This window comes from Accipiter gentilis, chromosome 29 (assembly GCF_929443795.1).
Source record: "Accipiter gentilis chromosome 29, bAccGen1.1, whole genome shotgun sequence".
Classification (NCBI taxonomy): Eukaryota; Metazoa; Chordata; class Aves; order Accipitriformes; family Accipitridae; genus Astur; species Astur gentilis.
In genome coordinates this window covers 18,700,691-18,918,082 of record NC_064908.1, presented here as the reverse complement: position 1 = coordinate 18,918,082, position 217,392 = coordinate 18,700,691, and the positions used below count along the sequence as shown (strand labels likewise).

The window sequence follows — 217,392 nt, the reverse complement described above, 5'->3', positions numbered from 1 at the left end:
CTTTCACTGTGATTTTTCTAACTGCGGCTCTATATTGACTACCAGTAAACGCTTGCAGTTATTGAAATCACAGCACCATTCCCTTCTGGCCTGTGGTGTTCCTTAGAGATTTCTTCCTAAAATCAGGACCTGCCCAGTATATGGAAACTGATGTGACTTAAATGCAAGGAAAGAGACCATACAGAGAAAACCAGCCACTTTTCAGGAACATCCGCACTGCATATTATACACAAAGTAATTGCTCTTATTTCATCTAGTTCAACTAAAAAGTAAAAATAAATGAGATACCAAAATAGCGCTGAAGTCAGATTATTCTGTTTTATGCATATACCAAACTTATGTTGTAAATGAAAAAGCATCTCATTACTTTAAATAAAACAATTAACAGCAATAATCCTAAAAAAAAGCTTCCTGTTGAACAAGTTTAAAAATATGGCAAAAATCAGACCAGTGGGGAGTCATAAAGCAATATATCTGTCACAAAACTTCAAAACAAAATCTATATAGCTTCTTGGGGCTCCCTCATGTTACTTTAGCTATGACTAACAAGAACAGATGTACTCAATATGAAATTGTCCTGCTGAAGCAGTAGAAATAAAAGTAAAATATTTCTTTCACACAGTGTACCAGAAACTGTTATATTATCAAATAATCAGCTGCTCGACAAACATTGCATAGAGGCAAGCAATAAAAGTCATTGACTAAAGAGCCGTCTTGACAGCTCTAAAGAAAGCTTGAGTAAAAGCTTCTAGAAGCAGTGCTTTATTAGAGAGATTTACTAAATATATCAATATCCTCTTAAAAATTTTATCATCATATCTAGTAATTTAAACATAGTTATCAAATTTATCTAACTTTCTAACATACTAGAACTTGTCAACCAAGTTAGATAGTCAGAGGCCATAGTGGTTTAATTATTTCTGTTTTCTTTCTAAATAATGTTATTGCTGGCCTTATGGGGTAAACATTTTGCTGTAACTCTCCTATTCTACTATATAATACTGCACATAATATATTTGGAATTACTGTTGGAATTTTAGCTCAGTCAGGACCTGTAGTTAACCATACTGATAGCATGGATACAATTCTTAAAATTTATGGAGGTAAACACAGAAGATTTAGATGCTAAGGAACTATACCCTCCATCACAAGGCAGAGAGTCTGAGCTGCTAGGTGTAAAGCATGGGTAATCATTAAATTCATTGACCCTATGCTTAATACAACCTTGTTAGTAATTTGTAGTATGTGTCTGAAATCAATACAAATTCCTTCTTTAACCACCTGTAAAATGGGCATAATAAAGCTGACCTCTCTGGGGATGTAGGAGATTTCACTCATCAGCAGAAATCCCAGAACATGTTCCATAATGAACAAAGCAAAAAGCACTACTCCCTGACTGGACAGGACTTTGTCCCGTATTGCCATGTCTGTGCCTTGCTGGCTAAGCCTGGGTGGGAAGAAATTGCTTCCACTACGACAGGCAGGCACATTCTCTCCCTTTCCCAGTTTCAGACTAAGCTGTAAAATGGACAGGTATGTATAAACCAGGTGATACCTTCAGCCACCTTTGGACTGTCTCCCTTTCCACTGCCTAAATAAGTGGATAATCTCACCAGGAGTGATTCAAAGGTGGTTTCAGATAACTCTGGCCTTAATTCAGAATTTGCAAAAGTCGCAACTCCACAGTAGTTTGAGGGAAGCTTTTCATTTTGTATCTCATATTTTGCCTAGAAGCATCCCTCTTCTATCCTACCAAGTTACGAGGTCAAAGATAATTATCCAGAGAAGAATTTCCTCTTGCTTAAAGTAATTTAAATTTGCGGCAATGACTATTTAAATGCTGGAATGAGCCACAGCATTTTTAATGACTTTTAGGAATCCCCCCCCCCCCCCCCCCCCAAGCAATCTGTCACCGGCTCCTCTTTCACAGCACAGCTAAAAAGCACACAGAACTGCAACAAAGAAACTAGCTTTTATTAACTAGTTTCAAATTCATTTTTAAAAAGGGTCTATTTCCGACAAATGTCAGGCATACTGCACTCGACAGATTTGCATCCTGTGATACAGGATGTATCCTCACATAGTCCAGGTAAAGATGGATTAAGGAGGTTTGTTTCTTTTTGCACATTAATGAAATATCTCACTACACCTCAACCAGCCGTTCTACTGTTTGCTGCTCCTTTACATCTGCCTTCATGCTTCCTCCAGTTCCCATGATATAACTCATGATCCCCACTTCTGGTCTTTCATTTTTTTAACTGATTTGGCAGAAGTAATTGAGCAAATTACTTTTGAAAAGCAACTGCCTCACATGATAGCTTTCTCCCTCTGTCTGAACATGTCAAGGATGGTAATTGCAGAGAAAGATTTAGCAGACAAACTCTGGAAAAGATGAATGTTTATGAGCTTGTACAGTTCCTTATAAGACACGGGACACAGAAAGAAAATGAGGGTAGAAGAAAACAAAAATCTTTGGGACTGTCAGTGGTCTCACTAGGTCAGATTTCAATGCACATGTGTGCTAGTTTCCTAGTTTAGCTCTTTGCTTTCTTCCTAGTTTAGCTCTTTGCTTTCTTCTTTCCCAGGAATTACTTGACGCTCTCAGTATCTTCACAAATGTATAGGATGCTGTACTCATTAAGTTTTCTATCTCTGCAATCAGACTATAAATCAGGGAAGGCAAAAAAAAATCTCTTCTAACTCTGCATGGTGATAATTAATCCTTTTTAGGCCCTGTGCCAGTAATTTAGGTTTCTAGAATCCTGCACTGGTATCCCAAATTCTGGGGAGAATGCATACAGCAGTGAAATAAGAGTGGAATTATGAAGGCCAGAAATGTGCAATACTTGTGGGTTCATTTTTTTCTTTTGAACTGTGAATATGTCATTGGGATAATTTCAGCCAGTTAGCTTAAACAGTCTCATAGAGCTAAAGCGATGTCATTATTTTACATTGTTTAACTGCTGGCACCAGCCTATTTCTGTTTGATTTTGTATAATGGAGACAGTAAATTTTTCTCCCATTAAACCACTGTCACTATCTTTAAAATTATCTAAACTCCTATTAATTACTCTTTTTATTTTGTGCTAGAGCCCCAAACACCTGGTGTACTCTACTCAATCCATTTCAAGTAACAAAACAGACTAGTCAAAGCAAAATCACTTCATTTCCAGTATCAAGAAGTTGTCTGAGAATGAATAATCCTGTACTTTAGGGTTGCTTGGTAGCTGCTGTTGGGAACAGTACTCTCTACATTATTTTCCATGTTATTCTTGTGAAACAATATTTCATGCATCCCCCAAAGGAAAGTAGCAGCAAACGTGAAATAGTTCAATAACAGATGAAGAGCCAAAGCAAGAAGAAAGATACTGCAGGTACCTCTGAGTTTTCTGAGGAGGTGGGAGGAAAGAAAATTCCTTAAAGTGGAAACAAATTTCTACTGTTTTCCATATTACTCTTAGATTTAAAGCACCAATTCAGAAGAGAATCTATACTTAGTGTAAAACAATTTCTGGAGTGCGGGTACAATAGTGACTTTAATTATCTCAGTAAAAAAAAAAAGACGAATCACAAACACACAGGCTTTTAAAGTGCCTTCCAGAACTACCTACATCATTCCAGATTTGTCATAACGGTCTTCAAATCTCAAGAAGAGTTCTTCCAAAATTCCAAGTATTCACTTAAGACAAACATAATTTTTTGTGTGTGTAATATGTTCTTATTTCTTCTTTTGAGACTAAAAAAAAGTATAAGTTAATTTATGCTTTTTTAAAAAAGGTTTCTCTTACATTTTGGGTGAGGTTGTTTAATAATTTACATCTATACAAGAGAAATACAGTAAAACAGGCTATTTTCTGGATACCTACACTGCATTCCAGAAGTATTTATTCCATTACTACAATCTCTACAAACACCTTAGCTGTACTGAGATTTTACAATACATACAGAAGGTGCAACACATATAAAGGTGAGACTCAAGTCCCTGGGCTTTTGTTCTTGGCTGCTAGAGCCATCTGTTGCTTTGTAAGAAACCATCACCATGCAGAAGGGTATGATTCCTTTTGTGTGAGAGAAGAGAGACAGCATTTATTACTATCCAGATAGCCTTAATACAGTATTTTTCCTCATTAGAGTGAAAGTAAAAATACATATGGTATTTCATTTGCTCTGACAGTCAATATTAGAAGACAGTCAAAGATGAAAATGCCTCAGCCTCAACCAATTCTAAACATGACCATATGCTATTTTCATAATGAAGCTATTTGTATGGCCCATGGAATTGGGAAGGAATTAATCACAGCTAGCACAAGGTGCCACTGACTTCTGAACAAAAACTTGATTAAGTGAAGATCAGTCTCTGTCGTGAACTACTGAAAGATCTGGTAGAAAGTGAGGATGAATAGATTGTACATAATGAGTTCTAAGGCTGTGAACTGATCTATGTTGATTAAGAAAGTGGAATCAAAGCGAATAAAAGCATGGACAGAAATAGCACAATGGCTTAGTGAATCATAGGCTTCATCTCTGACCAGCATGTTTCACTTACAATACGATGAATAAATTGTACAGTCTCAGCCAGTCATCATTGCGCTACAGTCCGTATCACAGTATTTGTACAAAGGATGGTTCAGCACAGCGTAACCAGAGGTCAGCTCGGCAGACTACCAGGAGGCCACTGGCAGAGCTGTGTGGGAATCACAGACTGGAGTAATGTGGCTCAGGAGGTGAGGGGAGACATTTACTAGCAGAGGTGACCAGGGAGAATGAGGAAAAGCAGAAATGTCACGAGCCAGGACTGGAAATCATCAGAGATGCATACAGGAAATTTCCACAACCTATAGCCAACTCCAAGCAAGATGTTAATGCTCTCATAGTCAGACTAAGTACAAATAATTAAATAGTTCAACAGCAGCTGAATGGAAACATATACCAATATGTTGACTGCCAAGCTGCAGCTTCTTACCAGCAATCTGTCCTAAAAATTTTATCATTAAAGGCAATGATTAAGACAGAAATGTCACCTTACATTTATACAGCAGTTTTCATCTTGAAGCACTTCATTAACTATCTTTCCAAAGATCACTTTGCAATACTGATTTTGCTGTATTTATCGCATCTACCCAAATCAGAAAAGAGAAGCAGATTGTACTCTTTTTAGAATCTCATCAGATAAAACCTTAAACTGCAGTTTCCATAGAAACACATCATGGGTCTCAGTTTCTCTATCAAACCTGTTCATAAACTTTCAGCTTTACTTAATGCTAGATTTTTCAAAAGCACCAATTAGCGCTCTCATTATTTAGTGCTCTTCCAGTCTTTTGTGCTTACATTAAAGAAAGAAGTACAGCTAGACACAGTTAAACCACATCACTGTTACATGGAGTGTCTTGCTTTCAACTTTATTACATTGCATCTCTGAGGTGGAAAAGTAGTAAAGGAGTAAGGGGCAGTGACTTCATTCACCCCCACACAGACTGTCACACCAGAATTCATCCTCCCCAAAGTCTACGGACAGCATCTGAACTATGTTGTCGTTGTCCTAGTGAGATACAAGCTTTTATTTGTGGAAACCTGTGTGACTATTTCTAATTGCAATATGAATCTGAGGCACAGATCTGCCTCACTGAATGAAACAGACTGATAAAAGAAAAAAGCAAGAGATGAACAACAGCTGCCAGGGACAGGGGAGCAACAGGGAAAATAGTATTTTTTTGTAATCTAGCAAAATCTCTGAGTGTCAGTAAAGTCCCACTTGCATTTAAAATCTCCTGTCAAAGGTTGTTATAGATATTTGAGCCTCATATGAACCCTGACTTTGGAAAAAAACAATGCCATGCGAATGATGAACACAGGTCTGGGACATTTTATGAACACTCTGACACAAGCATATTCTGTATAAAAATATAATTTTTTAAACAAAGAATGATGCTGTGTTTACAAAAGGTGTAAAACCAATCTGTACTTTAAACCCAAAGATTACCTAATCTTTTCAAACACTCCATTTTGCTTGCTGTTGCCACATGTGTTTCCTTCTACAAAAGCACACAAATATTATGGATTCTTTGTTTTGGTTCATAATGTTTCTCCCATTTTGCATATCCATGGGTATTTGGATGATCCACAGATGATTTAGTCATTTCACAGATCACCTTCCAATAGGCAACAGGCTTAGTACTGTCCATGATAAAAGTTAAATGTTCTCTACAGTTGACCTGGCACTTTCCCTTTGTGTAAGTGGCGAGGCTTCTGTGAGTATGGAAAATAAATACCACCGTCTGCACTGTTTTGCAGTCTATTAACATGACTAATACCACTCGTCACACTCTACTGCCACTGACCCCCAGCTCAGAGTCAATATTGTTGTGAATTACAAGTGAAGTGATACAAATGTTTGCCTTTATTTTCTTAAAGTTTCCTTTAGTTCTTTTATGAATCCAATATAGTTGAATCACTGCTGCCAGAAATGTATCTGCAATAGAAAATGTCCTCAGAGGCTTTGTTACTTTTGTCCTCAGATTTAGATTATACTGTTTGTCCTGAAATGCTTTCAGTACCTTACACAGTTATTCTATATTAAAATATAGAACTATTAAATACACAGAGTGAAATATGCACCACTTTAATCTTTTTTTTCCCAGTAATATAATCTCTTATTCTGCAACTAACTCCTTCAAGCATGCCAGTGTCTTGGAATGCAGTTCTGCTCCTAAATTCTGGGGATGCAGTAGTTACAAGCACTAAAACCTCCAGGCTACCTAAGTGTGAGACAAACTTGTAATTTCAGTGACATACTACAGGAGGATTTCTTCTGAGACTGGGTTTCTTGAATACTAAAGTGACATTCCATTGCTGCTTTAAGGCACCTTGATGACTCTGACTTGTTCTAGCAAGTCTACTTTTTTTTTTATTATTTATTACCTAAGGCTTTTTCTGTTTTGTTAAACACAAATTTTCTCTTTTGCCAAACCTACAGGAGCAAAGAAATCTTTATATTGAAAAATCAAAACCAGCACTGGCTGGCCAGATGAATTCTGGGTAAGACCATAAATGACAAGTAAAACCTTTGTGCACACGACTAGCATATGAAATGGCAAAGGGAACAGGAAAAAGGTTTCACGCGCAACTTACCTGAGAGCAGTGGGAAATTTGCAGTTGTTACATCCTTTTTTTTATTATTATTCTTTTTTTTTTCTTTTTCTCTGACAGTTCCTTCTGAAGGGGAAGTTCAACACAATGCCAACAAAACTGGTTCCTACATCGCTCTTCCCACAGCAACTAGCCAAAGAATGAGAGGAGTGTGGTGTGAGGAGCAACAGATAACCCTAACGTGGCTCCAGGGCCATGACAGGAGATCCTAGACTGCTAACAAGTCATGAAAACTCAGTCCTCTACCTCTCTGAACCATAAGAAATACTTCAGGAAAAAAGGAATTATTTCCAATATATTCTCTGTAGGCAAATATCATCAGCAAAGACAGTTTAATTTGACTCTGATTTCTATTTGTGGACCCTCATATCCCTTAACGGGATGTATGGGGGAATTTAAAGGAGTTAGTTTTGTAGAATTTGCTAGATTTCTAAAATACATATAATGTTCATAGATAGTTTGGCAGTAAAATAATTTGCTGAAAGTTTGACCAGATTTTCTTTATATTTTTAATAGTGAAAGCATGCTAGGTCAAAAAAAAATTATGTATATTATCTTACATACTACTTTAATTCAAAACTCAAGTGACCCCAGCAGCAGCAACCGATTGGAGAGATAAGACTGCTGTAGACCCCTATTCTTTCCTGTTACAATACATGTACACCGATTACATGGACTCAGGCTTCCTTCAGGACAAGCTTTGCTCTGGCTGGGCTTTTATATGTATTCTGTAAGAGTAAGCAACATAAAAATAATGAATGTCCCAGACTCAAAGATATTTTAAACAATTTATCTTTTAATGTGGGAGAAATCATTCTGTGTAGAGAGACCCAATTTTTAAAACATTCCTATTTTGGGATTATTGATTCCAACATATACATATTCTATTTCCACTGAAAACAAATAATCCCATGATATAAAAATAGGCAACTAAATGAAATGCAGACTTTTATAACGTGGGAAACATTTGTTGAACTAGCATTCTGGTTCTGATTACTTTCAGATGTTTTAGGAGAAACTGATTCAAAGCAGTGTTTTTCAGAATAAAACTAAAATATATGTAGACAGACCTACTGCAAATGTATAATGTTAAGTAAAACAGTTCTCCAGAGACCTTGCTCCAATCCAAAATTCAACAAAATATTTAAACACATGTATAGTAAGAATATAGTAGATGTCCTAACAAAGTTAAGTTCACCCTTAAAAACTCTGAATGGTAAACTGCGATGAAAAACAATGTTTGTAAGAGTCCCTTAAAATTTATTGTAAACTGGGAAAAGCACAATAAAACAAAGCACAATAACACACCTCATTACCAAATTGTCATGCAGAATCCCTGTGGGAACCTGCCAACACATAACACTTCAAGAGCTTAGAAGAGCATGTATATAACTGAAGTTTCACATAAAATTTAGTATAGTATTAGCACCTCCAAATGGAATTCAGAAGCTAAACATTCCACATCCAGCAACTTTTTAAGGTAAAAATCAAAGACAGTTTCAGGAATAGCCTTTGATATTATTCCATCATCATAATGGACTACAACTTACTTTACTATAAGAAAGGGTTTTAAAACAAAGACTGACATGACAAAAATCAATATACTTAATACCTGCTTCAAACAAGACTGTCACTGGTAGTAGTTGTGGTTAATATCATGCTGACATCTAATGGTAGTGTACAAACAGTGCTCTCAGTTTTTTCTACTTAAGAAAAAAAATCACAGATTGATAAACAACATAAGGTAAATAAATATACTGATTGTAGACTATTTCCCTTTTGAGAGATAACAGAAAGCTGCCCGCAGAAGAAATAGAACAGGCATTTCCAAGGCAGATACACCTCACACAAATGCTCTTTCTAATTAACTGCCTGCCAGACACATTAGAATTCATGGAAAGATTAAAGAAACACAGGCTTTACTACAGAGTAGTATAGAGGAGTGAATGTTGACAAAAGCTTCCATATTTTAAATCAAACTGACTTATGTAAATGATAAAGGCAAAATCCAGTAAAATTGTTCTCTTCAGAAGGCCCAGAGATTAATAAACCAGTTTTCAAGTCCACTGTTGCCTTCTAGCCAGACAAAAATAAAATTCTTCAATTCCTTTATTTATTGAACCAAAAATCAGAATGAGAGGACATTCAGATATTATTATTCAGTAAAGGTTACATTTTTCATTTTTCTCTTCTCATACCTTGTCTTTTAGTATTTCACAAGCCTTCACAGTCTGCAGAATGCATCTGATTTAACTCCTTCAACTCAGATCCCCTGAAGCATCTCACTGGTGGTAAAGGACTTCTGAGTTGCTACAGCTCCTTGTTATTAATTCCTGATGCTTTTCTTAACCTCACACTGGTTAATTTTCCAGAAATTACCTGTGTGAAGCACATAACAGTAGATGGCAGCAATAACCCACAGAAGAGGAGTATCACTGCCCACCACCGCCCTGGGGTTTTTCCAACTTCACTGGCAAACACCGGAAGACAGTAAAATAAATGGAATGAGAGCCCATCTAAAATTAGATAGAAGGCTCTCTCCTCTTTGAGCAAAATGCCAACGTAAATTTCTACATAAGCATACAGTGTGTTGCTGAGATATTGCAGCTTTAGATGAAGTAAGGTTGCCAGATTCATGAAGGATAAAGGTCTTAATTGCCTATTTTTTACTTTAATGACAGGGCAAATTTATTGGTGCTTCCTCTCCTTCGCTGAAATAAGGTATACCAATGCAGTACCTTTTTAAATGCTCAATTCATATTAATTTTAAAAGCACTTATCATTGGCACCAGCTCAGATTTTCTAGTCCCAGATTTGCTATGGGTGACGAGGGTTCATCATAGCTTATCTACTGTTTTCACAGAACCTGTTCCTCTCATTTCAAGCACATCCTTCTTAATCAATGTTGAGACACTCTAAGCAGTCTATTTGCCAGAAGACCCTAAGGTCAGCAAAAAAGAAAAATAAAACTGCAGACACTCTCAACTTCCTTATAATATTATGAGCTTCAATACCCTGTATTCTATTGTGTTATGTTCCATTCTACTGTAAATGTGTTCTGATCAAAGTTGCGCAACATGTGCTCTGACCAGCCACCTGTCTGCATCACAGCATCCCCTGCCTGAACAACATTATGCATCTGATTACTTCATATGTTGTTACCTTAGAAGGTGCTCCCATGGAGAGTTAAATGTGATGCTGCTTTCATATATAATCGTCTCTATCCTTTGACTTCTTCCATTAAAGGATGGGAATACATACATATTTTTGTTATGTTTATGGTAACTGGGTGATAGACTCTTTTTCTCCCACTTCTTAGATGCTTATTCTAAACGCATTGCTTTTGTTTTAAAAAGGAAGACAAGAAAATGTGGCTCAGCTCTGCTGTTAACGTACATGCCATCTTATATACTATTTTATGAGATTTTTTTAAATGAAGAATTTTAACCACATTTTTACATGATACAGAAAGAACCTCTACAATATGAGGGACAGGATCCAAAAAGTCCAGATCGATAGTCATCAAAATTTTTGCGCTGATGACTTTTCAATCATTTCTATAAAAGAAACATCGTGAATTTTTCCTTAGATATTAACAATTAAAAGACTGTATTCCACAAGGCACTTAGTAATTCATTTTCTAAGTAACAAGGCAAAGAACTAGGTGATATTGTTGTCCTTGGATCTCGTCTCTTTGGATGAGGACTGAACTGTTTTCACACAATGAGACACCCATTAATTTTCATTTAACTATAACATCAAGATATTTACTACTCATGGTCAAATATCAAATCCAATTGCAAGCTGCTTCATGGTATTTGACAGCTGTATGGAGATGACAACTTGAGCCTACTTAAGAATGATTCTTTATCGGTTCTCATTTGGACAGCTCAGAGGTTCTCTCTTCCTTTTACATATTTCAAAGAACAGCCCTACATGTTAAATATACACAGCAGTTTTGGACATTTTAGTATTTTATTCCATGTTTCTTATGGATGGTTTGCATGGTCGGGAAATGGAAAGAGACATGATGAATTTCAGAGAAGTGTGTCAGTCAAACTACCTTAAACATTAGCTTGCAACTGCAGTGCTCATGGTTAGACATTTTAACAGGTCAGTAAAACCGCTGCTGGCAGAACCACTTTCATCCATAGTGGTTTATCCACTGTACCTACTCAACAGATAAAGAAAGACATAGCCTACAAAGTTGTTTAGATTAATTTTGCAAGAGTATAGGTAAACTCACACAAAATTGTAGACAATAGAACGAAACAAAATATTGAGGAATTACTAATATCATAACAGCAGGTGTCAGCACTGATAAATGCATTAATAGTAACTGTTCACAAGTATGTAAGTAAAGATAAAGGACAGAATGGAATTTTAAAAGGTCGTAAGCACTCAGGGATCTTGAGACAGACTTAGTCATTAGTCTCATATACTGCTAATCTGGATCAGGCTGAAATCAGCTAGCAAAAGTGTGGTAGTAGGAGTTCATGCCAGCAATATAAAGACTGTTCATTAGGGATCTTACTCTCACTGGGAGAAAGTGGTCTTTCACCAATGCTGTTCATATCAGTTGGAGACTTCAAGAAACAGGACTACATTTCAGCATTCAGCACTCCACTCATAGATTCTTCTCAATCAATCAAGCTGCCTAACCAAAAACTTCGCTCCCCTGGTACATAATGGAAAGCAAAATTTATGCTGCCTCCAAGGAGGAGTCTAACCACAGAATAATATCAACACTTAAATCTCTGTGTGTTCTAGTAGTCTAATACCATTCTTTGTTCATAGGTTGCAACGCATTTTACAAAGAAGCTAGCCATTACACACTATCAGTACAACAATGCAATATGATAGATACAGGTTTGTACATGCCTCTCCCTGCCCGTTAATCACCAACATCCCATACATTAATAAAGTTTAAGGAATAGCTGTGAATCATGTATAGTCTTCCTAATTCAGCCTAATAAGAACTCAACATTGGAACTTTTTTCAAATGTGACAATCTTTATGACACCTGGTACGTAATGACTGTATCCTTGTCTCTGTGGGATGAACCTTGTAGAAGAGCAGCAGAGATCACAACTTTGGTGTCTTAAAGAAGGGATGAAAGGTCCAAACTCTCCATGGCAATAGGTCAGGAAGAAAAGCAGTCATACCTAAAACTTGAGGGGAATTTTTGAAAAGCAGGTTTTTCTCTTCAGGATTGTTTTAATTCCCTTCCCATTTTGGACACATGCTTCAGCGTGATCACAGAAAGAAATATGGTGTGCACTAGCATATTACTCCTCAAATGGAGTGGTTAAAAGGTAAATCTTACCCGTTTGAAAGCTGGCCCTTACTCACTCTTTCACGTGAGACCATACCTCAGCCCTTAAAACCCATCAACTTTCATCCCTACGTTAAACCACGCGTGAGGCCAGGGCGCAGCTCGAACTCCCCTTATCGCTCCCCACACGAGGGGCTGACTGGGACCTGCTTACCTCAGGCGTTCCGCCGCCCGCCTGGCCCGCTCTGCTCTCGTTCCCTCGCCATTCCCTCCTTCCTCACACTCCTGTTCCCGCTGCCCTCCTCCCGCCCGCGCTCCAGGCACCGCTTTCCAGCTGCTGCCCGTCCCGACAGGGCGGCTGACCACCTCCACGGCCGCCCCCTCCACATCCCCTCAGGCCACCTCGTCTCCTCAGGTGGCGGGCGGGAATGGAGCGGGGAGGGGAGGGGGGGGGGGGGGGGGCGGCCACGCAACGCGCAACCGCCGCGGCCCCACCCTCGCCTCCCGGGGCAGGGCGGGGCGGGGCGGCAGCGCGGGGCAGCCGGGGCGCGGCGCGGGTAGCTCTGAGGGGACGGCGGCAGCGGCCATGGCAGACCACGAAGCGGGGATGGCGTCTAAAGCCCGCCGGGCGCAAGGTAACCGCGGCAGGGGGGAGAGGGGCTGTCCCCGAGGGGCAGCGGGGGTAGAGGACCCTCAGCCGGTCGCTGCTCGCGGGCTCCGAGCCCCGGGGCGCTTTTGTTGTGGGGGGTGTGTGTGTGTTCTTTTTGTCGGTTTTAATTATTATTTTATTTAGTCGCTGAGGAAAGTTTGCCGATCCTTCCCCAAAGTTAATCCCACGGAAAAAAAAAAAAAAAAAACCACAACAAAAAACCGAGGAGCGGTTCTACCTCGCCTCCCGGGCAGCCTCCCGCCTTCCTCAGCCCCCAGCAGCTCCGCGGCCATTGCCGAGACCGCCCGCCCCCCCCCCCCCCCGCCCCGGGCCCCCTCAGCGCAGGCCGGGCCCCGGCGGGCGGCCCCTCCGCGGCTTCCCCGGCTAACGGCCGGGTGGCGGGACCGGAGCCCCGTGGGTGGCTTTGCCCAGCAATACCACAGCTCCCGGCTTCGGGTTTGTGTGGAAATCGCCCACGGGAAGGGAGAGAAGCATCGCCGACAGTTGGCCCCGCTCGCGGAACTTGGGTTGTGTGTTTCGTTTTCTTGTTAGGGAGCTCGGATCGCTAAGGGGAAAGCTAAACAAATAATTAAGAGCAGAGGCAACAGAAGTGATCCCCGAGGCACTGCGCCAGTAAATGAGAGCAAAAAGAATTTGGCTGTTTACACCGCTAGTGCTTTTCACTTGAGCAACATGTTGGATAGCTGTGACTGGAGGGAGTGATAAAAGTCAGTTGAGTTTCCTCAAGTGGGGCAAGGAAGCTGTAGTTAATTTCTACTTCTTCGTATCGTTACTCTAGTGGGGTTTGGCCTTTCAGTTAGTAGGTGTGAGTGTAACCTGGGTCAGAAAGTTTTGGAGACGATGTACTAAAATAACACGACTTAACAGGTTCTGTCCCTGGAAGCTGGAGCGTTTTCCTGTTACTTCCGTTGTTCAGAAACAGACTACAGAAAAGTCATGGTTTATTTTACGTTTTTGTCATTTGCAACTGGAGAAGGAAGTGTATTTATAAGATCAGTTTATATGCGAAGGCTTTGGCTGGGTAATCTGAGTTGTATAAATAACTGCAGATCTATTTGGGCCCCATGCCTAATGGCACATGCTAGTTCTTGTATCCTCGGAGACGATCTACATTTCATTCTGTAAGTATGTCAGTTATTAATACCTAACAGTGGTCACTCTGATGCTAACCTTGTCTGGGAATCAGCAAGCCTTTCACTTTCCATGCTACCAAGGTTGTTTCTTCTGTAGTTACTGTGTGATGTGTTGTTGTTTTGGAGGCTAAAGCTGGCTACCAATTATTTTTGTCATAATAAAATATCTATAGAGTAAATAGCCAAAATCATTATATCTACTAACCAAAATTTTGTATAATGCCATTTCCCATGTGAAATGCTTTGAGAAGCACCTGAAAAGACATTTAGTTCTCATTGAAGGTAGTATTCCTTATTATTCCTGATTGCTTGCTAATTAACAAACAGTAGAGTAACACCCTTCGGTCATTCTCAGACTATCCTGGATTTGACCGAGCAGCATGGAAGCGGAGATCTCTATCTAGTATTGCTTGCCTTGTATTCAGTCCAGTTGATCTCCCATATGCATTTTGTTTTAAATCTGGTGGGTTGTTTGCACAGTTGTGGGGGAAGGTCCCTTCCTCTCCTCGGACCTAGGAGTCTGGCACATTCTTGCTATTTGACAGTAGTGATGTGCTTGTTCACAATGTGTAGTCTTTGTCTTTGCAGAAGAAAATAAATCACAAGTGAAGTGTATGCCACACCTCAAGTGGTAATGAGAACTTCCACTTTCATCTCAGCCTCCAGCACTAAGTGTTTATTATAAATTGTTAATACTGTTTGATGATCCAAGTCATAATTTCTTGCTAAAGTAATGGTAACTGTTCCAGTCAGCCTTAAGGGATCGAAGGCTGATTCAATTTATTTTTTTTTAATATTCTTTCTCCTTGTTTATTTCTTGAAGATGTACATAATCTATTGCAGACTATCCACAAATAAGATTCCTCTGATTAAATTCCAGGTGAGAGTTTTTAATACCTTGATAATAAGAGAGCAAGAATATTGCAAGTGTTTGAACTGAAGCTGTAGGGCTATATGACAGTGTTCGGTGCTTTAGAAGATCAAGCAAGAGAGGACTGAAGTTAAGTAGCTAGAGCTACTGCAAGTTTAAAAAAAAAATGGACTTTCTGCTGTTGGTGCCTCATCAGCATCTGCAGCATGGAGAACTGCTTCAGACTGACTTTTAATTGTCTTGCAACTCTTTTATTTTAATAGTTGCTTTTAAGTCATAGCTATTCATGATAGCTGAAGTTGCAAAGAGAGGTTATTAAACATTTGTATTTAATAAAATATTAGAATACTAATATGACTTATTTTCAAGTAACTGATTTATTTTTCAGCTTTCTGGGGTTTATAGCTCATATTCCCGTATTGGTATGGCTAGTTCAAATGTACTTTTTTAGACTGGAATTGATAATTCCTTTGCAAATTTCCCACTGTTACGGAAAATTTTTAATTTTGTTCCACGTATACTGCCTTCAGCATATTATTCCAACAGCTAGTTACATATATCTACTTGCTCAAAAGAAACTATACACTGTTTCTAAGAGAAAAGGTGATAGTTATTAATTGCTTGAGATTAGAACCAGGTTTTGCTTTTAATCAGAGGCCTAGCTCATGCCTGGTATTTCTATGTTTAATCTCTTAGAAAGATATCATAATTTGCAATTCCCTAAACTCTATTTGAAATAAACTTGAAGCTTTAAAACCTTTTAAGGAAGGGAAAAAAATATGTATGCATGTCTAAAAGAATGTACTATTTCTGAAACATGGACTTTGAATGTTAATGGTAGCATTTGGTGAATCTGTAGCACCCATATTTTGTAAGTAGTTTGACTTTTAATTAATTACATGAGTTCCAGGGTGTGTTTTCCCTGTTCTTTTTAGTCTAGTTGTTAGAAAATTATGTGAATGCTGGATCTCCAGAGCTGAAGGGATTCTCTTTGTTAACGTGAGATGATCCAAAGTCATGATGTATCTGATGTTACTGCGTGAGCCTATGGCAGTCAGTGCCATAGAGGATGACCGAGTTGATGGAGGAGCAAGATGGGTGGAGGTCCATCTTGTAATGAAACAAACATTGTCTTCCTACAAGGAAAGGAAATAAACTAGGAAATATGAAGGGATTGTTCTTTTTAAATATATGCATTTAAAAATATTAAAGGTCAGATGAAAAGTTAAGCAGGAGTGCTAAAGAAGCGATTGTGCTGCAGTGCAGAAGCCTTCAAGTTGCACAATTGCTCGAGTATTTTTGCATTTTTGATTGGTTGCCTTGATTTGCACACCAATGGCCTGCTATAAATTCAGGTTGTGGGCTTGTCTGTTTCTTAACTTAGAAGAAAATTCAAGTGGAATGGTTAGAGATAGTGGAGTTGGGCTTGTTCTCGTGTAAGTGGGACTTTGAGCATCTTCTCACGGCCAGCAGAGAATAGTTGAAAGAGTTGATGTGCTCATCATTAAAGAATATTATTTCTTAATACAAAATATTCCTGTGATTAATAACAGTTCTATGATTAATAGTAACAGCTGTAATATGATCATTTGTCTTTTTCTTTCATGATTTTCTAGGCCTTGTCTCTGCAAGTCATGGTGCCTTTAAAATGAGGGACAGCTCCCAACCACAGTAGCAGTGGAGAAAATGCAGTGTACTTTGTATGTTTTGAACATAATCTGAGTTTTGGTGGTGTCTGGTTTTTGAAGCCATTACATTGTTTTTCGCATTGCTTTTTCAGCAGCTGCATATGTTACAGTATATTAATATTTAAATATATATCCCCAGCAATTACTGTTAATGATCATGCATCTGTTGTATGAGCAAGGTTTTGGTTTTGTTGTTGGTTGTTTGTTTTTTCTTTGGGAGGAGTAAATTGCATTTTTCCTTACGAATTTAATTATATAATGGTATCAGAAATGACACATGGGGAGTCTGGCTTAGGGAGAAGCAAAACCCACTTCTCAAGTTCCCAGGCAGAACTCTTGCTACAAAACCATTTTTCCTTATTTCTTACTCTAGTTCTCTTTAGCTAATCTTGAATGCTACAGATGCAGCTAAGAAATAAAAGACAAACTTTCTATTCTTGCTTTGCCCCTGGATCACAAAATATGCTGAAAGTCTGTTTTTCAGTAGTTCTCTAGTTGTTTTGTGGGGACTTAGTGAAAAGAATATCTCTTTGAGCTGTCGTTTGACACTGCCTGCCAAAAACAAAGATATGTTTGTCTCTGTTAAAAGGTTCATATGTGATGGGTGAAAGAGGGCTGGGAGGTGGTCTGCTGTAGCCAGCACCCAGTGTGGTGTAAAATCTTTCTTTTTTTGGCATGTTGGCTGGGCAGGGATATGCATCATCTGTGAGAGGTGCATCTGAGGGTGAGAATTACACCTGCACCATCTCTGTTGGTCTCATTTCAGTGCTGTTGAACTAGCTGCTATTTAGAATCCAGTATCAATGAGCCTGACTGAGAAATCTGGCAAGAATGGCCCATTGATGAAGTTATCCAAGTCCCACGAATGAGATGTTAAAAAATCGCAATAAGAAAGCTCATTCCACAGATGCCAAGCATGTTTCTTCTATTTCATATAGTTTTTCACAAGACAGCATCTCTCTTGCTTTTTGTACTGTGAAATAACCACATGACAGGACAACAATTGTTGCTAAATAAAGCGTGCGCTTACTCAATCTTGAAATTTTACATTATTTGAGTTGTGACTTCTACCTTCATGTTCAACAGGGAAGGAAATGGATAATTTTTTTTCTATGCTGTAGTTCTGGTAAGTGCAGGTAGGTGGTTGGTGGTGAAGACTTGATGTTAAACTGTAGAGTAGAACTGAAGCAGGATTCTCAGCTCCTTTAGGTTTATAATAGTTATTAAGTAAAAGAGAGGGGGAGACTTTTCCTCCCTGTCAGTGTAGATTGTGAATACTTTTTATGGTTTTAGGCTGAATAATACCTTGTTGCTAAATGAAAGGTAATGTTCCCTTCACTAATGAGTTTACAGATATTGCTTAATGCTGACAACTGCTTAATACCAATATGCATACGTGATGCATTTCCTTGACTTTCACAGAAGGCCTGGAAGTTACTCCTTTAATCTGGTATTTCCACTATGTAATAATAAACCTGTGGGGGGATATGTTTAGGTAATTTTCCATAAAGAAACTTTAAAATTATGCATGATACGGCACGTCCTTGAGGGTTATTATACTGGCGTGTGACAGGGATACGAATTATAGGTAAGATAGCCAGCTGGCTTCAGAAGCTTTGAGTAACTTCATAAAGTTCAAGATACCGTGTGAGACAAACTGATTATTCTCCACCACCTCCATATTCCATCTTACTTGAAAGTCTAGGAGTACCTTTAAGACCCACAATCAGTGAAAAAGAGGACTGAAAACTTCAGTATTGGTTCCCAGTTATTTTGCTGACTTCTATGACTTTAGTCAAATATTGCAGATCTAAATTTGCAAAGAATATACTATTATTTGCTATTACTCACTGGCAAGGTTAGCAATATCTAATGACTGATCTGTCTCACTTCTCGCTTTATCCAAGGCATATGCTGCTAATGTTGAGTTCAGTTGCAGGCACAACAAAATGCTTACTCATGTACCTGGTTGTTAAATTCAGTGGATATTTTCCAAAATCAAGATTTTGCTTTCTAATAAAATGGGTTCTACTTAAAATAACTAGTTAGGGTGGAGATGAAGAGACTTATTTCTCATAATTGGCCAGTTTTGTTGTACAAGTTGAATTGTAGTTTTGTTTGGTGAATACAGAAAACAATTCATTATATAATTCCAGGTAGAACTAAACTAAAACTTCCAGATTCTTTAATGCAATTTCTTTCTAAGCAAGCTGCTGAACGCAGTCTATTAGATAACAAGACTCCAGTCCTTTAAGTATTTGTTGCATTTATCAAGTTATGATAACGTTTGCGTATTTGCAGCACTGAAAGGGGGTATTTACAGTTCAGCAAAATCAGGGAGTGTGGTCCTGAAGCAATAGTCGTTCATCTGAATGTGAGAATTGTGTTTTTTCTAAGCTTTGTGGGTGCTTCTTAGCACTTCGTACTTTTGGCTTTTTAAAGGATGGAGTGAGAAGGATGAATTTCAGTATCTCCACAGTAGGAACGCAATAGCTCTAAGTTCTTGGTTTCACCCTGGGATATCCCCAGTTGGCAGTGGGCTCCTGGCAGCCTGTTAGGAGTCTTAGCTGGCAGGATAAGAAACTTCCTATAGCTTTCTGAATGCTTCCCAGCACGTCTGCATTTCGTCATGGCGCACTGCTTTTTTTAGCTGTGTAATATTTGAAACCACTAGCTCTTGTTGTTCATTGATTCTGGAAATACCTTCAATTGGTGTCATTTCATGACAGAGAACTGTCACGTTCATTTCCTAAGCATAAGGAGTCTTTGGCCAAGAAGTGCTTTGTAGAGACTTTATTTCATGTCCAGCTAATCCCATACCACACCTTATCCTACTTCCTAGATATAACAGTTCTGAGAATTGTTGTCTTAGATCTGCACCCATCACAGCTGGAACATAAACCGAATTCTAAATGTCCTGTCACCAGAATGGATAGGCTATGGGGTATTTGCATTTCACTCATTAAGCAAGTGTTGCTCTGACTTCCTTAGACAATAAAAGAACAGGATTTCTACTGCTGCCTATTGGTCATTCTGCTAGAGAAAACTGGGGAAGAGGGAGGCATTTGAGAGTCTATATTTAAATGTTAGCATACTTAATTCTGCATAAATGTTACTTGGACCACATTCTGCCCTCAGCTATCTTGTGCAACTTCTAGAGACTAGTGAAAATGAAAGCAGAATTTGGCTTTTAATTTGACTTCTGATCCAAACATAATGAGTTTGGCCAGAGGAGTAGTGCTAACGGTGGCTTATCTCAAGGAATATTTAACATAAATATTGTAGGCACTTTCTTTAACAGGCAGTCTTGGTTTTAAAAGTCTGAAAATTTCTGCTCTTTTCTTGCAGATGACTCTGATACTGGCCTTGGTTTGTGTGGATGGATCCTCGTGATCGCTTCACTTTTTTTCACCGTTATTACATTTCCTGTATCAATCTGGATGTGCATAAAGGTAAAATTGTTCACTGCTAAGTTGGATTAAAACTTTAAACAATGCAGATGCTTCCTGGTGGTTATTATTGTTCTCTATTTTATGTATTTGTTTTAAACACAAATTAATCTAATGCTATTCTTTCTTGAACTATAGCAGACCCCAGTATTTCAGTGCATTAATCTTCAGTGCTATTACAGTATTTAGTCAAAACGGGTTTTGCATTGACATCTTTACTACATCCGCCCAGTTGTCATTAGTATATAAGCTAGTTTGGAAAATCAGAATAATTGCAAGAACACACTCTTGGAGGACTGATTTAATTTTTTTTTTTTTTTTAAGGAGATCTCTCCCTATATATATAGGTGTGTAAATATGAAGTACGTAAACCTAAATATATAAGTGTGCATATATGTGGCTGTGTGTGACAGATTCATAGAGACTGTGTCATCTGTGATCACTTCGAGCTTGATGTTTTCAGTTTCCAGACTGGAGGAAATAACTCCTACTTTGTTTTGGCTAATATACAGCATCAGAATTAGAGCTGGGAAAATCTCTGCTGGGTCACATCTACTGCACTTTGTTTTGTTGTTGCTAGGATATTCCTGATGGCTACTTCTAGTGCTTGGTCCTGCCCAGATGACGTGCTGTTGCTTCTGCTGTTGATAAATGGTGCCACAGTCTGAAGAATATTTCTTGTGGAATATCGTCCTGATTGTTCTTTCTGCTGTTTGCTTTTTGACAATAAAGTTTAGGCTAAAATTCTCAAAAGCAGCCAGTATAGAAATGTATGTTACATCTGAGACTCCAGACTGTCTTAGACTACTGTATATATAGTTTGGAATCCATCACATGGTTTCAGGAAACCCTTGCATGACACCCAACTATTTATTGCAGATTATAAAGGAATACGAGAGAGCCATCATATTCAGACTTGGACGCATCTTAAAAGGAGGAGCAAAGGGACCAGGTATGTCCTGGAGAGTGTTCTTACTTAATATTTGTTCTAATTAAGTCATCAGCAAAATAATAGCTGTCTAGAGGCATTGCATTAGACTGACAAATGGATTTCTCAAGAATTTTGTAACTTCCAGTGAGAGGATGTGTTACTTTATATGGAGAAGATGGTAAACTAATTATCTGTGTGCGTTACCCAGTTCTCCTTAGTTAATGCATGGTCTTCAGGTAGAATCAAAAGCACAGAATGTAAGGGGAGGAATAATGGCATCAAATGTGCTATTTTAAAAAAGAAGTTTAATATGTCAGTTAAAACCTGAATGGTCTGAAAGCCTTGATGTTCTTCAAAAGAAATAGAAGCAATTAAATTATTTGATAGTTTTGAAAAGTTTCCTGTGTATAGTAGAAATTCTGATGAGATCTGAAGGAATGTTATTTTCAGCTGTTGCTCCTGCTGCTCAGAGTGACAGAGAGGCGCAATAGCTTCTTCCTGCATTTTCATCTGGGTTTTGCAATACTCCCACATTGCTGTAAAGTTGAAGAATTACAGTAATCCAGCAGAACAAAAGGAGGTTGATAGTTTCTACTGACCAGAATTAGGCCCCACCAGTAACTATGTGGGACAGATTTTCAGAAGTAGCTGTTAAGAGTTCTGGGTTTTTTTCCAAATTTTAAAGAGTTCTAAACAAGTTAGACCTGAATAAATTGAAGTTTCTCAGCATACTTTATTGAAAATCTTAGCCTGGTTTGAAGGCTACTAACGAACATGCTGCTGAGCTCGGTACAAAGAAGGCTATATAGCTACAGTGGTTGGGCTTAAGCTTATTTCAGTAGCAAGTTTCATCTGTTTTAATGACCCATTTTGACATCTTCTTGAATGGATTTTTTTGTACAGGTTTGTTTTTTGTCCTGCCCTGCACAGACAGCTTCATCAAAGTTGATATGAGGACCATCTCTTTTGATATTCCTCCCCAAGAGGTGAGTTTGCACTTGCCTTCGTATCTGCTGAAGTGTATGCAGATTTTTTTGCACTTTCTTTTTCCTTTCCCCCTCTCAGTATTGGGTAGCATGTAGGTTTAATATAGATTTAATATAGATTTCTTGTGCAGGTTCAATGTATTGTGAAGAATACATACATCCTTTAGTAATACCATTCTATAAGAGAAGATCCCTGAAAGAAAACAAATTATGCTTTCCTCTAAGGAACAAATAAGATAACTTAATACTGTCCAAGAGCTAGAATGGGAGGGGTTTGGAATGAAGACTGCTGGACTTCATGCAGCATCTCTAATTGTTTCTGTGAAATCTGGAAGATTTCCAGAAGCAGCAGTGATGTTTCCTATGCCAATTTACTTTTGCATCTAGGTGTAGAAAGTAGCTAAAATAATGGGATGAAATTATTATATACATCAAATGCTATTAATAGCAACTCTGGGTAATGGTCCACTCACGTGGGTTTTGTGTACGTGTTGCTTCGATGTCCTGCTATGCGCAGGAACATTACAAAGATGTACTGTACCTAATGTCATCTGATGTCTTTCAGTTTGAAGGTCCTAAAGAACAGAAAAATTACTTTTATTTCTAGTCCGTTTTTCCTTGGACATCTTTAGCAGAATCTCTCTACAGCATTAAGCTAGCTGAACTCAGTGATGCCAACTCAATGGATAACAAAAGAATGAAAAACAACTAGCCCTCTAAAAATAAGTTAGTGAACAATTGTATGTTGATGATTATAACTATATCCCTCATGTATCTGAAGTATTTTGCAAGACAAAGATGCCTGATGCAACCTGTCTGGTGCTTCTGTTTCCTGTCATATTTGCTAGTCGGTTTATTGCTCATCATTAGTTGTAGATTTAGACAAATGGCAACTGTCATGGTACACTCTAAAGGGTAATTGGTAGAAACCTAATCACTGGCAGGCAAAATGTGCTTGCAGCTGCTGATGTGCCATTAGTGAAGCCATCAGTTCTACAGTTTTTCTTTGGCTTGATTAAATTATGCTTATGGATTTAGGTTGGTTTGTTTCAGTGGGTAACAGCAGAAATACATTTTATTCGTACAACATGATTTCTGTGCATGCTACTTATTCTTTGTCTATCTTATGCTATTATGAAAAGCCTGCTAAAATGGTAGTTTGGGGAAGGACACGTCAGGTAAGTCTTGAGGGTCAGGTAACTCACATGTCCCTCTCTTGTTGAATAACATAATAATAATTGTCTAATTAGGACACCTCATCCCATGGTCGTGCAGCATATTTCAATCTCTTTTTAACTTAACTTTAAAATACAATTAATATTAATGCTTCTTTCTCTTCTAAACCTTCAAGAGCATCTGTCTTTATCTTTGCAAGTACATCTTTTGCTTAACATACAAGTGTTAAATTCAGTAAATCACCTGAATCTAGCTCTGAGAATGTTCACAAATTGGATTTCGTGTGCAACTTGTCAAGAAATCACCACATACTCTTTTAGTAGCACAAGGTGGCATTTCAGTCACAAGTACCTCCAAGAAGGACAATGAAGTGCCAGATAATAACAGATATATTTCTAATTAAATATTGAAGTAAGGCTGACACCCATGCAGCTGGCCACTGGGATGGGCAAAACCAATTTTGTCAGTAGCTAGACATACTTCAGTGAAACCTTCCAGTCTTTTCTAAAATGTCTCATGGGTATGGCTCTCGGTTTCTCTAAGCTTCATTATACGCTGACACCCTTTTTTACAAAGTTTCTGCATTCATGTAAAGTAACTTACACAGCCACTGCTGTGCTAGACTTTCTGGCATTGGCCATTCTTATGTTATGGAATAAGCAGTAATTGAGAACTGCCTTCAGCTACAGTCACACCTGCAGTATGGGAAAATCTCATTTATGATGTTTCTTTGACTGTGCAGCTCAAATACACTGCCTTTTCCCTCGCCTTATTTTTAAATAGGTTGCATGTTTTGCCCTTGTTTTGTGAACTGACATACCTGCAGAGTTATGTCTTGCTAAATCAATAGTTTTGTGACTGAAGTTAAATACAAGTGAAAATCTAATGTGTCCTAAATTTGCAATTATACTCATTATTAACCTTTTTTTCTCTGTACAGAAACATCAAATGAGCCTCTCATAAATGTTTCCAGTGTATGCTCTTAACTAGAGTGCTTTAACCCATTTTGAATGTAGTGGTCCGATACTCCTGTCTCTGCATTTAAACAAAATAACTTTGAGTGCTAATGTCTTGGAGCCTTTTCTGTTACCCTGGTCCTTCATTATGCATACCTCTTGCATTTCTGTGCAGTCAATCTGCCTCTTACACATCTGTTACTAGAAGCCTCACCAAAATACAGCAGCTGGACTTGCCTGGTTATGAGCAGACTTCGGCCTCTTCAGGGATCTGCTTGGTAGAGTAACATGGGATACAGTGAATTTGAAGAACCGAGTTAGAAATAACATTATGGCAAAGCTAACAGAATTTATTTTTCAATGGGAAGTGTTCTAATCTTGTATTTAGTCTTAGCTTCGCAGAGCTATACTGGAAGGTTTGTGCATCTGAACATAGACATGTTCACATGCAGCATATGTGTATAAGACCTTTTGTTTTCAAGATAGTTGCTTTATCCTGGGAAAAACCAGGAGTTTGTTGAGTAAAATAAATAGAGAATTATCATTATATTCAATAAATACATGCTTAATTATTATATGCTTTCCCCATTGCTTTTTAGATCTTGACCAAGGACTCTGTGACAGTTAATGTAGACGGAGTGGTTTATTACAGAGTTCAGAATGCCACCCTTGCTGTAGCAAATATCACAAATGCTGACTCAGCTACCCGTCTTTTAGCACAGACTACTTTGAGGAATGTTCTGGGGACCAAAAACCTTTCTCAGATTCTCTCTGATCGTGAAGAAATTGCACACAGCATGCAGGTATGAGTAACTTTACCTGAGCAATCCATCAATCAGTTAAGCAGCAATCCCATAGATAACTTACAGGTCAGGATTTATTTTACTTTTGAAGTGATAAGCCAAGTTGTGATTTGGAGCTTTAGGTAAAACCCAAACAAGAGCTATTGGGATGGCATTCTGTATAATAAAAATGAGTGACTAAAGCAATAATGGACTGGTGGGGCTAGCAAGTGGGAATGAGGGGTACGGGAGAGGAGGGCTTCCCTGGATCATTATGTCAATACTCCGCTGTTGAAGGAAGTTATGCTGCGGAATTCCTTCAATATATTAATCAAGCTCTGGGGGTTTTTGTTAGTTTACAACAGTTATGCTTTTATAATTATCAAATCATAATATAAAAACAAAAGCCCTTAAAGTCCAAGAATTGTAAGATAATTCATTTGGTTTGTTGGTCATTCTTCAAATTTGGACATTCATTTGCAGCCAGGTAGATGGCTTAACTTAATTGTCCTGCCTTATATAGGCCACGCTTGATGAGGCAACAGATGATTGGGGCATTAAGGTGGAACGTGTGGAGATCAAGGATGTGAAATTACCTGTCCAGCTGCAAAGAGCAATGGCTGCAGAAGCAGAAGCTGCCCGGGAGGCAAGAGCTAAGGTAGTAACATCACCGTGTGGGTCTAGATTTATTTAAATTTTTTTTTCTTCATGAATAATTCAGTGTGGTGATGTAGAGGATGAACATTCTCAGCCAGATTGTGTTGTAGCAAATAGGAGTGCAGGGCAGGATTTTTGTGGATTTGTGTCTGGGTACTTGTTCTATTTCATTGTGGTTAATGCAGGTGAGATTTCCTTCAAAAATGCAGAATCTCTTTATTTTTTTCCACACTCCAAGAACAAATCATAAATGGAACAATTTTGAGGTTATTAGCTGGAGCCTGCAGTGAATTAGAAGCCAAACTTACTTCCAGACTTCTCCTGACTAGCCCTGATTTTAGGCAAGTCCTTTGTTTTCTGTCTGTTACTTCATATGAGAAACAAAACAGCTGTAATACTTAAGTTTTGTCACCCTTAAGCTGACCAGTGATCATTTTGGTCATGACGTCTTATTCTCTTCTGAGGTGGGAGAAGGTGATACTAAATATTGAAGTTTGGAGTAAAAATCCTCAGGGGCAGTTAGAGCTGTCCTTTTCTGGGACTAGGCAAGTTAGCTTTTTCCCTTAATGTTCTGTGCCCTGCAATTTGTCTCCTCTGGTGGTTTGTTAATGCCATCTGGAAAACTTATTTTGACCTCCATAGATGCAACTGTAGATTCTGGTTTTTTAAAAAAAACAAACGAACAAAAAACCCTAGCTGTCCAAAAAACCCACTTTTTTGGTAGACTATGCTGATAGATGAGGGTTTCTGGTAGATAGTGGTGGTCTGTTGAGCTGCCTACCAGTAGAAAAATGGAACTTGTATTCTAAATACTAAAAATTTGTCTTGGCAAAGGGAGGTTTACTAGAGTTCATCTAAAGCCATGAAGATTAAATGTAATCTTAAGATGTTCATCTCTCACACACACACGAGTGATTTTTATGCACATATATATGACTGATTTTCATATCTGCCACTTAATTACAAGTTTCATTAACTTTAACCTATCTTCAGGTTCTAATTACAAAATTTATTTTTTATTTTCATGGGAAATAAATGGTAAACTGAATTTCATTACGCTTCAGGGTTAGCAATTATTGAATGTGAAGTTGGTGGTGCACCTAGGAAAAGATCTTTAAGCCTACATTAGTGCTCCAAGTATTAAAGTCTACTTTTTTTTTAAGCTTAATTACTTTGTGATTATTTTTTATTATTACTATGATTTATTCTGACGTTTAAAAGACTATTGTGTCTTCTCAATAGAACTCTGTAGGGCAATATGCACTTGCCTATGCTGATAGGCTTGTAAATTGCCTCACCAATAACTTACCTGTTAAAACCGTGGCATCCTCCAATCCAGCCATCCTTTACAAATATTCAAAAAATATTTATATTGTCCCAGTGCAGAAGGGCCCTGCTTGTAAAGAAGTGCATGACCACAAATCTGTCCCTATTGAGCTCATAATTAAAAAGAATGAGGGAATAAAAAGGTATTTCCCCAGTAAGAAACATACCATTCACCTGTCAGGCCCTTGTAGAGACAAAAAAATACAGCTTTAAGTAAAAAGTATTTTCAGATACGTGAGGGGAGTGCCTTCTGGTTTTGAGAGGCAGTGCTGAAAGAAGCACAAAAGAAGTTTTTGAAAATAGCACAAATGCCCCCATTGCATTGCCAGCTTTTGTGATCTGGCATCCTGATACTGAATGGGAGAAAGACAGGCCTACAGGGCCTTGGAAGCAAACAGGAGTAGCTTATGTCCTAGCAAGAGAAAAGGCAGAACCGGTGAAAGAACAGGGGAGGTCGCTTGATCAAAGTGATGAGCAGTGTCTTTGGTTTATGACTAACAGCTCAAGTCATCCTACAGATTTCTAATTTATTACTGTGCCAGAATGAATTCCATTTCATTCATTTTGCCTCCCCAGGTAATTGCAGCTGAGGGTGAAATGAACGCTTCCAGGGCCCTGAAAGAGGCATCCATGGTTATTACAGAGTCCCCTGCTGCTCTTCAGCTTCGTTATTTGCAGACCTTGACCACCATTGCTGCGGAGAAGAACTCCACCATCGTCTTCCCATTGCCCATAAATATGCTGCAGGGCATCATAGGTGCAAATCGCTAGGTAGAGTAGGGGGAGAGAGTTCGGAGTGGGGTTGTTTTTGCTACAGCAACTGTTTGCAATACTGAATTCCCTGTGTATTATAGCTTATGGCGGTGTTAACAAAGTGGATTTGCTGAGGAACCTCTTTTGTTATACTAAGTGTGTTATAAAACTTTATACATAAATGTTTGTGAATATGGGCAATCAAAACATTTGAAATTGAAAACCTCTCAAAATGAGTACAAGCGGATTGTGATCTTAAAGAAGCGGGTATTCATACTATCCTGGGTGGGACACCTTTAATCTGTAACCTTCTGTTTTCAAATAGTATATAAAACCATTTGTGGTGAAGGTGAGATGATCCAACGTTTGAAAGGAGAAGCATTCCTTTTAATAAATGGGTCTGTAGCCCTGTAAGGGAAGCGGCACAGCCCTAACTGTATTCTCTTGGAGTGTAGCTTTATGTGATGAAGTCATTGGATTGCTGTCACGTGGATTGGAAAAGTAACAGAAATTGATAACAGGAGTGAGAATACTATACTGGGTACTTCTGAGAATCAGGCTCATGCTCTCTAAAACAGTCCTCCATTCATGAGAAACAGTTGTTAGTGGAACTTTCCATCTCTGTTCTGCCACACAGAAATGGCACAAACATGCCGTAGTTACGGATACAATATGCTTGCATTCACTGATGGGCTGTTCTGTTGTTAGGGTGGTGTGCCTGTATAGATTTATGCTTCTTCAAAGCACTGAAAAGTTGTTGGGTCTGCCTTTATCTCTCTCTCTTAAAAAAGCCAAAGTACTGACTCCTGCATTTTATCCAGGTCTAAAACCTGCTTCTCTAGGAAGTCAGACCTCTGTAATTGGCGGGGGGTGGTGATGTTTAACAGAAGATGCTGTACTGTTTGTGTATCTGTTCTAACAAATCAGTGATTTACCTGCTGGTGCTGCTTCTGAGCAGACCTGTTGTATTTGTTGTGACACGAAGGGCTTATACTTAATACCAAAAGCATATAATCTTCAGTTCGTGTAGTCTTGAGCTGTAAGCCTGTTAAACTGTGTTCATATTTTGTACCTGTTTAGTAGATGTAATTACAGATTAAAATGAGAATAATTAGAGTCTGGGGGTGGGGAGAGGCTCTTCAGGCTACCACCATTGCCGACTTTGGCATCCGGTCTTCAATTACTGGGAGGTGGCAATGAAAATGAAAAGCCAAGATTAATGATGTAAGTGCCCTTCTTACAGTGGCCAGCATAAAGTTCCTAACATGTTTTTTAGTCACTTTTCTGGTACTATCAGTTGTGTATTCACAGGTATTTTAGTAAGGGCAAGGTCTGTCTACCTCTGCCTTGATACACTGTGCCTTTGTCACTGTAGGAGAAGATGCCCAAGTGCTCTTAGGGCTTGAGCTAATCAGCACTGTTTCCTTTCTGCCTGTTTGCTGTGAATGTTTTTTGTCCTCTGCATCATAAAAGCAATATACCTATCTGCATGCGTTTGTCAGTACTTCAGTTAATGTAAGCTGAGCTTGACTTTTTGGTGGGAGAGGGGTCAGAAATATGGTTAACAAAGCTATAATAATTAGTGTTACTGTGCTCAGGCACTTGAAGTGGGAAATGGAGTAACTGCACAGCTTGAGGTTAATCCTTGGGGACGATGAGTGAATCTGTAACTCCCACTGCTGTTGCTGTAAATGGCCACCCCTGGGAATTCTTGTTGACACCAGGAGCACGCTTTTTGCTCTCATCCTGAATAAAAAAAACCCATGCTGTTTACCAACAAGTAACTTTCTGAAAGAGTAGGATACTGTTAATTTATCTTAAATGCTAATAATTCTGGTGAGGGGAAAGCAGAACAATCCCCAAACCCCAAAAGTCATTTCTGTAACCATTTAGTAGGAAGTGCATGTGCAAAAGATGGCACAAAGAAGGTTTCGTTTTCTAAGGTGTATTTGTTTCAAGCCAGTTCAAATGTGGGATCTACAGCTTCTGTTTAACCTTTTTGTAACAAACCCCACCATTTCTATTCTTCATGTATTCCATACAAGCTTTATTGTATTAAATATAATCAAAGCAAGGAGCAGGGTCAGTGACTGGTCATGATTGTTTTCGGTAATTATTGCACAGCTAATTGGCTATTAACATCATTGCCTTGTTAACACGCATCCTGCAGGAGGAAGTAGCTCTTGAAGGCATTGAAGGCACTAAACTTGCTCCGTTTAAAAAAAAGAAAAAACTTGTTACTCAGACATCCACATCTGCCATTGCTCTCTGTAGAGGATCGACAGACCAGTAGTCATCATCCCAGCCCAGGAACCAGCCGGAGAAGGTTGGCGGCTCCAGCCCTTGCTTAACGACTGTGATTGGAGTTCTCTTATCTCGGCTGGCCGGATCAGTTTCAATGTACCGTTTAGCTGAAAACGCACAAGTAGAAGACATCTCAGAGAGTGCAAGTCTTAGGGAGCAGCAGTTGAAACAGCTTAGCTGTAGCTAAAAAGATGCTAGAGATACAATTTCAGATTGTCCATTTAAACAAAAACCCACAAAAGTGTTCACACTCTGGTTTTACCTACACCTATTAGAAGACTGGCGCTTGTTTGTAGAAAGCTGACATTGGGATTATAAAAACACTGTAATACACCGGCAGGCTACACCTGCTTACCCACACAAGGATACTTGTTCAGTGCTGGGGGTTGAGCACAGTGTGCCTGACTACTACAGCTCTTTATGCTGATCTTGGGGATCCTCCTGTCTTGAGAGATGTGGTCTCTTTGATCACAAGATTGAATTTTATGTTGTGATTAAGGTAAGTTTCTCAGTATATTAAGTTGCCTGCCTTACAATCAGATAGTTCAGAGAGGAAAATGTGACATTACCAGATTTCAGCGCCTCAGTCTTTTCTTCTTCTTGGGCATCTTTCCCAATCCATACAAAGACCTAAAGATAAAAAAACCCGTATGTATTATTTCAGCAACAATTGATTTCTTTATGAAAGAAGGGATAACTTAGACAAAGTCTCAGTGAACATACAACACAGAACAAGAATGTAGTCATGCTGCTGTGCCTGGATTGTTGACCTGCATGATTAAAGCTGTTGGTAGGTAATGAGAAGATTTTTGACTGCATTTTATTTACATAAATTCTAGATACATGAACAAATTAATACACTAGCTTAACATCAGGAAAAACAAGCAGGTGTTTGAATATTTTTACATAAAACATACAAAATTCATCTCTAAGTCACCTTTTAGCTGATTTATGCACAGTCTGTTATTGAAAAATAACGGAAAATATGTCAGTATTTTAAATTGCTGAATCCTAACAATAGTTCATAGTCCTCCCCAGCCAGGAGAAGGATGCTGCCCTCAAGAATTTTACAAACTGGGGGAGGACATACGATCCACAACAGCCTATATTCTTCAGCCCTTAAGCTAACCAGAGAAGCAGCAGGACACCAACGCTTTCCTCAAGTTCTGGGTGCAAGTTCTCTTCAATGTCACTAGTGAGGTGATTTGTTCTCAGGCCTGAAGATGGAAGAACTCTGTAATGCAATGACTCTTCCAGCTATTGTAATTTGGATCTCAACCTACAGCCCATTTGTGCACATCCTTTGCTCCTCTCCTCGCTAGGTAGACATGACATACCTGATCCCATGTGTCAAGGAGCATAACATCATCTGTAGCAAGGTCATCCTGAGTCAGATCTCCAGGAACTTCTTCAATCTGGAAAACACAAGGTTAAGATGAGCACACGCTTCAAATGCCATTTTATCTTTACAGGAGAAATCCAGTTCACAGAGGTTCACCTCTTATTGGTGACATGCATTAAGCTGGACATCAGCACAGTATTTGACCGTGCAACTCGGGCTATGTCTAAGTGTTCTTAGACCACAGAACAAAAAATCAGTCTCTATTTACCTAGAGAAACTGTCACTCACACCCAAGACTTTTAATGCTGCCTCTTCTTACTTGAAAGATTCATGAGTTAAAGAGTCTGAATGCTCATTGTTAACTACGGGAGGACCAGTTTGATGCTTCAGAAAGTTGCTGTGCTGACACAACAGCGCAACAGAACTCGCTGCTGTCTCTGCAGAAAAATGGTGCTGATGATGCTTTCCTTCTGGAGGTAACACCGCGAAGGAAGGTATGGCATAACAGCCTCTTGGTTGGCTCAGAGCAGACTGGGACTGAGTTTATTCCACTTTGTCAGATGGATGTTGAATTTTGACTGTCTTAGATACTCACAGTGAAGCGTCCACTCTTGTTGGAGCATGCAAAAAGACGAGGGGGGTGAGCATCCATCTTCTTGTCCTTCAGCCGGGGAGAGGTACGGTAAGGAGCTTTTCCACCCAAAGCTGCCCAGAAATTATCTGCAAAAGAGAAGGAGATACTGATACTTCAACTATTCATGGAAACCACGGTAGCAGTATGGTTTGGGTAGGACTTGAAGCACTCTTCTATGTCAGAAAGTCCCAAAGGCCTACAAACATGAGTGCGCTGTTAAACATAATGAAGATACTGTGGAGAAGCCCCTCAGTGCCTGTGTCCACATTTCCTTGTTCTGTGAGACAAAAGAAAATATCCATGAAATAATTACCAAGAATGTGCAGCTACACAGAAATGATCTCGGACTCCATTGTGCCTCCCTCACCTGGCTCTCTGCCTTCAGAAACCTGTACTGGGCGAGCTCCCAGCAGCTTCAGCAGCTCTTGTGCTCCTGATTTCTCAGCATCGCTGGCTCCTTGGCCAACCCAAAGGTAAGCGGCAGAGGGAGTTTTCAGGACAAAGGCATCATTGGAGTTCAGCTGACTGGCAGTAGGATCCAGCTGAAAAGAAAGAACATTGCACGTGTCAGATGTAATTGTCCTCTACAAAGAGACCATTATTTCAAAATAAAAATTGGTACCTATCATTGAATAAACTGCAAACAAGATATTCCATACAAGCATGTAAGGCTATAAGACATGTTGTATATTCACCTGTATCTGAGTGATGAGTTAGACTTAATCATATGAGAAGCATAAATAAATCTGTGTTTCTGTGTGTAATCTACAGATACATATGACCTATGGCAATAATGCTTGGATCTGTCATTTTGCCAGTCTTTATGGTTATGACAGGAGATTTAAGAACTTGCTGGGGAGACCACTGTAGAGCAGTATCCCTGCTGCTGAGGCTGATCAATCATTAACATAATTTCCTCTATGTCAACAAGGACATGCCTTCCTGAAGCCAGAAACTTAGGAAGTTGCTGCAGACGGTGCTCTTGCCTCACCTGTAGCTATTGACTAGGATTTAGTCTCTCTTTTGTTGCTGCACCAGGGGGTCGTTGCATGCATTTTCTTTCAAAGGAGTGGGGCTCTTGACCCGTGGCACAAGTTCTATTTGCTTATAGGGTATTTAGCACTTTCTGACTTCAGGATTACTGTCACACAGGTTTAGAACAAGTCACAATGGCCAGATCCTAGTGGTTTTCAACAGTGTTTGAAAAGTATCATAGTATGCAGGGTGCAGCATCTAGGGGGGACTTTAGAGAAAATGGCTTAAATGTATTCAAGGTGGTATTTATAAACTAATTAGAAAATAATGATTATCACTACTTATCTATGGGAAAAGAGAAATCTTTTAATAGTTGTAAAGTTTTCAAAATGTGTATCATTTTACATCAGAAAGCTCAATTTGGTCCTTGTTCTGTTCACAGGGATCATGTTCCCATCCCTGTGCATACAACACGGAAGTTGACTCGCTTTCCACATACCTCTACTGCTCTGGTAGCTCCCGAGGTGCTGGATCGGACCTGGAACAGGCGCGTTTCTGCAGGTGCTGTCTGGCCTCCTTCCCTAGAGGTTCCACCCTTGTAAACAATCAAGGGCTTTCCACCAAACATACTCATCAGATGAGGTGGCTCTTTTCCTTGCACTACTCGTTTCTAGAGAAAAAGAAACTTGCTGTCAGTTTTAAGCTGCTGCTGAAGAGCAGCACAAGATATACCAGAAAAGGCCTTTACAACCATCTTTCCAGCTGGAATATTCCTAGCTGGTTGCAGGAGCTTAGCTATTGCCTCCCACAGAAAAGCAGACCAGTGTTTAAACTGAACTCTCACAATTGCCATTTCATTTTAATTGCTGAGTGATCCACTGGCACAGAGGTAACAAGTAACAGCCGTAAAAAACCTTCTGTCTCATACAGGCCATTTGTAAAACTTCCTTGCATAATAGCTGGTATGCAGGTTAGGCACACAGCCACTCCATAACACCTACACCGCGGCTGGAGGCTGCCACTTGACTGGGTTTCTTCACTGCCAATTGGTATCATATAACTATATAACTATAACTATATATATATATAATTTATTCTCACGGTGTTGGGTTTTTTTGGTTGGTTGGTTGGGTTTGGGTTTTTTTACCTGCACAGGGCTGCCTCCCAGCTCCTCATCCAGCTGTACTGTGAGGAATGCAGAGGTCGCAATTTCATCTTGAGTGGAATCAGCACCCTGCCTGAAGGACAAGGCAAAATTTGAGTTTTATTTTCAGGCATTTTCCACACACACACCTTACAGAGATCAAGAAGAGGTAAGAAAAACCTCTGTTACCAAACCTCTGCAGTACTTCATTCAACATGAAGAAATTCATTATGCTATATTGTAACACAGTGATTACAGAGGGAGATAGGAATGTTTCCTAGATAACAAGCACAGATTCTTTCTTATCTTCATGCCCATCTGCCATTATCTTTCTAACAGCTAGTTTAAAGACATGCCTGTTGGTACTGTTATCAGGAACTACACATGCAGCCCTTATACAGACTGCGTCCTTTCTGGTTTCAGTTTGACAGCTTGCCTGTGCCCTCTCTGCTTGCTGACGAGCAGGAAGAAGACCACTGTGAGACTGCCTGCTGAAAAACTCCTCTTTAAGGGCATGGTCTGGGAACTGTAACAGTCACAAGCCACCAGCCGATGTGGCACAGTATCAAAAATTAGTTACAGTAGTCTCAAAAAATGTAGGAACTCCACAAAAAGAACTAGAGCTTGATCCAAAGAAGGGAGTAACTACTGCTGGGGAAAAAAGGAAAAAAAAATACCAGCACAGTAATTCCCCCCATTGTCCCACTTCAAACAAAACATTCCAGACCTCTGGTATTGTTTGGTTTGTGAGGGAAGGTTATTCAGGGTGAAATTTTATCCCCTGAGGATCCTCTGTAAGTGGGAACCTCCAGTGACCCATTTTCGCAGAAGTGGAATCTCAGCCCCACATAGCCCCAGTGTTTCCTGAAACATCAGGAAAACTTTCTTACCAAGTGTAAATGATCTGTCCCTGTTTTCCACCATGCTGGTAGTTGTACAAGATAATATAGCTATCCCCTCCGTAGAACTGGCCATATGTTGAAGGATCCACTGGCACTTTCTCTGACCCTTCTATTCTCCAAATCTAGAAAAGGAGAGGAGCAGAAATATTCTGAGTTCAACGTTGACGGCAAAATAAGCAGATTTTCCTGACAGAGTGCCTGTTCCAATTTCTTCCCAAATTCAGCCTCCCAGAACTTGCAGTCCTGCAGCCCCACCTGCTGGGGAACGCTGCTAAAAACCTGGCATTCCACAGCCTGCAGCCAGGTCGGCACATCCAGCTTATTATCCTCTTGGGAGCTCCCAACCGTTAATGGGATTCCACCAGAACCACTGGAGAAAATGCGAGCCAGACTATGAGCACTGCCAGCACTGATGCCCATTTTGTACCTGACATGATCATTTCAATTTCTCTCAGTTGCACGGTCAGGAATAGAGCTTTCTGACTTTACTGGGGACTTCTGAGAAGTCTAATATTGGCTGGAACCTCTGCAGGCTTTTGGACAGTACACAGCCCTTTCAAGCTCACCTCCACCACTGCTTCTATGCGCAAATGCATGCATCCAGCTGCATGAGATAGGTGCTCTGAGACAGTTACCCATCACGTGTGATGGCAACAGCTAGAATAACTGGGAGGAAGAGGAATAAGGAAGAAGTCTGGGTCCACACTGCTGGGTAAAGCATTGTCCCAGGGAAATTTTGGGGTCAAAATTAACAGCTCAGCTACACCACTTAGCTGTGGGGTTCTCAAGACCCTGCTGGTATTTCTGGTGTTAAAAATTCACCCAGCACTTAAAAAACTGCAGCATTGATGACTCTCAGGCCTCCATTTGTCTCGCTGCTCTTGCAGGAATGCCATCAAGTAGCAAAGAAAATTCTGGAAACCTTCCCAAAGGGATTCTGACACTGCTCACCTGTTTCCTGCCAGATCCGTCATCCTCCATTCCATGCTGGGCAGCCATGGCCTTGGAGGTGTGCAGAGTGGCAGCATCGAAAGGTACCTTCTCGATCTTGGCAACGTGACCAGAAATGTAAGCCTGCCCCAGTCCTTCTGTCTGGTCCTTGTCCCGCCAGTTCTTGAAGAATTGCTTAAACAAAGGTGTCTCACCGCTCTCAGGGAGGACCTGGACCTGAAACAAATGAGCCAGCCCATCAGGAGCAGCCTTGCCTCCCGTCCCACGCAACTCCAGCTCTGGCTGCTCCTTGCTTCACGTGAGCCCTGGTTTCAGACTGACAGAGGACTGCCTGGTACAATTCTTCTGAGATTACAGCAGTTAAATGCTTGGTGCCAAGATGCAGTACTAAGAGCAATGTCAGGTCTCACTGATGCCATAATCAGAGACACAGCAATCAATATTACCTCCAGCCATTACCATACTGGGCAGATCTTTTTCAAGAGAAAAGACATATGACAAACTATCTGTTTGCTGCTTGTGACCACTAGTTTAAGGGATCTGTTTCTTTCAAGCCAGTGTTACTCAATCTTTAAGCCTCTGTGTAACTACACCTGGAAGGTCCATACTATTACAACCTACAATATAGATCTTGATATGCTATGGGATGCAGTCAGTCTCAGGTGAGTTCTAAGGGATATTAAGACTTTAGAATCATCCCCCTAAGAACAAGAAGGGCAGTTTTATCTATGCCTTCTCTTTTTCACTCTTTGGAGAGAGGTCATGGAAAAGGTGAAAAAGTATCTGAGAGGAAGAAATGTTAAATACTAGTTGTGTTGGGATAAATGCTTTTTTAAGGACTGTGTTAGCCCAGGAGAAACACTGCAATATCTCCCTGCAGAAGAGCAGATGACCCAAACCAGGAGCTACTTGAAATACTGCTAGTGACGTTTCACATGAGCTGTGCTCTGGAGTCAGTGACCTGTGTGGCAGAAAAGTGACCCCAGTGGTGTCTGGGGGTTTGCCACAGGTGGGCTGCACATCCTTACCTGGGTATGTTTTGGATAACCCATCTTATCAATGAACTCGGAAGCTGTTTTCAGTGCTGCCTTCTTCTCGTCAGAGTTGGCACCCTTGCCTTTAATGAAAATAGAGAGAAAAGAGGTCAACTTTTTAAAAGTTCTGCATACCCAGAGAAGAAACTGTCCCAGGTACTTCTACCTTTTGCAAGAGTGGAAGGACTCAGCCTTCCAGCTAGATGATGCCAAATAGCAAATGACAACTGTTCAATCTCTTTTATACCTTTTGTGATGGCTGAGAAAGCACAATTGCCTTTCTACTTATGATATTAATTTAATTTTTTCTTCCTGGTTCCCAGGACCCTCCCTTTAATGCTCTACACTAAAGACCCTGTACCTCAGCACGTGACATTTCAGATGAGAGTGCTTTTCTGAGATAGTTAATGCTATCTAAACTTGCCCTGAAAAGCAACACCACCACCAAGTGTACGCTCCTCTACCCAGCTTCAAAGAAACAGGGATTGATAACTGGATAAAGATCCTATATATGCATGATCAGCTTCATCTGCATCTCTATCATACCTTTCCAAACAAAGATCTTTCCGTCTGTGCCATGGTCCAGAATGAAGCAGTCATCTGTACTCAGGGCTGCCTGGGAGAAGGGGTTCTCATCTGCCACCAAGGAGACTGCCATGTTCCCAGCCCCATTGGAGACCTGTGATAACACAGCATGGAGATCAGATAAGGCATCATCTGTTCCCCTCCAGATTCATGGCGATAGTCCAAAACTCAGGGAGTGGAAGGGAAATAAATCTGAATGCATTGGCTGCTTCAGGCACTATTGTTTTTCAAACAGGATACCTTTGACACAGCAACAGGATTGCAAAAACATAACACTCACTCTGAAGATTTCAAGTACTTCTAGCAAAGCAGATACTGCTGGGACCAAAGAAAGATTGATCCAGAATGGTAACTATCCTTGCTGCACAAGCAGCCATGAAATACCTTCTCAAGCAAACCAACAGCACTCAAGAACTGGAAAGGACAGTCTTGGTAACTGTCAATAGGCCTCCCTGTATCAAGCGGGTTTAGTAATCTGAGTTCCTGTACTTACTAATGGATAAAAATTCAAATTACAAACCATCTTGGCAGATATTCACCACATCATTACCAGAGACCGCTGTAGAGAACATTCATAGAATCATAGAATCATTTAGGTTGGAAAAGACCTTCAAGATCAACCTTCAAGTCCAACCATCAACCATGCCCACTAAACCGTGTTCTGAAGTGCCTTGTCTACGCGCTTTTTGAATACCTCCAGGGATGATGACTCAACCACTTCCCTGGGCAGCCTGTTCCAATGTCTGACAACCCTTTCAGCAAAGAAATTTTTCCTAATATCCAACCTAAACCTCCCTTGCTGCAACTTGAGGCCATTTCCTCTCGTCCTATCTCCAGCCATCTGACAGAAGAGACCAGCACCCACCTCATTACAACCCCCTTTCAGGTAGTTGTAGAGAGCAATAAGTCTCCCCTCAGCCTCCTCTTCTCCAGATTAATTCCTCCCCAAAAGTCTTGGACATTTTTCTACACTTACACTAGCTGATGGCAGATGTTACCTTCCAAATCATTGCTTCATCCTGGTTCTCAGGCTCACTGTTTTTAGTTCTTTCCTGTCATCTTCCTAACACAATACATGATAATACAAAGGAAAACTCCCTTTTTCCCCCATTCGTTTCACACTCTGCCTTTCCCTCAAAAATTCCTGGAAAGTCCCAGCTGTCTCACTACAGTCAAAAGTGGTGATAAAGACAACAGCACGTGGGTATGCAGTGTAAGCAACCAAGGTTCATAAATAAAACTTCACAAAAAGCTAACAGCAGAGTAAGGCAGAAGCAGGACTCGGATCACTTCAGTTCCTCTCTGCTATTCTAGCTCCATCTAATTGCGCAAAGATCACTCCATTCTCCACAAAGTTATTTGTCAGGGTTTCTTGTTACCTTATAGAGCTTAGCCAGCTTTCTATTGGCTGTATCAGTTTTGGTGTCATCAGAAGCTCCTGGTGGCAAACTGGGCTTTGGTCCCAGAACCTGAGACAGAGAAAAAACATTACTAGCCAATCCAAGAGGATCTCTGTTCCCCAGATGTTCCAGCCACAAGAACAAGTAGAAGAAACTTTTAGATCAACAACAGTGAAAATACACTCTGATGTCCCAGAGATGCAGAGGACCAAGTCTGCATTGAATTGAGTCTTTATACCACTAACACTTCACATGTAAAGACACACGCTACTGAGCCTATCTACCCATCCCACCCATTCTTCCACATACCGCCCTTCCCACTCCAGCACAAATGGATGAAGAGAATAACCTGAAGCATTTCCTCCCGCTCTGATCCTTCCTCTGAAACATACACCTTGGCGCGACCATTCCGCTCATTGTCCCGAATCCCCTTGGCCAGGACAGTGGCCTTCAGCCGTTCTTGGCGGTTGCTGTTGGAGCCACACCACTGAAAGATGTTCTGGGGGAAAAGAGAAAGACTATGCAACTGTCAGAGCATAACAACCCCCCTCTAGACAAGATAGCAGTATGACTGGAACTGAAAGATGTTAAAAGACTGGCTAAACTGTTTCAGAATGCTCAACACTTGAGATAGCTTCAACAGAGTGGGGGAAAAAAAAAAAAATCTTTAAGTGAACTAACTAGTCAGACATCTTCTGCCCCTGAAAGTCTGCTAAACCTGTCTTTGACATGGTACTTACACTGCCAAGGTCAAGGATGAAACAGTCCCCTGTGTTGAAGCTCTCCCAGGTCACAGGGACCTCTGTCGCTCGGACTGTTCGCCTGCCTTTGACCTGCAGAAGCCTCTGCACAGTTACTTCATTGGGAACCACATGTCTGAAGCCAGAAGCCACGCCACCAGCCTAAGGGAAAACAAAGGAACAATTCACACTTGTGCTGTTGCTTCAGAAAAAATGAAACTCCTACTGATTTGCTATCAGTGAGCAATTTTTGCCTCTCACAGGAAAGAGGGTCAGCAGCAGCTTGCAGAAAGAGCTACTGTGCCCAGGCTGGGCTATTGATAGCATGTATCTATCAATACATCCCAGCTATCCATTCCTGTAGTGTCTAAGGGACACTGATACAATACAGTTGGAGATCTCCAAATTTGAAGAAGTAAGTAAGTTGAGGTATTAGGATTTAGTAAGACTGGTGGGGTGAAGAGTACTTCTATGTATATTATATGACCTGCCTACCAGAAATTATCCCAACCTCAAGATTCACCTTCTCTGCTGATACAGAGACACTTGGAAATACTTATCAATGTAGGCAACAAGACTCCTGTCAGTTATCCTCAAAAAAAGCATAAACAAATTCAAATGAATGAAAATAACAACAAATGAGCGGGAAATAAGCAAAACAGAAAGACTAGGAAAGTCTTAGACATGAGGAAATGTAAGCACTTCGCAAGCATTTGACCTGATACTACCTCCCTTCTGCCATTGGATTCCTAACAAATGTAACTGTTCTTGACTGTATGTTTTTACTTCTTCTATTCCACTTTACTGCAATGGCATGGAAGACTAAGTCCCACTACTATTCGTCTACTTTACCAAAACATTACGTGTGCTAAGGAGGTGGGCTAAGCACAGAAAAAAGAGACTGGGAAGGTCAAACTCTGTGACATAAGTGGGGAGAAATTAAATCTACTAGGTAGGCGTTTCCCATTAACTCGGATTGCTATTTCTTAAATTCATTCCAGACATCTTGGGACTGTTCTTTCCTCTGCTTCTCGAAGAAAAACAAAACCTTGATTCCTAAAATTTCCTGGGGCTTTGCTTGTGTATTATTAATGCAGCCAAACCTCTCCCACTGGGATCTGCTGTTCTCCACCCTGTCAGTTCCAACTCATTGAAAACATCTGGTTGAAAATGGTTTTTAAGCAACCGGAAAAAGGGCAATTCTCATTCTTCTGAGAATTGGGCAGTGGGCAGGATGCCATTTCTTGCAAATTTGATTCAGACTGGTAGTATAAAGACCCCATAATCACCTACCTTGTACTTGATGCCAGATTTGAAGTACCCCAGGAAAGTTGAGGACTCATGGCCTTGCACTTCGCGATGCTGTACAGCCTTCCCTTGAAGGTAATCATCCATCTGGACAGTGAATATGGCAGCTGCCCCACGCTCATCTTGAGAGCTTTCATCTCCTAAGAAATTAAAAGGCAACAACTTGGAGGCAATGCGGGGTTTCTGCCTCTACATTCAACTGTGCAAAAACACCAGGGAGAAAGCAGATTACTGGGAAGTTTAGATTCCAGGAAGGTCTGCAGAATAGCTATTTGCAAACTTTCCTAATAACGACCCCAAAGAGCAGTATAAACAGTGTATTTTTGTTGCAGGCTTACAATACCATTGTAACTGCTGCTGCCCCACTGCTTCACAGCTCTTTGATAGGTAGTATTCACTTTTCTTTGCTATTTCACCCTGTCCTGGAAGGAAGCTCACTAGAGCAAACACACAGACAGATGAAACTGCAGGAAGGCATTATCAGGCTTTATGAAGGCTGTAGATGCTAGTGGGGCGCCAGTTCCACAGCAGTTTGCCTCTCTGGAGCTCTTTGGTGTGGAAAACCTATTGACAGATGGCAGGTACGACAAGCCACCACGCAAGTATCTTACATAGCTTTTAACTATGGTATTGTCCAAGAGTCTTGGTTTTGCAGGATATGGAGAAACCCTCACCATGTTACTCAGTGACGTTTACTGCAGAAGGCCAGTTAGGAGATCTGAACGTCAGGGGGAAAAATCCCACTCATTGAGTCAGGAGGATAACAAGCGACCTCCATCCTTTCAAATAGAAAGGATTTCAGCTGCCCCTTTCATCTGAGATCTTGTCTTCTCTGTGAGTCTCTGGAGAACAGGGACTTACTCTGTCATCTGGATCAGAAAAAAGCTATTTCTAAATACAGAGATGGCTGTACTCACTATTGCAGAAACCATTTCAAATACTTAAGGTGAGTAGCGCTATATGCACCCAAAATTGCTTTCTTACTTTACTACCAGTTCTGCTTTTTATTTCCTTGGACAAGGCTGGTGTAGTGAGAGGAACAGAGTTCACTTTGGGCTCCCAGTTCAGCAGGAGCTCTCCCATCAGACTTACCTAACCAGAAATGCAAGTCGTACTGGAAGTTCCCACTCCGCTGTTTGATGGTGTTCAGCACCAGATAGGAATCTCCTGAGAAGAAGTCTCCATACAGATTTTTTGGCACTGGTACCAAATCAAATTTCTCGATCCTCCAAATCTGAAGGCCAGGTTCCTTCCCAGCCTTCAAAAACTCAGCGTGTTCCACCATGCTGACAGGCTAGGGGTGAGACAGAGAATGTTGTTCAATATGCATAGTAAAAGGAAGTGCATGTTTAAATTATATTGCTTCTGATCTCTTAACTATTGTTCCAGGCAACAAGTGGAAAGCTTCCTTTCTTCTCTTGCACTGGATTTTGAAAGAAAAAAAAAAGGCGGGGCGGGGGAGAGGGGGTAGTAAACCCCTCTCAATTGATCACTGTTAATTTTTACTTTCAATCGACTCTGCTTCCTGGCTTATTCCTGAGTTACTCCTTCCTAGACTCTCTTTTCTCTGTTTTTTGTCTAACTCTCTTGATTTTACTCTACATATTTTCTCTACTAATTTACAGCTTTTCGGTATGGCACATAAGGGAAAGACTAATCCCCTTGCTGACTGTTCTTTTCTATAAATGCTGCATGACATTCAAGACTGTAGGAAATAACCCCCTTTTAACTATACAGGTTGTACATCTTGCACAAATATTATTTACAGTTTTCCTAAAACCTGTGTGATCTTACCCAGCTCTTTCTGGAAAATGTTGTGAATATCATCAAAGAGTTAGATAATTAAAAGGTTTCTTACATCTCTTCTGTTCTGACATGTTACTTCAGTACTTCTGTGTAACTGCTCCCTTACAGGAATGACACTAATATACACAACATCCTGACCTAAGGACATTGCAGTTTTGGTTTAATATGTGTACTGTCATACTTAGGCAGTGTATTAACAATATGCAATCCATTCTTTTAACAAATATAATCAACACTTTTCTATAACTGTATTATAAAATAATTCACTTTGGTAATACTGTAAGGAAATAAAACATTTCTGTTGTATTGGCAAAGGAAGTTTGTCCATATATTACAGCATGCCTTTGAGTGGTATCAAGTAACAGGGAAGAAAAAATTAAAAAGTTGTATTAGAAGCATCCAGTATTTTGACAAAGACGACAGTTCACAGTAGCTGATGGACAAAAGTACAAATGCTCAGCTTTCAAGGCAGAAATAAAGAATGTTACAAACTAGAAAGCAAAACAGCAAGTTAGCTACCAAAGTGATTCCTAAGCTAAAATCAGGTATCAAAGATGGAAAACAATGAACTTTTTATCATTATGATTCCAGTCAGCCGTTTCTCCCAAACTCCCACTATAAAATCAGACAAACTCCTTATAAAGACTTAAAAGAGAGTGTGACTCTTACAACTAATTGAAAGACAGAAGTTTTTCAATGTTTAATTGTGATGTTAATCACTTACCACAGCTGAAAGCACAACAGCTGCTGTAACAACATATCCAAGCCCTGCAACAGACATGGAGCTAACACAGTTCAGCTTCAGAGCCACTGTGCAAAAAATGGTGAGAAAAATATAATTGAAGTCCTGTTTGCCCATTTCTAACAGCAAATGGGCTTCTCCCTTCTTCCGCAGAATCTGTAGGGAGTCCCAGCTCCCTCCTCCTCTCGCTGCTAGTGAAAATGAACTGCAGAAGCCAATCTTTTATCAGGGACAAACACACCCACCCCCTCCGCAATATAGGGGCGTAACATGTTTGTGCAAACAGTCCTCTTGGAAGTCTCAGAGACTCCTTCAGCCACTTGCAGACACTTAATCCCAGCAGGCAATAACTCAAGACAATATGCTATCCATTACAGCCAACAGTACAATTATGTTCAAACAAGCCAAATATCTAGTCATAAGGCCAGTGAGAGAGGAAGAAGTTAACAGACATCAGCAACAGAGGCAACATTCTGTCAGCTGAAAACTGCAAATAAATGGAAAGTTGATGAGACACAGAGGAACAGAAAGGCTGTTCCAGATGGCAAGGGCTGCGGAGAAAGAGATTTTGCAGATGAGAAGAACAGAGAAGCACTGAAGGGATACAACTGAATAACCTGAGGGTGGAGGGAATATGGCCTCATCTCTCTGAATTTGTCAGAGGAGCAAGATGCAAAATTCAACATGTGCTTTGTGTGTCTTGCACCTGAATGCAATGTCCACACAAGCTATTATCAGAGTAATACATTCTGGAGGGTTTTGAGATGGACCAATGTATTTTAGCTCATGTGTTAGCAAAAGCACATTAGTAGTCTGGTAGGTGACAGAACCACCTGCCTCAGACGTGCTCTCTGGTATGTGGCTATGAATATCCTGGAAGAGCAAACAAGAATGCCAGGAGGAATGTAACCAAAGCCTACGTGTGGTAGTGCTGCTGGTTACTCTTTTCCTCTTAATGCACCCAGGGATGAATTCCTGACAGTCTGAGGTTCCCACTTTCAGACTCTCTCGAAAGATGCTTAAATAAGGGGTCAAATCCTCCACCCACAACAAAACTTCCATGAAGGAAAGAGCAGACTCCACTTTGTCTGTGCTTTCTCCACTCTGCATGAGAATATTTTCTTTTTCTCTCTCTCATTAGAACACTCAGCTTCTTTATTGTCCAAGCTGATGCATTTTGTTTTGAAATGTCACCTCTGCAAACTCTGGCTTAGTTAATGTACCTTTGAAAATTTCACTGGTAATTCTCAATAAAAACAATGTCTTAGTCCTGCTGGTATTTCTGATCTCTGTGAAGGAAGTTCAGAATGTCAGAGGTCTAAGACCCAGTGAAAAAAAAGTTGGAACCCTGACTCCGAGGAAGCCAGCTGTGAAATGCTCCTGCAGCTGCAGCATACCCAAACCAAAATGACAGGATTGCATAACATTAGAAAGAGATAGGTCCCTTCCAAATGGAAAAATACTTTGGACTTTTTATTAAAAAATACCTGTATAGTGCCACACTTGGCCAAACTTCACAGACTGAAGGTGAAAAGACCTAGGATAATCTTCTTTGTTAGCAACCTGTTTTAGGATATAATCTAATCTGTAGATATATGCTCATAAGCATACATGATATTTTGGAAAAACTATTTGGTCTTCTAATTAACTTGGCATCTTCTAAGTTTTGCCCTCAGTCCAAACTTGCATTGCCAATTAGTTGCAGAATGTAAATACAGGCAAAGGAGGGAAAGAGGGCAACAATGAATAAATTGTATATTACAGTATTCTTTGGTAAACATTAATCTGAACCATATCAGAAGGGAATAAATGTAATATACTCAAACAGCTGGTATGGTTTATTACTGCTGTCAGCAAATGTTGTGTTGTTAAATCAAGCCACAGAAATCTGTGCTCTGGATATTTTACTGAGGGCGTATGCCAGATGAGATTGCCAGGACCCTACCAAAAAGGATGTCCTCATGGAGACATGGGAAAAAGGCATATTTCAAGCTGATGTTAATAAAACCATCCGGCTTAGTCACAGAAAGGGTGCTATGCAGAGCCAACGTCTTATGCAAAGGGAAGTTATTTAAGGAAAACAAGGAAAGGGCTTGGAATACAGGCTTTCAGTGCAGATGGATCATCTAAACGACACTTGGCTGCATAGTGATAAAAACAAGAACTTAAGAACTCCAATGATTTGAGCAAACAGTGGAAGACAACAGTTTATTATAGTATCCAGATGTGCAGTTAACACAATCACGACAGGCCTAGGTGAGAACGCCATATAATGGAGACTGGCCTACAGAAATAATTACAGGGATATACCCCCTTTTTACTAAATGCAAAATGCGAGACTTGGTATGTGAGGGAAGCTGACACTGTACAAAAGTCTGCATCTGGCTCACAGACCACTGGCAGAATTTAGAGATTGCTTCTTCAGGAAAGCATTAAATGATTTTCCTGAGGCTGGAAGCTGCTTGCTTCAGAGGAAAGGCCAGAAAAGTCAGAGAGACCCTGCAGTGTCTTTGTTCAGCAAACCTGACATTCTTGTCCTGCTGTGCATCCTCTCTGCTATGGTGCTGTTGGAAGGCCTGACAGCTGATGCTTCCACCACCTCCGATCCACGACTCAGTAGTTTTCTCTCCTGGTATCCATTCCAAAACAACTTACTCATTTCCAGCCTGCAACTTGTAATAAACAGTTCTCTTTGCCTCCCTCCCTAAAGACTTCCATTTATGCTCTTTACATTCATCTCTGTGGCTGTGCCTCCCACTCATCTGTCAGAGTCACTCTACACCCTCATAAATCAATGCCATCAGCACTTTTGCCTTTTGTCATTACTCTCCTCTGAATTTGTTTCTGCCAAGAAGGTGCCCAGTTCTGCACTGCTCAGATGTGGCCCAGCACAACTGTACTGAAAAGAATGTCCTGTTCCCTTCAGGAAAAACCTGTGGACACAGAGCCCAGAATCTCTTACTCTATCACACTGCAAAGTCCATTACAGAGAATAATCAATGCCCAGCTCCTCCACATCAAATATACTGTCACATCTTCACACCTACCACCATCTAAAGCATCTAATGATGCTGACTAAAGTATCTTTCTACGAGACAATATCATCTAATACTGACGGGGGGGGGGGGGGGGGGGGGGGGGGGACGGAGGAGAAAAAAATCTTTATTCTGTTAGGCTCCAGTCTGATCCTGACTCAACCTCAAACATTCAGAGCAGCTTTACCAAAGGTGAAGGGATGCACACACTCAACCAAAACATCCTCTGACTTCTGGTATTGCCAGAGTATTTCAGAACACAAAATGCACAAGACAGTAATGATAATAGTTTAACTGTTTTTAAATTAAATAATTGTTAAAGTGAGATTAAACACAATGGAATGGGTATAACTATTTAGTAGCCAGTTCCTCTGTATGACACAGCAAATATTAGCAGCTTAAGGGACTTTCCTCACAACACTTTGTACTCTGATGTTTCTAAGCCTATAAAGAGCACATATATTTTTAAGCCATTCAATGATGCATCTGGAGAGGGGTTTTTTTCCTGGATACTTACTGAAGATGGGCAACTGGAAACAAAGAGGTGGAAAATTGCTGGTAAAAATAGCGGGTGAAAAAAGAAATAAGTGCAGTTGTTCATTTAAATAGACTCAGCCGTAAAGGGGTCTATGTTTTGTGAAGGAAAGAGACATTTTAAGTGAGTATTTACATGAAACAGAGAAACTCAGAGGTCTGATCACTACATTAGCAGCATCCTGGTTTAAAAGCAACAGTGCTTGTGAGGGTGAGGGGGCTTATTTGCCTTTGTCTCACAATGCATCAGACAACTCCATCTCCCTCACATTTGAAAAACCACTGTTCAATAGTTTTCTCTCCTTGCGCTTTTATTCAGTAACTGGGCACTTACAAGAGAAAAATGAGCCTAACGGTTTTTTTAGAGCTACAGTTAATCTGTGGCAAATCACACATGTATATACCCACAAATATATTAAGGACTTACCTGCACAGGACTGCTCAGGAAAGCTTGTCTGAATTAAATGAGAGTGTGAAATAAGTGGTAGTAGGACAGATCACCATGTAGTTGTTCTCATTTACAGCTCCATGTCTAGTTCATGATAGGTTCAGATAATTTGTCTAAACTTGCTGCATAAACAAAGCCCACACAGGAAGGCCCGCAGCCAACATAATATTATACCACGGAGTATCTAAACCACCTGCTGCTTACTTCTGGAACAATTTCTGCATTTCTAGATGACAAAGGCTGTATTTTTTTATTTTAAAGGATAATACTTACAAAGCATCAAAATAACTTGCAAACACAGACTGAATTTCTAAAATATGGGGAGAACAGTAAATCTTAGTAGAGTCTGTATCTGCACAACACTCATGCTGCAAAAATGCTTCTTGTGCACTAATCCTTATTGTACCTTGGGGGCAAACAGTTGCTTTTCCACCCAGCTAATTCTCTCCCTCTATTTACCAAAAATTGCCTGGAGAATATGGACTGCTCTGAAGAAATAATAATATATCTCCTCAGGAAAAGAGAGACTACCTTATTTCTCAGCATTCCAGACCTCCTATATCAAGCACCAGAAGTAGATTACCATTGTGTTCCTGCTGCAACAACATGAAACCCATAAGTCACTGTGTTTTGCAAGCAGCAAAGTCATACAGTCTTACTAGCATGATGAATCCCAATGAAATCAACAGGTTGTACTTGCGACAGTAACACTCCCAGAGTAAGAGCTGGATTCCCCGGATCACTCTCTGAAATAATGACACTGAAGAGATCAAATGTACCACAAATAAAGTTATTTGCTTGCTTCATGTTTAGCTATTTCTACACTTTGAAGAGAATCTATACTTTCTGACTACCCTCACAGCCATTTCTTTCTTCTCTGGTCCTTTGCCAACCCATAAAAACTCTGATGAATTTACAAAGATTGTGAGACTGAATACTACAGAATCATTAAAGTTCTGACAATAAAAAGTTCAAGACATGATGCTGCATAAAACACAGAAAGACAGTTCAGCACAGTATTAACAGCTGATGACAGTGCATACTGAAAACAGAAATACTTGTCTATTCCTTACAGCCTGCTTGCCAGAACAGTATATGATTAACTTTTCAGTAAACCACTGAAAATAAATCTGGTGGGACTTCAGCTTTGCTGCCAAGGTGACAGGCATTGAAAAATACCTAAAATGATAGATTAGGTCAGTTTTCAGTCTCCAGATGGCCCTAAACTCATATACGCACAAAACTAAAACCAACCCCTTTCCATTCATTCCTTGAAGAAGCTAGTAAACAAAGCTTATTTGGGACAACAAAAAATTGGCATGGAAGAGTGTCCTCCTACCCTAGCCATGGTGGCTTCATAACCTATTTCAGTTCTCTATATGAGAAGCAGCATAGTTAATGATATTCCTAGCACCTACGTCTTAACAGACGCAGCCAGCCACAAATCCAAAAAATTCAAACTGGCATTGTCCCTTCAGCAACTTCCTCCTTCATTTAAAATATGCATCTGATGCCAAGACAACTCATATCAACAGTCTGGACACAAAGTACAGCATTATCTGTACAACTGGAAAGTAGGGTTTTGCATTCATAAGTTAAAATTCCTACTAAACCACTTCGTCAAATTAGAACACCCAGATGATTTGAGTATTGTTCACTTTTTCCAGCTGTTTGTTTGCATTATGAGTCATGTCAGCTCTATTCTGGTCTCTCTACCTTTTGAATATGATCCACTTGGTAAACACAGAGGGTTCACCCCAATGCACCAAGGCTGAAAACTTCAACACAAAAGCCTGAGTTTCTTCTCAGCTGCACTGATGTAAATTGGGAAGATTTACTTACATGGGAGAAACTTTAGGAGAATATATAGGTCTCCCATCTGAAACACACCCAGAGAAAAACTGCTGATACAATCAACTATTTAAAAGCCCTACCTTAAGAGCATACGTGAGAGCTGAATCATGCACTTAAATACACACAGCATAGATAAGTGTAGATCAGTGAAAATCATTGACTACTGTCATTCAGTTGTGAGCAAAAATGAATCCCGACTTAAACACGAATCATTGTTCAGTGCTGAAAATGTGTCTTAAAGGAGTGTTTTTGTAAGTCGTAAGACATAATCCACTACATTAAAATATGACTGCCACCCCATATTATGTCCCACAGAGAGATCTGGTGGTGACAGCCAAAACACATTAACAGAGGCAGTGAAGCCATGCCTGTGGTCAGCTGCAGGGAAATGACACAGATGTTCTTCCTCCAGTCACCAGGTCCTGACTGTGTACAGGGGAAATCATCTGCAACTTTATGCAAACTGTTTTTCCCCTGAGAACTAGCCAATACATTCCTCTGTAGTACAGAAGCCTGTGCAATCAGTTATCCATAACCCAAAGAAGAACAAAGTAATATATTACTACTGGAGAAGAAGGGCTAGGACCCAGAAGAGATGGCCTAAAATGAGTTCAAAAGTGAAGCATGAAACATGGCCTTGCACTGCAAGCGTAGCATCAGACACAGGAGACTAGGTGAAAAGACTTACAATAAGCCATTGCTACATGTACAAGGACAAGGGAAGTACATGCAAATATTAGGGTTGAGTATAAAAAATTTGTGAGTAAAAGTCACGTAGATTAAATTCTGTCTTGCGCCACACTGGTGCAGCATAGCACGTCTGAGTCCTACAGCAAGCTTGCCACAGGGCTGGCCCTTGCTTTGCTGCAGCAGCAGTGGGAGCCTGGGGTGGCTGCACAGAAACTCTGCCTCAGTGAGCTCCTGCTTTCCAAATCAGCTCCACGCAGAATTTATCTTTCTGCCTCAAAAACCTCCACGTGAGACATGAAGCAACTCAGAATTAACAGAAATTAGTTCACTTAATATACATTCAAAATCAAAGTGCTGCTTCTAGATCAGGGACAATGATCAGAACATGAGGCACGGCTGAGAGTTACAACCAATGCAGGCTTCTAGTACCTGCATTTACCTGCTGACAGGCAGAAGAGACAGACGTACTGCTATGATCAAAAGCTTCCTCGGGTCCTGCACCCAGCACACACAAATGCAAGCAGCTTCAGCACGTCTTCACCATCCTCCTCCTCAGGAGCACAAGGAGGAGACAGGACTCCCCCACTTCACATGAAGTGGTTTTCCTCACGAACACCCACTTCCAAGTAAATCAATGTAGAGACATACAGAGGTATTAGAGTTCCCCTTTCCATTTTGCTATCAGTTCTCCTAACATATGCAGGTGTGGCCACCGCTTTAATGACTTTGGCTTGAAGAGACAGACCTTCTCACGGAAGCTGTTTTCAGCCCCAAAACCAGCTGCCACCACAGCCTTGGGAGCAGAAGCGTCCGGCTCCCATCCCCGCTGCACACAGCCACAAGAGGGCAATGCTATAAACAGACATGCCAAAATACAAACTTCTTCCTCATAGCAAACTGTTTTCAGCTCTCCCTCTGGTGATTAACAGAGGTTTTTCTTTTTATTTTTAGCAGGATTCAGGCTTGGGTGTTGAGGAACCACAAGCATTCTGAGAGCAGACAGCCTGAAAGACAAGAAGATCCTAATGGTGATCGCCCGTGGCGCAGCAGCCTCCATCTGTCCTGAAAGATCTCGGGATGATTCATTTCCTCCAGTGTTTTAAAGACAGTGTTTTGAATTGTAGCTGTATTCTTACTGTGTGTGGAAACATTCAGTAAATAACATATGTTTAAACTTTGCTTTTGGATGGCATCCCACTGACTGACTAGCTCCCAATACAGACAAACGGTTGTTTCTCCCTCTCCCAATTGTGCTGGGACATGAGCTGAGAAGAGTTCCAGCTCTTCAGGTTCTCAGTGGGAGGTGAATGAGGGACAAAAGAGAAGAGGAAGGCTAAGACCAAAACCATAGCCTTTTCTGTAGTCAGAAAAGAACACTTTGAAATGGGTAAAAGGAAAAAAAAAAATCCCCCAAAACCCTCTGTCTATACCGTCTAACCCTTCCACCCAGTCACCAGCGCATCCCAAATTTTGATCAAAAAACCTGACAATCTAGTTTGAATATCCTGACTGAGAATGCAGTTACTAGCTAAATCCCAGTCCACCCCAAATTGGGAAAAAACAAACAGACAAACCAAAATAAACATTATTCTCCAGAGGGAAGTGTGAACAGGGAGAAATCCCCAGAGTACCAAGCAAATCAACCACTCCAACGTCAGTGGCACCACCAAACTCCCTCAGCTGAGTTGTCAGTGATTCAGCATGGCTATTCCAGTCTGGCATTTTCAGGTTGCCAAGCACTGCAAAGCATCCCAGGAAAAAGCTGCTGGAGCTCTATTTAACTCCACTAATGTCAGAGCTCTATTTAACCTTGCAAATGCATCATCAGTGGATAATCAGAGATAAACACCTGGCAATCCTGCTGAGAGTCAAACCTTACAGTTAAAGGGTGCTATTTCCTTTCCCAACTTTTCTGACCATGCTTTCCTTCACTGAGCAGGTGTGAAGCACTGAAAGTCGACATCTTATGAACACTGTCTGATCTGATTTCAGCTATGATGGGATTTAACAGTGACATACTTTCAGGCAGCTCTCTTCCAGTGCCCTGGATACGTGCCCGGAACAGCAGACTATGTACTCTCAGCGTCTCTACAGTGATGGACGTAACAGTTCTTGCGAAGCAACAAGACAAGCATTTGTTGCTATGATCGGGCCAGTACCAGCAGTGTCGCTTTATCTGGAGGGTATGAATATATGGGTATTTGTACAAAAAACAGTCACCTAGCAGTGTGCCAAACAGCTAATAAGAGGCCTGAGGAATCTACTCTGGCAGTCAGTGTGCTTTTGCTATCAGGGAGCTAAAGACTGTAGGATGTACTGTAAATATTGGATATCTGCCAATGTCTGCAACTTCTTGAGAAGCAGAGATGAGGCATAAGCATATCCTCTGAAATCCAGGCCTGGTGCATATAAAGTCTATTCAGACACTCCTACTGCCAGTTAATTTACTTTTATTCTCCTTACTTTAAAAAAAAAAACACACCTCCGAGTGCAACCTTCAATTCAGGAAATCCCTAACCATGACAGTTCTCAACTGCCAAAAGTCACAAGGATAGACCTGAGAAAAACTGCCCATGCATCTTTCCATTCTCTTCCTTTGTCTAAACATCTGCTGCGAGCTGCCATCAGAGGAGATACTGACGAACCAGTGTGACAGCTTCTCTGCTGCTGTGCCCCGAGGACTGCATCTGACTGCATTGCCTTTTCACACTACCATTGTTTTGTGGAGCCTCCTGCAGAAAAATACTTCTCAGACTGACCACAGTTTTAGGCTCAATAGCTGTGCACTATCCCCACCTAACGAGTTTGTGTCTGATACAGGAAAAATAGTTCCAGCATGGCTTGTAGCTGAGTACCCCAGCAAGTTTATTGCTTTTATGGAAAAAGAATTAATCATCCAGATCATTTCTTTCCAATTCCCTTAGTCTTCTTAGTGTCTAAAGTGATTAATTAATGATCAAGAGACTGAAAAGACAAAGACTTGAACTAATGCTGTGAGAAGCAGAACAAATGACATGACAGAGGTACACAAAGAGATAAGGTGAACAAAAAAAGATAACTTGACGTTTTCTTCTTAATGTAAAATGCCAGTGACCTTTGAAAGCCACTGCACAAGACATCTTTTGAGTTTTGAGTTTAAAAGGATTCAAAAGAGGTTACAAGTGGACATATAAATTAACGCATATACAATTTTCTTTTCAGTTTAAATTTTTAGAAGGGATATCAAATACCTGGTTTGGAGGATCAGACAACCACTAATCAACAGAAATAATACACAACTTGTTACTAACAAATTGCCCATATCAGAATTTTCTGCCGTTTCATGAAAAGCATTTGATAGCAATCAGGCAGAGACATATTCAGAACTTGATTATTCACAGGGCAATTCCTAAATGCCATGAAAGTGAACAAAAAAAAAAAAAAAACAGCAGCTGCTTCTTCCTAGACAGTAGTTAGTTATTGTGCCCAAGCTACTTCTTATCTGTGGATAACCATGTTCTGCTTTACTGCAACCAATCTGCAACTTCATTACTTCAGCCCATATTTAAAAAACAAACAAACAAACAAAAAAAAACTGTTTCTTTTGGTGTCAGGATTCCAAAGAAAAACTGGAAAATTGTTGGGTTTTTTGAAGCTGCATATTTATGTCCAACATCCTCTTTCACATACATGCTACTCAGTAGCAACACTAATGTCCACGACCAGAATTAAAATGGAAAGTTTGTATTTGCAAAGCGAGTTGAAAGCAGATACAAATATGTCACAGTGCTATTTTAAGAATGGTTTAGTTCCCACCAGGACTCTGTAAAACATACAACCTACAATAAAAAGTTATGTTATCTGAACTTGGGGTGGGGGGAAGCATGGGCTCAGTATGGGTCTTTAAAAACAGCTAGCTGCCGCTTCTTGTCCTATAGGAAGGCTCTTACCTCTTCTCTTCCACCGAAGAAGCACGCAGTGGCACTGCTGACCACACTACGAACTCAGTAAGTGGCTGAAGCACTCACAAAAATATATAAAGTAACTACAAAAACAGCCTTGTAATGGAACATGTCAGGCAGCCAGTCTTTTAGCCGGAGCTGGCAGCAATCCCCCTTGGTAACATTATCAGAACCATGAAACTCGATTGTGGAACGCTATCTCACGTCCCTGCTTTGGCGATGAAAGGAACAAATTCACAAACGTGTTGGATTTGTGCCTGTAAAATCAAAGTTGAAACCAGCAGTTATATTTTCGCTTTGTCACCCTTTAGACATTCAGAAGCGGCCAAAGATTGATGGCTGGTTCAATTTCCCCAGTGTTTTCCCTATAGCATTGGAATTTCATCCAGCTGGAGAAAGCCTCCCCTCTTCTGAAAGCAGGAGACATTCTCCTGGGGACACTGCAAGTACTCAGCTCTCACTAAAATGAATTGTTATCTAAACACTCAGACGACCACTGGAAAATCCCTCCCTGTATTTAATCACTTAACATTTAAGACGTTCACCATCCACCTGTGTCACCAATGAGGTGTAACTACAATTCTTGGCCTATCTTCATGCCAAATTCTAGTGAAATCCATGGAGCCGGTCTTCTCACCACTGCAGCAAGTCAGTCCTGCGATGGGGCCCGTCAATGGTACAGATAAACTAACACTGACACCCAGGGTTGCTGCATAAGTGCAGAGGACAGCATTCTCATTATCCGCTCTGGAGGTGAACAGCTGAGTTCAATCCAGAGCCTGAAACCACACCAAACAGATAAAGTGCGGGGCGGGCAGGGAGGTGGCTGTAATGCCAGCATCAGCCCTCCTGTGAAGCAGATGTTAAACAGGGCTGACTTCTGCTTCTCTCTGCTAGTGGTATGGGTTAAACTTCAATCTCTCACCTCCCTGTAGTAGGGACTACGGAATAAACTATTTTATGGACAAGATGAGAGAAACCAGTTGCAACAGCCAAGGTTGTGCGAGACCTATTCCTCAGTACTCGGGTTTCGCTGCATTTGCCCAGACGGATGTCATAGAGTATTCTGTAAAACAGTTTGAGAAACCTAAAGGATGAGAGCCGTTTAAGGAACCCCCACCCCCATTTGACTCCAGAGTAGGACACCCTAAGCTGAGCCATGCCATACCCCAGCAAAGGAAACTTTTTTTGCTGACAAACTTGCGTCATGCAGAAAGTTGGTAGTGGAAAATGGAAATTGTAATGATCAGTAAGAAAAATAAGAGACTTAAGGGGAAACAATGCTAGTATCATCCTTGTTAGCAAAGTCGGATTTTTTTACATCGAAAAGCAAATAACATTCAAAGCAGTTTTATTCAAAGAGGATCTACTTACTAATGAGGCCTCCTTGAAACAAGTCATCCCCATAACTTTTTTTTTTTTAAACACTCTTCCTAGGAAACATTTTAAATACGTTTTAAGTGTCTACATTTTTTGAATTTCTATTCAAACAGAGCTTTCAAACATTCTTCCCCCAGGCAAAGAACAAAACAAACAAAACCCCCACTGTTCCCATCACCTAAGCGGGGGGGTTCAGCGCGGTGGGCAGCGGAGACAGCCCGGCCCCCGCCAGCCGCCAGCCCCCGCACCTCAGGGGTGACCCCTCGGGCCCAGCCCCGCCGCTCTGAGGTATTTTTTTGCCCCTTCCTTCCTCGGCCTATGTCACCGACGCGCTCCCCGACTTCACCGAGCCAAGCTCTCTGAAGAACGGTAACTCTGACGCTGAGGCACCGCGAAGTTCTGAGGCGTTCTGCTGATGGAAGTCGCGCAGACCGACCGACCGACCGCGCAGCCCCGGCCGCCGTCCCCTCAGGCGCCGAAGGAAACGCACCGAGCCGGGACCCAGGCGAGGGGCTGACAGCCTCGGAGCTCCGCTCCCGCCTCCTCCCTCCGGACCCCACCGTCCCCTCTTCCCCGGAGCCGCCCCGCGTCCCCGTCCCCCCCCCAGCCTCGGCGAGGATCCGGCCGCTTTCCCCTCAGCCCCGGCAACCGGAGGGGTTGGCCGGGAGGAGACTCTCCCCCCCCCCCCCTCAGCGCTCCCTGCGGCCCGGCCCTACCTGGTTGCTGGCGCTCAGGGGGTACGGGCAGCTGCCGGGAGGGGAGCGGAGCGGGGCCGGGCGGGGCCGGGCAGACCCGGGGGCGGGCCGCGGCACTCCTCCACCCCCGCCTCGCCGCCGTGGGGCGCGGCTGCCGGTAACGGCCGGTGGGTTCTACGCCTGGTGTCCGGCCTGGCGAAGCTAGAAGCGGTGCCGGTACCGGCAGCGATCCCCCTCCCCAGCGCCGGTGCGTGCCTCGGCCCGCCCAGGCCCTCGGCCACCATTTTGTTGCCCGCGCGTTTACCTCAGCGCTCCCGCTCACCCCGCACGGCCCGGCCTCCCCTGCCCTCCTCCGGCCTGCGCCGAGGTATGCCCGCCTCTGCCAAGCCCCCCGACTCCTGCGGCCTCCCCGCCGGAGCTGGAGCCGGACCCCGGGCCGGGGTGGCTGGAGGGAGAAGTTCTTCCTTCATTCCCCTTCTCACACGCGGCAGGCCGACACGTCGGCGCATCGCCGTGAGGTGGGGGTGTCAAGGCGTGCCGTCATGGGGAAAGGGTCACCGGCAAACCTGGGGAAAGCCTGGTAACCCCACACCCCACTTCTCATCTCCTCACGGGCCGGCTGCCCTGTTGGCCACCCCATCTGCTCCCAAAGGCACGAGGCGCGCGTTGAGCCTGCTGAACAAAGCGGCCCGTCGCGTCGGTGCCACGGGAGGCTCGGCGGGTGCGTTGCCCTACGGCGAGGCAGTGGGGATGGAAGGCTTGATTCTCCACCCAACGCTGGGCCACAATGCAGGAGATGAAGGCAAAGTAAGCGGTGTGGGGCCGTGGCTTTCACAATGGCGGGAGGCTCCCGCCCGAAGCCACGTCTGCAGTATTCGGGTTGCGAGCGCGCACAGGCTCAGTGGCTCTTTGCAGGGCTACTGCAGGATGATAAGCCGCTCGTGTCTGAACTCCGGTTCACCCCTCTCCAGCTCTAGACGGCCGCAGCCTCTCTCCCCAACTCATCCTTTCATACCTATGACTTGAGTGTGTTAAGACATGCTGAGGTTTGTTCTCTTCTCTGGATGATACTAGTTTTTTCCTGGCTTTATCCCTGTCTCATGAAATACATCCAAGTGAGATGGATTGTGTTCTTCTGTTTTTGCTTGTGGTGTGGAAAACTTTGCACTAACTGGCAAATATTACCCTATTTCTTGATATATTACTCTTAAGTTCTTCTAAATGGGTTCGCTTCTGCCATATCTTCTCACCTCTTCAATTCCACATATTGTTTTAATGATTTAATTTGTTTGAGTTTTCTTTTTTATTTTTATATACTTTCATGCAAGTATTGGTATGTCCATACAAAAGCACATGTACAAGAAGCCTGTGGTACAGTCTCCTTACAGATTATAGTCATTAATCAAACATCATTCTACGATACAGTGTAGAATGTCATAATAAATTAGTCGTGTGGCCTGGGAGGCTTTAGTATATGTGCATAGCCTATGATCTGCTGTCTGCAATGGTGGGAGGGAGGATCAGCGGGACTGCTGGGGCCAGCGCTGGCGATTGCCTTGGGGTCCAGTGACCGCTTCCTTCCCGTCATCTATATATAGAAACCCATGCCCTCCGGCCAGTTCTTTAAAATAGGGTATATATGTATGTATGCACAGATAACCATGTGTGTACACACAGATGTCTCTTTGGCCCTGGGCCACGTGAGGGTAATGTTTGATGCTTGCTAGCTACAACGTACCACAGAATATCTTCTTTGCAACAGGGAGTGCCCCTGGGCATAGTGTGTATATGAATCTGGTAAACAAACTGTGATGACACAGGTAACAGAAGTTATAGTTATTGATTAGATAACCCATTTAAGCTCCTAAGAAAAGTAACTTAATGTTTAATTTCCAAAGTCTATCAGCAGCAGATGAGTTGTAACAGTACACATACGAAGACATGGACTTTATGGCTCGTGTCCTTGGTATATATCATACAGAGCAGATTCATTCCTCCTGTGGTTATGTTTGAAGCTCTAGAAAGGAACATGATCCTTAAAATCAATTTAGTATTAACCATTTTTTGTGAAACACTGTATGCAGTAACACGTCTGAGAGCTAGTAATATATTTTCAACATTACTCAGAAACAACTGAAATTTCTAACTTCCTGCATTTTTAATGCAGTTTTTCCTAGATACTACAAGTGAGTTGTGGTAAATCTGAGACAGGCAGGCAAGCCACAGAAGGCTGTTGTTTTTCTTTCTCTCTCTACATCATGTAATCAGAGAACTGTCTTGTGTTCTTGAGAGAAGCATTGTACCGAGACAGTGCCACCCTGGTATGGGTTTTTACAAAAACAGTTTCTATGCCATCAACAATGCCTTCAGTTGCTGCTGGAATTGCATGGAAATGTAACAATGACATGGTTAATGATAAAAGCCAATGGTCAATATTCCTCCTCTGTCACTGCTGTAACTGAAGAAGATTGCTGCTATCCTTTTGTTTTATGAGAACATTATTATCCAGAATATTTTAGAAGGGCTAAAAACTATCTGCCATTTTGATTCTACTGACTGGGAGAACTGCGCATAATGAGGGCAATAGTAAGCCTTTCATTAGATCAGGAACACACATTACAAAGAGATACTAACACTGTTAAGCAGTCACATGGATTCTGTTTTTATAACTTAAATTATCTATTTGATGTTCTGCATCATATTAATATCAAGCAAAGGTACTACTTAGAGCTACAAAGGGACAGGCTCTTCATTAGAGCTCATAATTATGCGAAATTTTGCTCTTTCGAAATGTGTTTTCATTCCAAATGTAAATGTTTAATTCTGTTCTTAATTAAGAACAGAGACATTATAATGCATAATATGAATTACATTTATAACATAATCATTACACAGCTAAACCAAAAATTCTTTAACTGTCAGTCAAATATGAATAATGTAAAATGATTCAACCTTTTAAAAACACTGTGTTGAAATTATTTATTTCTTTATTTATTAAAAGTGGTGTTAAAATTGCAGTGTTTCCATGGAAATTTTAGGTCCCAGTTTCCACAACAAACCTATTCAACTGGAAATGCAGCTACAGCTGTGTTGTTGGCCATATAAAGAAGTGAGCTTGGCGGGCTGAAACAGTGGAGATAGTTGCTTTTCAGGAAGAAGCTTCTCTTACTACAGAGAGAGTGGGATGTGAAATTACATCCATATCTAAAGTAGGATCAAGATAGTATATTGATGTCAGGAAGAGCCTCAGGATTCCCTGTGAATGAGAAGGGCGGAAACTTTTTGAGGCAAACTGTTGTGCTGTGCCAGCCTTGCATTCTGCACTTGCAAAGTACTGCCACATAATTGTCCTTCAGCGAGAAAATACCTTGAAATTGTGCACAAATATCTAAAGGCATTTGTCAGCTTCAGTTGTTGCTTTCTGTTCATGAGAAGCTCTGCATGGATCTAATTGTGATATGTGCAAGATGATTGACTCATACATTCTTTTACCACTTTTAAAATTTGGTCTATGGGCATGTTGTCATATCAACCAGGAAAACCACACAACTTGCATGTCTTTGAAAGGCTGATGCTGGTATTCTGCAGGCAGTTCTATTGCTGTAACAATATTTTTTTTTTGGCGCTAAGCTATTAGCTACTTGCTAAATGAGCGTACAAGCTTGAATGCAACATTGAGGATTAAACTAAAGGAGACATGAATCAGACATGAGAGTTGAAATGGGATCTCCAAAATAAGTCAAATAAAGCCAGTGCAGCTCAGCTTTATCTTTAGTCGGGATAAAAGGAGTCATGCTGAGCACTGACCCCGTCAACTGGAGTCACTGCTATATGTACCTGAAAGCCATGCTTCAAAGTTAGTGTTGAAAGGCAAAGGGGTATACTTTCATTTTGTATTTCCATTCCCTGCCTTCAATGAAATATAAAATTAACAGAGACAACCCAGCTGACCTGCATCTACTTACACCAGAATTACTGTTGGCCCAAATTTTCTTATATTATTAGTGTTTAATTTGAAGATTTGTGATTGTATAAGTGCCAATGAAAACATGATCTGGGGCTACCTGTTTTACAAGAGATGAAGGAACTAAATAAAGATAAAGAAGGAACTAAAAAAAAAAATTGTCCACAGTGACATTTCTACAGACACCACAAAACTGAAATGGTAAGATATGAAAGAAGAACCTAGCCACTCAAAATTAAAATACAAGTAAAGGCCAGTTAGTCATTTCAGACTAACGTTTCCGTGTTATGTGGTAACTCTCATTGAAGTATATTTCAAAATAGTTCCTGAACAATCCCATGCTTCTTCTTTCTGTATTTGCCTACATAAAGGCAAAAAGAAGTTGGGGTTCAGGGGCAGAAGAAAGACAGACAAACCAAGTCTGAACAAACATACCTTCCTCTAACTACCTTTTGTTGTTTGTGTTTATGATGTGACAGTTTAAATTCTGGCAATCTGGTCATTGTTGCTGCTGGGTAACTAGGTTTTCCTAACTATTGCTAATTATAGCTTCCATGTTGCCCTGTAAGTGCCAGCAGTGGTTGTTTCCTGCAGCTGCGCTTTATGGATCATTTCTATTATAATAAAGTTTCTACTGCACTGTATGAAGTAATTCTTCCCTGTGAGGGTGGTGAGGCACTGGCACAGGTTGCCCAGAGAGGTTGCGGATCCCCCATCCCTGGAAGTGTTCAAGGCCAGGCTGGATGGGGCTTTGAGCGACCTGGTCTGGTGGAAGGTGTCCCTGCCCATGGCAGGGGGGTTGGAACTAGGTGGTCTTTAAGGTCCCTTCCAACCCAAACCATTCTAGGGTTCTATGATTTCCTGCAGGATAAGCAAACTTGTGTTAGGGATAACAATTTTGAGAACATGTGTTACGACTTCACAGCAGCTGTTGTGACTGCAAATAAGGAACTAGTGACCAATTGTTTGACATTTGCTTTTACTCAAGTCACTGAGCTTGTCTGCCATGCACAATGTTCCCTAGTTTTTCCATGCATACAGAACAGAGGAAGGCCAACTTCCTCTGTGATTTCAAATGTGGTTTTTTCTATAATGTTGTTTTCTGCATTTCTGTGTTGTTGTCACCTCTTAATATTTTCAGATGCTGATGAGCGTGTGAAGGTTTCTGGCTTGCAACAGAAAGACAAATGCTCTCTAGTTTAATGGAGCTTCACTGCTACGTCTGTGCATATGCACTCTGAGCCATGAAGGAATTGTAGGTCTATAGATCCGTGAAGTAACTGAGTAAATGAACCATCTCACAGGGGCATGAAAAGATCTTTTATCATGGAGTTTCTCAAGCTTCCTGTGTGAACAATAGATGTTTGTGATATGGTTCTTAATTTTTTTTTCCCATTTCCTTTGTGAAAATCTATTTTAATAAGGAAACTAAAAATTGACTGAGATGCAATGATTTGTTTAAAGTGATGGTCCCACCAAAGTGGGAGCATAGCCATGGTTTGAACAAGGAGTTAGGAGTTGGAAAGCCTGGCTCCTATTTCTGTCTTTTTGGCGTATTTGTGTCCCAGGGCAAGGCCCTCAGTCACACTGATCTTCATTTTTTGTATTTGTAGCATGGGGATTAGAATACTTCCCTTCAGAGGAATGTTGTGAGGATTATGTTTTGGTTTGTTTTGAAAGCACTTACTTAAGAGTTATATAATAATATAAACCTATTACTGGCAAAACTGTTAATCATAGGTAGATCCAATACATTTTACTGTATCAGAGGTAGAGAATTTTGAGAATATAAGAAGTAATACTATGTTTTCAGAGGGTGTCTGTCTGGAACAATACTAGGAAAGGAACCTATTGTAGGATTAAAATAATATAGTGCTGACAGTTTTTACCAGTAGGGACACGAAATGCAGAGGAGTCTTGCAAAAAGAAATTGGTTGTTTAGGGTATTTTAAAGCAGCTTGTTGCAAAGGAGTCACTGAGTGCTTCTCTTAGGAACAGCTGTAAAGCAGATATTACAGACCCCTTCTGTTCTGAAAGCTTATAACATGCTTTCTTCATTTTTCATTGTCCATTGGTCCTTGGGCTGAGCTGTGTTAAAAAGGAGTGGTAGAGTCCCAGAGAACAGTATGGTGACTCTTTTCTTCCAGTCTCAGAAATATGTCTGCTAAGTAAGCTGTACTATACACCTCCGGTCTGCATTTCCTGGGGCCAGGAATTGAGAGGTGTATTTTGCTCCTGGTGACTTTGGGGTAGCAGGATCATACTGAGGTTGCTGACAGCAGATCTTGGCAAGGATTGAATAGATTGGGGGAGGACCAAAACTTCCCGGCCTGGAGGTGTCTCTGTCCAAGTGGAGTGGTTAAAGCAAGCCTTCTTACTGCTGTCCTCAGTAAAAAGAAAGTGTTTTGGATAAAAAAATGACTGTAACTTTCTGTACTGTTCAATCCCATGTTCTTCACGAATGCTGACATGTAATTTAATAATTATTTAAAAAGTATTTTACAAGTATGCATTCTAAAACAAGGAAGCAGATATTATAGATCATTGTATGTAATTTATTTGAAAAGAACAGAATCCTCAAACCTTCTACCAATGGTATTAACTCTGAGTCTTTACTTTTCTTGGGGTTTGTGGTAAAAAAAATATATCCAAGAGCAATGCTCATGTGACCAGAACATTTGGATGCCGTTCTTTCTTGACAGAGGCTTCAGAAAGAGACACGTAGAAAAGGCTTTTCAAGAGCAGGCTGAATTGACCTAGCAGAAATCCACAAAGAAGGGTGGGACGATAGGCAGTATTCTATCTCTAGCAATTTGGTATTGTTACCAATTTAGTGGGTTTTAATTACTGTTGTTAGGTTCTGTCCAGATGTTCAGAATGAATAGGCTGAAGTCAGCCTTTTCTCAATAACTGTTGTTGAAAAACTGCTGCAGGCTTTCAAGCACTCACAAGAATAAAAGAATCAAAGAAGAAAGATAGATGCCATTACTCAATCTTCTGCCTTGCTCACATCTTTTGTGTACTTTAAACTTTATGGGAATATTTGAAAAAGCATACAAAACTACTCAAAACCAGAACCTTTAAAGAAAATCTGTCTTGCCTTTTACCTCATCTGACAAATGAAGACAGTATTATATATAATATGTTTGGGAGTCTATCACAGATATATGAGTTTTAGATTAAAAAGACCGATCTTACTCATAGTTAGGTAATGGCTTCTAATTTTCTTTGTGGCAGATAAGAAATAACAGTAATTATATTCCAAAACTGCTTTTCATTTCTGTTCAGGATTAAAGTACGCTCTCCACAACCCAGACTTCAGATTAAAGTAATTTTGAGAATTGTTGAGTACAATACATCCTGAAGATGTATCTATGGCCACTGGAGGGCAGAAGAAGTGCTGTTCTGTTAGCATCACTGAAGAGGTGCAATGTTCTGGGGAAGCAGTTCTGAACAGGGAGGGTGATGGGGTTACTAAAGCCTGTAGGATAGCCAGCCACAGTGTTTATGCCTGTGAGTGAAAGGGCCAGGACTGCTTGGAATTTTCACTGGAAAAGAAGATACCACTCAAATTGGCTACTTACACCCTTTCCAGGGCACCACAGATAACAGTGACGATTACCTGTCATGAATTCCATCTTGTAAAAACAGGAAAGCTAACACCATTTGACTAACTCTACCAGGACTGAACCATAAATAGAAAAGTCAGCAATAGATTTTTGTGTGGTATTTTAACAATTTTGAATTTTAAGACCTGTTAAGCAAATGTTCTAGTGTCTATACAATAATATTTGGAAATATTTGTGTTTATACAGTAATATTTGGAAAAATATCAAGTGCTTAAAGGAACTGTATTTTTTTTTTTTAAGACAGTAAACCAGACTGTAACTGGGTCAAAATAGTCAGATCATTTTCCATTTAAAGACTCCCTCTTGTGGAAATCATTCTTACTGACTTGTTTTGACCTATTTTTCTAGTAAAAGTCACTCCATATAAGGTATTGCAAAACTTGAAAACGGTTCTTCTACACGGTGTTATCTGTTTAAAAGTTAGGACCCTGACAATAACTGACAGTAGTTGTACAACTGTAGTAGATTGCTAGCAGATTTTATATCTTTGTACTGAGTCCTTGCTTCTTATTGCTCAGAGATTTATTTATTATGTAGATGAAAAAAAAAAATCTAATTGCTTTTCATCCATGCTTTTCACCCTGTGTAAGAGGTTTCTGCCTAGATGATGTGGAGTGCAGCACCCAGTGCCTCCCTGGTATCTGTCGAGTAATAATTAGGGGTGAGTGATTCGTGGAAAGCAGTCACAGCAGAAAGCAGAGGATTCCCTGTACATTGCTAAACTATGAAAATGGAATTAGTAATGTCATAGTAATGGAGATGGAAAATGTCCATTCTGGAAAGATGTTTCTGTAGGAATGTTAGTATCAGTGGCATGCTGCCTTATGGGAAGGGGAATTTGAATCTTGGACATGGATACAGAACAGAATTTGATGCTTTCCATAATGTGTGGGACTGAAATAAAATCCTTATTGTCCTCTAGCAGTCTGTTAGGAAAGGAAATTACATTATTTAGATTCAATGTCTACTGGGTTTTTGGGCAGGAAGAACCATTAGCTCTTTTCAATCACACTTAAGCCCTAATCAGCTCTCAATTCTAAAATAAGTAGAATCCTTCCACTTGCTTTAATTGAAGCTCTTGGCTTTTGTGGCACTAAACCTGACAAAACATCCTGTTTGTTCTCAAAAGCATAAATCATCCACTGAAAACACGCTCTGTGGCTGCCCTCTAGCAGCCCTTGTGGTAATTTCTTTTTAAATAGAGATGTAACTACCTTTAACAGGTTTGTAGGCCCTAAAGCTTTCCAAAAAGACAATCTCAAAGGAGTTTTGGTTAAACACAATGTAAAACTGAAAGTCTGAGTATTCATCTGGAATACCAGGAGTCTGAATTTTGTACGCCTGGACTCATTAACTGTTTCTATAATTTCTGTGTCCGTGTAAGGGAAGTTTGTATGTTGAGCTGAGAATCTGGGTAAGTTTACTGAATTGGAGAAACATAGAATCCTTTCACGATGTTACTTTTATTACATTTTTTTTTCATCTCCTGAACCACTGTATGTTTTTTTTAATCCCATGAGACGTGAGATTTGTGCAGCATCTTGCATTTTTAGGTCTTTAGTATTGCCTGCCAAAAGTGTTTAAAAAGCCTATTTAAAAAAATTAAAGCCAAAATTTACAAACTGGTTAGAGCGTTTCACAGGACATTGTAAAAGACACGAGATAATATTAATTTTACTGGAAACAGAAGCTGAGCTCTCCGCAGTTCCTTGGAGATTTTGGATGCTGGAGTATGCTGGAGCATGTATGTCCTGTGTACCTGAACCTTGCCAGGCTGTTCCTGTTTGTATCTTCTCCAGAACAAATTACCGCGCCTCGCTAATGACGGAGAGATTTCTAATTGTTCGGTTCGAAGGACGCTGGCTCTGTGGGGATTCTGAGGCAGGACAGGAAACATGGACGTAATCCTAGACAGCGCGTGAAATATCTTGGGAGTCTTTGTCTTTACGCTTTATTAATGTTCCTGATTCTAGAGATTACCTAAACCCAGAAATTAGAAGATAATGGTAACGGTGAGGAGGCAGCTGCAGTGGTGGCTTCCGAAGCGGGACCGTCGAAGGGCCGAGGGGGCCAGTACACTTTCCTGGCGGCTTTTCTGGGGCTTCCGGGAGGGTGACTTCACTTTTCCACCACGAAAAGCTGGGAAAAACCCGAGGTTTTCCTCAGCGCTAACGCCTTCACCCGCGGACGGCCGCCCTGAGGAGCGAGCACCCGCGGAGGAGGCGCCGCCTCAGAGAAGGAGAGGGGGCACGCGCGCCCGCCCCGCCCCGCCCCGCCCGCCGCTTTCCCGCCCGCCCCCTCGGCGCGCGGCCGGGCGACGCCGGGGCGCGCGGCGGCCGCCTCCCGCCCTTGCCGGCTCGGCTCCGCCCCGCCGGTGGGGAGGCGTGGCGGCTCCGGCGCTCGGCCTCGGCGATTGGTTGCGGCGGGGCCTCTCGCGCCCACCTTTGTGCAGCCCCGGCGCCCGTCGAGAGTGGGAGGGGAAACCCCGTGCGAGGGGCGCCGCCATCTTGGATAAGGGGGGTGATGGGGGCGCAGTGGAGCCAGCGGAGTCGAGCCTGAGGGAGCCCCGGAGAGAGGCGGAGACCCGGCCCGGCCGTTGCCCAGCCTGAAGCAGAGCTGCTCCAGTGCCCGCAGGGCGCGGGGGGGGGGAAAAACCGGGCTGCCGCCGACAGAGCCACGCTGCACAGCCACTCGCTTCCCGAGCCCAGGTAGGGAGCTGGGCGGGGAGGGCCGCCCCTCCGCCCGGCCGGGCCTAGAGCACTAGGCCCCGCGCCGGTGCCCGGCCGCCGGCGGGCGACGCTCGGGCGGGCGAACCGCCCTCTCGCCGGCAGGCCGGGGCAGACACCCGGCCGCCACCCGGACCGAGTGGCGACAGTTCTTCCTCCTCCTCCTCCTGTTCCTGCTGCTGTCCGCAGCCGGGGCCTAGTCGGCCTAGTCCGTGTGCCGCTGCCTACCTCCGGGGGTCGGTGCGGGCTGGTCCCCGGCCTCGGCGGGTCTGGCAGCCCTCGCTGCTCGGCGGCGGACAGAAAGGGGAGGGAGCCGCTGGTCCGTCCGGGGCCGAGGAGGGTGAGGCCGGCTGGGCAGGAGCTAGGCCGCTGCTGCACTGTTTGTCGCCGCCGCCTCCCATTCCTCCTCTGCACTGCACACTCCCTGGGTAACACGCCACCGTCAAGTACTCGTGCACATGCGGTGTGTATGTGTGCCCCTTACCAATTGTTGCGGTTGCAAGTAGGGTGTTTACTCTGTGTATATAGTATACCGTGCATGTGGCCGATGTGCAGTGTTATCTGTGCTTTTGATTCTTACGTTGACCCGTGCTGTCATGAACTTCGCCAGAAGAATAACTTGTCATGAGGGCTGAGGGGAGTGCCACTTCCTCGAGAAAACGACAAAAGTATTCGAGGCTTGTTCTTTGTTTTCTTTTGTGAATGCTAATTCGGGCTAAACAGAAGAGTGAAGTTCTGTTCTTTCACCTGACTGTCTGTTGCCTGTTTGCAGTACGCTCTCAAGGTTGCTATAACATCTGCTTTGACTTGAATTAAAATTGTACTGAATTATCCTCCCAGTAAAACCAGGAAAAGGTGTCGGTCTGCATTGGGGTGTCTCTGGCAATGGCTTTATTGCTCTGGAGGTTACTTGACGTGGACTTTGCTTTTTAGGCCTCTGAAACAGAGTGGATTTATGTTGTTGTATGACTTTTTTTCACAGAGGTAACTGTAGTCCTTCGTGAACAAGACTTACTCAGGTTGTCTGTATCCTGAATCACTTCAAACCCCAAGTCACTTTGCCAGTAGCCAGATGTTATCATATGGAATGCATTGGTTTGTGGATTGATTTCTATCATGGTTTGAACTGAGGGCCTCTTGTGCTTGGGCATTACTTGGGAATGGAAAGAAAATCCCAACCCTGGGGGACTTAATAACGAAATATCATGTAGCTTAATATGGATTGAAAAGGAGTTTGCTAGCTTCCTGTAGTGATTTGAAAATGTCAGATATCTGAGTGGAAGGAAGAAGCTCCTATTTTCCATTTTATGAATAACAAAAAAAAAGTGTTATTGTAAAGGACAGCAGTTTGAAAACAAACCTGTTACACTGGAGGTACCAGGGTTTAAAATGTAAATAAATAGGTCTTTTAAAATTACTTGCTTATTCCTGTGCATCTAATGGAACCTGCTTATGGCTGGTTCTCATTTTTCTGTATCTTTCTGAAACAAAGGAGATAGACCTTACTTAATTTTGTTCTAAAATGTGCTTGTGACTTGTTATGTTTTCCAAGGGGGTGACTCCAGGCAGTTGCAAATTGTTCTGATTTGTTAGACTGACAACAAAACTCTCCTGGTTTCTGTATATACAGTTCCTAAACTTATCTGATATCTCTGGAACCTGGTTCTCCTGCTATGAATGCAGACATATGCTACGGTTTAGACTGTTTTATAGGAAGAGGAAAATAGGATAAATGAGGATATACAGACATATAAAGGAGTATGGCTGAGAGAATGGACATCGGAGAAAGTGCTTTTACTGATGAGGACAGGTACGCAATATTTAATTTAGCTATGGTGCTAGGGTGTGGTTAGTAAGAAATGAGGTGTATGCATATAAATGCAGGAAGCTTAGGAAATAAAATGGAGGAACTTAATGGTGCAGGATGTGAAACCATTAAAAGGACAAGCAACATGGTGTGTATATGGCTGGATAGCAGTTGAGGAAAATTAAAAAGTGATAATAGTATGGTACATAGCCTTGATTTAAAAATAAATAAAGCCACAGTTCTCGTATAGGAAGAGAAGTGAAGGTCTGTGAAGTCTTTATAAATACTTACTAGGCCTCAGGCTGAGTTAAGGTGTTTTACATGATTAAAGAATATAGCAAACACATTTCTTCAAGAACAGCTTGAAGTGGGGCTCTGCACAGCTGAAGCTTGTTAGTCTGAGCCCAGTAGCATGCAGGCCTCGTGTTTTCTGAGAAAGAATAACTGGACATGGAAATAATAAGGAAATGCAAAGTGATTTTTTTCAACAGCAGATCATAAGAAGCTTGCTGGGTTGCTGTCTGATCAAAGATCAGTTCAGCCTAATTTACTATCTTGTGCTAATCAGATGCTTTAATGAAATCCAAATGGGGAAAGCTAGAGAGGATGCCTCTAGAAGAGCTGCAGAATGAGGGAGGAACTGGCCAGCAACAAGTAATGTTGCCAGATAGATGTGAAAGTAGTGGGCTGTGAATGAGACTCCTCAGGGATCTGTCTCAGAAGAGGGCTTTTTAAAGACAAGTGTGCAAAAATAAACAGACCAACCAGGGAGGCTGTGGGACCATCCTCAAGAGGGTCAAGACGTTTACATATTTATGAAGACCTAAATGTCCTTGGTGTGTGTGGAAGTCATAAAACCACAATGAAATTTAATAGCAAGCTATGAGGTCTATTACTATGGGCAACAGACTTAGGGGGGTTCACCACTTGGGTGTATTAATTGATAACAAAACGGTTATTACCTTCCAGTATGGTGTGACTTTTACAGAAGACCACAACTGAAGCAATTACAGACTGTATTTCTAGCAGCCTTCTAAAGTAAGGTACCAGTTAGACTGTGTTGTTTTTTGTGCTTGACAAAAGTCTTCATCAGGGGAATAGTGCAATTATTAATTGCAACAATTCTACCTCTCCCCTGTTTTTTCCTGCTTCTTGATCTCTTCTCAGTGTTCACTATTAACATCTAAGTAAATATGCAGGCAAGAGGATATGCCCTGGGAAAGAGCATAACTACTTAGTCATTTTGTGTAGAGATTCAGAAGCTGTTCTAAATAATAGTTGTTATTGTACAGTTCCCCTTGTACACAACTAATACTTTCTTCCAAATGAAAAAACTAACAGCTCTTTGAAAGTTGTTGCGGTTTGAAAGGAGTGATATGATGGCATTACCTTTTATAAAAGGGAACTGGACTTCAACTGTGAGATCCTTTCCTGTTGCATAACCTGGAGGAATGACCGAAAGAACACCTGGATGGCCAGATGAAATACAAAATGCCTCTTGCTGCAGACTAACTAAATGGTGGTCCTCTGGCTGCAGAGTAGTATGTTTTTAAGGGGAACCTGTAATAATTGGACAGTCCTGAGTTTGAAGCTGATAGCTGTGGATTGGCCAGCTGATGGTATTAACCACCTGCAGTGTCTAAGAAAACCTCTGCATACAGGTTCTAGGCTCTTCTAATAGCATACCTGCTTCTTGCTGAGCACAAAGCTATGAAATTTCTTTATGCAAATGATTAAAATTGACTATGTCCTTGAGTTGAGCTAGAAGGAACTGTATGGGTCTCACAAAAGTTGGTATGGATGTATTTACAGTTATGTTATTCTGATAAAGAATGTTACGACAATGTGTCTGGAACAACCTTATCTCAGTTTGTACAGATGTATGCTGATACTTGAAATAACGCTTCAGTGACATGTCAAAATACCTGTGTAGTGGTTATTGATTAGAGGAGGAAATGTAGGTGTCACTAAGTATCCCATTAAGGTCATCTTTAACTTCTAATAAATAAAAAGTTGATATATGGAAAATGGATTATGGTAACAATGTTCACTGTAAAATTTCTAGTCTTCACTGTACTACAGAAATTAATTGTGCAGTCTTTGAAACTAACAGAAATCTGTGTATAGTGAAGCATGATCCTCTGGCTTGTTGCCATCCTGAAAAAATGCTCTAAACTCTGGGGAAGTGTTACCTCTGAAAAGGGAGCCAAAACTTGTTCTAAATTGGCAGACTTTCCTGGAAGAAAGATGGCAGGTAGACCAAGCTTCCAGACTAAACTTCTTTTACTTTCTGTTAACAGTAAATTCATGGTTGGTTAACTTTGATGTCATATTGTATAATGTCAGCAGTGGCTGAAGGTAAGTTGTGTATACTTGTGTGCAACTTTCTCAGTCCTGCAGTTCTTGCCCTCTGGCTCTCCCAAGAGGAAAACCCCAACCCTGAGTATTGGGATTATTAAGATTCATGTGTCTGGAACAGAGGGCTGTGAAGTGGAGGTAGAATTCCAGTTTCTACAGATGGGTGATGCTATCAACATATATTAACCCCTTGCATTAATATGCAGCTAATATTTTTGTATTTACTGGATCCTGTTGTGCACTATTGTTGTCTAGACTTCTTTCTTTCATCTGTAGTAAATGCTGAGATTGTCAGCTTTCTAAGGCTGAATTCTCACCATGCCTTCTGTGTTTAGTTTGTTGCATTTATTTTCCCCTTCAGCACAGAGTCCTTCCGGAATATCAGTTTTATTCCAAGATCTCAGTAGAATCTGAATTTCTGCTAATCCTTATTGGAATTTGAGTGTTTAAAAGTTTTATTTGTTTGGTTTTTGTTTGTGTTTTTTTTAAACAAGTCTTCTGTTCTCCAGGAAAGATTCCTGACCTTTAGTAATAATTCAGAGTATTTCAGAATCTCTTTCTGTAACGTGACCCTTGGAATAAATGTAATACCAAAGTGTTGCTTTATTTTTCAGTTTAACTCCAGAAATTGTATTTAAACTTTAATATCTGTGTTTCTTCAAGCGTTCAGTACATGTGTCTGTCGGACACAATGACTTCTCCAGCAACTCACTGGGACTTGAAAGAAGGTCTAGACTCATCATATGAGTGAATTTCTCTATTGGTATTGCTATTAAAAATCTGTTTCTTTAAGCTGTGGAGAGCATGTGTGTGCTAGGTCTTGCTGTACACGGTGGGGTGTGTGGTCTCTCTCATCTCCTTTAGGGGCCTAATGTCACTGTAAGAATGAGGGTGAAGGTTTAGCAATGAGACATGGCTTTAAGTTAGTCCTCCCTTCCCACCCATTTCTTAACAGACTTTGTTGCGAAGCACAGAATTTGGTTTTCTAACTCTCACTTTGAAGTGGGAACTGATTTAATGCATAAGTTGCAAAGCAGTGACAGTTTCTTTTATATTGAAATAGCATAGTTAGACTTCTTTACTTAAAGAGTATAATGAAAATTGTCATATCTTGGCAAACAAAAACAGCCTGTCAAATAAACAGAGATGTATATTTAGTAGTAAAGATTCTAGTTAAGAGATTAATTTCAAATCCAGTTTGTGATATAGCCTGCACAGAGTTCCCAGTTTGTCCATTCTTTAAAAAAAAAGTCTTTCTCACCTTCCAGTGATGCTTCTTATAAGCTTGGCCAGTAGGATGCATTCTCTTTACTTGTTATATACAGCAAAATTGTAAAGTCAGATGCTCAGAAATATGAAACTTCTTTGAGTGTTTCCGAGTACTGAGCATGCCTTAGCCAACTAGTATTGTGAAGGCAGAGGGGCTCGCCTAGGTTTCTGCAGGACAGATTTCATAGCCACATGAGTGGTTCCCTGTCTTGGAGTTTATGATGCTGAATTTTTTTTAAAAACAGTGTAAATTACTAGATACTACCATCCTCAGAAAGCACCATAGATCTTTCAAACTAGATGCGTATTAGTGCTTTGTGTCTTTGCCTTTCTCTATTGTGGCTGTAGCACCCACCTGTTTTCTGTGGAAAACAGTACAGTTCATACTATCCTGAAGTACTTGCACATTTAAATAGTCCTTTTCAAGCTTTTTTTTGTAGTTCCACTTACATACCTCATGATCCTCCAGTTTAACCTTGTCTGCTATCAGACTGAATTGAGCCATCAACATAGTCCCCCTAGCTTCACTTAGAAAGCAAGTTAGGTATCCTGTAAGAACAATCGCATTGGATCAGAAGATGCTGCGTCCGAGTGTTGCTGCTGTTGGGATGTGCTAGAGAGGAGGAAGAACATAATGCTTGAAGATGTATTCAGAAAATTGAAGTGTTGGATGTTTCCACAGTGACACATTAACTTTGCACTCTGTATGGACCAGTTAGTTGTCTTTATTTGCTGGTGTTGAAAATAATTGGTGCACATATTGAAGCCAATACTATAACTCTGGAATCTTCCACTTCTGGGAAATAAGGCAGTAAAGTTGCTGGCTTGCTTGGTAAAGGGCAGTGCATTCTCAGTCATGGATGTGAATTCTTACCCAGTACAGTGATAAGAAGTGATCTGTCCACTGGTTATTTGTCAGAGACTGAGGACAAAGGTGGTGTGGGATGTCTGCATGAGATTTCCCTCGACTACAGCAGAAGTTTCCTCTAAAATTTGCTTAATTGACCTGACTGTTCTTGGAGCTTGTGCAACACTTGGTGTGGAATTCTGTCTTGCCAGTGTATGTGAGAATTACTGTCCAAAATTCTTTAGTTTACTATCTTGGATTAAACTTGGTTTAATAGAACGGTGTGTTTATGTATATGTAGGACTTAGCGTAGATGCTTTGCATACTGCTTGGGGTAGAAGGACTTGAGAGTTTCCATATCGTGAGTCAAGCATGAAGGAAAGGCAAGGTGCAGATCAGCGACTGGCACACAGTAAACCCTTCTTAACTGCCTGTTGGAGTTGTTCCCCCTCCAAGGTCTAGATAAGAGCGTTTGCTTTAAACCTCTGCTGTGCGAAGCAGTGGCTGTTGGCTCTGTACTGTGAATGAGATTTGTTGTCAGTCACCTTTCTTAGGACTGCAGTTCACTGTTACGGATTAACCGCGTTTGAGGAAACAGTACTTTGCTTTTGAAAAAGTTACAGGCTTGTAAGCTTTCCTGTCTGTGTTCCTATTTCTTTACAGTACTGGTTTCATTTGTCATGTGAATGACACATGACTGAATGAAAATCTTTCTCGGCTAAAGCAATGTTTTTCTAATGGCTGGCTATCTGCCATGCAGGAGGAGGAAAGGAAATGGTGAATTCCTAGCAGAAATTTTCCACTTACAGCGTGATCAGTTAAGCATCTAGTTTAACCTAAAACCTGGGACAAAAGCAGGCATTTTGCATCCTTTATGTTAATTGGCAGTATCTGGGCTGTATAGACTTAAAATCCTGGTTAATTGATGTATTAGTAAGTCAGCTATTGTTCTTTGCAGGTTTACACAGCTGAGGCCGGTTCTAATTCCTCCTACAGCTAGGAGAGCATAGGAAAACTCTGGAATATTGAAGTACTTACTCCAACCTAATTTTGACTATTACTTAAAAAAAGAAACTGCTAAGCCTTGCTGTAATGCTACTATGCTGACAAAGCCACGGACATGTTAACTGACTTCTGAACATCTGATTTGTGGCTTGTACCGCTTTTCTGACAAGAACATGTAGCAGTCTAGACCCCAGTTAAGGCTACTACAGCATTCTTTTAAGTAATTCCTGGCTGTTTGATGCAAACTGCAGTGTTCCCTTTTTTTGCTGTTGCAAGTCTCAAAAGTGTAAGGTAATAGTTCTAAATTGCTGGTTTGGGTAAACCTCTTCAGATTTTTCTTTTGGAGTCAGATTTTATTTTCAGTTCATGCATCAGCTATTTGGTGAGTGAGTGTTGGTCCAGCCGGTGACTGTGCAAAGCAAGAAGCTACTGGAGCTTTTAAACAGGTTTAAGTCTTTCTGGATAAAATTGAATGAGTATCAGTGCTATGCAGAGCATGTTTCTACTTGGAGGCCTTGCTGGCATGGGCTCAGAGCAAATGATGTGGGAGTTTTGCTGAATGTCTCTGGCACTCATTCAGTACACAAACTTGAACTGTGAATGAAAGGATACTTGGGGGGAGAGGAAGGGGGTTTTGTTTGGTTATATGAACTAAATTGGATGAATTGGGTTGAGTTTGGTGAACAAGTAGCAGTTCTGATGTGTTCTGTTTTTTGTTTTAGTGCCACAATGGCAACTGCACCTTACAACTATTCCTACATCTTTAAGTACATCATTATTGGTAAGTATCACTGGGCACATACCTGTTTGTGTCAGTGGGTACATGCATGACTGCCTACCCACAAACCCTATGGCTGTACTATGGTTGACTTCTGTTGCATGCTACTTGCTATATAGTAGTGATTTTTTCAGTAGTTACTTGTCCAACCTCAGTCCCTCACAGATCACCATGTTTGCTCTAAAGCTTTAGCAGCTGACAATATAAGGGCAAATGCCTTTATGCCACAGTATTGGAGTTGTGTGATTGGTGGCAGGTGAGCTGGAAGTGAGGGCAAGTACTAGTGCCTGTATTGAGTTCACTTGATTGCTGAGTTACTGTTAAAAATAACTGTTCTTCTTGACATACATACTTGAGTATTCTTGAACATCTTCACTGTTAAGGCCATAATACTTAGCCCTCTCCATAGCACGAGATAAAAAGGCATTCTAAAAACATGTGCATGTGGTCCCTTTCTCCCTAACTCAAGTTTATATTTAGACAAATTGCTAAATCCATTGGAAATCGGGGAAAAACTGTAATGGGAATCAACACAACTGGGATGTTGTGTTGATTCAGGTTTGCAACAGTGTTCTGCATTGTTAGTCTGAAAGATTTTAGAATATGTTGAAGACACAAGTGCTAATTGAAATCCATTGCTTTAGACAGGCTTATAAACTTCTGTCAGGCTGTATTTTTGTGTTTAAATGCTGCTTTTGGCTGTTTAAGAGTCAGGGATGTGATTGCATTTATTACTATCCTGGAAGAACTGGTCTTGCTGTTAATTGTTTAATTCTTAATGATCTTGTGTAGGTGTAAGTGATCTGCAATCTTATTGTAATGGCTTGTAAATCAGGCTGCTGTGACAGCCTCAGCCTGTGGAAAATTTGGTTCTTAAAACCAACATCTTGCTATTTCTGACTGTTGGCATTGTGTAAGTGGATCAGTGGAAGTGAAGCAATTTCTTGGTGTGTTCTGGTTGGTTGTCAGTATTTTTTGATGTCCTTACCAGTAATTGCAAGTAAGATGGGAGCAGGACAAACATTCAAAAGGTGTATCTTACATTTCAGTTTCTTACAGGGCTACTTCTCATAACATTGTGAAATATAGTTGTAAAATCAGTAATACAGATTAACTTCTCATTTGAGTTTTCTGCTCCATCCTTGCTTGCAACCCTGTACCCGTTACCAGAACTATAGTGCAAAATTTGATAAAGTTAAGGACTGTTGCCAGGTATAGAACACTGCCCACTAGCCCTGAAAAAGGAATGACTGCCTGTCTCTGTACCATTTGTTGTGTGGGATGAAGAAAATGTGCTTATTGCAACAATGTGGTGTCAGCCTTAACTATTCTTTCTGTAACAGGGGACATGGGTGTAGGAAAGTCCTGTTTGCTTCATCAATTTACAGAAAAGAAGTGTGAGTATTTCAATTCACAATATTTATTGTAACCGGTATGCTTCATCCCTCTTTCCTGCCTTTTTGCTTCCCTCATGCATGAGCTTGATCTCGTGTCTCTTAATCTGTATGGGTTTGTATTGTACTTTGTCACATTCTTGTTTCAACATCTGCAGATGTAGAAACAAAATGTTAATGTACTAATGGCAAAACTGCTGCTTTTGATGAGTGGGGAGACAGTGTCTGGTTTTATAGCTTTTCCAGGGAATTTTGATACGGAACAAAGAAATTTCTTATCTGAAATTTGCATGTTTTCCAATATTAGTGTAGCTTGAACACAAGCAGTTGGAGGCTTTTTTAAGTGCTGTTAAGGACTTAAAAAAGAAAAAGATTCTTTTTTTTGTTTGACTCCTTGTTTGCAGACTTAAGTAGCGCTGTCATTCTCTGTAGCTGCTGTGACTCATGACATTTGGACTGCCCTCTGTGATGGTTGTTTAAAGCTTACTGCAGTCTGTCTCAACTGTAATGTTTTTTTCATGTATGCTATCATGACTAATTAAGAATTGGCTTCAATTCTTCTTAATAATGTGTTGCATTGGAGTTTGCAGTGGCTATTAGCTCTGTGGTTTTCCACGTAGCTCGCACTCAATGGCTAAGTCTGTAGGTATTAGTACAAAGTTAGTCTTTACCGTGTGCTACTCCAGATGTGGCAATAAGTGGGTGGGAGCTACAGTTTAAAATACTTCTGTTTTCCAGTAGAAATAGGATTTTTTTTAACTATTGCTTTTAATTAAAATCCAGTATCAGCCAATTCTTTAAATGCTACTTTGCATATGGTCAAATTCTTGATGAGGGTGTGTCTTGTTAAGTGGAAGCAGTACAACCAAACAAACATGTCAATCACCTCTATTACAAGACTGTCACTAACTGTAGATAGCTTGAATAGGTACTCATCCTTTCTGCATTTTCTTGATCTTTATAAAGATAAGCTTATTAAGATGAGTTTATTATAACTAGAAAGATGCTTTTTTGGTTTTGATTTGCTGTGTTGGTAGCTACTTATGAAACTGGTGCTTTTCCTGTGGACAGTCACACTATTACCCTGTCTGAAACAACTTGGGATATTTGTTTTTGAAGCTGTGTTACAGACTACTAACTGTATCTTGGTAATTCCATAAAAGTTATCTTTTCCTACTGCATTAAAATAGTTAACCATTTCTGCAAGGATAGACTGAGAATCAGCTGACTTGATACCTTCTGATATGTTTGGCCAAACAGCATCAGTGTACATGCATCAGAGAAGGCAAGGAATTTTATAACTGTTTTTAAAACTAACAGCAGTGTAGGGCATACTTCATTTTATTTTTGGTTAAGTGATACAGTTTCGGTGCTGTAGGTGTAAAAATGCTTTCTTAGAGACTGAAAATCTAATAAAGATAACTGAAAACTGTTGATAGTAATATCTTTTGTAGCAAGGAGACCTTGTACTAGAAAGATCTGATCTTTGCTCTTATTTTTCATGACAGTTATGGCAGACTGTCCCCACACAATTGGTGTTGAATTTGGCACAAGAATAATTGAAGTTAGCGGCCAAAAAATTAAACTACAGATTTGGGATACAGCAGGACAAGAGAGATTCAGGGCTGTCACACGAAGCTACTACAGAGGAGCAGCAGGAGCTCTTATGGTCTACGACATTACCAGGTAAGATGCTGTTGACTGGTCCATCTTGCATCGTAGCTCTGTGTGCTTGACAAGGTGTTTGGATATCATGGCCTTATATGTACTGTCTTGTCTGTCCCCTTGACTTAGATTTAAAGGACTCTGGATGGATTTGTATCCTGTTGTGTGAAGCTTACCACACTTCTTTATCTAAATACTTTAGGTATTTAAAGAGCTGAAAATGAAACATAGGAAATTGTGAGCTGCTTTTCTTGGAAAATTTCACTGCTGACAGGCCTGAGGATCTTGTCATTTCAGGCCTTGACTGCCTGTGTTGAAGTTGATTAAAGAACTGGTTTTGTCCTTAAAATCTGCTCTTCAGTACATGGATTTTTCCCTTCCTGGGAGGCTATGGATACTGCTGCTTACCTGGCAGGAATATTCCTAGAGTAGGCACAGGACAGAGAACCTCTGTTGCAGTGGGCTATGTAAACATGCTTAATGGACTGTATAGATGAGAGCATTGCAGGAGTCTGACTTCTGGGCCTCTTCACGGGCTAGTCCTCCAACAAAACCAAGACTGTGTGGAAGCTATCCTGTCTTCCTTTTATATGTGAAGAATAAAGGTGCTGCTAAAAGAATAATGAATCAGGTGTGCAACATGAAATACTTTTGCTTTCACACGTCTCCCATCTTCTTCTGGGGCTGTTCTTGACATTCTTCAAGCACTTCTTTTTTTTTTTTTTTTCTGCATATATAGGTATATTTCCTGTTTACTTAGATCTTGAGTAAAACAATCTTATGCACTGTTTGTTACTGAAGTGCTGTTCTACTGTAGAGTGTTCTGTAAGAGTATTTGACAGGAAATCCTTTAATGTGTTCTATACAAAACAATATAGGTGATGTCCTTGTGAAGACAGTAAAACTACCACATACTAGAAGTGTGTCTTTCTTTCCACCTGTGTTGTAAGAGTTGCTCTGGGGGTTTAAAGTTCACTTGTTGAAAATCTGGGTCTGAGTCCAAACAAGATGCTGCTTCTTTATCTTAAGGTTGGGGACAAGAATAGGGATGACAGATGTCAGTGTGTTTTAATGGATGCTGACTATGCTGTTGGCACTTAGTATTTTAAAAAATACTGTAGCTAAAACTGTACTTGCTTGATTCTTTGCAGAAGAAGTACATATAATCACTTAAGCAGCTGGCTGACAGATGCAAGGAACCTCACCAATCCAAATACTGTAAGTTGGACTTCATTTAGCTTGAAAGCAAGATTGCTCATCTCTAAGCAAGAGGTGGAAGGCTTAGGCCAAAGCATCTACAGTGGTAGTGGTGTCCTCTTAAATAAGCTGGCTGTGTTTTCTTAACTACTTAGCTCTGAGTTGTCCTTATGCCCCTGTTTTACAGTATGCCTGTGACTCTCTTCCCTTACTGGGAGCAAAAGTGTAGGCTCCTGTACAGGAAAGCAGTGGTTTCTTCTAGAAGTCTTGTTGTGCTAGTCGCCTTTCGGGGGCCTGTTTTCAGAAGTTGGAGACAAAATTATGGTTAATTCTGGACAAACCTTAACTTTTATTAGTACTACTTTGTGCTTTGTGGTAGTAATGAGGTGAATGCTATCTCATCTTCGATTGAAATATAAATTGGATCTTCAGCAAAAGCTGACCGGGTCTTCTGGAGGGATGGGGAAGAAGGTTTTACTGTGTATCTTTCACCATACCCCAAAACTGTTGTCCCTCAGTCTTTTTCTGAATGCCCCTAATACACTTTAGCACCAAGCTCATGGGAAGACTCTGCTGTGATTGGAAAAAAAAACTTTCAAAGATGGTCTGGATTAGCAGATGATTTAAACAAATACAAGAAGTGGTTCAGAGTACAACTCTTATTCATAAGGAGTAGGACTGCTGCTTTTTAGGACCTCATCTCATGAGAACAGCCTAAAGCATTTGAAAGTGACCACTGGAGATGCTGTTCCTGACTTCACAGAGGGGGCACTGGTAGAGCGGTGTTTTCCTGAAGATGGGTGGTTTTTGCAGTTAAGCTTTTCTGTGTATTTCCTTTTGGGTTTTTGCCTTACTAATAATGAGGGTGGTAGTGAAAAAGCTAGTAAGCTTTTTCCCAGACTAATTTTCTCTCTTCTGAACTAGGTGATAATCCTCATAGGAAATAAAGCAGATCTGGAAGCACAGAGGGATGTTACATATGAAGAAGCCAAACAATTTGCTGAAGAAAACGGTGTGTTTTTGATCTTGAGCTTTTACATTTCCTACAAGATAGCAATGTTAAAGTGAATCCTCAGCACTCATAGCTGCAAGCTTGTACTTCCAAAGTAATGTAACTATATGTACAAGCTTCTACTGTTCCTCAGATAGTCTGGCTTAACTCTTAACTGTGCTTAGTTCTAGAAGTCAGCTTGTGTGTTGATGCCCTAACTTAGTCATAAAATACTGTTTAGTACTAAAATAGTGTCTTGCATATAATGTGACTGACCTAGGGCTGTTTGAAGTATATTATGCATTGACTATTAAACCTCTGTTTCTGAACAGGTTTATTGTTCCTTGAAGCAAGTGCAAAAACGTAAGTTACTTTTGTCTAGAGTAAAGATTCAGATGTGATCTGTTTAAGAGGAATATATTGGTTATGACTAAGTAAAGCCATAGAGTTCAGGTATAGTAGGGTTTTACAGGTGGAAAAATAAAACCCAAAACATTTTTGAGTTCCCTTAGAGGGAAGGGTATGTATAGCAGTTTCAATCATGTCACCTTTGACTTGAAGGTAATGTGGAAATTAGACCACTCGCTACATTTTGGGCAAACACTTGTTGAATTCAAACGAACTGATTTGGTTTTAAGACACTATTTGAGCATAGAATGTGTATGCATGGGTAAGAGTGGTTCCCAGCTAGATGCTCCTTTCCTTGGCTGTCTTGAGCTGTAAGCAAGTTCTGTAGTGAACAGCCAGTCCCTTCAGTCACTGAGAGGAATCACCATACTGTACTTGCAGTTGGCTGGGGAGCCTGTCCGAACACAAGGGATCAGAGCCTCAGTGACATGAGTAAATGTGGTTCCAACTGGCAGCTGTTGTAATGGAACCTTTTAACAGAAAGGTTTTGATTAATAGTGGCTCCCCTATCTGTAAGCCTCTGCCAGAACTGCTCTGTGCATGTGGCTCAGCACCTTAGCTTATTTCTGCTACTCGATGTTTTGGCATGTGTTTCTTATTCCTGGCTAGTCCTAATAGGTTTAATGGCTAGGGAGTGAGTTGCCCTATGAAAGGCTGTCCCAAGGACAGGTGATCAAATTTTGTGGTAGTCCACTTTAAGTACTGTAAGCTCTTCTCGCACGTAAGAGGACAGAGGACTGCTACTTGGTGACCTGTGAAATCCCAGCAAGGGTGTCTAGCCAGCTGCCCCCATAACCTGCATTGCTTTGCTGAAGCGTAGCCTGAGTAACTCCTGCTGCTCTCTTCGTAGTGGAGAGAACGTTGAGGATGCGTTCCTGGAGGCTGCCAAGAAAATCTACCAGAATATCCAAGACGGAAGCCTGGATCTGAATGCTGCAGAATCAGGCGTACAGCACAAACCGTCAGCTCCGCAGGGGGGGCGACTAACCAGTGAACCCCAGCCCCAGAGAGAAGGCTGTGGCTGCTAGTGACCTCTGTTTCATGGCTCCATTTCTGACCTTTCACCTCTGTCTGTTGGAAGCGGTGCTTTTGACTGCTTCCCTGTCTTCTGTACATCTTACTGGGTTTAATTAAAACTCTGAGACAAGTTTAACACAGTACTAAACTGCTAAACAACTTTAGATGTAATCAGGTTATCAAAGGCAAGTAGAGTAATAAAACCTCTCCTGCATGGTAAATCTAGAAGTTTTTTTTTCCTTGATTGTCCTTGTGATAGTGTCACCGATACATAATTTAAACTGAGCACTGATGCTGGACTCATGATTTTACACTTTTGCAGGGCTTTGTCTTGTATGGTTTAATTTTATGGTTCTTTGGCCTTTCTTCCCCACCTCTAACTGTTTAGAGCTGTCCATAGTAAAGGATAAGTTTTTGCTGTGAAATGACTTCCGATGGTAGCAAGGGGCTCTGTAACAATGTGCTTTTGTTGAAAGAATTCCCTGTGGGGTGTGTGTGTTGGGGGTCGGGGTGGGCTGGCGCAGGAGTGAGTGTACAACTTGCACAGGGAAACAATCCATTCATTCTTGTGCTCATAGCTTTACGTCATTTTTTTGCCACTTTTATCCTTTACATTTGTTAACAGAACGTAAATATGTATAAAATTTGAAGGAACTGAGCTAACAGTTAAATACATCCTGTGTATATGATTTTAATGAAGAAAATGATTACTGGCATTAGAACAGTATATAAGAAAATACCAGTTTGTACAGTATGACCTATATGTGACCACGTTGCCCCCTTAGTACAGAAATCGATGTGACTGCAGTTCACTAACATAGGCTTAACTCCTTGGTGTCAACAGTGGACATTGTGCTGGGGGAACTCTAATCCCGATGCAGAAACTAACACTAGTGGAATCTGTCTTTCATCTTTGCACTGTGGTATACCTATGCCATTTTATTAATCCTGTTCTGTGCAATCAGCAGTGTGCTAACCTGCTTTTCTCTTTGGTAAGCGTTTTGCATTATTGGGCTTCATCACCTGCCTTGCATTGTATACAAAGGCTGGTTCTCTTGCACATCTTACGCTTTTATACCTTTAACTTTTTGAATGGTCAGAGGCTGAACTGGACAGTCGGAACAACATGTGCGCTCTCTAGGGATTTTTAACTACTGTTGTATTTTTTAACAGTCCCCTGTGAGACTGGGCTTTTTCATCAAGCCTTCGAGTACGTCCTTCATGGGGTGATGCAACCTGTAATGCTTGTATGGAGGGAGGGTTTCGAGGGGTGATGGAGCACATATGGCTGTTACTGAACTACATGTGGACTGTGGTGTCAGACCGCAGTGTGTGGTGCTACATGCAGTACTGCTGTATTTCACGGGAAGCTTTGTGTGGAAAACATCACATACGGTTTAAAAATGGAAGGGGGTGAGTGCTTAACCATGGTCAAATGTCATCTTTAGTCTTACTGCAGTGTTTAAAATACAAAGTAGTCTTAAAATCCCTCTCTAGACACTAAAACTATACAATGTAAGTAAACAGTGGTACCAGAGTATTGTACAGTCAATGTTAAATAAAAGCCAAAACTGGAATGTGCAGACAATAGGATTTGGGTAACTTGTGCGCTGTCCCTTTGTTTTGTCTGGTTAGTCCTTTTTTTAACTAATATTAAGTAGATGGGTATGTTCAAGATCTACAGCTAATGCATCCTGCTTAAACCAAGGTTGCACCACAAAGGGTTTGCCCAGGGACCATGACCTGCTGCTGACGTGAAGTAAATGTTCTAATGACTACAGCTTGTTGAGGTGCAATACCTGTACTCCCAGAGTAAGATACAGTAGGTCTTATTGTTTCTGTCACAGAAAGGATTTGTTCAGACTGCTGTACTCCTCATTTGATGTAACGATGCTATTAATCTAAATATTTGTAAATAAAGTACCTGTATCTAGATAAACTACAGTGGTGTGTGGTGGTGTTCTGCTTACAGTGTGATGGCTGAGGGTGATTGTTCCTTGGAGCTCTGCAACAGGGACTGCTGCTCTTCTTGCTCTGCACCTTGGGGGGGGGATTTTCCATCCACCCCAGCAGCTGGCCTGCAAAGGCTGCCACAGGTGCTTCTGCAGTCTGGCCCTTGGTCCTTGAGAAAAGCACCTCACTGAACTGTGGGAATAGGATTGTGAGCGCTACCCAAGATGATGCAAGAATTCCTTGTAGTGATGGTGTTTGTGCTTTAACTGCTTGTGTTTAGCCTTTATGATGGGCCTTAAGTGGTAAAAACTCACAGGCTCCTCCTAAGAGGAGGCTGCTTGGTTCTTCCAGAGCCCAGACCTGTTCCTTAAGCTCTTAACAGGCAAGGGCTGACTCCAGTGTTGTTTATTCCCAGTGAAATGTGACACAGTTGCTAGGTGATGCTTGCTGCACAGAAAAGGTTTATATTAATCCTATGGATGAGAGAGGGCAAGACTGAGACCAATTTCAAAGCCTGTGGGGATGGAAAGGGGTGAGAGGGCTGCGAAAGGGTCACTTAGTGGAGGTTTCCTGGTGGGTAATGGCATGTTCTTTAAGATGTGGAGTTGCATGTAGTAACATCTCCTGTGCTTCACTGTGCCTTGCTCCTCCTGCCTAAAGGCTTTACACAGTGGTTTTTCCACTACTAATTAAGAGCAGCTTGCTTGGAACTGTGTTTAATGAGCCCATTAACCATAGCCACTTACTTCAGAAAAGCAATACAGCTAAGCTGAATGCTTACCAGCAGTAGCCAGGAAATGTTACAACTACATAAATACCAGTATTGGAAGAGCTTCACTTCCTGCAAATGGGAGCCACAGAGGTCAGAGCACGGTACTACTGTCCTAATCCAGGGCTGCATAGCCTTGAGAACAACTTCAAAAAAAACCCCAACAAGCAAACCCAAAAAACTACAGATAAAAGCAAGCATCAATCACTGAAGTTTATTTTAAGGAAGCACTCAAAAATAATTGTATTTAAAACATCCATGCGTTTGACAACAGGTAAATGGACAACTCTGTCCTTGTGACAAGTTTTCTTCCACGTGGAAAGTGACAAATGCACTTAAATAAAAGGGGGTGTTTGGGGCACATTTAAAGCCCCATTTAAAATCATTTAAAAAAAAAACTTATATACACATAAAGCTCAGTTATTCAATCGTACAAAAAACTTCACAGTACTGAGCAGGCCCTGCAGCCAGCTGTTTGTTAGTGGTGGCAAATGCCTTTTTAAAAAAGGCTTGCAAAACTGAGGTAGAAGTCTTCAAAGGTGATGGCAGACAGCAGAGCCGCATGCCTGGAAGGGAGCAGACACAAGTGGCTCTGCCCCACACTGAGGGCAGTAGCTGTGGCCTGGCCTGTTCTGGCTGTTGCACAGCTCAGGTGGTTCTTAAGCTGAGGGGAGGCTGCTAACGCCTGCTGGCTGGCAGCTGCCATAGGAGCAGCTGTAGACCGGCTTGAAGCTTTTCTGCTACTGTAGGGCAGCTCTTGAAATAATGTATTTTTAACTTGAATCATTACAGAAGAACGCTCAAGTACCAGGCCAGCATTGTAACGAGTTGTAACCGAAATCTAGATGCTAGGCCATATCTTTAATTAAAGCCAGAAAAGCATTACCAAAAGATGAAGGGTAGCAGTTGCTTAATGTTTAAGTTGGTCAACACAGTAGTAATTTCTCCTGTCAGATGAGAGTTTACAAGCAGCTCTCACCCACAATTTGTTTAAAAATACACATCTAAGAGCCAGAACAGCATCAAGCGCCAGGATACCAACCACAGGAATGCTTTCACTGGAAAGGTCTGAGAACCCACACCTGCCCCTGGGCTACCACCACCTACAACCCCCAAGCCTCAACCTTCAAGACGCTCACGACTCAGTGAAGTTCCAGCTGGGCTGAAGTCACGTCTCACCGCTGGGCTTTACCGAGAAATTCCTCGCGAGCAGGAACGCAGTGTCTGCGACACCACTGCGAGACCTGCCGGCCTGCTGGGGACCTGGGCAAGTCTTGTCAGAGTGGCCTAGAAAAGGCAGTAAAAGTAAGTCTGAGTAAAAAAAAAAATTAATGTCTTCAATTAGCAGACACACATTAGTCTTTAGAAAACAAAGGAAAATATGGATTTTCAAGAATAAAATACAAAGCTTAGAAAAAAAAAAATAAACCCCAAACCATTTGAGGAAAACATACCAAACAAGTTAGCTACTCCCAGAGTAACCAAGTGTACGGTACGATCACCTCATCTTCAGAAAGCCCCTGCCATGCCTCTAAGATGGTGAGCACATGGCTGCAGTAGACTACCCCTGAGCTAAAAATTATTAAAAAAAAGAACCAAGAATTCCTGTACACAGCGGAGTATTACCTGTGTTTTTGATAAATTCAGAGCGCCACGAAGAGATACTAGACTTGAGCTTTGGGCTAGAAACAGAGAATCTGAAGAAGTGCTGCTGACTAGGTCATCCAGTGCGTCCACCTGTCGCTTCAAGCTGTGAAGGGTGCCTTCTGTTTGCCGTTTTCCTCTGATTAATACTTCTACTTGCTTGGACATGCACTGCCGGAGCTGAGCCTAAATAAAGCGTTGGTTCTATTTATATGCAGCTAGTGTAATTTTCAAGACTGTATTTAAAAAGAAGTCTGATGACCTTAAAGTCAAGCCATAAGGGACGTGCTGTTAAGAGTCTCAAACCACAAGCAGATGGCAATGGGTTTGTGAATTATTTTTAAATAGCTCACCTCCTCCCAAGTCAGAAATAAGCTGCATTTCTATGGCCTTTATCATGAGCTGCTTGGAGAGAGAGCAACAGGTATGTTCTAACTAAACTTGGCCGACACCTGTACTTAAAATGATCACAGGCACTCCTGAACTGTAATTTGTTATGTTGCTAATACACCATAATATGATGTAAATGAGGGAATCTTGTTGGAATACTCAAAAATTCAATTAACTGTTAATTATAATAGTTCATCTTGATAAAGCATGCAGTTGCTAGTCTTTCTTTTACTGTTCCCACCCAAAGACATGCTGTGGCTAGTCATTATGTACAGAGTGGAAGGGCCAGAGCTGGAGGAGGATCCCCCTGGGCTGTTTAGATGATTTTTAGAAGAGACCCAATGGATGTGTTAGTGTGACTGGGAAGAGACGCGCCACCTTCAGCCAATCTTCATGATGCTGCAGTTTTTCTCGGAGAGCTTCCCCACGCCACTGTTCATCCTTTTGGAAACAAAAGCACACACAGCAACTGAGCGTTACAGGTACCCATACTGACATGCTCTGCTGCAGCACGAGTAGCAAGTACTTTTTGAAAGCATTTTACCATTAAGAAGACTTTAGAAAAATTCAACTTTTCTTCCAATGAGAGGAGGCTTGTGGCAGCAGCAGGAAATGGACCAGTCTCCTCTAAGCTATCCAACTCACACTGCAGATTTCCCTTTACTTCAGAAGATGCTTCCAAATCTTCCAACGGCTCTGGAGAAGATGGGCTTGAAGATTTAAACCCCATCCTGATTTCATCTTCAACCTCCAGCTTAAGCAACATCGCTGCATTCTCTACTTCCCTTTGTCTCTTTTCCAGATCTTCTTGAGTTTTAACCTACATCACAGAACAGTGTCACCACTTTGCCATCAGGTTACAAAAGTATCATCAGTCCAGAGGAATGTTCCTGTATAACCAAACAAGGCTTATTTCTGAAATGCTTACATTTTGACTATTGCAATCAGAAATCACAAAACCTCTCAACAGACGCAGCCTTAACTCTGACATTAACTTTGCCTATGAAGCCCCTGAGATGGTAACAGAGGGAACTAAAAAGTTAGCAGGACGCAACTTGTTAACTTAAACCTGTTCATACTCTGATCTTGCATAGTCTTCTTTGAACGCTTCCTAGTTGCTAACAACATTCTTCTCTGAAGGACCCAATTTTTAACATACTTAGAAACAATTTATGAAGGGTTTACGAAAGGACTAGGGGGAGTCAGACAACCTGGAATCACCTTTTAAAGTGACTAAAAAAGAAGAAAGTGCTGGGCCAGGTTGGCACAACCAAGTTATTAAATGCCTATTGAGTAGCTTTGAAGGTTGATAGCATTTAGTCAGTTGACATAACTAGAGTCATAATTATGCAAGTGCCTATTACCAAACCTTATCGTAAACAGGAGCCAAAGTCCTAATTCTTGACTGAAGCATTGCCTAAATTGAGCAGCCAGCAGATGTTATGGTGTGTTTGCTATATATCTTGGGAGCATCCAAATCTAATTACTCTTAACTCTTACTCTTAAGAGCTAAGACTAGTCCCCTCAGCCCAACTCCAAACAACAGTCTCTTTTTCAGGCATTGTTTTAGTGGGCGAGAGGGGTTGATCCATTTGCACTAGCCTAAATGGTGCCTGCAATTCCCCACCACATGATGGGAAGGCAACCAGGCAGTTGTGCCACTCTGCCATGGCCTTCAAGACCTGAAGAGTGAAATACTGCTGTAGAGCTTGGCAGCCCTATGCTGAGAACTCCACACATGACTGACTGGCTGGAGTTGGTTTGTTCATTTTTAAACTGGGATTACTGTGCTGCCTGATCCTGCTGATTGTTAACAAAGCTTAACTTCTCCCAGATTTGGGAAAATCGCGTGGCAGTTTTAAGTAGGTCTATTTCTAATTTTGATACAGCAGACAGGAGAAGATTCAAAACCAATACAATATGAACTTGTCTGGAAGACACAGCTTTCCCTTGAACACACCTGTATTTGGCTACTGGGGTATACCTGGGTTTGGAGATCCATATAGCCCTGCTGGATCTGGCCAAGGTCCTTAATAAGGCGCTGGGCTTGTTCACAGTCATTGTGTGCTACTTTTTCAGCAGTTGCTACATTACTCTGCAAACAGTTATTTTCATGCTTTTGTTCCTAGGAAAATGCAGAAAGATTGCCTTTACTGTGAGCATCCACTGCAGAAAAATTAATCAAGAGAACCCACATAACACAATTTCTTCAAGTTAAAAGGCAGAAACAGCATTAACCAGGAGTAACTAGAGGTGTTCTGCAGCACAAGCTGGAAATACCAGAGTTTGGTTGCCTCAAGTTCTGTCTAGTCACAAAGTTAATGCATTACTTTGTTCCTCCTAGGATAAAAATGGGTGTTTGACCATTTTGCTTTTAAAAATAACCCAAATCCCCAAACATTCTCCCCTCAGCCAGAACTCACCTGTAGTTTTCTTTCAAGCTGCATGCTTTGTGTTTTCATTGCTTCTTTCAGAGTCAAGATTTGTTTTTCAGCTTTCTTCCTCTCTGATGTTATCTGATCTTGGAGATGGTTTAGCTCAGCCTTGGAGACTTCCAGTTCTTTTTGAAGAGACTGTATTTCTCTATTTTTTTGTTGTAATTGTAATTCTTTTTCTGAGAGATGCTGTTCTGTAATTAACATTTTTTTAAAACAATCCTGATTAGCAGAAATGTTAGTATCTTGGCATATTTCATACACATTAGCTATTTTTCAAACACATTAATCTGCTGAGCAGTGGTCTGTAAAAACACTGACACGAGGCAAGAAGGAACAGAACAACAGTTGGCTTTAGAATTTCAGTTCTCTGAGCACATCAATTTAAGGATCGAGAGTTGATCCATGTGCTGCAGTAGAAACCAAGCCAGATTAACAGAAATATTTGTTGGTTTCATTAGACTTAGAACCCAGAGATAGTAACAATTTCTTTGTGCACTGAATCTTACTGCTTTTTCTGACAGTTTCTTCAAGTGCTGCACATCGGGACTCCTCCTTTTCCAGTTTCCTGAGGTTTTCTTCTGCCAGCTTTACTTTTGCTGTTGCCTGCTCCAGTTTCTTTTGTTGATCTGTTAGTTCCTTTTCCAATAGGATTTTCTGATCTTTCACTTTAGCAATACATTCTTCCAGTTTTTTTCCTTCACGCTCTGAATTTTGCTTCAGGCAATGAAGAATCTGCCAAAAAAACCCACTTCAGGCTTTAACTAGTACCAATCTAAAACAAACACCATGACCAAAAGACATTATAGAAATTAAAGCAGCATAAATTGGAAAGAACTGTAGTCTAATACTCCCTACTGACTAAAGTTCATCAATTCTTCTTGCCTCTCATTTTCAGTACAGCTCCCTCAGTTTTTCTTTTGGTTAACGCTTTGTTGAAACTCCTCAGCCAATGTAAGTTGATTTTACTACAGAAATATATGATTAAGCCCTAATTTTCAGGAACAGCTGATGGGCTTTGCACACAAATACCACAGAAGAGAAGAACAAAAGCTTGCACTCAGTGGTCAGTACTGATTCTACAGCAGTTTTCTTATCAGTTCCATCTAAGATGACCCTGCCAAGAAGGAAGACACAGTCCTTTGTTATGACACGCTAGTTTTCACTAAAATATAACTGAATGTTGAAGCTTTTTGTTTAGTGCTATTCCTCTAAAAATAAGGCTTCATGTTTCTTTGTAAACTTACACCCAAAATTTTCTGGCCTACATTATTTTTAGAGGTCAGGAGAAAGTGAGGAAAGTCGGCAGGGTCATTACCGCTTCTTGTTTGGCTAGTTCTGTTTCTTTCTCTTCAATCTGTTTCTGGAGCTGCTGCAATTGGTTCTCCCTTTTTTTCTGTCTCTCTTGGCAATCCTTACGTTTCCTTAAATACTCTAGGATATCTTCTTTCAGAGTTGCCTGCTCTCTAAGCAACTCATCCTGATGCCTTGCATTGTTTTTCAAATCCTGTAATACGAAACATAAAATCAAGTGGCATAATTAGCTGGTAAGAGTAACAGCTCTCTGGCTAAAAGGCTTGCATTTGAAAGAACATCACTGATCACCCCTAATCGCACTGAAGATTACCTTCCATTTAAACCAGACACTGAGTAAATTAACACAACAGGAACAACCAGATAAAAAGCTAGAAGATGCTGTTTTGTTTTGTTTTTAAAGCATCTTCTTCCTAAAAAACAATAAGCTAGGGTCTGGATTGTTTTCTAGAAAGAAGATAAATTCAAAACCAAACAAGTCCACAAAAAACCTGCAAACCCCCACCAAACAAAAAAAAAAAAAAAAAAAACAAAAAAACAAAAAAAACCCCACACACTCCAATTTGGCAATAACAATCTGACTAAGAGTGTCATCACAGTTGCCACTTAAACAGAAAACCCAAACCAGAAATCTCATTTAGTTAGGCACCTACTGTAGTCCAAATCTCTCCAAACTCAGCAATAACAAGGCAATAAACTAGCCATTGTTTATTAGCTCTACAAGGGTCTGATTTTGAGCTAGGGTGCCTAGATGAAAAACAGGTGATGGACTGTCAACTGTTGTGCTAAATGACACCCCTAATTTCTGTGCAACAATCTACTCCCTACCTGAAAGTAAGTACATATTTCACCAAAACTAACCTGTTCTACCAGTTGAAGCTGTTGCCTGGAGTCACTTAATTCTTCTTTCAGTGTTTCTAGTTCTTCCTTTTTTTCTAGAAAGATATTTGGCCACAGAGATAATCAGTCAGCAATGTGAAATACCTATACAAATAAATTTAGCGCTTTTCATAAATGAAGAATAAACAATAGAAAAACAGTTTCTAAGCTTTCCATCTTTTCAACACATTAAATACTTTCTGCCTGTAGATATTTGAGCATGTTGGATATTTAGTATCATACACTACCGTTATAGCGTGTCTTTTAACACAATTTCTCCTAAAATACATTACAGTTTAAAACCAAAAATTGATCTTTACCTTGAAGATCCTTCTGTACAACAATAATGTCTCCATTCAGTGATTTTTTTTGTTTGTTCAGTAGCTCTACCTCCTGCTGCAGGTTTTTAACATCCAATTCCATTTTTTCTACATTGGACAATGCAGTTCTGCTGCTATCTTCAGCAGCAGTTAAGTCTCTGCAAAATGTGAAAACATATTCTTGGTTTGTTGGAAGTACTTGGTGAGGACTAAAAGACAGCTGCATTTCAATAAAAGTTCTCTCAGCTCAAGGGGATGCTACCTAGTAGTCGTGACAGCAAGACAGCTGTCCTGTTCCAAGACTTAACATTTTGCTTTTCCTAACATTTCTCATTGTATTGCCATGACATAACAAATGCTGTTGTGTTCATCAGCTCCACTGCTGAATATTTTCTGTAAGTCTGCTGTAGACATGTTTAAAATAAAACCTCCAGAGGACAAGACACTGCATATTCTGTATAATTGGGCACCTCAAAGTTATAGCTGTATTTTTAGTTATGATAAACAGACATTCAAGGCACTTCCCATCACTTCTGACCTTTGCAGAAAAAATATTCCCCCCCACCTTCTGGTTTGTGACAACTTCTTTTCCAAACTGCGACAGTCGTCTTCAAGCTTTCCCTTTTCTTTATTCAGAGACTCAATATTATTTTGCAGAGTGCGCATTTGAGAAACCAGATGTTCATTTTCCCGACGGTCTTTCTCAAGTAGTTGTTCCTGCCAATCTACTTCCCCTTGCTGACACTGAAATAATCTCTGAATATTCTCCAATTTTAACTTCTCCTACAAAAGAGTGCATTATGAACAACACATTTATGTGGTCAAGAAGCAGAACAAGTTATTAACATCTTTAGCTGCAGCAGTTTAAAAACCTTTCATTCACAGAGATCATATGCAGGCTAGAGTGCCCTCTGTAACTACTGCATTGTAACAGGGATAACTGCTTAAAAGCACAAGATTAATTTGAGTGCATTTATGATGAAGTTTATGATGAATATGAGCAAAAGGACTGGAAGACAGGGGTGCAATTCTTTGTTTCATCATAGTTCAACCACCATTTTTCCTCCCTCCATAAGAGTAGCACATCCCTTCATCACAGGCATTTTGAGAGAATGACCACTTTAAGAGCTGCAAGATGCTTAGGTAATGCAGTAAGGTGACCATTTTAAGCATGGTAATAGAAAGGTACCACACATATCAACTACTCCCTTCTTTTCCCTGTCCTTCACAGAAAGAGTGCAAAGAGAAGAGGTAGTCTTTTAAAAGTAAGCAGCAGGTACTATCTGTTTATATATGCTTATAAATGCTCCCTTAGCAAAGACATTTTGGATTTTATGGAATTGCACTACTGACTAAAGGAGGGCTATCCCGGGCTCTGACCTAATAATCCTGTAACTACTATGAGACTGCCAAAGTGATGCTGTTGGTCTCTCTGCCCACTGGTAGCAAAGTTGAATGTCTGTCTGTGTTTGTCAAAAGAAGAGACTAGCTGAGCTAAAACACCTTTTTAATGGTAAATAATCCAGCCGAGTTAGTAAACTGTCTTCCATGCTTACTCTTGGCAAGTGAGGACACAGATAGAATCCATGTAAAGACTCCAGAAGCTAATGCTAAGAAAACAGTCAGTATTCATCGTTCTACAGCCACAGAAGAGCCTTCTGTCTTTTTACCCTCTCTCCCTCATATGCACCAAAAAAAAAAAATCCCATAATTTTAAAGGGCGTAAGCAGACTTAAGACTTTTCTGTCATAAGCTGAAATCAGACTAGAAACTGATTTGATTTAAAAGCGTAGGGACTCTGTTACCCAGATCTTAACAGAACTACAGAATATGCAGATCTCTTCTTCCAGTTACTGTATTAGCTACAGAAGAAATACTTACTTCTAGAATTGTAACCTGAGTTTTTTCGAGCTCGTCAACCTTTTGGTCATGTTGTAGTTTCAAAGCTTGAAGTTCATTATTCTCAAGCTCCAGCATTTCCAGAACATGTTTCAGTTCTAGCAAGGTGAAAGAAATAGCACATCAAATGCATTCTATTTGCAGAAAAAGGCACCAAGGAAAAATTGAGACACTATACTGATATCATCCCTGTAAAAACTCTTCATGTTCTCAATTGCTGTGTCAGACCTACCAGGTATTATGCTGTTCTACCAGCAAGTTGCTGGTCCCTAGGTCTCCTGCTCTTCCTGCCCTCTAGGGAGTTATTCTAGGACAGAGTATCTGACCAATAAACAAAGTATTTCAGAAAAACTACAAAAGTTGCAAACTGCCGCTGCTTATACTTACCACAATCTGAGGGATGTAACTCCTTGGAAAGAGATTCCTCCACTTCCCTGCACATCCCCATGTTTAATTCTTCTTCTACAAATGTGGCACAATTAGCTAATGTCTCCTAACCACATAGTGCTCAAGTGTGAACTTAACTGATCAGTCCTGACAACAGATTTGTTCACAACTCTCTCTGGCACGAAAAACTCCCATCGCAAATACAAAGCAGCATAAAGCATTGCCTCAAATTAAGCAGAGGTTATCTGTCAGCTCTGTATAAACTACAAGAATTACAGGGAACTCTTTCTCTGCAGTCATTCCCAATTCTTTTAAAGGAGTGAGGAACAGAAGACTGCAGCGATGTACAACTAAGAGCTCAGAGTTATTTATTTCCAATCTGCACAAAATAGTATCAAGTAAAGCCAAAGACACACCTATCTTATGCCTGGTAATTTGCCCAAGTATTTCTTGAAGGTTTTCTTCCTCTTTTCCAATATCCTTCTTTATGAACAAAAGCTGTGCTCTTTTCTCATTAATCTGGACATCCAGTTCTTTCCTCTCAATGTTAAGCTCTTCCAGAAGTAGTTTTATTTCCTGTGGAAATATATCAGTGTTACAAGGAATGACATTATTTGCTATTTTAAATAAAGTTTTCCTTTAAATAGGAGTTCTAAATATTTATAAAATTTAAGAAGTCTGTCAACAATGTTCTGGTCAATTTAATTCCAGAGTTCATAGTTACAGTTAATGATGTAAACAAACAAGAAATATGTAATATTTAGGTTGCTTGCTGTCAATTGTTTGTCTTGCTTGTTGCCAATTTATAGTAGTAGTCTTGCAAAGATTCTGATCTACAACTCTCACCGTAACACTGTCATTCAAGTGAACAACAGGTTAGCCTTAAAACAGAAAGTCAGACAAAAAGCCCCCACAAAATGTAGCTAACCTTGATACTTTGTTTTTATTTCAGGAAGAAAGGAAGTATAGAATCCTTTCTAAGTAAATGGAGATGGAGACAGGCAGCTGACTTAGGCCAGCTTTGTGTTTTACACACACTGATCAGCCTGATTTGCTTTAGCAGCTGCTTGTCTCAGCAACAGTAAGTCATTCAGAGACTTCTATTTAATATAATTTAGTTCTCAAGGGACCAATTCTGTTAGTATTGCTGGACCTCAGGAGTTCTACTTCTTATTTGTGCATCTGGACCAAGCTCTTAGTCACACGAAACTGTAAACTTGCTTGTTCTATTTTTCCATGAGTTTTGGGAGGTCATAGAAAGCAAAACTGTTTTTGTGGAAACTTTATGGGAAGTTTTTGATACTTCGGTTCTTTTTACTGTTCTTCAGAGATACAATGAATTGAAAACTCATTTGGAAAAGTTACTCTTATTTGGCGTAGTTTCTCATTTGCTTCAGCCTCTCCACCTCGAAGAGCTTCTTTGAGGTGACCTTTCTTTTGAGAAATACAGTCTTGAAGGACACGGAGCTCTTCTTTTCTTTGATTTAAATGTTGCTCCAGAAACAAAAGCTCTTGTTGCTGAGCAGTAATCTACAATGTAGAAGTTTAACAGAAGAAGCATCTGAAGGCTTTTTTATTTTTGTAGCTACACACATGCACAAGAACAAGTGCAGTACACTGTTCCCTGCCAAAGACTTAGTTGAATTGCATAACGTGTAAGGATCCCATCAGAGCAATAAGCTTCATTTGCTAAACCTGTATAATAAAGCCAACACTAAAGACTAAGTTCTGCTCTGGGCTGTGCAGTCCTGTACCTCAGAGAGTTAAGTTTCTTATTCTGAAATGCAATAAGGACTGTCATAGAGAACTCTGCAGTAACGTTTGTTATGCAGAAATGCCAGTGAGATTGGGATCATACTTATCATGAGACAAACCAAGGACAATTCAAACCACTAATATTAAAATAAACTTAAGAACTAAATTCTGCAGACAAGGCAGTTCAGAACTTGAGACTCTTCTCAGCTTTCAGTTACATCAAAACCAACAAAATGGATCATCCAGAGTTAATAAGATAAGCCTTACCTGATCCTTCAGTCTTTCCAGTTCAGTTTTCTTGCCTTGAAGAAGGCTTTCTGCTTCTCTAAGGATTTGGAGGTGATGTTCTTCATTACCTTCTGCAATTTGAATATCTCCTTGAAGCTTCTGAAGACTGACAATGAGGATAAAAACATGACTCAGAAGAAACAAGAATACCTTAGGCAGTAACTTACTGGAGAATGATATCTTTATTTTATCTAATACAGTCTATAGTAAATTAAAAATAATTACCTTTCAGTTAGCATTTCTATCTTCTGGTTTAATGACTGGAACTCAGAGTCTCTTGCAGCCACCATTTTGTTGATTTCCTTCAAAACACCTTCTTGTTCCCTCTTATACTGTTCTACGTCCCTTGTATCTGCCTGTAATAACCTGAAGAAGCATTTATGCCTTTTCATATTAACATTTGAACAGCTCTCCCCCTCCAAAAGCACTATCTTCATATCTGAAAGAATCTTGTTTTTCTCCTCATCCCCATTTGATAAAAATTCACAAAAAAAAAGTGTACCTTAACTGCTGATCTGCTTTCACAAGTTTAATGGCCATTTCCCGAGCCCTTCGCTCTAGCTCCTTTCCCTCAGTTTCAGTACGGGACAAATGCTGTTTGGCATGATTGTACTTTTGAATAGTCTCTTTAGTCTAGAGCAAAAATTGAAGATTACTGAGACAATACATTCCCATCTTATGCTTTCCACATCCCGAACCTGCAGGTTAGCTGTCTAAAGATGACCTCCTCCTGGCCTGAGTATTCCACCTGAGCTTTCTCCCTCTCTATACCATGAAGTAGAATTTTTTCCCCCTCTCTTGTCCAGAGCAGAAAAGATTCCTCCTCTTTGGCAAGGACTGAAACATTTCCTTTTAGCACAGGTTTCCCACGACTTCTATTTTCATATAGAAGCATTTTAAGAGGCTTCAGGTTATCAAAGTGAAAATGAACTGCTTAGACAAACAAAAATCCTCTGCTTAAAACTGTCTTAATGCAACATGCAAATCCTTCTGCACTTAAGAGTTACAGCTTTACTTACTTTCCCCCGTGTGCTCTCAAGTTCCACTTCAGCTTCTGAAAGTAGCCTATCTGCCTCTCTAAGCTCTGCTCGTCGTTTCAGAAGAGTCTTCTCTATACATTCGATTTCATCTGCAATATCTTCATGATGTTTAAGAGACTCTTCTAACTGCAAATCCACAATAAGGTTGTCAGTATACCCTTGAATAAAGGCCCTAAAAGATCAGGAAGAAAGACAGGGAATTAAAATACAAAATGCCAGAGGCCCGGAGCCTCCTGAAGTTCTAGTCCATTTACATTAATTGTAAATGAGTCAAAATTGATTTTTATTAGAAAAATATTTAGGTATTTCCACACGCTTACTTCAAAGGCATTCTAGTGCAATATTCTTACTTGTGTTTGTTATGTTTTTGAGCTGCTCGTCGTAGCTCTGCTACTTCATGTTCCAACTCCTCTCTTTCATGCAGAAGTTCTTCAACGTTTTGACGCAATTTTTCCACCTCTTTTTTACATTTATGCTCAGCTGCCTCTGACCATTTATCTTTGTATTTCCGAGACTTTAAATAATACACGGTGTCTTCTAGCCTTGAGACTTCACTCTCCTACATACAGGAAATAGAACAACAAAATCCAAGACCTATTTCCTACTTCAGTCCTCCTGAGACACAGGAGCAGCTACAGATAGCAAAGACCAGGCTACTAGCACTGAAGGTAGAACATTCTTATCAGCAAGCTTTCTCAGGTCCAGAACCTTTCTAGCAAGGACTTTGTTATTTTTTAAAAAAAAAACTAGACCAATCTAATCTGTGAAAATGAGGTTTTGGTTTTTTGAATTTTTTTTTGAGAAAGCATAGGTCAAAAGATCTTCCTAATCCATTCATAAGTCAGTCGGCTGTGGTTAAACCTGCAGCTCACAGCTCTGTATCTTACCAAATCATGATGTTCAGGCACATTGCAGTGAAGCACTCCAACAGGAATGAGTGGGACGGTGAAGTTTGGAGGAAGAGGGCCATAAACAACCTGGGCTCCCACAGGAGGTGGGCCATAGATAACAGATCCAGGAGCAATTGAACCTCCACTTGCTGCTGCAGGAGGAGGGCCATAAACCACAGTTCCCTGAGGTACAGGGGCACCATCTGGAAGGACTGTGTAAATAACTGTACCAGGTGGTGGTACAAAGGGCAGGTCTTTGGGAACATGAGTTTCTTCGTTTCCTTCACTATCGTCTTTCGCTCTTCCATCTTTACCAAAAAAACCAAACCAAAACAAAAGGTTATTTTTAATCACTTTTTCAGTAAAAGATACTCTTCAAATGCACATTTTAAATTCTATGTAGTGTACAAAAGTGTAATAAATGCTACTTAAACCAAATTATGAGTTCAACAGTAATGAACATTTATAATTCACTTGTGCACATCGAAAAAAATTGTCTGTGAACTCTAAGCAAGTCCATCTTTAGTATGGTCCTAAACATTCTGAGACCGTGAGACTGACTTACCTTTACCAGACTCTGTTTTGCACAACCTAGTTCTGACTGGTGAATAAACCCAACATCCTCCTTGACTGGGCAAGTCTTCCTTCCTGCTCTGTCTGTCCTGACCACACCCTCTTCTGGGTTGGGACGTGCCAGAACACAGTAAACAAACTCCAGAATCTTTTGTGCTACGGGAAGCAGGAGTTGAAGCCTAAAGAAAAAAAAAAACAGTATGTGTTAATCTAGAAATAACAAATCACATAAAATAAATTATTTGTTGTAGACATTCTAAAGCACTGGTTTTTCAAGAACAGGGTATACATACTCTGCTTTCTCTCCCTTCCAAACATCATGCTGCTTTCAAAAGCAAGCACTACATCTGTTTTAACAGTATTTCTCTTAAATTGAGACAAATGCTGTTTTGCAAGAAATGTTTGTCTGTAATGTCCCCTTTTAGCCTTCACCTAAATAAATTTACAGTACTGCATTTTGAATAATTGTCTCCAAATTTTACGTAGACTAGATTCCTATCACTACAGAGTAATAGTCTTTATCAGGGAATGTTTGTCTATGTCTTGTTTCAGTATTTCTCTTATATGCCAGCCAACACTTTTTCTTAAGTCTCTCCCAGACCTAAGTAGTTTATAATGGACTTTCCCACATCAAATGGCTTTCCACATAATAGGATCTTTTTTTCTGACCTGTGACGATGGCATGTAGTACCAGTATCCCCTTCTTTTCCATGGATCTGCTATACTGGTAATGTAATCATTCTGGTATGAAAGCACATTTTTGAGTGCTGCAATTTCATCTTGTAAGTTGTCAATTTCATCTTTGTTACCTGTAAATTAATCACAGTTTTATAGGTGTATATAAGGCAAAGAATTAAGTCATAAATACTGCATTCAGCTTTTCCCTCATTGTTATCCTGTTAACCTGAAACAATATTAAAAAAATTAATTGCCAGGGGAAATAAACTAAACATTATATCATGATGTAGACATACACTGGTCCTTGCAAGTTTGTCGTGTTAAGATTGTAGAAATACAAGTTCATATACAGGTAACTGATGCTCATTTTTCATTATATATAGGCCTTTGACATTGTTCTACAGCAGTACAAACTGAATGCATAGCACAACTAGTGTTTTCTAAATAGTTGTAAAAGTGTTGTTAATACAAACCAATGAAAACTAAATACACTATCATTCTGATTTTCAAACTGAGGAAAAACTTAACTACATTTCCAAAGGTCACATGGCACAGCAACTGGCAAAGGTAGAAACCTAGAAGTGCTAGTGCCACTGCTGGTCCTTAACCATCCATATCCTCCATTCTTCATATTTGAAGAAGCAAAGACCCATACATTTCACATAACTGCACTTTGTCTTGCTTTTTGCTTCATATACATAGATACAGAGAATCCACTGAAGCACAGTGATTTAAGGACTGAATGTATCCTGTATAAGAACTGCACAGGAAGGTATCCTGAGCAGTTTATTCCCCTAGAATAAACTTCCAGAGCTCTGAACAGCTTCTCAGATCAAACAGCGAGATATATGGAGAAGAAAGTAAAGTCTTCCGCATCCATGCTTATCCAGAAGAAATGGAGAGAAAAGATAAATTACCTGTCCCAATGTTATCCAACAACCACCTTAAACGCTCAATTTCTGCTTTTTGTTGTTCCATAGCTTCATTTAATTTATCAATTTCAAACTTCTGAGAGCTTGATGCAAAAGTCTTCTCGCCAGCTTTCTCCATTTCATGCTGAAACTATTTAAAATGTAAGTTTAAATCAAAGCAAAGCACTTCAGTTTAAATTAGATTGTGCTAAAACTTTTTCAAGCCTGCTCATCCGTCCCTACAAAAATGCTCAATCAGGAAAACGCATGTACTACTTGGATGCAACAAAATTGTTCTTCCTATCCCCTCATAAGACCAAGGCTTACAGACATAGTCATGTAAAGGCACTTAAGTGAACAGGTGATAAGTTTTACTTAAAAGTCAGCTACCTGAGCCAGTGAGGTTTTAATTTTGTTCTTTGGCAGATATCGGGAGGGAAGAACATTGTGAATTGGGAAAACTTGAGGAAAAAGGGCAGGGCAGACACCTCTAAATATGGCATTTTCAGAAACTCAGTGAACAACTATACCCAAGTATTTTATCGTCCTGATACAACATAGAGCAAACATCACTGCAACCTACCCGTTCTTCCTTCTCTTTGAGGAGCTGTTGTAACAATTCTATTTCTGCTTCTGCTCTGGCAAGATCCCGGGCTGCACGAGCTGCCTCAGCACAGAACTCTTCAGCTTCCTCAATCTCCTGAAATTGAAATTTTAGTTGGAGCTTTAGTTTGCAAGAATACTTTACAAGCTTGCAGCTGTCTCATGCAGCTTTGTGAAAAGCTGACTAGTACAAAACATCTGCACTTGTCTGTTCTGGAATTCCAGAAACTGCAAGCTTTATGTAAAATAATGTTTCTCCTTTAACTTTACAGTATTTCTACAGAGGTGATGTTAATATGTAGTCAAAAATGGTTCCCAATTTTAAAAACTCAAAGTGTAAGAACAAAGTTCCATAGTCCCTTCTTTTCCTTTTCTATCTTACGTAACAATGTATTATCTATTGTCTGACTTTCAGTTAATAAGCGATTAAACTTGCCCCTCCCTCACCTTCTAACACACAGCAAGCATTTACCTACTATATTTCAAGATGAGACACTGTCTGAAGCAAGAGCTCCTGTGCAGCAGGACAATTCAGAATAAAAGCTTTGAAGCTGAATTTAAAAGACAACACCACGACTGCTCCCATTATGATGGCATTAGAAAGCACTACTTATACGCAAGCAATTAATTCTCAATGTTGATTTACCTCAGCTCGCTCCTGATTAATTCTGAGAACAGTCCCATGAAGCGCCTTTAGCTGATTTTTAGCAATGGAGAGTTCTGTAGCTGCCATTTTATCTGAAGTGATGATTGCTCTCTTTAATTCCTTCAGTTCTTTATCTAGACTGACAAATTGCATTTGTGCCCTGGCATCTTCTATTTTTTTCTGAAACCAGGAAAATAATAGGCTTTATAAGTTTTAAGTAAAAAGCAGCATGGAAAAAAGGCTTTCTGTTGGTATGACTTTTTTCCCCATACATATCCCATTTTGTATTGTATGCACAGAAGTAACAGAAAAAAAAAAACCACTAAAGCAAGGACAACCAATAAAATTTAAGGAAAAGAAAGATGTTGAATATAACCTCTGTGTTCCTTCCTGTATTTGATCAATGTTAGAAAGCAAAACAATTCAGAAGTTTTTGAATCTTCTTTTCGTGAGTACACATAGCGCATGGACTTGTCCCTACTCATTCCTACCCTTTTCTCTAAATCTTCTAGTTGTGCAAGAATAGTGTCTTTCTCTTCATCTGCCTCTTGGAGCTGTTGATCAGCAAGGCCCTGAATTTCTTCCATGCTCTTTATTTTTTCATGTAAACGTTGAATTTCATTCTCTAACTGATGGACCTTGTTCTTACTCTGCCTGTTTTCAGCTTTAACCTATAAGTGAAATAAGTTAAAATGAGTAGCCAGAAATATATTTTTTTTCAAGCAAAAGCCACCCTATTTTAGTGATTTAAAGAAACAACTTTGGGGAAGTGCAGTTACCAGTATACTTTGTACCAGAAGAGAAATGAAAAATAACTGCTTTGCCACTGTAACTATTAGATTTTAAAAGTGCCCAAGTTATATTGGTAGTGGTATGTGTAGTGATCTTTCGAGGAGGTTAGTGGTTATATTTTTCTACCTGTAATTAAACTATTTTTTGCTCATGAGACATATCATTGAGTCTAAATTCTAACTCGCCACATAATCAGGCAAAAATCATGAGGACTATTAATAATAATTTAAAAAAATTAAATAATTCAGACTCCAACATGAACACCAAAAAGTGGGGGTCTCTGTCATACAGCTAAAATGATTGCTTGCAGAAGTTTTAATGCACATTAGCACATTAAATCCTTCTCCTACAAGCAATATTTTTTGCAAGCTTTATACAATAAAAGCCAACAAAAGGCTGCAAAGGAGCATGTGTCCTGTCAAATATCCAATTTAACACTTATCAAAAGAAAGCAAGAATAGCTGATGTATTTCACTACTTTAACCAGAATTTCACAGTGTACATAGCACAGAAGTGGCCAATTATTTGTTTTTCCTCTTCACAAGCTTTTGCCTGCTTATGGAGTTTTTTTAATAGTGACAATTACTACATGACATACATTTGCGCACAAAAGGAAAATCAAGCTCTAATAATGGTTAGTATTCCTGTTCTAATCACAAGTAACAGCAGCGTGCTCTGACGCAAGTCATCAATGCGTTTCTGACAAGCAAGTGTATTCAATTCGTCTACCTTTAGTAAAATTACACTCTTCTGGAAGATGGAGGGTAGCAAAGCTGTATCTCTAGTGAAACTTGATCCTTCAGCTGCAAGTTACATTTTTTAGACTAAGCTGAAATTGTCTTACTCTTGCTTTTGTTGTTTTGATACGTGCCTGTCTATATTTCTCCTGTACCTCTTCCAGTTTTTCCTGCTGGGATACCATGTCTTCCTGCAATCGTCTCTGTCTAGCCCATGCTTTCTCTTTTTCCCTCTGAGCATCAGCAAGGATGTCATTAAATTCTTTCTGTAGATTTGCAAGGCTTTTCCCTAAAACATCAGCTGAATTCTGACACCTGAAAGAGAAACAATCCAGGTTCTAAGACAGAAAAATATTGATTTTAAATTGTGATACCAGACACTGAAATAATGAAGCCTAACACAATAGTACAAGTTTAAAACATCCAATGTAAATGTACTCAGGTGCAGCACTGAACATGTTAGACAGTACAGACAGACCTCCATCCTGGCTCTATTTATACCATTCTGTCTTTGTTTATTACCATTCTTTGTTGCTAGGGCTAAAGAGGGGGAAAAAGTTTGCTCTGTCCCTTGCAGTGAAACCCAAGAGGACTGCATATTTCCCTCAGTAATATAATTACTGAGCTTGGGTAATGTTCTCTTAACAACCACAGGGTGCTCAAGTTTATGTCTGACCTGTCCCAGGTGGCACTCAGTAGGATGCAGCACATGTACCTTTCTGCTCTCATGTATTTACCACTCTCACATGCACAAATGTAACACTGTTTGTACTTTTATTTTACTCACTTAATTTCTCCAACTCCTGTCTGAAGGTTTTGCTTGAGTTCGTTTATACAAGCTAAGACCTCCTCTGGATGAATTAAGTTACCAACCGCATGGTTTAGCTGATTCTGAAGATCTTTAAGCTGTTGTTTCAGTAGATTATTGTCTCCCTAAAAAAAGACAGACAAAAAAACCCCACACACAACCATAAGCAAACATGCACAAACAATATAAGCTATGATTTTTAAAACCTAGATCTGTTTTGGGGTTTTTCTTGTTCAGTTTTTGTTGGGTTGGGGTTTTTTTGTTTGGTTTTTTTTCCTTTTTTTTTAAATAAGAGTCCAAACATTTTTTTCAGTGTGGCCTGAACCACTATCAACCACAAAACAAGAACACCCCAAACAATCTTTGCCTTTCAGTTTCTGTTATGTTAAAAGTATTTGAATGCCAGTTAAAAAATGATCTTATCCTTTCTTTAAACTAAGGAAGTACTGTCTTTATGTAAGTAAAGCCCAGTGACATACAGAAGCCCATCCCACTATCTATCCATAATAGAAGATGGAACAATTGCAGACACTGTCCCAGCCACTAGACCAAGGAGTCACTCTTGTCCTGGCCCCATAGGTCTTGAACTCTTCTCTGCACATCAGCAAGCTTCAGCAAAAATGACAATGCTAATGTCTGGTGAGGATCCTTTATAAGTTCTTCCTGAAGCAGTCAGGCAGTTGGACTAGGTATTTGTTGTAGGTCCCTTCCAAATGAACTATTCTATTCTATTGGTCATTGTATCCTCTGAGAAGTATGTGAGATGGGAAAAAGGGATCTGACAGATACAAAGAAGGACTGAATCCAGCCTTCCCACACTGAGGGAAACTGCTATCACCCAGCACTTAAAAAAAAAAGGGGTGGGGGGTGGGGATGGGGTGGGTGCCCTTTGCCAGCCATATTTTGAAGATCTTGAACCCAGTATATCACTCTTGCCTAGAGAAATCCTGTTGACTGAACCTTTCAGCAGCTTTAGGAAGAGGAACACTCAGTTTCTAATCCCAATTAAGATGAGGCACTGATCTGTGACACTGTATTAAAGTAGAGATATTTCTGTACAGCTATACAGTTTAAGAAATGCCTGTCACTTCAAGTATCACAAGCTCTGTTGCATGTCGTACTTGGTCACCATTACTGTTTTGTGGCAATTAAGTAAGACTCCTCAGGATCACAGCTCTAAACAGAGGCAATAAATTCTGGTTTAGGTATCAGATCAGTTTTTTCTTCTGCATCCAAATAGTTTTCTTACTGACACATACTGGATGAAGCTTGTAGGAAATGAAGGTATACATATAACAATTTATCAATCCCTCTGCAATATAACTGAGCAGCTCTGAAATTATTTTAAAGGTCAATCTAAATACCTAAAATAGAAAAAAAAGACTATGGTGTAGGGTCTCTGCATAAGAAAATTAAAGTCAGAAAAAGTCATAAATACTACTGAACTTCAAAACAAGATCATACAGAATCCTTTAAAATTCTCACCATTTTCTGCTTGGGGAAGTGGGGAAACATACTGTGTATCAGGTAACATTTTAAAGGCAAGAAACACTTCACCTGCAATTGTTTGAACTGAGAAAGGAGCTTATAATTTTGTTGTTCCTTCTCTTCTGCTAGTTGTGCTTTGGTCAGAGCATTCTCTAATGCTTGCCGTTCTTTTTCAAGTTCAGCTTGCAGGGCTGACAGTTCCATCTACAAACACAGAAAACCTTCAGATTAATATCCCCACTGCCAATCCCAACCTGTCATCCAAACACACAGCAGCTGTGTTCCTTAAAACGGTAAGAATATGACAACACCTCCTAAAAAATCCCAACAGAACAACCCCAACCATCCCAAATCAACCCATTACCAGATATACATAACAAGTGTATTTCCTAAAACATCATCATCATGACTTGCACTGTAAATTCTAATCTAGACCTAGCATGAGCATGTCCTACCCACCAGGTAACTGATAGATTTATGTTTTATCAGTGTTCTACAGAGACCTTTCAAGTTTTTCCTGAAACATCAAAACTAAAAGACTTGGAAGGGTTGGGGATGGAACACCACACTTTACTGTTTTGCATTTTCATTTCTGCCTGCAATCTGGAATGTGCAGTTGGAATACGTCTTGCAAAAAAACTCACCATGTTGATTTCTGATGAATGGAAACTGAACCAAGACAGGACTGTACATCATGATCATACATGAATCCAAATGAGGATCCCCAATGGTAAGATAAATGGGATTGTACAAATTAAAGCATATATTGTGCTTCCCCAGCAGAAATCTACTTCTTTATAATATATTACAAAATAAAAATAAATATTTGCTATAAAACTCCATTTCTACCACAAAGAGCAAAGGCAAACTTTGTCTTTCACCTGCTACTTTTCACAGGACTGCTTTAGTGTAATTTCTTTGATGTGTGCACATTTATCTCTTTCCTAAAAGACGCAGATTCTCCTTTTAAATATGGTCAATATTCTCTACAAGGCCCCCAAATGATCTGTACCTTGCTTCAATGCAGAGTTACAAATCCTAGCAAACTGATACCACCTTCCATTTGGGGGCACACCTAAACCAACAATTATTTGCAAGTCAGTGTTGGAGATGCAGTATGGAAGAAAGTTTGGTTATCCATTGTCCAGGGGTAGATTATCCCTTTGGTAGTGCAAGAGGTCTGTTCTTACCTGGCTAAGTTGTTTCAGTCTTTCCAATTCTTCTTTATGCTGATTGGCTTCAGAGTCTCTGTCTCTTAGCTGGGCTTCCAGTTCAGCCTCATAGGCACTGATGTCCCCTTGTGTATCTCTAAGCGATTCATTTATTTCTCGCTGCTCTTGGAGTGCACCTTCTAGCATTTTAATTTCCTGGAAATTTACATTCATTTTAGAAATATGTACACAGGAGAGACAGGAGCTCTTAGGAGTATGTTGCCTCTCTTCCTCTGTTACTCTGAAACTCGCCATCAGTGTGACACAGGTAGGTCAAAATAGAGACACTAATCACTAAACATTACAACTTAAAGCTAGGTGGCACTACTACAAAGGTCAGGTCAATGACACTATTGTAACAGACTGTACAAAAATCTACACTTAAGTTATAAAGGTGTAGCTTAAAGCAGTACACATTTGTCACTAAGGTTTACATAAAACTTATTAGGATACTAAGACAGCTCTCTAAGAAATTGGCTGATAGGGCAGATGCAAGCTAATAACACACATGTCCTCGGCTAGTGTCCAGACAGTTTTCGCTAATGCAATGCACTATGATATCAACTGCAAATCCATTTTTAGTAACATCTGAAAGGCAAAGCCTGCATTTCTGAGACATCTTCCATAACGTACAGATTTACTGTATGTCTCTTGCAACTGGTTTTAAAGGCCAAATTCTGTTCTTAATATACACAGGAACATCAAATTGAAGTTACCACATCAAAAAATTACTTTATCCAAGTAACTGTGCTTTGCTATTCCCAATTTGATCATTTGGTTTTTGGTTTTGTTGGGTTTTTTGGGTTGTTGTGGGTTTTTTTTGTTTGGTTGGTTTTTTTAAAGTTTATTCTTAGGTATCTGAATTTGGGAAGAAACATAATATTAAGCCTTACTTTTCTCATATTTTCTGCATCCATGGCAACTATTTCCAGGTTGTTTCTTTCCTCCTCTAGATCTGCCAATCTTTGTAGCAAAGATTCTTTATCTTTCTGCAACTCCTTACATGCATCATTGGCCTGTTTTGCCTGATACTTAACACTTTCCAGGTATTCCTGTAGTCCAACGATAATACTTTCTAAATCTCTCTTCAGTGCTTCATTTGTTGCTATCTGACCTGCAGAAATGCAAAACAAATTTAAGATAGTTAAGAAACCACACTTATTTACAAAACAAACAAAGCCGCCTTTCTTCATCTTCAAGATGTTCGCCTATTGGAATATGTAGTAACAACAAATAACTAGAACACAACCAGAAAATGTCTGTGCTGTGTTTTAAAGGCTACGAGTTCCCATATTACTGTATTAACCTGACCATTATTTTAACTGGAAGAGTTAAAAAGAAACTGCAGTTCTTTGTGCATTCCTACCCCTACCTAAGATGACACTTGTTACCTTTACACTTAAATCAATTTTGTTTCAGTTCTTATATTCATATTATTTCTGTGATATTTACTTTCACATAGACTAGGTGTACATTAAATGTATACATAAATGTAGTTTGTTGATTTATTAAGTCAGTTTCCAGAACTTCCCCCCCACCTTAAGAAAAAAAAACCAAAACCAAAAAATATCCCCCCTGCAAACTGCCTTCCCCAACCATGTACAAGTGAGGTGAACATATTTTAAATAAATAATCTACCCAAAGTCTCCTTTTAGATAAGAATAGTTTTTTAACCTCTTCCTACACTGTGTTTTTCATTTAAGCAAAGATAAAAAAACCTGCATGCCCAATTCAATTGTCATGTTATCCTAAATGCAAGAAATACTACCGTAAAACAAAAAATAAAATTTACCATCAGTGAGCTGTTGCTCCAAGTCCTTGATTTCCTCAGTTTCCTTAGCAATCCTAGAAAGCATTTCATCCAGACGACTCTCAAGCTGTTTGTAATGTTTGTTCATTACATCAAACTGCTGTTCTTTACTTGCTTTTTGAGCTTTCATGTGAGCCTGTAAATTAACAGTTGGAAAGGTAAAGTGGGACAACATCAATATTACCAAGATTAAAATTGAAAAAGTCAAATCATTATTTTAGCACAGTTCCGCAGTGTCTTACTACAGGCAGCAAAAGTCACAAGTGCAGCATATGCTGTGGTGCTTGGGGTTGATTTTTTTTGGTTATTTTTCTGCATTACTGCCCCACAAAGAATCCCAGATAGGCAAGCAATCTGTGTGACTAACAGCATCGTTAGTAGTCTCCCCCTTGCCCAGGCATGATGAATAAGGCTTGCATTTATGAATTATTACTCATGGCTACTACCTTTCTTTCTGCCTTTACTTTTTGTCATACCATTTCCTCTTTCAGTCAAGAACAAACACGATTTCCTCCAGCAGCTTTAATCCTGTCATCCTGCATTGCCTTAACAGCAGATGATGCTTTAGAAAATGTCAGGTCACCACCCGAAGGAAAATAGTTTGAACAACCAGCAAATCAGGCCAACTTTATAGCCAAGATTTACTTAAAGCAGGTTTTTTTTTTTTTGTTTTGGTTGTTCTTTTGTTTGTTTGGTTGGTTTTTTAAAAATACATTTCTGTGAAATACACCATACCTGCAGCTCACAGACTTTGGTCAGGACTTCATGTATTTAGTATGAATTTAGCCGGTAGTTTCAGCTCTGTACAAAACTTGGTTATCAACATGATATAGTGCTATCTGTTTCTCACTGCTATGAAATTACTCGCAAACAACTCAAATGCCAGAAAACTTTGAAAAATACAGAATTATACTGCCTTGATAAACAGCACCTTCTTCTTACTACTCAAAAAAATAAACCGACCTAGCAATAGAAATTTTAAATAAAAGTTCTCAGAAAAATCATTTATAAAGTTGCTTCCATAACAAAAGTAATGGGTAAAAACATAGCTGTATTTTTAATGTATTAAACCGGAAGTTATTTTTAACATTGTTTAGTACAACCCAGCTTGTCACCTTGTTAAAGACAAACTACGACTCGGCTTTCAAAAGTGAAATTTCAACAAGTAAAACCCAAGTAGAGGCGCTGCTGCTGAGTCATTTTGCTGCAGCGGCTGAAAGCCACAAAAGCCCTGTTTGAAAAAACCCAAACACTTACAGCTTTGCCTTTGTCTTTTCTTCCTCCGATATCATTTGGAAAACGCCCCACCCCTGCTCTAGAATTCATTTGACTAAAGAACCGGTATCTTCAGCAGAGAAAGCAATCAAGCGGAGTCTCCCATCTGCTCCGAACGCTTCTGCTCCCCCAGCAGCAGGCTGGTTACAACGGCCTCCGCAGCCCCGGAGGAGCGCGGGGCCGCAGCTCCCCGCCGCCGGCCCGGAGCTCCCCGCCGCCGGCCCGGGCCGTTCCCCGCTCCGCCGGCGGTTGGTCCCGGCCGGCGCTTCCTGTGTTGTCGTTTGAAGCGAGGGGCGGCTGCGGGAAGGGCCGGGCTCGCTCCCTGCAAGGGGCCTGGCCAGCCGCTTAGGGATCCTGCCTGAAAGGCGCACGGCCCTCCTGTTACTGACAGCTGAGGGGGGAAAAATCTGAAAAAAAAACCCCGCATTTTTTAAAAGTGTTTGCAGGCGTCAGCTGAAAACAGGAGCCAAGCCTAAAGAGTCCGTCTTTGCGTACTTGAAAGCATCAAGCTGGCCTGAAAAGCTCTCGTCTAAAAAGACATAAGCGTTTTTAAAACACCATTAAAAAAGTCATCCCACTTCATTTTAATTTAAAATGTCTGTAAACGTTTGCTGTACCTGCACACAGCTAATAACTCAGAAATGAAAAAAATCTTGCTACCCTGGAGATCCAAGAAATGAGACTATCAAGCTAGAGCTCCTCTTGGTGCATCCAGCTTTGCCCCAAACCTGCAACATGTACCTCTGAGACCTTGTGCAATCTTACCAGTAATGACAGGACTGTATGTGACAGCAGAGAAAGGGCGTAAGTCCCCACCAAAAAGGCAGTATACATCTTTTCAGAATTACTTTTATTGAAAATTGATTCTAGTTTTAGGATGCTGAACTACCGTGTAAAGCCAAAGCTGCTGCTGCTGCCTTGAGCTGTCTGCAGTTCACAGGCTGGAATATTAATCCAAGCTGTCACCTCTTCGGACAGGTCAGCCACATCGGCTACTCAGACGCTACAGTTTTTGTAGGCTGACCTCTGGCAAACAGACTTCTGTGCCAATGCAAGAGCTCTCTGACAAAGCAGGACTTCAGCTATAGGCCTGTAGCACTTACGCAGACCTTTAAAAAATCTTTAGGGCAGATTCTACAAAAAGCTGCGTTAAGGATTTCTTACGCAGAAATTGTCTCCAAGGCTGTGCACAGCATGTTTTTGCAAAGCATAAAGATCTAGTTCTCAATGTGCTGTACATCAACTGCATTGAAAATCAGTTGCCCAAGTGTTTTACCAAAGTTTATTTTTTTTCATGTGGGGTTTTTTTTGGTGGTTGTTTTTTAATTCTGATGAGTTGTATGTTTTTCAAATGATAACATCTAAGTAAACTGATAAATACGAAAAGAATGTATAATTCACAAAAGAGGCGTAACTGAATGGTAATCTGTTAAAGCAGCCTTTACTACATTTCTCAGTACATGAATATATGCAGTACACATAAACTTAAGATTTCAGTTTTACTTACATGTTTTGGGTCTTCAGGATTTACAGAAGCAAGAGAACTCTGCAAGTCCTCAAGCTCTTTCTGGTTCTTCTCTATTTCTCTTTTCTGTTTCTCCATCTGATTTTCCAGTTCTAAAGCTTCCTTGTGTAGCTGATGCAGGATTTGTATCTTTCCACTCAACTGCTGTTCAAGACCTTCCTTGTTGGCCTGTGATATCTGGAGATCATATTAGGGGGTTGGGTAAAACAGTTTAATTGGAAATACACAGCTGACCAAGAACATCTTTAAAAGTTAAATCAGACTGCTAATTTAGCCAAGCAGGTTGCCTAAAAGTGATCTATTCATTGATTTGAATCGTCTTTATTTTCTTAAGGTAACAAAATCTCATAGGATTTTCTCAAAAAGATAAAATAGAATTATAGTTTGCTTATGGTAAATAGAAATTTCCGTAACATTAGCCTACCATACCAGGAAACATCAGAACCCTTATTTTGACCATCATCCTCAAGTGTTTTGTTTTCACACCAGACTTCAAAAGTCTCTTTAATTCCTTCTTGCAGTCTTAAGATGACTATCTGGACTGTCTCCCCCCCCCAGTTATGACTTCTTAAGTTAAAATATGGAAGATCCTGGTCATTGATTTTAAGGCAAGTTTAAAGTCTAAAAATAGCAGCCATTTATGACAGTTGAAGAAATGGAAGATACAATTTTAGTTTTATGCTGATAAGTGTTCTTAAATTAATTCTTGCTGCCAATTACGTAGCTACATTGCTTATTATTAGCTGCACAACTAAACATACACAGTTATAGTCCTTCCTGGAAAGGCCTCTTCTGATAAATAAGAACATATTCAATCCATACAATTATACTGAGAGGTTCAAGTAAAACTTCCTTTCTCATGAACATTTATGTCATGACACCAGCACTGCTTATGATGTTGGGCCACTACTCTGTTACTTCATGCTGTCTACTAAGCCTTTACGGAGCTATAAGCTTATGGTTATGGGAACCGAGAAGGCATGTTCAAATTCAAATCCAAGTCTCCTGCTGCACAATGCAGTGACCCCTAACTGTCCACTTACTGCAGTACTCAAATCTATATTTATGTTCTTCCAAAGCATTCTGGGCAACGTTAACAATCATCATCAGCATCACATGGAACATGTTTAGATGCAATTAACTGCACTACAACTCTGACAGCTTATTTATAAACAAGCTATCTAAAACCTGTAAGATTTTTCTGATGCATGACAAGTGGATTTACATATGTACAATGTCTCCTTTAAAAAAGAATGGGGAGAAAAAGAGTTGTATTTTCTACATCAACACTGCTTCAAACACTTTCCCTTGCTATTCATGTAGCAACTACTTTGCATACCTTTTTCTGAGCCAGAGCATCCTCCAGTTGTTGCAGTTCCCCTGTTACTTTCAAAACTTGTTGCTCTGCATTTCCTATTGCACTTTGCAGTTCTTCTAATCTTCTTTGTGCTGCAGACAAAAAAACAAAAACAAAACCCAACATTCCACAACCCACAACATAAATTATAATATTCTGCATAAGTGATACATGTTTTCTATTAAAATGTCAATCAGAATGCATTTTCTTAAAATAGTGATAATCAAAGCTAATACATTGTTTCTCAAAAAGTATGTCTAAATTTTTTGGGGTCTTATAAAATTATCTTAACACATCAAATATGAAACTTCCCTATCATTCTCTTTTCAACAATATTTAATCCTTTTATCCTGAGTGATCTTAAAATAATAGCAAAAAGAAATAATAGTTTTGACACACTATTGCTATTCTCATGTCAAATGTGTGTCAAACATTTGATCAGTGGAATAAACTAAATTGATATACATATTTTAATTTTTATTTGATAAAAATAAGAATTTACCCAAATTAATCTTTTTTTCTTTATCCTCTAGTAGTTCATCTAGAGTTTGGAGCTGCAGTTTCAGCTGGGGTTTCTTACAGAAGTCATCTTCATCTAGTTGCATTTTTCCAGCCTCCATCTGCTGAGCTTTGTTAGCAATGTAGCCTTCTCTTATAAACATATTTCTTTTATACCTGGCCTTACCAATGTATGGGCTTTCACCAGGTACATTATCAAGTTCAACATCCTGAAATGTATGAAGCAATATGTCTTTATCTCAGAAGTATGGTTGCAGTCAACTCATAATATACCTTTCACTCTCTTAACAAGCATATAAAAGAAAACCAATCCGAAATCAGAATAATTAGAACAGACTACACTGGACTTGTTTGGCCTTGATTACCGATCTTTACATTTCTTGTGCAGACTCCTTTCAATCAGGTATCTCTACAAGTATGACAGAGTTAGCTCTACCAGGAGAAAAAAAAACAACCGAAAAAGGACAGAAATTCTAATACTGTCTAACTCAAGAACATTCTGGCTTTTGGAATTTCTCCAAGTGAAAGGGCCTCCAAAATAAAGCCAGAAGAAAGGATTACCATTTTTTTGCTTCATAATAGGAATGAAATATTTGTTCAGTGACTCTACTTAGCTAAACCATTATGCATACAGGTATGTATACCAATATTCAACACATTAAACATCACTCAGATTATTTTTAAATTATTACCTCCGATGGAAAATAATTTAACGGCTCAAATTTTGCATCTATCTTATAAAACGCCAGTTCCTGCTCCAATTCATACTGCTTCTGGCAAGCTCGGGTTAGCTCCATTGTCTTCTGCTTTAACTAATAAACCAGTAAACAAAGTAAGTTGCATTCATTCAATTGTTATCATTATCACATACATTTCAATTCAGGAAAGAGCAGGGCAAAGACACTAACTTTCAAATGAAGCTCACATCAGAAGAAGTTAAGATGGTGTATTTTGGATCAAGAATATAACAAAGTGCAACTTTATTACAAGATACAATATGATGACTAAGAGCAGACAAGAACCCACAATTAATATAACACAAATGATCACATGAAAGGCCTTTTAAGTTTACATGCTAAAATAATTTGTCACTAACTTAGGATAAAAAATAATTTGGGTACAATCCTTTAGCAAAATCCTTGCCAAATAATGAATGTATTTACTGCTACTAATGAGCAGTGAGAACTATTAAGACTCATTGTCTGTAAAAGAAACAAAATATCTCAATTGTCAAGTGTATAGAGACCCTGCATTTCATTTTAGCTTAACCTTGTGCTAGTTAGGTTTTGAGCTTGGGGGTTTTTGTTGTTTTGTTTTGTGTTGCGGGTTTGTTGGGTTTTTTTTGTTTTTTGTTTGGTTTTTTTTTTTTTTAAACAAAGGTCCATCATGTGATTTCTTTTAAAATCAACTTTTCACACTGAATACCTGAGGGAGAACATGCAGCAAAACTCCAATAGACAGTGGAAAGCAGGACTAATGGAAGAAAAGAAATAGAACAGATGGGAATAAAGGAAAGGCTTAAAGAAATAATTTTAAAAAATTATACACGTCATGCAAAAATTAACTGTGTTTCAGAGAACAGAAAAAAAAAAAAAATGTCAAGAAAACTGTATCCAAAAACCACAGTGAATATAAAGTCTCACTGGAACACTTTATTGTTCCTCCTTCAGTAAACATGCAAATAAATCCTAGAAATAAAAATAACCATGCAACCCAGGAGCACAGTGGGGCTACCTTTAGTGAGGAATAAAGGCTCTGCGGAAAGGGAACTGTGACAAACCAATACATCAGCTAAAGGAAGAAAGAAGCAAGCAAAGTTTGTCATCCAAAGGATAAGAGTGGGTTAAGTTGCAAAATATATGCTGCTACATCTCACTATACTGAAAACTACATTTTAGAAATAGGCTGCTGGTTAGTGTATATGTGTTCACAGAAGAAACAGCTATAGAAATATTAGCTATAGAGATTCTGAAGGATAAAATTTTAGAAGACAAGTCTAACAAGTAAGATAAAAGCTATATATTAAGTTCACATCAGGTCATTCACAACCCAGCACTCTCAAGTCAACAGGACTTTTCTTGGATCTTATACCTACCAATGAAAGATACTTGTCAAGCCAAAGATTTTAGGATGATGTGAATAAAGTACCAGTAAACTAATGGAAATAATCATCAAGGGGTATTACTGACATACAACTTATATGCACACTTTGTTTTTGGAAAAGCATTCAATTTTTTCCCTTACTGCAGCAGCACTTTAAAGTCCAAACAACAGTGAAGATTCAGTACATCAGCCATTTAGCAGCTAGCAGATACTTAACCTTTCATCAACTGACACAATTTTAAACAAACAAACAAAAAATTACTGGAGACAAACAAGTAAGTTACTGTGAACTATAAATTACAAGAGTGATACTGATTGCTGGCTCAATATACTTACTTCTTCCACAGAAAGAATACTGAAGCACTCATCAAGGAATATTCACTCTCCAAAAGTTGAAGTGCGTTAGTTTTGTCTCTCTTAATTTTAAACATACATCTCCAGCCACCTGAAGTCTCACATTGACAACTCTGTTTCTGACAACAAAACTATTCCAAATATTTACTTAGTGCAGGTGATTATCTTACCAATTCATTTTTGGTGTCCAGGTCCCTTTGCAGGTCTTCATAGCTTTGTTTCTGTTGCAAAGTCTTTTCTTTTAATGATTTGTTGACCTCATCTTGATGGCGAAGTTGCTCAAGCACTTTGGACTGGTTAAGTTTAAGGTTCTCCATCTCCTTTACCGTGTTTTCCAGCTCTCTTTCTAATTTTTCTATCTCTTCTGAAAAACAAAGTAACAGAAACATTCAAATAGAAATCTTTTCCATCCAAACTGGAATTTGGTGTCATTCACTATAGTTGTAACATATCACTATTACCTAAATTAAACCTCTCTAGAGCTTCCTGCCTGTCATGGTTTGTCACTGGCTGTCCATCCAAGTTTTCCAGTGCTCGCAAGCAGAATATGGTGTACAAGCGGTAGTGAGGCAGACTTACAACTGGATTATCAGCAAGGAATAGAGAAGTCAGATCTTGCAGAGGCTTTAATTTAGCTATATCATGGAGCTAAATCAAAGATAAATGGAACAATGATTAGGCATCCTTTCAAGAACAATTAAAACCCCATTACTGAATTTCTGATTGTATAGAATGTTTTATGTTAGGTCCATCTCTGAGGATCTATTTTAATGTTTATGCTAAAGTGAAATCTCTAAAAACCTACCAAAATACACAGTGAAGTTACTTCCTAAAATCAGCTTGTTTCTTCTATGAAAAAAATACCACTGCAAAGAGGGCAAATTTCATCAAGCCTGACCTTGGAAATTTCAAGATAACAAGGCCTGTGGATATATACAACCTTCCATTCCCCCAGACTTCTAAGAAAAGGGAGCTTTTATCATGAGGAGTACTCAAAGCCAGTTTACTTCTCCTCCTAAGTAGCATTACTCATTCAGGAATTGTATTAAGTGATTTCATTTCATAGACACCCTTTTGTAGCTGCAAAACATGGACATTAACCTGGACAACAGAAGTAAATCTAGTCATGTCCTAAATACAAAATGTAAGCAAATGGATTATTTACAGGTCTCCAAAACCATATAATTAACATATCATAAGGGACACCACCAATAACATGCAAAAGTCTTCACATTTTCACCAAATTTTTCCTTACTTTCCAAAAACTTGGGCTTTCCTGAATAACATAATATAGGTTTATGCTTTGAATACCTGGCACAAAAGGAGAGTTTTTCAATTTTATTAGGCTCACAATGGCTGTATTTCACAACAGACTTTGTGGAAAGACATTCAGCAATTATTCAGAGTGAGTCAATTAATGTAAACATACCAGCTCATTAAAAGATTCTGAGGAATCATTGTTCTTAACTATAATCACTTACTGATGATATTTTATTCTGTTTCAAATTAAGGATGCGCAGGGATCTCAGTTTCTTCCCTACCCACACAGGAATATGATCAATCTCATTCCCTGCAAGGTTCAGCTTTTGTAGATTCTGCATATGTTCTATACCTTCAATTTTACTGAAAATAAGAAGAAAAACATAACTTATCATGAAGCACAGCAAATTTACAGTGTAACTGAGGCATTATGGATAAACTACACCAAAAACAGTTGTTTACTGCCACAGACTCATAATTCAAATTAAATTACACCAGTTTACTTCCAAGTACTACATTAAGACAAAAAAAAAAAAAAAATATTTCACAGCAATTGAATAAAAACTTGCATTTCTGGCTTGGTTTCCTAGGAAACAAGTTTAACAGCAGCCATGGTACCCTAACAGCACTTCCCAGAACTATTTATCCATCTAAGAGCTGTACTTTTTAAGATCTCACCAAAGCCTGTTAGTCTTGACATACAGCTGATGGGAAATTCACCTTAACTGTTCACGCCTGTGAGAGAACTCACTTAACAATAAGAGAATAAGAGCTTTACTGTATCTGGGCTTACTATAACCATCAATGTTTCTGCTTACCTGATTTTGTTGCAAGACAAATTGAGTTCACGCAATTTCATCAGTTTATTCAACTTCTCAATCTTCTCTATTTGGTTGTTACTAAGATTTAGAGTCTCTAGTTTAGAGCATTTTTCCAAATTTTCTATGTACTAAAAAACAGAAAATTAATTCCTTAGGATTGCAGCTCTATTTTTTTTTTTTAAGAGAAAGGCAGATTTCTATTTTTAACAATCAACAATTCATTAAAAAATGCAAAGTATTCTAATATTAATCACAGTTGCACTGTTGCATTCTAAAACTCTGCTTTTAAGTACAGTCTTCTAAATTGTTGGAAGAGGAAAGCTAGATTTTAAATTTAAAATTTACAATGGACCAGTCTCATCTACACAAAAGGGAACCTGCCATTCAAAAAAAACCCAAACAACAAACCAAACCAGCATAATCCAAAAGCTAAAAAATTACACAAATGGATAGCATTCTAAACTTCATTCTAAGTGACCCAAAATTTTTTCTTTTGCACAAGTCTCCACTGACTTTTTTTTTTTAAACAGAAGCTGCTTGTAGAACTAGGCTAACATAATTAGAATATAGCTGTTTACATCCACTTTATAAAAATAGACCTTTACTAAAAAAGAAATCAAAATGAATTTTTAACTTTAATTACCAGTTATTTTCAGTAACTTACCTTAAATTTCTTGTCCCCATCCTTTGGGGAAGAAAGATTCAGTGAGCTTACACATGCCAAATTTTCCTGTTTTGACAGACCTTTTATAAGGAGTTCAGTAATGTACCTAACTCCTGAACTAACACCATTTTCATCTGAAATTAAACACAGAAACTACCCTCAGTAGTGAAAGAATTTGTTATTTTTATATCAGTCTTTTATTTCACACTGAATACTGGGAAAACAGGAATAATTGAAAATTATTCCCCCCACCACCACAGGGGATGAAAAGAAACAGCACATCAGAAGCATTTACAGGAAATGACATATTAGAGGAAGTGGGTATAGCCTTTTGAAAAAGGCACAGTATGCATCTCTCTTTGCTAGTCTTCCCCCTGGCACAGAACGTAAGGAGAAAAGTCTCATTATTCTACATAGCTTTCATTAGTATAATTTCCACATTTGAGTACCAGAAGATGAAAGCAAGTTATAGAGGGCTCTTTCCAACAGATCATACATCTTTAATCATACAGTTCACAGAACACTGGCTTTTTATACTTTTAGTATGTACTTTTATACCAGCAGTTATTTATACAATACCTTTATGAAACTTATACTCAAAAGCAGCTTCTACGTTTTCTGCTGTAATATCAAGCCGTTGGTGCCTCCACTCCATGCTTTTGCAAGCAGATGGAGAAGTCTGTTGGCTAAGAGGAGACGGCGATCTGGTACTTGAACTGACAGGAGACATTGGACTAGGTGTCCAAGAAGCTGACATCTGTGGTTTTCTACATAATGCTTTTCTTATGGAGCCTTTCTTCATTGCCAAAAATACAGAATATCATATGAACAGTATCTGGAAGAATAGAAATAAACACATCTGTATATAAGTCTAAACCTTAATGGTTTGCAGGCCAACAAAGATGCTACGGAAGCATGTTGTTTAAGGATATTAGGTTTTTGTTGTCTCAGTATCTATGTGCTTAACAACACAATTTATCACTTCAGATGATACAATTTGGGACACCACAGAGGTGATATTTGAAAAATTATCTCTTTAGCATAAGAAAATATTTCCAGTAATGACATAGTGCCAAAACCCACATCTAAGCCAATTTTCCAATGGGTGACAGCTTCCAGTTTTCATGGGCTAACACAAATTCGGAGGAATGGTATACCTGTTTACTTACACCATTCTACAGTGCACCAGGAACTGGCTGAACCACTTTCTATTTTGCAACTCCATCTTGGTAACTGTCCTGCAATTTATGGTTTACACAAACTCTTTCAGGTCTGGAGATGACTCTCAACTCAGACTAACATAGTTGGCAGGGCACAGAAAGAAAGGACTAGGATCCCAATTGTTTTTACCAAAGCTAGAAATCACCCACTTTGCAGCTAGAAGAGCAAATACAAGCAAAAAAAGGCAACAGAAATAAAAAAAAAATTAGTACCAGTCTAGCACTGGCATTCCTTCAGTATTCCCCTTTCTGGAAGTTATTCCGTGACTGCCTGGGAAATTCCAGAGAATATTAACAGAAACTTCCCCCAGCGACAAATGTAATTCCCTAGAGATAAGTGTAGAAAGTCATGTACGCATTCTGTGTGTCAAAGCCCCTGTAGTAGCCACCTTCAAGGAACAGATTTTTACTAAAACCTAGACCCAGTAAACAAAAAGTACATTTTAAGACATTCTTTAAGATAGAAACGTATGCTTTGAAGGGAACTTTGAGCTATATGAGTGATTACATTGTGTCTTGAAAAGATTTGCTTCACTAAAATTAATTTTTTTTTTTCCTGAATCTTCAAAAAGAAGGAAAGAAAGAGCAAAGAAGCCGCTCTCTTCTATCCAGCACTTGGAGGCACAACTCATTCAGGGCCAGGAAAATGAGACTGGAGCAGGCAGGAGAGGGAAAAAGACGATGGTGAGCCAGTGAAAAGCTACTTTAGGACGTTCCTTCATGTTTTAAGGAGAGCAGTTAGACATTTTAATGCGGTTTCTTGCGAAAAGATTGCAATGAAACCCACGACAAAACTCTCACGTTAGAAGAGGCAGGGAAGGGGGGAGCCTTGAGCTGACCTGGCCGCGGAGGTGTGCCCTGGGTGTACCCCACGCCCCGGCGGGGATAGACGGGCCCTCGGTGCTGCCAGCTTCCCCCCCCCCGCCCCGCCACCCCTCCGGTTAACGGCTGCGCACCCGCCACGGTCGCTCCGTCCCAGCCGAGCCACCGGCCTCTCCCCGCCCTCCCGGCACGGCCGGCCCGCACCTGAAAGGATGGCGATCACCCAGCGCGGCACGGTGCTGCCGGCTCAGCCCCGGGCTTAGCTCCCCTCCGCGGGGGCGGGCTGCGGGGCAGCGCCGCGCCCCCAGCCCGCAGTGAGGCAGCCGGGGAGCGGGGACGCTCGCTGAAGGGGAATCCCGGTTGCCGCCGAAGGCGGTTCCCCTCAGGCCTCCGCTTTGATTACCTGCGTTGACATGGTAACGCCGTTTCACCGCTCGCCGCCGGGGCAGTGGCGGCCAGGGCGGCCTCCGGGAGACCCCGCGTGAAGGCACCGGCTCTCAACGCACCTCTCTCCTGCTTCCCTTCCTCCGCCGAGCGATCGTCGTCTCCGCCGGCCGTCAGGCCCGAGGTGCTGCGGTTCCTTTAAGAGCCCAGCCTGAGGAGCCGAGTCGACGCCATTTTGTCTGCTTGTTGGCCGGCCACGGGTGAACGGACCCGGGGGAGGGGCGGGGCAGGCCCTGGCGAAGCCACGCCCCTCTCTGACGCGGCTCTCCCGCCGGTGATGGCCCCTCCGGCGCGTGCGCTGCCATGTCTCCTATTCCCGCCGCCAACGGCCGATTTACCTCAGGGCCGGGCGGCGGCCGCCCCTCCTCTGCCCGGTCCTCAGCTGCGAAAGGGTAGTTTCTGAGAGGATTTGTTTTAATTAAAGCCCAGTCACTGTACCAATAACAAAGCCTTCTCTGTCGATAGGGCGTTTTTTTTAATGCGTGTTTGGGGTTTTTTGGTGTTTGGTTTCTTTTTCGTGTGTGTTTTATGTATCCAAATGTATGTATCGCATATTAGCATATCGGTGTAAAGTTGTATGTAGGTGGGTTTTACTCCAGAATATTGTGTGTAGCATTGGAAATACGTAATACATTTGATAAGCTCAATGCAGTAGGCCTAAATTACCACCATTTTCACAGGTGTTTAAATAAATATCTCGAATGTTTGGGGGCTGTTAGTTTGGAATCTATACAACTAGATGTGAAATGTAGGGTTGAAAAATCAGTATGCTGTATCTGAAAAAAGAATGTAGGGAAGGGACATAATTAGATTTAAAAAACGTTATTTCAGAATATTGTTAAACTTTAAAAGTGTTTTCCAACATTCTTCACTGTTTGCTCCTTATTGTTTACATACCACCCATGTAAACTTACTGTGAATTCTCATTGTTTAGTATTTAATAATAGGTATTTGGGCCATATTTTTAATAATGTTAAGCAGCGTACATTTTGTAAGATTTTATTCTATCATTGCTTCTCTTGTAGTTTATTACATCTGTTGAGAAGCCCAAGTTGACCTTGTAATTTAATTTTATATTGATCAGAAACAGTTCTGTAAATGTCTTTCCAGTAAAGGTTGACTACAGTATTTGTTTAAACCTCAGAAGTCTTGCACAACTTTAGTTTAACTTTACATAAACTTATTTGTTGAGGTCCTATGCTTAGGTATCAAGCATGCAAAGGTTTTGTCACTAATATTTTTTTTTTTTGCAAATGCTGTTTAAAATAGTACCTGTTGTAGACATATTGTGCCCTAATATTTTACGTTGCAGTTTTATTTGTAATGAAAGTACTCGGCATAATCAGCAATACAAATGGCTAAAAGAAATTTGCAAGTGAAGAGTTATTTCAAAACAAAAAAATGGAAACTTCTGGTCTAAACATATCAGCAGATTATGTTTGATATAATTCAATTGCTTTTTTTTCCTTCAGAAGCAAATTTAAAATCACTTTGATTTAAATAAAAATTATTTTCTGAAGGACAAAGTGAAATTAATTTTTTGTTTGTTGGGGGAGTTCTCTTGCTACTTCTGAAAATCATTTTTTTTAATGTAGCTGTCAAAGTTAGGACTGACGTAGGATTGCTCTGGAAATATTGAAAAATTGAAATCCTAAATTAAAAAACTCCTAAGTTTAGGTACTCTGGCTTCCTTGAGAGGGGGCAGTAATGTTTTAGTAAAACATGATCTGCAATTAATTATTAACTGTGAGTGAAATGTTTTGGTGGTATTTCTGTTCATCTACAGCAGAAGCCAAATGCAGTTTAATCCAAAATCATTAGCATCTGTGGTTTGTTGTTTGTTATCATAGACGCTATGACTATTTTAATATATTTTTTTGTTTTGTTATTTTCTGGAACAACTTTTAGCCAAGAGAAAACGTAAGTAAAGCAAATACAGAATTTACTGGAAATGTTACTTGATTGTTGTCTGCTCTTTTAGGTAAATAGATACAGAATTTAAGTAGAGTCAATACAAAAGGCACTATCCACATTGGTGTGTTTTCCTGAGCAAAATTCTCACTAGTGTATGTGGGACTAATGCTAGAAAAAGGACTGATGCTTCTGGAATTACTGTATTTGCTGCTGAAGAAAGAGGTAGAGTCATCTACTTACGTGCCACAAGGTAAACGTACAAAAAGGTTAAGAAATTAAGCTGGTGCTCGTTAGCTTTTCTGTAGTGCCTGAAGACAGATACTTTGCTCCAGGTTTGATGAAAGCTCTTAATTGTGTATTTTACAATTGTACTTAGTGGTGCTTTTTTGATTCTTACATCTGTTAACAATGGTATATAGAAAGCACCAACCTAAATGCTTTTAGCATTTCAGAAAAAGAAGATGCACGTACATCAAATGTTTTGTTCAGTGGCACTTCGTATGTATTTAGCTATATTATGTGATCAGGTACTAAATCCTGGCTCGCGCTTTTGTAGAATGGTGCACACTTTGGTTTATAAAGCACTGAAGAAATTAGTGTAATCCTGCAAATATTTGTTCACATTTGCCTTTACTATAAGCTGCCCCATTCATTTAAGTAAGAACTTTACTGGTGGGAAAACTACGCAAGTGTACTCTCTGGAAGATTAGTGTTTCAGGGTTTAATTTGGCAAAAGGAATAATTATTTCCATATAAATAGCCTGTTTTAGTAAACATGGTTTTGTGTGTCTGCAAAATCAAATCCACAAACATTACCTAAACTGTTGTTTGGTAATGTTACATTACAGTTTTTGTAAAAATTATTCTGACTGGGGCTCCACTGTTTTTAGATTGTGTCTTAGAATAACTTAGCCTGATTATCTTGTTTGCTTTAATGGTGTGTATGTATGTGAATTACAAATGGAGGTAAGAAATCTGAAAGAAATATAGTTCCATTATCCTTTTATTGTTTTATATTCTGTATACAGATATGTCCTTACAGCACCAAAGATCTTCCGAGTTGGGGCATCCGAGAAAGTTGTAGTTCAAGCTTTTGATTATGAGAAGGAGTTTGCAGTCAATATTGCCATAAGAAGTTTTCCAGATAAACTTGCTGTTTATTCTTCTGGCCATATTTCTTTAACTCCAGCCAACAAATTCCAAGATGCTGTAACTTTAACAGTAAGGAATTCAGACTTGCAGTGTTTTTATTGTTACATTTAGTTATAAGTGTTAAAAAAGATGATGGTAAGTTTTCTGTTGTTTAAACTGGGAAGGGAAGCCTAGCACCCTGATTTCTCAGTTTGCCACATATAGTTTATTTCATTTTAGTTTGTCTGAAATTGAAATTACATTGGATAGAATTAGTGTAAAGGAATGACACCAAAGTTAAACATATAATCATACTATTTGAGAAACATCGTGGTCACATAAATTTAAAAAATAAAAAGGGAGAGAATGGAGAAGTATTGTATGTGGACAAGATATGTCAACTGAGTGTTCAGAGTAAGCCAAAATGGTAACTAAACCGAGGTTTGGGACTTGGTCTTGTTTGTTGGTGACAAGCTCCCAAAGGGACCCAGATTTCACCATAAAGTTTCATTTAACTAATTTCCTTGAAGCAAAGATTGCAGGAAGCTAAACAGATTTTTACTGAAAGCTGTTGACCAAGAAGGTTTTACTTGGGGTGATGCCTCCCAGGAAGTGCTTCTCACCCAGTTTTCCTTTTCAGCCAAAATACCTATTTCACCAAACTACCAAACCACAACAGTAACTTTGGTGTGCTGAAGATTCATCGTGTGTCTAAATGGAAGTCTGATAATTTGTACTCTTATAGCCTCATAACTGGGCTTTGGACTTTGCTATTTTAGTTCTGGACATAAATAAAATGCAAATTTTCAAAATATCTGTTTGTAGCTTAATATTCCAGACTGTCATCTATGATGTAAGCAAGAATAAACGCTTGTGGGTGTTGATGTTTTTACTTAATGATAATCAGCAGGATAGTAATTGCTATTCAGATACTCTTCTCAATTAAAAAAACTGTGGGGAAAAAATACTTGAAAAATATTTTAATGTTCTTTAAAAATCTTTATTTCATCTCCCCCAGCTTCAACCAACGGATTTACCAAGAACAGACAATTCAGTCAAGTATGTGTATTTGGAAGCTGTTTCTCCACATTTTACAAGATTAAAAAAAATTCCAGTTTCCTATGAGAATGGGTTTCTTTTTATTCATACAGACAAACCAATTTATACTCCTGATCAGTCAGGTAAATAATGCTTATTTCTCTTGGCTGATATTTGATTTTTAAAGTCTGTTGACTTTGCCAAGGAATTAGGATTTAAATGTTCTTTAAGCTCTTGGTTATGCTGTACTGCCATCAGCTGCTATTTACTTTTTTAATCAGCAGAATAATATTTTGTATTATTTGATCATACTGTAGAAATCAATCGCTTCTCCCAATATTCTCTCAGTCCCTGCCCTCTACACCCTAAATGACTAATCTGTGACACAAAGAGTAACAGGTTTTCCTGGGAATATATTATAAGTATTTGTGAAGAAATGATGACTGAATCATTGGTTTCCTGTAGATTGAGCTCTTTTCCTACAGAAGTGATATGCTAAGATTGTGATGATTGAATGTGAGAGTGGTAGTGCAGGGTCTCTTGTTGCTAGCATGAATAAATACTGTTTGGACGCCATACTGACAAAAGGTCAAGAGCATTCTATGAATACTAAAAACTTAAAAAATTAGTAGGGATAAAGTGTCTTGAGTTTGTTGTTTGTTTGTTTTTAAAATCTCTATAATGGTATGACTTTGAGATTTATTGTAATAATTCTTACAGTGAAAGTCAGGGTTTACTCTCTGAATGAAGAACTGCAGCCAGCTCGACGAGAAACTGTCCTAACTTTTGTGGTAAGTTGTAAGTTAATTTAATATTAATAAAACAAATAAATGTAGATAGATGGTAAATCAATATTGCAGTCAATATTTAATAAAACTGTTAGATGTTTTTGCAGGTAGCCAGACACCTTTTAAAAGATCTAAAAATAACTTTGCACAGTTGGATAGAGGCTTTCAAGTCCCAGATCTGAAGTTGATACAGAATGGAAAAAAAAATAAATCTGAATTATCTTTAATGTCTAGGGAAAGGACTTTTGGGGGAATTTTAATAATATATGCATTTCATACTGTTGATTATTTCATTTAACATATAAAAATAATCAGTATCTATTATACTATATTCTTTAGTCTTTAACAGTAGGCTTGTTATTACAGTAACTTTTTAGCAATTTTAAGCATTGTGTAGTAACAGCTTTTAATTGTTTGAACCACAGTAAAATGTTTTTATCAGAATTTCAGCCTGAGCTGTTTCTAAAAATGTTTGTTTTTTCATGCTGTGAAATGGGCAGAACTCTTAGAAAAATATGTTACAGCCAGGTTCCCACTGAAATCACAGAATGAAGATTTTCCTTTTGATATGAATGATCTGCAACTGCTGATTCTTTCCTGTTATGATTTAAAGGATCCTGAAGGAGTAAAAGTGGATATTATAGAAGAAGAAGATTTTACTGGAATAGTTTCTTTTCCTGACTTCAAGATTCCTCCTAATCCTAAGTAGACTTATTTAATGCTTTTTGAGAATTATTAACAGATTATTACTGCCTTTTCTTAAAGACTGTCAGAGTGTCTTTTGCTTGATACACTGAGTGTGCATGACTTGAAACTTGGAGATTTCTAACATTTCACATAGTGTGTAACCATGGTACAAATAAGGAACTTACAACTAAGTGTTCTCCTTTTCATTTGACTTTGAAAGTAAAATTTTTCTCCTAAAGCCCAGTGGGAAGCTTACTCTCTGTGTTTTCAAACAGATGGCATATGCTCACTGTAATGAGAGAAAGTGAGATGTAGTGAGTGAAAATATTGGTGATAAAACTGAAGTTGAAGAACAGTGGTAGGTTTGTCATGCTCAATTAAAAAGGAAGATTAATAAAAAGTAAAGCTTTCTACTGTAGAGATAGAAACAGTGTCAAAGATGTATTGATTTCAAGGAGGGGAAACATTTCATGCATATATTCATACGATGCACTAGCATTTTTCCAGTAACACCAGCATACGAAATAAATATCTCTTCAGTTCTCCTTTTAGTCTTGAGAGGGTGCTGAAGATTCACTGAGTTGGCAGAAGGGTGCTAGCAGGTGCTTGAAAAAATTATTTTTGACTGATTCACTTTCCATTAGGAAATTAGCAATAATTTCAGTCTGAGTAAAAATTAATTCTGTATCCTTCTTGAAACTGAGTATCTGTTAACAGTGGACTTGTATAATCTTTATCATAGTGCTATATGGCCGAAACATTGTAGGAACTGATTTTCTATAAATAATTATGTAAATTGCAGTTGTGCCTCAGTGCTTTAGTCAGAGAAGAGGACCCTAATAGAAGTGTGCATGAGACCTTTTGAGCATTTTCTTGGCTGGTATAGGTTACAAATACATTTTTCAGTGTAGACACGTGTACCCATTCTCTGTCTATGCAAGAAGTTAACTAACATGCTTAATCCTTTTTTATAGTATCTGTATGTCAGATTATTATTCATTCCTTGATCCAACTTGAACTCTAAATGCTTCCTTATATAAGACAAAGTTATTTGTTTTTTTGTGGAATTTCTGAATTCTTTATTACTGTGCTTTATAACCTTATAAATAGGATAAGTATATTGAGTTTGCCTGGTTTTTAGCCAAAGAATTGATAATTGGTCATACCCTCCGGCCTTGTTCTTATTATTAGGGAAAAAGACTGCATTTTTCACTTACATTGAGGAAATTTAGCTACGTTACAAAACTGGCGAAGATGAAATGAGTGTAGTATGTAAATTAAAGCAAACAGGATCAAGTTTCTTTGAATGGTAAGATAGGAAGATACATTTAGATACGCTCTGCACATAGAAGTTCTGTGGGTTTAAGTAAAGCAATACGAAATTAAACAAATGTCTTTTGAGTGCTTTTAGTAGCAAAGAAAAATCATCCAAATTATGGTAAATAAGGTGATAGATCCTAATCCCGCTCACTGCATCAAAACAGACTTGCAGCCAGCAACAGGCATTTGTCTAACCTCAGGGGTGGTAATTGGCAAGTGCAAGAAGCTAGCAAATAATGTCTTAATGACTCTGGTTACATTTGCAGTCTTCAAAACGTGTCTCTGCTTGTAACTATAAAACAAAAAGTTCTGATGATAGTTGTAATATAAATAATGGCATATTCTTTTCTAATTTATTTCAATGCTTTTAAATAAGTTTCAAATAATTATTAAAATGTCAAAGCAGAATCTTCTCAAAGTAGGCACTGAACATGCAAAAACTTGGTGCTGGATTTTTCTCTCTAATTATTAACATGTAATATTGTTAAGTAGCAATATTAATCTTTGCCTTTGACATTCATTTTCATCTTAAAAAAATGTTTGATTGTTGACATTTCGTAGGTATGGAATTTGGAAGATTGAAGCCAAGTATAAGAAGAATTTTGTAACCTCAGCTGTTGCAAAATTTGAAGTTAAGGAATACGGTAAGGTGTGCCTATATGGTGAACCTTCATTTTTATATGTTTTTTCAGTGACATTTATAGAGGACACCTATACAACACAGAAGAAAATGCAGAAATGCCTGAGGTAACATTGGTCTGCTTATACAGAGCAATGGGGTGCAGTGTAATGCCAAGTGGCAATGTCAATTCAAGATTATCGGTCATATTGGTATAAGACTATGTTAATAGAACTTGCCTCTAAATAGAGTTATTCTTTAGTATGCTGGGTCATCTTGACATAGTTACACTGATGCAAAATGTGGAGCCAGGGCAACTGCAGATAACTTAGGGCTTTAGAACTTGTGCTTCACTGTGGACAAGCCGACAGCTGTATTTTGGGGCTATAATATTGTAATTCAAACCACTTGAAAGTGACATGATTCCTTGATAGCTATGCAGAGGCATCTTTCTGAGTACGTGTGGCTTAATGTATATAACATGTCTAAGTAGCTTTCTTCTCTACTCAATTTTCAGCAATGCCAAGCTTCTCTATCATCATAGAGCCAGAAAGTAACTTTATTAGTTCTGATAAATTTGAGAACTTCAGGATTGTTGTGAAAGCTAGGTAAGGAAATTTGGCTTTGATTCCTAAATATGTGTGTATCTCTTCTTCTTTTACCTGAAGAATGATTCTCCCTTGTCCAGAAGTTTCCTCTTTTACTTCCTCGAGAAGCCCTATCATCACAATCCTTTCTGCTCTGTAAAAGAACTAGGTGACCTTTTTAAAAATTCTTACAAAGTGATTATTTTTCAACAGAAGTGTTTAAAGCTACACAGACATTTGTTTTCTATCTCTTGTCTAGGAAATTACTCCTCTTCAAAAACAAATGCTTTGTTGCAGCCATTAAAGTAATCTTAAAAGCATTTATATTGTTGTTTTGTTCTTAGCTATTTTTATAATAAAAGACTTGCAAGTGCTGATGTTTTTCTTCGTTTTGGAATAATTGAAGAAACTGGAAAAAGAATGATTCCTCGTGCAATGCATGTAACGAAGGTAAGAAGAATCAAGCCTAGTTTGTGTAGATTTCATATGCTTAGTTCAGGACTGATCCCCTTCCACTGAAGTTTTCCCATTAAATTTGATGAGAATGGGTCCCAACTCCTAGTTCGCAGTGCCACCTATTCAGTGTCAACTTTTCCTATATAATGCTGTCATCAGGGTCATAGAAATGTGTGGTTGAAATTTCTACAAGATCATTTTTATGCTATCTATTACAGAATAAACGAAAGAAATACAGGATAGATGTAGTAATACCACATCATGATAGGAGACAAACAGATCAAAATTATATTGATGTATTATGGGCAGTCTGTTTTCCACCAATTATCCCTCCCTCATTTAGTCTGGCCTTTTTGATTTAGTCATTAAGAATGATAAAAGGCATTATCGTTCCTCATTTAGTGAGGAAATCTCTGCATATTCCTACCTCTTGTTGGGTCTGCATGCAGACTTTGCAATATGTGCCACTGGTTGATTAATTATCAATAATTTTAGGAAATAAAGAATTCTTCTTCATTAAAACATCTCCACCTTTGATTTCCTCTGAAAATAGACAATGAACAGAAACATGTTGAAGTTCGAATTTGTGTATAGTGTATCTGTGTGTTATTTCTAAATTATTGACTATAAAGTAATTATTTATATTTCATTTCCAGATTGAAAATGGAGTTGCTCAGATCAATTTTAACAGTAGGAAAGCAGTGAGTTTTATAGGGTTTCAAAGTCTAGAAGAATTGGATGGGTCCTATTTATATATTTTGGCATCAGTGTTGGAGTCTAGGGGTAAGTTGCTTTTGAATTGATCTTTTGTTTTTTAACTTACCTGCAAATGTAAACAGAACTAGAAAACAAAATTATATGGATAACTTTCCTAGTATCAGACTTTCTTTAGTATTCAGAAGTCCTTCTTCCAAAAACGTAAAGGGAAGAACGACCCGTCCCATCACTGTAAAAATGTTTAGGGATTAAACTTTTTTGGCTATTTGTTTTCAAACAGTGCTAGGAGTTGACTCTCTAGATGCAAGGACGTCACTGTAACAGACAGGTTGTGCTGCCCTTTGAAGGCAAATGGAGAAAACACGGGCTCTAGCATGTGATTATTAAAAGGGGCATAATATTTTTTTTAGGTGGCCTCAGTGGTGAAGCAGAATTTGCTGGAGTCAGATTTGCTGTATCTCCTTACAAGTTAAGTTTGATTGCTACTCCTCTCTTTGTGAAACCTGGACTTCCGTTCTTCATTAAGGTTAGTTAACATAAGCGGTATTGTTGCATGTTATAACATAAAACCCATAATGCAGAAGCCTTATTCTTTTTTGTATATATTACTGTAGGTGTTTTAACTTGCATTGACCTTTTACAATTTTTTTAAACTTTCTATTGTAGAAGAAGCCTAGCAGCTTGAAAGTTTTCTCCTTGAAAAATGTCACCATTAATGTAAGAAATATTATCTATTATGATGCACAGGTGCAGGTGAAAGATACAGTAGATGACTTTGTTGGAAATGTCCCTATAAAAGTCACTGCAAAATCATTTAGTGAGCAAATGGATGAGACTGAATTGATAGGAGAGAGTTCAGAATCTGGGAGAAGACAAACAAGCATGAATGATGGAACTGCTTTGTTTGTTGTTAATATCCCATCTGACAGCAAAATATTGGAGTTTCAAGTGAGTTAAATCATTCTATTAATTTATTTCTTTGAGGGTTCTATTGTGTACTTCTGTGAATGTACAACACTAATGGGAAGATTTTTACACTCAAAAATTAAGAGTTCATAAACTTAGAGACTATTATGAATAATCAGTTATGAAAAACAGGTGCTATTATGAATAATCAGTTATGAAATACAGGTGCTATAATGAAACATTACTTCTCTATGAAAGTCTTTATTAAATTGTTCTGAAACAAAATATAATTTATCACATTTATTTCTTAATAATTATTAAACAAAAAAATTAAATGAATTGTGTGAAAACAAATCTCTCAGAGTGCTTCCCTGATTACGTAGGGAGGCATATCATTAACCTTTTCTGCTCTATCTATGTACGTGCTTCTACACTACCATTTTATATTTGACTTGTATTTTTAGGTCTTTTTATTAAAGAAAACATTAAGTCTTGAGTTGGCTTTTATTTTATTAATCTCTTTAAATAATATGTTGCAGAATGCTTTTAATATTGTAACTATTTTTTTTTCTTACGTATAATTCCTTACTTAAACTATTCAGAAGTCAGGACACAAGTTTTTTGTTTCCTCCAATTTCAGACATTTTATTATCTTTTCAGGTAAAAACTGCAGATCGACGTCTTTTAGATGAAAACCAAGCAAGGAAAACCTACGAAGCAAAAGCTTATTCATCGTTAAGTCAGAGTTATCTATATATTGACTGGGCTTCAAACCACAAAATACTAGAAGTAGGGGATTTAATAAGTATTAATGTATATCCACATAGTCGGTATATTCATAAAATAGATCACTACAGCTATTTGGTAAGTAACAGATGTTTCCATATAAAATACTGAATTGTGATTTAATATATGGTCATAAATGAAAAACCACAACGATAAGGAATTATCCTCAGCATAGAATACATGCAGCTCAGACAGCTGCTCTTTCCATATACAATCTGTCAGTCTTACAGTAAAAAATTGTTAACAGTCTCATGTTTAAATTATATATTAAGTCTCCATTGTTTTGAATTCTTATCTGACTTAGACTGGGATTAAGAACAAGTAGTGCTAGTCTTAAGAGCTATTTCAGGAGTTGAAATGTACAGGAAGATGTGCAGAGACAGTACTTCTTTTTAGGGAATGAGGGAGGGAGCTACCTTCCGTTGAGCTAGACCCACTGGTCCCAAATGCATTTTTGTGTGTGTAGGATTATATCTAAATGCAAGTAATTATTACATGTAAGGAACATATTAAATATAAAATTTGATTCTCCCTTATTTTTCTATTATAGATCACATCAAAAGGGAAGATAATAAGCTTTGGAACTCAGAACAGAATTAAGGATTTGGAATATGAACACTTAACTTTTCAGATAACCCAAGAAATGGTTCCTTCAGCACGTCTTATTGTTTATTACATAGTCATGGCAGAAGAAACGGCTGAGTTAGTAGCTGATTCAGTTTGGCTGAATGTGGAACAGAAATGTGGGAATAGTCTTGATGTGAGTAGCAAAACAGGTGCTAAAATTTGTGAGTGTGCATTCATTTTATGGTCAGATTTTAACTTGGGTTTACACAAGTTCTTTAACACTTCATTAAAGTGTCTGCCTTCAGATGGATTTATTTTGGAACAATGTGCTTTTAAAATTACTGATACTGATTTTCAATTTATAGATTAAGCTGCAATCAAGCAAAGAGATACTGAATCCAGCAGAAGTTGTATCGCTTAACATGAAAACACAATTCAATTCCTTTGTTGCTTTGTCATCTATTGACAAGGCTGTGTATGGAGTTACAGGAAGAGGAAAGAAAGCAATGCAAAAAGTTAAGTAGTAGCCACAAAGGAAAAACAAGTTGCTGTTTGTTTCATGTTCATATTCAGATAGCTATTATGTGTCATGCATTCAGTAAGCCTGAAAATAGGCAGAAGAGCAATTCAATCCAGAATAAAAGTTGCTTGTTTAAATCTGACAGTTCAAAATTATAAAAATAATTAATTTACAATGTTTTGGTTTCTGGTAAAAGTAAACTGCAGTTTTAAAGGCAGATCTGAACTATATCATCGCAACCCTTCAGATTTGGCCAAAACCAGGTTGCGGTGTTGGAGAGCTGCTTGATCAAAGAGGCATGGAGACTACATTCTCCTTCCTAGTTCTTGCTATAATCTTTTCAGGTTGTATTTTCAAGGCATACTGGTAGAATGGTATGGCAACTGCTATTATGTTCAGTGGGTTATAGAGGTTTTCACTCCTTGTAGAATTTTAGATACGTGTCTATGTAAATAAAACCTACATAGCATGTCACTGAAAGAATTCCATTCCTATGATAAAACATGTCATTTTTTTAATTCTTCAGAACAGTCAGATACAGAATAGATAGGAGAAGAATAGGAAAATACTTTTGCACCAGCCTTGAATCACTGGAATCTCTTTAATGGCACTATTGAATTGGTTTTAAACAAGCTAGTCCGAGTATCAGAACTGTTAAAACACATTAGTGAAGCATTCCACCTTGATTCATCTGCATGACTCTAACTCTGATGTGGGCTACAAGAAAGTGGCTTTGGTGCTGGTGCTTGAATTAGCTCAAACATTGCTGAATGGTATTCGTCAGCGCGTTGTGAGGACATCTTCCAGACTCAAGTGGCCTTTCTGCAAGTCTCTATTTCATTCATCATATGATATATTCCACATTTTAGTTAGCTGCTGATGTGTTTTTTCTTCAGATAATGCTACAGTTGGAAAAGAGTGACCTTGGGTGTGGTGCTGGAGGAGGGCAGAACAACATTGATGTATTCCGCATGGCTGGGCTTACAGTTTTAACTAATGCAAATGCTGATGATTCAAATGAAGCAGGTATATTCCTTTGTTTTAAACATGAAATTGTGGCTTTTCTTTTCTGAAATATTCTGTTGTGACTCTCAGTTATTGTGTTGGAACTTAATTAAATTAATAAAGAGTTCATATACTAATGATTTTTGAGGGAGGAAAACATTATGACCTGTGGATCAGTTACTGTAATTGAAATGACAATTATTTTTTGTAATTAAAATAGTAAACAGAAAAAGTCTCCCAAATTTGGAATGTGATTTTGTGGAATTATTTTTAAGTAGACTATGCTATTACAAAAAAGGTTATGTCTTCTGTACTAATTTAATTTATTTTTTTAACAGGTGAAACTTGCAATGAAGTTTTAAGAACCAAACGGTCAGATTTCAAGGAGAAGATACTCAAAGAAGGTGTTAAAAAAAAATCTTTCAAAGTATAGAATTATGAAAAAAAATCACATCCATTAGAAACCAAGGATCTGAGTGTTTGCTTACTACTTTTAACTATTGTTATTAACTTAATGTAGTGGAGACAGAGACATTTGACAAATATGGAAGATGACTTTAGAGAGGACCCCATTTATAAAGCCTCTTAGCCATATGCTGAATTTGAAGTTGACAAGATTTAAGTACACATTGAAAATACAGCATATGTTTAAGATCTTTACTTTTTCTGAAGAGTACTACCATATGGCAATCTTTCCCAGTGACCACCTGCCAGGGACCAAGCCTGTCAGAAGAACCTTTGACTATTACATCTTAAAATGTAATACAACTGCTCTTATCTAACTTACATTTTTAATTCAGAATAGTGACGATTAAGTGTGTCACTAGCTTTTGAAAAATTACAAGTTTCTGTTCATCCTCAAATCTGTACCTTCACTGAAATTCTGCAAATTTTAAAAATAAATTCAATATAACAAGTTACAATGCATTTGGAAATAAAAACTTCATCTCAAGGAAGGGAATTGTTTTACTATTATTTCAGCATCCAAATACGTACATCCAGAAATTCGAAAATGCTGCATGGCTGGAGTAAAAGCGTATCCCGTCAGTGAGACTTGCAGTGACCGAGCTCAGCGAATTCGGAGTAATGCAAAGTGCATTTCTGCATTCAGAGATTGCTGTGAATTTGCAAACAAACTGCGGGAGAAAGAGCCTAATAAGCTTCTAATATTGGCAAGAATGCGTAAGTACAAGAGCTTTATCTCTCGTATGGATATGTGGTGGAACACTTCCAGCAGAATATGGGAGAATATGGGTAAATATAAAGGTGATGGCTTTGTTAATCTATTAAAGCCTCTCTATTGTCCGTCAGGGTTATTCCAGAAAGAATTTTACCGGTCTCCAAAGTCCTTGGTTGTATACCCCTAAAGAGGGATAGAAGAGCAGTTCTTTATTCTGTTAAGAGCTATATTCTACTCACCCATATTTAGAACAAGCAGAACTGCAGTAAGAGAGCATCATTGCCTGTGAAGGCAACGCTAAACCTGAATGCTGAACTTTAATCCTTTGCCTGGGCCTGAAATAGCCGATGGGTAACATCTCGGGAAAGATCAGTGAGAGTGAAATTTCTTGTCTTCCATTCTCTCCCTATAGTTCTTTGTTAACAAGTTAATCTATCTGGATCTCGGACAGGTATTCACATGTGTAAAGAGATGAGGTGGGATTAACACAGACTTTTGATTGTGGGTATTCAGATACCTTTTTTTTTTTTTTTCTTGTATCAGGACTAACCTGAGGCAAGTAAGCAGAATACAGTATCACAAAAGAAAAAGATAATGATTTTGAAGTCTTTGGTGGAAGGCTGTTGGCAGGTGGTTTGGTTGAGGTTTTTTTACTTGCTTTTTTTTTTTTTTTTTTCCAGATTTTGAGGCCATCTTGGAACTGGATGAGGCAGAAGTTCGCAGCTACTTCCCTGAAAGCTGGTTATGGGAAGTTCATCAAGTTTCTCCAAGGTACTACTTTTCTCAAATTAGTTACCAACATTTGACTTGGTCATCAGTTTTGTAGAAGGTAAATGCTAAAATTGAGGTAAGCTGGGTAGCCTTAGCTGTACCTGAGATGTGTGCTAAAATGCAGTCTTATACAAACAATTCTTGCTGTGTTTCCCTCCATGCAGGATATGCTGTCTGGTGCCCAGATTGAGTCACTTTTCCTTTCACTTTCAACCTGCTAAACACCAGCTTCTGTGAAGTTGGCTAAAACCAAGTTTATTCAAACAAAAATCCAGAAGTCCTGTTTTCTAAATATGCTCTCGTATCTTGTCTTACCTAAGTCTCTCTTAGATACAGGAGTTGCTCTGGGCATGTACTGTCTTTGTGTTGATTAGCTGTTGGTATTAACAGATGGCTATTGATAATGTATAAATGTACTAACACTCCTAAACACAGGTCAAAGACTCTGTCTGTCACCTTGCCTGATTCGCTGACTACCTGGGAAGTACAAGGTGTTGGCATTTCTGATAAAGGTAGGTACTGCAACCTAGTTAGATTGTTAGATAGAATTAGGGAGCTTTTCTGTTCAAACTGTGCAGAACCTCTCATTGCAGTTGACACATACGTTCTAAAATGTTCATTTTCTGGTTGATAGACAGGAAAAGAGCATCAAAATATGTATTTTAGGGAAAGCAAGTTACTTCATTTCTTGTTATGAATGTAAGTGGCTGGGAAGACAAAGCCTATCTTGTGTTTGACAGTGGCCCATAATAAGTGACTAAGAAGAATGTAGGAAGAACAGTGAGTGACTCTTCCCTGGCACAACTTTACAGTGTCCTGCTCTCAATAGCTCAGGGACTTGAGGAGAGGAAGAAACAAATTTTCTGATATATATGGTAGTCCAAACAGGAAGTTTGTTTCTCACTTTGGGAAGAAGGAGAAGCCCAAAGGACTGGTATGTCAGCAAGTATGTGTGAAGAGGGAGACAGCAACTTGCAACAGGAAGCAAGAGCCTGGTCACTTTTTAAAAGCTTGGACAATTTCAAAGTACATATTGAAAAATGATAAGTCATCAGTAAAGGTGGCAAGGATGTGAAGACTTTTTTAGGCTTGTTTATCAGAAGGATGGATAGAATAGTCTGTTTTTATGTTTTTAATTTTCTTAGGTATATGTGTTGCTGCACCATTGGAAGTCCAAGTTGTAAAAGATATCTTCCTGAGCGTTTATGTTCCTTATTCTGTGGTGCGAGGAGAACAAATTGAGTTAAAAGGATCAGTTTATAACTATAGAGACGCTGCAATTAAGGTAACTTGTAGTCTTAATGAGTTCTACAGAGAGATTAACTTAATAAACTAAAAAAACATTTCCCCTGCAAGTATCCAGTATAAACAGATCCTTGGATCACATTTCTCCAGTCCTTCAGCTAGTGTTATGTGTGCTCTACATAACTATGTAACAATGAAATCCAATCATTAATTGCTTCATTTCCAGCCATTCCACTGATTACAATGTTGTCATGCTATTGCCTAGCAACTTGATAAAAAATGAAAGTTAAAATAAAATTTTTCTATTCCAATTGATTGCACACTGTCAAAAAGCGATGGGATTTTTTGAATGACCTGCTCCAGAGCTCACAGATTACATTGTCTAGGGATTTAATATAAAAGAACTATTTTTTAGGAAATTCATGAAACAGAAGTGCAAAATTATTACTGAAAAAATTTGAATAAAGTATACAAAGCTGTGTGTATGAAGCAGGTATGTATATGAAGGCTAGTATAGTGGTTCCCTGGTGTTGCTAATGAACATTGTTGGTGTGTCTCTAGTGCAAGTAATAGTAATTTCAAACTTACTTGCTCATTGTAAACAGAAAAGTAGTATTACAGTAATAGAATTCTCATTATAGTATTTCAGTGGCTTTAATATTTCTCTAGTGTTGTACCTGTCATGGATGTGAGACATTTAAAGTCTTTCAACGTTTCAGTTCTGTGTTAAAATAGCAGCTGGAAATGGAATCTGTTCTTTTGGAGATTCTGGAACTACTGGATCAAGGATACCCAATTGTAATTTTAAGAATCTAGATGGTGCTTCTTCGTCACCGGTTACATTCAGAATACTTCCTTTGGAATTAGGTCTTCACACTATCAACTTTACATTGCTGACAGCCAGGAACAGTGAAACTGTAATTAAAACTTTACGTGTAATGGTAAGAAAAAAAAGGAAAATGTAGTGGGTTTGAATTTCATATTGATTCCGTCATAAGAAATAAAAATATATTAAATATATAAATATTGCTATATTTTAATATTATCATAATCCAAAATATCACAATGTCATTGAATTCACTGAGGTGTATGCAGTGGAAAAATGCATGACTGAGTATTTGAGTATGCACATTTTTAAATCTTGATTATAAGAATTGTCAGAAAGATTACATATATAAATAGATTATAACTTAGTAGACAAGGAGAATACTGTATTTGAAGTTATTTGGTTTGGATTTTCAACTGTTTAAGCATGCTTCACTGAAAGATACTTTTTTGTAATTTTACACTTTCCTAAGCCTTTATTTAAATCTTTTGTTAAATTTTCTCAAGAATTTTAGGAGATAGAACACTAGCTTAAATGTATGTAGAATAGATGTAGAACAGTTAAGTAAACTCAACTACACAGAAGAATGTAGAAGGCAAAAATACTATGGTTTTAAACTGTTGTTTCAGCTAATATATTTGATTAAGCAAAAGTGTTTTCATTTTCTGCTTCTTTCCTCTTAATGATTTCAGCCAGAAGGCATTAAGAAAGAACTTCATGCAGGTTTCACTTTGGATCCACAGGGTGTTTATGGTAAGAGAATTGATCATACCTGTTTTTACTTTGTTTATTTTTTCATATTCTTGATTCATGATGATCAAGTTTTCTGTAATTTGAAAAAATTGGCATTTCTCCTTCCTGAAATACTCTTCATATGTCCCTTCCAAGGATTTCTTGTCCTTTCATTGACTAACAAATCCATCTCAAAATAGCTAGTATTTAAAAAAAACCAACTTGGATTCATTTCTTAAAGGAACCTTTATATGTATCTTTTACTATGATACAATTCTAAGCTTTTCTCAGTGTGCTTGAAAACCAGTTGCTTTATCAGTGAAAATAGAATATGTTCTCATTTAACCAGAGATGAATCTGAAACCACAAAGTTTAGGTCCAGATCAGATTTTTTTTCTTAACGAAAAAGGCAAAGAAAGATTGAAGTGTTTGCATCTGTTCTTTTTCAAAGGTTGATATTGTTTGCATGTGCATTAGGGCATATTTCTAGTTTTCAAGTTATCATTGGTATTTTTGTTCCTGACTTCTCAGATAGCTGTAACCTTTAAATCTTGCTATTACATCTGAATCGTCAATTGATTTAGATTGTGCCATATGATATATATGTACATTTTCAATTATAGGTTCACTCAAGAGACGACAGGAATTTCGATACAAAGTCCCACTAAATCTGGTCCCTAAAACAAAAATTGATAGAAGTGTCAGTGTAAAAGGTAAATTGAATTGAAACTTTTAGTCTACTGCATATGTACTTTCTGTACATATGTTCTTTTTCTCCTATTTCACATTCCTTTGTTTAAATTTATCTGAATTTACTCCTAGGTTTTCCTTTTGATACAACATTTTGCAAATCACCTTTTTGTGTAGAATTTTAAATACTTGATATAGAATGACATAAGTATCAGTCAGATTCTGCCCTTGGATTCACTTTCATGATCTCTTATTAAAAAAAAAATTGGTTTTTATTTTCCACAGGGAATCTTATGGGTGAAGCGATTGCCACAATCCTCAGTCCTACTGGTCTTGGTATTCTTACTAATCTTCCAAAGGGCAGTGCAGAGGCAGAGTTTATGAGTATTGCCCCAGTATTTTATGTGTTTCACTACTTGGAAGAGTCAAACAACTGGCATTTACTGGGTCCTGAAACCTTAACTTCAAGAACTCAAATGAGGAGGAAGATGAAAGAAGGTAGAAAAATATAGCTGCTTCTCTTGCTTCAGAGTTGTAGAGGTGCATAAACTTTGCTGAATGAGAAAGATAATATATCTGAGTGAGCAAATACAATTTTAATATTAATCTCTTTTCATAACTTATTTTCTGCCTAATATATCCCATAGGAATTGTAAGCATCTTGTCATTCAGAAATTCTGACTTCTCATATAGCATGTGGAAGAATGGGCAAGCTAGCACATGGTGAGTTAAAAAGGTCTTTTGATTAAAATGGGTGGAAAAGGCTTGTTTCACCCCTTTGCTTTCATATTATAACTAATTTTTAAAGAGTCATACTTTCTAGTAAGCATGAGAGGTGAGCTTGGTGGTCAATTTAAATGGGGCTTACAACTTTGAACAGTATCTGATTCCTTGCTTTCACTTGCTAAATCTTTTGTTTATGTCCAATAGTTCACACCATTACAACCAAGTTGGGCCAATGGTTAGGAGCTGACATACCTGAGATAATTTGTAGGATTTTCACTCAGTTCTGAAACCTCTTCTTTGGGCTTGGGATTTTGCAAAAGAACTGTGTAGACCTTGGTTTCCTGCAGAAGTTATAAGCTCAGGCAAAGTCTGCACCCCAAGTTTGAAGAACGAAAGCTAAGTACAGGGATGTGAGCAAGGGCAAAATAGACATACCTCTTGTAAACACAAGTATGATATTTAAAGGCTATCAAACAGGAGAGGTAGTACTGTTCATGGAAAACAGAATCTGCCTTTGAAAATTAGGCAAAATACATAGTCACTGTCTTGCTTTTCGGAATGGCAAATGCAGCTGGCTTAAGGAAGGAATAAGATGCTTCAAAGACATCTTCCTTAAGTTCTCTGCATATGAAAAAGTAATCTTTTAGGGATGTAATGAGTTCATATCCTTAAACATAAAAATTGATCCTAGTTTAAAATTACTTGAGTAATTATTGCCCATTTATTAAGTTAAATTTAAAATTCATCTGCAATATTTCTTTGAACTGTGGGAGTGTGTAGTATACCTAAATCATAAATAGTGCAAATTCGTGTCTAACCTCTAGCAATGTGGTAGTAGCTCCTAATCAAAACAAATACAATGTTTGATTTCCTTGGCAGGTTGACAGCTTTTGCTTTAAGGATTTTTGGACAAGTTCATCAATATATAAATCTTGATCACATTTCTGTTTGTAATTCACTTCTGTGGTTGATTGATAGCTGTCAAATGCCAGATGGATCATTCAGTGAATTTTCAAATTACCAACCAGTGAAACTACAGGTATGAAAACCAAATGTTTTCTGTGCATATACAGTAAAAGCTGAAGTCACCAGGAGGTAATGTGTTCTAGGAATGCAAGATATTTTGGGCTGCACTTCACCAGAGAATACCTCTTCAAGAGAATTTTACTAGATTTGCCTTTTTCTAAATTCATTTAAAGAAGAGCACGATCTTGCAAACCTTTCTGTTTTCCCGCTAAAAGTAGCTGCTTGCCACTTCTTAATATTTAGAAAAAAATTATGTAGGTTGATTTTACAATATAATAGTCCTGGCTTGCCAGTAACTTTATATATTTTGGTCTCGTTTTTACAAATAAGCTATTATCTTCAAAAGAGTCAACATATTTTTCCAGTTAAACCAAATGGATATTTCATACAGGAATTTCTATTTGTTTTCTCACCTAAACTGTAGAAAGTTCTATTTATTCAAATTAACAGTTGTTTCTATTTAATTATATTTACATATTTGATTTTGTAGGGTACATTACCTAGAGAAGGTAAAGAAAAATCTTTGTATCTCACAGCATTTTCTGTTATTGGAATTGAGAAGTCAATTAAACTGTGTCCTACTCAGGTAAATAATATTTTTAGTTCTGCCAGCGGTCATGTTCTAGGATTCTAATTTCTTCCATTTTCTTTAACATTTGTTCAAAGAAATCAAGAAGCTTTTTTCAATTTCAAAGATTAAGATTTATTTGCTTTGTTAGTCCTTGTTTTCAAAATCAGTAAAAAAATAATAATGAAATTCTGGATCACTTTATTGTAAGATAAGTTGTAGAAGAAATTATATATACTTATATTGTCTTGATAGATGTGTTTCTTTAAAAATAAGTCTAATAGATGTAAGCTGTAGCCTGTTCATCTTTTCAGAAAATCCATGATGCTAAAAATAAAGCAGGAGATTATTTGATGAAAAATGTGTTGTCTGCTCAGAGCCCCTTTACCATGGCAATAACTGCGTATGCTTTAGCTCTTGTGGATTTGAACCATCAATCTGCACGATCAGCATTCTCTGCACTGAAGAAGGAAGCATCTGTCATAGGTATTGTTAAATTCCCTCAGAGTCTGTACTGTAGTCGGTTCTCAGGTAGGCTGTTCTCTTAGTATTTTTAAATTCTCTAATGTGATGACACTACTTGAAGAGTGAATTGCAGTGATGTTTGCTTTGGTGTAAGTGAATTTTTAGTCTTGTGTGGCCTAGTATTTCTGCTAGGATGAACGTTGCTTTCAGCTTTTCAACAGTGCAATTTCATTAGCAGTATGCAAGTCAGCTAGGCATCTGTCATTCCCCATTGTATCACGTTTGTTCTATCTATAGGCTTTCCTTTTATGCAGGTGTCCATAGTAGATTACTTTTGTCTGCCTTCTCATCCTTATGACATGTCCACACTCTTCCTTGGCTCAAGAATGGAACTTTTCGTAATACCTGCTGCTGCCCTGACTTTTGTTGTGTTCAGTCTCCTTCTTAATTTCTCACTGGTTGATGAGGGACTTGGTAGTCTCTTGTGAATGCTGTTCCTTTTTAGTCTGTTTAGTCACAGGCAAGGGACTCAGTCTGTTCTCTGCTGAGTAGTGATTTCTACTGGAGTAGAAAAGCTTTGTCCTGCCTAGTGAAAGTGGCTTTAAAGCAAAATAAGTTTAAAATCTGTATTTTACTTGTTTGGCCACTCTGTCACTGTTCAGGACCAGCAATATTCAGATATCTATCAGATGCTTTGGATCAGGTCTGTTTATCATCGGTTTCTAGTATAAATGTCAGACTTGCTAGCGTAAGAGAAGTATATCTTCGTCTCCTGTTAAATTCAGAGTGAGTTCCTCCTTTTCTTCTTGACCTGAGTAGGAAATACTTCACCTTGTGTAGTCTGGAGAGAGCTGTTGCTATGTTTCAGTCTGAAATCTTCCCTTTATACCTTTGTAGGTGACCCTCCTATTTATCGATTTTGGAAAGATACTTTCAAAACACTAGACCAACACACTCCCAACTCTGTTACTGCGCAAATGGTTGAAACCACAGCATATGCCTTGCTTACTACTTTGCTAAGAGGGGAGAAAGACTATGCTAATCCAATCATCAAATGGTTGTCTGAAGAACAAAGATATGGTGGAGGATTTTATTCAACTCAGGTGAGCTTTTAAATATTTCGTTCTCATTCCTCAAGTACCAAAATCTCAGGTGTCTTAAGAGAGCAATATCATTAGATGACCACATTGACAACTTCAGTGTCCTGTGTGTGGGATTAGTATCAAATGACTCTTGTCATGATATTCTTTGTCTCTGGGAGATACTTCTTTTCATGAAGTTTATTATAAATAGAAATTTGCAAGCTGATTCCACTGACTTCACATCTGCTGAAGGAAAAGAATCATAGGAGGAGAACTGTTTTCCCAAGTTTTTTATAAACCAGAATATTTCATTTCATGACATGATGTTTGTTCTTGTTTTCCACAAAATTGGAACACAATGTAAGAAGGTATGCGTTTTTTCATTGTAAAAACTATGTTAGTGTGCATGAATAGACTAAAAGTCAAGTGAAAAGTTGCCAGATTTCTAATATGCTACAAATAGTCATACATCTAGAATATTCCAATTCATGCAACCTCCCTTTTCTAAAATTATTAAAAATCTATGAAGAAGCTGATGTGTGCTGTGTTTGTTTATTGCTGTTTGCTTGCTTTTTTAGAAATTGCATGCATTTCTTTAAAATGCACAAATACATCTATAGTGTTAAATATGTTACCACCATGTTAAGTGTACTTGCTGAGACACTGCTAAGCTATTTAGCTAGTAATGGTTACCATTATTTGTAATTATGTTTAAGTGGCAGAAGATAAATTGCTTTGTAATACATTTTCACTTCTTTTTAATTTCTGGAATTAATTCTAATTGATTTTTGGCAGGACACAATTAATGCCCTTGAGGCCTTGACTGAATATTCCCTTCTTGTCAAACGGCTTTATTTGGACATGAATGTTAAGGTAGCATACAAAAACTATGGAGACCTTAATGTATTTAAACTGACAGAAGACAATTTCGTGGGAAGAACTCTGACAGTGAGTGAATAGTATCACCTTTGAAAAGTGAAAGCAGTATTCTTAGCAACTTGTTAAATAATTATTTGAACTTTGAAATTGCTACTAAAGTAGCTTTTTTCTCTTAATAAACGTAGTAATTTGGTATAGCAAATGTGTAAGGACTTTGCTTATCTGCTAAATTTCATGCATTTGAATATTCATTTAAACTTAAGATCTCTGCTTGTTCCTATGAAGGGGTTGGGTTTTTTTGTAGAATTTTGTAGCATCGGGCCTTAATACGTATTTAAAATGTAGAAAAGACAAGCAGGTTTTCTGACCTGAATTGTTGCTAATAGCACTATCTTTATTATTAACTTACAACTTTTTGTTTGACATCAATCCTTTAGGTACCTTTGAATGATGACATATATGTAAGCACTGGAAGCAGCACTGGCATAGCTACAGTAAATGTAAGCCTGCAACCAATTTTTTAAAATGGAATCTCTGGTTTGTTAATATCACCATTGAAAAAGAAACTGAAATCTCTCATAAACTCTCCATTTGTTGCTCTTACCTTTACACTGAAGTGATGGATGTCATTATGGCTGTATTTTAGATGAAGTACAAGCCATTATATGACTCTATGCCTAATGAGAGAGAAGTTGTGAAGTTTCTTCCTTTTCATCAGAGGTTTTCTGTTCCATAAATCTAAATAGATGATCAACTTAGTTTTAATGCTCATCAATTGTTATTGTCTCTTTGGCTTAGACAGCCAAATGGGGAAGACCCAAATTAGTGATCAATTTTGAGAAATTGCTCAATTCTCTGTTATTCTGGTGTTTACTCTTAGTTTGTTTAGCAATGTCATTGAAAAACTGTTTTCTTGTAATATTTAAAGGAATACATTTTGTGTGCCTAAATATTAAGCGATTGCCATGATATATTTTCTTCTAATCTTTCGTAGCCTCTTCTAGCATCAAACTTAGTAACATCTGAAATGTACATATTCTTGTGTAGTAATATTTATATTCATAAAATATCAGAAGTTGTTTGGATAATATTTTTAGTCTTGTAAATATAACCAGCAAGGGCAGTGTGGTTTTGCTCAAGAATTCCCCATTTCTTTGTGCTGATCATTTATTTACTCTACTTTGCATCCATCAAAACTAATCATGCTGTATGGAATTGTTTTTACTGGTAGTATATTCTTAATATTATGAGTTTTCACAGTTTTATGCCAGTTGTGAGGATTGGTTGCTGCTTCTGTTTTGTCTTAATTTATTTGTATGTGTGTAGGTGAGGACAGTATATAATGCAATCGGTACTTCTGAAGAGTCATGTAACTTTGAATTGAAGATTGTTCCAAAGAGAGATGATGGTAAAGGGTTAACATGGTTTTAAATTTTACTACTTATGTCAGTGCAAGGGAGGGAGGAAAAAAAACTTAATTTGTTTAACGAAGTGTTTCTTATTAAGAAAGAAACTGTAATAAATTCTGCCACCTTCTAGATGCAAATCTGGAAAAGAAATTGCTAGGAGCCTTTTTAGCCCTTCTTGAAACTATCACCTTTTTGTGAATAGAATTAATTTTTAATATATTTCTGGTAGGTGCATTTTTACTCATTTATGGAAGAGGTTTTGCAGTTGGGGGAGTGAGGAACACAAAATTCCAGCAGAAGAAAGAAATATGATGGGGGATGAGGGGGTTTAAAGTGAGTTCTACAAGGTACTGAGAGTTCTAGTCCAGTTACAACAGGGTTTATAACCACATTCTGAGCTTTTGTCATGAAGTAGTTGTAATTCATAAGTACACAATAAACTACATTTAGCATTAAAGCTGTCATTTTACCTGAATTATAAAAGTATAATGCTACTTGTTTGTGGCTAGACAATGAGTTCCTATAAAAATAGCCACCAAAACAATTTAAAGAATTATCTTTCAATTATGAAAATGCTTTATGAGAATTTTGGATTGCTGCTTCTGAAGAGTTATAAAATGACTTACTTGACTCTACTTGATGTGAAAAGGTTACAGAAAAGAAGAGGGTGAGCCACTTGGGCGCTTAGAGGCATGTGCAAAGTAAGTACAGCTGATGGAGTTTTTGTTTGGTTAGTTGCTTTTTTTTCTTTCCCCAGTGATTGAGCCAGTGTTCTGCATTTAAAGGTTTCATTTAACTAAATGCTGGTTCTAAATGTCCTGGATTTCCTAACATTCAACACTCCTCCTTGCAAAGGTGGAATCCCAGCTGACACATTAAGAAATTGGAGCAGTGCTAAGCAAATGCACTGTGGGTCTGCATATGCATTACAAAATTAATCTAAGAATGTTACAAAGGCTTTCTGGTCTTTTGTTTTTTCTCAGTTTTTGTTTTAATATTACATTAACTGACATTTCTATTTATTTTCGTGTATTTTTTAAGAGATTAAAATGTTTTTGTTTGTTAATAATTGCATCTGGTCTTCTGATCTTCTTTTCTGCCTGTTTCTTCACTTTTATGTATGTGTATAAACAGAATTAGAGCCAAAGGTCATGATCTCTTTGGGAGGGAGTTTTTCTTTAGTTTATATATGGCTTCTCCTGGAACATAAGTATTAAGAAAAGCTTCTTTATGCATGAGATTGGCATCATTATGAAATTATTCATCTGGACTATTTTGCTTCATTATAGGTTTACTGTGGACTAAATGTTGATAGAATTTTTCCTTAGGTTTTTCTGGGATCCCATTGGATAATTTCTTTTTAATTTCAGTGGTGTTTAACTAATGTTATTTTTAATCTATTCTAGGTACAGGCCTGGCGTGAGAGAGCCACAGTCAGGGTCTGCTCATGCCGTGATGGACATAGGTTTGGTTAGTGGATTGGAAGCAAACACAGAAGACTTATCTACTGTAAGTATTAGAGAATTTTTTTCTTTAACTGAAGTTTTTTTGACAGAACTATAATATTTACTGGTTTTCATCTTTTTCTGTTAGAGTAGTTGTGCAGATTTATATAATTATATACTCATTACTTCTAAACACTTCTGTTACTAATGAGAATAATCTACTTAAGTCTGTATTATGGATTTTTGATAGGGTCAGAAGCTAGACGTCTAGTTAAAGTTTGACATCTAGGCTCCCTCTTATTAGTAGAGAGACAAGATCTGATAGAAAGTGGTCGTCATCTGTGTTAGGGTAGTGTGGATCAACCTCTGGAGATGCTGTATGTGCTAACTGTAAAGGGAACACTGTTAGTACGCACACCTAACTATAAGTTGGCTAAGTTTGTGAACTGAATCTTAGCTGTAGTGCTTGTGTTCAGCTCTTATTGACAAGCATACCAGTTTTAGTTAAAGGCAATTAGAGTTACACTTACAGGATACTCTACATGGACTCGAGTATTCTTATAATTAGCTCTTTAATTCTTTATTATCTTCATATGATGAGTAAAAGGATAAATTCCTTAAAACAAAAAAAACCAAGAGTATGAGCACTATAAAGAGGCCCTAAAATAAGGGGTTTTTTACATCTCAGAATTATGTTAAAGCTACTGATTACAAAACCTTCAAGATCACCCAAAAATGTTTAATTTGTATAGAAGATTTTTCTCTGTTTTCCTCCCCTACAGCTTGCAAGTGGAGTTGATCAGCTGATAGCAGATTATGAGATAAAAGATGGGCATGTTATTCTGCAAATAGACTCTGTATGTTACTCTTTTCATAACTGTAAGCACTACTTTAACTCTTTGGAATAATCTTGTTTCCTTTAGAGCTCCTTAATTCATACGTCTTTCAAATAGGTGCCAGCTAATAATTTTCTCTGTGTTGAGTTCCGAATAAGTGAGCTTTTCCGGGTTGGAATGCTAAATCCTGCCACGTTCACTGTATATGAATATCATGCACCAGGTATGTGTTCCATGTCTTCAAATTCATGGCTGTCTCTTAACTCTTTATTCCTCCTTAAAGACTACACTTTTTCTTCTTCGACAGCTTTTTAATCCTTGTTATTTTAAGCTCAGGTAACTGTTGTCTCACAGAGTTTCAGTGCTGACTTCTTGGACTTTGATTTTCTATATGTACTTACTATTTCTTTTTGGATCTTCTAGATAAAAGGTGCACTATATTTTATAACCCCTACGGAAATGAAAAACTTGTGAGATTGTGTGAAGGAGATGAATGCAAATGCATGGAAGGTAAACTTCTTTTAAGATGTTTTCCCATTTCATTTGGTGGTAAAATGCAGTGTAGTGCTTTGGACAAACCCTCACTAAACACAAGGGAAAAAATCCTCATAAGAATACAGCTGTTGTCCTCTCCAAATTTTACATTAAAAAAAAAAATTAAAAATTTTGTGCAGTACAATCATGGATGAGGGTGTTATTTTGTATTTTAAATATTCATTGTTCCAGCATGCAATCATATAATTACGGTGTTTCTCAGTTACAGTAGATTATCCCAAACAGGTAGAGGTTTGTGATGTTTTATTTGAGGACATGTGACGATATTGTCTTAACACTGGCACTTTTCTTTCTCAATGTAGCTGAGTGTAGTAAAGTACAGGAGAGGCTAGATTGGTCAATAACTGCCGACACCAGGAGAGAAGCTGCATGCCAGAATGATATTGCATATGGTAATATTTGAATTGTCATTACCTATTTCACAAGCTCTGACTGAAATGTTTACTTGTTTACTACTGCTGCAAAACATTTTGTTCCAGTTAGATCTTTAGTGATTAAATTCAGTAGGCTTGACAGTGGCATACAGTATATGAAGGTGACATATTGGAGCAGAGAAGACTAACTGCTGTCCATACCTTCTGCTGGAATAAAAGTCACGTAACCAGTTAGTGCACCAGTGAGCCTGATCTGATGAGTTCTGCTAACAAGCACAGTGTTTCTCTTGCTTGGTACTGATCTAACATGATCATATGACTTTGGGGTCAGAGGAAGTTGTGAGGTATCAGATGAGAGCATGGGTAGAGCTTTCATCAGATGAGAGCATGGGTAGAACTTTTTTATGTTTCTTAGCCCTACAGTGTATCGCTATAGCCATCATTTTCCCAGAAATTAGTATTGTAAAGGGACGTTATATTCTTCATATGAGCATCTGTAAGACATTTAGTATGTATTGCAGGAACAAAGAATAACAAAAAGTTTGGTTTGTGTTGTTCTGCAGTTTATAAAGTGAACATTTTATCTCGCAGTGAAGAAGGTTATTTTGTAAAGTATTCTGCAACTCTTCTGGACCTGTATAAAAGAGGTGAGTGTCCTGTTCTTAATCCATTTAGTGATTTATTTAGAGTAAAAAGCTGTCTGGTTGAGACCACTGAAGCAGCTGGCAAAAATCAGCAGTCAAACCTAGTCATTTCATGAGAGTTAGAAAACCATAGTCTCAAATAGAGCCTTTGAGAATGCTTTTGTGCCCTGAGAAGAGCAGTCTTTGTTTGATGTTTTGAAACAGCTTTTCTGTATTATAGGTGTTGTTAATAAACCTAAACTGCAATAAGTTAAATGTCTTTTATGTGACAAAACAAGGTGAACATATTCCATAATCACTTAATAGAATTGTGAGCTGTTTAAATGTCTCATTCATTCCATGCCCTCCCTTACTGTATATACAATGATTGAGGTGGGGTAGTATGCAAGGATAGGCTATGCCTTAACTTTTCTCAGATTCTGCAGGTTGGGCATGTTTCCACTTGTGGGAGAAAGGACTTTAGAATGTTCATGGCCACTCACTGTCTTATCTTTGGGAGAGGCAGGTGCTCATAGGTCCTGCAGAACTGAAGCTGATAATCACTCATTTTTCCTGAGTTTAAGCACCCAATATGCCCTTATAATTACTATAATAGAAAATTATTTAATGTTCACGAGGCTTATTTACCATTCAGATTTAATTTAAAAAATCTTTTACAAGAAATATGTTTTATATCATCAAATTTTCCTGTTACAACTAGTGGCAAATAGATCCCTTGGCTGTGTTGTTCTGTAGAACATTTTGGTATTTTCTAATATATGAATTACTGGAAATTCTCTTTGTGAAATTTTCCAATTCTTGACATTCTACTTCAGGGCAGGCTTTTGCTCAAAGAAATAATGAAATAACCTTTGTTAAAAAGAAGACCTGTACAGATGTTGAACTGAGCCCAGGAGAGCAGTATTTGATCATGGGAAAAGAAGCCTTAAAGATAAACGTTGGTTACCATTTCAAGTAAGTAATTTACCATCAGAATACGCAGAGATATAATCTTAAAGTGTGCTGTGAAGTGGCAAGTGTTTGTATGTAATAATTCTTACGTAATACATAATCGATTTAATTTTTTAAGTATTAGTTCGACCAATAGTTACACAATTTGTTCTCAGATGCGTACATTTAAAACAGGATTATGAAGACAAAGCAAGCAATTTCATACTGCAATTTTTTTTTGTTTGACATTTTCCTCCCCAGATCTTAGCAGCAAATGATCGTTTTCTGTTGTCTTCTTAGATTCCAGTACCCTTTGGACTCCAGCACTTGGATTGAGTGGTGGCCTTCAAATGCAGCATGTACATTTTGTCAGGAGTTTTTAAATATAATGGAAGACTTTGCTGAAGATCTCATCATCAGTGGCTGTTGATTTACTTGGAGAATTTTTAAATTAAAAATATAGATCAAATCTCATATAAAAAAAAAAAAAATCCTCACTTTTTTTAGTAATTCTTTCCTGAACTTAACATTCATTAATAGTTCATCTTGAAAAATGGCGTTTGCTTGTATGTCATAGCCACGTTCTTGTAACACAGTCATCTTGAAAGTATGATTTTTAAGTTTGGAGGGGAGAATAATGCAGAATACTGCAAAGACGTTTGAAGTCAGATGAAATGGATCGACTGTAAAAACAAACACAGAAAGTACTGTCTTGTGCCAGAATAACACTTTAGAAGCATTAAAATCTGATGTCTTATTAAAATATAACCCTTCCTTCATTTAAAAAATAAAAATAAAATTGTTTATCAAATAATTTTGTTACAGCTTTAATTTCCAAGCAAATTCAAAAAAATAAATAAAAATCTATCTAACCTAGCACAATAGCATCCAAGTATTAAGGACAAAAACCTTACTGCAGTCCCAGTTCCTTTATAGTGACTATTTTAAATGTTCAGTTTCCAACTTCATTAAAGTACTGTAGTGTAAGAATGATAGAAGACAACTCCTAAAGTTATTTTAGATTATGCCAAGAGCCATACTGAAGCCAGGTACTCCTGATCCTATTGTGCTGCTTTAGTTCCTTTAGACTTGCAGATGACGAAATCTTGTGCTTTTTACCCAAGCTAGTATCCAGGCATTTATTTTAACATGTTGAGGGGAATTTTTCATTCAGCACGTGGTTGGAGTAATAGATTTTTAAATTAAACGGTCCTGAAGATTTACTAAGTTTTAATAAATTAGTTTCTACCAGTCCCTGTCTGAAATGCAAAAATTTACTTTAACAGTGTACTGAAACACTGCAATGTGTGTCAAACAAACAACACCCAGCCTCTGCAATGGAAATGAAACATACTGGAAACTTCCAGTTCATATTCTATAGGTTGAAACTGTTACAGGTAACTTAACTCTTTACTTTTTATAAATAAATAAACTGAATTTATGATGTTAAAAAACAGTCATGAAGACCGTAACTGTACCTGGTGACATTTCAATTAGGAAGTGGTGCTTGTATGTGTTGAAGATACTCTCATTTGCAAAGCATTTTGGCATGGAAAGTTCTCCAGCTAAATAAAACATTCAGTAAGAAGCTTTTAAAAATCTTATTTGTGTATGAGAGAATTTTCATTACAAGTTTGTTGAACCTGCACAGGGAGTTATTATTTGTGAAGTGGCAGTAGTATATTCAGAAGATTAATAGTGTTTTCTAAGGATTTTTTTTGAGAAGAGCCAACAAAATGATTTGAACATGCCATGACAGTTTGAGACAAAAAGCGTTTTTCTGAAGGGCTGCATAGGTATGCTCCAAAAGCAAAGCTATTTTTCATAAAATCCTTGCTATTTTACAAATAATGAAGTCGCACAATAACTTTCCACTCATCTCAAACTTGGGAAGATCTTAAGGGGTGTGTTAGTTTACTTAGGAATTTTTTTGCAAAATCTGTTATGTATGTTAAAACGAGTTGGGCAGTCTGCTACCTTGTCTTCCTGCTTATGTTAGATAAAAGAGTGCTAACTGTTTTGCTTATATGTCATCTTCAAATCAGGCCTGTTATGATGAAAAAATTAACGTGCTCCTGCTTTACAAGAGGTATTTTTTAATTAATACCAATATTCAGGATATAATAACTATTTTTGTAATTTGCATGTTCACAAAGGTGGAACTGCCTGTGATGTATTTCTCTGCAAAACCATTATCAAGAAAATGTCATCTTTTCTTGATTTTTTTAGATTTCAACAGTAGAAATTATACCCTCTTGCAGCTGATTCGGTCTCTTAATAATATGAGAAAAATCCTCTTACACTAATGTAAATGTTGTTAGTCTAAGGTTAGAAGAAGGCACTGTTAAACCAAGTATTAAAAAGAAAATAGTCATGCTACTACAATGAAAAAACAAGCATGTGATACAGGGGAATCCCACTTCGAGAGAGATTAAACCTAGTGTTTCCCCTTGCTGATGGTGTGCTAAGAATTTCAATTGTTTAACCAGTTTGGTAAGTCCTCTTTCCAGACATTGTTAATTATTATTTGTTATATGAGATAGTTCAGCCAATTTTAAATACTTTTGATGTTCTTGCATTTGGTGTTTCTTCTGATAGATAGTGTTGGTATGTCATCCATCCGTGTAGAGAAAATAGACTGTTTTAAAACTAGTAGTATGTTTCTCACTGCTTGTATTTTAGAAAGACCATGTTTTGGATATTAACCCTGCAGTCTTGGTAAAAAATGTTTGAACAATTGTGATAGTAAATAACAATAGCATAACTTAAATTATAATAATATTCAGAACTCGTGTGGAATTATATTTTGTTAGTGTTCTTAATGGAACAGACTTTATTGTTAAAGAAAGCCTAGCTATGTCCATGGCATCGTATCATGCATAAAAACTTTCTTTCCAGATAGATAATGCTTTTTACCCTTAATTTTTATAATGTGCTGCTTTATTTTTGAAAATTGTTTTGCCAGGTGAAATTACTCCCCTTTTTATTTAGGCATGAGTATTTATTACTGTATATGAAGGACTATACACAGCTCTTGAAACACTCCCAGTTTTCCATTGTGACAGAAACAGCAGAGGGAGCACAAGAACGTCATTTTCATATAGGTCCTATAAATATTAGTACTTTACACCCCTTCCTGTCCCCCCCAAAAAACACAACCTTTTAAAATACGTTTTTCAAAAGTTCAGCTACTGAAAATGCTGCCCTAATTTCCTAGTGGATGGGAAAAATAAGTATTTTCATGTGTAGTGCCATAATACTAGTTTCATGTCTGCTGGCAAAATTTTCTTCATAACCCAAATTATTTGTCAAAGAAATTCCCCTGCAAGGCAGTAACCACCCCACAATCTCTGAGATTCTTGGACAAATTTTAGATTTACCAGAGATGGTATCGTAGTCAGGGCTGTGTGATAAAAGTATGGGCAGAGGATGCAAAGTCTTTTCTGATCAGTGTAGGGTTCTGAGCATGAGAGAGGCTGCAAGCAGCGATACAACCAAAAGGTCAGGGTGCAGTACTCATTTTAAGACATCACATAATTACCCCATTTCTGCCAATGGAGAAATGTGATATTTGAGAACTCTGAATGGAAAATGTACTTAAGTGCTGCTTCCTGGCTTTTACAGAGATAGTGTAGTTTAAATGCAGCTTAAAATCATTGACATAAGGGAATTCAGCCTAATAAAGCCCTCCTTTTCTTGACTTAACCCAGGCATTTTCTGGCAAGTGCATCATGTACCTGGTAGCATGTAGTGAGTGACACTTAAGCTACAAGTTAAAATAAGCAACATGAAACAGAAGACATTTTCATTTTAGAATTTCCTGGAGTTTGTGATTTTAGTATAGACACTTGATATTTCAGCAGACTTGGTTACTTGGTTTAATTTTATACAGTCAGCTCACTTCAAAAGCTTCTTACCAATGTGTACATTGTGCTGACAATGACATTGTGAGTTTCTCAAAATTCTTAGTCTTGCAGTAAAAGACATTGATCTAGAAGCACAAGTATGGATGCTTAATGTAATTCCTTGGCGTGAAGAAATCTTGCAATGCTAAGAAGTATTGGCAGCAAAATATGTGCAGTAGCAGCCCAGAGAAACAACATGTAAACTAATAAAACCTGTATGAAATCGATATGAGGCACAGAAATTAGGGAAATGAAAAACAAGAAAACAAAATCTAGAACCACAGAAGGGCAACCTTTTTCTAAATTCATGAGAGTTAACCATAGTAGGCTTTGGTTTGCAATGCTGTCTTTTCACTCTTAAACTCTTTCAGCCTGTCTCTTCTGTCTTGAAATCTCTACTCCTGTCAACCTGTAGCACTGGAGGAGGATTTACTGAAACGAGATTTCTGATGCAGCTTCCCCTGAGGCTCTGTTTTTAGGGCAATGTATAGAATGATGCCTATTAGAGAATACCAGTTACTACTTTTTTTTTCTCTTTCCTCTTAATTTGGTTCATGTCTTCACAATTCAAATTTATATGGTTTGGGAATGAACCAGTTGTTATTTTTCCAGCCTTCTCATTGGTTTGGTTAGGTAAATTCTTACTGCAGTCCTTAAATTTTTTATCTGCATTTAAGTATGCTATTAGTGCATGTTGATTAACTGGCAGTTTATTTTAGTGTATGCCCAGTGCTAAATCTTTTTCTTCTTCTCTTCCCCCACCCCCCGGATTATCTTAACCTCTACAGTTTAACTACACGTATAACAGCAGAAAGCAGCAATGGCTTTAGACTAAGGTTTTTGGCTTCTCTTCATAAGAGAATATACTACAGCACCTAGGTGTTTGGAAGATCTGGTGTTAAGCATCAGTGCATAAGCTATGAATAGTTCACATGCTTCTGAAGAACCTATGGAAAAGTACACGAGTAATGCTTCCTCTATATATGTTTGTCCTCTGTGCAAAGTGTTTCTGCAGAATCCAAAGTGTGTCTGCAGAATCCAGCACAGATACCATGAGGGCAGACTTACTGTATGTCCTGTGTCATCCGGTTATTAAGGTAATTCTATTGTATCATATAAAACAATGATACTAAATATTCTCAGTATTCATCAGTCACTGCACATAAAACTGTACTGTGCCTAGATGGGATGTTTATGCAATATTTGCAAAACTCACATTGTTGAAGGGGCTCTAACCTTATGGCTAGTGACTGTTCCGCACTGTGGTGGCCACCTTATGCTCAGTCCTGGTGGAGGAGCTGGAGGTTAAACAGGTGTGAAGAGAGTCTTGCTCTTCTGCTAGTATGGATAATCTTTGCCTGCTGGTATAAAATTATGTTTGTACAGTTTTGTAAATATATGCAGCCACTTCATATGCTCTCTGTGAAAGAAACTATTTTATTCCTTAGGTTTTCCTTTTGTACTCTTTGTTTGAATTCCTCCATTTCCATTCCTGACTAACTGATGCTATTTTCAAGCTCTGCTTTCTGGATAAATGACAAAAAAAAAAGAAAAAAAAGAAAAAAAAAAAGGTAGTTCCTAAATACTATGCATGCCGTTCATTACTTATATTTTAAGACATGGTAGACTGAATCAATGTCTGCTATAACTTAGGTAGATTTACAACAAATGTTACTTTGGCATTTGATGACTGAATATGACAATTAAAAAGTTTGCGTTTCCTCCAGGAAAGTGGCAGTTGAAGGGCCAAATTTCCTTCTCACAGCTCCTGGCACAAATCAGCTTGGTTCGCAGTAAAACTGGAAGTGTTTGATACAAAGTACAATTGCACACATTTTTATTTTCATTGAATAATTGCCCAAAAGCAGCACGTCCAAGAACTTTAAAATTACTGTTTTTCTTCTCTCTTAGGAATATCCTTGATCCAGAGTGTTTAATATGTGGAAAGAAGATAGTCACAGATGATGCAATTTTTCATTTTGGCTCTGTGTTTTGGTTTTTTTAATCTTCCACACTTTTCTAAGAAGCATAAGAAGATAACACTGTATCCTATAATAACTGGATATAAATTCAAATTGCAGAGAGAAGCACACTTAAATGCTTAGTGAGGTTGTCTAGGCAGTCCACTTGTAAACATTTGTACTTCTGAACTGTACAATATTGTTGTGAGGGTAACTGTGTTTTATGAAACCTAATCATCTCTCAGGAGTGATACATCTTCTCATAAACTCCTGTTTCTTGCATCCAATTATAAACACAGAGATATTGACTCAGCTACCCCTGCTAAGGTGGAACCTGAAGATTTCTTTAAAGCACAATAATATCATTGTGTGAAAAAGATCAAATTCTATTCAGATGTTATAGCCATGGGTCACACTACTAAAATATCCGTTAGTTAAAAAAATTCTCATTCTTATTGCATGGAGTAGCTAAGATGGCCTTTAAGATCTTCAATTTAAACTCTGTCTATATCATTAACACACCTTTGCTCTGGCTTGTGGTTACTAGTGTTTATGAGATTTGTATCAATCTGTTTACCAATTTTGTATTCACACTGTATGCTAGATAAAACCAGATGAAACCAAGAGCAAGGAGACTGAAAGAATTATAGCCAAGAGTATGAACAAGAATTTTCTTCATTTGGGTCAATCAGATTCATGTAAGGTAAGTCACAGTTAACATTTAGAAGGACAATGTAAGAAATAATATTTAATACGTATGGGTTATAAGTAATTAATTTCCAGGGAAATAAGTCTGTTATAGCCATATCCCTTAACTTTAATCAATGTATGTATAGCAGGGCCAATTCTTGAATGGAAGAATTTCCTAAGACCGGTGGGACTAAATCATCCCACAAGGCTGTTGATGGTTTCTGTTGCAATTTTAAGGATTCAAGGATTTTATTTGCCTTCTCCAGCTGACACTCTAGAGTACCCTGAAGATCACATATGCTGAATATCAAACTGGTACACAGTAGAACACTGCATAAAAGGACAGTGTTTTACCTCTCTGTCTTCTATGCAGAAGAGTTGGATTTTTTTTCATTGCATAAGCAACATTTGACCTGAAAAAAACCTTAAAATATTCCAGTGCTGGAATGTCTGGTTTTGTCAACATCTGTAAATCTTAAAGGGCTTTACAAAGACTAAAAAAGAATTGTCAGTACTGTGATGCATATAGTACTTAGAAACACAAAACTAGAACCCAAAAAATACTAAAAAGAACTTGCAGTGGATTCATTTTATGGACTCAAAGCAGTGAATTATAGATGAAGAAACTGTATTACCAAGAGCAGTCAAATGACTTTCTCAAGGCTACAGACGAGGCCAGCTGCAGAACTGGAACATTGACTGAAGTATACTGGTATTTAATGTGAGTTTATCAGACTGCAGTGACGCCAGAGAGAAAAGAAAAAGAATACAACAAAGGACATGGCTGCATAAGCAAAACAAACATGTTCTGCTGTTTCCTCTCTGTGTCAAAGAGGCTCAAATGAGTGTCGAGTAATATTGTAAGATCAGGCACCAAAATACATTTTCCTACTAACTGTTAATGGCAAAACAGACATCTGAAAGAACAGTGACTTTATCAAGCAGTCTTAAAATAGATGAAATCACAAAGACAGGTGTGGTCTTCACAAGTTGTGTAAAACGAACCTTGGGTCCTGTTAGCTTATTCAGAAGTGTAATTTTTGAAATTTAAATTACACTTTAAAAACTTTAAATGAGAAAGAGCATGTCTTATTGTCACAGGTGACTTGTGAAATTTAAGTTCTGTTGATTTTTAGTGAGACAGACTACAAAAAGGCAGTATTGCTCTTGAAGACCTAGGAACCTAATTTAAAAATTACATATGAAAATGCTGTACTTAAGTATCAAATTGGCAGTCATTGGTTTAAACAATGTCTTTAATCTTATTCGTTGTGTCTCTGCTTCTATCCAGAAATATCTATCCAATATATCATTGAGATCATTAAAATATTTTCAATATATGTATTTTATATGTGTATATTTTTATAGATATTTAGCCATGTGTGGTATGGAGGTGTGTATGTATACCAGTGTAGGAAGATTTACCTTCCTCATGTGGCATGGCATGACTTTTGTATGAAAACCACATGGGGGAAAGGTATATCTATGTCTTCATCTGTTTCACACATGCAAATTACGTTGGCAGATTTCCATTGGATCTAGTTAGTAAGACAAGAGAGGATGGAAATCACATGGGATTGATTTTAGAATCTACTGCCATGTTAACCTCAGTGACTTGTAGTCAGAGAGTTCAGAGGTACTATGCAACTGACAGGATTAATCCCATCAGAAATGGAAATTCTTGGAATAATCACTGTTTAGATGACTCATCTGTATTATGAAATGGAAATTATTTCAAAACACATTCTGTACTTCCATGCTTACCGGGGATTCTGGACATCAGAAAGGTCCTTTTATATCTGAATTGTACACTGTGTTTTTCTGTTCCTTGGTTGTTTATATACATGGTGTGCAAGTCTCCAAATGTTCCAGGCTTTGAATCACCAGCTAATAGTTTCAGTGGTTCTGGAAAAACATGCATTTGACTGGTACACTTTTGTAGTCTACCCAAAGGCCAGCCAGCTTCTGTATGTGGGATTACTGGTCTGCCTACATATTAATGCACTTGCTCAGAAAGCTGTGTACTTCAGTCCAAATTTATTCTCACATCTCCTACAATAGAGATGACTGGCCTTCTCTGTCAATTCTGGCAAGATGCCAAGGCCCATGTATAAATGGCATTTTTATTGTGATTTATTGACATACTAGCACATCATAGTTAACCTAGCCTCTTAAGTGAACTTCAGAGTTGCTCCTAAAGATACGCACAGGTAATCTCTGAAAGCAGGGCCCACTACAGTCAATTAAATGAATTTGGTCATTATACTTTTATTCTTTTTTAATATATTTCCCAGATCAGCCTTTGAATAAGAAAATTCACCAGATGCCATTCTAATGTGATTCTCCCTGAATACGCTTGGCAGATATGCAAGACCTGAATTGATTGAATTCCTGAGGAATTCTAAGGGTTAATACTATGTAAGCCTTTTAGTTCTTTTAAAAAAATACATATTTCTGTAAGTTTCCATTTGTATTTTACTAATTTTTAGATAGCTAAATGTCACAAAATGAACGGATTTCTCTCTTGCTTCATTGCAACCAGAAATTAATCTAATTGATCCAAGCTAGTAAGTGACTTGAATAGACCAAATTCCACCCTATTATGCGTAGTGACACATGAAACTTGCACTCTTTTGGTATGGTCATGAAAGCTGCTGTGCTGCATCTAACTACTGTGACTAATTTAGGAAGAGAGCCAAATGGTGCCATTCTCTGGCCATTGTTTTACTAGCAGTGCAGAAATTATTTTGTGTATATAATCTTTCAGGATTTGCCACAAGATCTAAGTAGCCTTAGCCAGACAAGTGCTCTGTCAAAAATGTTTTTTAATTAGGAGTACCCTACAATTTTAGAAGAGCAATGCTAAATCCCTGTAGCAGGTTAATATTCTTGCTTTTTAATACCTCAATACTTTTTAAGTGGCTGTCATAATTTTTTCTTGGCTGACCTGAAAACATATCATATTAAATACTAGATGAAAGAGAAGATCGCTTACATGAGCTAGTAGGATGCAAGTTCAAGTTACCCCATAATTTTTATTTTGTTATGATGGTATACTCAGAATCTGAAATCATCTGGAAGAGGAGAAATATTCACTTCATCGCACCGAGTTGTTTGTTCAGTGTATTTGGGCAAGTAAAGGTGGAATATCACACTGAAATTATTTTCTATCTTTGTATAGTAATGGAAACGTTCAATATAGGCACAGCCTCTCTTCTGAGTCAGCAGGTGGGATCCTGCATTGGGTAGAGCAATACAACGTCCTAGAATTTAATCCGTAGTAAGATTTCTTTCAAGTTTAAAAATCTTTTTTCATAAATAATTCATAAATAATCTCAAACTCCTATTTCCACAAACAGAGAGTTGTGGAATCTACCAACGGGGGTCATTTATAGTAGAGGTGGGGAAGAGATGAGTGAAAACATACTAAGGAAATCCATTTTTTCTTTTGAGTGAATATTATTTTGTAATTTAAAAAAATCACTCTCTGAGAGCTGCCAATTTGGTGTTCATCCATCATGAGTTGTCTCACTTGACCCTACCTACAGAGGCTTATTTTCAGTCTATGTAAATGTTAATGTTTATGCATGTCTCCTAGCAAAATGTGTTCTTAATCTCCTGCTGAATTCTTGCATCAGAACACACTGAAATTTGGCATGGCCATCAGATATTTTCCAGTAAAAAACCACCTTATAGGAGTTACATATGCTTTCAATTTTTAAGATATTTAATAATGTTTTCACCTCTAATTAGGAGAAATATCTGGGTTTGGTTCTTTCATTCTCCTGGGAACTAAGAGTTTGGTTTTGCCAATTGCTGGGTCATTACAAAATTCCATTCTTTGTGTTAAATTTTGCTTTTCAAGTTCTGAATGAACTTGGAATTTGGATACATGTTTAAGCAGCAACTGATTTCCTGGAAAATACTAAACTGAATTAAATGCCGCAACTGTCATAAAAAGAACATTCAAGTTTAGAAAACAATAGCAGAGAAATCTTGAGTAAAGATTGCTGTCTTCAACCCTTTCTTTTCTATCCCAGGAAATATTTGTTACACACAGGTGGTTATTTATAAAATACTTATATTTACTCATATTCAAAGCTAGAAGTCACAAAATGCAGATTATTCCTAGGGTGCTGTGGTTCAGACTGTATTTCCTTTATTTGCTACTTGACGACTAAAATGGCAATTTCTCTTGCAAGTAAAGTAAGCAAAAAGTTATATTTTATGTACTTTGAATCAGCTGAGATATTAAACCACAAAAATTGGGGCTTACAATGGAAAATAAATTTTCTCTTAATGACAGCAGCCCCACTGGCGCCGGTTAAAAGTACTCCAAAAGAAACAGAGAGAATTTCAGAGTCTGGGTTTAGTACGCTGCAAGCTGGTTTCAAGGAGCCCTGTCATGGACTTGAATTGTCTAATTTGGCTTTACAAGAGTAACCTCAACAGTGCATTCTTTCCACTGGCTATTATATGTTCTCTGCAGTTTGTATTGTGAGACCATGGAGCACATCCTCAGCTAATGCAAATCACTGTTGTTGCAATTGTTTTGGAGGAGCTATACTTTTTATACTTGATATCTAGATCTGTAGATACAGTATTTCTTTAACTGAATCACAAAAAGTAAATCTGAAAATTTCTTAAAAAAAAAAAAAAATTTATATACATCTTGCACATCCACATGCAAGGAGATTCACATTTCACTATGCCAGTTTATACCTGCTGAAATGTGATTTACAATATATAGACATAAATGTTAGTGTTGGTGACAGGTTGGGCATAAACTGCAGCTGTAACTGAAGACTCACACTCACTACATGGCTGCATTGTCTGTCTCTGCCAGAGTCTGATTAGCCAGTTCTCCTTCATTATTTATAAAAAGCAATATGCCATAAAAACGTCATTTTAACTGCCCAAATAATAAAATTTTCCATAAAGCCTACTGCTGTAAGGTCCTAGAGAATATTCATCCCCAGGTTCTGACAGCTAGGTAGAAATAGGTGTTAATTTCCACCACTAGTATAATTCCAAAGGTTTGGAGTCACCTGTCTATGCAATATTAAATGGTGTTTTGTTTCTAGCCCCAGTTAGTTGGGATATGTTAGAATAGTGTGTATTGAATAATTGTTTTAAGTAATGTTTGTAGTTGCTTTTGGTGCAAATGGAGGTGATCCAGAGATATAGTTATAAAACGGAACTGGAAGTCAGGAGGTCTGTTTTGATCCCAATTTTCACTAAACTTTCACCACACATCCTTCATGCCATGTTCAGCAATGATTTTGGGAGAGCCATCTTGGGTGATAATCACAGCACTAATCCCCAGAGTTCAATGTTTGCCGTCAGTTAAGAGCTTTCAAAGCAGCCAATAAAAAGCATTATCTTGGTGAAATTTAGAACAGGGTACAATGACTCTTGTAAAGGCCTCTACTCCCATTGACAAGAGAAGTCTGGAGATGTGCTTGTGGCAGAGATTTCAATTCCTGGGATGAATCTCTTTGTACATAGTGAATGAAAACGCAGCACATGGCGTTTTTTTCTGCACCAAGTACCTACACATAGTCAGAGATGTATTTGCACGCTAAAACTTCAAACTCCATTAAACTTGCCCAGCTTGTGGTTATGCACAGTTATTCAACCCAGGCTGACAGGGGAATCTTCCTCATGTCTCTGGTGTCATTTGTGGCTTTCTATCACAGCTAAATAACTTCACCATTTCACAGTTTCCATATGATACTGAAGAAGCCTGGCAGGATCAGCTAAGCTTCTGTTTTGGTCAGGCACCTCAAAAACAAGCTAGGATCAAAAACTTCCTATGGAAACATGAGTGGACAAACTGGACAAGTCAATCTGTGACATAATTTAACAGGATTCCATGGATTTTTACCAGAAACTGGGGGAATGTATCTACACTCACATGACAAAGCACATTCTTAGAAAGCCACGCTCCTGTCCATCCCCTGTCTGTGTCCACTGGCCCCATGTCCACGGTGGTCCTGCCGACCTCCACGTCCAGTTCTGAACAGCTCTGGGATGAGTCCCAGCAGAGGGCAGCCCAGCTCAGGCCAGAAACGCTTCCCGGGGCCCTGCCTGCCAGTCCCTGGGCTTTGAAGCAAAATATTCACACTAAGAAGAAGCGTCAGATACGATTTTAGATAACCAGATTAAAAAATGCTGAATTTCCTTCCTGTGCATATCTTGCCACAAAGAAAATGCAACCTTAGCTTGTGAAAACTTGCCACAATTCTGAACTGTTGCACTATGAAGCCAATCTGTATTTTGATTTCTTCCAGGATGACCCATTGTTACTGAACCGGAACAGATGGGAGCATTCATTTCCTAAGCACTTTGTGCCCCATTCACTTGCTTTGGGGTTTCGACATCCAATTTGTGATGCAGATGTTCGACACGGAGCTACAAGGTTTGTTTTCTTGGCTGAATTCCAAGGACGCTGTGGGGAAGTTGTATGTGATGATGTGCTTTTGGAGTCCCATCACTGGCAAAGCTGCCAAGATACTTGGCGTCATGAGAGGACTCTTTCTATTCAGGAATTTAAACACTAAGTCTGCTTGCTGCTGTTCAGAATATAGACCTGTCTTTCTCTATGCCTGCTTTCTCCCACTTCCAACTTTAATTTTTCATTCAGGCTTCTCCTATGTTTAAAATATATTTTCCTTTCTTCTTCAGATTCCTTCTTAAAAGCATCTTGGTTTGTGAACACTCAGGAGTTTTCTTTCTGTAGCAATGTTTTGATGGGGGCTTGGTTTTCTTTACCGTTTTCTTCCTGTGATACCTTGGATGACGCTTGCTTGGAACTTCTGTGTTGCCTGGGTTTGTTGCCCATAAAATACAGGTACAAGTAGACATTGTCAGTGGTATTGTGGAAATTATTCAGGTTTATGAACTGTGCTGAAAAATACTATTGGAAAGTTAAGCCAATGCTATTAGTCACTCTACAATAGCAAAGTGAATTATGGTCTCAGTGGAAGAGAGATGCCGTTTAGCAAGTTAGTGCATAGTCAGTCTCTTTCTGCTTCTATCACGTGTAAAAGAACATTTTCTAAACTTCTGAAAGGGTTAGTGGACATTTACCATAGCCTTCACTCTCCCCTCAATTCTTGTATTAATGAGAATTAACGAAGACATTATTAAAGAAACCTGTTGTTTCCTTTTTCTGTTTCCACTAATTAGTTCTGCTCAAATATACTGAATTTTCTGATAATTTTATAGGTTTCTGTAGCACACTGTACAAGTGACTTGAGCTATCGATAGAATATTCATATTTTGCCAGCTGTTTTATAGTCAAAAGATGTTGAATCTGAACTTGTTTTTTCTTGTTACATCCAGAGCTTTGGAAGAGTGTTTTGGCAAGCTTCCCAATGGGCACAGCTCCTATTCCCAGAGTTCTCTCCAAAGCATTAAGAATGGAAATAAGCAGCTAAGAATTTTCCAGTTTAGATCAGGCTCTGTGTGTGTTAAGGGAAACAGAAGCATAACCACAAGTACCACCATAAGCCCTTCATGTAGACAGGCTCCAACAGAAAGCAGAGCTTAATCTGGTGAAACTGTCATAAACTGGTCCATGTCGGCTTCGCATGTCTGTACCTCGTGTTTGTCCTGATACAGAGACATAGTGACCGAGACGGGTATACCACCAAGAAGTTTCTTAATGCAAAGAAGGTCTGCCTAGTTAGGTTGCCTAAAATCGGAGGCAGGCTCAGTAATCTCTTAATGATGTTTTACTCTGAAGTAGTACTGCTTATAGGAAACTATCAAGGCCACTATGACAAACACTTTAGTTTTCTCTAGCCTCTTCTCTTCAGGGTGATTCCTTGGCTTGTATTGTGGAAACTACTTTAGTGAGTGACTGAAATAAGATAAATGGTATATAGTGTCCATTTTATGGGTGCTTTTTTCCTGACAAATGCTGAAGAGGTGCTGCAGAACATCTATTATTTGGAGGGAAAAAAAATTAGTGGGAAGCTGAGGAAAATACTATGTTACAGAGAATGTGATCTGGAAAAAATCTTGAGGCAGAGCAAGGATGAAGAAAAAAAAATTGATTCCTGATGTCTCTTTGAGGATTACAGTCCAACTCTTATGGAAGTTAGTGGGAAACTTTCCATCTCCTGTAATATGAGTTAGGCTGGGTCTTCAGGATATCACCATAACAAAGCAGAGCTACAACTGGTAGTAGGCACAGGCAGATATAACAAAAAAGTTTTAAAAGATTTTATTGTAGACGAGATTGAATTGTGGCAAAGCTGTCAAGTTTGCTGAGGATAACAATATATCAAATTTCCTGATTCTTCATGTTGGTTTTTTTTTTTATCTTGAAGATAAATTGATGAAATCTCACAGCTGCTGTGTTGTACTCCTACTTTGTGGGTAGTTTAAGTCAGAAAAGAAGTAATAGCTTAGAAGTTAAAAGAACTACTTAATATCAGAGCTACGAACAGGCAGGAATCCTGACTTGGAGCTCTGGGCTCCAGTTCCTAGAAGTACTGCATCTCATGTGGACTGGATCTTCTTTTACTAACAAGTTTTCCTTCCTGTGTTTTCCTAATTTTCCAGAGTTTCCTAGAACATGTGCACATTTCTAGATAATTTATACTAACTGAAAATTATGTTTTTATAGAATGAGATGTCCCTATCTCAAGTATCTCTCTGAAATGAGATTCTCGGCCCTGGAAATACTATTAGCACTTTCACTACAATCTTTAAAACACTTAGCATTTGAGCCTAAATTTCATTTTTAAATGTACTAAGAAATCTGTTTCATTAAATATCTAAAGCCCCTGGATTATTTTAAAAGGATAATACTGATATTAAATATATTCCCTTATGAGCTTTTTTCTTGTATGTAAGAATGATCATTCACCTTAAATAGTAACACAGTGCCCTGTGATGCTAAGCATTAGTGGAATGACTCTACAATAAACTTAAGCTTCAAATTTTAACCTCTCTCTGAGCCACATCCTGTTTTCAGTTAACTGATCTCATATGGGGGAAATTTACTAGAGGAAATATCTCTAGTTTGGAAAGTACCAAAAACTTATCTTTTGTTTCTTTGTGTAATTCAGCACCTTTTAAGACAGAGGTGTAATACTTTCAAGAAGTCTCAAAGCAAAAGGAGCAGGCTAAGAGCACAGAAAGGAGGCATATAGGTCCCCCTTCATCCTGAACCAGAAATTGACCCATTGGTGTAACAGTGATCTTTCTGAAATTATTAACTTACACCTCTTTATATTCCAAAAGCTTAAAAAGCCACATCCAGAAATATTTAAAAAACTCTTTCAGAAACTAACTCACATACTGGCAGGAACTGCCTGTGCCAGATTAACTTGCCATGAATTTTAACAATCTTAATCATAAAACAAAGCAAATATTTCAGATCGTAAGGACTACCTCGGACTGTATCACACTTTCCCCATAGACTTTTAACTTTAGTTAATACATGGCCCTGATGACTCTGCACTTAGAGCATCTACAAAAACATTTACAGCAAAGAGAAGTCGAGAGAAGGAAGTGGAAATGAAGAGACATTACATGTGATTCTGCAAGTATTAGTAGGGAGAGTCTTCTCACTCACATAGGTGAGTGTTGACATGTAAACTGGAAGCCTTAAAAATAACTTCAATAAAACTGACATCCTTTTCCACAATTTCATCACCAAATCTTAACAACATCCTGGCTCTTAAAAAAGGTCACACATGCAGGTACCATGGCTGTATATGATCAGATAATTGCACACCCACAATGCTAAATTAGTCATTTTCTTGTGCTGTGGCAGCATTACTGAACTGCATATGATGCTTTTCATCTGGTGGGATCTAGGTGTTTTACAAAAGGAAGCAAATATTACTGCCCCTTTACAGAGGAAGGTGGAAGTATTTACTAGGCTAGTGGTTTATCCAACAACACTCCAGTGATGTATGGCAGTAACCCAGATGGATACCTTAAAACTGACTCTGCAGTTGGCTCCATCAGGCTTATGTTTACTTCCCTCTATAATGACAATTTCCTTTGCATCATCATTTTTAAACTGTTCAAGCCTTCAGAAAAACATCACGCCACTTGTCAGAAGCCTGTCTAATTCAAGGGAAAGTAAATAAAGGATTTTTCTGACAAAGTGAAGGATCAAATACTTATTTTGGAAACAGTCTTGCATCCTGATTCCTGTGGGACTACAGAGTGGAACTGCAGATAGCATTTGGCCCATAGGTGAATTTTTAATAAAATAATTAAAGAAATTGTGGACATAAATGTAGGGGAAACTTTTTTGGATAAACTGCTTGCAAGAATGGGACTTTTAATAATAAAAATCCTAGCCACAAGAAGATGGTCATTATTTGTCTCCAAGTCCCACAAATGAACTAGCATGCAGCTATGGAAAGATACTGCCTATGCAGCAGCTGAGTGAAGTATGTTCTGTTACAGACAGCAGAGCTTGAAGGGCTGGAGAAAACTGAGCAGCTGTCCGCTTTAAAGAGACCAGGTACACTCTTGCTGTGTTCTGAGTATATTTTTAATACTTCCTGTTATTTTCAATTTACCGCAGAGGTGGTTGAAATTTGTGATCTCTATTATTATGTATAGACATTTTTCACCCTGTTTTTTGGTAATACTATGGGTTTCTTTAGCCTCTATTCTGCAAACAGTGCGAGGGTTGGTGCGTATAATATCCTCACAGTACTGTATAATTACAAGACTAATTTTTCCTGTGTGTACATAGACTTCCAGCATATCAGCTCTATAAAGGATAAATATATATCTTACCCATAGACCTAGCTATCTTTTTAGAGGGTTTTTTCCTTAAGTGTATTTGGTTTTAAACTACACTGTTCTTTTGAAGTCTAGAAGAATGTTTTTTTTAGTTCTTGCTTTGTTTGACATTGTCCTTTTGAGACAAAAAGGTAGAAGCTTAATGGAATTTTTTTCTGGAAAATCTTCAATAAATACAGTATGTGTGTAGCAGAGGAACGCATGAATAATGTTATATCATACAGGCAAACGTAAGGGCTGAGTCACACAAACAGCTGTGTGAGCAGTGTTCAAAAATATTCTTTGCTTCTTCATGAAAACATCAGCATAGCTGTTTATAACAATGTGAGGAGAAAAAAAGTTCTGGAATTAATTCCAATATTTCTCTTAGCAATGCAACAAAGCACTACAGCATATACTTCACTTACATGTCTTGATCCCAGAAGCTGCCCTCCCTCCCATCTATTATTCAATATAGCTATAGTCTGTTTGTTATTGTATTTGGTAATCTGTACTCATGTTGGGGGCAGTCACCCAGGGCAGCTGTTCCACCTGTGGAACTATTATCTGCGCACACACAACATAGGAAGGTGTCACACTTCAGGCAGATGCTCGCTGATGAATAATAAACTCATCAGCTTTCACGCAGTCGCAAAGTATCTGGATGCGAACGCTGTTGTAAATGCAGCAGAGTAACAAGCCAAGCGAAGCAAGTAGAGAACCACCCCCGCTTTTTATTTTTAATTTTCGGCTAGGACTCACCCCCAGTGGTATTCCCCAAGTTTCTTTCACAAGGAAGAGCTAACAGATTTGCATCTGCAACTTTCTTCTGACTGAATCCTAATAGATGGGGTTGTGGCATGTGATTTCATAGTGAACTTTGTCAGGGGAAAAGAGGACCTTGTTCTGATAGTGAAACCTTCCTTTGTAGAAATCTTTTACTGTGCTGTGAGCATCTTAAAAGGATTTGCATGTGTTACTTAACTTGCCTTGTGTTAGCCTGGTGTTGTCAATACTATCTGCGTTTGAGAGAGCTGGAAGGCGAGGTGCAGCAAGGCTTGCTGGAGGTTTCCGAGTAGGGTTGAGGAGGAAATTCAAGTCTCCCACTCCCTTACTCGGGGCAGACAGAGGTGTGGAGAGGGTGTTTTTCACCGTAATGGTGCTCTGGGGCGGCAGGCGTTTCTGTCTCCCTTACAGGGCCGGGTCACCGTGTCGGACAGGCATCGTCACACCGCTTTCTGGAACTAGCTGTGCAAACAGACTCTCCGTTTCGGCTGTCCCGGGGGAATTTGCTCCCTCGGGCCTTCCCTTAATCAATTCCCCATCCCCGTCCCCGCGGGTCGGTGCCGGTCAGCCTTCCCGGGGGCTGGGGAGAGCCCCCGCGGCGGCCCTTCGCCGGCCCCCGCGACACCGCTGGCTCCCAGGGGGAGCCGGGCTGCGTTCCCTCGGCCGGGGGAAGACCCGCTTCACCCCGGCTCCCAAAGGCGCATTTCGGGTTTCCCGCTCCTCCCGGCCTGAGCGAGGCAGCAGTCGCCGAAATTCAGACGAGCCGCCCCGGCTCCATTTCCTCTCCCTGCGGCACGGGCGGCCTCGACCGCGGTAAGCACCGAGGCGGCCGCCCCGCTCCGCTCCCCGGCCCCGGGGCCGGGCACCGCCCCGCCTGCCGGCCCACTCAGCCGGTCACCCTCCCTTCCCCGAGGGGCTCCCTCCCCGCTCCCCGCTGCGGGGCCCGGCACGGCCTGGGCCGCCTCCCGCTGTGGGGGCGGCGGGCTCAGGTAAGGGGAGCGGGAGGGAAGGAGGGAGGGAGAGCGGGCCCCGCCTCAGCCGCCCGCCGCCGCGCCCCGGCTCCGCTGAGGTGAAACCGGCCGCGGCCCCTCGGCCTCCCCGGCCGCGCGGCCCCGATCCCCGCAGGGCGCTCCAGGGAGCACCCGGAGGGGAGGCGGTGTGTGTGTGTGGGGGGGCACTGCCCCGGGGATCCCGGCCGCCCGCGCTGCTGCCCGCCGCCCACGGAGCTGCCGGCCCTCGGTCCTGCTGAGGCGGGGATGGGGACGGAGGGTGGCAGGCGAGCCGGGGCCTGCCAGACCTGCTCCTTGCCCTAGGGCTGCCGTTTTACGGGGCGTTATCGAGATATAAAACACCCGTGGGGGTGGGCTTCCAGCCCTACGGAAACGACGGGCTCCGTTAGCGCAGCCGGCGCTCCGGCCCTGTCCTCACCTGGGTACCAACCCACGACGCCTCTTGACACGGCTTCGTTCACTCGCGGTTCCACATTGAGCGTTGCCGGTGTTAATTTATGGTTCTTGGCAGGTTGGGTAGCTGCTGCGTTTGTTTCCTAAGCTCCCCGTCAAATGGCTGGAGGGGCCAAGGGAATTGCCTAAGCCAGGCAGCAGAAAAATGCTGTTTGTTCAAAGAGGAGTGTTTTAAATCCAGGGCATGCCCTACCCACCGCATGGCAGTCATACGGCTGTTTCTGTGCCTGGCCTGCTCCAGGCAGTCTCGCTTCATTTTTTTTCAGTCTTGTTAGTCAGTGTTACTTTTGATAATACTGAGATAGGTGATTTTCCTGTAACAGAACTGTTATGGAAAAAAATGGATTTATAAAGGCATTATTATGATCAGACTGTGCCAGGTCCCTGAGCGAAAATCTTTCTTGAACTTTCCAAGCGGCTGTGGGGATACCACAATCAGTTTTGGTTGCATTTCCAAAAATAATTCAACTGCACAGCTCTTGTTAACCAAAACCAGTACTGAACATGCGTGACACCTTGGCACGTGTGGCTCAAGTTGTATCTGGTAAGAGCACAAGTACTAAGCTTTTTGTGGACTTGAGATTTCCTTTTTCATTTAGCCACTAGTTTTATGACTTCAGGAAAGTAATTGTAAACACATCAGTTCCTCAGTTTCTGCAACTATGAAGTGTAATCAAAAGTTTTGGCTGCTGGGAACTGAAGGTGATTGGGGATTTACTCGACAGGAAATAATTCTGTGTGATGTGGACCGATGGGATTGTAGCTCTAAGATGACGGCAATATTTACTTCATCTTTCTACAGGCTAAAAAACTCTGGGAAAAAAAACCCCAACCCTTCATTTTAATATATTGTCTGTTTTCACGTTGTGTTTGAGGGAAATTTTAAATCTGTACAGTAATTTCCTGCTGGTACCTAGTCAAACGCCACTGTGACATTTAGTCACACATGTCAGCTACAGACTCAATTAAACAGATCACTAGATTACTGCACAGGTTTGGAGCTGCTCGTGGACTTTAATGCCCGATACGATCTCTCACATCAAAGTGAGCGTGTGTGTGCTTGTTTGAGCACCTATTTTTTTTCCTTATCTCTAACAGTAGTTTACTTCAGATGGCTGAGAAAACAACCAGAGGCCTGCAGGATGTCCCTGGCTCTTCTCCTGATGAAAATGAATTTCCTTTCGGCTATCCCACTAACATTTGTGAGGATGTGCCTGATCAGAAGTACCTGTGCAGCAACTGCAATAACGTTCTGAAGAAAGCCCTGCAAACGCTCTGTGGGCATAGGTACTGCTCAGCCTGCCTCTCCTGGATTGTACGGTAGGTCCTTGCTATGGAGGGTCACACCGCAGCGACGGATTCTGTGGCTGCAAGCACCCCTGAGAGCTGTGTTGTGCCAGTGTGCTCAGTAGATGAGTCTGTGGATACCTGGCCCACTGGACTTCATTCATTTTACTATCTGGAAGTACTTACCTGCGGTGGACTGCAGGCTACTCTACCTTCTTGCTTCCAGTGTGGAAGTTTAGAGGTGGGGAAGGCTGGGTTACTGGGCATAATAGATGTCAGTTTTTTATCTGGAAGTGTGAGATAATGATTCTGAAGTTGAAGAACTAGTACAAGGCTGGCTTAATACTTCCATGGGACTTTATAGTCCTTTGATAAGTGATGTTATAGGATTGTAATCAACATTATCTTAGAGTTTTATTTTTAGTAACTCAGCTGGGTGACTATATGTTAACGTGCTGCTGCCATTAGTGACAAACAGTGACAGCCATTGTCGTGGACCACCTGAAAACGAGGAGCTGGGCGGGGATTTGCTTTAATTGATTAGCTGCTTCTATCTTGCCTTTTCTTTTGACAATTACACCTTGATCCAGAGCCTTTGGAAAAGGCTATGTCCGCCCTGCAGGTGAGAGGTGAAATTGCAGTACAATTCCGTGAATATGAGCTGACTTTAGCTTTGATGTTTTGGAAAATAGCAGCTGTCGAGATTCAGTGACTGGGCTTTAGTACTGGCTAAGTAAGTCTAAAGCCTGTTACTGCGCTTCCTCATGGATGTTATTAGAAAGCTAGTTTGCGTATGGCAATTCGTGCAGTCCCAGCTCTGATCACAGTGTGCAGAGGCACCTGAAAAGCTTGAGTCAAGGCACTGGCTGCATGTGATTTGAAGATCGACGTATAATAATGTAAAAATATATTGAAATTAATACATTTGACCAAATTACATAAATCCATTACTGTAAATCTAGAACAAAGACCCTTAATGAAGCAACATAAACCGTAAACTCAGAAAACTTTCAGCAGAACATAACCAGAATTGTTATATCTCCCCACTAACGAGAAGCTGGCTCAAACAGACTCATTAGTACAGTTTCAAATTAGTTATGCTGTGGTTGGAGGGATGCTTTTCTGATGAGCTTCTCGGTCTGTGTGAGTTCATTATTTGCCCGGATCCTAAACAGCACTGGCAATGAAATACATCTCTACTGAAGGGGTTTTTTTGCTTTTCCTATATAAAACTGTATGCTAAATATTTTGAGAGGAGATCAAAACCTTTTTTAGCTGCAGTAGGGTGTTAACTCTCTAGAACTCAATTCTGCACTGGTTCTACTATGTAATTTGAAGTCTATATTTCTATCTTGGGAAAATAGGTATTTTCTACATTTTAAAAGACTTTAGTTTTCATGTTACCTTTAATTCATGGTGGTTTTGCATAATTCATGAGATAAATAGGTTTCCATCTTTACTGGTTTTTATGATCTAGGCTGCTCTTTACTGCAATACAAATAAGATTTATGGGCCTAGTCCTAGTCTCGAGGAATAGAACAGCAGGGGTTTTTTTGACATCAGTGTCTTCAAGAATTGGCCCTTTAATGAACAAGGACTGAGGATTCTGGAAATTACCATTTCCATGGTTTTATTTGTGTCAGTATCTATACAAAGACCTCCTAAACTACAATACGCCAGCTGATTGTTATTTCATTCTTTCTTTTTGGCAGAAACAATAAAAATGCTATTTGCCAGAAATGTAAAGAGGAAGATCCCAGCACTTTAAGTGAGGGAAGCCTACTGGCAGAAGAAAGGGTAAGTTGTACTTCACAGTTCATTAATTTATCATTAACCATTCTCTGGGCTACTCTATAGTCATCACTGGACTACAGTTGAGGAGTGAATAATATAAAATGTGATAGGAACTGATAGTTACACATTTTAACTTATGCTTTAGTCATTTGGATTTCCCACAGTTTTCGATTTAAAAAAGTATAATGGCAGCCTTAGGACTTTCCAAGTCCGTCAGGTTCTGCAACATAAAATCCCACACTATTCCATATAATTAACTTTTTGTCTCAAAGTAACTGGTGCTTTCCTACTTGTAATGATACATCTTAGCTGTTACTACCCTTAGTAAGTATCCTAGTCTCCTGGTTCTCTGTACCCTTCAAACATGTTACCAAACCTAGAGGTAGAGCATTCCTAAGAAAAAAAGCTAGAGTGTCGGCTAGTCAGCTGAATTGCCTAGAAAGTATTTTGACAGCCAAGGTATCTGGAGGAAATAGTGGAAGACACAGAGCTGAACATAATAACTGCTAAAAACTATGCCCTGGCAAATGTTTAATCTGTAATTTAACGGTGCCCATCTCTTTTGCTGTTGTGTGATTTTTCCCGGCAAACCGCTGCAGTGTTCTATATCCTGAATACAAACCGGGCCATAGGGCTCAGTCCCAGCTTGTCTTTTTGCCTTCTTTCTGATTATGTGCAGCAATACCAAGAGACACACATTCTGTCTAGATTTTGTAGGGAAAAATGAAACCCAATAGGCAGCTGGCAGAGAGGTAAAAGATGAAGTTTAGGAAGTGGTTGCAGCAAAATAATGAATCTGCTGTTAATGCTGAACTTGGTAATATCCCAGAAAAAATCCTAAATTCTGCAATAAATTTCCCAGTAACAGAATTTCATGCATCATGTAACCACAAATAGGTACAGCTAAACCCTTAAGAACTTCTTACTCTATGTTAACTGTCAGTTCTCTTATAACTTTGGGATTTCTCTGCTGTGGGATTCTCACTAAGTCTGCTGGGACTTTCTGCAAAATCTGTGCGTGGGTTGTTGTAAACAGGGCCCCACTCTTGCAAGCTGATCTGACTGGGCAGATTCTTTTGCCTGTTGAGAGTCCAGATGAAGTCAATCACCACGAAGGCGTGAGGATCTGCCTGTATAGATCAACTTACAACAAATGGTTGGAGTTTGTAAACAACATGAATAATGAAGATCATTTAGCAGGTTTATTTGTTATATCTATTCCTGATAATCTCTGCTTTACCTTTGTTATGGTTTTGCTTAATGTTTATTTCCTATGCTATCTGTTTATGTGTTTATATTTTAAATAAGATACCCACACAAGGGAAAGACAGGCCCTATCAGGATGTGTATTTGCCTTAGCTTATTCCAACATCTATTTCTGTGGTAACTCCCATCCCTTCCCTGTTACACTTTTAATTTATGATCACTTCCTCTGCAACATATACTTAGTGCTGTTCATTGGTATCAGTTACTGAGCATCTGCATCTGTCACTGAAATCAGCTAGAGGAGGGGGGGCATCCTCCCAAGCCTCTGCTCACACCCTATCTGCTGTCATTCACGGACCTGGCTTAGAGGACAGTTCTCTGCTCTGAATGGAACATGAACAGTTTTGTGGCTCTCCCATCTCTGGCTGTGTTAGAGTGACTGTAGATCCTGGTTCAGGCTCCAGAGGGCCAACCTTAGCTGGAGAGAAAAAAACCACTAGATTTATCCTGGAAAGCTTTTGGTCCGATTGATCCATGTTGCTTGCTGATCTTCCTGACCACACGAGCTGTAGACCAGAGTCCTTCCTTAGCTAGAAGTTGTAAGATGCACATTGTGTGGGTCAGAGTGCCGGGGAGGAGTGCGTCTGGCAGTGTTTTTTTAGATGGGACATGGCAGGGGACCTCCACTTGTGTCACAGCCGGCTCTGGGACAGGCAGGTCTGGGCAGGTATTTGTGCCACAACAGCCACCCATGATCAACATCAGCAGGCCCTGCACCAACATCTTCCTTTGAAATAGCTAAAGTGAAAGAGGGGAGATGTGCAACTACAATATATCAAATCAGAGAGAAGCATTTTCAGTTTCCTTCTGTTTGACCCTGAGCACTTTTATGCCAGTGAGAGTCATCTCATTTACTGTATGAGGGTCTGACTCAGGTCTCTAAAGAAGTTTGTGCAAACTCAGGTTCCTAGATAAGAGTGCAGAGGTTCAGGTGAGTATTTTGAAGCAGTGACCTGTGCAGATAAAAGAAGAGATGAGGATTTCCTGCCTTCTTTTTTACCTGAGTAGTGTCCATAATGATTTGGCAACTACACGTGTGAAACAAAAAGCACAGGGAATGCACACAGCAGTAAGAAACCCATGCACTGCTGGGACTGTCCCTGCAGTTAAATATATTTTAAATGATCTATTTTGTAATGTCAGGAAATTCCTTGAGTTTTTCTCTTATGACACAGGGGGGAAAAGCCACCATGTGCCTGATAACTTGGATTTCTTTTCTTTGATTTTGCTCATAAATTAGACTAAAATGTTTCAGAGGATGGGGCTGGTATGCATTCACTAATTATACGTTGATTGCTAGCTTGTTACATAAACTCTTCCATATATGCAGATGGAGCCATATATGTTCTTGTACAACCTACATGATTATTTTTTAATTCTTTGTTTGTGGAGTTGTTTGCCATTTGTGTGCAAAGTTCTGGACTTTGCTTGCAGGTTGAGATTAGGAAATGAGTTTCTATGAGACTCTGTGTATAGAAATGTATATTTGTAGAATTGGCTGTGCTTTTGTGTGATTAATACTACAAATGTAGGTAAGTACAAATCTTTTATCTAAATTAAAAAAAAACCAGTCAGGAACGTTAATTGTGATAATTTTGTTTGCTATTTGTTTTAGCTCATTGTGTAGAATTTCAGTAACTTTTATTGAAGCGTGGGCATCATTTGTAAATACTCTCTCCCCTCTATTTGTAAAGCTTCCCCTCCCCAGTTCTTGCCTTCCTCTGTGTTGTTACATGGGAAATCTGCAGTCCTCTGTTTTGTGTGCTCACCAACGAAAAACATGCCATTAACTTTAGTAGGGCTTGTTCTGGTGTCAGTGTACCTATTTTGATTGTGTAAGATGTAATATTAAAAGTGTGTAGCGTTTCATAATTTACATCATAATTGTACAATTTTTCATGGTTAATGTAATAAAAAAGTCTATGTAGTGCAAAAAAACCCCACTCACATATGGTTTACATTTCTTTAGTACAGTGCCATACTAAATGGAAACAGCCATGGTCTGAGAAATGTACTCTCACTGCAGAACAGTCTCAAGTCCTCTCTGCAGCGCGTTTAGAAGGTGTTAATGACCCCCATAATGAAACGCATTCATTAAGAGTGGCACATGGCAGCACCCTATAGTTAGGGTCCTGTCAGCACATTCATTGCGTGTGACGCATTTCAGGCTTCCATGAAAAGAAACTTAAAATAATAGCTGTAGTTGGCTAGGCATATTTTCAGTAAATTTATATCACATCAGATAGTTTATTTTTGAACCATAAGAAAAAAAATATTTAATAATTATTTGGGCTTCTGCTACACTAAGATTAACTTGCTAGTTTAGAGAGTCTTATGGCAGTACCGTAAATTTAAAAAAAATAAGGGATTTATCAAGATCTGAAATTTTGACAGTCACATTATTCCTATGTAAAAAATGCATGCTGGAGTACTTTCTGACCAGTGTTTTTTTCCTTACCGTGTTTACTTTCCAGGCTTTTGGTGATGCTGCCATTAATAAAGAGATTTCTGAACTCAAAGTACACTGTGTGACCCCTGGATGCAGTTGGTCTGGTATCATGAAAAATTTTGAAGTACGTTTAAACCTGCATTCTTACTTGAATGGGGACAGAAAGACAATGAAAATAGGTTCTCAGCAAATACAAATTAATGCAATGTCATTAGAATCAGAAAAGGTATCACAATTTATACCAACATGTCTAAAAACATGACATTAACTTTAGTAGGGCTTTGACCAAATCCAGAACATCCTGAATGATTGTGAAATTAATGTTGCACAAATTTATATAAACTATGATTTTTTTTTTTCCAGTGGGTTTACTTATTATTTAAATGTAAGCATGTTACAAGCAGGTTTTGACAGACCAGAATACCTCAGTCTCCAGGTCATTGTTATGGGCAATATCCTTAGTATGTTTTTGTAAGAGAAATTATTTCCTCCTGTGTAAATGGCTCGATTGAATATCTTCGTCATTCTTTTCAGACTGATGTGAAATGCCCCAGGTAAAATATTTAAATGGGCAAGATTTGGGAATTTGCTATGCAAATTAGAATAATGAAGAAATGCAGATAATTCTGATACTAAAGCAGCTCTATTTTGGTCCCCTGGTGTAGGAACAGAGGGTCTTTCTGCATTAATAACAGGGAGTCTGCTGTGTACCTTGTATGACTGTGTATCTGATAAGCATCTGAGGTGGTGCTGCCTTTGCCTTGCTAATTTTGGACAAATTTTCTGTTTGACTGTATTCCTCTTTAAGGAAAAATCTACTCAGTTTGCTTAGCTTCATGGTTTTGAGAATTGGAGCCCCTCTCAGCATGAATACATGGCAAAATTGATTTGAGAGTTGGGCGTGTGATTGAAATTGGCATTTCTGAGCCTGTTCTGTAGGGGACAGCCATCTCCCTTTAAAGACAAAATCAGTTGTGACACAGTGCCTACAAGAATCTTCAGTAAAAGAGGTCAGAGTAAATAGTTTTTATTGAAATGCTGTGTTTTTAAGAATCTGAAAGTAGACCTGTTGGATGTAGTTACGAAAGAAGTAATGCTAATATTTTTTCTTGTTGAGACGAGAGGAGGCCAACAGTGAAAAGGAAATGTTTTTAAAGTTATTTTGAATATAGGTGAAGGTTGTGTCCTAATTGTTGCATAGAAGGTGTCAGCTGTCCATTCTTTCATGCTGTGCAGAGATGTCAGCACACTAACCATATTCATCATACCAGCCAGAGCAGGATGGTCTCAGTGCTCAAAAAACCCCATCCAAAACCCCACAAAAAAAAAAAAAAAAAAAAAAGAAAAGAAAAGAAAAAGAAAAAAAAAAAACCAACCTGAAAAACCCCAGGCTAAAAGTTAGGGATCCTCTAATACAAGGAAAAGAGCTGGGACCAGGATCATGTTGTTTTCAAACAAGAGCAACTAGGGAGAGGCAGTTCAAGGGAGACCTCATGTTTGAATTTATCAAAAGTTGTTTGGTTGTTGGGGTTTTTTTAAGGTAAGAATTAACAAAAAAGCGCCAGTAAAGTTGGTGAATTTTTCACCAGTAATCTCGGTAACATTGTGGAGTGGGACTTTACCCAAGCTTAGAAGAAATGCAAAGCAAAGATCTAGGCTGGCAGAATGGAAACTATTTATAGATGAAAGTGTCTCTGCAGTTTACATTTTGGTTTTTAACTTTTTACTTCCAGGAGCATCAGAGCTTATGTGAGTATGCTTTAATCCCGTGTCACACTGGTTGTGGACACATGGTGATGAGAAAGAAACTTGCAGATCATTTGGAAAATGGATGTGTTAATAATGTGACAATGTGTCAGAAGTGTAAGCGGAGCTTATCCGGTAGTGAATACCAAGTAAGAACATTTCTTTGTTTCAAATGAAGGCTTTATATTACTGGCTTAAATAATCTATCATGGCATTTTTCATCCTGATTTCATGAATGCTATTGCATTTGGAGAATATTTCATTTTCCTGAGTTGGCTAATTTTTCCATGCATGTGTTGGAGGTAAAAAAGAGCTGTATTTGATAGTCTGCTTGTGATATTACAACAGAGAGGGAAATATCTGTGTGCTCATCTAGGGCTTGGGCAGCTCATCTTTTAGCACCTGTCTTGAAGCATGTCTCCCAGTATGAGGTAGGTAAGAAGCAGAAGAACACAGACAGTGGCAGGGAAGAGATCTTGAAAGCAGCTGGAGTTTTATTCAAACTAAAACTGCCCACACATTTGTAAGGCAGGCTTTTGTCAGATAGTACTTCTATTAGACATGGTCAGGTATAACTCTCCAAATTAGCAGCAGTGTCCACATGAACCAGGAAGAACGTACTCTGAATCTGCCAGAAATTTCTCGGTGACTATTTAAACATATTTAATTTATATTTTTATGTTTAAGTTGTGTTTCCCACTGTTGTGACAGGGACTTGCAAAATGTATGTGTATATACCCCATGTGTGTATATACAGGGTAACCCTAGTCTGTCCCCAGCATTTGCTCAAAATCCTCTTTAAAACAAGGGGCTTTTTACACAAGAATGTAGTTGATCATCAAACTTCTAAGTTTATGTTACTAAACCTATTTCTTAAAAGTAATGACTTTCTCAGTTGATGCTCAAAATTATGATAGTGGGGCAATGTTATGTGTTACTGACTTGCAGATTTTAAGTACCTTTATACATTCATTTTAACTTCAATAAAAGGTACTCTTTATTTTAACCCATTTTTCTAGATGCAGTAGAGTACAAATTCTGGGAGTGGTCTAGGGCATGAAGTGAGCTAACAGACACTCTTCTGTGTTGCTGAAGGAGGAAATGGTGTGGTGGGGCAGATCAAAAGTGATAGGAAATTATCTGTTCATGTGTGAAGACATTGGTGAAGATGTAACTTCAGTGGCACGCTCCTCAGCCTCATGATGGAATTGTATCCATCATCTGTTGTTTAGGACGGTTTGTGATTAAAAACTCTTGGAGCAAAGCAATAGCAGCATGAATGAGAGATGCCCCACACCTGCTAACACTGCTGTGTGTGTTTGATTTGAAAGCTCTGAAAACGTGCTCATCCCAACCCCACCTAACTTCTGACTCTGTGGGCTCTGTTATCACAGAAAATGTTGCTGGGGCAACACTGTTTTGGGGTGTAGCGTAATGAATATTGTTCCCTCCAGATGATTTAAAGAGAATAATTGCCAGCCTTGAGTTTTGTCCTGGAATGGGGCCATAGTGATATAAGACTTACATGGCAGGAGGGTTGTGAGTATCTCAAAAATGTAGCCTGAAGTAAACAGTAGTGGATAGCTTTGCGTGTCATAACTGTCACAAAGTTATGCCTTTCCAAATACTGAGCTGTAAGATGTACTCAACCTGGGCCTAACAGTCCTTTTGGGGTAAGAATAAGGTGCTCTTGCTAAAACATCCTTCTTGGGAAGCTTTTGCATGTGCTCTTACTTCACTTATAAGATCACTTATCTTACTAACTCTTAGACAAGAGTACCTGGACGCAGGCACATTTTACCAGTGCTAAATCCAGTGTATGTTTCAGAGAGACAGTAAATACCAGAAAGTGGCAACACTTAATCCCTTTCAGCCTTCTGTAAGTGCAGTAGGCAGGCTGGAGGAGGAAACCTGAGCTGTGTGAATGTTCCCTGAGCACCTTTCTCTTTTCAGAGGTCTGTGATACCGCAGATCCACCTCAGTGGGCTTAATTTTCCTGCATTGAAGAACTGTTTTCCTCCCACTCATTCCGGTTAGCTATCATCTAATTAATTTTTTCGTTAGGAAACCTTGGCAACCAAGCAGGGGATTGGCCTTGAGATGTTGATTTTTCTCTGCCTGCCTTAGTTAGTATTTGTAAAATTGGAATTTTGCTGGTACATGATCTGCTTTATTAAATTTGCAGTGATGTGGCATACGAATTTTGATTATTTGTGTGTATTCCATATAGCCACAATCTTCTGGGAGCAAATAGTAAGTTTTGGGCACTGCTGTCGCTCTCTCCATCTTAGACAATCAGTCATTGGTCTTCTGGTTTTCGTATTTCCATTAAAAACACTTCTCACCAACCCCTCTCTCCTGCAAAAAAATCAGTGATCTGGAGGAGTCATATATCAGAAAGGAAGAAAATAAAGGCATAATTTGTGCAATAGCTAAGATAGTATTAAAAAATGAGTTAGAGAGTGAGAAAAACCTATGGCTGTATTTCTGAGGATTGGAAGAGAAACCTCAGGACTCCTTGTAGGGGAGACTTGATGAATTGGAATTGCTTTATCAAAAAATTTCTAGACTGCTATAGGAAATGTACTGGCATGCAAAAGCATTTATAAAGATTAAAGACAGCCCCCCTGGACAGCATGAATTGAAAGCTGACAGTTGCTGTGTTAAATACACACACTACAGTTGTCTGAACCAATGGCAGGAGGATTACTTGGAGCCAGAAATGGCAGGAAGTCTCGTGTTAGCGGTAATGCATTTTGCATTAGCACATCATGATGGAAAATTTGGATTCAAGCCTTCAAAATATTAATAAGCAGGATGCAAGAAGGGTCTGCACATTAAGCAAACTATATGAAGTCAATGCAGGAGGACTTTGTATTTGGGTTTCCTGTGTATTTGCTTTCTGTTCTGTAGTCCACCTGCATGTCATTGCATATATATGTGCATGTACACATATGTGTGTATGTGTATGCACATAACTATGGTTTGAACTGGGCAAGACTTGTACGTTGCCGATCTTGTATCAAATTTCCCAGGGTGACCTTGCGAAGCATCTGTAAGTAGTTTCCAAAAGCTCTGGGCCCCATAAGCGAAAGATCACGCTTTGTACTTTCACTTACCAGGTATTGCATCTGGAGATCGGTCACTGAGCATGCCTGCAAGGCTGAGAAGAAGAGTAATCAGCTTAGAGGCTTAGCTTGAGAAACCTCTGAGTCTGCAATTCGTTGACAGAGGACAGCAGCACCCGCTTTTAGCAGATGTGCTTTAGTCCCAAATTTCTGAATGTTATTTCCTCTAAAGAGAAGCCAGAGAACTCTGCAGTCTATTTTGTAGTGAGGCCCAGAGTGGACAGTCTCTGGACAGGGGTACAGGATTTTGCACCATGTGTTGTGGAGCTCATAGTGGTCTTGGGGAAGATAGCCTTCCTTCCTTTTCTCTGCCTTAAATCCACACCTTCCAGGAAGAAAGCAAGAAACTTGTTGTAAACTTTTTCTTCCATAACACAGAATTTCTTGTAGAAAAGCCTCCCAAATCCCTAAGTTTCTGTAAAATGGGAATAGTATTCCCAAACACAAGCTCTGTTTCAGAGACTCCTAAATAAAGATGCTCAAATGATTTTAATAATGCACTAAATTATTTTCTTCTTGTTGTAATGACAGGAACATTCATGTGAAGGCAATTTATGTCCGGAACAAAAACGTGTCCAAACAGAAATACCATCAAAGGAAAAGGTAGGTAAAAGATGAGTGAATGCAATACAGCTTTATTTCAGTTCATAAAAGTATCACTTGTTTGTTTAGATTATCACTTGTTCATTTACATATGGCAGTATATCTGGGTGCTTCTTACATTCAACATAGATCTGCTGACTACCTTCTCTTCCCTGTTCCCACAGTTAACTTTATTGAATTATCTTCTCAATTAATCTTACAAAAATGGGTGTCGTGGTTTAACCCCAGCTGGCAATTAAGCACCATGCAGCCACTCGCTCACTCCCCCCCTCAGTGGGATGGGGGAGAGAATAAAAAAAAAAAGTAAAAGTCATGGGTTGATATAAAGACAGTTTAATAGGACAGAAAAGGAAGGGATAATAATAATAATAATAGAATATACAAAACAAGTGATGCACGATACAATTGCTCACCACGCGCTGACCAGTGCCCAGCCAATCCCCAAGCTGCAGTGTTCCCCAGCCAAATTCCTCAGTTTGTATACTGGGAATGATGTCATATCCTATGGAATACCCCTTTGGCTCATTTGGGTCAGCTGTCCTTGCTGCGTCCCAGCCCTCGCTGGCAGGGCAGCACGAGAAGCTGAAAAGTCCTTGACTTCATATAAACACTGCTTAACGGCAACTAAAACATCACTGTGTTTTCAACATTATTTTCATCCTAAATCCAAAACACAGCACTATACCAGCTACTAGGAAGAAAATTAACTTTATTCTAGATGAAACCAGGACAATGGGGAAATGTTCTTTTCCTTTCAAATACTCAGGGACACCCACATGAGCAAGGGAAGAATACGCTGTATAACAGCATCTTTGAAGAGACATACTTTTGGTTGCGAAGGAGTCTAAATCTGAACATCAGTCAGAGCTTTAGGTCTGATAGATCCATTCATTACCAGGACATGCTGCACAGCACAGCTCTTCTCTGTATTCTCTAAGAGCAGGAAGAGGGTTGGAGTGGCTGTGTGCATGGTGTTATTTACTGCGGTGGGCCACTTTGCTTATTGGCATCTTATTTTTGAGAAGTTGTTACTAGAGGATCACTGTGGTTTGTTAAATTATGTTAGATCATTATGGGGTCTGTTAGATGGACACTTAACTGCCAGACTGCATGCAAGAAACTTGTAATCAACCACACTCTTGACTCATTTACCAATGAATTTTCAAAGCTGGTTGGACACTGTAAGCTGCAGTAATGCCTTGACTTGAATTAACCTGATTTATAGCCGCTGGCATTGTGGCCTAGTTGTTTGTAGGTAAATAAAAGAATCTCTTTAAATTGGTATTTTACTATTTTCTTTCCTTTTTTTTTTTTTTTCCCCAACAGAATCGCTCTACACCATTAATCAACAAGGATGGATGTCGTTTTTCTGAAGTTGGCTGTTCATTTAGGGTGAGTGTAACAGCTGCCTTCAGGAAGGTCTCAATTGGAATATAGCTCGGCACTGTGCCTTTTGTCTAGCCAGCCTTTGTATTCAGGGTAGTAGGCCTTGATTTATATATATCTTTAAGAAAAGAGGGAAAAATCTACCCACTTTTAGTAGACCAGCAGATGTGTTGGAACTGCCATGGTTACACAGTGTGTGTAGGGTGCAGTTCAGCCAGTGATACTCTGTATCCTGCACTGCACATTCACTTCAGGTAAAAATAGATGTTTATTACAGTTCTGCGGGTTTATCAGATATGCTGTTCTACTCTGTTTTGAATATTGCCATTAGCCTCTGATAACAGTAACGGGTTGTCTTTGCATTTTAGTTGGCAGCTGTTGCCTTGTCTCATCTTTTGTGCACAGTATATGTATTAAATACTGGCTTGTTTGAGAATCTTGCTGGGACTCTGCCTGTGATCCTGTTTAATACAGAAATTGTAGATAATTGTTTTCTTTTTATGTAGCATGTGTACACGTGTGAACACATAGCCTAAACTGATCATTGGATGGCTTGTTGGTTTTCCTCTCTCCGTGTCTCCTCTGAGAGTCGGCTGCTACGTCGCTGGACCTGTATCTTGCAGTTTTTCCAACTCTCTCTCTCCCAGGAAGTTAAAGGGAACATTGGTTGATTTGGCCCCAGGCCAGCTATGGTAGTTGTACGGAGGGTGTATTGACAGTGTCTTCTTCTTACAGGGAAGCAAAGAGAAGATAAAAGAGCATGAAAAAACTGCAGTTGGGGCCCACATGCTGCTTTTGCTGCAGCACATAAAGCAACTGAAGGCAAGCTTGTGCACTGCTGCCAAAGCTGCAAATGGTTCCATCCCACAGTCAGAGCTGAATGTGAATGGTGCAGGAAAAAGCATCTCTGATCTGCAGATCCCAGGGGGGCTGGAAATCAATGGGGATCTGGAAGTAGACTGTTTTCCTGGATCTTCTGTTTCTGAAGATGAATCTGTTCTGCAACAACTTGTGAGGGAGAAAGTGATTTCTGAGCTAGAAAATAAGCTACATGTGTTTGAGAATATTGTGGCAGTACTCAATAAAGAGGTGGAAACCTCTAATTTGGAAATCACAGCCTTTCGGAGACAGAGTGAACTTGATCAAAATATAATAAGAGGCCTTGAACTGAAGGTAAATAGTTATGATAAGCATCCTCTGTGTGCTTGTTCTGTAGATAACAAATATTTACATGCATCAGTGAGAGGTGGTGTAGAGATCAGGACAGGGATGGGCACAGGAATTTGAGCTGTGAAGCATTAAGTTCTGGACACATCTACAGAATCCTTTTGGTGTTTTGGATAAATTTTCAAATGGGGATCTCTAATATTTGTTACCTATATCCATGTTTAGGTACCTAGATATTCCTGAGAGTTTTGAATGTTCAGAGTTTTCCATGATCAGACTGTAAGCAAGCAAGACAGTTGTTTAGTTGACTGATCCTCTTAAAGCAGCATTATGCCTGGAGGACCAAACAACCATCTATCCAGTTGATTGCCTTATGTATTGACACATAACTGTCACTTAAAAAGAAATCAGAGGAGACCCTCCAGAACATGAGGACTCCAGAACGCTTCTGCTACTTCTGGAGCACAACAGCCTGGAGAGGGGGGTTGATTGGGAAGTGATTTGTTTTTTCTAGATTGCAGAGTTGCACCGGTGCCTGACGCAGAAGGATGCAGGCCTGAGCAGTCTTCATAAGAGTCTTCTGTTCTCTGAGCAAGCTTCCTATGATGGGGTCTTTCTGTGGAAAATAACAGATGTTGGCAGGAAGTTACAAGACTCTGTGACTGGAAGAACAGTCAGTTTGTATTCACCAGGTAAAACACAGGACGTATATGTATGTTAGCAAAACCCAGTCCTTTAGAAAACCCACTGATTTCTCTAGAACAGTGCTTCTTTCTGCTCGCATGGACAGGAGATCCTTCAAAATAGCTCCTTAAACTAAGATGCTGTTTATGCGAAGACCTTATGCTCTCCTGCCTATAATTCAAGGGAGCTGTGACATGCTCTTCCACAGACTTGTGTTCTATTCTGGGCTTTCATTTTGCAATTTGCCCTCTGCCGCAGCTACTTGCAGTGACATCTGCTGGATCCCTCTCGTCTAACCCACAGCTTGGTGCCTGATGGAACCGAATGGCTTTCTGCAGCAGTTATCTCCCATGTGAGAAGTAATTTGATTAGGTAAAATATGCTTGTGTGGCTAATAACAGGTAATTTTCACCAAGGTGTAAGGCACTAAAAGGATTCCAACCACTGGATTTTCATTGCTTATAATCTCCAGGGTGTACTGATTAGTCTGTTCTCATCTCTGTGATGGCAAAACACATCATACGCTGTCGTTTCCTATATGCCAGAACACTCATTATGTCTTTTTTTTCAAAGGAGGCTTTACTAATGAAGGCTTCTGATTTTCAGCTTTCTACACTGCAAAGTATGGCTACAAGGTCTGTCTGAGGGTGTACCTGAATGGGGATGGGACAGGAAAAGGAACCCACGTGTCCCTGTTCTTTGTTGTCATGAAAGGAGACTATGATGCTTTGCTCCCGTGGCCTTTCAGACACAAGGTAAGAAGGGCAACCTTTTCCTATCTGATCCTAGCATAAACCCACTACTTCTCCCAGTGAACACAAGGGGACTTTTTCTCTGGAGTTTAGTGGAACTTGGAGTGCTTTCCCATTTTCCTCTCCAATAGCTACTAGCCATAGTGTGATCTTGGGTAATAATTTGTCTCTGAATAGAGTGACTTACACACAGGGAAAGCAGCTCGTACCGAGATTCCATACTTTGCATTGTGGCATTTTCAGACACCACAGTACTGGTGCTTGATGTATCCCAACCGGTGTCCACCTGGGCTAAAGCCAGAGACACATTTTTTGGCTCTTGCTATACCTAGATAATACCAGTTTATGAGGGAATTACGATTTGCTGCCTGAAGCACAGGTGTCAGAAATGTGAGGTTAGAGTTCTACTTACAAACATGCTATAGATGTCTTATGTGATCCTGATCTTATTTTTTCTCATTTTATAAGTGCTATCTGGTAAGGGCAACAATGGTTAGAAAAGCAGTGAAAGTACACACAGGGTTCTGATCTCTGTTCTAGCACTTGCCTTCATGTGGTAATAATTCTGTAAGCCTTTCATATAAATAGCCTTACTACCATTTAGCGGCCAAAAAAAATGGAAATCAAAGTTCCCAAACTTCACTGTATTAAAAAATTATTACATACTTTTCACATTTAAAGCTAAAGAACAGTGAGTTAATAAAAGTGGTAATGAGATGGGGAGATTCTGTACTGACATTTAGGTTGTGTCTTCTACATATTTGTCTACAGGCAGCTGAACTGTTTCTTTTGATTCCAAACCACAATAACAGAATGAATGTAATGACTGTAACCAAACGTGGGGTTTGTTTAAGTTGTCAGGAGAGAGAGGAAAAATGTCTTTGGACTGTGCAGTTCTCTACCAAGAAATAATTCTTTATTTTATTTTATTTTATTTTATGGGTGGCAAAGTTTTAAATACCTTATCTGGGAGCTGCTATAATCTCCCTTGTTCACATTAACTGACCTTGCAGGTTGCGAAACATTCGTCAAAACATTCACATCAAAAAGCGCGCAGACAAGGCACTTCAGGACATGTTTTAGTGGGCATGGTTGATGGTTGGACTTGATGATCTTAAAGATCCTTTCCAACCTAAATGATTCTATGATTATAATTTGTATTTAATTATCAACAGACCTTCCAGCTGCTTTTGCAGCATGTTTGCAGTTCTGTCTCTGATAGTTTCTGGTTAATTTTGCAGTTCAATTACTCATCATTGCCGCATTCTGTGTTTCAGGTTACATTTATGTTGCTTGACCAAAATAACAGGGAACATATTATTGATGCATTTCGCCCGGACCTGACTTCTGCTTCATTTCAGAGACCAGTGAATGATATGAATGTTGCAAGTGGCTGTCCCATGTTCCTCCCTTTGTCCAAATTACAGTCACCTAAACATGCCTATGTGAAAGAAGACACGCTTTTCCTTAAATGCATTATAGAAACAAATTAGTAAATCTTGAAATATGGGTGTCTGGTAAATCACCCACTGAATTTCATTAGTTTACAATTTAAAAAAAGTGAGCTTGAGATTTGTATTAGTTTTCACATGCACACAAAATCCAGAGAGCCTGCGCCTGTGCTCCACTGAATCAGTTCACACCCGCTGAAGATCTGCCTGCTAGAGTTATCTACTGCTGAGCATGCCAAGTACTTTGCCCAGTGCCCCATGGAGTGTGCTATTGCAAATGAGAAGTGTGATTATTTAATCAAAACAGCCAATGCTCCCAGTTTAGATGTAGACTACAGTCACGCCCCCCCCCCCCCCCCCCCCCGCAGATGCACTTGTGGAAAAAGGCGCTGTTCTTTCTCACGCTTGGCCCAGGCGTGGGTGTCGTTCTGCCTAGGTGTCTGGCAGGGAGTGCAGCTCAGGCTCCCTTCTAGCACCCTTGGGTTAACAGGTTTCTGGGATGCAAGGGGCGAAGCTGAGCTTTCCGCATCCTCTGGCAACGCTGTGGCATGTGCTGCTCCCTTTGCTGGGAGGTACGGAGCGAGCATCTGTCAGACTGCGCTGGCTGGCAGCCCTGATGTGGGGTTTTGGCTGTTCCCCCACCAGGGGCAAGGGCAGATTCCTTCCTCTGATCAGGTGTCTCTGTTTGTGCTTATTGATGACCTTAAAAGCAGAGAGTTGTGGATAGCATTGGTAGCTTGAATTCCTTATACCGGATGATTTATTCCTTGCTATTTATTTTAGACTTATATTTATGTGCTCTGTAAAGAGATGTTCTGTTGCATCAGCAATCAGTGACCAGATTACACTGTGCCTTGGGGAAATTACCTCTTGTATTTCCAAAGGAGTTGTTAGACTTTCCCATTACAGATACGGAGCTCTGAGGGTTGGTAACTCCCAGGAAGTCCAGAGCTGCCAGTCCAAGCCGTGGTAAGGACCCCTCAGTAGCTTTGTTTTAAAGTGTTCAGTCACTTGCTGAACCTTCAAGGCAAGTGACTTACTAGAAAGTATTGATCTTTTTTTTTATTACTTAATTCTTTTTATGTGCTCTGATGTTTTAAGTCTTTTCACACGCTAAAATAGAAGTAACTAGTAGAAATGTTTTTGTCTTTTTTTTTTTTTTTTTTTTTTTTTTATAAATAGAGGTAAGGAATGAATTATTTTTTTTTATAAGCAAGTCAAGCTGGAAATGTCTGGATGTGTGTGAAGTTCAAATGCTACACCTTATTCCCAAAAAGCAGCAAGTCTCGCCGCCTTTGTTCCCTGGTTAACAACTGTTTGACAGAATCAGTGGAGTTGAGCTGGGTTTTGGTGCAGCAGTTTCTGAACTTCCAGCAAACTTGTGCTGCAGTACAGCTTGCTTGTCCAGGACTTGGAGCTGTTGTGCAGAACGGGTGGGACAGCAGTGTGCAAACCCAAGGCCTGATCTTGCAGACGCAGGCAGGTGTGTATGTATAAGCAAAAGGCCTTTATGCAATGACTTCACTCATTTTACCTTTGCAATATATCCCATGTCTCAATTGAAAACACAAAACCGACAGACAACATTGTGCCCACTGCATGAGAAGGGAAAGCAGAAACTGTTTGTCCGCTTATATTTTGCAAATCATGGAAACGGCAGCCATCTAGCAGAACTGGTGAAATGTCATGTGCTGGGACTAACCTCCAGCCTGGCTGCCGGCGAATGAAGAGATTTTTCAAATCTCTCATTTCTATCTTGACAGCATCCTTTAAAGTAATTAGTTGTGATGAAGCATCAAGTTTCAAAAAAACCCATGGCATAAACAAATATCTGTCGAAGCTTGTTTGGGAAGGAACTGGATATTCTTTGCCATCACACACACACAGTCTCTCTGTCTGTCTTTCTTTCTCTCTTCCATGTTTAAAATGTTCTTTCAGGGACAGGAAGTTATTTTTCCAGTAATGTGCCAGCCCCTGTAACCACACTGGAGTAATACGCCTAAAAATACTGTGCTTTTCATGGCTGTGTAATTTTGTCGAGTGCTGTATTTATTACAATCATTCATATTTTCTTACAATTTTATTTATTTCCTAAATAAAGCTCTCAAACTTAAAAAAGTTTGTGTGTTATTTTCACTGTAAAATAGGGGATTGAGCAACCTGGAGATACAGTGATGGCGGTTTGCTATAGAAACAGCTGAGCGGTGCTGCAACACCCACTTATTTCTACTGTAGTAGCACCAAGCAGGTTTACCCAGCGCAGGGCCCAGCAGTGCTGTGCACTGCCCGGTGACCCAGAAATAACCAGTGCCGGTCCCCAAGAGCTGATAATGCCAACAGTCAACCGAGGCGCTCGGGATGAAGTGCCTTGCCTGTGGTCCTGCAGGAAATCGTGGAAACTTTGGGAATGAACCCTAAAGCATCTCTGCCATAACGATTGGCTCACCTTTTCATCGCCTCTGGCAGTTGGTGTTTGCATGGAAGACGCAATATATAGAGTTTTGACCCAGAAAACTGAATAAAGGGTTGAAAATTGAATAAAGGCGCTACCCCCCTGCCAGCCGGGCTCGGTGCTCAGGGGGATCTGGACGCAGGGAGGCGAGCGTGGGCGATGATGGCCTGATCCGGCACGGCCAGCTTATTCCCAGAGCCTCTCCTGGCTACTGCAGCCAGAGCGGAGCAGGAGGGAGGCGGCAGCTGATTTTACAAGAACTACTGCAGATTAAGATAGTGGTCGGCTCTGCCTGGTTGCCAGGGGAGTTGGAGTTGCTCCATACCTGTGTAAGCTTTCCTTGGTCCTCCCTGGCTGCGGAGCTGCTTTTCCACTGGGGGGTTTTAATTAGCTGCTTTTATCGTAGTGGGCATTGACTTCCCACAGCGGCTTGGCTGCCTCTTTGCTCCACTGTTACTTTTTTGTGCAAAATCCTTTTCCACATAGAGCTGTTATTTCTTAATTAAGAGGGTTTTCCTTGTGTGTGAGAGACAGAGAAAGAAGGTGGGGGGAAATGAGTAAAACCGTGTGTGGGTGAGAGCTGGGGAAAGAGAGAAAGTGTGTGGGAGAGATGTGAATATGTGTGTGCGAGAGAGAATATTTATGTGTCTGCATCGAGGGAAGCAGAAATATATGTGTGTGCGTATGTGCGTGTGCAGGTGGAGAGAGTGATCCAGCGGAGAGTGGATGACCTGACGCTTCTGTGCTTTTCTCCAGGGTGATTCCACCAGGAGCAGTTACACTGATTTTCTTCAAATCCTGCGCACAGCCAGGATTTCACTGATGGCAGGAGCCCGGTGTCGCTGCAGGCAGGAGGTCAAATCACACAGAAGCCGCACAAGCTGCAGGGAAGCAGAAGCATCGGCACCAGCCGAATAAATACCCTGGAGAAAGGATGCGGTGCAGCGGAGCTCTGTCCATCCCGGTGTGACCGATACCAGTCTGTGCCTGTCCTGCCCCAGACACGAGAGCAGGGCAGGACGGGGTGAGCTGGGGAACTCGCTCGGCATCTCCCTCGCCGGAGCGTCCTCCTTGGAGGACGGGGCTGACGATGGAAGAAGGGACCCGCTTGGTAAAAATCAATTTAAAAAGTTAATTGGAAGCCCTTTAGTTCCACTTTGCTTTCTAGCCAGAGATTCCCAATGGGGAAATCCTTGAAGTAAAATGGGAGGAAAGCCGCAAGGCTGCAGAGTTTGCAGGACCCTGTGCTCGTTGTCCCGCAGCGCAGGGCTGGGACAGAGGTGCCTCGACCTCTTTGGTATGAAATTGCAGGAGGATCGTCGCATGGAGCCAGCTTTTGGGACGACTTAGGCCTGGATGGCATATGTCCGCAAAGGGAGGAAATTTGTTACCGGCTGTACTCGTGGGGTGGAGAGCTCACCGGTGTAAAACCGTCCCCGGGACGGGACGGGGATGAAGCGTTGCCCGTTTACAGCGGGTAAGAGCCAGCCTCGCGGGAAGCAGAGGCAAGCTGAACTGCCATGAAACTTGTGAAAGTGGCACGTTTAGTGTGGGCTCTGCGTAAGTGATGGAAAGGTCTTGAGGTTGCTCAAGGCTGGAAAAGCATCGGGGCACGCTGGAGCCACAGGCTCAAGCCACGCGACGGAGCCCGTGCGGGAGCATCGTGGGCTGGATGAGCAGGACTGGCTCCCGGGCTCACCTCGGCTCCTGAAGAGCAAAAGCAAAGATTGGGATCCTGCCGTTTCTGCGTTGCAGGCTGGGGTGTGGGTTGGGAACGCCCCACTAGAGGAAAGGGGGAGCAAAATCCCCCAGGGCAAGCGAGGGGCTACCAGAGCCGCCCGTGGGGCCGTGCCCCAGACTCAGGGGTAGCCGGTGGCAGGGGGGGTCCCGGTCTGCGCAGCATCGTGCAGCACAGGCACAGCCCAAATTCCTCTTGAACACTGGTAATTACAGTTGCACTAACAGGCGTTTGCTTTCTGTAGTTCTGTAGCTGGTAGGCAGTGCAAATATCCCCGCGTAAATATAGATCTTCGCTCTCCGTTTTTCACTTTTCCTCAGGAACAAAATGGGCTTTTCTTCCTCCCTTTCTTAATTTCTTTCTTTTCTTTCTTTCTTTCTTCCTTTCTTTTTTCTTGGGGGATATCTTTTCTGAGCTCAGGAACTGCAGACGTGTACATAATGTATCTGTGTCAAAATTATGTAAGGGCTCCATTAATATAAAACTTGCACAGCTGTAAGAACACTTACAAGCTCTTCATGTCTTATGCAATTGCATAAACGCATGCAAAGAAAGTTAAGCTAAAAAAAAAAAAGGATATGGATTAAATTCATGCTAAATAAACAATAAAAAGACACGAAACCCAATGCCTAAATGCTCTTCCTTTTAAAGACACAGCTGGCATAAAACAGCTGAATGTCAGATTTAACTGCTCTGATTCTAATTACAACCATACCTTTGTTCGACTCTGCCCTTTGGTATATCACTTTTCTCTGAAAGGGCTCAAACAAGAGCTAACTCCCCCTGTGCCGCGGCACACGAGGCACCGCCGAGCATTACCGCGTCCATGTGGAATGCATCGAGCCGCGGCGCTTTCCAAACACGGGGCTCCGCTCTGGCTCTGGTGTTCCTGGAACAGGCTCCTGATTTTCATCTCCAAGACTTTCAGCCACAAAACTGTCTTGATAAGGAATCGGATGACACTTATTGGGAAAGAAAATGAAATCGGAGCAATATCGAGAGTTCTCTAATCCAGCAAATCACTTCTGTTGCAGAAATGAGCAGCCAAAGTGAATTTTTTTTGGTCTGGACCAAATCAAATGATGCAGAAAAATCAAAGAGAGTTTTAGTGAGTTAAGTCAGGACCGGTTGCTTCGTGTTTAATGGCTAGGCTGGCAAAGAGTCATAGTGCTTCTGTAGCTACGGTGGTCTAAAATGACCAAGGACAAGGTTTGAAGGGAAATATAGTATATTTTTTTAAAATTGACTAATAAAGCTGAAAAAAACCAGGCAAACTTTTAGGCTTATAAGCCCTTCTTCAGGACAGGAAAAGAACTCGTAACCTTGCACGCAGCCGCTTTGAGCTTAACTTGGTCGTGTTGGTCAGTCAGATGGTCTTAGTGAAAAGGTGGTTGAGACCCGTGGGGCAGAGAGAAGCGTTACCCAGAGAGAGAGAGTTATGTCAATAGCCTCAAGCTACTTTGGTTGTAGCTACTTTTATTGGCGCGGATGTGTCCTATTTTACCAGCTGAATCTCCAGATGGAAATGGCACTCGCGAATTGTTTTGAACAGCGTACAAGAGCCGCGCAGGGTCTCGCAGTCTCTGCGCCGCAGCCCTGCATCGCTCGGCCGTAGGAGGCTCCGGAGCGGCTGCAGCCAGCGCGAGTTGTTTCTGCAGATCCTATCTCCACATCAGGCCTGCAGTTCATAGGCAGCTTCGTGTTTGGGTTTCCATTCAATATTCCTCGGCTTCGGTTTCCAAGACTACAAGCCAACATACAACCCCTCCTCCCACTCCTGTTTTCAAAGAAAGAAAAACACTGTGAAAAGAAGCTACCCGATTTCTGGGCAGTTTTCAAAGCAGAAAGAAAAGCAGCGCCGGGAGCTGCTCACCCCGCAGGCTCTGCCCCGGCCAGGGCTCCCACCGGCCCCCGGCCGGGCTGCTCCGTCCTCGGGCGAGCGGGAAAGCACCTTCCCCACCTTTGCACGTGCAGGGTGCGGGGGAAGGAGGCGAAAAGTTTTTAAGGACAAAATGGGGGTGTCGGAGGAGTTAGCTACCTGGGGCTTCATTCAAATCATTTTGCAAATGGTTTTGTTCGGAAATTCAATAGCAGGGAAGGAGCCGGGCCGACCTGCCCTGGGAGCCCACGCCGGCCCCGCTCCCCGACCGAGGAGGGCGGAGGATGGCCGGCACTCGGCTTTGCACCTTTGCTCGGGGTCTCATTCCTTTCTGTTCGTTTGCTTACAGAATAGTCTGCGTCTAATGACTTGATTTACACGGGGCCTTCCTTGCTTTATCTGGCACAGAGAGCAGGTCAGCATCTTCTGCCGGCTCTGCACGCCGAGGCACCGAGGTCTCTTCAGCTGGGGATGCGAGAGCGGCACAGAAATATTCATGTCGGCACGGGCCTGGGTGGGTGCTCCTTCCCCAGCGGAGCGTGTCAGGCATCGTCCCACCGAGGTCCCTGGAGCCCCACCGGTGCGAAACCAGTCACTCAGCTGTGTCCGACCACTGCGCCTGCTCCAGGGGCAGCCAGGGGCCATGAGCCTTCGCACGGTGCCAAAGAAACGGGGTCACCAGTGGCTCCCCCGACTCCCCAAGGGTGTGTGGGAACAGCCGGGTGGGTGCGCAGAGGATGAAGAGGAGGAGGAAGGCAGCACCCAAGAGCTCACTGCAGCGGGAGCCGAGGCCAGGCTCGATGGGGATGGTGTGGTAGGAGCACCCGCAAAGAAACCAGAGTTAAATGCGATTGCATGGCTTCGGCCGTGTTAGGAAATAGAGGACGCATCTCAAATCCCCCTGTTTTTTTAATTTTGTCTGGGACATTTGTTCCAGGGCGATGTTACTGTGCTCTTTCCATTGGCAGGTGCTGGGTTTGGGGAGCTCTCTCCGTGCCAGAGGGTTTTCGGTAAGGTTATCCCTGCTTACACCCATGATGAACTTGATCCAGCGTTTTACATGTCCCATCATCTGCATTCCCATGGCAAAAACCCAAGATGCTGCAAACATAAAGCATGGCGGCTGGGGAGGAGGGTGTAAGAACGTCCCCGTTGGCTGCTCCACCACGTGGGGACAGGCTGGGACAGGAGCACCGCTCCGCAAGCGCAGCCCACGACTCGCTTTCGGTCAAACCCAGCACCACCAACTGCAGTGAAGTGAGCGACGGTGTTTGTCCAGGGGGAGAGCTATGGTGCAAGAGTTATTTTAATCCCACGGTGACTCACGGCTAACACATCATGACTCACCGCAGAGTTTGGTCGTTTGACTGTTTTGAAGATGCGTCAGGTTCCTTGTGAAGGCAAAGGATGGTGTTTCATGCCGGGGAACAAGCTGCCATTTTTTTTCAGCTGCCTAAACCTCTGCAAACACGGGCCCAGCCAGGTGGGCGTAGGGACAGCACGGCTTGGCATGGCACGGCATGGCACGGCATGGCACGGCATGTTGGGCCCCCGCCCGCCGCCGTCTTCACGTTGCGCTAGGCTTTGCATTACGCACCGAGAACTGCAAAGAGGAGAACGGCCTTACGGTACGCATCGCTCGGGGAACTGCATTTCCCGTCAGGTTCGCGCACGCAGCATCGCTTGCCCGCTGCCAAGGGCCAGTTGCAGTGCAGGGAACGCTCAGACCCCCACGTTTTATGGGAAAGTTTGATTAAAAACAAATTATTTCTAAGGCGACAGGTCTACACAAAAGGTGTTTAAAAGGCGTTTCAGCACTGTGCCATTCATTCCTGATGCCCAAGGGAGCTGCTCGCTGGCAGCGCAAGCGTTTTTGCAGGTGCGCCGTGAACCCCAGCACGGGGGAAGCCACCCCACGGTGCCGCGCGGAGCTCATCGATTACAGGCGATAAAATTCGTATCGACTCTGCTTGCGCTCGGCCCGGACCCTACACCGGGAATCGGCTTCTCTACTGCCTCAGCAGGCCTGAAAACACTTCTTTTTTTGGCAGCACTTTCCAACAAACAGCAAATCCTTGAGATTTCTTCTTGGCACCGAGCGAAGCATTTTTTCAGTGATTGATTTTCTCTGTCGAGATTCAGAGAAAGGCTACCCCCGTTTCTAGGAATCCCGACAAGCACAGGTTGTTCCCTCGCGCGCGGGACAATGCCGCACAGCCGGGGCGCCCCTGCCCGCACCCCATCCTGGGGAGGCCGGGGCTGGGGGGGGGGGGGGGATGCCTCTAGTCCCTCGTGGAGGAACACGGGGGGGGGACACAGTCACTCGTGGGGGGACACAGGCAGGGAGATTCCCTGCGCGTGGCAGAGGGTGACGGCGGGGGTCACCCTTTGATGGGCGCTGGGTGCGCGTCCGGCCCTGGGTGCCCCCCCCTCCCCCCCCCGGGGGGACCCCCAGGTGAGTGGGCGCGAACAGAAGGCGGGTGGGTGGGATGCTGCTGCTGCTGCTGCTTCGCGTGGGGTGCCCCGGCGAGGGGGGGGGGGGGGGGGGCTCTGGGGTGGGACGATACCCACGCCGGGCAGCGGCAGGTACCCCCCGGGGGGTCGTGGAGGACACACACCCACACACACACACACCCACACCCACCCACAGGGCCCCACGGCCCCCGGGGCCGTGCCGAGCGGCTGGGTGCCAGCCCGCCGCGCTCCGAGCCGTGGGAGGCGGCGGAGGCGGCCCCGCGCTAATTGCATAAGCGGGACGTCAATGCCCGCGGGAGGCGCGGGGGGAAGCGCGGGAAGATGGCGCCCCGCGCCCTGCCCCCGCCCCACGCCGCCGCCGCCGCCGCCGCCGCCGTTCCCCGCCGCGGCCCCCGGGCGGGCGGGCGCTGACCCGGCCCGGTGGGCGGCAGAGAGGGCGGCGTGGCTGACCCGGCCCGGCGGTAAGGGCAGCGCCGAGGGGAGAGCGGGGAGTTTGGGGGAGGGGGGGGGGGGGGGGTGGCGAGGAGGAGGAGGAGGAGGAGGAGGAGGAAGGGGGGGGGGGGGGGCAGCCCCGGCGGGGAGCGCCCGGGGCGGCGGGGCCGGGGCCGGGCGGGAGCCGAAAGCGCCTTTGAATGAGCCAATGGCGGCGGGGCCCGGTCGCCGCTCCCGGGGTTCGCCCGCGGTGGCTCCCGCCCGGCAGGTGCCGCCGGAGCCGCTCCCGGGCCCGGACCCGCCGCGGGGGGAGGGAGGGGTCGGCTCCGTGACACCCCCACCACCCCCCCCCCCCCAAAAAAAAAAAAAAAAAGAAAACTGCTTGCCCGTGGGTCCCGCTGCCCGGCGTGGGAGCTCCCACCCGTGACCGCGGGGCTGGGTGGAGGGAGCGGGGGGGGGGGGGGGAAGCGGCGGGAGCGGTGTGTGTGTCCGTCCGTCCGTCCCCGCCGGGCGCTCTCCGGGGAAAGGGGTGGGGGGGGGGGGGGCGCGGAGCCGCCTCCGCTTTCATAATCAATCGCTCCCGACGCGAAAATCCCGCTGGGTGACATGTCGCAGCTCGCTGCGGCGGCTCCTGCCAGCCCCGGTGCCGGAGGAGCTCGCTTTTTTTGTTGGGTTTTGGTTTTGGGGTTTTTTTTTCGGTCGCACCCGGTTTACCGTAAGTTCGATCGCTCCTGCCCGTTCAGGCTGTTCTCGAGAAACGAGAGCGTTATTGATAGCACGATGCGGGCAGCGCTTCCAGCACGGTGAGGTTTTGGGGTCGTGATCGGCGGCGTGAGGTCACGCGTGTCGCTGCGACGGGAGCGGCAAAGCAGGGGGAAAAAGTGACTTTCAGGTCAACTTAGCGACGTCTGTTAAGGATCGCAAGTCCGGCTGCAGGGTGGGGGCTGCCGGCTGAGCACCCTCCGTCCGCCTTGCGCGCTTCAAACCCTCCGGCGGCGAAACTCGGCCGCTCGGTTTCGCTCGCTGCGTGTAGTGCTGCCGCTTCCCCGCTCGTGCAGCCGTCCCGTTGCTTTGGGAGCCCGCGAAACCGCTAGGAAACTGTGAATTAGAAAAGATCCCGTTAAATCTAAAGCTATTATCCCTCACGTGCCCCTTGCCGAGGCTGAGGCCGTGCAGGCCTGTGGCGTGTCCCCGTGCCCCGCGGCGGGGTGGCTCTGTGCTGCGGGAGCCGAGGCAGTTGAGGGGTTAATTCACTCTTGCTGAACGGTAGCAAAGATTGCGGCTGCTCCCTTGGATTTCCCGCAAATGAACCCGGCTCGTCAGCGCTTGCTTTGCGGGTCCTGAGCCCCCGCTGGTGGGGCTGAACCAGCCCCGGGCTCGATGCTCCCCGGCAAAACCCTCCGGGACGCCGTTGCTCGGCCGACGGGCGCGTTGTGTCGCGACGCGAGGGCAGGGCGACGAGCGTGTGCGTCCGTCCCTTCCAGGCTCTGCTGATGGAGACCGCCAAGCTCAACCCCATCATCCGGGATGTCTACGCGGCCGCTGGCCGTGTCCAGCAAGCCCCGGCTGCCGCCTCGGCGCGGAGGGGCAGCGGCTGCCGAGAGCTCATGGTCAAGCTGACGGAGGGGCAGTATGTGCTGTGCCGCTGGACCGACGGGCTCTATTACCTCGGAAAGATCAAAAGGGTAACGTGGGCACCCAAAAGGGTAACGTGGGCACCCAAAAGGGTAGCGTGGGCACCCAACGTGTAGCTAGCCCCATTCCCTGGGTTGGCTCGCGGCTCGGAGGGGTGCTGGCCTGGGCCGCGACATGCCTTTGGTCAGGGGCACCGTTTTGGGTTGACGTCCTGTCCCTGGGGATCACAGCCCAAACCCGACTTCCCACAGCCCCGAGAGGCAGGGCCGCTCACCAGGGAAAACGGGGAAGCGCCGGGAATGGGAGCTGACGCCCGGCGGTTCTTCCCGCTCTCTCCCCGCAGGTGAGCGGCTCCAAGCAGAGCTGCCTCGTCACGTTTGAGGACAACTCCAAGTACTGGGTCCTCTGGAAGGACATCCAGCATGGTGAGTGCTGCCCCGTTCCTCCCTTCCCACCGCCAGGCCGGGGGTTCCTTCCCGGCGCCACGGAGACGTGGCTGCGCCTCGCGCGTTTCCAACTCTGCCGTACCCGTCCCGCAGCCGGCGTCCCCGGGGAGGAACCCAAGTGCAACGTCTGCCTGGGAAAGACGTCGGGCCCCATGAACGAAATCCTCATCTGCGGGAAGTGCGGGCTGGGTGAGTGCGGGCGCGTCACCCTGAGGGCGAGGGTCCGGCCGGACCGGTGGCGCTGACGCCGAGCCCTCCCGCAGGTTATCACCAGCAGTGCCACGTCCCGGTGGCGAGCGGCGGCGAGGGTCCGCTGGGAACGCCGTGGTTCTGCCGCCGCTGCATATTCGCCCTGGCCGTGCGGGTGAGTGGGGCTGCCCGGGACCGTCGGCTCCGCGTGCCGCCCGCCCTCGGTGCAGCGGTGCAGAATGCGGCCCGCCGGGCGGCTGTGTTGACCCCCACTCTGTCCTGCTCGCTCCCGCAGAAGGGGGGGGCCCTGAAGAAGGGAGCCATCGCCAAGACGCTGCAAGCCGTCAAGATGGTGCTGTCCTACAACCCCGACCTGCTGGAGTGGGACTCCCCACACCGGACCAACCAACAGCAGTGCTACTGCTACTGCGGGGGCCCCGGCGAGTAAGCCCCCTGCCTGCGGGCCGGGAGGGTCGTTGCGTTTGGTTTTGTGGGGAAAAAACGTTGGCAAAAGGAAGATGGGATCGGGGTGGGGGTTTTTTGCCCCCGAGAGAGAAGTCCCTAGCTTGCAGGGGACTGCTCTGGGGCCAGTGGCTTTGCTGCCTGTGCTGCCTCTGCCATCGGGGTCTCCGCTTGTTCCCGGAGGCACCGCTTGCACCCACCTCTGTGGTGGCAGAAAATACGAGTTAGGGCCAGACTTTCTGGTCCCCCTGGCCAGGGGGTCCGTGCCTGGGAGGGGGCCGGGGCAGTGGTTGCCACGTGCTGCCCTCGCCATCGCCCACCTCCTCTCCCTCCCCAGGTGGTACCTGAAGATGCTGCAGTGCTACCGCTGCCGGCAGTGGTTCCACGAAGCCTGCACCCAGTGCCTCAACGACCCCATGATGTTCGGAGACCGGTACGTCCCTTCCGGACTTTGCTGGGTGGGTGCTGGATGTTGGAGCTGCTCGTGCACGGATGCATTCCCAGGCTGTATCTCCCCGATCCCGATGCCGCAGAGCCCCGCTCCTCCCGGCCGTGCTGTCGCTGTTGGCACCTGGAGCACTGTCCTCACCCCGACCCCCATCCCCAGCGCTCTCCCTCCCTGCTGTTTTCCAGGTTCTATGTGTTTTTCTGCTCCGTATGCAACCAGGGACCTGAATACATCAAGCGCCTGCCCTTGAGATGGTAAGAAATGGCCCCAGCTCCTTTGGAACGTGCCGGGGTGGCCTTAGGGCACCGGGCTGGCCGGTGTTGGGTGCTGCCGAGCCCTCGCCCTGGGGCCAGCCCCGGAGCTGGCTTTCAGCGGCATGAGTTCATGGAGCGTGTCCCGCTCATCCCAGCCCGGCCCTGAGCTGGGGCCTTTGCTCGGCTGCGGGTCCCGGGTGTGCAGCTTCTCCTGCCCAGCCCCACGGTGCTGTTTCCCAGGGAAGCTGTTTCTCAATAAGCCCCAAACCTACTGTTTGTCCAGGAGCCAAGGCACAAATTTGCCAGAAGATAAGTGCAAAAAGCTATCAGGTGGCAAGTTGTCAAATTCTGTGATTAAATACAAGTGTACAAGTGGTACTTTCTAGCGTACCTTGATGGTCTAAAAGTATATGAACTGTGCCAGCAGCCCAGCTTTTCCCTGCTGTTCCCCTTGTGCTTGTCTGCGGTGCTGGTGCTAACGCGCTGCTGGGACGCGGCTGCCTCGGGGATGTTGCACTGAGCAGCACAGCAGGCTGGAAGAAGAATAAGGGAAATCCTGCACGATGTGGTGCTTGGCTTTCATTTTCAGAGATGCAAGTGTAAAATCCCACAGGATAGATTTGGTTGTTAAAATAGACAGTCTGTTTTCATGTGAACAAGAGCCATCCTGCTCCCGTACTTAACTGCAGCAAGAGCACACGGCTGGGGCTTATTAAAAAGCTGGAAAACTGGGCATTCGTCCTGGGAGCAGCATGTCCTCCAGCTCCTGGGCTCAGGGGTCTTGGTTTTTGGTGTTCCCCCCAGCTGTGGGCAGCGTCCCACCCCTCTCCAAAGCTCAGGGGATGCTGTCCTGGCTGCAGCATCCCGTGGGATGTGTCTGGGCCAGGGTCGCTACCCCCGTGGAGTATGGGACTGGTCCCAGCTTCCAGCGAGAAGGTTTTGGGAGGGTCGTGCTGGGCGCTGTGCTCAAGCAGCGCTGGCGGAGCAGAGCGTCGTGGTGGGTACCGTCTTGCTGGGGAGAGGGTGGGCTGCTGACCCTCTCGCCCCCTTTGCTCCCGCAGGGTGGATGTCGTCCATCTCGCCCTCTACAACCTGGGCGTACAGAGCAAGAAGAAGTACTTCGACTTTGAGGAGATCTTGGCCTTCGTGAACCACCACTGGGACCCGCTGCAGCTCGGGAAGGTAAAAACGCGCAGCCCGGGGTCAGGCTGGAGAGCAGCCGCGGGGAGGGAGAGGTGCTGCCAGGGACGTAAGTCACGGCCGGCTGTCCCCGAAAGCTCGGCTGGGAGGGACTGGACCCTCCTTTCCTGTGGCAGCCGAGCCCCTGAGGCTGGGGCAGGTTGGCCGGCGAAGGGCAGTGCTCGTGGTGAAATGGTGGGGCAGCGAGTTCTGCCCCTTGTTTGGGTTGGCTTCCCCTCAGCGGCCGCCAACCTCGAGGCGTGTTTGCATCTTGCTTGTTGGGAAAGGGTCGGAGCTTTGGGAGTGCCCGCTCACCGTGGCCCAAGCCGGCTGCTCCTCAGCCGGTCTCCGGCAGGGAAGGAGCTTTAAAACACCTGCCCAGTATCTCTGGGGGTTTGCACCCACTGGGAACACACGACAGTTCACCCACCCCGGGGCCGGTGTCGGAGCAGGGTGTCCCCATCGGGCAGCATCGGAGGATGCTGCTCCCGGAGCCAGGAGGCAGCGCCGAGCCCTGGGCAGAGCCGACGGATCTTTCCTGGGGCTGGGGCGCAGCTGGGACAGGCAGAGGGTGAATGGTGGAAAGGGATGTGCCCGCGTGTTGGCAGTGCCACCGCGCCAGCAGCCCCACGCCAACGAGCTTGGGCATCTCTGCAAAACCCCTGGTTCGTGCAGTGCTCGGCACGGGCGGCTCCTGCTCGGAATTAGCTTAATCGCCTTCCTCTGCGCTGGGATTTCCCTTTGTTCGGGTGTCATACCTGGCAAGTTTCCCGGTCGGAACTAGAGCTGGGAGAAGTGCTAAAACCCAGGCATGTTGGAAACCTGTCACCGCGTCGGGACGGATCGGTTCCCTGCAGACGCCTCCCTCCCCTGCACCGAGGGCAGGCGATGCCAAACCCGGGTGGCTCTGGGCTTTGGCTTCCCTCGCTCCCTGACCTTGGGCAGGAGCCGAAACCCGGAGTTCGAGTTCCCCCGTCTGTTTAGTTTTTGCATAACCGCAGCGGGCGCCGAGCCCTGCCTCACCTCCGCTGTCTCTCCGCAGCTGACGGGCACCCCAATCTCTGAGCGTGGCCCCCACCTCCTCAATGCACTCAACAGCTATAAAAGCAGGTGAGCCCCCGGGCACGGTGGGGCGAGGGATGGGGACAGGACGGGATGCGGGATGCTCCTGTGGCCCCCCCCTGCCCCCGGCTAAGGGCTGTTTCCTCCCCTCTGCCACCCAGGTTTCTGTGTGGGAAAGAAATAAAAAAGAAGAAATGCATCTTTCGCCTGCGGATCCGCGTCCCACCGAACCCCCCCAGCAAGGTGCTGCCAGAGAAAGCCCCCGGCGTGGGCGAGAGCGGCTCCTGCGAGCTGAAGAAGAGGGGAAAAAGCAAATATGTCCATAAAGACAGGTGAGTGGCCAAATTTGCCCGGGCACCCCCCCGCAGCACCCCGTGCCTGCACTCCCCTGGGGCGACCCGGCAGCCTCACCCCCTCCTTGCTTTGCAGCCTGCTGCCGCGGCAGCTCCAGCAGCAGAAGCGGCGAGCGGCACGGCGCAAGAGGGCCAAATTCCTGCTGGAGGACGCCATTCCCAGCGTGAGTCCTTCACCCCCTCCTCTGCGCGACCATCCCGGGATTTGGCAGCCGAGTGGGACACCCCCACACCCCTGCACCCCCGGTCCCATCCCTGGGGCTCCCCGCGAGGTTCCCCCGCTCCCGCGGGCAGGGAGAGCCCCCGTCCCTCGCCCTGGGGTTTGCAAATGTTCTGTGCCAAGCCCGCTTCCCAGGGGCCGTGGGAAGGAGCGCGGTGGTGCCTGGGCAGAGGGTGACGATGCCGGGGCCGCGGGCAGCACCGCTCCGCTCGGCAGTGACGAGTGAGCTTGTTTTCGCGGCGCAGAGCGACTTCACCTCCGCCTGGAGCACCAACCACCACCTGGCCAGCATCTTTGACTTCACACTGGATGAAATTCAGAGCCTGAAAAGGTCCGTGTGGCCGGCCCCGGGGGTGCGGGTGGCGAGGGAGGGAGGTTTAAACACTCAAGTGCAAAGGCAGGGCTGGGGAGGCGGTGGGGGGCCGCGGTGCTCCTCGCGCCGGGCTGGGGCCGATGCTGCATCCCGTCCCCCAGTGCCAGCTCGGGACAGACGTTCCTGTCGGACGTGGACTCCACAGATGCCGCCAGCACCTCGGGCTCGGCCACCACGAGCCTCTCCTACGAGTCCAGGTGAGGCCTCTGCCCCCTCGCCCCCGTCCAAAGAGGGGACCCGGTGGCACGGCCAGGGGGGCGAGGGGCTGCCCCTCTCCCCCTGCAGCACTCTTGTGTCCTGGCACAGGGATGTCCCGCATCAGGGAGCCTTTCCTCCCTGCCTCCCAAAACAGGCTGGTGGTCCCAAAGCGGCGCTGCCTCTCTGGGTGTGCAGGGTCGGAGCCGTCCGTCCTTGCTGGGCTCGCCCGAATTCCCAGTGTGCTCCCTCCAGGCTCAGCAGGCGCAGCCAGCGTGGTGGTGGTGGTGGTGGTGGTGGTGGGGCACCTTTTGGGTGCTGCCCTCACCCCTCGTCTGTCCCCTCCCTCGCAGCCAGAGGACCGTGGGCAGCCGCAAGCGCAAGCTGGCAGCTCCTGCCTACGCCTCGGCGGGGGCGAAGAGGAGAGGTGGGGACACGACGGGTGGGCGCCCAGCCGGGGGCACCCCCGAGGGCAGCGAGGCAGCCTGCGGCCCCGACCGCCCGGACGACGGCATCGACAGACACACTTTCGAGAGCATCAGCGAGGACGACTCCTCGCTTTCCCACCTCAAGTCCTCCATCAGCAGCTACTTCGGGGCGGCGGGCAGGCTGGTCTGCGGCGAGAAGTACCAGGTGCTGGCGCGGCGGGTGACGCTGGAGGGGAAGGTGCAGTACCTGGTGGAGTGGGAAGGCACGACCCCTTACTGAGTCCCGCCAGCCCCTAAACCTCTCCCGGAGCCAAACCAGAGGAGATCGGGATGACGGGGAAACCCTCGCTGTGAAGTAGAGGAAGGGACGCTGGCCTGCGGGGAGGGCTGGGACCCCTCTGTGCTGGGGGTCCCGGCCGGGGCCGGCTCCCCGGGAACCGTCACGGATGGAGGCAGTGCCGGAGCTGGTGCCGTCAGCGGTGCTGCCTGGGGGTGAAACCCGCAGCCTTGCCGCTGTATTTTTTATTATTTTTTTTACTTTAACAATTGTTATTTTAATGGCCATGTATATGCAAAGAGCGTGGCCCAGCTGCGCTTTCCTGATGGAGCCTTTGGCCGAGCCCGAGGCACCGTCGCGGTGGTGGTAAGAGCAGCGAGGGGGTCTGGCCTTTCCAGAAGGGTCCCCCCGGCATGGCTGGGCACCCCTTGGGGAAGCCCCTTTGGAGGGCACCCCACAACCTGCTCGCGGAGACGGATGTCGTGCCGGTGCCCGGCACACCCTGACTTATCCCCACGTCCAAGCCTTACAGAGCAGACTCGAGGAGGTCCTGCTGCTAAAGCAAAAAGCACCTCCCTCACCCGTGCTTTCACAGCCCGTCCTTGCGCCCATAGGAAACTGTGGGCAACTCTCGCCAGAGCCAGTATATGGGGTTTTCCTCCTCTTCATAAATCCATTCATTAAAGGAATGTGGTTTATTTTAAATGAGAGGAAAATGCCGCGTAAACAGCCCAAATGCAGCCAGCTTTCGTGGCCGTGGGGCAGACGTACGTGGTTGCTCTCGTCCCGCAACCTGGACTGCGTGTGACGCACCAGCTTTGTTTCCCTGTTCTGACAATCATGGTCTTGGAAGAGATCGGCCAAAAGATACGCCTTTGCCTTAAAACCACCACGGGCATTTCACAGACTGGAGCCCGAGGCCTTTGTTCCCACAGGAATCTTCATCCTCAATGTGCCAAACGAGCAGACAAACCAAAAAGGCCGAAGAGGACGGCGGGAGCACGGGGAGGGGGCTGTACTGGGGTCCCCGTGGCCATCCCTGTGGCCTCGTGGCTGTGCCTTGCTGGAGAGTGGCTGCGCTTTGTTACTGGTGTAGTGTCGATGTTAGTGAACACGTGGGGTTGGTTTGTCTGCAGAAGAGAAGGAGCAGCCTCCTCCTTTAACTAAAGCAATACTGCCAGCTTGTTCAGGAGCAAAGCGGTTGTCTTTTTAAAAAAAATTCTACTATCATCAGACATATTTGTTAGATTTTTTTTCTAAGAGAGAGAGATATATATTTTTAATGTCGTCCTCCTTGTCTCTCCCCCATCGCCACTGTGGCTGTCCCATGGGGACTGAGGGTGGGCGATGCTGGGGGGCTGCGTGGTCCTGCTCTGTCAGCACTCCCTGTCCTATAGCCCCATCGTTGTTCGTACACGTGCTTGCGGGATCTGCCGACCAGAGGGTGAATTGAAAAGGTTGTTTTATGGAAAAACTCCTTGGGAAAAATTCATCAGTGTAATCGGCATGAGGGAGCAGGTGATGTTTGCAAACCAGAGGCCAAAGTGTGGTCCTTAAAAATGAACTTTGGCTTCAGCTACTGCTAAAGTAATGTAGTGGGACACCCATGAAGGGGGAGTTTGCCAGATGTTTTAATTCAACTAGCAGGCACTGGGTCTTTGTGCAGCTGTGAGGTGACAGTGCTGGTGACAATGCCTTGTGTGGGGCCGTGGTGCAGAGCAGCAGCTTCTCTGCAGCCCCGGGACGTGCCCATGGGCTTTGGGCCAGGTGTGAGCTGCTTCAGTGCCCATACTAGGAGCCTGAATATTTGGCTTGACAGGCAAAAGCATTTTAACTCCTTTCTGACGAGTTGCCTGGTGTTGTGCTCACTGGAGAAGCTGTTGGCCCCTTGTGCGGGGCAAGGTCTGGGAGACAAGGCTCCGTCCAGCTGCAACCATAAGATGGTTTGAGCCGAGCAGGGTCAGATGTGCCTTGGGGAGAGGTGCTTCGCACTCTGAGGATCTGCATTTTGGCTCATCCGGAGGGGAGCATCTCCGGAGGCACCCTGTCCTTTTGGGAGACGTGCTGCCAGGACCCCCCATCCCTGGCAGGGAGGGCTGCAGCTCCTGCAGCCAGCTGGGTCGCTCCCCATCCTTGCCTTTGCTTTGTCACCAAAGGATCGCTTAAAGTATTGCCCTTTCATGAGTGCCTGCAGAGCCCTTGTTACTGTCCGAGTTGCTGCCTAGGGGGCCGGGGGCTGCCGAGAGCCATGCCAGGGCCAAGCGGGGTTCTTCCCGCGGGATGTGCCAATGGACGTTGCACTCATGGGAGCACCCACAACACGTGGCCCTGGTTCCTCTCCTCTCCCTCTCTGTTCCCTTTCCTTTCCTCCTGGCATCTTGCTGAGAATTGAATGTGGAGCCTTTAAAAATATTTTTGTTGCAGAGTATATTTTGCATTAGCTGTCATAGATATTATAATGACTCTGTGCACCTTCTAAAGATTTATGAGTTCAGGTTGCTGCTTGTAATAACCAACTCTCATTATACCCAAGTTGTAATTAATATGTCTGATGTACAATTAAAAAGTCTTTTTTTTTTAACATCACTGGGTCTTTGTGGTCTCAGGATTATTGAGTTTGGGCACTGGGGGTCAGTGTGTGCAGCGGGCAGATGCCCGGTGTCTGCTACGACGCAGCTGATGCTGCTGGGTCACGTTCCATGCCAGGGTGAGATGTGCCCTCGGCCGGAGAGATGCTGCTGTGAAGCACAAGAACGGCAGAAGGATGCAAAGGGGCAAGTGTGGGCGCAGCCTGGCGGGGTGCGGGGACAGGGACACCCCTTGCAGCAATGGGGTCTGTAGAGAGGGGCTGCCCTCACTCACAGTCCTACTGACTGGTGAGGTCTCAAATGGCCCCCATCCACTTAATCTTAGCCTAAAACTTGCACATCGCACAACGTAGCCCTGGCAGGGCTAAACAAAACTTAGCTTTGGGAGCGGTGCAGATCCTGGCCTGGGAGTGCTGGTGCTTGCTTCACGTGCTTTGTTCCTTTTTGCCAGGCAAGGTGTCTGGCTGGTTCCCTGTTTCTCTGGATTTAGCACTGAAAAGTTTCCTGCTCTCAGAGCTCAGACCATTTTCCTTCGTGTTTTCTCTTTCCTGCATCTACGAGCCTTCCCTGCGCTACCTCTGATGGCTGATGGGGCCACACGAGCCTGCGGGCACAGCTCAATGCCTGTAAAACACCCTGTACCACTTCTCCATGAGCCTGAGACGAGCAGGTGGGAGCCAGTGGAGCATCCGTCAGCACTGAGCTGGAGAGAATCTGCAAACTCATGATGGGCCCTTGCTGCTGCCCAGCTCACTGTGGACGCTGTGCCTGTTAACTGTGACAACATGTGAGCCTACCCAGGTAAGAAACACTCCTGTTTATTCCCTTCCCAGTCACATAAATAACTCAATATTGTTCCATAAGTTATGCCCCATTAAACTATTAACATGAGCATCTTTTTACAAGGTTAAACTTGGCCCAGGTAGAAAGCCACTGTTCAGGCGTGGGTAGGGGATGCAGAGCTGGGGCGATGCCCTGCAGCCGGGGATGCCCTGGTCCTGCTGGCATTTGGTTTCCCTGAACTGGCAGTGGATGTTGCCCAGCTCAGCCCGGCTCTCCCCGGCTTGGCAGGTAGCGGAGGGTCAGTGCGTTGCTGCTTGTGGTTCCTGGTAAACGCTTGCAGTGTCTGCTCAAGTTTGCTGTTTCCTTGGATTTTTTGAGACTTGAACCAGCACATTGCATGACAGCAGGAGAGGGTGTGAGCCGGTGCATCTTGGGGTGCCCGGCCACATCCTGATGCTGCCAGGTTGGGGAAGTAGGAAGCAGAACGGTGCAGGATGCTGCGACAGCCGCTGTGGGGGAGCAGGGGGGCCAGGCAGGGTTTCAGGCACTGGCTGCGGGGATGTACGGCACTGGAGGGGCTGTTGGGGGCTGCCAGGCCATGGCTACCAGCTGGCATTTGCTGCTGGTGGCCTGAGACAGCCCCCAAATGCTGCAGTGTCCTGATGATCTCTGTGGATCCTCATCCGCAATGCTACAACAGCCCTTGGTTCACGTGGGCCTTCCCCACTTCAGCCTGTGCTGCCTCTGAGCTGCTTGGTGCTCCCTGGAGCACAGGTTCAGTCCAAGGAGGGGATGTTTCGAGTGCAAACGAAATTCCCAATCCCAAGCTTCTGTGTTATAGCAAGCCCGTGAAGATACAAACTGCCTCCCTGTGCGTGTGTGACTCCTGCCGGCACAGTGAGACCAGTGTGGCTCAGCAAATTTCACCCAGTCTTCCCCAAAAGCAAGGTGCTTTCTGCACTTTTCAGTTAGTCCCGTGGGACACTTTCCTCTATCCATTTGAGGTAGAGAGGGTTTCCTTGGTCAATAGGCAGGCTGATGATTTCAGGAATTTCGAAGGGATGGATGGATCTAAAGTGGAAACAGACGCAGAGGAACAGTGTCACTGACAGCCCCTCAACAGAACAGACCCTCTCCCACTCGCAGGCGCAGGAAGCAGAGGTCTCCGCTCCCAGCCGTGTGCGCCAGCCCTGCCCCGTGCTCTCCACTGACTTCAAAGCACCCACATCTTCTTTTTGCCACGTGAGAATTTTGCTTTGACTTTGGGGTTTACCACAGCCAGCAGCTGACTGCCAGGGGCCCTGGCCCAAAGCTGCCTGTGCTCACCACTCAGTGCTTGGGAAATGCAGGAAATCCTGCCAGGAGGCAGCCAGGGAATAATCCGTGTTAGGAGAAGGAGAATCCCTCCTTGTACCCAGTACAGAAGGGCTGGCTGAAGCCCAACAGTTGATATTCCTGCCAACATTTTCTTTTTTTGCCAATGCCATCTCTGGGTTTTTCTGGCTCACAAGGTACATCAGGAGCACTTAAACCCCCACCCTGGATGGGAAGGGACTCAAGGAACCTGACTCCCAAAGCCTGAGCATGAGATGGCAGCCTACCTTGGGTAGGAAACCCACTGCTCCCACGGAGCCAGAGCCTCACCTGACGTAGTTGGACAATTCGCCTATTTTGGATGTCCTTGTTTTCACTAACTGTGGAGAGTAAAAAACAAAACAAAACAAAAACCAAGGGAGAAGTAGAGGGGACAGAGCAATCCTGCATGCGCAGTTCCACTGCACCCATCCAGCATGGCCGCGGTCAGTGGTGCGATGGGAGCCCTTCCTGGGCTCTTCCCTGGGGGATGTTCCCTGTGGTGGCAGGATGAGGGGCTGAGCCAGGCTGCCGCCCCCAGACACCACTGCCATGCCTGCAGGGGGTGCTCGGGGTCCCTGGGTACTGTCCCAAATCTTGGGCAGGTTGGTGTCACCCTTCCCAAACCACCCTGCAACCCCTTTTGGCTGGGGCTGTCTGGGATGAGGATTTTCATGACATGGGGAATTGTCGCTTACCAGCAGTATTTCAGTGGATTCTTCCAGTTCCCCTTTCCAGAAATACCTGGATTTAAAAGAAAAGAAGCATCAGCAAGCACAGCTCTGGGTGCAGCCATGTCAATCCCCTTTTTGGGGGGGATAGTTTCCCTGCTTGGTGCTTTCTGCACGTGGCTGTTCCTTTACAACGTGGTGCTCAGGAATCATTACTGTCCTCAAAAGTCTGCTGTGCATGCGACTGTGCGCCCTGGATTTACAGACTAGAACGGCAGGGCAAAGGACCTGGGACTGGGACGGCCATGGCGGGGGGGGGGGCTGTGTGGTGGTGGCCCTGCTCCAAGCAGCGGCTGGGAGATGGTGCCTGCAGGGACTGCGGCATGGCTGCAGCTGGGAGGCTGAGCGTGGCAGCATCACGCTTTTTTCCTCTTTCCCTGCAGGAGAGGAGATGTACTTCTTGTGAGTCAGATATGACCTTTCAAAACATTTATGTTGACAGAAGGCCATCGTGATTTCATCTGCACGCTGGGTTGCTGTGCGAGGAGGCGTTCAGAGGCGTCGCGGTGTCCCCTGAGCGGGACATCGAGGAGAAACCAGCTGAAGCAGGCAGGGCTGTGCATAAGCAACTCGGCTCCGGCCATTGCAGCTCATAGGGAACGAAGCATAAGGGGAAGAAGGATATTACTGGGTTTGCCCTATTTCAGTAGCCTCAGCTGAGCTATGGGAGAGCCTGGGGGGGGTGCCCTGTGAGGAACCCCTCCTGTGGGGAGGCTGCGATGTGGGGACCTGCTCCCCTCTTCTAGCAGGGCTAGGCCAGGGTGCTTCTATGAGCAAATGGCTGTTTTGGGGCTTTGTTCATTAACCCCTCTAGCAAGTGCAATCGCTTTGCATGGATGGCTGAGGATACCTGCAGAGCATGGCTGGTTGTATTTCAAGGTCAAAGATACTGTTCTTCCTTGCTGCTTAATACTGTAAAGGCCTTTTCTGCTCCCTATCTTAGCTTCTTTTTAGATCCGCTAAAAACAGGCGCCATGGCCTCAGAACCATAAATCACCTTGCTCTTTGCTAGACCTCTGTGTAGCCAAGTAACCAAGAAATAAATGGTCCCCACTGGCAGTTGGAGCATCTGCACTCCTTAATAAGCTTAGCGCACTTTGCAGGTGTGAGGATCGTCTCTACCATCTGCAACAACAAACAGACCCAGCAGCCTTCTGGAAACTGCCTCCTCTTCCTGGGACCGTGGGGTATCCATCTCCTCCTTCACCCCCCTGGGGAGCCTGGGTTTGCCTCCTCTGTTGGGGAATATTCAGCCCAACTTACAAGGCCGAGCTCTTCGGTAGGATGTTCACGTAGGCAGCCAGCTTCTTATCCATGATGGCCCTGGGTGAGACAGGAAAAGGGGAGTTAGAGCCTGCCCCCAGCTCGCTGCGGCTCAGTGCTCGCCCCCAGCCACAGGGACATTCCCTCGTGCTACCCCTGACTGCCAGCAGCAGCTTTGACCTTGCAGATGTGGGATTTGGGGTTAATTATTACCCTGAGAAAACAGAGGCAAAGGTGACCTCCAGCTGGAGGTGCTTCAGCTCAAGTCCTCTTGGCATGGCTCTGGGACCCTCCCCAACATCCCTCCCTGCTGAGCAGGAAGGTTGGGTGCTGCTCCTGGCCTGTAGCAGCACACAGGACCTCTGCCTCGCATGGTGCGAGGACCCTGCCCACCATCAGCCCTGGGCCCATCTCGCTGCGGGGACACCAGGGCAGGGCCTGAGCCACGGGACCGTGAGAACTGGGGCTGGGACGGATGCAAAGGGCTTTGTGTCCCAGTCATGTATTTACGCTGTCAAACTGTGCCACTTACTCGCATAGCAGACTAAATGTGGATCTTGTTAAATTAACAACATCAAGGTTTTTCTACCCAAAACGTCCTAGAAATCTGAAGCCCAAATAAATTCCTTCCCTCTGGCTGCCTCCTTTAGTTGTGGGCTGATTTGTTATTGCAGAGCTACTTGGGTCTGCCAACAGAAGTGATATTTAAGTGATTAAAGAGCACTGAAGCAATCTCAGGGTGGATTTTTAGAACTAGGTCAAATGTTGTGTCTTCTGACCACAGCAATGTCTGGGCCCTTCTCACGGAGATGGCGGCCCCGTCCCTCTTGCAGGCTGCTCTGTTAAAGGATCTGCACTGGTGACTTCACCTTTGGTTTTAACACTGGCCTCACCAGTGGGACTACTTTGTACCAAGTGCTTTGACAATGCAAACATTTAACTTCTAGATGACCTTGAACTGCAGGAGTTACTGGATCTTGGATGGCTCAATTCAACAACCGGCAAAAATTAACTCTTAGTATAGTAAAGAATGAAACCCATTCCAATTAACTACTACTCCAATTCAAAATACCCTCCAGAATGCTTTTGGCTCAGAGCAAGTTAAAAATTTATTATCCTTACATCCAGGGTATGATACAGCCTGGAGGTCACTACAAAACAAGCTATAAGAAACTCTTAGCTTTCAGAAAGACAACATTATGAACTGTAAAAATATGACAGACTTAGTTGCTGGCTGCCGTGCTCCTGGAGACGAGCAGAAGGAGCACAAGAGGTGCCTGCCCCCATGGCTGTGACCTGAAGATACCCTGGCCAAGGTGCTAATGTGGAACTGCATCATGCCTTGCAACCTGGCCTCTGACCCATGAGGAAAGCTGGGCTCTTGTCTGAATGTGCATAAGCTCCTTTGCACGTCTTCGTTATCAGCCTTGCTTTCTCTCTTTGTTTGTAGAGGTTTCTACCTTGCAACTATGAGCACAAGGCAAAGGTGCCCTTGTGGGGCTGCACAGGCTCTGCTGCAGGACAGGGAGGAATTGGGAGCAGCCCGGGCGCTGGGAGGAAAGCAGCCCTTCCAGATGATCCTACAGCATCTTGCCACTCCAGCAGTGCACTGGAGAACCAGTGCATGGACCCAGCTAACTTGTGGGATGGGGTTTAATGTTGAAGCACAGCAAGGAGACGGACTTCTCTCTGCCGATGGCTCAGAGGGACCATGGCCTGAGAGGCCAGCCATCCGAGGAGGCTCCGGGTTGTTTGCTCTCACCATGTGTAGCCAGTTCTAGGCATTTAATGCTTGTAGAGCATCTTGAGTTAATCTGTAGACCGACAAACTGCAGCAGCATGAGCGGAGATATCCCCGCTGCGTTTGTCATGTCAAACACATGGCACAAATCATTTTGTTTTTGCTGCCTGCAACTTCCAAGTCACTTTAGTGCAGGAATCTTTTGATTTGGGTGAGTACCTTCTAATTGCTTTTGCTCTGTTCCACTAAACTGTGATCCTAACTGAGATCCTGAACTTTGTTCTAGCAAGCTGAGCGGAAACAAGCGGCCACCATGGGAACGGGAAACATTCTAAGAAGCTGAACGTGATCTGTGGAAAATGTCTGCATAATACATGATATCTTTGGGCTGGGTACTTAATGTGTGTTTCTTTGTCCCTGCCTCACAGTAGGCTCTGAATTGAGACAGATGAAATATTAATAAGCAGAAAAGCAAAGAAAGTGATATGCACGAATCTAAGGTGGAACCAGAGGCTGACAGGCTCCTTGGGCATTAGATAAGTTATGTGAGGTGTAGTGGCCACACCATCCAGCCCAAAGGGGTCAACTTCTTACAGCAGGCACAGGGTAGAGGCTAGATCTCCTGTGTGGACTCAGGGGTTTCTTCTGAGGATTTTAAATTAATAGTAATCCAGATAAACTGAGTTAGAACTGATGCAACAAACAAGCCAGATGCTGAATTCTACCTGCAGCTAATCTGCTTTCACAAACCTTGAACTCCTTTTCCTTAAAGCCAGTGGAAAATTTCCTTGCACACTGATCCATTAGAGTGAGCGCTCCACTGAGCAATGTCAAGGAAGAATAAACATGACAGCACAGGAAAAAAGTATGTGGGAAAATGAGTGTAGAAGCCCTGTGTCATCCTCTACAACCACAGCTCATTCATCCAAATTCCAGAACAAAGGAATAATTACTCCACCAGTAAAACACCAAAGTACGTATATCTATCTTAGCAATGGGGAGTGATTTATTTCCTCTCCCTTCCCTGCAAGATAAAGAACAAAGAGTGGAAAACATTTGCAAAGCTGTTAAGATTAAGCATTTTCAGGAACTGAGGCTCTTTTCACCAGCCATGTACAGTTACTCCTTTTTTCAGAAGACATCAAGCAGTGCAGATATTATTCTATTTGAATTTCTTAATACAGTTGCAGTATTTAAGGTGACACAAAATCCCTTTCAGTAGCCTGTCAGTTCCTGAACGACTGTTCAGGAACACTTTACAGAAGACGGAGAGTTTTTGGCAAGCGGCAGGGTAGCAGGGAAAACAGCGCAAGAGGTGTTGCAGGAAACTTAATGGTCCATCATAAACATTTCCCCAGTCAACACAGTTTCAGTACTTTGAACAAACCATCTATTGAGTCACAGACTGACAGATGTGTGAAAAAAACCTCTGCATGCAAAATACATGCAAAGTATCTCATACATTAAAAGAGAAATAAAAAATAAAAAATCAAGGTAAAGCTCTCATTCCCTGAAGTTTGCCTGGTGAGCAGAGTGCAGGCTTCCAGGTGGTACCTCACAAGTGCTTATTCCGTGTTTGCTGTGGGCCACTTTTGTCTTTTACTTATTTTCACAGCAGTGTACTGTGCTTTGTCCCTCTCCATAAACACCTCTCCTGGAAATTGTTATCTGTGTTGTTCTAGAGAAAAAGAAAGACTGTGGCAGATCAGAGGGCATGAGGCTGGGGCTTAACCCATCTGAGGACCCAGAGATTTAGGGCCATGGCTTTAAAATGGGTCTTGAAAACAAAAGGCAGTGGAATGAATTGAGAATTGGCTTGATGTTACCGTGGCATTGACTTCAGAGGCAATTGTCAGCTTTCTTTTAGAAAGCACAGCTCTTTGTAAGTGAATATGTGATCCAGAGAGAGAGAAAGAGAGTGTAAGAGAGAAGGAGCACCATTCAGGTAGAAATGCAAGTACAGATCCTCTCGAGGGACAAGGAAAAGCTTTATTCCACAAGAAGCCGCTTTTGAACAATTCGAGCAGACAAGCAGGGGAAGCATCTCTATACCTTGCAATATCCTTGGCAATTTGCTCGTTGAGACAGTTGATGAAGGCAATGGAGTGGGTCCCAGAGATGTAGCTGCCAGTGATGGCAGAGTGCAGCTGAAGAGCGAGACTCCTCAGCACCGGGTACATCAGCAAAGACAGAGTCACCACCTAAAATGCAAAACGTTATGAATGGTGGTGTTAGGTGAAATACTGCATTTTGTAAAACTAAGTGTTTACAATAGCTGCGGCTCAAGGGAAGTCTCCAGTTTTCTTTCAACATTACAGTAATGCTAGTTGTAATTTAAGTGAAAACTTGCTCATAGGGAGATTCTTTCCCCTCCAATGGGGCCAATCTAGTACTGTGCCAAGTGCTCAGGGCAGGAAAAGGTCAGTTTTTGAGGTTGTATCAGCCCAGAGATGCCCAGACCTCTGTTGCGGGAGGTCACACCCCAGACTGATGGGTGTTACAGACCCCACCACACAGCCTCAGCAGCCAGGACTGGTTTTCTGAAGAAGGATAAGGAGGTAAGTCACTGATTCTCTCTGTTAAAATACATTTCTATTGCAAAAAGGAGCAAGAAGGGAACCACCAGGCGTGGCTCCCACACCAAGCACATCTTTCCTGCTGAGGACACATCCTGCAGCCATCGTTTAGCTGTGTGCCCAGGGTGAGGCATGACCACCCCTCCGGAAAACGGTGGGGATGGGACCCTCTGCCTCCCCAGGATTGTGGAAAGGAGGAGAGCAGTATGTCAGGTAGGGGTAGGGATCTAGCTATGGGAAACAGATTTGGGCTGGAGCCTAATGTGGGAGCAGAGCCCCAGGAAGCCTGGGGTAGTACAGTCTGCACCAGGACCTGGAGAGCTTTGGTTCTGCCCTGTCAGCCCAGGACAATTAGTGCCTTCTGCTGATAGATGTTGTGCAGCCCACCCAGGCTATGATACAGACTTACACAGCAGGCAAGGGAGGGTAAGACTTAAATGCAGGTTTTGAGTTCATCTTAATTATCTGATACTAATAGCACAGTGAAATTGGATCCTTTTGGGAACAGAAATCCTAATGGATGTAGCCCAGGTCTGTAGGGCTGTCTCTGTCTGACTGGGCTGCAGAAAACAGTAATGCTCTTTCCGTGGACTGGCAGTGCAGTGGCAACAAGTTGGTTTTGCTGTACATAGATGCTATTCCTGGCAAGCCCCTTAGCTGCTCTTTGTGCTCACATGCTATAAACACAGTCACATTAAAAAATATAATTATCTCAGCGGGGACGTTGCTGGAATAGCAAGGTTAATTTGGTGTGCTGAGTAATAGCTGAAGGATGGTGCCTGTACCCGGGGCTGCAGCGCTCACTGTCTCTGCACAGCTGCTCTTCTCTTTGTCTTTTGTCTTGTTTTTGAAACAAACAGCATCTGGCCCTTATTCAACTACAGTGATAAAAAAATGCTTATAAGACTAAGAATATATTCCTTCCCCCCTCCTCCCCCCCCCTTATTTCCACCCTCCTTTGTCCTCTGAAAAAGCTCCCATTACAGGGCCAATGTCAGAGGGTTCTTTTTTTTTAAAAAGATTGAATTAAAAAAACATCTCTTGTCACCACAAAGACAGGAGCTCCTTTCCGTTTGGAAAATTACTGATGTGCTATATTGGTTGTCTCCTCTTTTCCAATCCACTTGAGGAAATATTCTTTGTTACCACAAGGTTTCTCATAATAATTTTTAGAGCTTCTTTTGTGCTCTTTTTTCTGCTAAGCCATTTAACAAATATTATGCAACAAATCCCAGAAGCTACTCAGATAGTTACAAGCCAAACAGAGATATGCTGGTGTATCTATTTTTCCAGATTAGAATGTAATCATGCTCCCTGCTCAGGAAAAAAAAATCCAACCTGTTCAGCACCGCGATCATTAATCTTCCTGGAAGATGTATGTGCATGTGATGAGGAAATCCCCATGAACATTTTTGACTGAATATTAGTACAAGAGTGACCACTCTCTTGTTTTTTGGGGTGTTTCCCCCCCTTTTTTTTCCTGAAAAGAAAGATAAAAGTCCCCTCTTTTTTCCAGAATAATTGTATTTGGCAAGGGATTGTGCAAGAGTGAAGGAGTGAAACTTCAGGATTCCTACCTGATAAACCAAGCAAACTCATGACTGCCAAAATTTTGAAGTGAACAAAACTGAAAAAACCTGCTGTGAGATTTTAAGTATTTCACTGAAAAGCACTGACCAGCAAAATGATAGTTGAGTTTAGACAGACTAAGATTTCTGCAAGATTTGTTTTGGATTTGGTGAACTAAAAACAGCTTTAGGGTTTAAAATACCACGTTAGGACTTTTTGCCTAGTTTTGATAAGGTTCTGTACAAAAAAAACCCAAACAAAACCCAAACCAAACACAACTTGTGGCAATCTTGAGTATGCTGTGAGCTTCCTCAGTGCAAGTGGAAAAAAACTCCTAAGATTTGCTTTTCTCTCTGCAGAGACTGAGAGTACATTCCTGCTGCATGATCATCTTTTTTTTTTTTTCTTTTTTCCCAGAGGTTCCCTTATAAAGGTATAGGCAGGGGCATCTCCACGGTTGCTTCGGTTGGCATACAGCGCGCTCCCCGGCGGGTCACCCGCGTCCCCCCATCCCAAGCACGGAGCCAGCCCTGGCAGCGCCGGAGGGCTCCCACTTACCAGCAGCAAGGTGCCACGGCCTGGCCGGGGACAGCCCTGGGCCGCGGGCAGCAGCGGGCAGCGCTGGCTCAGCCACTCCATCTCCCCGGCCGGCCGAGAGGCTGCGTCCCCTCCGTCCCTCCACCTGCTCTGCCCTGAGCTGGGAAGGCTGCCTGGGAAGGCTGCCCGCAATGAGCACTAACTCCTCCTCCTCTTCCTCCCCAGCTGCCTGGGAAGGCTGGTACCCGCCTGCCCGCCCCAGCGTTGGGCTGAGGCGTGGGCCCGTGGGCCAGCGTGGCGTCCCCGCGGGCCCTCCCCTGCCACCCCGAGCCCTGGCACCCAGCCTCTCTGACCTGCTGCCTGACCTGCGCAGCCGGGTGGGCAGATGCCAGGGCCCAGCACCCCCAGAAGTGGGGTCAAAGCCGCAGCAGGGACAATCAAATATACCCTAGAAGTATCGGTGCTATTATCAACACTTTCTGCGCCAACGTCTGCTGGAGGAATCTCTCCCTCCCGTCTAAGCACTGGGGTGCGCTGGGGTGCCGAGACACTTGCTGATGCCATTTAGCAATTCTGCTTTAATTTTACCACCTATAAAATAGGTATTTTCTCAGATTTAATGTTGCTGGGGCTCTGCACTATTTGGGTAGAAACTACTAGGAAGCTGCTAAGTCCCGTTGCGTTGTTTGGGCCTAAAATGCAATCCAGTGCAGAGGAACAGAGAACTCCATTCTGTCTCACACTGCAACTTAATTACGCTACTGTCGGTTCCCATAAGCCATTAGGAAAACATATTGTCAGCTCGCAGAAGAGAGCACTTCTGGTGCAGCAGCCCCAGCCGGGGTTTAGACCCGAGCCTGACGGCTGCACCTCTGCGCAGCGTCCCGGCGGGCAGGGAGAAGCTGAAGTCGCGCTGCCGGCTCGGAGGCCTCGGGGAGCCACGAAATGCCCCCAAGCTCTGTGGTACGGTAACAGCCATGTATTGGCTCCACGCAACCGTCTCCCCTTTTGTCCATGGGCTGAAAAAAATGATGTTTTCCTCTGCTGGTGTGATGTAAAACCCGTGTTTTCTTGCACCGTCAAGTGGCCGAGCTGTCCCCATTGCCATGAGAAGGGAGGAGAGGCAGCAAGGGAGGAGGGGGGGGTCCCGGCACTGCAGCCCCCGC

At 41.4% G+C, this 217,392-nt stretch overlaps 9 protein-coding genes across 32 annotated transcripts; 6 read left to right on the top strand and 3 right to left on the bottom strand.

The window, feature by feature from the left end:
* Positions 1-12,957: 12,957 nt before the first annotated feature.
* STOM (stomatin) lies at positions 12,958-29,283 on the top strand. Its single transcript, XM_049832008.1, has 7 exons — positions 12,958-13,056; positions 20,132-20,235; positions 21,112-21,184; positions 22,067-22,149; positions 24,881-25,084; positions 25,587-25,721; positions 27,623-29,283. Exons 1-7 carry the CDS (start codon positions 13,008-13,010, stop codon positions 27,815-27,817), a joined length of 843 nt encoding a protein of 280 aa, XP_049687965.1. The 5' UTR covers positions 12,958-13,007; the 3' UTR covers positions 27,818-29,283.
* A 546-nt stretch (positions 29,284-29,829) lies between these two features.
* Positions 29,830-56,337, bottom strand: GSN (gelsolin). Of its 4 annotated transcripts, none has more exons than XM_049832005.1 (17): positions 56,265-56,337; positions 42,211-42,412; positions 41,104-41,258; positions 39,811-39,972; positions 39,420-39,569; positions 39,050-39,139; positions 37,632-37,764; positions 37,080-37,168; positions 36,052-36,267; positions 35,089-35,222; positions 34,202-34,292; positions 33,554-33,724; positions 32,447-32,621; positions 32,041-32,165; positions 31,441-31,518; positions 30,673-30,733; positions 29,830-30,210 (listed from the first exon to the last, which is right to left on the bottom strand). In XM_049832005.1, exons 2-17 carry the CDS (start codon positions 42,401-42,403, stop codon positions 30,041-30,043), a joined length of 2,193 nt encoding a protein of 730 aa, XP_049687962.1. In that variant the 5' UTR covers positions 42,404-42,412; positions 56,265-56,337; the 3' UTR covers positions 29,830-30,040. The 4 variants fall into 4 exon arrangements, with proteins under 4 accessions (XP_049687962.1, XP_049687961.1, XP_049687964.1 ...); XM_049832004.1 differs by lacking the exon at positions 56,265-56,337 and adding an exon at positions 55,543-55,881; XM_049832007.1 differs by lacking the exon at positions 56,265-56,337 and adding an exon at positions 54,157-54,424.
* Positions 56,338-66,314: 9,977 nt separating this feature from the next.
* On the top strand, positions 66,315-81,952 carry RAB14 (RAB14, member RAS oncogene family). 2 transcript variants are annotated; one of them, XM_049832127.1, is made up of 8 exons: positions 66,315-66,544; positions 74,571-74,629; positions 75,970-76,023; positions 77,529-77,706; positions 78,837-78,903; positions 79,807-79,894; positions 80,206-80,236; positions 81,132-81,952. In XM_049832127.1, the coding sequence occupies exons 2-8, from the start codon at positions 74,578-74,580 to the stop codon at positions 81,307-81,309; spliced, it is 648 nt and encodes a 215-aa protein (XP_049688084.1). In that variant the 5' UTR covers positions 66,315-66,544; positions 74,571-74,577; the 3' UTR covers positions 81,310-81,952. The 2 variants fall into 2 exon arrangements, with proteins under 2 accessions (XP_049688084.1, XP_049688083.1); XM_049832126.1 differs by lacking the exon at positions 66,315-66,544 and adding an exon at positions 66,635-71,490.
* A 2,258-nt stretch (positions 81,953-84,210) lies between these two features.
* CNTRL (centriolin) lies at positions 84,211-120,107 on the bottom strand. 11 transcript variants are annotated; one of them, XM_049833356.1, is made up of 44 exons: positions 119,842-120,106; positions 117,976-118,231; positions 117,397-117,530; positions 116,730-116,860; positions 116,133-116,274; positions 115,113-115,299; positions 114,822-115,015; positions 113,620-113,667; positions 112,887-113,006; positions 112,178-112,403; positions 111,658-111,767; positions 110,301-110,495; positions 107,501-107,654; positions 106,602-106,822; positions 105,688-105,864; positions 104,567-104,701; positions 102,989-103,134; positions 102,336-102,516; positions 101,164-101,343; positions 100,673-100,852; positions 100,007-100,123; positions 99,430-99,574; positions 98,504-98,643; positions 97,827-98,013; positions 97,259-97,569; positions 96,722-96,930; positions 96,351-96,543; positions 95,834-95,964; positions 95,557-95,697; positions 95,311-95,437; positions 94,654-94,818; positions 93,705-93,864; positions 92,884-92,999; positions 91,568-91,785; positions 91,003-91,160; positions 90,665-90,738; positions 89,808-89,996; positions 88,999-89,224; positions 88,478-88,683; positions 88,015-88,179; positions 86,599-86,874; positions 86,433-86,495; positions 85,647-85,850; positions 84,211-85,307 (listed from the first exon to the last, which is right to left on the bottom strand). In XM_049833356.1, exons 2-44 carry the CDS (start codon positions 118,196-118,198, stop codon positions 85,209-85,211), a joined length of 7,104 nt encoding a protein of 2,367 aa, XP_049689313.1. In that variant the 5' UTR covers positions 118,199-118,231; positions 119,842-120,106; the 3' UTR covers positions 84,211-85,208. The 11 variants fall into 11 exon arrangements, with proteins under 11 accessions (XP_049689313.1, XP_049689301.1, XP_049689306.1 ...); XM_049833344.1 differs by lacking the exon at positions 113,620-113,667; XM_049833349.1 differs by lacking the exon at positions 113,620-113,667 and having other exon boundaries at positions 88,039-88,179.
* A 67-nt stretch (positions 120,108-120,174) lies between these two features.
* On the top strand, positions 120,175-149,747 carry C5 (complement C5). Of its 6 annotated transcripts, none has more exons than XM_049833359.1 (41): positions 120,177-121,802; positions 122,825-123,017; positions 123,946-124,108; positions 124,686-124,756; positions 125,367-125,458; positions 127,322-127,404; positions 127,897-127,987; positions 128,311-128,416; positions 129,079-129,205; positions 129,550-129,665; positions 129,887-130,087; positions 130,706-130,909; positions 131,382-131,591; positions 131,764-131,913; positions 132,815-132,944; positions 133,262-133,327; positions 133,905-134,105; positions 134,784-134,874; positions 135,310-135,386; positions 136,020-136,159; positions 136,839-137,060; positions 137,638-137,698; positions 138,301-138,390; positions 138,653-138,865; positions 139,015-139,090; positions 139,973-140,132; positions 140,610-140,705; positions 141,002-141,173; positions 142,050-142,255; positions 143,030-143,107; positions 143,551-143,613; positions 144,440-144,521; positions 145,172-145,223; positions 145,929-146,031; positions 146,750-146,824; positions 146,921-147,026; positions 147,227-147,313; positions 147,661-147,750; positions 148,296-148,379; positions 149,192-149,330; positions 149,607-149,747. In XM_049833359.1, the coding sequence occupies exons 1-41, from the start codon at positions 121,738-121,740 to the stop codon at positions 149,734-149,736; spliced, it is 4,962 nt and encodes a 1,653-aa protein (XP_049689316.1). In that variant the 5' UTR covers positions 120,177-121,737; the 3' UTR covers positions 149,737-149,747. The 6 variants fall into 6 exon arrangements, with proteins under 6 accessions (XP_049689320.1, XP_049689318.1, XP_049689319.1 ...); XM_049833358.1 differs by having other exon boundaries at positions 143,030-143,182; XM_049833360.1 differs by lacking the exons at positions 120,177-121,802; positions 122,825-123,017; positions 123,946-124,108; ... (1 more) ...; positions 125,367-125,458; positions 127,322-127,404 and adding an exon at positions 127,425-127,507 and having other exon boundaries at positions 143,030-143,182.
* An 18,345-nt stretch (positions 149,748-168,092) lies between these two features.
* Positions 168,093-188,683, top strand: TRAF1 (TNF receptor associated factor 1). Of its 4 annotated transcripts, none has more exons than XM_049832873.1 (11): positions 168,093-168,225; positions 169,974-170,195; positions 171,875-171,959; positions 175,697-175,795; positions 177,405-177,566; positions 181,077-181,148; positions 182,475-182,540; positions 183,270-183,707; positions 184,216-184,393; positions 184,992-185,140; positions 186,415-188,683. In XM_049832873.1, the coding sequence occupies exons 2-11, from the start codon at positions 169,987-169,989 to the stop codon at positions 186,628-186,630; spliced, it is 1,674 nt and encodes a 557-aa protein (XP_049688830.1). In that variant the 5' UTR covers positions 168,093-168,225; positions 169,974-169,986; the 3' UTR covers positions 186,631-188,683. The 4 variants fall into 4 exon arrangements, with proteins under 4 accessions (XP_049688830.1, XP_049688832.1, XP_049688831.1 ...); XM_049832875.1 differs by lacking the exon at positions 168,093-168,225 and adding an exon at positions 168,295-168,401 and having other exon boundaries at positions 169,977-170,195; XM_049832874.1 differs by lacking the exon at positions 168,093-168,225 and adding an exon at positions 168,295-168,401.
* Positions 188,684-197,057: 8,374 nt separating this feature from the next.
* Positions 197,058-202,508, top strand: LOC126052332 (PHD finger protein 19-like). 2 transcript variants are annotated; one of them, XM_049832884.1, is made up of 13 exons: positions 197,058-197,249; positions 197,543-197,624; positions 197,739-197,834; positions 197,909-198,009; positions 198,130-198,278; positions 198,634-198,729; positions 198,930-198,998; positions 200,060-200,180; positions 201,220-201,287; positions 201,401-201,571; positions 201,669-201,756; positions 202,058-202,143; positions 202,287-202,508. In XM_049832884.1, exons 1-13 carry the CDS (start codon positions 197,058-197,060, stop codon positions 202,384-202,386), a joined length of 1,419 nt encoding a protein of 472 aa, XP_049688841.1. In that variant the 3' UTR covers positions 202,387-202,508. The 2 variants fall into 2 exon arrangements, with proteins under 2 accessions (XP_049688841.1, XP_049688839.1); XM_049832882.1 differs by lacking the exon at positions 202,287-202,508 and having other exon boundaries at positions 201,669-202,130.
* On the top strand, positions 202,405-205,732 carry LOC126052382 (PHD finger protein 19-like; the record flags this gene model as incomplete). The annotated part of the gene is made up of 1 exon (XM_049832942.1): positions 202,405-205,732. A coding segment is annotated over one exon (684 nt), but the record flags the coding sequence as incomplete, so codon positions are not given.
* Positions 205,733-206,475: 743 nt separating this feature from the next.
* Positions 206,476-216,376, bottom strand: LOC126052333 (protein CutA homolog). Its single transcript, XM_049832885.1, has 6 exons — positions 216,248-216,376; positions 213,597-213,745; positions 209,804-209,863; positions 208,508-208,553; positions 208,101-208,150; positions 206,476-207,527 (listed from the first exon to the last, which is right to left on the bottom strand). The coding sequence occupies exons 1-6, from the start codon at positions 216,326-216,328 to the stop codon at positions 207,425-207,427; spliced, it is 489 nt and encodes a 162-aa protein (XP_049688842.1). The 5' UTR covers positions 216,329-216,376; the 3' UTR covers positions 206,476-207,424.
* Positions 216,377-217,392: the final 1,016 nt, after the last annotated feature.

What these genes read in the sequence shown, in the direction of transcription:
- RAB14 (XM_049832126.1), top strand. Translation starts at nt 71,471, where the DNA reads ATGAGTGAATTTCTCTATTG. An exon ending in ATGAGTGAATTTCTCTATTG is followed by an intron (nt 71,491 to 74,570) that starts GTATTGCTATTA and finishes TTTTTGTTTTAG; the next exon opens with TGCCACAATGGCAACTGCAC. An exon ending in CTTTAAGTACATCATTATTG is followed by an intron (nt 74,630 to 75,969) that starts GTAAGTATCACT and finishes TTTCTGTAACAG; the next exon opens with GGGACATGGGTGTAGGAAAG.
- LOC126052332 (XM_049832882.1), top strand. Translation starts at nt 197,058, where the DNA reads ATGGAGACCGCCAAGCTCAACCCCATCATCCGGGATGTCTACGCGGCC. An exon ending in TATTCGCCCTGGCCGTGCGG is followed by an intron (nt 198,010 to 198,129) that starts GTGAGTGGGGCT and finishes TCGCTCCCGCAG; the next exon opens with AAGGGGGGGGCCCTGAAGAA. An exon ending in AAGCGCCTGCCCTTGAGATG is followed by an intron (nt 198,999 to 200,059) that starts GTAAGAAATGGC and finishes TTGCTCCCGCAG; the next exon opens with GGTGGATGTCGTCCATCTCG.
- LOC126052333 (XM_049832885.1), bottom strand. Translation starts at nt 216,328, where the DNA reads ATGGAGTGGCTGAGCCAGCGCTGCCCGCTGCTGCCCGCGGCCCAGGGC. An exon ending in GCCGTGGCACCTTGCTGCTG is followed by an intron (nt 213,746 to 216,247) that starts GTAAGTGGGAGC and finishes TTTGCATTTTAG; the next exon opens with GTGGTGACTCTGTCTTTGCT. An exon ending in AATCCACTGAAATACTGCTG is followed by an intron (nt 208,151 to 208,507) that starts GTAAGCGACAAT and finishes TACTCTCCACAG; the next exon opens with TTAGTGAAAACAAGGACATC.
- C5 (XM_049833358.1), top strand. Translation starts at nt 121,738, where the DNA reads ATGACTATTTTAATATATTTTTTTGTTTTGTTATTTTCTGGAACAACT. An exon ending in ATTTGAAGTTAAGGAATACG is followed by an intron (nt 127,405 to 127,896) that starts GTAAGGTGTGCC and finishes CTCAATTTTCAG; the next exon opens with CAATGCCAAGCTTCTCTATC. An exon ending in ATATGAATATCATGCACCAG is followed by an intron (nt 147,027 to 147,226) that starts GTATGTGTTCCA and finishes TGGATCTTCTAG; the next exon opens with ATAAAAGGTGCACTATATTT.
- STOM (XM_049832008.1), top strand. Translation starts at nt 13,008, where the DNA reads ATGGCAGACCACGAAGCGGGGATGGCGTCTAAAGCCCGCCGGGCGCAA. An exon ending in CAATCTGGATGTGCATAAAG is followed by an intron (nt 20,236 to 21,111) that starts GTAAAATTGTTC and finishes TATTTATTGCAG; the next exon opens with ATTATAAAGGAATACGAGAG. An exon ending in CCCGGGAGGCAAGAGCTAAG is followed by an intron (nt 25,722 to 27,622) that starts GTAGTAACATCA and finishes TTGCCTCCCCAG; the next exon opens with GTAATTGCAGCTGAGGGTGA.
- TRAF1 (XM_049832873.1), top strand. Translation starts at nt 169,987, where the DNA reads ATGGCTGAGAAAACAACCAGAGGCCTGCAGGATGTCCCTGGCTCTTCT. An exon ending in GCCTACTGGCAGAAGAAAGG is followed by an intron (nt 171,960 to 175,696) that starts GTAAGTTGTACT and finishes TTTACTTTCCAG; the next exon opens with GCTTTTGGTGATGCTGCCAT. An exon ending in TAAGAGGCCTTGAACTGAAG is followed by an intron (nt 183,708 to 184,215) that starts GTAAATAGTTAT and finishes TGTTTTTTCTAG; the next exon opens with ATTGCAGAGTTGCACCGGTG.
- GSN (XM_049832003.1), bottom strand. Translation starts at nt 43,783, where the DNA reads ATGGGCAAACAGGACTTCAATTATATTTTTCTCACCATTTTTTGCACA. An exon ending in TTCTGAAGGCAGAGAGCCAG is followed by an intron (nt 32,166 to 32,446) that starts GTGAGGGAGGCA and finishes TCTCTTTTGCAG; the next exon opens with ATAATTTCTGGGCAGCTTTG. An exon ending in ACAAGAGTGGACGCTTCACT is followed by an intron (nt 31,519 to 32,040) that starts GTGAGTATCTAA and finishes TGTGTTTTCCAG; the next exon opens with ATTGAAGAAGTTCCTGGAGA.
- CNTRL (XM_049833356.1), bottom strand. Translation starts at nt 118,198, where the DNA reads ATGAAGAAAGGCTCCATAAGAAAAGCATTATGTAGAAAACCACAGATG. An exon ending in TGCTGCATGTTCTCCCTCAG is followed by an intron (nt 113,007 to 113,619) that starts GTATTCAGTGTG and finishes CTGGTTTATTAG; the next exon opens with TTAAAGCAGAAGACAATGGA. An exon ending in AGAAAAAAAGATTAATTTGG is followed by an intron (nt 111,768 to 112,177) that starts GTAAATTCTTAT and finishes TTTTGTCTGCAG; the next exon opens with CACAAAGAAGATTAGAAGAA.